Source organism: Typopeltis vanoorti, chromosome 2 (assembly GCF_054136105.1).
Source record: "Typopeltis vanoorti isolate ZY-2024b chromosome 2, IOZ_Tvanoo_1.0, whole genome shotgun sequence".
Lineage (NCBI taxonomy): Eukaryota > Metazoa > Arthropoda > Arachnida > Uropygi > Thelyphonidae > Typopeltis > Typopeltis vanoorti.
Window position 1 is genome coordinate 54,284,314 of NC_143550.1, and position 243,793 is coordinate 54,528,106.

A 243,793-nucleotide genomic window follows, 5' to 3' on the forward strand; every position below is an offset into this window, starting at 1 on the left:
TCAAGGTTCCCTTCTGGCCCCCACTGATGTTCACAATTCACGTATCAGACATCCTTCTAAATTCAAGAACAGCCATTACGGCCCTTTATGCCGATGACACCGCTATTCTAGGAAGGTCTCTCTGCCCTCACATCAGCAGACTCCAAGGAAGTATCAACGCACTGGAAAAATGGTTCACCAACTGGAGGATTCAAGTAAATCCTCTCAAAAGCTCAGCCATGTTATTCTCTAGAAAAAATGACTGCATTAAAGAAGACATCTTGCTCTCTGGCCAAAAGATCCCATTGCAATCAGAAACCAAATATCTTGTGGTACTACTGGATAAGGAACTCCTTTTTAACAAGCACACCAATCTCATTGGCCCCAAGTCATCCAAAGTAACAGTTCAACTCTACCCAATGGTCAACCTCAAGAGTAAACTGAACTCACAAAATAAATTACTGCTTTACCGGATGGTCATCGTCCGGTCATTACCTACACCTAACCAGCATGGAGTCACACTTCACGATCAAACATTTCAAAGCTGCAAAGAATCCAAAATAAGTGCCTAAAGATGATTCTAGATGCCCCATGGTTTATCAGAAATTCACAGATTCGTCGAAAAACCGGCATTCCATACATCTCCTTCCTTCTTCGTGATCTCACAGAAAAATTCTTCGTTAAGTCAAGTTTAAATTCAAACCCCCTTGATCGTAGAAGCTGTGAATTACAACGAAACAGAGTACTACAAATACAACAGACCGAAGGCTATTCTACTCACGGCCGATCATAACTAATACAACTGCCCCTAGAGGGCGAGCTTCAAGCTCACAAAAGCTCCCTTTCCTAAATAACTTCCTTTACAGACAAAGGGGAATATGAAAAGCATTTTTGCTTCGTCCATCCTGACAGTATACGTTATACATTGATTTCAAGTTTACGTTAGACATGTTTCGCAAGATGAATACCTACAATGATTTAAATACATGTATTTTATTTATATTTATATTTATATAACATAATAATTTCAATATAAATTCGTCCTTTTGTCTTGTTTTTTGTTTTTGTTTTCCTATCATGATTTTGTTCTTTCATGGAACAAAACATTCGCCATTTTGAAATAATTCTGCACTTCTAAATCTTAACGAGAGTTGCAATTGGAAAAAAAAGAAAATTCATTTTAAAAAATGTCTCTTTGATCGAAATAAGTAAATAAAAAGATCGGTAGTTATCTCAGTAAATGTTAGAACGCCAATGTTTTCTCAAGCAGTTTCTTTAATCAATCGAATAAAACGGCAGTGTTGACATCTTGTGTTTACTCTTGGAATTCATCATCCAGTGTTTAATTTCAAGTCTTCGAAATACCTTTGAATTCTTTATAATTTTAGCAAATGATGCGCGATTTTTTTTATCAAATATAATTTAATCAATACATTTTTTTTCTATTCTGTCTTCGAAATCAGTAAAAAAAAGACTGAGATTTACAATTCAAATATGCACAACTAATATCTGTCAATAGTAACATCTAATAAAAAATGCATTTTTTGCTGTAAAAAAAAGAGAAAAAGCAGAAAAATTAAAGCTAAAAAAATGTTAAAACTTGACGCTAAATTCCTACATCGCTACTCATTAACCAATGTCTGAGCAGCGTAATAAATGCACATATAATTAGGCTTCGTACATCACTTGCAAAGACGTGAAGCTACAAGAGGAAACTATTGAAATACCATGTTGACATAATTAGCATTATCGAGATAGACAACACCTAAGCAGGTAGGATTCTTCTAAATAATTACTTTGCGATAAATTATTCGAGCAATAAAGAATCCGAAAAGGAGCAGTTATAGTACTTAATAGGAATAAGATGCAAAACTTCGAGGATGGAAGACAGTGTTAGGTAGGTAATTAACAAAGACCGCTCTGCGTGTCGAAGATCGGAATTTTCTGGAAACTTTTGAATCGTGTCTCTTTTAGTCTATGTTTCTACTTTCTATTCAATTTCGGTTCAAATCCCCAGTTTTATGTACAGTTTTTACTTAATACCATGATCGAATATAGATATCTTAAAATAGTTTTTTATTGTGGCCACAATTTTAGTATATAACTCTTAAATAATTTATTACTTTTCGGTGATTCTGACATCTCTAGGCGAAAGTATAAATTATAGTAGTTATTTCTGTGCAATGCCAACACTTCTGATAACTCATCTGCATTAGAAACAGAGGCAAACTTGAAACACGTTCATAGCCTGAAATGATTCTTGTCGTGTATTGTTCAAGCTGGTTGTCCGAGTAACTATAATAAACAGTTAATATCCCTACTAATTCAACGGCATACGTGCTGCTAGGCTTTTAAATTCCATTGCGAAGTTTAAGTGTGCACGTGTTGTATCTGAGTTATTGGCAAAGTTGCTATGGAAACGTAATAGGTTCTACAAGGAATAGTGCCAAGTTGGAAGTGGGTTTGATACACTTCAAGCTTACTCTGTTGGCTCTCAGAAGTGTGTCGGGAACAAACATAATTTCTCAAACCACCAGATGTCACTTTTCTCAAAACTTACTTGGGAGCGAATATAATTAGTACAAAGTTTGAACATGGCTGGACTTAAGAATACTACACTTTCCCTAATTGGACAATTACTAATACATTTCAATCCCACTTTTCTGAAAACCTAAGATTTCTATTCCAATAGATTCTGCTTTTAACAATCTATTTTGATTTAATTCACAGAGAATGAAGAATGATAACGTTTTGAATAGGCAACCATTTTTGCATGCAGCAATGATCGTTTATTAGCGTTATATTGATGTTCGTGGATACTGTGATCTGATACAGAGATCTTCATGGTTGTTAGTAAATAATCCCAGCTGTTCCTTTTGACTACATCTGAGACCTCGTTTGTTAGATAGGGTAAACTGCCTCAGTGAACCAATCCACAAATGAATAAAACTTTGTATCTCTAACTGGCATTCTCTAGTCATTATGCATGGCTAAGAATATAGAAAAAATAATCGCGATCTATCACAATTTTTCGTGTGTTTACAAACTACGATGTTTCTAAATGGTTGTGAAAATATGACACCAGGATGTACCTCCCATGATTGCAATCCCACAGCACATTTATGGAATATAATTTTCCACTTAACCAGAAATGGGTTCGTCATCTGAGTCCACTGCATCATCCTCATCAGTATCTTCTTGAAGATGCTGACGAGGAGATACTGATACTAAAGATCAACCATGTTATGTCAATTTTTATGGATTAAAAACCTTATATCTACGACTAATGAAAATTATCCTTACCTGTAAAAGGCGTACGGACATTTGTTCCATCATAAACGAAACGAAGCAAAGTAGCCATATATTTGTTGATTTTGTGAGCCTGCTTATTGCTACTGATGGCGCTGTTGAATCCATTCGGTGCTGAATTGGGAAAGCTAGTAAAAATAATGTTTCACCATCACTTAGTCGAAAGCATAGACCTTCCCTCATATCAATTGGGTCTCACTTTATTTTAAGGGCTTGATCTCCATTAGCTTAAAATATAACTCACTCTATAAGTGTGAAAAGTAATGTTTTCATATAATCAAAGACAATTGAAAAACCTTGTTACTTTGCTGCAAAGTAGCAACATAGCTGTTGATTTTGTGAGATCAACTGCTTGCTCATAACTGCTAGAATTTTTTCTCTAGAGAAATTGATATTTAAAAATAATGCATGTAAATTCAGAACTCCAAGCAAAATTATGCAGTACATTAGCACTTGAGGTATTTTCGTAAAATATATTCAGTTTTCTGATCTAATGGATGAGGTAGAATATATATTATTATACTTTCCTTTTATGCAAGTTTGGATGACACCTAAACGGTGTCATCCAAACTTGCATAAAAGGAAAGTTAGACTGAGTAGAATAATTTAGGATATCCAATAATTCAAGAGAAATAAAGAGCATTAAAGTAGGAACTTTTTTTTTTGTTTATTTGTTGTAAATATTTCAGTTTAATCATAGTACATAGAGAAATAACAAAATGGATATCAATCAAACAATAAAAAAAAATTAAGAATATTCCAGTTATTTGAGTTCCAAAATTGTGTATAATGTTTTGTTTAAGGAACTACCAAGTTCCTTAAAAGCAGTTAAATAAATAAATAAAAGCACTATCAGTCGATATTTAGATTTAGAAAAAGTAATTAGAAGGAAATTCTTTATCGTGCCAACAGAATATGGATTATGCGTCATTAATAACTCTTAATTCGATGATACAGCAATAAAACAGCAGCAGCAATATTGCTTATTGCTGTACATCAAATTGCTGTATCATCGAAATAATGAAAATAATACAAGCCAGTCAACTAAATAATTAAGGAAAATTTAGACCATTTAGTGGCGCCATCTGCTGGTGATTAGTCAAGTTTGTTACTGCGTAGTCTTCAGCAACCAAATATTTACAACCGTTTATTTAAAAAATCAATCTCATAAAGACTGATATGAATATATCACCGATTTGCAAAATAAACCTCCTATTGAGTTCAAATCAGAGACACCCATATCCGAGACATTAACGTCTAATATACAAATAATAAACCGATATTATTATTGCTGTGTAGTTATTGTTTTCGGAATAATAAAATCTACGCTGTGAATCATCAGTGTAAACTTTTTTTCCCCCGTAATCTCTAATATTTTAAATGTTCTATTGGAGGCCATGATTTTTTATGATGGACAAGAAACTATAATAATTATAGACAAATTAGCTGGATACAAATTTAATCCAAACCGTACAGAATAAATAAAATTAACTTAATTTTAAAATATATTATTATTACTATTACTATTACATTGTAAAATCATAAAAAAAAAAATCGTGTTTTTAAATGCTTATAAGTATAAATTAAAATAGATATTACAAATATTTGATGATTAAATATAGGCACGCAAATATCATGCTCAATAAATTAGTTTTATATTTTATTCTTCTATTAGGAAAATCTAAATACTTATATAATCATTAACTTTGTAGTAGTGAAATAAAATCAAAGCTTGTGTCATACATCACTTCAAATATTTTTATAGCAGATATTAACAGAATCAAAAAATAAAAGAAAAGAAAAAGAAAGAACAAAGATAAAAAAAAAACTCAAAGTTCATAACTGTAATAAAGAAACAAAAACGATAATGTCGAATAAATAAATGTCATTGAATGGGATAAATTGTACCTCGTTATGATACTCGCTTTTCAGCCAATTTTATTATTTATTTACAAATTTAATACATTGGTTATAAGAATTACTATTTATTTCTAAAGAATATTATTGTAAATTTAATTAATTAATGAAAAAGTAAAGAAAATTTAATATTCTTTTAAATTACATTTCAAAAAATATATTTTATTCATACAGTTATAAGAAAATTTTATATATAATAAATATAAAGTCCAGAAGAGGGAAAAGAACAAAATAATATTGATATTGATTTTTATAATCAGCTGCAAAACAAAAATAATATTTATATATAATAAATATAATGCCCCAGAAGAGGGAAAAGAACAAAATAATATTGATATTGATTTTTATAATCAGCTGCAAAACAAAAATAATATTTATATATAATAAATATAATGCCCCAGAAGAGGGAAAAGAACAAAATAATATTGATATTGATTTTTATAATCAGCTGCAAAACATATATAATATAATATAATATAATATAATAAAAAGATTACGTAATTTTAGCAGGAGATTTAAATTCAAGAATTGGAAACACGAAAATTAATAATAATATAGGAATACATGGAGAACATACTCTAAACAGGAATGGTAAAAAATTAATTGACTTTGTAGTTTATAATAACCTAAAAATAATGAATTCCTTCTATAAACATAAAGACATATATAAATATAATTGGACAGCAAGAGGATGCAAATCAATATTAGATTACTTTATACTAAATGAAAAGACATCAAAATTTTCACTAGATGTTAGATCTCACAGAGGATATGAAATAAGACGTGACCACTTCCTTGTTAAAATAAAATTAAGATTACCACCTAAATGGCTACAAGTAACAAGAACAGAAAGAAAAATTGAAACATTTGTTTATAAAACTAGACTATTGAATGACACAAATTTACAATGGCTATACGAACAAAGAATTAACCAATATCCAGACAAAATAAAACAAAATGAAGAAATAGAAATAGAATGGCTTAATATAAAAACGATACTAAATGCAGCAGCAAATGAAAGCTTAGGAAAGACCAAAAAATTCAATAAAATTAAAACACTGAAGATCTGGGATGATACAATGAAAGAAATAATCAAAAAGAAAAAAGAAGCCTATCACAAATGGTTAAGCAGAAAAAGATTAGAAGATGAAATAGAATATAAAAGAATAAGAGCCATAGCTAAAGAGAAGCCAGAAAAAGACAGAGAATCATGGAACAAATTTGTTTATAATTTAGAACATGATTTATATAAAATAAGACCCAATGTACATAAAATTTTGAAACACTTAAATGCAGATGCCAAAGAAAACATAAAATTAAACACTGAATTGAAATTAGAAGATTTTCTAAATTACTACACAGAATTGTGGACAGACAAATATTTTAAAAAAGACAACTGGCAAACAATTAATGAAAATGAAAAGGAAATAACCAAAGAAGAATTAGAAATCAGCCTGAAAGAAACAAGAAACTGAAAATCACCTGGAGAAGATAAACTTGGTTCAGAACTATATAAATATGCAGGAACAAGATTCAAAGGAAGATTCTTATTATTTTTAAATAAAATTTATTCAACTGGTATCACCTCAATAGAATGGAAAAAAGCAATTGTGATTCCTATCTTTAAGAAAGGTAATAGAGATGACCCTAAAAACTACAGAGGTATCAGTATACTAAATTCCTGTTACAAAATATATAGCAGAATCTTAAATAGCAAACTAATGAAATATTCCGAAAACTTTATTTTAGAGTAGAGAATGGATTTAGAAAAGGACGGTCATGTATAGACCCGGCCTTTTCCCTAAAATGAATAATAGAGAAAAGAAGAGAATACAATTTAGAAACACATATTGCATTTATTGACTTTGAAAAAGTCAATAAATGAATTTGACAAAGCTAAATTATTTAACATATTAAAAGAAAGACAAATACCAAATAATATCCTAAAAGCTATCACAAGTATATGTGAAAATAATCAAATACAAATAAGATTAAATCACAAGCTATCATATATGAGAGAGATAAACCAAGGGTCCGACAGGGATGTCCCCTCTCAGCAACTCTTTTTAATATGTACTTAAATGAAATAATAATAGAATGGAATAAAAATTTACATCAAGGAATTAAACTTTCTCCTACAGTGAACTTAAACACTCTCCTCTTTGCCGACGACCAAATAATAATTACAAATTCTGAAGATAAAGTACAGAAAGCTATTTTAGATCTAAATGAGATATCCAAAGATTATGGTATGATAATATCAACAGAAAAATCAAAAACTATGGCCTTTAAAGGACAAGATCCAGCAAGAACAAAAATAGTAATAGATAACAAGATCTTAGAACAGGTGAATTCATTTAACTACTTAGGATGAACGATCACATATGAAAATGAAACAGATATATACGTAAAAATTGCAAAATATTTAAAAATAACAGGTGTAACTAACTCTATATTTAAACCAAACCTAGTTCAAAAACAAACCAGACTAAAAGTATACAATACATTAGCCCTAGCAGTCTTAATGTATGTAAGTGAAATCTGGACAATAAAACAAAAGACAAACAAAGATTAACAACAGCAGAAATGAAGTTTATGAGAAAAACTGCAAAGTATACCCTATTTGATCACAAAAGAAATGAAGAAATTATGAAAGAATTAAACCAAGAACCAGTAATAGAAAAAATTAAAAAATATAAACATAAATGGATGGAACACGTTCAAAGAATGAAAACAGAAAGATTACCAAAACAAGCCTTAAAATACAAGCCATTAGGAAAAAGAAAACCAGAACTTCCTCTTAAACGATGACTTCTAAGGCCGGAAAAGGCCATGCTAGGCCCTAAATCCTTGATATGCATGATGATGATGATGATGATGATGAATATAATGGTACCGTTAGTATTCTGCATTTATAAATTTATAAAGAATTCTGAATTTATAAAGAATTTATTGTGAATTTATAAAGAAAGTCCTGATTGGTCCTGAATCTGTAATAATTTCTTTAAAGCCCAGAAATAACTTGTCAGATCAGAGATCAGATATAATTATTAAAAAACTTTCTTTCATCATATCCCATCATCATCATCATGCACATCAAGGATTTAGGCCTAGCTTGGCCTTTTCCGGCCTTAGAAGTCATCGTTTAAGAAGTCGTCCTGGTTTTCTTTTTCCTAATGGCTTATACTTTAAGGCTTGTTTTGGTAATCTTTCCGTTTTCATTCTTTGAACGTGTTCCATCCATTTATGTTTATATTTTTTAATTTTTTTCTATTACTGGTTCTTGGTTTCATTCTTTCATAATCTTTTCATTTCTTTTGTGATCAAATAGGGTATACTTTGCAGTTTTTCTCATAAACTTCATTTCTGCTGTTGTTAATCTTTGTTTCTTTTTGTTTTATTGTCCAGATTTCGCTTCCATGCAATAGGACTGGTAGGACTAATGTATTGTATTGTATACTTTTAGTCTGGTTTGTTTTTGAACTAGGTTTGGTTTATATATAGAATTAATTACACCTGTTATTTTTAAATATTTTGCAATTTTTACGTTTATATCTGTTTCATTTTCATATGTGATCGTTCATCCTAAGTAGTTAAATGAATTCACCTGTTCTAAGATCTTATTATCTATTACTATTTTAGTTCTTGCTGGATCTTGTCCTTTAAAGGCCATAGTTTTTGATTTTTCTGTTGATATTATCATACCATAATCTTTGGATATCTCATTTAAATCTAAAATAGCTTTCTGTAAGTTATCTTCAGAATTTGTAATTATTATTCGGTCGTCGGCAAAAAGGAGAGTTTTTAAGTTCACTGTAGGAGAAAGTTTAATTCCTTGATGTAAATTTTTATTCCATTTTATTATTATTTCATTTAAGTAGTTATGAAATTGGTTTATCTCTCTCCTATATGATAGCTCGTGATTTAATCTTATTTGTATTTGATTATTTTCATATATACTTGTGATAGCTTTTAGGATATTATTTGGTATTTGTCTTTCTTTTAATATGTTAAATAATATGTTTTTTTTTTTAATTTTGTCAAATGCTTTTTCAAAGTCAATAAATGCAATATGTGTTTCTAAATTGTATTCTCTTCTTTTCTCTATTATTCATTTTAGGCAAAAGGCCGGGTCTATACATGACCGTCCTTTTCTCAATCCATTCTCTACTTCTAAAATAAAGTTTTCGGAATATTTCATTAGTTTGTTATTTAAGATTCTGCTATATATTTTGTAACAGGAATTTAGTATACTGATACCTCTGTAGTTTTTAGGGTCATCTCTATTACCATTTTTAAAGATAGGAATCACAATTGCTTTTTTCCATTCTATTGTGGGGATACCAGTTGAATAAATTTTATTTAAAAATAATAAGAGTCTTTCTTTGAATCTTGTTCCTGCGTATTTATATAGTTCTGAACCTAGCTTATCTTCTCCAGGTGATTTTCCGTTTCTTGTTTCTTTCAGGCTGATTTCTAATTCTTCTTTGGTTATTTCCTTTTCATTTTCATTAATTGTTTGCCAGTTGTCTTTTTTAAAATGTTTTTCTGTCCACAATTCTGTGTAGTAATTTAGAAATTCTTTTATATCATATTCATCATATCTAAGTTGTCTTTATCCAAGAAACATATATTACAAAAGGAAAACCAGTTAACGTCTTGGGTGAAAAAATGACAGCGATAAATCTTTAGTAGAGTTTTGAAAGTGATCATACGAGATCAGTGGGGATCCTCATTCGTTCAACATTTCTAGAGAAATTACATTTTATTCCCATAGGAATCAACAGGAAGAATTCTATCATTTTTTACTTCTAGGAATCACCATATCAGGATGGTTTCTTTTTATGCTTCTACTATCTAAACTAAAAAGATAGCATGTTTTTAACTTCCTAGAGAATAGATACTCTCTATTAAATAATTAACAGTAGTCGCAGATAACCTGAAAAGTATAACTGCCGTGACCAGAGATAAATTCAGATCAATCCTAAAGATTCTCTGGAAAAATACAACTAAAGGGATTTTGTTTCAAATTGGATCTTTTATATGTTTTGATTCTATTGCAGCAAAGAGGGGAAATCAATCACATGGAGAAAATAAACAAAGACCGGCGATAACAAGGATAAAACGTGTATGTGTCCAATGGTTCATTGGAGTAGCACTTCCGACTTCTATAATTGACCAATCAGGAGCTATTGAACAAATATTAGTAGACTTAAATAGTAGAAACCATCTTTTTTTATTAAAATTAAATAAATTAAAACAAATAATCGTGAAACATGCAAAATCTTTAAGAAACCGATTATGAATCCGGTGAATTATTTTAACAGAAATTAAACTTCTTTATAAAAAAAAAACTAAAAAAAAAAAAACTAATAATTGGTGGAATTCCACAATATCCTTTTTAAGAAACTTAAAAGAGAAAATGTTAATAAAATTATTTGTAATATCAGGCTCCACAATAGCAATCATATAATTTTACGATTAAGAAAAACTGTGAACACTCAAGAATTAGAGAACTCCTTGTGGAATCAAATGTTAACGATAAGGCAGTATAACTTGAAATCTAATAATCTCCTCATTTGAAAGCGCAAATAATCTGCTAAGTTACTAAATTAGATGAACAGTCGACCACACTATGTCGAAATCAAGCATGTGTGGTACAACACTGATGACAGATGACATAGATTAACTTACAAATAAATCTTAGTTTTAAATGTAGGCTTACATCAATCTGAAGTTGTCAATCAGGTTCATCGTGAACTGCTTATTACTATTCTACAGCTTCATGGATAAGGTGACCCATTTTGTTATCGGAATTAAGAGTCTGTTATGTTAATATCACATCAGCTAACGGAAGGTGTACTGAGGTATTCTGAATCATTTAGAAAGAATAACGTCTCGGAGGTCATCTACGAGCAAAGCACGGTCGTCCATCAACGGTGCGTTCCGTACGATCTGACAAATGTTTGACGGGATTTCAATCAGAAGAATTAGGCGACTGTGGTTATTAGAGTCCTAAAGTGGCTTGAAAACGTTTCGCTTGATCTTTATGGACTATGTAAAAACAAATTAAAAAAAACAAAAAATACACAGAATTGATAAAAATAGAAAACAAATTCCTTATCCCACCCACAGTACAAGACGTACTATCGGTTCGCAAATAACCTTTGGTGGGTGTACTGGGATATGCTCTTCGAATCATGCTTGCAGAATGCGATCCTTGTGACACGGAGTGTTGTGTTGCTGAAAGAGTGTAGATCAGTCGAGCCACATCGTCACTGTGGAGCCATACGCAGTCCAAAACAATCCCCAGATAAGAAGTGTTCAATGGGGAGAAGATGACCCAATCCCCATACCATGATAACGACAATACCTGAATGTTTCATGGCCAACCTAACAACGTGATTGGGCGGAAACAGGCTGGATGGTCATAATGTTCATAATAATTGCTATGGCTACGTAACGTAACTTATTATAAACCTAGTTTTGTCATGCTAGTGTTGGGTAATCTTATTTATCAGTATGTTTCAAAAATAAGCTAGCAGTACATTACAAGTGAAAACTCCTGACAAAGAATAAAGAAGTTATTCAACTTCACCATAGTTATGTAAGGAACTTTGTTCCTTACACAATCATGATCGTTGCATAGCCTCATCATAAGTTGCGGGACTTCTGGAATCATTGTCTTTTTTAATCAAGTGTTTAGGATGCAGACAAAAATTTCTTCAGTGTGAAGAAATGTATAAACGTGTCAATACATATCTGGGCATGGTGTAATGTCTTTGTATACGACATTACATTTTCCAAGACAAGCAATCACTCAGGGGCCTAGTTATGTATAGCATGAATGTTATGTGCATGCCTTTTCACTATGCACAAAATCAGGACTTTTCCTTGCACAGTTCTAATCTTGCACGTCGTGATTTCTATCGCTTTCGACCACTGAGACTTCAGCTGAATCTCGCAGTAAAGAGGGGAAAACGTATAGTCTGTAGTGAATCAAGGTAATGTGTGAACAGAGTCGAGAGAAAGTTGCTATTCTTTTTGAAGAGCTGGAGATTATAGTCTACGGAATACTTCACGAGAGAAGGTTGTTTTACAGAACAGAGGTAGATGTAATGAAAGATGAATGGGAGTAGCAGTTCGGTGGGTCAACAGGTCAACTGTAAAATGATGGTGGTAGCTCTTGTTCGTTTGAGTGTAGGTTTAATGGAACTGGGTTGGGATATGATGGAAGCAGGTATTGCTGAACATTGACCTTGGAAATATCTGTAAATGAAACAATACGGAAACTGACCATCTGTAAGATAGCATCCGTCAAAATAGAGAGTATTTGAGAAAGCAGTCGTCAATTAGTCGAATTGCTCTCTTCTAAATAACATTAAGAATATTTAGAGAGGTATTGGGTACAACATCAGGAGATAAATCAGCAGTATTCCAAGGCTGCGTGTATTTATGAATTGTACAGTCTGTAGCTGGAGAGATGAAAAGTAATGCCTTGGGGAAAAAGCGATGCCGAGTGGTTTTGAGCCAAATTGATGTGATTGTGCTAATAAAGGCTAAGAATAGGTGTCAATTCGAGAAGGAAATTGGTCTTGACTGCTGCGAATGAACAAAGTTAAGGGAGAAACACAAGGTCTTTTTTCGAAGTATTAAGGGGTGACTAGGTTGTTATCATCCCTATCGAAGAATGGTTCAGTTCAGTGTTTAGGACATTCATAGATGATCTTGAAGCTTGAGATGTTTGAACACTACAAGGTTTGTAAGATGAGTAGGAGGAATGAAGAGTATTATCATCACGAAAACTGAGAAAAGGGTTTGTAAAATCTAAAATTAATAGTAAAATCAAAAGAGAGAGCACGTTCCACCATAAAACGCAATGAAAAACTCAAGGGAAAAGTGCCAATCCAGTTACAAAAGATGGAAGGCACCATAAGATGAAATTTGCTGAGAAGCCTTGGTTAGTAAACACTGGCATTTTTTTTTAAATCAACTATATATGGATTTGTTTCCGTACTGTAGATGTGAGAACGGATACAAAAACTACTCTCGACAGCTTTCGCACGGATCAGGAAATACAATTGCACTAACACAGACGGTGAGTTTTCTATATTTACAGTTAGCATAAATTCGGCCAGACTTGTGATAGTGCAACACATTACCAGCGATCAGAAGATTAAGTGGGATCTCTTTGCATGTGACTTTAAGGAGATGTTTAATCGATGATGTTCTGTGATGAATCCACATTCAATCTCAGCGGATATAATAAACTTACGCAATGTTCAAATCTATGCTAGTGGTAAGCCAGGTGCTTACGTTAAGCACATGGCTATTATGTTAATGCTTATATTGTAAACAGCTCCAAAATTAATTTTAATTTTAGTTTTTAATTCCGAAATATGGACATTCAGGCTAAAATAACACACCTGCGTTCATTTGAACACCCATTATTATTTTGATATTCATCTTAAGTTTGATGAACCTGTCCTGCAGATGGGATCTCTCAACTCGATTCCTTTAGAATATTCTTCCCTTTGGAGATTATAATGAGAGATGCGTCTACATCCCTTTTCTGCTTCATACAGTTGAAGAGTTATCAGAAACGAATCTGGGCGGCTGTTGACGCTACAACGTCTGAAATATTAGACAAATTCGTTTTATTGGTTTGGAGGAAAAATCCTTCCACCATCATAGGAAACCGGCTAAACTTCACTGGGAAAATCCTACGTTTTCTACCATAGACGGGATTTGAAAGCCCGTTTTTCCTACAGAACAGCAAACGTCAGCCTTACGACAGCGCTATGGAGGGTTGCATAAAACGTAGCTACAGATTTTTTATATATGTTCCTTGTCAAAGGAACATATATAAAAATCTCTAGTTAAATACACGATAACACAAATTGGAATATTACTTTTGTCATGTGTACATTTCTTCATTTGTCTGTCGCTTGTTAGTATGTATAAGAAAATTATGAAGCATCATCCACGATTATGATATTGAAGTTAAGTACCTGGGAGTTGAGGAAAGAGAGGGGGGGGTGGAATATGTTAATTTTTTTTTTTAATTCGGATGTTAATTTTGGTTTGGTTTTTGAAATCACTAAGCTGTAAAATGGTCTTATGACTTTCCCCAATTACAGAGCGAAATTTGCGACATTTTACCCTCAATTCAATCTTCCTACTACTTAACATATACAGGGGGGGGGGGGGCTCCATTTTTATATTTCTTTTCAAATAAAGGTTTTTTTTTTTTTTTTTTGGAGTTCTGGTAACAAAAATGATATTGTTGCCAATTTGATTAGCCAGGTGGTTAACATACTCGTTCTTTAAAAAAAATTTCATGTTTGGTCTCAAAAACAGTACTTCCGGATTATGTAAAAAAAAAAAAAAAAAGAATAAAAAATTATAAAAATATAAAAAATAAATAAAATAATAAAATTATAAAAATCCTTCTGAAAAGAACTATCTTCATCTTTATATCTTATAAGAACAAAAAAAGAAAAATGCTGATTTTAATTACTAATTTCATAAAAAATTAAAATTTATTTATATAAAATATTATATTTTATTTAAATTTAAATTTTAAATGAAAAAGAATTGACTATTTAAAAAAACATTATTCTAAAAATTATATTAAAATAGAACACCAGTTTTCAGTTATGATAATGAATATATGAATAATGCGAAAAATAGCTGTGCTGCCTCGTCATCTAGTGCGAGAGTTCCAGAAATTGTAGTTCCCCAGTCTTCCAAAAGTGAGAAGATGACAACAGGTGCTCGCTTATCATTAACTGAGCCTCTTAAGAAAATGAATCTTCAACATCAAAGGAGAACACGTGCCGATGTGGCCAGCTCCAAACAGATAGTACAAAACCAGAACCTGGCTAATCCACATTCAAATCTATCAGCTATTATCACCCCCTCTCTTGCAAATATGCTGCAGAATTTCAGCAACACAAACCCATCACCAAGTGTTACAAAAAGATTTTTACAGCAAACTCAATCCATATTATCTGTACTCTCTGATGCATAGGGGAAAAAATCAACCAAGATTCTCTTAGGATTATCGCTTGGAACGCCAATGGTATCAAAACCAAAGTGTTGGAAATCCAGGAATTCAATAATAGATATAATCCAGATATACTTCTAATCAATGAAACTCACCAGAGGCCTGCTGACAACCTAAAAATCAGAGGGTATCAGGTTTACAGAAACGACAGACTTGGGTATAGAGGTGGAGGTACAGCCACCCTTATCAAAAACTATATAAACTATCATTCAATAACCAACCACCAACCTCGAAATCACAGGCATTAATGTCCTCACAAACTCAGTTGAAAACCTAAAACCTTTTGCTGCTTATAACCAACAAAAATATTGTTGACCTCAGATCTGGATGCCATCCTTGGCGTAAAAGGACCGGTCATCATCGCTGGAGACTTCAATGCAAAACATCCTGCCTAGAGCAACAAATCTACCAACAAAAATGGCGGCATTCTGTTTCTATTCAAGTTCCAATTGCATAGCTGTGACTGGTCCTTCAATACCAACTCATCTCAGTCCAATTGGCTCCTCCGACGTCCTAGACATAGTTGTCCTCCAAAATGTCAAATTGAGTACAACATGGACTCACTTCACGAATTAACCTCTGACCACAACCCTATCCTGCTCCAATTAGGAAATCAGAAGGGACTGTTTCCCCCCCCCCCCCTGGTTCATACCTTGGGGAAAACTATCCGATGTGCTCCCAAACTACTTTGGTCCTGTTCCTCATATTAACTCTAAAGAATAAATCTATGCTGCAGTCAATAAATTTACTCAACAAATCAACGCAGCCTTATCATCTATCACCGCACATACGCCTGTTTCTAAGCCTAAAAGACTTCCAGAAGAGATTATGAACTTAATCAGGGAAAAAAAATAAGGCAAGAAAGAGATACTTTAATACCAGGGCTCTCCAAGATAAAAAGTTACTTAGCGGGTTGAATAGTGCAGTGAGAGATGTACTGAAGGATCACAGAAACAAACTATGGGAAGATAAATTAGCTCCCATTTCACTCGGTGATCAAACCGTTTGGAAACTGTTAAGAAATATCAAAAATAAAACTCTTCCTCCTCTCAAATTGGATTTAGGTATAGTTCACTCAGATGCTGAAAAAGCCGAAACTATAGTTAAAAACTTAGAAAAGCAGTGCAGCCCTTCATATGATAACCTGAACTTCAATCATATTTATAAAATCCACCGCCATGTCAGATACGTGCTAAAACGGTATGATACCTGTACCAGCCTACTCTCACCTACTTCTCCAGCCGAAATCTACGACATAATACAGAATATACAGAATAAAAAAGCTCCTGGACCTGAACGGCATTCCTAATAAAGTTATTAAACTGCTACCCGGAAAGACCATCGGGATAGTACATCTTACAACAATAATAAATGCCATGCTTAGATTTAAATACCTTCCCTATGCTTGGAAGTTGGCGATGTGGTCCCTATGTATAAGCCTGGTAAGGACCCACAGCTGCCACAAAGTTATCTCCCTATCAGTCTGATTTCCAATTTGGATAAAATCGCTGAAAAAGTCATCCTCTCCAAAATTCAAGTTTCAGTAAACAAACTAAATATCCTTCCTACAGAGCAGTTTGGTTTCTGCAAACTCCACAACACTACTCAACAGATCCATAGACTAATTGAATACATTACTACCAGCTTCAACTGACATCGATACACTAGAGCTTATTGGTACTTGGAAAAGGCCTTCAACAAATTATGGCACTTTGGACTGCTATACAAGCTGATTTTAGCCGGCATTCCATTGGATCTGATCCACCTCATTAAGTCCTTTCTTTCTGGAAGACGCATGCAAGTTAAACTAAATGGGGCGGTATCTACCCAGCGGCGGATCTTGGCTGGAGTGCCTCAAGGATCCCTCCTGTCGCCGATACTTTTCTCGATTTACATGGCAGACATCCCGCATAATCCGATGTCATCTATCATTGCCCTCTATACCGACGATACAGCAATACCGGCTAGATCTCTTAAACCGCATCTTGTTAAAAAGAAACTACAAGATAACCTTCTGAAACTAGAACACTTATTCTCCACTTGGAGACTGAAAGTAAACCCCCAAAAAAGCAGTGCTCTGCTGTTCACAAAAAATTCAATATCTCCTAAAGAAGACATCTTTCTATTTAACATCAAATTCCCTGGAAAACAGAAGCCAAATACCTCGGTATACTCCTAGATAGAAAACTAACCTTCAGCCCGCATACAAAATCCTTATGTGCAAAGACATCAAAAGTTATTGCTCAGCTCTATCGTCTTATCAATAGGAACAGCAAACTAGATATTAAAATCAAATTGCTCCTCTATGAGTTGATGATTCGTCCCATTATCACTTATGCGTCCCCCGCCTTGAGCCATACTTCAAGCTCAAATATCCTTAAACCGCAAAGACTGCAAAACAAATGCTTACACATGATCTTAAATGCACCATGGTACATTAGAAATGTTCAACTTCATCGAGACACAAATATCCCTTATATCTACTCTTTCCTGCAATCTCTCGCAGTAACGTACTTCTCAAAATTGTCCTCGCATCCAAATGAATTAGTCCAACAAGCAGCAAATTATGATAAATCGGAATTATGCAAATATAGACGACCTAAGGCTATTTTAGTTCCCTTTCAGGATCTATAACTTGCCTAACTCGTGCTGAGCATGTAGCTCAAAAATTTCTCCCCACACAATAACCTATCAGATAGCAGGGATTAAAAGCATTATGCTTCACCCTTATAGAAGTAACGTTCTGCGTTCTGCGTAACCAAAAAAAAACTTCAAAACAGTAACTTTATGCAGTGGCAAATTATTTCAGTCATCAGTTTAATATGGCCAAGTGTAATGTCATTCATCTCAGGGTGAAAAAGGTTTACATATTTTAACTGAACTACAAAGAAAGCAATGAGGATAGGAATTTGGGGATACTGGTGGATAGTATCAGAGTGCTTACTGCACAAGTGGTGAAAACAGCTCAAAATAGCTTGGATGTTAAAGAACATATCAAGTACAGCTTGGGAGATTATTATCCCTCTTATAAGGCTGGCTTTGATATTGCCACTGTAAACATATGATCATGTAGTGCAGCTTGTTTCTCTCTCTATATATATATGTGTATGCTCCAGATGATGAGCTTGATATGAAGGTCGAAACGTCGAGTATTCATTTTGGTTTATATTAAACTAAAGTTTTGCTCTAACACGGTAGTTGTCTCCATAATTTTCCATAATGTATATGATCATATACAATAGATACAAATTGTGTATAACAAGTAATTTACTTCATCTCTCTAAAGAAATCTTCTATTCATATTCTCTATGGAATTACAATTTGTAAATTCTAATATTCTATACATCTCTTATGTTTTAAATAAGTGAAAAGAACATCTATATAGTCATTCTAGAATTATATAATATGAACTTAATAAAAGTATACATCTTTCACTCTCTGACTCAGTTAAAGATAACATCAAATACTATAAAAATAAGGACATGGCATTAAGCTTAATAGTTCTGCAGCTTCACTGGACCATGAGGGAACTTCCTTTGCAGCATTCATTTTATTATTGTCCCGGCTGCGTTTGAAAAGAACTTTAATGTTACAGAGTGAAGGAATGAGGAGATATATGGAGTATTGGTATCACAATGAATCTGTTCGTTTCTAATGAACCATGGAGCATCTAATATCATCCGCAAGCACTTGTTTTGCACTCATTGTAATCTTAGTATGTTGACTTTGGAGGTTCCAAGCTGGAGAAGCAGGTAAGTATGGGACGAATCATCATCTGATAGAGTAATAGTTTGTATTTACTTTGTTACGTCGATTGATCAAGGGATAGAGTTGGGCGATAGTTTTGGAAACTTTCGCACAGATGTGCCTGATATGACTACTGAAATATAGTCTTTTCTCGGGTAGTATTCCGAGATGTTTGGTTTCTGTTTGCCTTGGAATTTTAGTATTAAATATTAAATTTTTTTTATAGATAAATGTCTCCTTTTGGAGATGCTTACTGTGATACTCCAGGCATCTGGAGTATCGAATGCACGTGTAGTTTGTGTTTGGACATAAAGAAAAAGCAATTGATATCATAGGAAGCAAGAGAATCAATTGCTTTTTTCGTTATGTCCAAACAAAATGCATTTTTCGGTAATGAACTTGATTATGTAGTAACAACTTTTCCCAATGATTTTGCAGATGTTCCTCATCTTTGCTCAAAAGAAACAAACGAATTTTAAAAGAAACAGATTTGGAGGATTGAATCATGTGCTTAGACACAAATCCTTGTGTGACATAACTGAAAGAAATCGGTTTTCTTTAAACATCGGATAAATTTCAGGAACAAGAAGAAATTCCTCGTAAATTTTTATTATCAGAAAACTCCAGCTTTGCAAAAATATATAATCGTGGTTATTGCATCGAGAGTTTACTTCTGAATTAGTGCAAATATTTGAACAATTTTATCAAATATGTTAAAAAGTATTGAAAAAGAATTTAAGTTATTTAGGGTTTTTTAAAAAGCAACCCATTAAATGAGGTATTTAAATAAATACCAAAATAACAGTGGGGGGGGGGGGGGGGGGAATTACCTACAAAAGTAATCTCGTGTGTTTGTGTGTGTGTGTGTTGTGTGTGTGTGTGCGCGCCAACTGTTCATCAACAATTGATTTTTAAATATACAATCGAACTGTATGAGATCTAACTATTATTTCATATCATTCATGTATCAACTAAATAAATAAATGCTAAAAGGCAACGATCACGCCATCAATGTACCCTTTAATTCGAAAACCTGATTCGAATATTGTCTGGAAAGCAAGAAACCTATATAAGGATTATGCAATTGAAAGTGAGTTATTTAGCTGGTCGTATACGAGAGAGGGGAATTGTACAGTAGTTCTTATCACAATCTTATTTTACTTCAGCAAAACAGACAAACACTCTTTGGAACACACGCATTTATCATTTAGGATAGGTACACCATGCAGCTTTCTTCTAGATAATACTAAAGAACAATAACGTCTATAGCAAGATCTGATTTTTAGGATCAGGACCTGATTTTATTAGCTTTTCAAGTGAAATTGAGTTAGTCGGCCTTATATGGAAGTACCATTGTTTTCTCTCCAGAAATTTTAGGTTTTTAATCCCACAAAACAGGCAAACCAGTCAGAATAACATTCACTCACAATTAATAGACATAATACACAGAATTCAAACACTTCATCTGCTTCGTTCATAACTCCATTTAGGTGGTTTTACAGGAGTAAAAACTTCCGCGTAAACTTACACGGAGAATTCGATCCAAGATCTTTCCAAATCCCAGGGAACATTGATTCTTCCAACTGTGCAATAGAGGCTCTCCTGATTAATCTATAAAAAGATAAATGTTGTATAAGACATGATCTGCATCACTGTCTTTAGAATTTTTTACAGTCCCGTCACTCCCAGGTCAGATCTTTGTAACACTTCGTTAGCGATTTTGAAAATGAAAAATCTAGTTTATTTGCAATAATCCCATCACACACTTCAAGTGAAAAAAAGTGTAGTAAAACAGCAAACGTCAGATTAGAGTATTAAGTTTTAAGTGTTGTTGAATTTAGGGTCACAACACAGAACTCTTAACAAAAGAGAAAAGAATGGTTAGCCACCTTGTTAGAATAGTTTAAATTTACCGAATAAATATGCCAACTCAATTCCCCAAGAATTCATTGTGAATTTCCAGAAATTTCTCGTTTTGAAAGTGTTAATTTCTATCATGTAGGAGGTGGGGGAAAGGTAGATGAAGTCACCACATAAATTCCTTACACACATTTGAGTTTAAAAAAATAAAAAATAAAAAAGAGGGAAAAAAGTTTCTTCTCCCTCAAAGAATATCACGAACAATCGAATGTATTTTGTTTTTTATCATAGCAAATTTACTCCGAATGTCTGCCTGTTCCAATATGGGACTTGCATCTTCTCTTCATCTATCAGCTAAAGTGCAAAAAAAAAAAAAAAAAAAAAAATGCACGCATACAAAATTGCAAGCCTTATCTTCCCAGAAGGAGATTGCTCGCGCCGAATACAACCCGTTCTATTGGTTGGTTTCGTAGGTATGTTAAAAATGAGCTATCGCTTGTAAAGTGACCTCCGATCAGTTGTTCTTTCACAAGGTTAGCAAAACGGGTAAGTTTGCATGGCGAGAATTGATTTTTCACTGCTTTTCCTACTGTTTTATTTTATGTCGGTAGTACAATTCTCAAGAATGTATTTTTTGCACTTTCGTATGCCGAAGGGGTTGGATATCATACCGTCATGGTTTTAAAGTGTGTGCAATTTATTTAAAACACTTATTTCTTCTTATTCCTTGAAAGTTTGTGATCTACCCTTCAAGTTAAGCAGGTCTTTGTTAGTTTGATTTCATAGATTTCCATGCAAACTTGAATGTTCATAACTGAATATTGACTTCGGAATAACGAAGAGTTGGTGAAAACCTCTGTTAAAAAAGGCACTGAGTTTGCTATTAAAGAAATATCTTACGAAACTGTAATTATGACCAAATAATTGAAGTTTTACGAATGTAGTATACTGAGCGTGGATTCAAAATATAATTCTTGTTGGAAGTCAGTACTTATGGTATTGCCCCTGCACGATTAATGTCATAATTGATGGATCAGGACAATACTGATAATTGGTGTTTAGATTTAAAATCACATGATCCAATAGTTTTAAATATTATCTTCTACTGTATGCAAACAAATCGCTACCACAAAAAAAAAAAAAAAAAAAAAAGTGTCAGAGGAATTGCTTCACGAACATGCCGAACCAGTACGATTCAACTACCGCCCAAATTCAGAATTTAACACCGGTAGTTTTGTGCAAGACAGAAAAAAAAAATGTCAGTCTTATTTTGAGATATGCGCTGAGCACCATGGATGCAAAACAATAGTTCCCATATGCGGGTGAGATAAACTGGTTTTGCAATATTTTTTTTGTTGTTGTTTGTTTGATGCGAAATATTTTATGAACTAAACTTTCTTAGCATGAACAGTAATAGTTTTAGAAAAATCGCTTCCTCCCCTTAACTTCACTAAAACACTTAATGCGGTATTTTCAAACTGTTGTGGGGGGGGGGGGGTAGAAGCAATGGGCAGCATTATTATTTATTTTCGAGCAAAACTCCCGCATATATTATTAAAGTGCATCTAGCAACTTATAGGTTGCATAGCTTAGATTCCACACTATTACTATTTAGATTCTACTATTTAAAGTAGAGAAACATCTCGTAAACATCCAATTGCATATTTGATTATTATATCGCGCATAGCTCTGCTCAAAGCGCCTTTCTCTCTTTTTACAATTCTGACAACTTAAAACTAAAATACGTTTCACTGTGTCAGCTTACAACTTTATCTTTTGTCAGAAGCTCTAGTAAATTTAGAAATTTCAGTCTTTCTAAATCTGGCTATAAAACATCGTTGGATCTATAATATCCTCCACTTCCAATGTCTTACTTATACAGCCGAACGGCTTCTATTTGTCATATTTTAATACTTATGAAAGTGGCTGGTCCTTACCTACTTTCGCATATAAAAAAAAAAAAAAAGTATGAAATTCGCAATTTACAAAAGCGCCGATGAGAACCCAATAAGATAAAATACGAGTCTACAATTGCATAAACTTAGCTCGATGAAGACCAAAACACCTCGACCTACTTCAGCAGTAATTTAGATGGCAACTCAACATTAACTACACAGCAGGCTAATAAAGTAATTCTTTGGCATCTCCGATAATGTGGTTGAAATGCACCAGAGCTAAGCTTTAACGTATTCCTGAGATCGCTGATTTAAATGCTATCCCCGAATTCATGTCAATGAGCGCGCACACCTCGTTTGGACCCACACATTGCTCAAGAAATGGAGAGAAAAGGCTCAAGATGATGAATCGAATGTCTTATTTCCCCCCTCCTCCAAGATAAACACACAGCTTGTAGCACTTATTCTTCACTTCACTCTTCTTGCGAACTGGAAGTTATTATAACGTCACATTTGATAATTTCATAATTTATGAAAACCATAATTGATTCTGTGTTCTACTTGATCTCGTTACATGACTGTTTTTAAAACTAAAATATATTGTTGTAAATATTATGATTAACTTAAAATAAATTTAAAATTTAGATTAAAAGTAAAGTAAATTTATAAAATATTCATACACCTTTTTATTTAAAACATGTATGTTAAATTTATTGCTTACGTAAAAAAATCTAGAACTTGAATAAATTTCGAAAAGTTTTATTTTGGTTTATTCTGTTGATTAATTCTTGTTTAACTTGTTTCATGTTTTCTCCTACAGATTTCGGAGATAAAATTTACCGAACGCTGGACTTTCTATCATGGCATCAACAAGCAGTCCATCGGACCAACATCAGAGCACTGAAGAAAACCCGTACAAAAATTTAAGTCCAAGCGAAATCGAAAACAAAATGCGTCAGATTGCAGCAAGTTACTATCCTGAATTCTGCATCAATAAGCACATCGAACAATTGGTTTCCGTGGGCCAAATATTCAACTTAGAATTACGTGCAAGTGCTTACGATGATGACGATCTGGGATTGTTACTTTCTGCTCTCATATTCAACAGAGATAATCTCGTAAATATATCGATTATAGCTGACGGTCCAGAACCGTTATTACAAAAAGGCACAGAAGACGAAAACGTGCTCACAGTAGATAATCTACATACCCTTTCTTCCGTATCTTCACTACAATTATTAATTACAGGATGCCCGTATCTTCTGAGTGTGACAACTTGCATTCCCATTGAATTAAACATCTTACGTAAACCCAACAACTTACAGAAACTTTCTTTCATACGATGTCTTCCAGTCTTTCCACAACAAGACAAAGACGATTGGAAATCAATGGGTCTACTTGAACTAACCTTTGAATTCAGGTACTACAGTTATGATGACGGTACGGGAAACAGAAGACCCGATCCACCCCGAGCTCCTGTACTCTCTTCGGATAAAATGCAGTACTTGATAAACCATTTTCCCAATTTGAAAACCATTAATTGGGATCCATACGTGGTTATTGTACAATGGAAAGATCAGGAATTGAATGCCGAAGTAAAAAAATATAAATTTATTTCCATGGTATTAAATGATGTGTCTGACTTCAAACTACAGAAAATATCCAACCTGTGTCCTGAATTGGAAAGACTCTCGACCCGACTGTATGTTCATGAAATTAAACAGAAGGAACGAATTTTTAAAACTTTGAGGAGGTATCTTCTATCAATTACTTGTTTTTCCGAAGGTTCAGACAGAGTTTTGACCTTTGCTTGTTGTGTTCTTAATATCCTACGTTTTGCAGGCGATAGACTTGTTGAACTAATCGTAGATATTGAACTTATCGAATTCAATATTGTTCCACTTGCCCTTCAGTGTCCTAATATCGAAGTTTTGGACCTTCATGTTGTGGATACAAAAAATGATATTTTACCACCTGGCGATTACTTTCAGAAACTTACGAAACTTATCTTTTGGATGGTGTGTAAAGAAGAAGGGGGTCTAGAAGACACATTAAAGATTGTATTAAAAAATTGTCTCTATCTAAAGATTTTAGGGTTGTTTAATACGAAGTTTGGAGTGTTATTGCAAAGGATTTATCAGACTAATACTTTCCCCAATCTAGAAGAGGCATACTTGGAGTATTGCTTCTTCACAGAAGACGATTTGATAAGATTCTTGACGATGGCTAAGAATCTAAAGATGTTGCAGTCCATAACAGATTGCATTGATCATGAACGAGTTAAAGATCTCGTGCGTAATGTTAGTCCTTGTGTGATGACAAACGCTTTGCCGTCGGTGGAACCAGGTGAATGTATGTGATTGGAAATTTTGACGATTCAATCGAAACTTTTCTGTTAACTTAATAATCGTTTGTTTTGAATAAATTTATTTTCTTGGGAATATTCTTACATGTATTTATTAAAACTCACATAACGAAACGCTTGAGGGCTTGAAGCACCAAAATGGGTAAATACAAAACGTCTTATAGCCGATAGTATCAGAGGTCTGTAATTGTATTAGTAGCACGTGGTTCGATTTCTTAAATTCAACCCACACACAACGTAAACGAAGCCTAGATTATTGGAATGGTTTTGGCCAAATTATTAGTACTTGATTACAATAAAAACATCAAGTAGGGAAAATGATACATCAAGTTTGTAGCTAAATTCCTATACTGTCTATTTAGCATCTTTTATTTACCTACGTTTATACCCAATAGCATCACGGCTACTTTTCTATTGATTTTGTAATTACCGTCAGGTAGAATAAAACTGAAACACATTAAGATGTGAAAATCAGTTTACGGGTATGATGCGATGCACTTGTTGTAATGCCAATAAGGCTCCATGAAAGATTTACTCTATTAACATTAACGATCGCTTGGCCATTTTAAATCTCGCATTTATGTTGGAATCATTCAAGAAATGTTTTCCGCTTGATAATGATTTTCATTAACTGTGGTTCCCGGTTCCTCAAGCAGAGGGAGCTAGTTCTTTAAGGAGAAGTGTAATATGCATCTGCACGCTATTAACAATGCAGAGATTTTTGGCAGGTAAACATTGAAACCATCTAGGAAAAAATTTAATGATGAAACAGAAGTTTTTGTATTCCAGGTTGCAATGTAAAAACGTATCTTCATTCTTAAAAATCTAACATGATTTCATTAGGAAGTTGGATTCTCTACTTAAGAAAATTCTCGAGTATTCTTTTAGTAATCTTTATATAAAAACATTTGGGGTATTTTCAATTAATTGAAAATACCACAAAGACGTAGACTGAAAACATTAGCGCGCCGCCACGCGTCCATTCTAAATAAATAATCAGGAAGCGAGTTTTTGAAACAATGAATACGCAGCTTCTGTCCGATACATTCGGTAATTTTATCTCAATTTTTATTTTTTTTAATCATAAATTATTTTTCCAATTATCAGTTAATTGTGGTGTACTACTTTAGTGAAGTTCTTTTAACACACAATTATTTAAAACACATTAAAAATTAAAACTATATCAGAAGAATAAAAATAATTTAGAAACGCACCTATCCAATACATTTTAATTGTATAAAACTTTAAATTATAAAAATTAAATATAAAATTCGGTGTACAATTTATCCAGCGCCTTTTACTCCTTTCACATAATGTTCAGATATTCCGAAACAGGCACTGATTTGAAATATGAGTGCAACCTTATGACACGTGACACAATATTTTCTTACATCTCGCAGAATATCAGGGGAAAAAAAATTATTTGCTCTTTCCAAGTAGCTGGGAAAAAAGAAAAAAAAAAGCAACTGACATAGCTTCGCAGATAACAGTACACTGCATCCCTTCTTTACGTTTGACGAACTTCGTAGCGCTCATGTAGTAGAATCCTTAAGATCTACCACGCCCATTGTCCTGAACTCCGATCTCAATGAGACAAGGGCAACCTTGTATACTTGAATGCCACAAAAATTTAGTCCTGTCTGATTTCTCGCAAAAAGGAGTTCGCATCTTCCCCTAACTTTCAATAATACTCGGACATCCAAACATTGTTAGATTTCCTTTCTTGGACTGACCTATACCTCCAACTTTTCCTAGCATAAACACATTTTAATCATAGCTTTTGCAGTCGCACACAAAAAAAAAAAAACTGTACTTTGTTTCTTTCAAGACGCTACTTACCATACACCTGCTAACTCTATATAAATTCCAAATCCACTTAACCACGGAATATTGCTCACACATTTAGGATGGTGCAATGAAATCCTCTCTAAGATTGCTGGATGCTATCCAAAAGAGGACATTCCGGTTAATTAACCTCCTCTCACAGACGTTCAGTTTCTGCCTCTTCTACAGATACTTTCATGGACAGTCCTCTGCTGAATTGGCTACTATTATCCTCGACTTTCCTACAAAATTACAAAAACAGGAGCTACTGCTATACAGAATTCTGGAAGTTCAGAGAACTAATTTTTCTGTCTCCTCTTTCATTCCTGCTACTTCTGTTCTTTAGAACAACTTTCCCCTACCCCTTCCCCCAGAGAATACAAACTTCGGGGGGGGGGGGGAGTAAACCCACGACATTGATAAATGATATATAGGTTGTGCAGCCTTTCGTGTGTGGATCAGATATTATTTTTAAAAAAAGTTTATCAAAATTTGGAGGCGTGAAAAACACATGGTTGCACATTTATGTTCAATTTAATATTTATTTTATTTATAGCAGGACCGCTTGCGTTCAGTGCTTTATTACTAGTTGTCATTGAATGGATGGTCTCATTTAATTAATACCTAATCCCTCGGAATGAAAGTTAAGCTGATTTGGCAATTATTTTAGCGCCCCCAAAAGAAAATACATATGCATGACTCAGAGAAGGAACAAAAATCCGTCAGATCTCCTTCTTCCTATCATAGATTATTGGCCTGTTCCGGTCTCATGCCATCTTTTTCTTGGCCTTCCAATTCTTCTTTTCCAATTTATTTTATATCTGTATAGTATTTTTCACAGCAGGGGGGGAGACTTTTCCACAGTGCAACAGTTGTAGAGATGAAGGAGGAGGAAAAGAAACTTGTTCTCTCTGTTTCTAGGTGTACTGTGAAGGGATGTTGAGCAGCAGCTGCTCGTGTTCCAACGAGCGTAGTACTAAGTGGATAAATTATTGATGTTATTTCAGATGAGCATTTCCCATAGAAATATTTGTAGAATAAACATACTGCAGAAACCAAACGTCTGTGTGAAAGTAGTGGGAGAGAGAGTTGGTAAAAGATGGGTCATTGATAAGTCTAATTGCTCTCCTCTGTATTGAGTCGAGCATTTTGAGAAAACTTTTAGTTTTAAGTGCCCCACCTCATATGTTGGAGCAGTATTCAATAGCTAGGCGGATTTGTGGTTTGTATAAGGTTAACACTGTTTAGAAGTGAAGTAAAGTCTTAAGCAAAAGAGAAATCCTAGTTTTTTTGAAGCTGAGGATGCAATGGTTGTGATGTGTTTATGCCAGGTGAGGGCAATTCCAAGAAGTGATCTCAAACTGTCTGGAAATTTGGGTATCGTCAAAAAGAAAACTGAGGAAAAATGGTTCTTTGTTTTATGGAAAATCGGACAGAACGGAATTTATTAGCATTGAAATTGATGAGGTCATCCGAACCCCATTGGAAGATAGCTTGGAGATCGGAATTTAGGGTGGTGGTGTTGGATGATGCTCTGTAGGTTGAGGCGAGTTGTGTAGAGTAAGGTTTATCAAATGAAAGCGAGGAGTGTAGTATAGTGTTGTGCGTCGGCAAAACTCTGTATTGGGTTGGAGGTCAATTGTGAAGTAGGTCACTGATATATAGCATTATGTAGTAATTAATTAATTGGTTTTATATATTCAGGTATTGTAAAATTTCTTCATTTGTTTTATGGTCCCACTTGGTATATCCAGCTGCTTTTTCTGAGAAATTTCACCTCTGCTGTTTAAATCCATTTTTTCATTCTTCTTTTTAATGGTCCATGTTTCATTTCCATATAATAAAGTTAGTTTAGACAGGATGTTATATAGTCTGATTCTGGTGTGCTTTTATACCAGGGATGGCATAAAACTTGAACACAATTTGAAATTTTAATGTTTATACCTTTTTCCATCTTCATATGATAATTCACATCCCAGTATTTGAAAGTATTTACTAGTTCTAATATTTTATTATCTATTACTATTTTATTCTTATTGGGTTTCTCCTTTGAATGCCACTATTCTAATATTATACTGTATTTTTCATTTAATTATTTTACTGATCTCTGTTGATCATCTTCTTCTGATGTAGCTAATTTAAATTTGATCATCTACAAATTATAGTGTTTATTTTTATTTTTGTAAGTTCATTTGTATACCAAATGGGTTATGCTGTTTCCAAATTCTTATAATATATATATATATATATATATATTAAAAAGTAGAGGCGATAGGGTGCATCCTTGCCGTACTCTTCTTGATATGTCTTTCTATTCTGATATTTGTTCTTTGACTGCTATTTTATTTCCTGTGTAAATTTCTTGAATAGAGTGTAGCATCTAGTTTGGTATATTTAGATCATTTAACATTTTAAATAACTTTTGTCTATTCATTTTATCAAAGGCTTTTTCATAATTAATGAAGGTCATTTGCGTTTCTTTTTGAAATTCTCTTCGCTTTTCAATTAATATTTTAGAATGAAAATGAAATCTATGCGAGATCGGCCTTTTCGAAATCGATTGTGTTCTTCTAATAGTTTGTCCTCTACAATACTGTTTTAGTTTCTCTTTTAAATCCGTTATATATAAATATATTTTCTGCGGGTATCATTATAGTTTGGATCATCATTTTAACTGATGCTAAAGTAGCAAAATTTTTCACAGAAATCTTAAAATTATATTTTTCAATATTATTCTATCTATTTGCGTGTCACTAGTATATATCAATAAGGTTAACGGCAACAATTGAAGTTTTGATTCACATAATTCTATTGTTACATTTAGCATGTAATGGAATACTTTTAATGCAAGCCTCGATTGTGACGTCAGCCACTGCAACTGTTGAAAGTCATTCGCATGTGTTCGCTGCTGTTCTGGGTATATTTTAGCAGTAAATTAAGTAGCTGTTCTCTTTGGGTCTTAAGATATGCTAAAGATTCTATTCATCTTTATTTTCGTGTTAGGGTTGAGTTCAAGCGATCCCTTAAAAAGGCGTAACTATCGTATGGCCAGCCCGAAATTCCAGGAAAATGTAAAATATGACCCGGAGAGCAACGAAAAGGACATTGAAACAAATATTGACGCCGAACTCTTAAATGTACCAAAGCACACAAAGAGAGCCACGGAGAAGTTCAGGAGGACTGAAAAGCAATCCGAAACAAACTGGGACCTTGAAGGAACACAAAGGGAGGATATCGAAAACCTATTCCCGAGAAAGACATTTAAAAGAAGCAGAGAAATACCTCGTAGAAAAGGAATGTGGATACCTCTTACCAGGACACGCAAAAAAGTGCTCCACAAAAATGGATTGACAACGTCTCAGAAATCATCTCAAATCACAAAAGACGAAATAGAAGACATCAACTACGACTTTTCCGATCTGTTGCACTTGGGTATGCCTAATTCAAGAGAAGACAGGAACGTTATTAGAAGATCCAGTTTCGATAGTCTGTTTCAACCGGAATCGTACCCCATACTTCCGGTAATGGCTATTCCAATTGTCGGCATTATCAGTGCAACTGGGATAGCAGTTTGGCATCTGATAGACTTTTGTGGAAAGAAAGGCAAAGATTCCAAACGAAAGAAAAAAAAGAAAAACTCAAAACCTAAAAATGAGCCGAAGAGGAAATATTCCTTTGGAGAAGACTCTTCTAAACAAACTAATAAAGACTCAAAGCACCCACCATCAGGGCCGAAGAAGAGTGAACAAAATTCAGGATCCAACTCATCATCATCGCCCGATTCTACATCCAGCAGTTTGACATCCCCGGAGGAAGAAGTGGCAGCAGATGGATCGATACAGAACACATTAGGAGGCAGCGATTCTGAAGGACTGCTTAAAACTCTCTCTAAGCTTAGTGTCGATAATCCTTTGCAAAATTCCAAAAAGAGATTCAAGGGCAGTCTTCCCTCAATGCATCATCATCATTATGCATCTCTGGTTACAATAAATCCACCATGCGAAGCAAGCAACATCTTAACGCCTTTCTCTCCTCCACTTTTGACTTCGACCATGTTTAAGAATATTCCCCTTTTGAATGATTTCGACAAGTACAAATCGCGAGAACTGCCAAATAAAATGCGGGATTACCAATCAGAAGAATTCGATATCACGTGATAAGTAATTGTATGAACTTCTTTGGTAAGGGTCAAAAGTTGCGACCTCTTGAATTTGAGAAAATAAAATTAAAATATTCAGTCATGCTTCGTTTGTTATACAATACTAATTTCATTGTTATTAAGACTATTTTATCTAGAAATTGAAACATTTTGGGGCTGGGAGAAGAAAATTTAAATTTCTGACCCTACACACACACACACACACACACACACACACATACTTGTATTGGATTTACGGTTCAAACAACTAAGGCTATATGGCCAACGTTTTAGGACTGTTAAGTGCGTGAGTTCTGCGGCCGGTTTGTCTGTTTTTAAGGGACGAAACCGTGATACAATGGATAAATATACCACCCTATATAGAAAGGATTAGCCCTTTTATCATAGCTTTAATTAAATTGCTATAACGCCAAGTTACTTGAGCTTTGAAGCCGAATACGTTAAGATGAAGATATGCAGTACATTAAGTTCAAATAGAGAATTTGCCCATCTGAATGTCAAGAAACAGCATCGAAGATTTCTCTACTCAGTAACCTACACTGGAAAACTTTTATTTAATTTGATTTATTCACTGTGAAATCGCAAGTATATTTCAGTTTTGCTTCAATGCATCCCATTGGCTATTTTAGTTGTTTTTTTTTTATAAACGCATGCGCGAGATAAGTACGATCTATATAGTAATAATTAGGGATGTTAAAGTTAATTTCGTACGATCAACGAATACTATTGGGCGTACTCAATGCAATAGATTGTGTTCAATTATTTGCAATAGCGGAAGAAGCAACGAGGTGAGTGTTCTGGGTTTAACTTCTTTTCATCTTCTATCCAGTATGGCTGTTTTTTTCGGGTGAAAAATCTGAGTTTATAAAAGAAAAACAAATCTTGCCATCTCTATTATAACATTATAAAAAGAACCGAACTTGAATTAAGATTTTTTTTTGCAATTAAAAGAAGTTAGAACTAGTGTTACGCAAATCAAGTGATTCAATTAATTTTTCAAACAACTAAATATACGTTTTTTAAAATGCTAACAGACGAAGGTTGTTCCAAGTTCAGTAGGAGGAAAGAATATCAAACATGTTGAGTAATGCAAACAAAAGCACATTTACAACGAAGTCCTGGAATTTTGAATTGTGCAGGTCCCGGATGAACAGTAGGTAAGCAAACTTATCCATAGAAGGGTTATACTCAACCACGAAGGCTGTGAGGCTAGTGATTATTATGCCTCGTAACTACACACGTTCTTTGGCCAATTTGGTTCTTTTGAGAGATGAAAATACATAACAGTTCACATAATAACAGTTCATAGCGAGAGGCATCAATCTGCCTTCCTATGAGAACCGCTAACACACATCAATTGACATTTATGTCTTTAGGGGTGAAGCAAGATGCTTTTCATATTCCCCGCTATCTGTTGTGGTTGCAGTGAAGGTAAAATTAATGAGCAGATTGCTCGCCCTGGATGCGCATGGAGATTATGCATCACTAAAGGAGGCCAATATAGCTTTTGGTTTTCTATATTTGAATATGTCCGTTGGATCGTATGCTGTAGCTTGTTGAACCAAATCGTTGGGATGTGTGGACGTCTTTAGGAAAAACTTGGTGGCTAAGGATCGTAGAAAAGAGAAAATATAGGGAATATTTGTGTCTCTGTGGAGTTGAATGTTTCTAACATACCACGGGGCGTTCAAAATCATTCTCAGGCACTTGTTCTGCACACGCTGTATTTTGATGATGTTAGCATTAGAGGTGTGGCTCCAGGCCGGAGTGGCATAGGTGATTATAGGACGAATTGTCATCTGGTATAGTTGTAATTTGATTCTGTAGCTGAGCTTGCTATTTCTATTAATTAGCGGATAGATCTGTGCTATGGCTTTAGATGCCTTTGTGCATGCAGACTTGGTGTGCTGATTGAAAGATAGCTTTTTGTCGAGAATTACACCCAGGTAATTTGTTTCTGACTGCCAGGGAATTTTAGTATTGAATAGTAACAAATCTCCTACAGGAGACATTGGCCTTTTTGAGAAAAGAACGGCTGAGCTTTTCTGGGGGTTGACTTCCAATCTCCACTTAGAGAACCAACCCTCCAGCTTTAGAATGTTTTCTTGGAGCTTTCTGGTAATGAAAAGGGGTCTGAGAGATCTGGTTAGTATTGCCGTATCGTCCGCATATAGGGCCAAAATGGAAGTCATCGGATATGAGTGGATTAAATGAACCATTCCAGGTGAGATGCCGGCTGAGATAAGCTTGTGCAGGAGTCCAAAATGCCAGATTTTGTCAAATGCTTTGGATAAGTCTAGGAAAACAGCGCCTGTGCACTGGCGCCAGTTGTAGCTGGTTGTGATGTATTCAACAATTCTGTGGATTTGCTGGGTAGTACTATGGTGTTGCCTAAAACCAAACTGTTCTTTTGGAAGGATGTTTAGGTCATTTATTGAGGTCTGAAGTCGTGAGAGGATGACCTTCTCTGCAACCTTACCCAGATTTGAGATGAGACTGATTGGACGATAATTTTGGGGTAGGTGTGAGTCTTTGCCAGGCTTATGTATGGGAATTACGTCAGCCAGTTTCCAGGTGGAAGGAAAATAGTGAAATCTTAAAATTGCATTTATTATACTTGTCAGGTACACTACTGCCCTCCGGGGCAGAAGTTTAATCACACGATTAGTAATGCCGTCTGGTCCGGGAGCATTTTTGTTCTTTAAATTTTTAATAATGTCATATATCTCAGCAGGTGATGTTGATGCAATATGGTCAGTGCTGGTGATAGGAAGTTTGAGTGAGTGTCTGACCTTGCTGTGAATCTTATGTATGTGGTCAAAGTCAAGGTTTCCATACGAAGGCCTGCATTGCTCTTCCAAGCTGTGCGCTATAACCTCTGCTTTGTCCACATCTGTGTGAGCAAGGCCCTGATCAGTTAATATTGGGGGAAGGGATCTGCCTTTGTTTTTGGTATTTTTCAGTAGTCCCCAGATGGAGTGATCACTAGGTGAAATGGAGGATAACTTTTCATCCCATACATAGTCTCTATGAGCTTTCAGTGCATCTCTTACTGCCCCATTTAGTCTGTTTAGATTTGTTTTATCTTGTGGTGCACACATGTTACGGAATCTTTTTCGAGCTCTGTTTTTATCTCTAATTAAGTTCATGATGTCTTCAGGCAAACGATCTGGCTTGCGGGCAGATTTGTAGGAGGAAGCTACCTTTATAGCAGAATTAATTTGTTGTGTGAGATTTGTAACTGCAGTTTCTACTTCTTCTTTTGTGCGTATGTGAGGAACAGGTCCAATATAATCCTTGAGTGCGGCTGACAGTCTTTCCCATACAATGTAGGAGTGAGAAGGAGGACACAGGAATTCATGATTTCCCAGCTGTACTAACACACATCATCTTGAAAAGTCGTAATAAAGGCTCTTCGTATCCAAATAAGTTTCGGTGTGTGTAAGTTATTCTTAAAGTATGAGAAAAATCTGTAGGTTATTAACAATATTTTGATGTGTTTTTCAGATTCATTTTTATTTGCTTTTTTTTTAATAAGTACCTTCTTATCTAAAAGAAGATGCACGGCATTAGTTTGAGGGAGAGCTACAATTTTCAAGTTTTATATAACAGAAATGTAAAGTCGGAGTGTGAATTCTGCCTCCCCAATCTGCTATTTATCTTCACCTTTTTTTTTTTTTTAAATTAGTTTTTACTCTTTGTGCTTCTTCAAATTTAAAGTTGAGCGCTATGACACAACTAGGGATTTCAGTCTATCCCTCCCTCCTCTTACAAATACAAGAGGATTTTTAGTTGACTTTCATGGAGCGATTTTGTAGGCGTCTTAAAATTTTCGTAAAACCATCAGTGCGCTGTAAGAATTCTTTCCTACATTCTAAATGTAGAATTGAAGCCTGATTTAGAATGGATAGTGTTAGCTACCATTTTACGTACATTGTTTATTATATGGTATGCCCCCCCCCCAAAAAAAAAATAGTACCGAATTGGACACTCCCTTCAGTAAGAGTACACGCAGTGTGAGTTCTGCCGCTCGACTGCATGCACATTAATAGAAGAGCACGTGTAGAGTCTACGCCATTACATTTAGCCGTAGCAATGGTGTTGACGTTGGAAGAAAAGACTTTTATTGTTGAACATTATTTTCGTTCATACGGAGTTGGAAGAGCAAACTGTCGAAGCCTACGACATGCTTGTGAGCAGTTTGTCGTTTCCATTACCGTGCGCCAACCAATAGTGTCATGATTGCCTTAAACGAGAGGTTCCGACGTACCTGGAGTGTACTGCCGCAATACAAAGGACTTTCGGGGAGAACACAAACTGTTAACAGAAATGAGAATCACGAACGTGTGCTGAAGCAAGTGGTACAGTCTCCTATACGCAATGAACGTCGAACAGCAGTAAAACATGGGATACTGAGGAGGTCACTACAGAAAATCCATAAGGAGCTGGGTGCCTTTTTCGTACGTCATTCAGTGGGTGGGTTAGTGTTTAACAGCAACGGATTAGGCTGCACGGTAGAAATACTGTACACGTGTGGTGGCCAATGTCTATGAATATCCGTCCTCCATAATGTCTGGTTCTTGGATGAAACACATTTCCATCTAGTAGTCATGTAAACAGATGAACCTACAGGTTTCTTGAGACCTGTATTTGTCAAAGAGAAACCTCTTCATAACGAGAAGGTCACTGCATGGTGTGCTGTTGCCGACATGGCATAATTGGGCCCTACTTCATTGAAGAGGGTGGCATAACTGTGACATTGAATAGCGAAGGCTACATCGAGAATGTGTTGATTCTGTTCGCCCAGTATTTGCATAGGATGTGTCGTGCAAAAAACATTTCGTACACAGGTATTTTAACAGGACGGAACAACCTGTCACACATCACATAGCTCTACAGGCTATTAAGCAGAATACTTCTGAAGGAGGCTCATTTCGAGGTTGACGGAATTCCTGTATCCTTCATTCTTCTGATCTCACATCGCTTGATGTCTTCGTTTGGGAATATGTTGAAGGAAAGGGTATTCCACCATGACCCGCCTTCAAACCTTGATGAACTAAAGGATAACATTACACGATATGTCCAGCAGATGTCCCAACCGTTGTTCTCCAACATGACGGAGAACCTTTGCATGGGCTACGAAACCTGACTTGAAAGACAAGGTACCCATTTCGAGCAAGTAATCGACAGTCGTTAAGTAATGCTTTATTGGACCAAGATTCCACTGATAGTTGTGAATGTAAATATCATCATGTGTAAACATATTTCTTTCTTAATAAACTCGTTTACTCCATAACATGTATCGTTGTAGTTATTCAGTACTGTTTTTTTTCCATCACACTGTGTGCAGCGATTGTTTATTGTTGATTGCATTTATAAGGCCTTTATTGACGGTACGAATTAAAATGATAAAATTGTTGTCATTTTATGTACAACATTATTTTTTGCGCATAGTGTGTGTGTGAAAGAGAGAGACATGGCGAACTTAATAGCTGAATTTTTTTCCTTAGGGTCTCATATCAAATGAAGATACAATAAGAAAGACATGAAATCTTCGTCGACAGATGGCGCCACAATAATATAAAAAAACGATAATTAAATTGGAATATGACAGACTTTCAGCAGTTCATTTCTAATAGTCGCATCCATTTTATGTATATGATCCGCCTTCTCCTCCCCCCCCCCAAAAAAAGGGATATAAAAGTATTTAGACCGTGAATGAAATTATGAAATCTATAGTCTACGAGCGAAGTTTCCCAAAAAAAGTTCAAAAATATATATATATATATATATATATATATATATATATATATATATATATATCGATTTTGATATGCTGTCTTAAATAAATTGAGCTCCACAGAATCCCAGTTTCAGGTAATTTTTTTTCTGGAGTATCGAAGCAAATCAAAACAACAAAGAGCTGAGCTTATGCTCTGCTGTTCGTCGTTTTGTCTGCTGTTGATTATTCTGGCGAGTAATCTCGTCAACAGGGCTTGGTTCCTAAACTGAAAACAGATATTTAACTTTTTGACTTTCAAAATTTCTAACTTAAAAAAATTATAATAATAATTGAAAAGAAGTCATACAATTGCTTTAACGAGAATAGTGCTTTCATTAAAAATATGATTTTCACTCAATAAACACAAACAGAATCGTTTCAGTAAAAGTTTCATCAGCAGTTGATGCAGTAGCGACCTGTGAAAATTTTAAGTTGGGGTGCTGCATATTTGAAAATACAAAATAAGAAAAAAAATTCATTTTTTCCTAATGAATAACCAATTTATTAAAAAGTAAATTTACATATTAAAAAATTTGCTGTATTAAAAATATTTGAAATTATTCTATTTTTGCCTTGACAAAATTTTTCAATGAAAATATTTCATCCTCACCAATAATAAAAGTTTCGTATCTCACAGAAATAACGTGCACAAGCATACAATTTAACGGTAGGGACACTACTACTCAACGTGCAGTGTCGGATTCACTTGTTACGTGCACTGACAATTGCAAACGAATATCGGCGAATCTAGCCGTAACTGACCGAACATAATTAATCGTTAGAACGCAGTGCGTTTGTTTCGTAATCTAAAGCGTTAATCGAACAATTCCAATTATTAACTATTCAATCCCTGTCGAAACATAAGCTGTAACCTTTAACATGTTGTATTGCATTTACAGGGTGTTCGGGATAAATTTGACATATTTATAATTAATTATATTTTTCCGTAAGTTACATGTATTAACACACACTTCTCTTCATTTAAAAGTTTGGACCCTTCTTCATTCATATACAAGATGTCAGAAAGGATGGATAGCTGGAACCCACCTGAATCATGGAAGAGAATAACTTGTATCATGATGATTCGTGCCCGCCATCAAAATAAGGATATTACGACTGCTGCCCAATGCTCCCTGAATACAGTAAAAACAATCAGGCATGAACTAGAGACTTGCAATGGTGACTACGAGGATGTAGCAAGAAGAAAGATCCCTAGCAGACGATCTGATTGCGTTCGTACAGCAGAATTCCTCGCAAATCTGCAGGAACAGGTGTTGAAGAACCCTGGCATTGGAATTCGGGCTTTGTTCGTGGAGTTGCTAACTGTAGTCAAGCCCTGGATAACAAGGGTAGCCAATGGTAGGCCGTATGTATGGCAGCAGGATTCGGCCCCTTGCCACACCTCTGGGAAAAGTCAAAAATGGTTGTCTGAAAATTTCTACGACTTCACCAGTCCAAATGTTTGGCCTCCAAACTCCCCAGACCTTAACCCCATGGATTATTTTGTATGGGGCGCAGTTGAAAAAGACACCAATCGCACTTCCAGTAATACAAAAGCCCAGTTAATGGATAAAATTAAAACAGTTTTTGCGGCCCTTCCCAGGGAGACTGTAGCATCAGCTTGTTCGAGGTTCCGAAGCAGAATTGAAGCTGTGATCGATGCTAATGGTGGTTATTTTGAGTAAATCTTGTTGATAGTATTGTAATTAACTCTGCCTGTAATGTTTTTTTGTCAATTCATTAAATTTAATAGATACAAAGAAGATTTTCTTTTTCCTTACGAAACTGTCAAATTTATCCCGAACACCCTGTATATAATGGTGTAAGCAATGTTATTATTTATAAACATAAACAAAATTAAATTTTTTTCATCTTTTCCTTGGGGGTGCTGCAGTGCCTATGTACGAGTCTCCACTGAGTTGATGTTTACCTTTACAAGAAGGATCTGCTTCCTTCACAAAACCCTACCTCATTCTGTTTATAAATTTATGTTCCCCTCCTTTGGTTCGAAAACAATATTATTTAGTGAGGTAAATAAATCAACTCTGTGTGTGTGTGTGTGTGTGCGCGCGCGTGTCACACACAGTGACGAAGTACTCCCTTTAGTACAAATTAAAGCAGATAAAGATTTTTTTAAATATGCTTTTTTAAATAAGATGTTTGTGCAGCTCATAAACATTTTCTGAGCCATTCTTCGGGTACACAATCAAGCAGAATAACTCCGGATGGAGGTATTTGTCGGCGGTAATCTCTTGATTCATTGATACCCACGAGTTCAACTACCAGTGATGGCTGAAGAGTGAAAACCGACTGTTCACCAATCTTCAAAAAGTTATTTAGGGTTAAAAGAGCTCATCTTACCTCGTTTGCAAATACGCCTTACAGGATTTATGCTTTATTTTTTTTTTAATCAACGTTTTAGTCTTGGGGTTTTCCTTGGGGGGGGGGGGGATTTTTAGGCGGTTGGTCTCCAACTACAGCCTCGCTTATAAGTCTTTCTTCAAGAGAACTTTATGAAAGTTACCAGGAGGTATGCTCAAAATAAAATCAAAATTGGAATTCAGCGATTCAGAATTAACTGATATCGGTAATTTTCTGTGAATAATCAATATTGTTATTATCTTTTTTTTTTCCCTTATATCCCATTGTAAAAAAAAAAAAAAAAACTATTGTAAATTTGAGATTTACTTTAAACTGAATAACGATATATTTTAATAGAAATGTATAATTTGAAATTCTGGCTGCATTAGCGTTGGCTAGATCAATTTAATCGCGATAATACTAAAATACGAAGTGTGTTTAAAAAAAAAAAAAAAAAAAAAAAAAAGGTATCCGATTGGGAATATTTCGATGTGAATCAAGTTTAGACAACTTAAACTCTAAACACGCCAGTAAAACAAAATCAGTGGTGATATTTAAAATATCTGAAAATAGGAAAAATATATCCGTATTGAATTTAGCAAAACAGTTAAGCTTATGATTTATTGAAATTAGTATATGGAAATGTTATGATACAGGGGTTGATTGGGATTAAAATAGAGAACAGCTCTCTCTCTCTCTCTCTCTGGTCATAAATCCAGTATTTCTGAACAGAAACAAAAGACCAAAGAGCTGTGTCCTTCACATTCATCGGATCTGACTTTCTACGATTTTTTTAGCTTTAATAGCTTCAAAAAAAAAAAAAAAAAAAAAACGATTGAAAGAATGAGAATGAACTTTTCAGCTGAAGGTGAGTCAGCTGGTCTCATACTGAGAGGAGATGATTTTTTTTCTCAGTATCTCACGTTTTATATCACGTAAAGCAGGCAAACAAAAAAAAAAACACAAGCAATTTATAGAAAGAGTATACTGGCGACATGGACGTAAATGATTCAGCTGTGATTCATTATTTAACAGTCCAATCCTATTCTTCGCGCAATAATCACACCAATGCAAATATAGCTTTTGAACGTTCTTTGTATTAAGTTTTCTTTTATTTATATAGACGTAACTAGAATATAGAATATTATTGCTAGTATTTTCATACGAATTTAGTGATTTTGAATAATAGCTCCAAGTAAAGGTTCTGGTTTGCTTAATGATCTTGAAAATATTTCCTAGGGTCTTTCTGAAAACTGAATGTCAGACCAGTAGTGTGAGCCGATTTTAGATTGTAAGAAATGTGCAGCCTAACTTTAAACCTACAACGTTGGGGCCTATTTGGACATGAAGTCGGTATGAAACGACTTCATGTCCAAACTTCGTGTTCATCGTTTTTAAGTATTGATGTGAAGATTATCAAAGACTCAAAGACAATTTTTTATATCTCTCGAACTGATAAGTTATTAGGTGACGACTTCATCTTAAATTTTGCTCAATTAAATCAAGTATGTTAAGTAGCATCTCTCTCTATTGCGAATATATTTATCACTGCCCAGTGAAGGAGTTTTTCCAGGTTCCTCAGCTTTTTATATTCCATAAAATAGACAAGCTAGCCTGATCGCTTTATTAGCTTTAAATTTGCATTTTTCATTGTTTTAAGCAAAGTATTTTCGTAATATGTTTCTTTAATTTTTGTAGGGTTTAAATTGTCTAGAGCAAGATAGGTTATTTAGCTAAAGTGATTCATATTTCCTCAGCTTCTTAACGTTTATTCTGGTCTCCTCTTTGGTCTATTACAGAAGAATGCTACTAGCAAAAATCAGGCAATTTTAATGGTGAGGCCTTTATACCCTATCTAGCTTTCGGAGACTGAGTAGACAGTTCAATCTCCAGCGGTAGCTAATTAGAGATAGCTAGCCTATGTCTATCACTAATTACAGGCGGCTACTGATGAAGAGACCAGCAAACAAGTGCTGCCATCACTAGGTGCCTAACCCTAACAGGATATGTTATTGTCTGAAATAATGTGGGTACGACGGTCGATTTTGTTGAGTTTACTGGACGAAAACCCGAATTTCCGGGAGGAAAAAGCCGCTTGCCAATGCCAGAGATTGGCTAACTCGGGAACCAGTCGAAGAAAGGCTTAGAAAAAGTTCCTCCAGTGGGCGACCAGACTTGAACCTAGGTCTAACTTCGAGCGGCCAAGCGCCATTTCCACTGAGCTACACAGGCCTTCTAAAAGCAGCTAGCCGTTTAGTAAAATTTGAGATTTTTTTCAATTAAAATAAATTTATATTTTTCATCGGAAAACATTTGTGTTTGCTGGTGAGTTGAAGTCTTGAGATTCTAGATGATCCTTAATGGGGTCACTTGCTTCTTGAACATTTTCAGTTGGTAGGACCAATGACATGTCATATCCAAGAATAAGCTTTGTTCCAGTTTTATGAACATGTTCTGCACTACTGGATATTTTATTTTATTTTGCAATAGTCACAAATGTCGATGTACATTATGAGTGAGGAAAAATCATGTCACTTTCATGTGATCAAAGGGTGTGCATGAGCACGCGCATCTAACAATCCTATTTCATAATTAAAGAAAGAAAGAGTTATGCATAGAGAATAAATTTAAACTAATCAATCCATTTACTTTGTTTCTTTATTGTTATTCTGTAGAACTGTTTCGTTATTTAAAAATATTTTTCGATACTAAATTATGTTTGAATTAGCAAAAAAAAGTTTAAAATTAAAAATTAAAATATTTAATTATTTCAGTATTCCCATCCACAGAATTTGTCTCTATTACGAAATCAGCAACGTTTATTTATTTATTTTTGACCTTCGGACGTTTTAAAAGGAAGCTGAAGTAGGCCATTATCAGGCAGAAGAAGCATTCTCTTTGCCAATAACTGAGACCGTCCCATGGAATAGTGATGGACCTTTGTTGATTCAACTAAGATGCACATAAATCTCAACAAATAATCTAATCTCACCCGTCTACAAAGAATGCTAATGCCTTCCCTTAAGGTACATTTGAATATTATTTTTTTCTTCTATAATCCAAGTAGTAAATCAATCAAATACCGGTTGATAACAACTTCGTTTTTCTGCAAAATAGGCTAAGCTTTATTATGGACATTGCATAATGTTAGATCAGATTTTTCTATTTCCGTAAAGGAAGAATGAGAATAAAAAAAAATATAAAAAAAGCTCTCATTTGATTGGCTAACACTAATTCTATGAAAATTTGTAACCAGCGAAATCGTCCTAAAGTTATAATAGATTGAAGACTGTTCATCACTTAACATTATAAAAATATAAATAATTAAAAAAATTAAAATAAGTTTCTTAATTAACAAAATGCGTAAGACAAATCTTTTGTCGTAATATAAATGTACAGGTATCTCATTTTTCTACTGAAATCTATTCATACCACCACCAAAAAATGCCCTTTCAGTGTCACAAAGATTACAAACTGTGTTATTCGTGAATGTTAAAAAAAATATACAAAGATAACTACGAAGGAAAAAAAACAGAACATTTTTTTCTGATTCAACTTTATCTCCGCAAACTTCCAAATGCTTGCGAGCATTCTACATTTAGTTGTGGCTCTATTGGTCCACTTTTAGAGCAAATAGGTGGAAAATAGAGACACTTCTTTATCCAAAGAAAATAGAGTAATGAAATAATCAGCTACTACATTCCATGTGAATATCCTCGATTGGACTACTTGCATTGGTACTTGAGTTAGTTTCATTGGTAACAAATTTCGTTGTATCTCCATGCATCATATAACAGATCTGTAGATAGTTTTTATACTGTCGTTGGAGTGGATGATCGGGATAGTACAGTTGTTCAAGTTGAGTCATACTTTCCTCACCATCCACTGTTGAGGAATCAATCCAACCATCCACTGACGTTTGGATTGATTCCTCAACAGATTCTTCATCGCTGAATTTAAGAGATTCCTCATCCACCACATCCATTAGATCAAGCTGACGATCATCCAAACATTCAGGAATGTAAGAAGGATCACTTTTGGATCCAGAAGGAAGCGAGGGCTGTTTCGAAGGCGCAGACACATCTGAACTTGTCGATTCTTCTTCTTCTTCTTCTTCTGACTCGTCGGATGAAGCGATCGCGTCACTCAGGGTTCTGATTAATCCTTTTCCCCACTGATTGAATTTATTTAATTGTTCACTTAGGTTATAATTAGCTTTCCAGCTGTTGACCGCATTTGTGTCGAAATACTTCCTCCATCCTAGTAAGCCAGCTATTAAAATGATGATCACAATTAAGCAATTCATTATCACAAACAGCACAAGAGCTATGCCATTCCATTCCCCGCCACTTTTTTGGAAAACAACAACTTTCTTTACTTCATTTCCATCTCTTTTCTGGGGTATTATAGTGGTTTTAACAGACATTGCCTTTGCGTCATTATCCACAAATGTGATTTCGAATTTGTTTTCATTTTGAGTCATTGAATCATTCTTCTGAGCCAAACTTTCTCTGGTTTCCTTCCCAATGACTGGTTCACGCATCACAACAGTGCTGTCTTTACTATCGGATTTCATTGATGTGATAGACGTGAGATTATCCATTGCTTTTTCAATTTCCCCTTCAGAAGCTTCCAGTTTGTTACCTATATCGGTCATCTCTTCTTTTATAGTTTTCATAGTTTTCACCTTCTTTATCTTGTGTGTTTCACTTTTGTGCTTTTTGGATTCGACTGTTGATTGGTTGTTTTCATTCAAGCTCTTTATCGTCGTAGTGACGTCATTGCTAATGAGCTGTTGTCTTTTCATAGGTGGTGAAAACTGTGATGCAGCCTGATTTGTTGTTGTAACGAGTCCAGATTCGTTTGTGGTATTTCCAGAAGAGTTTGACGTTGCTTCCAGAGGTGGATCCCATTTCCCTGGAATATTGCTAGCGTTTTTCTTTACCATCTTTTCACCCATGGATTCCATATTTGAAGAAATTTTGTTTTTCATATCTTCAGTCCCCACGAAAGAGTTCGGTGTTGCTACTAAAGGTTGATCCCTTTTTTCTGTGATGTTTCTTGTGTTTTCATTTTCTCCCACAGGGGCAGTGTTATTCAAAAGAATTCCGTAGAACTTCGGCAAGCTTAGTTTTATCACACCTGCCCTGCTGTCGGCCAAATTATCCTCATTTGGAGAAAACATCTTGTTTTCTACATCTTCAATCTGAGATCTTTTTGATGCTGAAGAATATTCTCCATTCCTTATAATATTCTTCTTGTTTACATTTTGTCCTGATGATACTTCGCTGGTTGCAGTTAAGGGCTCATCCTTATTTGGAGTAAAGAAGTTCTTTGTTGTTGGAGGACGTTCTTCATTTTTAAAAACGTCATTAATCATTTTTTGCTTCTCGGTGATATTTTTCCGAATCTTAGATGACTTACATTTCTTCACATTTCCATTGTTTCCAACTAAATTGCTTTTAGTTGAAAGAATGGTGTCATCAACGTTGTTTGAGGTCCTTAAGGAATCGATCGCTTCGTTAAGATTTTCATCGGTTGCGCTTCCATGTTGTTTATCCAAGGAGTGGAACTCGTTCTTAAGAGCGATGTTTTTCAAACCTTCTCCGTTTTGAAACATGCCATGAAGTAAGAGGATGTGATTTTTCTTTCCTCCTCCTTTCCCAGCCATCTTAAAAACAAAATCATTATCATCTTCGGTTTCCAAACTTGGCTCATTCACATTTTTAAAAAAGAATTCAACCTGATTGGCTCTTTTTTGATGTGGTTTCACTTGAGAGGACCAACCTGGTGAAGGATCGTGCAAGTTTTTATTCTGAAATGCAGATCTTGCTTTATCGCCGATCATAGAAGATAAAGATGGCAACGTTTGGTCTACTGGACTTATTAAATCCAATCCTTGTGAGGAATCAGTTTCTTGGAGCAGATTCGCTTCGGTGTAAGCTGGAATCATAAAGGAACGTTCTCCTCTTAGTCCTATAGGTAATCTGGGAGTCGTTGTCGTGATGTCTGCATTTGCTTTGGAAACAGGAAAATCGATCTGCTCCTCACCAACTAGCGATTCTGTTTCCGAGAAAGCTGGAAAAGGAATAAACCAAGTACGTCTCCTGCTGATTTTTCTATAGAAAGCAGGATTACGTTTTTGTCTATCGCTGGTTGTTTTTAGTTGGTCAAACTGAAGTTTTGGTAGTAATATGGACGCAGGTGATAGTTCTTTAGCATTTTCTAGAGAATTAGTCTTAGAAGAATTTCCATCGGAAAATACAGATTTGCTAGAACTTATATTAAAAGTATAAATGCCGGTTATTAGGAGGAATAAATAATACTTCACTAGGGTAGTTAGCATTACTTCCCGTCTTAGATGGTGTACCAAATTCGGTGTAGGGTTACATGGGAGCATGAATGTGTTTCCCAATATAGGTTCAAGTTGTTTTACTCAAGCTGTCTGGTAGCAGTGATAACAATCAATTAATAAATATTGTTGGAATTACTGGAGAAATTTTAAATCACAATGCTAATGGGAAAAATTGTTTAATATTTACATTGTTGCAGTCAATTCTCGTAGCTTAGTATGTAGTAACATTTTTAATAACATGTTGTAAATTTATATACGAGATACAATGCAAAAGTTAAATGATATTATTTCATTTTTGAGTGTGTGCAAAAATTTTAGATAATAAAAGTTAATAAATTATATAGTATATTGTATAGTATAAAATAGAAATTAATTTACGTTTTTCTGGTATATTTGAATATCTGAAATTTAAAAAAATATATTTTATAAGATTTTTTATTTATATTTATATTCATTTTCATAAATAAGTTAGCAATAATATTAAAATTTTAAACTGATTTGGTTATAATGGATTATAAATTTAACTAATGGGCCTTTCACTGATGAAGAAGTTAAGTGTATTATTCAAAGGTCCGTAAATGCGGAAAGAGGCATGAGAGACTTACTTATAGACGAAGCTAACAAACTTCGGTTTGAAATTGAACAAATATTATATAATGCTAATCCCCCCCCCCTCCCTGAATATTCCATTATCATCCCTTTCATTCTCTTGGTCACAAAATCAGACAAATGTAATACCACTGTTTTGATGGATACAACCAAGTATAATAGCAAAATATGTTTTATTACTGTACAGTTCAACGTATAGTATAATTAGCAGGAGTATAACTCAAAGCCAAATAAACAAATTAAATAAATTATTGGACCAAACACAATCTTTAGATGCTGTTGGAAAATTGCGAATTCACATACGTGGTTATCTCCTACGTCCAAAAGTTGATTATTACATCACTTCTCCTACTTATTATTTAGCTAAATATCTTTCGAATCTTCTTTAAAATCTCACTGGCCATATCATCTCTTACAATAAAAACAGTATTGACTTGAAGAAGAAAATAAAGATTTTCTTTTGCTGGATTCTGAAATCAATTTATCTGCTGATGTGGTTTCTCTATGTACAAATATACCTCTCCAAGCTTCAGTTTTTAAAAAATGGTTTTCCCGAAGACGTTATTAAATTGTTTAAATTCCCCATCTATGCAGGATACTTCTCATGGCAGAACAAATTGAATCACCAAATACAATGAAAGTCCATAGCCAGGCCTATTTCACCGGCTGTTTTCTTCAGAGAGCATCTCAAAAGCCAACTTAAAAAGTTGGCTTTTGAGATGCTCACTACTTCTTTCTGTTTCTTATAGGACAGTGGGTGCTGATACTTGTTATCTTCCGAATTACATGATTTTTGATCGTAGATCGCTTTGTTATTTGTTATATAAAACTTACAATCTTATTCTTTGCAATTTGAAATAAAAATTGCACTCCAGACCATAAATCTGATTCCAAATGAAACTTGTATCAGCAAATTTTATTGGATTGAATGAATCAATCACCGCATCTCACGGTCGATTTATCCAGCAAATTTTATATTGAATTTTCTATAGTTTTATAGCCATTTCAAAATATATATAAAATGGTGTTTTTAAGAAATTAACAATATTTTTAAAAATTTTAAGATATTTAATTATTAATGAAATTATAAAGTTTCGAATATTTTTTATAAATATATTGTATAAAATTATGAATATAATACCTATTTGTTTACTTGCTGATATATAATAACATGGCAAATTATTTAACACGTTTTAATAAGATAATTAATTGCTAATCCGGATACAAGACATTTAATAATAACATTTATGCAAAACATAAGTTTCTAATTTATATAAATTAAGTGGATATTAAATCCAACCTTATTTCCAGCATTTTTAGTAAATTAATTTCTAAGCTATATAAGAAATATATCTTTGAAACTGCATAAAAGCATTAAAAAGAAATGCAGCCAATATATTTTAGTGATCTATTAGCATTTCAATATTCTAATATTCATCTATAAGTACTTAAAAAAGGGGGGAGGGGGGAGAGGTCTCTTATTTTGAGATTTATTACAGACATCGCTTCAGTATTAGTTGTACCAGATGGCACGAGGATGAGTACTGCGCATGATATTCAAAGGCTCATTTCGTCCAATGGCATTTCGGTAAATTTCGTTGTTGGCTTCACTATAAAATACTGACATCGCTCCCTTCTATTGATGAATTATGAATGTTTATTGTTTTCAACTACTAACTAATAAAATCTTATTTTATTATATTTATGTGAATTCCGACCACGGAAGATTCTAAATCTGTTATAGTGGATGAGTTAAGGATTAAATAAACCGGGAAAGCCGATCTAGAGACCATATTTGATCTCTAAAGCTAGTTACCAGACCAAACTATTTCAATCAACCTTTAATATGTGATTATACAGCAACCCTAATTTGTAGCAATTATTAATACTGTATATTGTGCTGTATTACATATAATAATAATAAAACAGGTCTAGTCATTTATGTTATTTAATCGTACTAATTACATTTGTTCACCTTCTTTCCAATTTAAGAAATTTAATAAATAGCAAACAAATACACCTTTATTTTCAAATAATAACAAAAATATACATCATTAAAACATTGAGCAATGGTGATGATGTTAAAACATTCTCAGAATCTTTCGAAACCAGTCACTATTGTTGTTTTCATAAATGAAGATTTAATAAACATCCAAGAAAATTTTAAACGCTTATATATATATATATTTTATTTTATTGCAAAAGCGTTAAGATAGCTACAGTTCTATCATGTTTATTATTTTGTAAAATACGAAACTGATTATGATAAAAATTATTTTGTAAAATATACGAAACTGATTATGATAAAAAAAAAAAAAAAGCCCAACGTACGTGCTGTGAGCATTATAACATTCAGTATTGCAGTTTTAGTAATGTGAGTTTCTTTGGGAGAAAAAATAGATAAAAATATTTTAAAGAAAATAAAATTAACCAAACTTAGGTTAATTAAAAACAGCGAGGATAATTAGCCATAAGATGATATTCGTCAGCTGCGCAGCAAGTGTGCAACGAATGGTAGAAAGTTTTGAATTAAAGACACGCACGCACGTGGAATAAAACACATAAGGAGGTAGTGATTTAAGTCGTTCGGTTATTTAATGTTATCTTGACTCCTAAAGCTTTAGAGATCGCCAACCAGTAATTCATTTGTGTGGATGATGATGATGAAAACGAAGTTTCATTTAAGGGAACCGATCGTTCTTCTTTGTATGTTATTTTCTCTTCTTTTGTTCGTTTACGTTTTTCTCTTCTTCTGAAGGTCTCCATGTGAATACGAGTCACAAAGAATGTTCCGCGAATCATTCGCAGTATTCCCTATTTTTAGATGTCATTCTTTGTATGAATTCTGCATTTTCCTCGGAGAACATTCAGCAAACTTATTTGATTGCCGTTGTGATGATGATGTAGCAGTTTGCATACAGAACCAATGTATCTCACAAAATCGAAATGACCTCCGTCGATTAGCAATGCAGAGACGCTCCGAGCCACTGTAAATTAAAAAGAAAGAATAGTTAGGGAAAGAATATACAATATAAACCCCTCTCTCTCTCTCTCTCTCTCTCTCTCTCTCTCTCTCTCTCTCTCTCTCTCTCTCTCTCTCTCTCTCTCTCTCTCTCGCTCTGTTTGGGATCACCATTAAAAAAAGAAAAGCGTGTAACATATCAAAGAAAAGTAACCAACTCTTAAGATTTCTCACCTCTTTCAAGCCCACCTTCACGTAGCCATTTTGCAAAGGATCGTTCTTCTCAAAAGTTCCTAGACAAATAAAACATCGACGATTATTAAATATATCTAAAGTGTTGTTACTCATATTCTGTTCTGTTGCTTTACTGTGTATAATAGTAATTGAAACGATCGTAAAATATTACTGTACTTACAATCCGCTATAACATTTAGAACGATAGATATTTTCAACCATCACACCCTGGCAAGGTATGTTGGGGATATGTGTGCCATTTCGCAGTATTCACCAGCAGACCTAATGAATTCTTAAGTAGAATCAAGAGCCAATACCAATTTAAAAATTCACTCTTCAAACAGGTAACTCCTTGCCTTTTTTTTCTCTTTTCTTTCGACACTTTAATTTTGTACTATAAGCTATTTGCTCCTTTAACAACCTCTGTCAACAAGACTTGCATAAAAACGTATCCCAACTGAGATAACAGAATAGTTACGATTTCCGTGGAATTCATGGAATCATTATCCAATACGGTTATTATCCGAGGCCAACTGAGATCACCAACAGAATTTCAATTACTATCTTGAACGGCACTTCTGAAGTATTGTAAAAAACTTTTCAGAAATACAACCTTCTTTTGAATCTTTCGTCAAATAAATAAATTCATAAATTAATTAATAATTACAAATAATATTTAACAATAATAAAGAATTTAAATGATTAATAAATAAATAAAATAGTAGTGATGATGTTGGTAATTATGAAAAATAATTGATTAAAATTAATAATAAATGTAGTAAATAAAAACTACATAAATTTATATCGATCTCTTATACTTGCAGTGTCTTTGATTTTGATGAGACCGAAATATATATATATATATATATATATATATATATAAGGAATAATACAAGATGTGCAATATGGCATTATCTAAGCTGGACAAAAGATTCAGACAAAGATAACATTAATCCTTTCTTTTAAGGTTAGGTGGTCAGTATTCATAATAAAGAATTTATGGAGACGCAACGCACGTGTGTTGTGTATCCATAAATTCTTCGATATGAAAATAACACTAACTTTTAAATGACGTCATGAAAAAAGAATACACAATAGGAATTGGCTTTTCATACTACAAAAGAGAAACATATTTTTTTTTTTTTATAATCAGACCAAAATGTCATATATTTCGTATTATGTTCAAGAATTGGAACACTCAAGTAAAATGCACATAATGCACAGAACATGTAAATAGTGTAGTGCCGTTCTAGGGAGGCTCCTGTATAAGAGAGATGTCAGAAAGCATCGCATTCGATTTGAAATAAAATGGTAGTACCATGAACTGACTTTGAACATCAGAGAGTGCGCACTAGCGTTTTAAATTTAAAACAGTTTAGAAAGATAAATCGTGCCACCATTTTCCGGCAAACGCTACGAGCAAGACTGCATTTGGGTTGGGCTGGGATGAATTACTGCAAAAGCAGCAAAGGCTATGAGGCTATTGTGTTACGTCAGTCAATTGGATGTGTATTTCTGGCAGGATTTCCTGTTTTGTGGAATGAAAAGAACTTAAACCTGAAAATAACTTATGCGGGAGACTCTATTCTAGACTGGATTTGAACTCAGGTGTTTTCAATCCAAACGTTTCGTCAGTACCGACTGAGCTGTATACGAGCAATGCTCTGTGATGTGTTCTCCTGGAATGCAATCAATCCACTGGTTTCATCGATACTGACATGAACAGAATGGTGTATCTGCCTATTCTACATACCGTTGCACTATACTTATGGAATCCCACGGTGAAGAATCAATACCTGTTTCAACAATGCAAACAGCAAAGTCACTACGGAAATTAGGCTTAGCCTTATGAGAGTAAATTGCCTCTAGCCAGCTCACAGTCCTGAATGACCATGAGTGGAATGAAGTGTGGAATTGTCCTCAGGCAGAACAATCTGCCAGTGTTATTGGACTCCAAAGAATCCAGTATAAAGACCGGAGGTTAATATCCAATAAAATTTACCGAATCGAAAGTTTACCGAATACACTTAACGGTGCAATCCAAGTCAGGAGTGGACTACACATGCTACTGACTCCTATTGAATGCAATAAAAACCAAGGTAAAGACTATATATGGTTCGCTTTAATTAAAACTTTTGACGAAAACATATATGTTTACCAGATAAATAATCAGACTTGTGCTCTTGAGGGTAGTACATATAGTACTGAGAATTGATTTAATATTTACAACATTTTTTTTAATATCTAATAATGCCCATATCTGTTCTTGAAAAAAAAAAAATAAAAAAAAATAATCGAGGCGCCAGCGAAAGTAGTAGAATAGCAATAAAATTTGATGGGTTGTGCTTATTAGCCAGCCACATACAATTGCTTCATAATTTAAAAAAAAAGTAACGCACTTTGAATTACTCTTATTCTGATGCTGCTTCATAAATTATAAACAATATCCCTGTAGTACAATAACTGTATTTATCTGTTGAGTTAAAAGCGACTTGAACTCAATATACCTGTTTCTAAGTTGTTTACAATTTAAAAACTAATCCCTAGCTTTTGTTCTATCTTCAAACATTATAAATATTGTTTTTATAACATTATTCGATTACAACAGTATTTCTCAACGTGAAGCGTACGCCCCACAGGGGGGCAATTTGAATATTTTGGGGGCAATTACAAAATGTACATGTACATATTTATATTATACTGTTTCAGAACTTGACTGACTATTATGCTAGCGGGGGGGCATCAAAATCTTTGAGACGTTGAGGTGGGGCATGATTCAAAAAACGTTGAGAAACACTGGATTACAAGTACAGTGAATCTAGTTATATTCTATAAGTTATTTCATAATTTAAGATACTCATAAAGTCAAACTATAGTTTTAGATAATTTATTAAATTAATTTATATTATTTGTCTTAAATACTTTTAAATAATAATTATAATTTTCTTTACTATAGAAATTTCTTAAAAAATTTAAGGTTGTTTAATTTTAATTAAAGAATAATGAAGACACCTTTAAATATATCATATCAATAAATTACAAGTAAATTATGATAATGAAAGGTGGAGGTGAGAACCACCATACCCTTGGAGGGTAATGGATGGCAATGCTGTAGCCAATGAAGTTGTAACTGAGGCTCGGCTATTGCTGTTACCCTCCTGCCATGATCAGAGCTTTAATAGCTCAATAACACCTTATTCCTACACTGTCCTCTACAGATAACGGGGAAGATGAAAAGCATTCTTGCTTCGCCCCTTTAAGCCAGTCCTTATAAGGATAAGGACAAAATGAAAGTCATTTTTAGGACTTCCAGGGCAACAAATGGCAATGCTGTAGCCAATGAAGTTTTAACTGAGGCTCGGCTATTGCCGTTACCCAGTCATGACTAGAGCTTTTAGATCAATAACACCCCATCCACACAGATTTTCATCATTCAGATGACGGGATAAAGAGTCAAGAACTCAGTCCATCGCCCAGTTCTTTTAAGAACGAAATGAAACAATCTATTGTTAAATTGTTTCATGAAATTATTTGCCACTAAATTCATGGAAATTAAAAATTGACATTTGTCTTGTAGTTCGCAATCCTAGGTTTCTATTTATTTATTTTGACTATTTTAAAAACAATGCGTACACATTATATTAATTGTAAATTGTGATAATCACATGAAATTCACAATTAGCCATCTCTTCACCAGTGGAAAGTCAACTGAAATTTAAAGAGCTGATGCATTAAATGAGCTGAAATGACTTATAAAATTGTTTTCTTAGATATAATATAATATTGCGATTAATCACTTACTAAAAGCTGTTGATAAGTGAAGTACACACGATACAAAGTCTCCGAATCGTAGCGTCCCGTCCTTCCTCATATAGCGAAGTACTAAAAGTGATAGCGTTTCCGTGTTCACCTGGAAACCTGTAATAATAATAATAATATGACATTCAACGAAATAATTATATGACATTTCCAAATATATTATTATTTCAAAATAACAAACGCTGAAAAAATAATGAAAAATTATTAATTTTTTTTAATGAAACCATCGGTCATGCCTAGCAAAAATTTAAACCCTCTGAAATTTCTTGATATCAAGACAAGAAATTTCAGAAATTTTTCGGAAAATAAATAATGAGAACATAAAGATTAGCATTCAATATCGCAACTACACGGTATTAGATATTCAATCTTTTAATGGCAGTCTATTATGAATGATAACCATGAGGCATCAACAGAATATTTTGCATCAAAATGACGTATTACATCCAGCTATCTCTAGTGAATCAGCGTAGTTTGGTATTTAAGATCTTAAAGTTTTATAAAATCAAGATTAAAATTTCATTATTTCTAAATACAAATAACTAGACCGTGTTACAAGTGGGTATGGTTAGGACGACACATACAGAAATTTTTCGGAAAATCTGAAGAAAAGCTACACTATATCCAAGAGGTCCCCAAATTTTTACCAATATGAGTGAAAGTTCTAAATTCCAATCCAGTTCCTTCTCTTGCACATTTCCAAAATTTCCTATTGATTCATAGTCTTATGAGCCGTTTCATGATGTGCATTTATTATGTCTTCATTAGGACATTGACATTTAACTATTTGTATTCTTCGTGGTGGAGATATAGAAGAGTAGTCTGTGTGTCCATCCACAGGAGTATTTATGACACTGATTTACCTTCTATGATTTCTTGACAAGAAATCATTGATGAAGTATTTACTGTTGAGTTTCTCTTACGTGACAAACGCAAGAAGAGTATTCGATAAATGTTAAAATGTAATTTATTTGAACTACTCTCAAATTATCAAACTGAATTTAGTTTCGTAAATATTTATTTTTTTCCATATGGTTTCATTTTAGGGAAATTATCAAAAATAGGCACGCTAAAGTATCTCAGCGGATGCGAAAAACCTAATAAGCAGATTATATGGTTTGGTCTGTCTTTATGTTGCTTTTTCTGTTTACTATGTTTACAATTTTTATGGGAATAATGTTATAATTAAGACTTAAATAAATCCGGTAGAGGTCTGCAGGATTCCTGCAGACATCTACTGGATCATCAGACCTGAGACACTATGTCATCATATTAAAGAACTACTTCAATAATGATTACCGTAAACATAGAGATGCATAGCGAGGCCTACCACGATTCTCTACATGACCAGGCACTTCAACAATAATACGGAGGAACAATGAGAGAGAGCATCTGATACCTACTCTGATCGACAATCTTCCACATAACTTAAAACACCTAACCAGTTATCGAACATCTTCCAGCTATGGAAGTTGTACCAGCACAATTAGCACAACACAGGATCGGTTATCTCCGAGTAGTGTTCACCGAGTATTGACGTTTCATGTTTGGGAACCATATGGTGGTTTCGTTTTTTTGTACGAAGAATTTAGGTTTTTGTGATATTAGTTATGCTTTTAAGAAATTTAAGATCTTCGTGTTTTCCTTTTCATTATACCAGTTAAGTATATGCAGATATCAAGTTACTGAAAATCTACTTCTCATCAGTGCGATTTTTTAGCTTAATGTTTTCTTCAATTTTATTTTTATTTATTTATTTTGCTGTTGACCGTTAACCCACTAATGCTGCATTTTCACACAGGTTATTTTAGCGGTTTGACCAGTCATCAGACAATATCATCTGCAAAACAGAGACTGCCTTATGTGGGTTTGGCTTGTCGAATCTTCAACAGTCATTTTCTACTCGCTTCCTGAAGTCTTAACAGGTGCCAAATAGTCTCCCTGAAGGACTTCGCTGAAAAAAGAATAACTCCTTCATCTCTTCATCAACCATTATTCTTGCATCTGATATGGATTTGCTATTTTATTTGCAAGGATATGCATAATAACGGAGCATTTTGAACAATCTTCATCTATTGAGTGAATCGAAGGAGTTGGCGAAAGCCCAAGAAATCTCTGGTTTTTATCAGAAGAGATTCAGTTCAATTGAGAAGGAATTCTATTATAGATTTTTGCGTGGTAGGAATGAGTGTGATTCTTCTACAATTTTCTGAGTTGTTTACGACATTTTTGGTTTAATGTAGTGTGATTTGCAAGCCAATCGACATGGTTTTCATGTCCTAATAGTAGTGACCCTTTGTAAAATTAAATAAAATGGTAAAATAATTTTCTTAATAAAACCTAGTTTTTAAAAATGATATATCATTTCGAGACTACAATAATTCAAAAACTGTAATAATAACTTACCAATATCCAGAAGTGCTTCGCGTAATTTTTCGGCCCTTAAAATCCCAGTGGTTCCCTTAGTCAAACTCCGGAAAGTATTCTAAAACAAAATATTTATAAAAAACTATACGCATGTGCGAGTTTTGTTAATGCACTTAATAAAGAAGCAAAGCGTAATGCGCATTGAAAATCAATGAAGTATTTTAAGACAGCTGGGAAAAAAAGAACTTACTTGCCACGACTTGAGACTGCACATTAGATTCTTATAATCTACAAACCTTAACCTCCTAGCTCCGGTGGTCTGAACTTAATTAAGTTTTGTAACGGTCCTAAATAGCGCCAATTGCACTGAAAATGACCCGATTTCATTATAACTTTTCAATTGCTGTCACACACAAAAAAAATTCAAGCGTTTCTTAGTTTAACAGTGGGAGAGAAAGAGAAAGATATTATAAAAATACATTTTATAATATTTCAGCAATAATTAAACTCTGAACAATAACGAGAGGTATGTCTGCCTTATGAAAGTTGCTTCATAGTAATTTTCAAGAGACTCAGTCGGAAAAAAAGAAAAGAAAAAAAAAATAACGAGTGAGCTCACTCGATGTCTTAGGAGAATTCTAACACACAAGCAACGTCTTCTATTCTAGTTATTGACTCAGAAAACGTTTTCCTATGATATTTTTTGCCGGTTACCGACTTAGTCCATCTTTCGAGCAAGACTTTTTTCTCTCTCTCTCTCTCTCTCTCTAAATAAATAAATAAATAAATAAATAAATAAACTCTGATTTTAATCTCATTTTTTTATTTGATTTGACTTTAATTGATTTTAAAGTCAAAACATGCTACTGTAGAAGTCGCACGATATTCATACAACAATACTAGTTACGACTGGTAACAAAAGACCGCAGCAGCTGTCAGCCATATTCTCGTCTATAAAAGTTGGATAGAAACTCTACTGCCGGCAATGTAAAAGGATGAACATTAGTTACCCTACCGATTTCGAAAATTTAAAGATAAACGAAAACATCTGCTATATATTTCTGTGATAATAAATAAAAATAATATAAAAGAAAAAAGATAGAGAGTTTATGCGTGTGTTTGGACTCTCGCAAGCTCTACTATCGTTTAATAACTGCAATACCCCACGCAACGGTGTTACTTGGACGAGATGATTATTATTATTATTATTATTATTATTATTATTATTATTATTATTATTATTATTATTATTATTATTATTATTATTGGAAAAATGATACAATTTAAGCAAACTCTTATTATTTTCCGCCATGGTTCAGCGAAGTTCAAAGGATACATCCATTGCCAGCACCACTTGACGACATGCTTCCAGTGTAGCACAGCTCTTCACATAATCTGCAAAATAAATAAATATCTAAAATGTAAAAGATATAATTAGAACTTTAGATAAAGAACCGAGTATATTATAAGACAGCTCAATGAGGTTGATTTAACTTATATCTTTAACATTTCGCAGTATTAAAAAAACTCTCACTTATTTTTTTATAATTAATGATTTCATCTTTTGTTCAATGATACGCTGTAAATGGTTTTGTCCTTTAGTCTCCATTTACCAGTTAACAAATGACAAATGGATAAATCCAGTCGAACTAATAAAGGATTTAGTTTCTTCCCATTTGGTTTGTCTCACCTCCACGAAATGAGACAAACCAAATGGGAAGAAACTAAATTCTCACCTCGTTTACAAGCTCCATGAAGTGGACTTCATGGAGCTTGTAAATGTGTGCATATTTGTTAACTGGATTTTCATAAACAAACATTAACAATTAAGATAAAACATATCCTTATATTTACATACGCGTTATGACGAACCAAAACATAAGAAAGAAAATATTTCCTATCACAGGAAACATTATGAAACCACTATAATTCGTGAAATGGAATTTGAACTTCTTTGGGAGATGGACCGACTCCTTGACTCTTCATCCCTTCATCTGGTTTTAGCTTGTGTGTGTGAGGGGATTATTGTGGGTAATTTACCCGCTCATTGTGAGCATTGTAAGCTGTATCAGCTTTCTCTTGCGACAGCGGATTTCGGTTTTTTATATTTGAAACGATCTGAGGGTTTGTAGTCCGCTGCCTGTCGAATTAGTTGATTTGAGTGATTATCTGTGATTGTGAAGAATTTTTTTGCAATGCCTGTCATGTAGGTCTTGATATCTGGAAGGTTGGCTTCTTGGTGTAACTGAAGGTTTCTGATGAACCAAGAGGCATTAAATGACTTGCATTTGTTCTGGATCGTTTGCAATCTGTGGATGTTCTGTTTAGACGTGTGTGTCCCCAAGTTGATGAGGGACAAGTTATCTGAGGTCTTATCACTGATTTGTAGAGGTGTCGCGGTGATGGATGGGGACAACTTGGAATGATCCGCCATGTATATGGAGAACAGTAGGGGAGACATCAGAGAGCCTTGAGGGACTCCAGGCGTGACTTTCCTCTCTGTGGATATGATTCCATTGTTTTATTTAAAATTTTCTGTTATTCAGATATGATTTCATTAATAGAACTAATAGTATAGAATTCCTACTTGGTGTAGTTTAACAATTAGACCATAATGTCATATTCTATCAAATGCTTGTGTTATGTCCAGGCAGACTGCGCCAGAATGTTGGTGCCATTCGAATCCTTGTGTGATGTATTCAACGACTCAGTAAATTTGAAGCGTTGTGGAGTGATATTTCCTAAAGCCGAATTGCTCGTCTTGTATGACGTGGTTGATATCTGTTGTCTCTTGAATCCGTGTGAGTATATAGTGCATTCGGCTATCATGCTTACACAGGATAGAAAGCTGATTGGTCTATAATTGTGAGGAAATTGTGTATTTTTGCCAGCTTTTGGAATAAGGAGACATCCGCAAGCTTCCGTCGCTCTGGAAAATAATTTAGCCGAAGGATGCATTAGTGATGGCTACCAGATGCATAGCCCCTTCAAGGGGGGGGGGGGAGTAGTTTGAGCGCCTTGTTCGTTATTCCATCCGGACCCAGAGCCTTTTTATTGTTTAGTTTTCTTATGATCTCATATATTTCTGCTGGTGACACGGGTTTGTTGTTGGATTGGAATGAGGCGTTTTGGGTAATTTTATGCACTGGTGTGTGGATTTTTCTTATGAAGTTTATATCTACGACTCGTATATTGGTATAATTGGAGCTGCATTGTCTTTCTAAGCTGTCTACAAATGCTTCTGCTTTTTCCTCATCGTTGTAGGCGACTGTATATTCACCTTGAATTGGAGGAAGTATGTAACTCTTCGAACGAAGTGATTTGATCATTCTCCACAATGACCGATCCTCTGTGTTTAGGTGATGTATTTTGTTATTCCAAAGTTAATTTCAATGATCCTTTAGAGCATACCGAAACTGGTTTGTTGCTCTGTTAACTGGTTACTTATCTGCGGGATCCATTGTTCTGTGGTATTGTCTTCTTAATCTGTTTTTCTCACGGATAAGACGTTTTATGCCCTCTGGAGTTTATTTGGTGCTAGTGCACACTTGGTTATATTTTTTACCTCTGATATTGCTGTTAGTATTTGCTTTACAAAGGTTTTCTGCCTTTTCTATATCTTCAGTGGATGTTATATGTGGAACTGGGCCAATGTTATCCCGGAAAGCTGAGGGTAGTTGTTTCCAGTTTATAAAAGTGGTGACGCTTTCTGTTAGACCTTTAATGGTCTTAAGTCGTTAACTGCTTGTATTTGATAGCTGTGCGCAATGTTTTTTTAGTATTGGTATATTAAGTACATCTGGACGGCCGGTTGCTCCGTAGTGTGTGTGGGTTCTGTGGGTCCTATTACAATCATGTTTCTTGTAGTGCTTTATGAATTCAGTAGTTTGCCTTTGATATTTGAATTTCTGCTGTTCCATGTGGAATGTTTGGATTAAATTCGCCAGCCACGATTACTGCACTACATGTGTTTAGTATTTCATCCAGATCTGAATCTAGGAGTTTTTTTATTTGGGGAATTGTAGGATGCGAATATCCTGATAGTGCTTGTGTTTTCCATATGTATTTCTATTCCTGGTTTTCCATGTGTTCTATTTGGGGTTCAGCTATTGTATTATGCTTTATGTTTCTTTTGACAAAGATGGCGGTGCCTCCTCCTCTTGCATAGGATCTGTCTGTACGGTAAGTGCTATAATTGCTTATTCTGACCTTGTCACTTGGACTGTGATTCATTTATAAGAATGATATCTGCTTGGGTTTCTGCTGAAGATTCCTGTAGTTCCTGCATTTTGTTGGATAGTCCGTTTGGGTTCCAGCTGACAATCTGTAACGATTTGGGTTTTCTACTAGCCTTATTCATTAAGGATTTCAACAAGCAGTGATTGAGTGTGTCTTAAGATGATATCCTTGGCTTCTTGAGTTGGGTTGGTTTGCTGGAGTTCAGCAAGCATTTCTCCTATGTGGCCTGTTATGTTCTGTAGGATAGCTTTCTTTGTTTGCTGCGACTGGTTTGGTTGTGGCTTTGGGTCTTTTAGGTAGGTTGGTCTTGTTACTTCGGCATACGTCCTTCCGTCCGTTGTGGAAACTGTGGTTTGATGGGAGGATGTACGTTCTTGTATAGGTTTGCTGGTTTGAAGTTGTGTCTATTGGTTTTGAGGAAATGATATGCATCCCCTATAGTTTGCGGGGTGTGGGCCTCAGCAATTTGCGCACTTTTCTGGTTTTGCGCGAGTTTTTGGCATTCGTTTGTTGTGTGTTTGCCACCACATTTAACACATTGGTAATCTGCTTTGCAGCAGCGTTGTGAGTGACCAACTTTTGACAGCGATGACATTGCGCAGTTGTTTGTTTATGTTTTAGCGATTCAGTCTTTATGACTAAATCACAAATAGTTTGAAGATCGTATATGTGTTTCTAGTCTTTACTAATCTCTACCAATATTAGAGGGTATGGGGTTTTATCAGCTCTACGCATACGGCTGACTTTTGTAGATCTGAAGCCTTTGTTTTGGAGATCTGCTTGTACTTCATCTGTTGTAATGGATTCTGTTACCCCTCTGAGCACAACTTTAAGGTTCTTTTCACTATTGAGTGCAAATATGTGGTAGGGAAGGTTGCTATTATCCAGATATTTTGTTAGTTGTCTGTAATCGGTTCAAGTTTTTGGCTTGATGCGAATTCCTTCTTCTGTATTAGTGGCTTTCGTAAATGATATTTCTAGAGTTCGGAGTGAGGTAATAACTAATATCCAATGGTTTTTATCCCTTAGGATGACTGGGAATATTCTTTCTTTTGAATTTGTATCAATATCAGTCTCCATTTCTACTGTTTTGGGTGATTCTCTAGTAACGGAAATTTTCCTTTTTTAAGTTTTAACGGTTTGGAATTCTTCTTCTGTGTCAGCTGTATCCAATATATGGTGGGCAAGTTTTGGAATATTTGCGCATCCTCAGGAACTAATGACTGCCCCCGAGCTTCACTGTCCATTGCCGTTACGTTTGCCAGACTGTTGTCTGTGACATTTGCGGGGGAAAACGTATCATAGTTTTACTTTTCCCGCCACCTACTACTAAGCACCTCACCCAACCGGATACCTAAATGCGAAATCCCGTAGATCAAATCGATGATCTACCAGCAAATAGAGATCCCGTAGTCACAAAACGAAGAAAAAGCTTACGTTAAATATATTTTGATTTCCTCCTTGACTACTGCCAGACCTCTTTATCTCTGACTTCTCAATCAAAACTCTCACAAAGGAAAATAATAAAACGTTTCCACGAATTGATCATCTCTGATCAATTCGTGGAATGATATCGCACAATGACAATGAGTTCGAATTGTATGAAATAAAATATTTGGTGTCTAGTTTTTATATTCTATTATAGTAGTTTGATGAAAACAAATCAAAAATTATCCTTTATTCTATCAAATTTTAAAGAAAACAGCCTTTTAATATAAACTATTAAATATTAATTTTAAAAAAATGTAAAAATATAGTTATTTACCGTTTGGAAGACAGGCTTCCAGTACTTCTTGTAGTTCAAAGGCATTAACCATCTTGTGCTGAAACAACAGGAAACTTATTCTGTGTTTATATTTTCAGAAAATATGGAAATAATTTGCATTGCAACAGTATGGAGAAATTACAAAGGTTAGTTATTTTTATTATTATGTGACACTTCCAGGGAGTCCTCATCGAGGGAGAGTGTGCCAACAGCATCGAAGGATTGAATCCCATTCAAATACTAACCGCGCTCAAACGTGCTTAACTTTTTGAGGAGTCATTAGTAGCAGAGGCTCTACCAATCGACCAACCTTCGCTAGTTATACTATAGAATATTAAAGCGAAACGTTGTTATTACAATAAAGACATTATGGTATTAGGGTATTAGAGGGACCGTGATAAATAATAATCATATAGGTGGGTTTTATTAAAGTGGTTCTTATTTTACCAATTTACTCACATTTTACAATAGCGTGATAGCGGAGTTAGATGGGGAATCATTACACAATGATTCGCTTAGATTTTGCCAAGGCAGTATTATCTGCATTAATCCAATTAATCCACACATTTCTGACTGCTAACAATGTCACGTTCTTTCCTAGTATCCTCATTTTTAATATAATCTGCCATTGATGCTATCTGTTCACCTCCTCAATTGTTCTCAGAATTTTCGTGTCTATTATTAGTCTTTAAACTGTTTCACTTTTAAACCAGCTTTCAAATCTATAAATTAAAATTGGTTGGAGCGCTGTTGTCTATTTCCATACTTGCTTTGTCTTCCGCATTGAAATTGCTGAAATGTTTTACTTATTCTGTAGGTTTCTCACTCAGGGTGTAGTTGCCTGTGTTCATATTTTTTTATTTTTTTATTGCTGATTTTCGTACCAATTCTTTTTTATTCAATCTACACAAATCGGCCACTGAATTAGAAAAGCCTCATATTAACATGTCCAATACATTCTTTTCATATGTTGGACCATCTTTAGCCCAAATTACAGCACATATGCGGTTTGTCATAGATTCAGCAAAGTGTTAGATTGCATCTGTTAGATTATAACATACCCGGCATTCATCAGACAGTCCTTTAACTGACTCAGATTTGATGGAGATGGATTTGCTCCCCGATCGGTTTTTCTAACATGTCCCATACATTTACATTCTCGATGGGAATCAGATTCTGGCTTTGTGGTTCCCAAGGAGGATGGTAGAAATCGGTGTCATGCTCGCTGAGGACGGCGACGAAATCGTTCCTGACAAACTGTCTTAAGACACAATAACGCTTTTTAGACAAGTGCGCGAATTATTTTTCCACTGATTAAACACCAGGAATATCTCACTTTTAGAGAAAAACCAGTCAGATTTGCTGTTTTTAATATCGTTGCTCGAGCTAGACGGGCACCCACTATAAGACCTTTTTCGAACTCCGAAAGACTTTGCTTTTTTCCATTGTGATCAACGCTATTGATGATTTCTGACCAGCAACATTCTTAAGTATTTGCTTAAAACACGTGGTGACGCACGTGACCAAGTGCTATTTTAAGTAGGAATAACTTCCTGATTCCTACACCTACCGACCACTGAATTAAAAACCTTTATGCAGATGTACGTAAACGATACTTATGCAGCGTACATGCAAACGACTTTAGAAGACGTTGATTAGACTATATCAGGACCTGCGTTCACTAGAAATGCGGAAACAGTCGAAATTATCCATTATCTGCTAACCAAAATGGCATCTGGTTTGTAAAACCTTGTATATGAATTTAGACTGAAGGAGTGAGGCCTTCACAACGTGAGGAACAGAAGATGAAGAAGATATATGATAGAAACGAAAAGCTAGTAAAGGCTTTTGCAATACAGATACAAGAGAAAGTTGGCAGCCCATGCATGTCAAGTGAGGCAGAACTCTGGGGTCATCAATGGAAGTTGAGCAAGGATGTAACTAGGAAGAATGTGAAGTCCAGGTTCATTTCAGGACGTATAGTGAGTTAATGGAAGAAGCTGTTCAGTGGGCATTGTTAGTGCGTCTTCGGTGAATGTTTTTAAGGAGAGATAAGATATTCGTAGGTACCAAGGAATTATACCTTCCAAGATCTTTTCTAGATATAATAATAATAATAATAATAATTATTATTATTATTATTATTATTATTATTATTATTATTATTATTATTATTATTATTATTATTATTGAACATCAATAATAATAGCAAATGCAGATTATGCGATCAGAAAGATGAGTCTGTAGAACATCTAATCAGTGCCTGCAGCAAGATAGCTTAAACTGACTATAAATACCGCCATGATCAAGTGGCCAAAATAATTCCTTGGCATGTATGCAAACAATATGGCTTTCCTACTTCTGATAACTGGTGGCAGCATAAAATAGAGACTGTATTGGAAAACGAAACAGCAAAAATTCTCTGGGACTTGAAAATACAAATTGATCGGCATTTGGAACACAATAGACCTGACATCACAATTATCGAACATCGACAGGTTTGGATTATTGATATTGCAGTACCCAGTGATAACAACATCAACAACAAAGAACTGGAAAAAATCACTAAATATCGAGATCTGGCAATCGAAGTTGGCCGACTGTGGCTTAAACAGTCACAAAGTCATCCCAATAGTTATCGGTGCACTTGGTGCAACTTCAAAGAAGCTGTCCAACTATTTACAGCAATTAAAAATCAATGAAGTGACCCCATATGACATACAAAAAAACAGCATTACTTGGAACAGTCCATATTTTACGACGCTACCTGACGGACTATTCTTAGATTCCTGGGTAGAATCTGAATTGTTCTGAATCACCAGTCAAATTTTTATTTAAACGATATCTTGTTTTGACTGTGTATCAGCTATGTGAATAATAATAATAATAATAATAATAATAATAATAATAATAATAATAATAATAATAATAATAACAAATCCTTTCATAGATTATTTTACCTTTTCTTCCCAACTGTATCACGAGATTATATATATACATATATATTGGCGATTCGTGTTTTCATTTCAACATTATTAACTGATGTTGATTAAAAATGAATATTAAGTATTATTTATCAACATCTCTAGTCTGAATTTATTTTATTTATTTCAATTTCTTACCTCGTCTGCTGTTTGAAGGAATATTGCTTCGTATGAGCTGATTTTATTATCCACCACAGCAGGAGCCTGGACAGAAAACAAAATGAAGCTCGTTCGTTATAAGGAATTAATCCTTCAAAATATGTCAAAGAAGTGACATGCGCATTAGCGCTACTCTTCATTAATTAGAACCAATGACTAACCTTTATAATCGCGGCCTTCATCAAACTAGGAGTGTAGTCCAAAATCCTGAAAAGATACGCAAAAGGAAAGAATTCATTTGAAATGAAATTTTTTTCGATATCCATTTTATGAACTGAATTACTGATTCTTTTTCAGTATAATCTATTCTTTACTCCCCTCCCCTCCCCGTCCCCCATGGCGAGTAGAAGTTCCAAGTTCGTTACATTGTACTAGAATGATATGCAAATCAAAGATTTTCTTCTCTATCGAATTAAAATAGTTTAAATATTTTTATCAAACCAAACGGGAATTTTATAGTGAACTGATAATTTAAAGTGAATGGATTTCCGTTTGTAATTCTCTGATATATTTCACGTGAAACCTTTTATGAGTACTTAGTGACCACCTGCAGTTAAATTCTTCAAATTATTTACTTACTTGAGTTTTACCTGTTTATTGCACACAACCCTGAGGGTAAAGCTAGCCTCCTCTCCTGGTTCAAAGGTTGTACAGAGAACAGAATAACTTCCTTGATCAAGGAAACATCGACCAGATACCTGAAAGTGGCAAATGTCAAAATTAGGCATTGCAATGTTTGATGTATTAAACATAGAAAAACGTAAAAATAAAGAGGAAAGACAGCATAATAAAATCGATTGGAAATAGAATAATGAGGTGATTATATATATATATATATATATATATATATATATATATATATATATATATATATATATATATATATATATATATATATATATATATATATATATATATATATATATATATATATAATATAGATCTTTAGTAAGCAAAATACCATATCGACCGAAACCACAGGTTTTAATTTTTGTATATTTCTGTATACATCAAGCCAAGACGGAGTTTGGTTGCTCATTTCTTCGTTGCATAAAGATGGAACATCCGTCCCCAACTTTTTTCATTGATCCCCTCTTACATATTAAGGGTAACATTCGACAAATGCAGTGAAATGTGACACCAAGTAACTGAAGGTGAGTTAGCTGGTCACCTACCTAGATAAGGGGTTATTTTTTCTCCAGTAAAACAGACATACTGGCCGGAGAATACTTAGACCTAATATACGGAACAATTAAGGACCTCATGTCCTTGGCCGCTTCAGGCCCAATTCTAATAAAATATCAATAACAACACCGAATTACTTTTATAGGCAGCTGACGTCTGTAAAAGGGCGATTTTTTTTTCACGGAAAATGATTATTGCGACGAATGCTGAGAATGTGAAAAGAGCTAGTCAAAGGGGGATCTAATTTGAGGTGATGCTGAGGAGCTTTTAGAATGTAAAGTAAATAATTTTGAGTGATTTTTATGCCTTAAGATTGCGTCTCTGACGCTGAATCATATCGCAAACTTTGCAATGTTTGTGTATTGCCATTCAAGAGAAACGTCTCCATTTGCTACAGTCTGAAGCGTTTCTGCTTCGGAACAATAACCAGCTGATCTAAAAGCAGCAATCGCCAATGATTAGAAGACCTTGTGCACTCTACCACATCGTCCTGATATAATGGATGATCCTCACTTCCAAATCGGTAAGTTCATAAATGTCACCTGGGGTGACAATGTCGCTTCAACAAAAATAGGTCAGATACCATCCTTGGATAGCTGAAGCAACTGGTGCGTATCGCCACCTGCCAGAAACTTATTCAAAATATTGAAGGATTCGTTTGTACGTTCTAAATGAACTGTATATCCATAATGCTACAATATAATAATAAAAATTTAAAAAAAAGGCTCTAAAACTTTCTTCGATTTAGATGTGTCTGTGTGTGTGTTTACAAATGAGACCTTACCTGTTTGCTATTGCTGTAAGGAGAACAAAAGAGAGACTTCGTCTTCTTAAAATACGACTTGTCTAAAGGCTCGGATACTGATTTAGACATCTAGTAAAAAAGAAGAATAAAAAACTTGTAACTGATATTTTTGTGATGCCTTCATTAATATTCACAATTTGTAACACTCAAATAATATTTTATAGTGTGAAGCTTGATGTTGTAATCTCATACAAAATATCCATCGGATGCAGCATTACTATTGTTGATGAGGTGAAGGTTAATAAAAAAAGGAGGAAAAAACCTAATTAATTCTCATTTAAATAATCGAAGTTGCGGTTTTACCGAATAAAAATCAAGAAAGTGGAAGGAGGTAAGGAAAGTAGAAAACAAAATGAAATGAAGAAAAATTCGGTTTTGGGTTGTTGAATGGATTCATATTCGGGTTTGTGAATATGGTGATAGGAAATTGTACAAGTTTAAGTAGTTTAAAAAATAATAATAAATAAATAATCTTAGGCCTGTATAGTTCAGTAGAAGTGGCGTTTGCATCCACAACACTAGATCTCTGAAGAAAGACCTAAGTTCAATTCAAGTCGCTGACTAGAGGAACTTTTTCTAAGCCTTCCTGCAACCGCATCCCGAGGGTTGTGGTCAGGAACCACGAGATAGCGGCACTTGTCTGACATTTCTTCATTGGATACTGCTTAACATTAGTGACATATTTGAGTAAGGGGTCCCTGATTGACTATAGTGAAGAATGAACTGCCTACTCAGTCTTCAAACTAGCTAGAGCTAAAACGGACCCACCTACTCCCTAAGAAAATAAAAGGCGTCAACATATTTTTTGGGATAAATACTGTAATTGTAGACATCAGTTGGGGTGAACAGATGCAATAGGATGTTGTAGAACCCTGTGTTATAATAACTGATTCGACACATCCATTATGGAAGATTCTCTAATTAATTTCTGACAGAAGCTGACGTGATAGAATATAGTTTAGTTGGTCAAAGTTATTGTTTGTTTGATGTCAAGGATGCTGGCCCGAATTCCGCATGGGGAATGGATATTTGTAAAAATCTACTCTAGACAGACTTATATAGCTTCTTGAGTTTATAAGGCTTGTCTTAAGAAAAATATCAAATTTTACGTGCTACTAAATTTTCATGGATATCACGATTTAAACAAAATCTTAATCTCTATTGCGTTATGAAAATAAACCAAATGATGCTAAAATATTGTCTAGTGACTTTGTTAAGAATAAGGCACATTATTCCCCACAGAATGACAGAAGAGCTTTCCAATTGAAAGAGAGATAGTCGGCCTCATGCACTCTCTCTCTTTTTTTTTTTATCAGGCAAAGCAACGTGAGAATATACCCCCCCCCCCTTATCAGATATAATATATTAGATTCATAGCCTTAGTCGCTTCGGCTGTAATTTAATCTACAACAGTAACTTTTCAGTACCAACTTCAATTATGAAAATAGAAAAAGTTCGTTCTCAGAATGCCAAACTTGGACATAAGAAAGGTGCAGCACACAATTTATGTCTTTTGGGGACAAAATTCTTCCACGGACAAAACAGGAATCTCTCAAGCTCATGTGCTCGGCATATTTGTCCAAATGACTTACACGATCGAAATGAGATTCCTCCAAAACTGACTGGTACTTCACAGATTATCTGTTTTGTTCTTTTACAAACGTTCAGCTTAATCGACAGATACCATTTCTTGAACTTTGAAAACCAATCGAATGTTTTGGTTTCTACTCATTCTTTGAAAGTCTTTGGCAAATTCAAAAGTTTCTGTTGCAAGTGTTTTTTCCAGTTTTAAATAGAACTTGAGACAATGAACATGAGTGTATGTTATATGTTGTTTTTAAGGATAGTTGAAAAGTAACGAAATAACAGTTCAAGAGCAGCTCGCATCAAGGTGAGCGAAAAAGGTATCCAGTAGTTCATGCAAGCAGCTTGTATGAACTTCTACTTTACAGTCTCGTGTTGCAGATTGCACAAATCATCCAGAAGTTGATGTGGAATGAGTTGATATCGAACTCTATAAAGTCTGAGTTATTTTCAGCAAATATTCACTACCTAGTAAATCAATAAAATATGATACACAGATCTTGAGATGATTTTATATGGCTGCACTCAATACGACTCCTGTTTACAGGCTAAGACAGTTTTGGACCTTATAACTGGTGTACCATTTTAGAAAGACATAAAATACACTATTTTATACAGTTCCAGTTTTGTGTTTAATTCTACATTGAAATATATAAGTGTGAAGAATGAGCTGACTTTAAATTAGTTTTTGGGGTAAAATATTATCTGTTTAAAATTATATATTTCGTGTGTGAATTTAGATTGTTCTAGTTATACTGAAAATACATGCTAGTGAAAATCGATAATTAATAAGAACCGATATGAACTAGTTCGAGAATCTCTGTAAAAAAAATAGTTTGTAAGAAGTTCTAGGCATCAACTAGATTCGAACCTATAACGATCTTTCTTCTGACAGTGTAGTATGAACGAAGAAATTTGTGGTTTTTTCAGAGAAAACTTCTCTCCTATTCCTTATATTGGCTTCTATTTTCATAGCACTTCCCCTCTTTTCCCTACATAAACCTGGATTCATAAAAGTAATCCAAGTAGTAATTCAATAAACTCACATTTCATTTTTTCATTTAGAATGCTAAAGAATCCGAATAGTTGCCTACCTGAAAGATTGCAAATCCGATAACTTTTGGTTCAAGCACAGAATGCTGACTTAGAGAAATAACGAGGTCTTCTGCATCAGAAAGAATGAGCTGGAACTGAGGATTGATGTGAAACGTGTCTGTAATGGAAAATAAACAAATAATAACAATTTGTACTTACTTGATTCATGTATATAAACGCTATTCTATCAGTGGGTTAATTTGGAGTAACTATGACTTTTTCGAAAATAGCAAAACACGTTTCAAGATGTGCGCCCAAACTGCCTCTATCTCGAGAATAATTATCTTAACGATAACATTCATCTAAATGCATAATCCATAACGGTACTGTTGCAAAAAAGGGTGAAGCTTAACGTTTTTTATATTCCCCGTTGTCTGAACTGGAGTAAACCTTGGCAAGGAATAATTTATCAGCATAAGGCTCGCCCTGTGAGGGGTTAAATGGAATTGGAAAGCAAAATGGCTTTAGGTCTTCTGTGCTTGTAAAAGTCGTTTTTGCTGTAGCCTTCAGCTTGTTCGATCAGTTATTTGGGTGTGTGTGTGGCAGCGTTTGAAAAGAACTTTACTGCTAGAGAGCGAAGGAATGAGGAAATATATGGAATATTGATAACACGATGAATCTGTTCGTTTCTGGTGAACCATGGAGCATCTAATATCATCAGCAATCACTTGTTTTGCACTCCTTGTAATTTTAGTATGTGAACTTTGGAAGTGTGGCTCCAAGCTGGGGAGGGATAGGTTATTGTAGCACGGATCACCATTTGGTAGAGTAATAGTTTGCTCCTTGTGTTTAATTTGCTACGTCGATCGATTAATCAAGGGATAGAGATGAGCACAGTTTTGGAAACTTTCTCACAGATGTGCTTGATACGGCTGTTGAAATATGGTCTTTTGTCGAGTGGTATCCCGATATATTTAGTTTCTGTTTGCCATGGAATTTTAGTATTAAAATAGTTGAATATCCCCTTTGGGAGATACTAGCCTTCCTGTGAAGAGTATGGCCGCATTTTTTTTTTTTTTGAGGGTTTCCTTGCATTCTCCAATCTGTGAACCGTTTTTCTAGCATAAAGATATTGTTTTAAAGGTTTTTGGTTACAAGGTAAGGACGAAGACATCTTGTTAATACTACCATGTTGTCTGCATATAAAGCCCTGATGGGTGTCATTGGGTTCTGGGATATCTACCATGTAGACTGCGAACAAAAGCGGGGTCAGTAAGGAGCTTTGCGGAACTCCAACTATGCGTTGAGTAGAGTTTGTTCCATTAATTGTGACCTGCATTTTTCTATCTGTAAGGTATGACTTGATTAAGTGCATCATATTCAATGATATGTTGGCTCTTATGAGTTTGACCATAGTGCCAAATTCTATCAAAAGTCTTCTCAATGTCAAGGAACACAGCACCGGTGTGCTGATTCCAGTTATATCTTGCAGCAGTAATATATTCTACTAGACGATGAATTTGGTGAGTAGTAGTGTGGTTCCAACGAAAGTTGAATTGTTCATTTTGTATATGATATTTAGTTTGTCTGTTGATTCTTGCAGTCTGGAGAGCATGATTTTTCGGTGATTTTTCTTGGATTGGATAGCAGACTTATGGGAAATATTTTATTCTTAGGATTGCGTTCATGATGTTGACAAGATGCATTATAGCTTTGTGAGGTAGCAACTTGATTAATTTGTTTGCGATACCATCCAGACCTGATGCTTTTTTGCTGGGAAGATGCTTGAGATGTTAATTATTTCTGTTAGTGAAGTAAGATTAATCAGATTTGCGTATTGTTAGGTTATTTTAATGTAGGTCTAACATGATGATGCTCCTTATAAATTAGATTGATGTTTAAATTTTCGTATGCTGGACTACGCTGTTTTTAAAGAATGCTTACCATAGCTTCTGCTTTATTAGCATCAGAGTGTGCTAAACTCTGAATTGAATAAAAAGATTTGCGTTTGTTTCTAAGATTTTTTTTAAGAATTTCCAGACTGAGTGATCTTCAGGACTAAGAAATATTAACTTATTTTCACATTTCTGATTTCTGAAATTTTTGAGAGCTTCTCTGGCTAAACGTTTTGACTTGTTGAGGATTTTTTTTGTCTTGTAGAGCACGTGTGTTATGATATCTTTTCCTGGCTTTGTTCTTTTCTCTAATTAGAGCTATGATATCTTCTGGAAGACGGTTAGACTTGTAAATAGTTGTAGTTTTGGTGAATGATGCTTTATTGATTTGATTATTGAGTTTTTCTATTGCTCTGTCAATCTCTTGCTTTGATTTTATGTTAGGTACTGGATCAATGTTTGGAGATTACTTTGGATAATCTTTCCCAAGTTATGAAGGAATGAGGGGGAGATAATTGTTCTTGATTGCCTAATTTAAGTAAGATATAAAATATATTATATTATATATAAATATATTATATATATAAAATATATTATATAGTATATTATATAAAATATAAATATATTTTATATAATATACTGTATTTTCTAATAGTTATATTTATGATAGTTCATAACTACATCATTATGTCTCATTCATACACATTCAGGTGTATAGTGACTTTTTCTATAAACATTTCGATTATTTTAATAATGCTAAAGAGTAATTTTTTTGCAGTAGAATTTGAGTGGACTCGAACTGAATGCTGTAATGTATCCACTGTTCATTTTTCTGACTACTGAGAATTCAGTTGACGTTTTCCGTTTTCCCCCCTACCTCTTTCATGGTTTCAATCTTTTTCATAAATGATCTTTCATCTCCATTTTTCCCAGTAATTACGTAATTTGAGTTAAACACTCTTGACAAGTCATAAAAGATTTATTTAATAGCATAATGTAATCTGGGCAAAATAAAGAACTAAAAAAATGCCTTAAATTAAAGCTTAATGGAATTCAATTCCTCTTATGGTATTTTGATGTGTAACATGGAATATTTAACTCCATCAAACCGGAGTAAAGAAGCCATCAACTAATGAGCAGCTTACTTACCTATATTGTTTCGACATCCACCCGCAGACACGCCTTTCTGCCACGAGCCTTGCCAGATTTTCATATGCCAAGTCATCTTAGAGCGTAAAGTTGGTTCGTCTTTGCTTGTATCGCCGTCTAGATGAACAGTCTCTAAAGTGGTAAAGGTTTTCACGAAATCCTGATACATCATCCTTACAAAATAAAAAAATATATATCAAACCGAAGTTAGACAATTCATTTTGTTCAAAAAAAAAAAAAAAAACACTCATTAAAAAAATTAACCCGAAGACGTATGGCTCACAATTGTTAATATAGCAATATTACAATTAGAAACATAGATTCAATCAGTAGCAGAACGTAGAACGTTACTGTCTATAAGTGAAGATGTGAATCATAATGCTTTTAATCCCTGCTTGATGAGGTTACTATGTAGGGAAAAATTTGCTCAGCCCGAGTTGGTCAATTTATAGATCTTGAACTAGAATGGCCTTAGGTCGTCTATATTTGCATAATTCCGATTCATCGTAATTTGCTGCTTGTTGGACTAATTCATTTGGATGCGAGAACGACTTTGAGAAGAAGTACTTTACTGCGAGAGATATAAGGGATATTTGTGTCTCGATGAAGTTGAACATTTCTGATGTACCATGGTTCCTTTAAGATCATGCGTAAGCATTTGTTTTGCAGTTTAAGGATATTTGAGCTTGAAGTATATGGCTCCAGGCGGGGGACGCATAAGTGATAATGGGACGAATCATCAACTGGTAGAGGAGCAATTTGATTTTAATATCTAGTTTGCTGTTCCTATTGATAAGAGGGTAAAGCTATGCTGACTTTTGATGCCTTTGCACATAAGGATTTTGTATGCAAGCTGAAGGTAAGTTTCTGTCTAGCAGTACGCCGAGATATTTGACTTCAGTTTTCCAGGGAATCCTGATGTTAAATAGAAAGATGTCTTCTTTGGGAGATGTTGAATTTTTTGTGAACAGAAGAGCACTGTTTTTTTTTGAGGGGTTTACTTGCAGTCTCCAAATGGAGAACCAGTGTTCCAGTTTCAGCAGTCTATCGTGTAGTTTCTTTGTAACAAATTCTTTGATTCAATTAGTTCCTTATATCCTTATAAGGACTGGCTTAAAGGGGCGAAGCAAGAATGCTTTTCATATTCCCCGTTATCTGTAGAGGACAGTGTAGGATAAGGTGTTATTGAGCTATTAAATTAAAGCTCTGATCATGGCAGGAGGGTAACAGCAATAGCCGAGCCTCAGTTAGAACTTCATTGGCTACAGCATTGCCATCCATTACCCTCCAAGGGTAATGAACGAATCAATCACCGCATCTCACGGTCGATTGATTACCATCTCATTCAATTAGTTAAATGTGATTAACTTTTATTATAATAAATTTATTTGTAATTTAAAAAAGTGTTGAAATAAATTTCAAAAATAATTTGAAATTTCAGAATATTTTAAGATATAATAAAAATATTTTAACTTTAGTTTTTTGTTTCTATATTATATTTTAATAATTAAGTTTTTAGCTATAAATAATATGGTGTATATATAAAAAAATAATCCATATGCTTACCTGTAATCTATGAACTTACCAAAATTCTCCTTCTGTAGTACAAAGAGAGGATAATTTGTCTTTGTCTGTCTGCAATACCCTGTCCCATTCGGATGAGCTGGAACCAAAAAACAAAACGGGATATTGTTAATTTTAATTGATTCATATGACTGTCAAAGGATAAACTAATTTTGAACACACATTAAAGAAAAAGAGCTAAAACAAAAGTGTTTGACTTACCCTTTTGACCAAGAACCCACGTATTCGGCCAGCGTTCCTAAAGGATTTCGTAACCTCACCAACTGTACTTGATCGCCGCTACTTCCTGTTCCAACCTTTATGAAATGAAAACTTGATATAAAGACTGTGAATTAAAAAGTATATATGGTGTGTGTGTGTGTGTGTGTGTGTGTGTGTGTGTGTGTGTGTGTGTGTGTGTGTGTGTGTGTGTGTGTGTGTGTGTGTGTGTGTGTGTGTGTGTGTGTGAGAGAGAGAGAGAGAGAGAGAGAGAGAGAGAGAATGATGATTTGGGGATTACTCCCACTGTAATATTTGCTTTGAATAGCTAGTGTCTTTTCGCGCCTTATCTTGCTTGGAATTTCTGATCATATGTCTTCAATCCAATCATTCAGCCCATCTTTCTATCTCTGAACTTCCATCTACACTGGTTTTCTTTATTATTGAACTGAATTGTCTCAATATATGTTAGAGTACACATTGAATTTGTCCGTGGCAATTTATGTTTGTGATTTGTCTATGAATGCAAATGCTATTCATAGCTTTACCAATCGATCTGCATTCTTTTTCGTTTAGAAATCGCAATATACAAAACAAAAATGGGATCTTTACGATTCATTTTCTTAAATGTCCATGTGCACACCGCCATTCTGTAATGAAAGAAGGCTCTTCAAAGAAGATGAGACCTGAAGATCCGTCTATTTTCTAGAATACCAAAAAGTTCTTACATATCTTAACGGAAACCTATCAAACGTATAACCGTCTCAACATATAAAAAAAAAAAAAAAAAAAAAAAATGTCGAACTGTTTTTCTACTGCAGACATTATTTCTCATCTGAACAACTAACCCTTGTCCATTTCCGGAAGAGTTTTCTCAGTTTAAGCGGACGTCTCCGAAACCCTATTTAAAAATCCTAGGCCTTGTTCAACACGGAGAGAATAATGTAAATGATTCATGGACCATCCTTTTCAAAACTGACTCACTTCTCTCTTCTCTCCATCGCAATGATGTTGTTTCTTTTCTTTGACCCTCTTCAAAAAATATTTCCACTTCAGCTAACAGATTGAGTCTCCTGATTAAGGATTTACGTACACAAATACAGGGCTCTTCCATTCCTTTACCTAAGGAATAGATTTTCCGGTTGAAAAACTATTCCTTAAAACTCCGTTCCTTACAATAAAGGGAAAAGCGTCATGACATCCTCGTCATGACCTATGGAGGTCATGACGAGAATGTTATGATCTCATAAACTGAGACTTTTGAAAATGTACACGACGTTGTATAAACGAAAATGTTTACGTGACCAAGCATTATGCATATACGCTTCGTAAGTGATTCTAATTCAATAGTAACAGGGTATGCTTCATTTAGAATTGAAGATGTCCGACAATGTATCGGAAAAATCCGAAAATCGACGATAATGATAACCCAGAAAAAAACAAACTTATAACGCGACCTCAGAATCTAAAGTTTAAGAAATCAATTATAAATTATAAGAAACAGGATGCCTTAAAGCATACACATTCATTTGCTGCAAGCAACCAACCGAAGGTCTCCAGAAAATTATGGAATGTGTAGAAGTTATAAATACTGAAAAGGCTGCACTGGGAAAATTAAAAAAAAAAAAAATTACAGTTCACTGATGAAATAGGAATTCCACAACAGTTTCCGCTTTAGAATTATTCGCATTTTTTTCAGGTAACGATCCCAAATTATTGATTTTCCTTCCTCTTTCCCAGTAATATCGGAAAAGGCGCGACTTCACTTAACGGGGCCGCATCTGCCTTGTAATCTCACCAGGAAGTAAAAACACTTCGTTAAACGCACATAACAAGCAAGGTTAACTCGTTGTCAAGAAGCTTAGCTCCAAAAATATCTGGGAGAAGCCTGGTTTGCTTGTTGAAGTCTACTGAATCTAAACAATTCGATCCGCAAAATTTCGTTTTAACAATCGGACGAGCTAAAAAAAAAAAAAAAAAGCATATTTTCGAACGTGTTTTATTTGACAGACTTAAATAAGAAGCCATTCTTCGGATATATTAACGATTATCGCTGCTACATTACTCGCTATTTTACAAACATAGTAAACAATGCCATACTCGTCCCGTATAACAGGTTTTCCAAATAGTTCAACAGCCTCGTGGTTGCATCCCAACAATTCACCAACTCCTGCAAGGACTTGAAGCGAAGAATCAAAACATCCTAAAGGGAGAACTGACGTCTAATTATATTAATTGCTTTAGTCGATTTTGTTCTTTGATGTAAATCCATTGACCTCTTTCTGTGTGGGTGATAAAATGTACGTTTGTGTGTGTGTGTTTGTTTTGTTTAAAGATGATCTTCGTGATGGAATCACAGTTGTTGTTGTTTTTCGGTCTCATTTAGTTTGAATTACGTATACGTTAATTAGAACATACCAATAGATCACCTAAAAATGAACACGACACACACACACACACACACACACACACACACACACACACACACACACACACACACACACACACACACACACACACACACACACACACACACACACAGGTCCAAATCTGACTACACTACTATTCGCTATCGAAACTTTTTCAGTGTATTGATAAATTATATAAGCTTCTAGTTCGTGATACCGTCTTAATTCCGTAATTACACAAAACTAATAGACAGCTCATGGATGGAAAAGAGCAGGGCTCTCAGAAGAAGATATGAAGTTCATAATATTGTGAGGACTACGATTCCTTGATCAAAGTAGTCTTCGTTGGAAACTGCTTAAAATTGACAAATGAGCTGGTACTGCAACTCACCAACTTATTGTGAAAGAAATTAAAATAATCATGGAAACTAAAGAAGCTTACTCTCAAGGGATCGTTTAGGTTTGAGGTTCTAAGGTCAATGAATTATGTCCATTAAATGCGTGTGTTCTTTTGGGCGGTTTGTCTGTTTTAAGGAATGAAAAAATTCATGAGAAAACAAGAAGTGATAAAAATAAACGTGTTATTAATAAACTCGAAGAAATTTTTAAAAAATAAAAAATACGCACCTTTTCCATAGCTAAAACCCTATAATTAGTAGAAAGCAAAATACCGTTGGCTAATTTCTCTGCCTTGTTCCTTGTCTGTAATAAAAAAAATAATAAGAAAAACGACACGTGACATATTTTCTTCTTATACTGAATAAAATTAATTGAATCTCATAACTCCAAAGGGTAATTCTTGTTTCGACTTCGTCACAGGCAATTTTTTTTCTGTAACTCTTACCTTAGTCTGTTGATGCACGACCGCAGTCACCAACGAAGTCGTTCTGAGCAGTCGTTCCAACACTCTACCACAGGAATTAGGATCGTGACGAAGGTTAACCGTTTCTAGTATACCCCCAGTAAGATCAGCTAACCCATCTTGAGAACATCCATATTTCAAGGCTTCATATGAACCATGTAATCTGCAACAAAATTTTGCACAAATTGTAAGAGATTGAGAAAGACTGTTGTGTTGATTATTATTATTATTATTATTATTATTATTATTATTATTATTATTATTATTATTATTATTATTATTATTATTATACTCACACATCAAACCTTGTTAGAAAAGCTGAGGCATGTTGGAATAGACGGGCCTCTTCAGAGGTGGTTTACAAACTACTTCCAAAATAGAAAGCATATCACACGTATCGGGTCAAACCGAAGCAGAGAGCTACCAGTAACCTGTGGAGTACCACAGGGAGCTGTACTCTCCCCAACTCTATTCAACATTTACACGCACGATAATAATCAGCTACCACTCAAAGGTAATATATTCCAATACGCAGACGATGCAGCAATAATATCCATCCATAATAACGCAAGCATAGCCCAAACAAATATTCAACATGATATAAATCTGATCATAGACTGGCTCACGAAAAACTTCATACACCTAAACTCAGAAAAGACAAAATTAATGATATTCAGATCTCCACTGACTCGACCAGTTGATAAGAAATATATAACCATCCAACATCCACTTTCCAACATAAAAAACACACAGAACAGCAAAACCACACAATCACTCAGGTTGAAACAATACGATACCTTGGAATTTACTTCGATGCAGATATGAACTGGAATAGCCACATAAACCATCTACACAACAAACTCCGAACAATAAGTGGCAAACTCTACAGGTTAAAAGACATAGTTCCCACATGCTTAAAAACACTAATATACAAAACACTATGCCAAAAATATACTAAGATACGCTATAACAACGTATGCTTTCTGTGCACCCTACAAACTAAATAGATTAGTGTCGCTACAGTGCAAAATGATAAAACTGATCTTTTGGGAACAAAGAGAAAATCACGACCTTATAAACATTGCAATGGCAGAACACAAAATACTGACAGCAAAACATTTATGTCACTACAGCCTTGCTAAAACATTATTTCGATGCCAACTACAGGACAATTAGAAATACATACCGTAAAACAAGACCTCAGACTACTAATTATATCACATATAAATACAATAATCACTACGGAAAGACCACACGAAACTTCTACATCCCAGACATGATAAACAAATTACCTTTTGAATACAGAAATCTTACAAACTACAATAGCCTGAAAAGAGCTCTAAGGACATACTATGAACAAGAAACATGCGCCCAAAATACCATACAAACTTAATGAAACACAATATATTCGCTCAGGCTTCCATTACAGCGACGCATCAATACATTCCAAGTTTGTGTGTGTGTGTGTGTGTGTGTGTGTGTGTGTGTGTGTGTGTGTGTGTGTGTGTGTGTGTGTGTGTGTGTGTGTGTGTGTGTGTGTGTGTGTGTGTGTGTGTGTGTGTGTGTGTGTGTGTGTGTGTGTGTGTGTGTGTGTGATTTCTCAATCAACGGCTGCAGTGAAAATCAAGCCAATTAAACATAGATTTCATTTCGTAACTTCCCAACACAGCAAACAAACTAATAAATAATAACTAACTGGTGTCATCCTCAGATAAACTTACAAATAAGCTTCGAGGATGAAAGCTGAGAAAATACATATCATCTCATCCAAGATTTAAATAAATAAATAAATAAATAAACAAAATAAATGTATCATATGTAATCAAATGCATGTAACGCACGTATCACATGTAAACAAATGATGTAATGTTGTATCATATGTTATAAATTATAATTATTATTGCGAAAAAAAGTTATTATTATTATTATTATTAGAATACATGAATGTATCAAATGTAAAGAAATGTATGTAATGTTGTATCATACATAATCAAAACTATGTAACGTATGTATCATATGTAATAAATTATTATTATTATTATTTATTTATTTATTTAAAAAATTATTATTATTATTCGTAACACCTCGCAGGAGGACACCCACTGTACAACTCTCCGTCTTCACCACTACACCGAACCTCTACTACCAATCATCTACATCAACGCCATCTACCGCCCGCCGCCGCCACCACCACAGCTAGTATTTTTTTGTCTGTAAATTGCGTGTGTTCTAACGAGCCGATTTGTCTGTATGCGGGATGAAAAACCCAAGTTTCCAGGAGAAAAATCCCTGCTACCTCCGTATGAGATCGGCTAAATTCACCTTCGATTGAAAAAGTCCATATAAAGATTCCTCCAGTCACGATGAGAATCGAACTTAGGCCTTTTCTAATCGAAGGGTGCAACGTACCGTCGTTCTTCTAATTGCGCTAGAGGTCCTTAAAAGACAGGACTGCGCTGATGGTCGCTGCTTAATACTAGTAATTAATAAGAAGTAATTACAATGCTAAGCCTGTCCCCAAATAATGATGCTAAAAATAAACAATCTTAAAAGAAATGCAGCAAAATCACTTAAATGTCTTAAAGATCTTGCATAATTCTCATTAGGTGCTGCTGTGTGCTGTTATATGTGAGTGATGGTGTCTGTTCTTGGAACCCCATAAATATTCCCCCCTTATAAATTCAGAACAAAGTTAAGATTATATTACATAGTCGTGTGACGTCATAATCACGTGATTCAATGTGTTTGTGATCGCTTATAAGAAATATTAATCAGCAGAAGAAAGACACTGCCCATATATCCTTAATAATAATTATTATTATTATTATTATTATTATTATTATAAGGACATACTATGAACAAGAAACACGCACTCAAAATACCATACAAACTTTAATTATTATTATTATTATTACAGTGGAACCTCGGTTGTCGAACGCCTCTGTTCTCGAACAATTCGGTTCCCGAACATATTTTCCGAACAAAAAACGCCCGGTTTCCAAACAGAATTTCGGTTCCCGAACAGACAAACGGCAACCACGTGCTGAGCTGTAAGACCGGAAAGCGTCAGTTACGCAGCAGCCTTCGTTCAGTGCAGACACTTGCTCGAATTTGCAGTGGGTTTTCTTGATTTTCTTTGTGTTTTTTTTTTTATAAATTATTATTAATTAAGCCACCATGGGACCGCAGAAGAATAGCGATAGCAGCAAAGCGGAAAGAAAAATTGTTAGAACCACGATAGAGATGGGAAAAAAATTATATCCAAACATGAAAATGGAGTTCGTGTCTCGAATCTTGGTATGCAGTTCGGTAGGACGAAATCAACGATCTGTACAATACTCAAAAATAAATAAACAAAAAAATAAATAAAATAAAAAATGTTTTTATGGAAGGGGACTTCCCTTACTCACCTCCTTGCACTTACGCCATCCTCCAACTCTCCTCCGTATGTACAGTTAAAGTGAAGTTAAATGTTCGTTTTTATTTTATCTATTTATTGTGTTTATTCTTTTTATGTAAGATTTTATGCATTTTCATTATGTTTGTATACTATCTGATGCATGAAGTACTGTTGGAAAGGTTTAAATAAACAATCATCTGGGTTTCGGGAACGGATTAATCCATTTTAACATAAATTATTATGGGAAAATTGTTTCAGTTTTCGAACAATTCGGTTTCCGAACAGCCTTCGGGAACGAATTAAGTTCGACAACCGAGGTTTCACTGTGTTATTATTATTATTATTATTATTATTCCTGATACCTCCAAGGAGTCCGAAGACTCATCGCGGGAGGACACCTACAACTGTCTCAACCATTACACCGAATCTCTACTACGAATCGTCTCCATCAACGCCATCTACCGCCCACCTCCATCACCACCACAACTAGTATTTTTTTGTCTGTAAATTGCGTGTGTTCTGAAGGGTCGATTTGTCTGTATGTGTTTCATATGTAATGAAACACAATATATTCGTTCAGGCTTCCAGTTCAGCGACGCATCAAGACATTCTGTCGTATGGGGGGGGGGGGGGCACGCCAAGCACATGAGTGTGCTTGGCGTGCGCGAATTTCTCAATCAACGTCTGCAGTGGAAATCAAACCTATAAAACATAGGTTTGATTTCGTAACTTCCCAACATAGCAAATAAACCAATAAATAATAACTAACTAGTGTCATCTTCAGGTAAGCTTACAAATAAACTTCGAGGATGAAAGCCGAGAAATTACATCTCATCCAAGATTTAAAAAAAAAAAAAAAAAAAAAAAAAAAAAAAATCCATATATCGCATTTCAATGCTGTAGTTAAAGCGCTTAAATATAATAAAAAAAAAATTAAAATTGTAAATATATGTAGCTCATTGTTAAACGAATAAATGCTGTATTACATTATTATTGTTAATATGTTATACAGGAAAATAAAAGAAAAGAAAAAAAACTGTACGATTTTCATTGTTACAAAAAAAAAAAAAAAAAAAAAAAACATAATTAAATCTGTTGTAAATATGTAATTACAATATTAATCATAACTTTAATAATAATAAAAAAATATTGAATTTTTTGAAAGAAAAATATGTAATCAAGTATGTATCATATGTAATCAAATGCATGTAATGTATGTATCACATGTAATAAAAAAATAAAATTTAAAAAAATTATTATACGTAGAAAGATATCTGAAAAAAATTTAATGTCACTTACTTGGCATAGGCCTTCTCAAGAAGTGCAGCCCAAAACTGATTACTATGGTGAGAATGGACAAAGATTAACTTGTTGTTGACTGTTGGCAATCGATCATCCACCATGACCTCTTGCCACTCTCCGGACCACCAAATGCGAAACCTGAAGATACCGGCATAATCACTTTTGTTGAATGTCTGGTCTGCAGGTACAACACGATAGAAGAGTCCTTTGGTAATTGTAAGGCAACCAATAACAGACACTAACCAGTGATCCCCTGAGAAAAAATAAAATAAAATAAAATACAATCTCTGTGAAAAAGTACAACGAAGCATTTGAAAAAGCAGTTCAGATCGGCTGCTAAAGTCTTAGCTAAAAAAGCAGTCTCAAAGTAAATAACGCCATATTCATTTTTAACTCTTTTCCAGAGGAGCTAAAATTACTTAAACAGGAGAATTAGAATACATTATTAATGCATGGGGATTATTTTAGAAAAATATAGCCAAGGAAATTAACGTTAGTGCTTTTCAAATGCTAGTTTATATTCAAGCTTAGATCTACAATGATATATTTTAACATGTTCATTGCCAAACACGCGATATCGCGCGATGCGAGTTCTCACCAAACGACCGATCACGCGTTATCGCGTGGACGTCGCTAACTAAATAAAAAAATATAAAAAAATTTGGCCACCACACGAAATTCCAATTTTCAGCTTGGCAATGAAAGTGTTAAACAAGTATTAGATTCAGTGGGTAGAATGAGAAAATTCAACATTCTCACCTAGTTTTCCAGGGGTGATGTCGTATTGAGAAGAGCCATCTTGAACAAAGACTGGATTGTTGCATAATTCCTGCAATATATCAAAAAGGAATGAGTTATATGGATGAGCAGAAACATGATCTCAATACCAAGGATTGGCTTCCCTTTATTGTATACAAATAGTAAAAGAATTTGCAATATTCACCTCGCGTAACAAAATCTACTTATTCATGGGCAACTGCTTCTGATTAAGTAGCTTTCTTTAGATCCTTTTAGATTTACCATCTAAGACGGAATATAACCTATCTAGTAATCTAAGATGATATAAATTCCTTTCCTGATTTAAGTTCATGCATAGATCCACACGTTACCGTGCAGAATTCGAAACTAAATTAGACGGAATTGGGTGGTTAATGTTTATTATTCCCATAAATGGCCTACGTCTATAATTGCGTGTGTTCTTCTGTCCGGATGGCCTGTTTGAGATGCGAAAAACCCAAGCTTCCATAGAAATACCTCCGTATTAAACCGGCTGTCTCATCATTTGATTGAAAACACCTGACAGAAGTTTCTCACGTCATAGATGGATACGAACTCGAGTTTTTCCAACCCTAGGGTTCGTCTAAATACTGAAGTTCGGTATAAATTTAAATAAAATTAAATCTGAGAATACATTTTTAGACTTAATTTCAGCTTTAGTTATGTAGGAATCCAATTACGAAATCATAATTGAATTAGCAATATTTTCAAGTTTATTTGATGAGTGAAGATGTCTTGAATGAGTATCTTCTATTCAAGCCATTTTAGTTCATTCTTAATTCCTTTGTTATTTCTCATTCCTTAATTATATTTCTTACATGCATCGCTATATCAGACATATAATTAAGAAGAGGTCGTGTAGCAACTACAAATCAACTTGATGACGTCATTGTCTTTTTTCTTCTTTTTTGTAAGTTGCTTGTAGGATCAAAGTAGGCCAATAACACATCACGCCACTGAAATAATTATATAGGTCACCCTTGACCTTCCCTTATGATAAATCTAAACGGCGAATTTGTGGACGGTGTGTTCCTATTAAGAAAACAGGGCAGATACAAGCATAGTGTAAGAATCGGTCATGGGGTCAAACGATTGCAAGGAAGAGGGCTTCCGCGTTCCGTTTGATAATTATGAATTCGCGTGACACCCTCCCCCTCCCCCCCTTGTTTTCGATGTATGGCAGATAGCTGATGATATATATCTCCGTGTCCGCGATCGATTGTGTAATAAGAAATAGCTCGCAGTGTGTGTGTATGTCCTTGTACTTGAACACAAAATCATTGTTTATAATGGGCAACCTTTTAAAAAAATATCGTTATGTTGTCAGGAAAGCTAAATTTTGATACAATTACATTTTTTGTGTATTATCACTTCTTATACTCCCTTATTCTGTATTTATTCCTTTAACTTAATACATCCCTGCATTTACTGCTATTGTTTCTAATTGTAATCATAAGAATTCATTCCGCACATGAAAACTAAATATTTCTTTTCTTAATTTATGGGTATGAAAACATATTGCTGAATTATGTTAGCTAGTAGATACGAAACAAAATTCTTAACAAACCTCCCATAGCACAAAACTAAGAAAAAAATATATATGTTGGCGAACAGAAGACTCAAATACTACAGAAAACCCCTCGAAATCATGGGTCATCTTATACTGCGAGTATAAAAAGGGAAGCTTAATTTTTTTGGATGAACATTTAGGTAGTTACAATCAGACCCGGCTGGTGGCGTGTGCGAAGTGTGCAATATACACAGGAGCCGCAGAAGAAAAGGCGCCTAAAAGATGTCAAAAAATATGAGATAAGAGTTTAAACTCTTATGAATGTACGTCGTCTTCCGTTCGGGGCCCCCTTCAGATCTTCCCGGAAACGAACAAATAAATTCTGAAATTGTATCCTGGACCCGATTATATCACTGTAATTTTTGAATAAAATTTACGAAAATATACCTAAAATAGTTCTTTATTTTTTTGATGTATCAAAAATCAACTTATGATTAATTGTTGAGTTCCATGTAAAAAAAAAATTGTATAAGCAGGACTAATCCATAGGTAACATTATACTATAAAGCGGTTTTCATTTGTTTTTCATTTTTCCTGTTGGTTTTATTCACACTTTATTCAAAAAAACGTGTTTGGAAAGGCTCCGAACATTAATCGTACACACACGAAAAATACTAGGAGCCGATCCTGGTTACAATACATCGTTATATAAGAAAATAGGCAGTGTTTATAAACAAATCAGATTAATTTTTTGTTGCATAAATTTTATTTAAAATATTACAATAGATGTAAGTCTTAAAAAAACAAATAATAATTATTAACCTCAATTTGCATGTTAATTTTCTTCATCATCTGTTGAAAATAGTTCTTCAGATTCATTGTTTAAATGATCATCATATGGATCCTAGTTCGAATCCGGCGAATTGATTTCGTTTTCATCATCATCAGTGTCCCACAACAGATCATCTTCCGTACCATCCATAATATTAGAGATACCATACTTTTTTAAATGATTTCATTACAATCTTTAATTATTATCCTTTAATTAGGATAATTCGCGTAAATACTAAATCTATGCCAAAAAATAACGGATATGCATAGATATAAAAATAACTGATATAACAACAATATCTAACGTTGCATGAATACAAGAAAGAAGAAATTGGGGGGTCGTCTTATACAACCGACATAAGCTTAAAACCTAAAAATAGCCTAACATTTAAGCCTCGTCTTATACGCCGATCGTCCTATACGCTGACATATAAGGTAATTGCATTCAGGATATAAACCTTGTCAGAAATCAGTCGTAAAAAACTTATACAGCTAAGTTTAGATGCTGAGAGAGAGAGAGAGAGAGAGAGAGAGAGAAGAGGCGATGCAGTTATCCAAGAAACAAGGACAATTAACATTGCTACAATCGAAATAGAACATTAATTCTGAATTATACTCTTTCGATAGATCCTGTAGGATTATGATTGGAACTGCTCTGGAACTTCCAGACCAATTTTGAATCTTCATTATCCTTTGTCTACATGCTTATAAATCTTTCTATATAAAGATGGAGCATGACTACATTGAAGTATAGATGCCTCAACTCCGTAGAATTGTCAGAATGCGTGAGTTAATTTATAATTTATTTATGAATTAATGTATGATCAAATCATAAATTTTTCGAACCCTAACTCTTTGAATAGAGTCACTCAACAATCAACAAACGTACAAATATACATTAAATAAACTAGAAACTAGGTAATTATGAGATATGATGTATTATTCGGACTCATCGAGAGAGGCTGTAAACATTAAGTCAGACACTAATCAATATTTACATATCTGTTATAGTTCGCTTTGAACTCGTTCACCGAAAGAACCCACAACTTCTGGCAATCTAATCCACTCATTTATCTAGCAAAAAAAGGATTTATCACCTACCAACCAATTTCTATCACTCGCAAATCTTCACCCTAATCTTCATAAGGATCATTCCACAGATCCTCCACAATTTAATTTGAATCTGCATTTAAAAAATCGTTATTCATCAAAGTAGCTTAGTTAAGTTTCATTAGTTATGAATGTAACCTCCTTGGTACATTTTATGAAGCTCTTAATTCACAAACTTACTTTTGGCCTCTTCCAAACGAACTGGAATGGCGGCGTTTGATGGTAAAATACCGAAGTTTGTACAGCAGGAAATTCAGGGTCTTCAAATAATTCTCCTCTCTTCTGGCAGAGACGCTTGACTTTCTCGAACTCGGACATCCCCTGCTTCTAACAGACAGATTTCTTCACTGCTGGAAAGTAAATGCAATGGCCTTAGAAGTGATGTTCGCACAAAAATGAGATTACACCGAAGTTGATAAATTAAAATGTAAATACACCAAATTAGTATACCTAAATGCCAACTAAATAAATAATTAAAATAAATAGGGTAGCTAATAATTAAATCAGGGTGGATCCTAGATGGGATTATAGAAATTATCGTTCCTTTCTTCCGAAGAAATCAGAGAAAAAGAAGTGTGGATTTAAAATAAAAAATAAAAAAAACTAATTTTTTTAAATGATGATGTAATCAGAAAAATCACACACTGATAAATATTAGTTCGGATTAGAAACCATTTCCTCTTATCTAAGCACCCAGTAGGAATGCACTCCACCCCGGCAATGATGAGAGGCGGCAAAAAAAAGTTAGAAGTGAAAAGCAAATGTGTTGTCTATTCTCCTTAGGAAATAGGGAGAGAGAGAGAGAGAGAGAGAGAGAGAGAGAGAGAGAGAGAGAGAGAGAGAGAGAGAGAGAGAGGAACTGGCTTTAGTGAATGACATTATAAAATTCTCAAGATAGATGAATTTTTAAATAAGGGAGGAAAATCGTAAGGAAGTTATTATCTCATCTGAAGTTGTTTCAAAAGAATCGAAATGCTAGGAATGCAGTAATCAGGTTTTCACTTCAGCCTGGTGGTGAGCTGCTCAGACAGCCGTTTTCTACCTGAGTGCTCAGTTTATCAATTGAAGACAAGCACAACAATAGTAATCACGTGTATTTCCGACTTCTTCAAGCAAATGTATTTTACGCTGAATACCAGGAGAGTTATTAAAGGACGTAATAGCTGTCAAAAAAAAAAACTTACAACAGCTGAAATAAGCTTTAAAAAAAGTGATAAATTCCTTTGCAGGACGCATTAATATAAATGAAAGCCAGCAGTGTGGTTTAAGACTAACTCATTACTATTTAATTTTATTATAATAAAATTAATAAAAAATAAAAAATAAAAAATAATTTATCAATTAAAATAAGATAGCAATCTAAATTATAGCTAAAGTCTTATATTTATATTTTAAAGAAATATTACTGCTGAAATTAAAAAAGGTAATTAACAAATACACCAATTTTAATAAAGAATCTTGGACTAATGAAAGTCATGTCAGTTCGATACTAATTATGGCGGCTTAGAAGTAGAGTCGGAAGGAACGAACAACCAATACCCTTGGAGGGTAATGGATGGCAATGCTGTAGCTAATGAAGTTCTAACTGAGGCTCGGCTATTGCTGTTACCCTCCTGCCATGATCAGAGCTTTAATAGCTCAATAACACCTTATCCCTACACTGTCCTCTACAGATAACGGGGAAGATGAAAAGCATTCTTGCTTCGCCCCTTTAAGCCAGTCCTTATTATAAGGACTATAAGGACTAATTATGGCGAGTGGGGGATCAATCGACCGTGAGATGCGGTGATTGATTCATTCATTCAATCCAATATCCTTGGAGGGTAATGGATGGCAATGCTGTAGCCAATGAAGTTCTAACTGAGGCTCGGCTATTGCTGTTATTCTCCTGCCATGATCAGAGCTTTAATTGCTCAATAACACCTTATCCATACACTGTCCTCTACAGATAACGGGGAAGATGAAAAGCATTCTTGCTTCGCCCCTTTAAGCCAGTCCTTATAAGGACTATAAGGACTAATTATGGTACCTTATCCCTACACTGTCCTCTACAGATAACGGGGAAGATGAAAAGCATTCTTGCTTCGCCCCTTTAAGCCAGTCCTTATAAGGACTATAAGGACTAATTATGGTGATTACGATGTGATCAATCGACCGTGAGATGCGGTCGATTGGTTCATTAATGCCCTTGGGGGTGATGGATAGCAACGCAAAGCTGTACCAATGAAGTTTAACTGAGGTTCGGCTGTTGCTCTTACCCACTTGGGGATGAGTTTTTGAGTTCGCTCTCTTAAGGTTTTTGCCTTAAGGGAGCACTTTGAGTCTCCGGGGAGAGTGTTCTCCGGCACGGCCCGCTGAGGGGCTTTGTCGGTGAATTATTTTCCTCGGAATTTGAGCGGTTCTGCTCGGTAATCGAGTTTCACTGAGTAGAACCAACGCTGAGATTTGGACGGTCTTTCGCCCACGAATGAGTGGCCTAGAGATCGTCCGATATTTTTGAGATTGAACCTTTACTTACATGGTCGATTGGTTCATTAATGCCCTTGGGGGTGATGGATAGCAACGCAAAGCTGTACCAATGAAGTTTAACTGAGGTTCGGCTGTTGCTCTTACCCACTTGGGCGATGAGTTTTTGAGTTCGCTCTCTTAAGGTTTTTGCCTTAAGGGAGCACTTTGAGTCTCCGGGGAAGGTGTTCTCCGGCACGGCCCGCTGAGGGGCTTTGTCGGTGAATTATTTTCCTCGGAATTTGAGCGGTTCTGCTCGGTAATCGAGTTTCACTGAGTAGAACCAACGCTGAGATTTGGACGGTCTTTCGCCCACGGATGAGTGGCCTAGAGATCGTCCGATATTTTTGAGATTGAACCTTTACTTACATAGTCGATTGGTTCATTAATGCCCTTGGGGGTGATGGATAGCAACGCAAAGCTGTACCAATGAAGTTTAACTGAGGTTCGGCTGTTGCTCTTACCCACTTGGGCGATGAGTTTTTGAGTTCGCTCTCTTAAGGTTTTTGCCTTAAGGGAGCACTTTGAGTCTCCGGGGAGGGTGTTCTCCGGCACGGCCCGCTGAGGGGCTTTGTCGGTGAATTATTTTCCTCGGAATTTGAGCGGTTCTGCTCGGTAATCGAGTTTCACTGAGTAGAACCAACGCTGAGATTTGGACGGTCTTTCGCCCACGGATGAGTGGCCTAGAGATCGTCCGATATTTTTGAGATTGAACCTTTACTTACATAGTCGATTGGTTCATTAATGCCCTTGGGGGTGATGGATAGCAACGCAAGGCTGTACCAATGAAGTTTAACTGAGGTTCGGCTGTTGCTCTTATCCCCTTGGGCGACGAGTTTTTGAGTTCGCTCTCTTAGGGTTTTTGCCTTAAGGGAGCACTTTGAGTCTCCGGGGAAGGTGTTCTCTGGCACGGCCCGCTGAGGGGCTTTGTCGGTGAATTATTTTCCTCGGAATTTGAGCGGTAATCGAGTTATGAGTGGCCTAGAGATCGTCCGATATTTTTGAGATCGAACCTTTACTTACATAGTCGATTGGTTCATTAATGCCCTTGGGGGTGATGGATAGCAACGCAAAGCTGTACCAATGAAGTTTAACTGAGGTTCGGCTGTTGCTCTTACCCACTTGGGCGATGAGTTTTTGAGTTCGCTGTCTTAAGGTTTTTGCCTTAAGGGAGCACTTTGAGTCTCCGGGGAGGGTGTTCTCCGGCACGGCCCGCTGAGGGGCTTTGTCGGTGAATTATTTTCCTCGGAATTTGAGCGGTTCTGCTCGGTAATCGAGTTGCACTGAGTAGAACCAACGCTGAGATTTGGACGGTCTTTCGCCCACGAATGAGTGGCCTAGAGATCGTCCGATATTTTTGAGATTGAACCTTTACTTACATAGTCGATTGGTTCATTAATGCCCTTGGGGGTGATGGATAGCAACGCAAAGCTGTACCAATGAAGTTTAACTGAGGTTCGGCTGTTGCTCTTACCCACTTGGGCGACGAGTTTTTGAGTTCGCTCTCTTAAGGTTTTTGCCTTAAGGGAGCACTTTGAGTCTCCGGGGAAGGTGTTCTCCGGCACGGCCCGCTGAGGGGCTTTGTCGGTGAATTATTTTCCTCGGAATTTGAGCGGTTCTGCTCGGTAATCGAGTTTCACTGAGTAGAACCAACGCTGAGATTTGGACGGTCTTAAGCCCACGAATGAGTGGCCTAGAGATCGTCCGTATTTTTGAGATAGAACCTTTACTTACATAGTCGATTGGTTCATTAATGCTCTCGGGGGTGATGGATAGCAACGCAAAGCTGTACCAATGAAGTTTAACTGAGGTTCGGCTGTTGCCCGAACCTCAGTTAAACTTCATCGGTTCAGCATTGCCATCCGTTACCCTATATGGGCATCTCATATAAAATCAATCACCGTAGGTGTGAATTATTCACGTATCGGTGAATTATTTTCCTCGGAATTTGAGCGGTTCTGCTCGGTAATCGAGTTTCACTGAGTAGAACCAACGCTGAGATTTGGACGGTCTTTCGCCCACGAATGAGTGGCCTAGAGATCGTCCGATATTTTTGAGATTGAACGTTTACTTACATAGTCGATTGGTTCATTAATGCCCTTGGGGGTGATGGATAGCAACGCGAAGCTGTACCAATGAAGTTTAACTGAGGTTCGGCTGTTGCTGCTACCCCTTTGGGCGAGGAGTTTTTGAGTCTGCTCTCTTAAGGTTTTTACCTTAAGGGAGCACTTTGAGTCTCCGGGGAAAGTGTTCTCCGGCACGGCCCGCTGAGGGGCTTTGTCGGTGAATTATTTTCCTCGGAATTTGAGCGGTTCTGCTCGGTAATCGAGTTTCACTGAGTAGAACCAACGCTGAGATTTGGACGGTCTTAAGCCCACGAATGAGTGGCCTAGAGATCGTCCGTATTTTTGAGATAGAACCTTTACTTACATAGTCGATTGGTTCATTAATGCTCTCGGGGGTGATGGATAGCAACGCAAAGCTGTACCAATGAAGTTTAACTGAGGTTCGGCTGTTGCCCGAACCTCAGTTAAACTTCATCGGTTCAGCATTGCCATCCGTTACCCTATATGGGCATCTCATATAAAATCAATCACCGTATGTGTGAATTATTCACGTATCGGTGAATTATTTTCCTCGGAATTTGAGCGGTTCTGCTCGGTAATCGAGTTTCACTGAGTAGAACCAACGCTGAGATTTGGACGGTCTTTCGCCCACGAATGAGTGGCCTAGAGATCGTCCGTATTTTTGAGATAGAACCTTTACTTACATAGTCGATTGGTTCATTAATGCTCTCGGGGGTGATGGATAGCAACGCAAAGCTGTACCAATGAAGTTTAACTGAGGTTCGGCTGTTGCTCTCACCCCCTTGGGCGACGAGTTTTTGAGTTCGCTCTCTTAAGGTTTTTGCCTTAAGGGAGCACTTTGAGTCTCCGGGGAGAGTGTTCTCCGGCACGGCCCGCTGAGGGGCTTTGTCGGTGAATTATTTTCCTCGGAATTTGAGCGGTTCTGCTCGGTAATCGAGTTTCACTGAGTAGAACCAACGCTGAGATTTGGACGGTCTTTCGCCCACGAATGAGTGGCCTAGAGATCGTCCGATATTTTTGAGATATCACCTTTACTTACACATACGGTGATTGATTTTATATGAGATGCCCATATAGGGTAACGGATGGCAATGCTGAACCGATGAAGTTTAACTGAGGTTCGGCTGTTGCTGTTATCCTGGGTTAATGAGTTCGCTCTCTTAGGTTTTGCCCTAGGGGAGCACTTTGAGTCTCCGGGGAAAGTGTTCTCCGGCACGGCCCGCTGAGGGGTACTTGCCGGTGAATTATTTTCCTCGGAATATGAGCGGTTCTGCTCGGTACTCGAGTTTCACTGAGTAGAACCAACGCTGAGATTTCGACGGTCTTTCGCCCACGAATGAGTGGCCTAGAGATCGTCCGATATTTTTGAGATATCACCTTTACTTACACATACGGTGATTGATTCATTCAATCTAATACCCTTGGAGGGTAATGGATGGCAATGCTGTAGCCAATGAAGTTCTAACTGAGGCTCGACTATTGCTGTTACCCTCCTGCCATGATCAGAGCTTTAATAGCTCAATAACACCTTATCCCTACACTGTCCTCTACAGATAACGGGGAAGATGAAAAGCATTCTTGCTTCGCCCCTTTAAGCCAGTCCTTATAAGGACCAATTATAATTCTGAAGAAGAAATTACCCTGTGAGGGTAATGGATGGCAATGCTGTAGTCAATGAAGTTCTAACTGAGGCTCGGCTATTGCTGTTACCCTTTTGCCATGATCAGAACTTTAATAGCTCAATAACACCTTATCCTTATACTGTCTTCTACAGATAACGGGGAATATGAAAAGCAGTCTTGCTTCGCCCCTTTAAGCCAGTCCTTATAAGGCAAATTATTTTGACAGCAAAATACCTAGACGTACACCTGGACAGAAAACTAAACTTAAAGACACACGCACCGACTACGTCGCCACCAAGGCCAACCAGACCGTAGCACAAGCCAAAACAACAAAATCCTCATATACAAAACAGTAATAAGACCCCAACTAATCTATGTCTCACCAGCCTGGGGACACACGACAGAAAGAAACATTAAAAAATTGCAAACAACTCAAAACAAGTGCCTCAGAATGGCACTAAATGCACCCTGGTTTGTCAGAAATACTCAACTTCATCGCGATACTAAACTACCAAGCATCAAGACACTCATGAAAAACGTCGCAAAAAAATTCTTCGCAATAACAGAAAATCACCAGAACCAATTACTAAGACCGGCTTCAAACACAGAAGACCGAAAGCCATCTTAAAGTAAAACCCAACACAAAAGCTCACCAAGAGCGGCTGTAATACCCACACAACAACCCCAAACTCAAGTAAAACAGAGATAAAAGGATAAAGAGCCAAGGGCTCATTCCATCTGCCACAGAAGTTAACACATTATTTTTTCGTGTGGTGGCCGGGATAAGAATAGCACCAATGTAAATCCATGCATGTAGTAAGAGGCGACTAAAATGGACGCTGAGTTTCGAGAGTTCGCTCTCTCAGGTTTCTTCCGGAATTTTGCTCCCGGTGAGGGGGAGGGGGGCTGATTTCGGTGGAGTTGCCCTGGGAGAGCATTTTGAGTCTCTGTGGAGGGTGTTCTCCGGGATGGCCCGTCACTGAGTGGAGTCAACGCTGAGTTGGGCGGTCTTTCGACCACTATGGAGTGGTCTAGGGATCGTCCTAATTTTTAGAGACGGCTTTACTTACATATAAGCCCCCAATGTAGCTCATGCATGTCACACGAGGCGACTGAAATGAGTATCCAGGGAGGGTAATGGATGGCAATGCTGTAGCCAATGAAGTTCTGAGGCTCGGCTATTGCTCTTACCCTCTTGCCATGATCAGAGCTTTATATAGCTCAATAACACCCTATCCTTACACTGTCCTCTACAGATATCGGGGAATATGAAAAGCATTCTTGCTTCGCCCCTTTAAGCCAGTCCTCTTAAGGACGAATTATTTTGCAGACAAAGAGGAATATGAAAAGCACTTTTGCTTCACCCATCCTGACAGTAGCGATATATACATTATATATACGAATTATTTTTATCACGATCCCATGCTATTGTAATTATTCGCAGATTTGTAATGTTTATTTTTCTTACTCAGGACCTTTTATTTTTTTCCTTTTGTAGCCATTCAATTAATAGTTAGTGGATGCATGATGTCCTCAGCGAAAATAGAAAAATTTTGTCATTTCATTCTAAAATTTTGAAAGAAAAAAATTCCAACCATGAGCACAGAAAATAGAAAAAAGTGCGAGGGAAAAAAAAATACATCCGCGGTTTGTCATTTTTTGTTTCTTCTGCGCATTCATCATATAACCTTATCGTTAATCTTGGCTTTATTTATAATTTATGTCCTGATGTCGGCGAAACATTCTACATTTTATGAACAGCACTTAAGGGAAATAACACACCATACCGTAACATAAATAATATTCCGTTTCAACGTTGGTCGGTTTTTTTTTTTTTTTTTGTGGGGGAGGGGGGGGAATAACAAAGGAACAGTATTCTGGGGATGTTTAAACTCCGGAAGTCGTCGATGAATGAATGCAGTATCCTACTTCCTCTCCGTCCGCCCACAGACACGCACAAATATGTACGTAGGGGGCGTCCGTTACCTAGACAACCAGCTGAAATCATTAAATGTAAGACGAAGACCTAGATCATCCTAGGTCAAAGCCAAAACCACCTACGTTACTAAGCAGAGGGGATGTATGTGTGTGTTTGTATACGAATAACCTTTACGGTAAAAAAAAAAAAAAAAAAAAAAAAAAAAAAAAAAAAAAAACTCCCTGCGGCGCTAAAAGGTACGTGAATGCCTCTATATAACGAGGTACGTGAAAGGATTTCTGAAACCGTTCATGTTTTGCAAAGCCGCTTAACGGAAAGGTAGACTAAAGAAAACGAAGTGCATGCTTTATAAGAAACGGAAGAAGGGAACACTAGAATGTTTTTTTTTTTTTTTTAATTGCTATTAATGACACCTGTTCACTTCAGTTCAAACAAAGAAATTCAACAGCTATTCGTCGTTATAGTTTCCTTCGATAAATTCCAATTGGTAAAATGAAAAGACTTTGAAATTTGTTATAATTAAGTTATGAAACAGATTGGGTTATGAAGCGAACGTATTCTCCCTGAACTTACGTGTCACCGCTAAATTTCTGACACTTGTGATTAGTGATAGTTTCTCTTGAAATTTGGAATCAAATATTTTATTAGTCATAAACAATCATTTCAGAGGTGCCCATACCTGTAAATATTATTAATTGGGCCTCTAAATAATAACATAACATATAATAATAACATAACATAACAAACAATAAATTTATTCATTCAAATTGTTGTCGAAACAATACCAAGTTATCAGTGATATCAATTATCAATGACTTCGAAATTGTTATGCTAACTTTTATATAAAAGTAATTTATAAAAATAAAGGTATCGGCATTATTTTTACAAATCTTAAATTATTTAAATATTTTTTTTAATTTTTAAAAATGATTTACTTTTTATTTTTAATTTGCATATTTTTAGTATACAAATTTTAAAATATGTGCTCTGCTAATGCAGAAAACAAGATATATACCATTGTTGAAGAAAAGGATTTAATATTTGTAAAAAGGTTAGAAGTCATTTGATTAATTGTAACTAGTATTTTTTGTTTCTAAATCCAGCTTAATGAATTGAGTATAAAGTCATATTTAGTTATAAATTATGACAAATGAAACGCATTTGTTGTTAATTATTACTTAATGTTTTCACTATAGACAGATATTTTTTTAGACAACAAAGAAGGACTATTTACATATTATAAGAATGTATATTACAGAGAAAAAAAGGATTTTCTTTTTAGATATACAATAGAAATGAGGGGGAAAAGATACATTAGTGGTAGACAGGATTTGTCTTTTCAGTAAGAGTCAATATTACAGTTCAGTATCACTTTTAGTTATTTGTCAGCTGAAGTGTATTGTCGTCGCCAATCCAGAACAGGGTACCAGTTGGATTCCACTCCTCTATGAATTTTGCGACAGTTCTTGTTTCTTTGTAATAATCAAATCCCAATGAAAGCCCGCTTTGTAGTTTCCGACGTAAGCTACACATGAGGGTTTGTTCCGATTCAGTGATGGATGGGTGCTGGTTATTTCTTGTGTGCTTAAGGTAGAAACTGTCAATGACGGTCTTGGCGCAGATGAAGAGGAAATTGCATATTCTGTGTTTGTTCTCTTCTGTATGGACTAAATTCCAGTAGTCTTCTTTGCTGTGGGCGTAGTTACAGGTGCTGGAGGCTGTATTCAGGGCGTAGATGAGCATCGCTTTGTTTGCAGGACAGGTTAGATATGTGTGTTCCAAGGTGCCTGAAACTTCGCAGAATAAACACCGATCCGATTCTGAAATTTGTGGAGCTTAGTAGGAGTTGGCAAGATGTTATGCCATAGCCTCCACTGTATGTCAGAATCTGGTTTGGCACACCTCGATTTGTATGGAAGATCCCACTGAAAACTGGGTGGCATGTGCAGCTTAGTAGATGAGAGGGTTAAGGATGAATATACGAAGGGCGAAGTTGGAGGCACTGATATGAACTGAGAAGTGATATATTTTCTTGTAGTTGGAGGGAAGAATTGCAAGTGAGGCTTCAGATGATGCAAGATGAAAGGTAGGTTCCTCACAGAAGGAATACGGATTCCCTGAGGTGTAGCGATATCTGGGAAGGCTTTTATAATAGCAGCTTACATCAGTTGATATTGCTTTTCAATTTTTGAGTTTTTCAATGGTAAGCATGTTAGTGTTTTCCAGTTTAGCGTCTTGGTCAGGAGTCCCTTGTGATTCTTATTCCTGCTCAGTTCCATGCAGGGAAAAAGAAGGACTGGCCAGTTGTGAGACTTGTTATGTTTCTGTTAGTACAGCTAACTCTGTTGATCCTGTCAGTGCGTGGTGAAGTTCTGTATTTTTCCACCGGTGTAGAGCAGTGCTTCCCAAACTTCTGGATGCCAGGGCCCTCCTTTGGAAAAATTAAAATATTTCACGCCCCCCTCGAAAAAAAATCTTAATATAGACATATATTATTATAATATTTATTGTATTTATATTCAATACAGAACATACACAACGAATATTGCAAAACTCAAATGCAAATATTACATTTTTAGCATCTTACATACACATTTGGCATGCCACATTATCTCATATTTTTATATAGATAGATAGATATATTGTTATTGAAAATTTACAGTACAAGCGCATGAAACGTAAAATGATTAGTAATAGAGAAAGAATTAAAAACATAAAAGAAGTTTAATAAAAATTTAATGTAATGGATGTGTTTCAATACTGCTACACAAAAAGTAAATATCAGTTCTTAGATTTCTGCTTTGAAATGAAACTTGTATGAATAAGCATAGATTCACTAATATTCATCCGAAATACGCAGGAAGCAAAATTTGTGAACCCGCACTAATGTGTGATTTTTTTCCGTTAAAATATAAAAAATAACAAAAAAGAAATAATAAATAAAAATTAAATACGTTTCTTTTAAGATAAAAAAAATCTCCTTAGTCTTAAAACATTTTTAATTTGTTTTCATTATTTCACGGCTCCCTCAACAAAACCTGCAGTTTGGGAAGCGCTGCTGTAGAGTATCTTCCCTAATGGCACAGAACTGGCCATTCGGAGGATTGTGGAAAATGTAAGTCCTCTGGTGGATGATTTCATGATGTAATCGAAGGTGGTTACTTAAGCATGATTGGAGTGAAGTGTCTTTAAGAGAAGGATTATCCTGAAGGACGTGATCTTGTTTTGAAGATCACATATCAGGATATCAGGTCTTGACCTCCCTTATTGAGTGGCTTGCAGAGTTCAGGGTATGTGGTCCAGTTAGTACTGTTCCAGAGGAAACGTTTCATTGCCTTTTGAATGTGATGGAGAAAATCTTCAGGGGTGTTGGTACTTTGAGGGTATGCCATAGCACACTCACAGCCATCTGGTTGATTATTAGGATTCTTCCTCTAAGTGAAGACATTGAACGAATGCTGTTGTTCCATTTTCCTAGCAATTGTTTAAATCGGTTGTGCAGCTGTGTCCAGTTCAGTGCATTATATATTTTGGTGTTGCCAAGGTGTACACCGAAGTATGTTTGTCCTTCATTTGACCAGGTATATTCAATCGGAGAATCGGTTCTGGCCTTCCATCTGCCTGACCACAAACCAGTGGTTTTTGCAAAGTTTAATTTGGCCCCTGAGGCTTGTGCATATAGTCTGTGTGCTTAATTGGTTAGTGTCATTTCTTCGTCATTATGGATTATTACTGTGACGTCATCGACATATGTTGATAGGCTTATATTTTGATGCGGCTCTATTATGCTGGTTCGTTTGGAGATGATGGTGTCGTGTATACTTTTTAAGAAGGATTCTATGACCAGTGTGTATAATTGTCCTTGCTTGATCCCTCGAGAGTATGGCAAAGTGGGGGTGAGGCTGTTGTTAATTTTAAACCGAAGAGTGCATCTCTGTATAGCAATTGCACTGTTTCAAAGATGAGAGGGCCATAGTCGAATGCCTTTAGTACTTCATAAAGGTACTCTTGCTCTGTGTTTTAAGGATACTTGTGACATAAAGATTGAATAATATAAGCACGTAAATACAAGAAAGATATTTAATGGAAATAGCAGACCATCTTCAGTGATACTACAAGAACAGTTTTAAAAAAATACAAGGTGAAATACTAACAATAGATCATTTAAAAATAGAACAAGCCGCGTGATGTTATATCACTAAGTATTAAAGGGAATATTTTTAAGCAGAGACATGATTGAAATAAAGATATTAATTAATAATATTAAATAACATAAAATTAATATGAATTAATGAGTTATCCTGATTAGACTTTCTCAGATTTGTGATATAGATATGTAAGAAATTGATACTGTTTAAAAAAGAAGGTGAGGAGTCTTTGTTGTGCGGCCATACAGTAAAGATGTCATCTATATATATATATATAGGTTCTGAAATCCCGGAGATGTAAGGAATTGGAACTCGACGTATTGAATTGTCGTTGTTTTGTGGTGGATTATAAGAATCGAGAACATGTTGAGTACTCTTTTCGGAAAATTTATTCTTTGTCATCGTATAAAGTTTACTATGGAAATGGAAGAAAACAACCAGTTATCTTTTTTAGACGTTCTCCTCATCCGGTCACCTTCAAATACTCTTATAACTACAGTTTACAGGAAACCAACGTTCACAGGTCGTTATATTCTTAACGAATCAGCCCATCATCCTTGTCAAAAAACAGGAATCGTAAAATGTCTTATCAGAAGAGCCAAAACTAATTGTTCTACTTCTAATTTTCTACAGAAAGAACTTTCTACTATCCAACAACACATGAAACTCAATGGCTTTTCCGAAAAGAGTACTCAACATCTTCTCGATTCTTATAATCCACCACAAAACAACGAAAATTCAATACGTCGAGTTCCAATTTCTTACATCTCCGGGATTTCAGAACCTATCGCAAGAATTCTGAAGAAATATGAGTTAACAGCTACGTATTCACCTATTAACAAATTATCTTCCCATTTTCCTTCTCCTAAAGACAAACGCTCAACTATGTCTCTTCCTGGAGTTATCAAATTCCCTGCAACTGTGATCTCTCCTATTTTGGACAAACTGAACGTTCTCTTGAAAAAAGAATCCAAGAACATCAATCCTTTATTCATCACAACAAACCTGAAAAATCTGGATTGGCTCAGCACGGGATTGAAACTAACCACAACATCCTTTGGTCAAAAACTCGCCTCTTACATAGATCGCGTTATAAATTTGAACGTTTATTCAAAGAAAGCGTAGAGGCCTTACTCCATCGTCCTAACCTGAATCGGAATGACTGTATATCTATATCAAAAATCTGAGAAAGTCTAATCGGGATAACTCATTAATTCATATTAATTTTATGTTATTTAATATTATTAATTAATATCTTTATTTCAATCATGTCTCTGCTTAAAAATATTCCCTTTAATACTTAGTGATATAACATCATGCGCTTTTTCTATTTTTAAATGATCTATTGCTAGTATTCCACCTTGTATTTTTTTAAAACTGTTCTTGTAGTGCCATTGAAGATGGTCTGCTATTTCCAGACCGAAATATTTCGCTAATTAAATATCTTTCTCGTATTTACGTGCATATATTATTCGTACTCTTGCTCTACCCCGTCGAAAGCCTTCTTCTGATCAAAGCTGACGAGTGCTAGGTTTTCATTTTGGCTGTGGGTGAGATTTCTCATTAAATGGGGGTTATCATGTATTGATCTTCCAGGAACAGAATAAGTTTGACGTTGGTATAGATAGATAAATAGATAGATGGCATCTTTCATGAAGCTGTGTTTATAATAATAATAATAATAATAATAATAATAATAATAATAATAATAATAATAATAATAATAATAATAATAATAATAATAATAATAAATTATATAGAGCTGAAAAGAGATCGTGGTTGTCTCAGTTATGTGAAGAATTCGACTTATTGCTTTACTAAGTTTACTTGATATCAAACTAAATCACTGATTTCTGCGAAGTTTCTAATTCGGTGGTCGGTATGTGTAGATGTAAACGATAGACATGGAAAAAAATTCCATCAAGAAATTTGTACAATGGACACGATGTTGGGTTTCAAAATACGTTGCCTATTTGCCGGACACTAAGGAAAGAAAGCTTAAATAATCTAATCAAGCGAAAATCAACCTGAATATTGTTTAGACTAAGTAAGAAAAGGAAGAAAAAAAGATATGAATTTGATTTTAGGGAAAAAAAATGAAGGAATCACAAATGTTTGTGATCAACTTTCAGCGCTGAAACATTAGAAACTTATCAGATTTTTTTTAAATAATAATAATAATAATAATAATAATAGGGGAATAAATAAGTTCGAATTTTGTTGTCTAGCTAAAATTCGATACGTGAAACTTTTTGTTTTCCTTTTTCGAAGATTTAATTAAAATGTAAATAACTTATCACGGTAACCTTGTGTACTTTATTTTTTTCAAGTATAATAAAGGTTTCTCCCACCCATTTTTACAGGAAATGTTCGATTTCCGTTATCATCCCTTTTACACTTCAAATCATTTTAGGATGAACAAGAAACCGTTCGATAAAAAGACGATATTGAATTTTTTTGCTTTTTTTTTAAATTAATATTGATAGAAAATTTTACGGAGGTTCTTTCATGTAATATGGAACACCTCGTGCAATAACTAAAAGCAAACTGGTGGCTCATAATTTAAATAATTTCCGAAAATTATTTTAGCTAAGAGTAAAGACGGTGAGTTACATAATCGAACTGTGTGGCTAGAATTATTTTCCTAACCATTTCACTTTTTTTTCTTGCTTTAATATATTATATTAAAATGTGTTTAACAATTCAATATTTTGAATTGTTAGAACACATTTCTACATGCTATTTCAAACTACGAGTATTTGTAGATATTTAACGTATGAAATTAGATGCTGCGTCCACATTCACGTGAACGGGCCGCTTCACCGGTAATTTTAACATTATGTAACTGAACTCGATTTTTAGGAATAGAACAGTGTTTCTAAACGTTTTTTTGGATCCTGCCCCACCTCAACGGCTCAAAAATTTTGATGCTCCCCCCCCCCCCCTCTCTAGCATAATAGTCAGCCAGGTTCTGAAAAAGTATAATATAAATAGGTACTTTATATAAAAAAGGAACATGGGTAAAACTGTCTTTTAATTTCACTTTCTTCGGTGAATATAAATTTTATATTACACTTTGGATATTATAAAACATAAATCGAACTAAATTCGGGAAAATAAAACCCAAGTTAATGCGATCCTTGAGCTTGATGTCTGCTGCAAAGAGTTTTTATTTCAGGTACTAATTTAGTCATTTTCAATCTCAAATCCCCATGGTTTGTAATATCCAGATGATTTCTTTTTTCAGTAGCAAGTCATTTACAGCACTAAAGCCACATTCAACTAAATATGACGACGGGAAGGGCAACAGGTTTTTTTTTTTTTTTTTTTTTTTTGCAAAACTAGTTGAATTTTGGTATTTCTTTCTGTCATGTCAGAAAGCCATGCCATTGTTCCTTTTATGTTGAATAAAGTTCTAATGGACTCATCATTTGGTTTTTCTGAGAGTTCTTCTTGATACTGTATTTATGTTGACTGCTATATTAGTGATGTCAGCTTTTTTTCTCGGAAAGTCAGGGTTGCAACATCGATAGTTTATCGCGACAATGGTAAGATTTTTGAGTGTATCGGTGATGAGGTGACGAATGCAACGACGTCATTTTCTAATTGCCCCCACCCAAAATATTAAAATTGTGGGGCTCACGGCCTACTTTGGGAAATATATATATATAAAACACTATGTTTATTTTAAAAGTAAAACTTTAATTTCAACATTCTAAAATGTCATTTTTCTTGCTTTTCTATTAGCAAAATCGCCGATGACATTGGCGAAGTCCATTTCATAATAATGTAGGTAATTCTTAATCAATTTTATTTAGAAAATCTCCTCTCACAACTAGCAACACTTACAGCAATTGTGAGGAAAAGTCGCAGTAGTATTACAATATTTCGAAATGAGTTCTCGAAATGTATTTTAGAATTAACTGCAAAAGTTCAAAAGATTAAAAGTGTCGGCCGGGGCGGACTGCCTCTCCGCCCCTCCCTAGCTACGCCTCTGGTTCGACTGCATGCACCTTAATAGAAGAGCACGTGTAGATTATACGCCATCACATTTAGCTGTAGCAATGGTGTTGATGTTAAAAAAAAAAAAAAAGACGTTTATTATTGAGCATTATTTTCGTTCATACGGAGTTGGTAGAACACTTCACAGCAAGGTCACCACATGGTGTCAGTTTCCGGTCATGGCATAATTGGGCTCTACTTCAATTGAAGAGGGTGGTGTAACTATGACCTTGAATAGCGAACGCTACATCGAGAATGTGTTGGTTCATTGGATGCGTCGTGCAAAAAAGCATTCCATTTCGGGCATAAGTATTCCAACAGGACGGAGCGACCTGTCACACATCATGTGGTTCTAGAGCCTATTTATCAGAACACTTCCCTGGGAGACTCATTTCGATCACAGAATTCCCATACCCTTCACGTTCTCCTGATCTCACATCAATTGATGTCTTTCTTTGGGGGTATGTTGAAGGAATGGGTATTCCACCATGACCCGCCTTCAAACCTTGATGAACTAAGGGTTAAAATTACACGATATGTCCAGCAGATGTCCCAACTCTTGTTTTCCAAGATGACAGAGAACCTTCACATGTGCCCATTTCGAGCACGTAACCTACTGTCGTTAATGCTTTATTCGATCAAGATTTCACCGATAGCTATGGATGTACATATCATCATGTGCGAACATATACTTCTTTGCTAATAAACACGCTTACTCCATAACATATATCATTATAGTTATTCAATAGTGTATATGTTATAATAATGCAATATTAGATATTCGCAGAACGTTACTGTCTGTAAGGGTGAAGCAAATGCTTTTATAATCCCTGCTATATGATAAGATTACAGTGTAGGGGAAAGTTTATGAACTAAGTGCTCTGCCCGAGTGGGTGTGAGTTATAGATCCTTGTTAGGAACTAGGATGGCCTTAGTTCTCCTATATTTGAAGAACTCTGATTCATCATGGCTTGCTGCTTGTTGAACTAGTCCATTTGGATGTGAAGACGATTTTGAGAAGACCTTTACTGCTAAAGATTGCAATAAAGGGTAGATATAAGGGATATTTGTGTCCCGATGAAGTTGAACATCTCTGATATACCATGGCGCATTTAAAATCATGCGTAGGCATTTGTTTTGCACTCTCTGCAGTTGAAGGATATTTGTGCTTGAAGTGAGACTCCAGGCGGGGGATACATAAGCAATAATTGGACGAATCATCAACTGGAACATTAGTTTTTTTTTTTTTTTTTTTTTTGGCTAGATGGGTGAAGCAATAATGCTTTTCATATTCCCTGTTATCTGTAGAAGAAAATGTATGGATGGGGTAATATAGAGCTATAAGCTCTGATCATGGCAGGAGGGTAACAGCAATAGCCGAACCTCAGTTAAAACGTCATTGGCTACAGCATTGCAATCCATTTCCCTCTCTGGGTACCCATTTTAGTGGCCTCGTACAACATGCATGGGCTACAGTGGAGCGATTTTTAAGTAAAGCCCTTTCTAAAAATTAAGACGATCTCCAGGACCACTCCCTACGAGTGGCCGAAAGATCGTCCAACTCAACGTTGGTTCATCTCAGTGACGCCCCCCCCCCCACACACACACTGAGCAGAACCGCTCATATTCCAGGGAAAAGCATTCACTGACAAGGCCCCTCCCCGGCGCTCTCAAGACAAATCCCCCGAAATCAAAGCCCCGCTCACCGGGAACGAAATTTCGGAAGAAACCTAAGAGAGCGAAACTCTGCGACCCATTTTAGTCGCCTCTTATGACATGCATGGGCTACAGTGACGCTATTCTTATCCCAGCCACCACACGGAGGACGTATATCAAAAATTTTGTTTGTATAAATTTATATTGTATACAAATATACTGATATACTGTATATAATATTTAATATATTAATAATGAAGGAAAAATATGAGTGTAATGGAGATATTTGTAACAATGGTTTGCATAATATTAAATAATATATTATTGTATTTAATAAAAATTAAATAATATATTATTGTATTTAATAAAAAATCTATCGCTTATTCTTTCTTAAATATGATAAATATATTATAAAATAATTTAAAATATTTTCCAAAATTCTATAAAATGTAATAACACCTTTAAATATTTTACATCTTTAATATCTGCATATACTATCTAATATTTTTATTTTTTTTTGACTAGGTGGGCGAAGCAAGAATGCCTTTCATATTCCCCGTTATCTGTAGAGGACAACGTAAGGATAGGGTGTTATTGAGCTATGAGATATGCTCATGGCAGGAGGGTAACAGCAATAGCCAAGCCTCAGTTAGAACTTGCTTCGCTACAACATTGCCATCCATCACCCTCCCTGGGTACCCATTTTAGTCGCCTCGTACGACATGCATAGGCTGCAGTGGAGCTATTCTTCTCCAGGCCACCACATGGGGGCTATCTAATATTATCATATATCTAATATTATCATATATATTATTATATACAGTACAAATTATTAATATATTATAGATGTAAAATATTTAAAGCTGTTATTACATTTATAGAATTTTGGAAAATATTTTAAATTATTTTATAATATATTTATCATATTTAAGAAAGAATAAGTGATATTATTTTTTATTAAATACAATAATATATTATTTAATATTATGCAAACCATTGTTACAAATATCTTCATTACACTCAAATTTTTCCTTCATTATTAATATATTAAATATTATATACAGTATATCAGTATATTTGTATACAATATAAATTTATACAAACAAAATTTTTGATATACGTAAGAGTCAAAAATTATTAATTACAACCCCTTGACAACTTTTATTTTATTGTTTTACTTTTGATTTGTAGACTTTTGAATTTTAGTTCACGTTAAAAATTTAAGCAAACAATTCCTACAAAGGTGTCGCTGAGAACATTACTAGAAAGTTGATGAAAGCGCCATTCACGGCGAGTATTGAAATCGATTTTAACTAGTGCAGATCTTCTTATTACACTCGTATGGAGTGTAATATTTGAGATAATTACATTTAAGACCATCATGGAAATTTGTGTTTAATATTATTTTGCATTTATTCATTATTACAGTAAGTGAATCTTTCTTTTTCCGGCGAGTGTACTGTAACCACTTCATTTATTGTCATTTGTAAAAATATAATTTTCGTTTGTTTGGAAACATTTGAGAAATTTTGCTATTAAATACGATCCTGTTGAAGTCATAACTGTGACGACTGAACAAAATTTAGTCAAAATCCTGGATACCATTAACCAAACAAATTTGGAGTTATCACTTCGAATTATTTAGAATTATTGTGATAAATTTTAATATAAAAATGATTAAAATAAATATGCTTAAAAATTCTCTAATTAAATTAAAAAGTTTATTTTAATGATATGTTTAAATTGAATTCTTAGTAAACTATTAAAAGGTAATGATTAATGGAAAAAATTCTTTCTGGGGCTTACTCATTGAATGATAAAATAACAGTGACAAAAATACACCAAATAACTTTCTATCTCCACAATTTATAAGAAAAATAAATAACATAAATAATAAACTCTAAACATGCCCGAAAGGAGCAAAGGAAAAAAAATATTTCTGATATTTCTGACAATAGAATGATTGTAATTGCTAATACAGATAAGGAATTTTTTTTCAGCTCATTAAAACCGAACGAATGGCATTCTTGCTTAGACCTTTGTACTTGAAGACATCTGCCCCTGTTAGTTGCTTCCTCAGAATTGTCTTATCATTCTAAAAAGGTACGAATCACATGCATTGGCAGTAGTGAGTATCTGCAACGCATGCAAGTGTAAGCCGTGACGTCGAAGAAACGCCAAAGTTATATACGCCTGACCAATGCATCATCTTTCTTCTAGCCAACTATAACGAGGTGAGCTGTTGTGGCCTGTAACGAATGCACGAAGGTAGAACGAGTTATTATGATAACAAGAGAATCCCTTTATCAATTTTACCTACCTTTACTTTTGCTATTTCGGCATAAGCTGTTTGCTCCGAATAGAAGGAGTTAGGGTGGGGGTGGGGGATTTCCCCCGGAAACAAGGGATACAAGTTATGCCTGGTGTTTTGCAGCGACAATTTATTTTTCTTTCTTTATTTGGAATGAGGGTACAGTTCTGTAGGTTCAAGCTAGATTGGGACTGTGATCATAATGTGAGATAGGGGGGTCTAGTGGTGCTGTCATACAATGCATGGTTTAGTTTAAAGAGAATAAAGGGTTCGAATTGCTTCAACAACATGAACAATTTTTAGGTTCCTAAAAAGTGTTTATACAGTCATATGCATTTTGGTATATGATCCCCCCCCCCTTCCAACAGAGTTCTTTTCTCACCGACACATCTGAGTCTGTTTTTTAGACCGAGATACAACGTCTCGAAATTATAAAAAAAAAAAAAAAATGTTTTTTTTTTACCCCATAATTTTAGTAAATATTCCTTCGAAGATGAAATTAAAGAAGCAATATTGAAATCTACACATCGAACCAAATATTAGTACTTTCATAAATATTTAAGTTAGTTGTAATAACATTATTATTAATTACCTTAAACCCTTCGCAGATAAATTGATGGAAATACGCACATGTTCATTAAGTGGACAAACTAACTAAGCGCATTTTTCTCATCCCATCTCATCTTCTTGTTTTGAGCTCAATGGACTGTCACGATAAAGTAGCATGGCTTCCTATAAATCTAATTAATGTTAAAACAAAGCAATTAACCCTATTTCCATATTTTGCTATGTATATCAAGGTGCGTATTCTCTGTCCAGTTTTTTTTTTTTTTTATGATATGAAAAACGCAAGATTCCCTTGAAGAAAACCTTTCCACCATATTAGACCAGCGAACTCACCTTCAGTTGTAAATGTTCTTTGAGTCCTAGACCGAATTCGAGTCCAAGTTTTTCCCCAAAGTTAGGACGCCAGGAATCTTTATATATAATTCTAATCAAGCTCAATTAGATCTAACTTTTAAAAAAATCAGTTCGTACTAAGAAGCTTTTTAATATTTTTTTTTGTTTAAAAAGTTCAGTTAATTAAACAGTTATCCAACTTTCTTTTTGCATACAAATTTTTGGACACTAAAAATATTCAGAACATAAATATAAAGCGAACTGGGTAATGGAAAAGGAAATCGCTTTATAATTAATTAACCTTTAAAGCAACATATCCGCAATTTGGACAAAGTTTCGAATTTCATTATAAGTCTTTAAAAAAAAAAAAAAAACATCGAATTCTTTCCTGACGCAATTACCTGTACGGCAACTATCCACACTTTAAATGAGTAAATAAATAAGTCGCATTCCCATATTATTAATTCTGCGCATGTCTTGTTAATCAGCTATATCCTCCTTTACGAGACATGAGAAAATACTCGTCTATGTAAGCTACCTAAAACCTAGGAAGCAGGGCGTTGGAAAAGGTGTTTGACCTTTAAATGCCCTTGAGCTGATAAAGCAGATGCGAGAAATATGTTTCCAGTCTTGAGTAGTTAGGGTGACTTGTCCCTACCTCGTTGCCAGTACAACAACACAAGCGGAAAACCAAGCGCACGCATTGAGATCTTTGCATTTGCTTGACCTGCCTCTTATCAATATTTCAAATCGACTTTGCAGTACTTTTACTTTCGTGAAAAAAAAAAAAAAAAAAAAAAAAAAAGGCACGTTTTTTTTTTCTCTCTCTTAAATATTTTATGAGGATATGAAGCATTTATATAATTATTTGAGAATAATTTGTTTGGAGGAAGATAATCAAAGAAACCAACAATAATTTATTTAATTTAGCCAACAATAATTAAATACTGTTGGCTAAACTGAAACACAAATTAAGTAAATATTTAAATCAAAAATTTCGATTTAGGAGTAAATTTGCTAATTACATTTAATTCTACAATGGATGGGCGAGTGGATATAAATATAAATAATTAGTGGAATATAATTGTTTGTGATTGTTTTTAAGTGGAAAATTTTCTTCATCGCCTACGTCAACCCACCTTATTTATTGGAGGTGAGGTCTCTTAAAAAGAATCCCATGTTATGGTTCTGGGAAATCCTACACTAAATGTGTTAAGCAGAAAAAACATTTGAGAGTCATATGTAGATTAAATATAATAAAAGAAATAATATAAAATAATAAATAATTTAATATATTTTAAACATTTTTTAAGAATAATTCAGATTTTTATTAATTGACACTAAACTATTGATAATTATTTAAACACCATTTTATTTCTAGTATATTTCTAAATGATTTTCATGTTAGTCTGCGGTTTTTAAATCATCGTTTAGTGTGATCCTTTGAAATGATCATAAAAGTTTACAAAATTACAATTTATTATTGTAACAAACTTTTGCTAGTTAAAGATTTAATTTTAAAAATAAGTGAAAAGCTATTTGAGAAACAATGATTTGATTACACTACAAGAAAATGAAATTAAAATTACAAGAAAAAAAAATTAAAATTACAAGAAAAAAAAATTAATAAAATATTAATAAACTACTGACTATGTGAGTATATAATAGACGGATTACGAGAAGTCTATGAAATGGAACTGTTACGTGATGGATCTTGAAAATCACTTGAAAAGCTTTCGAAATGTGTCGGATGTGTGTCTCTTCGCCGTTGCGGAATATAAAGTGCAATTTCACACTTCCGTATTACGCATTGGCAGGCGACAGTTGAACTGGTAACGGGCAGTGAAACAATAGCAAGCAAATTAAAATTATCCATAACTACATTCAAGTACAAACAGGAAGAAATATATAATTTCCAGATTCCATCAGAATTATACTATTAACTAAATGTAAATTGTATAATTTTTATGGATCTTATGAAAATGGAATTAAACAGGAACTATCCACGCTAATAATATCTTCAGTGTGAGATTACAATTGCCACACATCCGGATATATAATCCATAAGACAATCACAGATATATTAAGTAGCCATTCTGCAATCAACATCACATATAAATCAATCTAAGGTTGGCTACTCCAGATATGTAATGGACATCTGTACGAGTTACCACGAGTATTCAATGGGATGAAAAAAAAAACAATTATCCTGCTTTGACTAGTTTACAAATAAACTTCCAGCAAGCTATCACGGGCTGCCTGCCATATCAGTCACCAGTTTGTGTAACTACTAGCAATTAGAGGACTCGAGATCAACCGTTAACTCACATCATTGAAACAAGGAAAGGTGATGGTGAAAACAAACAAGAAACAGTCACGAAGTCACATAAATTGAGCAAGAGAAAGAGTGTTGAAAAGGGCTTGTGAATTGAACAATGGGATACTGATACTGCAAGGACTGTGGTTACAGAGTTTGACGAAACTAGCTCCCGGTACAAAGATCCAATCTAAACCCTATAAAACACCGCTGGAACATCGGCTGAGGGCCAGGCCAACATTTCTACAAGAACTGACTGCCATGTTAACGTAAGAATGAGCAAAAATATTTGTGTTCGTTTATTAACATTTAGTAGATATCTAACCATGCGAGTGGCATCTGTGACCAAATAGGTATTGAGGTTTACCAGAATAACGGATTTGTGCAACGAAAGTACATTTTTGTAAATACATTCGTGTATATTAGCTCAATGTTCCTATTCACGCGATGAAAGATCTAATGTAAAAAAAAAAAAAAAAAAATTCCGCTTTAAGAAAAAAGAAAAAACGACAATAACAGTACACGTTTTTATTGCATAACTAAGTAGAGAATAATAAACTGTTTATCATTAAAAATGAAAAATTGTCTCGTTAAGTTTATGTCTCTTCACTAAACGCGTCAAAAATAACAAACAAATAGCTTCGTCGTCTGCAAAATTATAAATTCCTTTCGGTGAGGTAAGTCTCATTTAAACACTGAAAAAGAAAATTAATTACTTTTTAAAAGTAAAGAATTAATCTTAAAAAAACTGCTGTTAGTATATTTCGACTTAATTAGTATTGATAAGCTTGGACTTATTAACGAGTTAGAAATCGTGTATGTTTTCATGAATTTTTATTCAAGTTGCTTTATATAATATAAATTAGCAAATTATATCTCTTATTTTATATACTATAACCATAATTGTTTGAATCAATATTTCAAATTGTATAGAGAAATATAGATAGATAAATAAAATTAATATATAAAAAGTAAACAATTTTAAACTTTAATTAAAATTAGCTGATTTCTTGAAATTATTCTTAAAATATCAACATTAATTTTTGAAATTGCTTAAAATTACAATTTTGATTCATTAGTGATAAAAGGATTTCATTAATGTTTGATTGTTTGCCTTTGAGCTCTAATAGTGTTCTGTTTTCTCAGCTGTGATCAACACACAAGCAAGTAAGTACGTACCACGTGACTCGTGATTTCAAAGTTGTCAACTTATCTTCACTCCCTGACGATATCCATGTCATAAGGATGAAATATATCGAAATATTTTTCTGTACATATTTCAGCAATTATGAAAAATATAATATTGTCTAGTACACGTTCCTTCAAACCATCTAGTCATAAAAATTTATGTTCAGACAATATCTTAATAGATGATACAAATAAACTGTCGTTGCTTAGTGCTGGAAAATCTTTGTTGTTTTATGATTTACTAAAATAAGATTTTTTATATGCAAGCACCTCCAGAAAGACAAACTCATCGAGGGAGGGTCCTGAAAAGTGTAATTCCTTAGTACTTATCATATTTCTCCTCGGAAACATTCGCCGAAGACGCATTTTTTCCATTCATTCACTGCACGCGCTGAAAAGAACCTGAACTTTACATTTTTCTTGACCACGCCTATACTCAGCTTCCAGGGATAACCCTGAGTTCTTTTCGCGCCTGCTATGAGCTGCAGAATTTCTCCCTGGTATTATCTTGCCGTCGTTCCACTCATTAAGAATCGGGTTCGCGTTGAGATTCAAGTTAAACAACCCGGTTTAATTGTTAAACACGCAGATTAAACGGATATAATCAATAGTTCATCCAAAATCCATTGCTGTGTTATCATCAAAATCTCTTGCAACACCTTTACCTCTTCCACCTCGATCTTTTCATCCGGATTCATCTCAGCTTTCAAAGAACTAACGGGTCTATCAGGAATGTATACATTACCAGAATGATTGCTTAATAACTCAGCTATTTCCACCAGAGTATTCGTCACGTTCGTGCCGTCTGTATTCACTAAAGTTATCTATCTACTATGACCATCCTTCCTTTCTACTCGCTACACAGCGAAAGAATTCTTTCAGATTTTTTTTATTATTTTTTATTTTATAGCCTTCTCCGCTAACTTCTTTTCATAGCCTGATTTCACCTACCTCGCTATGGGTGTCACTCTCCTGACCTGTTCTTTGTACTGCTCATATGACTGCCCATCACGTTTCACACGATACAGTGTGATGTTTTCTTTTTCTTTGATGTTTTCAAAAGCTTTATTCATCCCTTTCACATCCCTTGCTATTAACTTTCCTGACTCTGGAAATACTACCGTCAGTTATAACTTCCTTCAAACATCCCCGGATCACTTCCCAAGCACTACCGTTTCCCCCTACCACGTACTATCACTTACAGTGGCACAAATGGATGCTGCCTCCGCAGTTTTATCATAATCACCTTCTTTATATTTCCATAGTATATTTCTTCTTAGAGAAAGCTCTTACATGCATTATCACTTGGAAAAATAAACGTCCGTGTAATGAATTTTAATTGAGAAGACAAAAGTTGTATAAGGCTTTTCAGGTCCTACTTTTCTCACGGCTAATTAATAACATTTCAATTAGGTAAAACCTGCTGTCGAATGAACAAACTTTTCTCCATGCTAACCATCGAAGTCCCAATGGCGCTCTTCACTCATATAATATCTGAATGTAACTGCATAGATTTCAAGAGGTAGTACAAGAATGGAAGCAAAGTATTGATAGCTGTCAGAACTGCTATCGTGAGAGTTGTATCATCTCAGTTATCAACTTAGTGACGCTTATAACAGAAGCACGTGCATATAATTAAAAACAGACTACCGTAAACTTCAGTTATATATAAAATATATCTTACTAAAAAAAACTTTAAATCAAAATATTCATGCAATGGCTTATAGAGAACATCGCCGAAGTGAAGCCTTTTGGCTCTTTATTTCATTAACTTTAGTGAATAGGTTACGCACCGACCGAAAGTTCACTTACGGAAAATACATCTCTCTCACGCTTCGAGTTCCTTGGTACTGAGAGTTTTTGCTCTCTTGGGTTTCTGTCTAGTCTCTGACGAAAACCAATGAGTTTGATACAGCTGTCAGGCTAGTGAAACCTTATCAAACAATCAATAAGAGGCGAATATACGGACGCTTACTAGCGATCGTGCTTCCTATCGTTCGGCTGGGGGAACCCGTAATATGGCGGAGTGTATTCCAATAAGCTCTCTGGTCAAATTTCGCCAAAACTTTTATGGTTTCTATATTCGGCTTTAAAATAATGTTGGATTTAATATCCACTTAATTTATATAAAAAAGTACATTTTTTTTTTTTTTTTGTCGTAATAACGAGCGTATGTGCATCAATGTCAGCTATCCCGGTAAAGTAAACCGTAAGAAAATAAAATACTAATAACTGGATATTCTACTTTATTATTATGTGTTAAATGCATACGCTAATATGCCATAAGTCAATAAAAAACGATAATCAAATATAAAACATATAATCGCAACTGAAAATGCTTTATTAACATTGATGACAGGCAACTTTATCAATGATAATCAAAATTCATTACTAACTCGGTAATTTAACTGCCTAATTATATTAATTAAGTGTTGATTAAAAAAATATTTTATATTGCAATTATGCGTTTGGTATTGGTCGAATAGACTGCATATCTATCCCATCTTTCTAGTCAAGAGGAAGCTGTAGGTTCGGATTTCCCTGCACGCATGGTTGGCTGGAATGTCTTTAGAAAGTAGATATGCAAGCTATTCGACATTTCACCGTGTGAAATGGTCTCCATGTGAATTCATTACCTGGCTTACTTTTGACATGAAGTGGATCGAAAAATGTCCCATCTTGGGGACTTTTTTCGAGGATTATCTAATTCTTTTTCCACCCACGTTCCTAATTCTGATGCACTATACCAGTGATGGCGAACCTTTTTACCCAGGTGTGTCAAACATCTTTTTTTTTTTAAATATGGACGTTGTTGATGTGCCACTTGCATACATGCATTATAAATGTAACTACTTAATCATAGATGGTGACTTATACATATCATATTAGGCTATTTATTTAATAGGACATTGATATACAATCTATGAATTCCTATTATACAATTAATTTAATAAAACTAAAATTATTGAAATTAGTTTTTTCATCAGAATACCAATATTTTTCAACATCCAAGGTGTGTCACCTGAAACCCTCAAGTGTGTCAGTGCTAACACCCGTGTCATAGGTTCGCCATCACTGCACTATACGCTAAAAACTTTCGCTTTGAATAGCTAGCGTTGATCCTTAACCGACCCTTTTACTCTGTTATGCCTAAACTAAGTTAAAATTTAAATAAAGAAAAAAAAAAAATAAGCAGTTCAGTGTGTGTCAATTCAAAATAAGAATAATAATAAAAAAAAATGTTGGTTTTAAACCGTTGATGAAAACCTCAAAATATCTTTTTTAAATAAGGCATAGACCCACCTTTGACCTGCATGACAGAATTTAGCTTAACGTGCCAATCCTTCCCCGTACTTCTGATAAGTGGAAAAGTGCTCCATTCTTCACGCAGGGCTTTTTAAAAAGAGTTTTGCCAGCTCCACTTCTTCCCACAGGCGTTCGATCCGGTTAAGACAGAAGTTTTGAATACTTTCTCGAAAGTATTGTGGATTCACTAACCCAAAATCAAAGCCCCCCCCCTTCTTTTTAGATTATATAAATTGTTCCAAAGCCCACTTGTTTGCAGTCGTTCCTAGTCCAGTGATTGTGGCCTAAGTATCACTTGCAATCGTCTCTGGGCATATAAATTCGAATTACCGAGATTACCTGATCCAAGAGCGTCATTTTAGTTCAAACTAAGCGTAAATCATACTGATGTCATTGATACGCGTCCATCTTCCACACAGTACAAATAATATGTAAGTACAGAGAATCATGTACTTTCATATTATTTGTACTGTGTGTGTTTCTGCTAAGGGTTGTTTGATAACAAAGTGGAGTGACATTTTTTAAGTACAGTACATTCTTACAGATATTTATATTACTATAAGATAAGTCATTTTTTTTTAATCAAAGCACAATAGTGCTATATTTTTGATAACTGCAGTTTGCCTGTATTTGGAGGTTTTTTTTTTTTAAATCAAAACTTCCATTCATCTTTACAAACATGGAAACAAGCCGTAGCGTGTTATTTCCTATTTCGATTCAAAACAAAATCATGACAAATTTTACTTATTTTATTGTTTCGGGTGTCACCTAATCACATCCTTATTGTGGATTCACTAACGTAATTAATCTCAAAATCAAAGTCCCCTCCCTTTTTTTCGATTATATAAATTGTTTATACTTCAAAAATTGTTTATACTTCGAAATATTTAAGAAAAATTGAAACATAATTTTCGTATTTCGTATCGAGTTAAACCAACCAAAATATTGTTTTATTAAAAAATAAAAATAAATAAAAATAAAATTTAAAAAAATTCCGATGTGCACGATACTAAAAAACTAAGATAAGCGCCATTTTCTTCAACAAGCGGCTATCTACTGACTATATTCAAAAACTACGGTCTTATTTGACGTCTCACTGACTAAACCGTTTCGATTTATCAGTATCGGCAAAAGCCGATTGATACATACTTTTCGGCATCTCGTGTTGAAATTATATAGCGAAATTAACATTTATTATCAAGATATACACAACAGTAAATTAGATTTTTCGATCTTGTGAAAGCTATAAACCCTTCTCCAAAGATCAAACATTCACAAAATCCACACCTATAACGGCTTTCGAACTCGCATTCTGTTGGTTGGAGAGTGGGTACGCTATCCACTCGGCCAACCAGGCCGGCAACTGAGTACATCAAGCAAGTCATTCTTGTCAGAATGATTTTCCATTCTGATGTTATATTTGCGTCATAGATTTCTCAAATATTTTGACCTCTTTATTCTTGCAAACGTCTGTTTATTACCTGTTTTTATTTAAGCATATATTTGAATAGGATAATTATCCTATTCAAAATTCAGAAATGAGAGTCCTTTTTTTCTTCATTATTTTCGAGTGTTCCCACTTCTACACTAACTATTACTTTCAAACTCGAACAACTTGAAGTTAGAGTTGATTTATAATTTCTTTTTCCTAATGGGTGTAATCACTTTAAAAAATGTACAAACACCGGTTACAGTCCCCGGAAAACAGAATCACAAAGAAATTACCAGGTCTGTTTTATGGTATCGACAAAACTTGGGTGAATAAAACTTGACATTGTAGTCCTCTGACCGGTTACAAACTTTCCTTTCGAGTGACAACTTGGGATCGTTACGACTACCTAGAATTTTGTGTGTGTGTGTGTGTGTGTGTGTGTGTGTGTGTGTGTGTGTGTGTGTGTGTGTGTGTGTGTGTGTGTGTGTGTGTGTGTGTGTGTGTGTGTGTGTGTGTGTGTGTGTGTGTGTGTGTGTGTGTCCCTAGGGTAAGCAGCATGCCAAACTGGTCGCCAGTGCCTTAAAGAATCATAAATCTTCGAGTTCACCTTGCATTATAACATTATGATCTTGAATTCGTTCGCTGTTGTTCAAATTATTGAATTTGATTTTGATGCTCTGTAGAACGTGAAATTCCTATCAATAGAATATTGAGCTTCTTTATGTAGTGTTTTGGGAAGGACTTTGCTGCTTCCATAAAAACCAAAGGATTTTGTTACTGCACAGATAACAAATGTGGTGGTCACAATCTCAATGTATGGAGAATATCAACTATACACAGGGAAGAAAAAACTAAAAATGTCATCAAGTATTTACGTAATTATGTACGTAATTAATCTATGTATAGGTTGGAGAAAAAGGATTATATTTTCCGTTATTTTCAAAGATTAAGAGATTTCAGTTAAGACTCTGAAAAGTGCCATTTTGATGCTCATGAGAAAAATGAAAACCATCAAGAAGGAAAGTTAAGAAGAATATAAACACTTTGTATTGTACACATGTTTTTGATTTTTGCATTGCTACAAACAGGATATAAACGAAGATGTCCACAGTATGGCTTTCTATATTCGTGATGTAATATAATGGATGGAATGTCTGATAAAATTGTCCATTAAAAGTGCAATTAAAGTTGCAATTGGTAGTGAAAGAAAGAACAAATAGTGCTTTTATTGCAAACTAGTATATCAAAGAAGTAGTATATCTGTATTGTCACACCCAAGTATTAGAATCGCCTCTCCAGAGATTTTTGACTCCCGATAGCGCCATTTGTTGTATTGACGTTTCCTTTTCAGTTTTTCTTAAAACTGAATCCCATTTTATCTAATGCAATCATCAATCAAGACTGTGATCTCAGAGTCTTGATCACGGATCAGTTTTGTGAGCTGCCACACACACGCGCAATCACCAATTGTGGGTTAGCGATTCGCCTTACTAGCTTGATAGGCAAAGTTGATTGCGTCTCCACTCTTCAATCAACAGGTGATGGGTTCAAATCCCACTGAGGACATGGTTGTTTTAGGAAAACAAGGGAAGTCGATTTTTGTTGGTCGGTGTGAAACTACTATTACCCTGGTTACTGAAAGTCAGATGTGACTTGAAAAAGTACAATGTTTGGTCTTTATAGCGATAACCTTCAATAAAAATATCAAACTGTCTGCTATATTAATGAAGCAACTCTTTTCTTCATTTGAATTCTATTAGTAAAGGTAATTGCACTCTAATAATGAAGATTTTTTTATATTCCGAAATTTTATATGTTTAACCTTTTAGTTAGTACAAAAAAAAAAAAAAAAAATTCAGGGAAATTCCTATGAAATCTTGCTAACGTGATGTCAGTGATTATTGGTCTTAATTCAGGTTTAACTGTTTCTGATTTTGTAAAGAATTAACAGGCAGGAAATAAATTGATATTTGATTTATATTATTTTAATTTAATAAAAAAAAAATACTGAAATTTTTATTAGAATAAAAATGCAAATGGATAATTGATATTTTGCAAATACCTAATGGAAATATCCTCGTTTTCCCAAACACACCACGTACAGGTTTACAAATCTAAAATTAAATAACAGGCTAACGAACTTGTTCACTAGTTATACTAGTTAGTAGCATCGAACAAATACCACTTACCACACAAAAGCTATCCTTGAGCAAGTTGTAATATTTCGTAATAGACCGGCTGTCCTTTAAATGGACGCTTCATTCATGACGGTTTATGTCAACAGCATCGCCTAGCTATTAAGTAGTAAACTAAATAATATAAGATCAAAATCAATACCTTTGTGGAAGAAAATGAAATCAATCTCAAATGAAATTAATCCATTGGCGCAGCGGAGGGGTCTGCAAGGTCTGAAATACAGTGGGGAATCAGACAGAAAGCGTGACGAGGGGGGGGGGGGGGGATTTGAAGAGCAAATGACTGAAGATGTGAACAGATGTAATAAATTGTTACCATTATTATATTTGTATATTCTCTTCGTTTTCGCGACCAACAATAAATCTACAAATAAAGGAGCTACAGATCCCTTACTAAATTAAAAGCTTCATTACCTACAGCTCACTTATAATTATTTAGTACACTTCACTGTACTACTACTACAGTAAAATTTCGTGTACATTTCTATTTGAAATCCACCTAGTAAAGACTGGAAACATTCGTACATTTACCGTGGATGGTGTAAGGGTTATATAATTGGGAAAACCACCTCTACGGACAAAACACAAACATTTTCAAAGCCACTGCAGGTCTCCAATAAGTCGAGCGATTATCACATCTGGCGATGAAAAATCATCTACCACCTAAAGACTTTCACGGGCACCCAGCGGGAGTCAAACCCGTAGCATGTTAGTTGGACACAGAACATGCTAAATATATGCATCTGATATTTTCTAAATAATAAAAAAATTCTGTATTGAATTAATAACATAAAAATCCGCTATTGTTTTTGACTATATGTCTGAAAATATAGCGGCTACTCGCGAGGCCCTATATACTACATGGGAGAAGGTCCCATTTTTTTCCATTACGAAACTATAACAACTAACAGTTTAATTTTCAAGAAGTTATCAAAAGTTTTCTAAAAAAATATTATTGCAAGAATCCTTTCCCGTTAGTGGCGAAATTAATCTCAATTAAAAACACTAAAATTACAGCAGGATACCGTATTGTAGAAATAAAACGAAGATATTAAAATAGGGGATATTATGGATACATCCATATTTTATATCCGAACATAGTAAGAAAAGTAAAAAAAGTTTCGAAATTTACTAGAGTTTATGAGAAATATAACCCTGGCATCGGAGTTGTCTCCGTTTGCACTACTTAAAAGGGACAAGCTTTAACCAGGAGCTCGTAGGTTGGCAAGGCGATGATTAATACCCTCGGAGGGTAATGGATGGCAATGCTATAGCCAATGAAGTTCTAACTGAGGCTCGGCTATTGCTGTTACCCTCCTGCCATGATCAGAGCTTTAATAGCTCAATAACACCCTATCCCTATACTGTCCTCTACAGATAACGGGAAAGATGAAAAGCATTCTTGCTTCGCCCCTGTAAGCCAGTCCTTATAAGGATAAGGACAGGAGCTCGTATGTTCGCCTTTTTATTAGTACTTAAACACTTCCAAACCTTCGTTAAATTTATTTCTATATTTGGCTATAAAATATAGATGGATCCATAATATTCTCCATTTTAATAGCTTAGTTATACCAAACTGGAGCGTTTTGGCTCTATACTTTAGTACCAGCAAGATAAAATTAATGTTGATAGTAACACGGACTTGCTGAAGGAATGGCATTAACGACCTTGAGGGTAACTCTTAGAAATTCTATTACAGAAGAATTTCCTCCATTTGCTGATTTCACCAAACAGCCAAAAGAAAAGCATATTAAATACTGAACATGGTCGGCTACCTCATCTTTGTGCTTTCGCTTTCATCCTGATAGGCATAGATTTATTTTATTTTTTTATTTTCAATTGCACGAAAAGTGAAGCAATAACCTACTTTTGCTTCCAGTTCTTATTTTTTTTTATTTGGTGGGATTCTAGTGAAGCGCGACGTATTCTGCAAGGAAACTCTCGTTACAACTGTTATCCGATAAGCATGGAAGAATCCTGTAGTCATGATGCACTGTCTGGATTCTACTTCTGTTATGTTAAATTCCGTAGATTCATCGCAAAATGTCTAGTTTATTCAAAAGAAGAAGAACAACAAATATCGATTAATGTTTTACGTCATAGCGACAGAACAACTTTTACCTTTGGAATTTGAAAACTTTTGAACAGTAACAGTAGCCGAAAGCTAGCAACCTTGGGCTTGCGAGTTGCCTTAGTATTGTACTACTTAACAAATTATCTATTCCGGAATTCATATATTCACCTTTTGATTTAAAGTCACTGGCTGAAAGCTGTTTTGAACCTGTCAGATATGTGATTCTAATCAAACACATCAATAAAAATTGAAAATATGGATTACTGGAGTTTGTCGTCTTTTAATTGGCGCAATACCAAAACAACTCTAAGAGTGAAAGAATAAGAATCTTTTTAAGATGAATAAAGTAACATTCGCAATTTTATTTACATAAATTGTTCATGTTTTTGTGCTGTAAAGATCGAAATCTTATTTCTCTTTTTTTTTTTTTTTCTTTCATGATAAAAGTTGAAATCTACTGATAATAATTGCAACAACTGATGCTGTTCGCAAACAAATTAGTTTCCTCATATACTACCTCAGTATGGTACATTATCATGGCACACCGTTTTTCAAAGTACTGGTCTTAACCTAGCACCGGGTCGCGGATGGGGTCGTCATACCTTAACGAGAAACTTCCTCTTAAACGTTTGCTTACTTAGGACACTTGTCAGAGATTCTATGCATCCAGATTTCCCCCCCCCCTCCCGGTGACCATATAAAGTTCACGAGAATGTTTTATTATTATTTAAGATCATGCCAAAGCAACTACCGCAAAGAGGCCATTATATCCTGTCTGATAGTTGCGTGGGTTTCCCCACCAGTATATCTGTTTATGGAGAAAAGGCCTGAGTTTTTCTACTATTTAAAACTATGAGATGGTTTTCCTCTTTATAAGATGATCCATTTATCTTCAGTTGAACGCCCTTATAAACATTCCTGCATAAGATGTGTTTCCCGTTGCACTGGGCTTCCCGAAAACTTATAGGGGTTCCCTAGAGTTTTCGGCAAAGTCTAGTAAATACAGATATTTATAACTTATATGAGATGCAGTTTCTGAAAAAAAAAAAAAAAAAAAAAAAAAAAACTTCAGTAAATGAGGAAAATATTAATTATTAAGAAATTGTCTCATTTCTTTATTTGCAATATTATGTATCCTATGTTTTCTTGATTAAAATGTATTTGCTGTAACGGTTCATTTGTCATAATTCCTTTCCGATAATTTTTATGAAAATTTTTATGGGTTCCACAAAAAAAAAAAAAAAAAAAAAAAAAAAAGTCGGTTTTGTGATCTCAAAATGTTTTAGGAACTGCACTTCAGTGCCCTCATACAAATAATCTTCATTACAATAGTTTTTTTTTTTTTTTAATACTATTGTAATGAACATTTATATGAGGGCGCTGAAGTGCATAGTACCTCACCGGTAGTAGATTTTATTTTATAGTTTGTGAGAATTTTTTTTGGTTTAGAATTAGATTTTTAACTGTATCATGTTACACATTGATTAAAAATGTTTCGAGATTCGATTAATTTCAAGAATTTTTATTATTGTTCATAGCACTATTTTATTGTAATTTATTGTAATAAATAAATATTACAATAAAACACTCAAACAGTTATTTTACAAATTATTTGAATTAACAGTTTTTTTTTCTTTTTAGGCACAACGCCTAAATATTATTTTTAGTGCTTTTCGCTGTGTATATACAGGGTTTAATGTTTTATTTCGTTAAAGCTCAAGCAAAAAAGAACAAAAAGAAAAATAATATTTTGCTAGGAACTCATTTACGAAAAAACTTTAGTTCCGTTTGTAAAACCAAAAAGAATAATAATGTACTTTAATTATTTTCCATCAGAAAACGTTACATCTCATCAAAGAAATAAAAGGAAAAAATAATATGCGCATGGCATCTGATTATTTTTAATAATAATAATAATAATAATAATAATAATAATAATAATAATATATGAGAGTCACGGAAACATTACCTGCTGCCGAGTTTCCAGCACTCTGAGGGAGTATTCCATTTAAAGCACGATACTCATAGTAAAGTTATTACCACGTATTTCCTCATTGAGAAGAAGGTGTCCGAGCAGAGCCAAAACATCATCAGGGTGAAAGGCAGTGAACTCGGGAGAATCTGGCAAACATAGCTACAGGTGTCAAGAATAAATCGGCTGGATTGGATAATGCAATACACTTACACGGGAGGACCCACGTTTAGAAAGACGTTCGTCACCGAACACTCTTTCAGCTCATCACATTAAAAGATATTCATTGCTTCGGTACCATGACACGACCTTAATAGCTGACCCGATTACCCGCCTATCATCAGCGCTCTGCCATGGACTACCACTGGGACTGAGCTATAATAAAGAGCTTACCAGCCAGCGGAGTTTCAGGCAGCGGAACCTCAAGGTTATCCACCCTGGGGCGGTGCAACGTGTACGTATATGTTGGATCATCTTTGCTGCGGCGCCCTCTTTTCTCTCTCTCTCTCTTTCTCTCTCTCTCTCTCACTGACTTTGTTCCCACGTCTCATCCTGTCCTCAGCTTATTTGAAGTAACTCGCACAAAGACGCAGAACTGACTTCACACATCGCTGACTGGCATGTCTTCGTGCAGAAAATTGGAATGAAGTGCTACGGAAATGTTGAAGGCGATGGTCGTGTGGGTGGTGTAGTCGAGGACTTACGGAGGCAATGCTTGATAGAGAGTGGAGGAGGGAGGGGAGGGGGGAATTTTGTCCTATGAGAATAACTAAACACCACTCCGAATAACTGTACAGTTGAAAATGAACTCGCATGTTTGCCCATGTGGTATCGCTCAAGCTACGGAAGAAAAAAAAAAAAAGTCGAGATTTTCTTTTATTCTTTTTTTTATTCTGTTGTTCGTGAATTCCCATAGAACAGCGAACTAGATATCCCCTTATTTACCTATGCAGGTCAGGAGAAGGTCATTCCACTTGTAAGCTGAAAAAAAAAATCATTTTAACACTGTTCTGAAGAGTCGAGAACAATGTTAATCTCCGATAAAAAGCCAAACGGCTATTTTTTCTGACGAAGTTAATTAAATTAAGGGGATAAAAATCCCTTATTATTTTACAGTCAGTATGCGAAACTCTAAGATCGAAAACTACGATCTAAGAGTTTCATGCCGAAGAACTATCGGCGAATCCAAGCGTAAGTGAACACCTGGTAGTACAACACCAAGGCCCCCCCCCCCCCCCACCCCCCCCCCCCCCCACCCCCCCCCCCCCCCACCCCCCCCCCCCCCCACCCCCCCCCCCCCCCACCCCCCCCCCCCCCCACCCCCCCCCCCCCCCACCCCCCCCCCCCCCCACCCCCCCCCCCCCCCACCCCCCCCCCCCCCCACCCCCCCCCCCCCCCACCCCCCCCCCCCCCCACCCCCCCCCCCCCCCACCCCCCCCCCCCCCCACCCCCCCCCCCCCCCACCCCCCCCCCCCCCCACCCCCCCCCCCCCCCACCCCCCCCCCCCCCCACCCCCCCCCCCCCCCACCCCCCCCCCCCCCCACCCCCCCCCCCCCCCACCCCCCCCCCCCCCCACCCCCCCCCCCCCCCACCCCCCCCCCCCCCCACCCCCCCCCCCCCCCACCCCCCCCCCCCCCCACCCCCCCCCCCCCCCACCCCCCCCCCCCCCCACCCCCCCCCCCCCCCACCCCCCCCCCCCCCCACCCCCCCCCCCCCCCACCCACAATATTCCTCTGCCATATATCATTTGGACTTATATCACTTACACTAACCACCCGGCCTAGTTGACCGAGTGGTTAGCGTATCTGCTCTCCAGCCAAAAGGCTGCGAGTTCGAATCCCGCCATGGGCATGGATGTTTGTGATTATCTGTGAAAATACTGGTGGTGGTGGTGGTTGGCGGTAGATGGCGTTGGTGTAGTTGCGGTTCGTTGTAGTTGATAGATTGAGACGAGATGTAGAATAGGAGCTCTCTCTCGATGAGTTCTTGGACTCCCTGGAGGTGTCAACAATAATAATATCTGAAAAGTATATGTATTTCTGTATATACAGAGGACTTCGGCATTGATGCAATGGATCCGTTCCAACTCTTATTTCAGAGAATTCGCTCTATAAGGAAATATTATAATAACAACAGTAAAAAATCTGAAAATATTGTTATTAGCCTGTCGCAAACCACCAGATGGGCAAAGGCCTCTTCCAATTTTTCTCGCTGATGGGCCATCCTCATCCATTGGTTTCTTGCTGTTCTCATGATGTCATCTCTCCATCGAGTCCTCTCTTTTTCTGGATCCCTTGCTCTCTCTCTCTCTCTCTCCTCTGGAAATTGAAACTGTAGCAAGAACTGTGCGTTCATCTTCCATCCTGGATCCATGGTCAAGTGCAGTTCCAATTTAATTGTTTGCATTTGTAAAATACCATCACCATTTTTTGTGATCTGTCTAATGTCTGCATGTGCTTCTGTGCTCCTTTAATTCCCCAAATACTTCTCGTTCCATTACTCTGAGCATGTTTTGTGTTTTTGTTTCTTTTGTCAATGACCAAGTTTGGACAGTGTATATAGATTCGGATAATATAATGGAATTCATCGGCTTCCTATTAAGAGAGAGAGAGAGAGAGAGAGATTTGTAAATCACTCTTTATCCATTGGCCCGATCTCTTGTAATTATTCTATTCATTGTATTTCTAGATTTTGTCTATGTAACACTTATCCATTGTTGATACTATCAAGCGAGATAAGAAATTTTTGAGCTATTATTTACGATTTATGGTTTTGTAAAATTCATTTCAAGTCCCAACAATTTGATTGGGGGGGGGGGGGGTTCATTTGTGACATGGTTGCCGAGTCGCTAGCATATCCGCGCTGCAACCAACAGACCGGGTTCGATTCCCAACATGGATGTTTGTGATTATCTTTAAATTTATATCATTTTAATGGAATAATTACTAATTTTAAACTACATTGGAACTCACGTGAAAAGCTAAGTAGTGACTCTTTCAATAATTAAAGGGTAAGGCATTGATGGTAATTATTATTCGCATGTTCGGTTTGCAAGCGTTCCCGACAGAAGCTTTTCGGTTATCGCATTAATATAATAAGGTCTTCAGCTAATTAAAAATCTTAAAAGTTGAAAGTTGTTTTACTATAATATGTTAATCTATAGTCTTAAGTAACTATAACTTATATTTGTTCGAGAAGTCCTGAATATGGACTCAACACTACCACTCCTCTATCTATTTTACGACATTATCCTTTTTTTAAGCCAACCCTAATAAAAACACCTTCCCAATCACTGCTCTGCCACTCCCACTAATTTAATCACTTGTACATTCCACGCACATCACGAGACTGACATCATGGCACCCATATCCTGTTCACGATAGCATAGTTCAATCTAGACAATGGGCATAACCAGAGGGCGTACAAGTTGTAGCCTATCATTACCTTCATTTTAAAGAACATTTGGAAATCATACGCATATTTCAAAGCCTTTTCATTCTATCGAGAGTAAGAGAGAAATTGTTACCAATTACGCAGATAGCGATTGACGTGACGAAAAACGTTACAAACTAAATTTTTCTGATGGGAAAAATGAATAAATAAATAATGCTTCTCTTTAAAGCTCAATAAAAGATCTCGCATAAAGTTATGTAATATAAGAGATGTTTTTATAAATCCAGCCATGGCGGCTTGCAACACTTCCCCAAACCATTAAACACATCATTACGATTTTCTTTTATGGCGATTATCCCATGGTGGTGATTCTGAGTAGGTCGGTTGGTATAGACGAGTCCTTGGGTTTGGAAAGATCCGGGTTCGAATCCCGTGTACGCTGTGAGCAACCTTTGTCATGTCCTTTTAATCAAATAAAGAGTTAGCTGGTCTCATACAGCGGTCGAGGTTTTTTTCCCCCCCTTCAAAACAGGCAAACTATTCCCGTACAGGCTTCCCTTAGAGGATATAGCACAGCAGCGACCCTTAATGAGGGGACTCTAGCTGTTCTAAGGGAAGGATAGATTGAAGCAGAAGACATGAATAGTAACTGGTATTAAAATACACTAATTTTGATTAATAAATTTATTTCTAAAATTTATCTGCAATTTCAGGCGGAAATTATGTTTCGTAAACTTAGATTCTTATACATTAATATAACAGAAGTAAACTGACTTGAAGCAATCATTTCTAGGCTAACAGATAAAACTTAAGTCAGTATTTGACCAGAATGGGTGTAGGCAGATGTTTCTCTATGAGTATAAATGTTATCATAGTGTTTGACCGAAACCTGTTTTCTGTTCATACAGCTGGAACGATAATAAAACTAAAGCGCCTAGAAACAGCTATGTGCGCAATACGAGGAAATCATCACTATTTAGCTAGATATATAAAAGAGACAGGCATGCGGGAGTGAAGAAATTCTTTGTTCTAAACCCATGGTTATAATTCAAGTGGTGGAAAAAAAGAAGAAAAAAAGCATAAACTTTAACTAGTATAATACCTTTCGAACAGTGAACATTGTAGGGCGAAAAAAAGACAAAAGAAAATTCATGAATAATTTATGTTAAAAAAAAAAAGGATTAAGTTTGCCAGTACAACAAGAAACAGCAATAGACAGAACAGAGATCCATTGTTTACATATCAGTTGATATCTGTAGTCCTAATTAGTTTTTGCTTCAAAAACAGGATACACTGAACATAGCATTCTCCAAAACACCACTGAAAACACGTGAGAAGAATGATTAATATCGCCAGTTTCATTAAATATTTAAATTCAATACTTCAATAAATCAAGATTTTTGAATTCCCAAAAAATTATCGGCGGTATAAAATCTTCAATTTTCATTTTTAAAAAATGTTTTAGCTAAAAAAGATATCCGAATTTACTAAATTTAGTCTGAAGCGCTCTAATAGTCAATTATGACGTCAAGAATAAAAGGAAACAAATCGTTTGGCAACACGATATTACCGAAATATTATCTTCTGTTATCTTTAGTTCTTCACGATGATTTACTCATACCCTTAAACGACAAATACTCACCACGCCATTACACATAACGGAATATTCAGATAGGATAATAATAATGATGATGAAATGACTGTTCCTCTCACTGAACAGGCTCCATTGTTACAGTAGAGGTAATATTCCAATTGTCCAAAATAATAGTCTATATTTTCCGAGCGAGGTAAAAGGCTAGGACGTTAAAAAACATTATGTTACTTCCGTCATCCGGCAAAAAAAAACAGACAAGCCAATCCAAAAGACTGCACAATTAGAATATGTAATACAATGGTGCCTGTGTAGTTTTGTGATGAGGTTTCTAGTTCCTTAATGTTACATCTACAAGTTCAGTCACCGATTGCAGGAACTCTTTCTAGGCTTTTTTTTCTTTTTCTTTTTTTTTTTCTAGTCGATTACAGAATTGGTCAATCTCTGGCATGTACATATGTATATTGTTAATATTTTTTTCAGGTAAAAAAGATATAAATAAATATACTTGGAATGCTAGAGAGGAAATTGATATCTTTGATTTATATCTTTACTAATCATGAACTGGCTCCACATGCAAGAGAGAGACTTGTACGAGGGTAGTCGGAAAAGTTCTCGGCCTAACAATGAAAAAGCAGATTTATAATTTCAAAATTAACTAATACATTTATTTCAGCGATGCTCCAGCGCCATTATCCCGTCCCCGTAGTGGTTCTCAGTAAGACCTGCAAGATCCCCCTCTACAGCTTGATTCGAAGAAAAACGCTGACCAGCGAGGAAGAGTTTTAGTTTTGGGAAGAGATAGAAGTCAGAGGGAACCAAATCTGGGGAATAGGGTGGATGTTCCAACAATTCATAATGCAGATCCCTTAATTTTCCCATTGCCAAAACACCTTTATGGGCAGGTGCATTGTCCTGATGAAAGATAATTTTTTTTCTTCTTCAAACCGGGTCTTTTCTCTCGAATTTTTTCGTCCTCTGGTTAAAAGATCAGAACAATATTCCCCGGTTATTGTTTTACCATTTTCAATATAATTAAGAAACAAAATGCCTTTAGCATTCCAAAACACCGATGTCATGACCTTTCCTGCTGATGGAACCGACTTTGTCTTCTTTGACGCTGAACAACCAGCTTCTGTCCACTGTTTTGACTGCTGTTTGGATTCTGGTATGTAATAGTGAATCCAAGTCTCATCCATAGTAATAAATCGACGCAAAAATTCAGTTTTATTCTTGTTAAAACGCTCCAAGCACTGTTCAGAGCTTTCATGCGAGTGCGTTTTTGATCTGCTGTGAGCAAGCGCGCACCCACCTTGCGCAACTTTTTTCATTTGCAATTCTTCATGCAAAATATATCCTACATGTCCTTTTGAAATGCCTATAGCCTCAGCAATTTCACGCACTTTGACTCCCCAATCATCCAATACCATACCGTGCACTTGATCAATGATTTCTAGTGTTGTTACATTTTTTGGACATCCTTCAAGTGGATCATCTTCAAGGCTGGTACGACTACGTTTAAACTCGGCAGCCTATTTCTTAATTGTCGAAAATGGAGAAGAATGCCCATAAACTTTTATGAACTTCGAATGGATTTCTTTTGGCGTTAAATCTTCTTTAAAAAAGAATTTTATAACCCCATGATATCAATTTTATCAATTTCAAGGGATATAGACAGCACTATTGCTTCAGACAGCTGTATAAAATAAGCTTAATAGAATGGCTTGCGATTTCACATGGATGCTTATGACAGATGTACCAACTTAGAAAAAAAAAATCGTGCCGATAGTGTTGCCATCTATGGTCGAGGCCGAGAACCTTTCAGGCCACCCCTCGTAGACAGAAGAAATGAAATTTTTCAGATAGTTACTTAGTAGTCTCAAGTATATCTCTTGCAAAAAAGAAAGCATTATAATATTATGTCAATCAGTTAACAAGTTATACATATAAATGGACGTATAGAAGGAAATAAAACAGAATGGAACACTTTAATACCGGCCATTAAGAAGGCGGCCTGTGAAGTACTTGGCAAGAAAAGCATTTTAAAAAATGAATAAACAATTGGAACAAAGATACAGAATATGATATATAAAGTAAATAATAATAATAAATAAATAAATAATATAATAGCATGCAAGCAGTGGCTTTCAAAATAAAAAAAAGAAAAAACAGAAAAATAGAGAAAAAATGAGATACCACCACACGAAAGGAAACTCAAAAAGATTCATAAAATAGATTTATAATTAATAAAATATAAGAAGGTGCACATAGTAGACAAGAAATATCTTCTAAGACATTAAATAATGATGAGGAGTTATAGCACAAATCAAAATAATACAACAGAAACAATAAATAGAGAAATTATAATTGATGATATGAACCAATTTGTTAACAGAAAATAATAGTGAAGAAATCAGTGTAGGTGTATATATATATATACTGTATATTGGTATCTCTCGGGTTCTACTAATTAAATTTCTGTAATGATGTCATATAGCTCAGTAAATCCGTTGCATCAAATATGCAAGGTGATCAAAATTAAAGTATCCCTGTTTAAGGCCTTGTCGAACGCCACCCAGTGATCCAAATGCTGTGAAACTTTGCAGGAATACATGGTGCATCAGGCGGAAGTGATATCTGAGGGAACGAGGGAAGTTGTTCGGAAATTAACCACCAGGGTGAAAATCGACAAAGCATAAATTAACATTTTTATTCACTTCTATTATGCATTCACAGGCTGTACTGTTCAATGTTCTGCCCTTCCCAGTATGCCACAAACTGCATCCTTTGCACAGTGTGTTCAACGGCAGAACGCAGCTCGTGGCGACTAATGTTGTGCACATGCTGTCTTTCTTCGATAGCAAGTTATCAGGGTGATCCCGATAAACCCTGTCTTTGAGACAGAGCCAGAAGTCACCGAGGGTCAGATCAGGTGAACGAGACGGCCATGCAGTGGGAAACGCGCGGTGGATCACTTTGGCTTCCGTGAAATGTTCTGGGATCCATACAGGAGGCCTTCGAGCCTCCTGTGTGGATCGACTGATGTGGGGAGAGGACCCATCCTGCATGAAAATGACTGACTCCATACACAAGCATGCTGTAGCTGTGGCACAACAAAACTGTTTATCATATGGCGATACCTCTCCGCAGTAACTGAGCAGATAACAGGACCTGACCAACGAATGGACTCAAAGAAAAATGTTAAAGTGACAAACAAAGCTGTAAACCCGCAACAGATAGTAACTTTGGGCAAAGGAATCTGTTGGATTGCATGCGGCTTTTGAGTAGCCCATACCTAGCAGCTGTGGGTATTCACAGATCCCATCTCCCCACAAAAGCATCCGCAGCCACGTAGCGTCCAACTCCGCTCGAGCAAGGAAATGTTAAAGAGAATGTCAGTCGACTTGCAAAGTCTTGCGGGAGCAAATCCTGTGTCAAAGTTATCTTGAATGGGTAGAAATGCAGAATCTTCCATAGAATTTTCCCTCAAAAACGCTTGCAACCCCTGAAGAGGCCGCAAGCGTGAATAAAAATGTTAATTTATGCTTGTGTCGATTTTCACCCTAGTGGTTAATTTCGGAACAACCCCCCCCCATCCCTCAAATATCGCTTCCGCCTGATACACCATGAATTCCAGCAAAGTTTCACAGCGCACGCACACACACACACGCATTGGCCACTGAATTAGAAACTTTTATTCAATACTGTGTTTCCGTATAGGCATGCGACTGCCAACAATACCGATCCTCTTCAATTCCATGCGCATAGTTCGGAGATATGGTCAGAAAGAGCCTTCATTAAATGCTTAACTTAGGAAGTTGTTTGTCCGTAGAAGCCTTCTCAGATGACGGCGATCGACTATTTCAAGACCACAGTCACGCTTCTTATAGAAGCAATGCTGACGATTACTGACTAGCAGCATTCTTAAATATTGCCTGGAACACGTGGTGACACACGTGACCAAGTATTTTGCATATATGCAGGGCGAGTGACGTTTACACACATCGGCATAGAAGTTTCTAATTCAGTGGCCAGTATGTGTTATTCTGCTTGGAAAGAAGTCAACAGACACTATAGTGTGAGGAACAAACAGCCATGGCATCCACCTTAATGAGATGTAGGCCCCCCTTCAGTTGTGATTACTGCAGCAATCCTACGCGACATACTTTCTACAAACGTACGAGCGATAAATGGCAATTTTGGATCATTCTTCCTGTAGGCATGTAATGAGGGTTCTGGACCTCACCCGAAGCCCCAGTTCATACCACAATGTTCAATGGGGTTGAGATCATGGCTCTGTGGGGGCTAATCAAGTGTGGTGATATTCATGTCTGCAAACCACGCAGTTACAACTGTAGCCTTATGGTACGGTGCATTGTCTTGCTGAAAGAGATAATGATCAGTTTCGTAGAAAAGCTACAAAGTAGAAAGCATTGAATTGTCCAGAATGTTCAGATATACTTCTCGGAGTTCGATGTTCGTGTCACCACAAACAGAGATCCGAGGCCAAACCAAGAAAAATAGAGCTATATCACGACATCGCCATCTTCGAATTTCATAGTCGGGGTTTTGTACTTTGGTAAGAGACATTCATTGGAAATAAGCCACATCCATCAGGTAGATGGTTTAGCGCGATTCGTTTCTCCATAATACAGATTTCGAAGCTTCCACTTCCTACTGTACATGATGCTGCATGTTAGTTCAGATATGGAAATTTTGCGATCCTACCATGGATGTAAGCATCGGTTTTTTTTTTTGTAGATTTGTGTTCCACTCGATTCCCAGAACTGCACATTCAACGTGCCCGCCGACGAATGGCGGTTTTTACATATTATCCTTCATAGGACCCTACAGTCACGTTTGGCGAGTGTAGTAGATCCGCTGTGGGTAGTACTTGCAGTTGAGCCCCTGCTGCGCTTCCATCTTAGTATGGTATCACTGATTTATTGACCTGGGATGGCCTGATTTGTTAACAATTTACTACTTGCACTGACTTGGAAACATCACATTCTAATTTTAGCTGGCTGCAAACATGCGACTAGTTACACGGCATGATGCACTTTGCCCATGGGGGGGGGGGGGGTAGTCCATCTGTGCTGAGTCGAAACACACCCTGAAGTTCGTGTTTTGATTGAAGACAGATGCTGAGAAAAAATCGCCTATCCTCTGTTGAAACATTCGCTACCAAGTTCCCAAATGCCCCTGAAAGGAGCCAAATAACATGGTTCTCCATGCCCATGCAGCTACATGCAAATGTAACATCAGCAAGGGAAACGCCAAGCACTGGGTGGAAAGCAATAAATCTTGCAGCCATTGGACTCTGGAAACGCATTCTCTAGTGATGAACAGGGGCGTATTCATGGGTGTGCGAACTGTGCAGTGGCACAGGGACCCAAATTCATCGTAAATTTTTTTTTTTTGTTATACAAAAAAATATATACATTATTTGCTGCCTCAACTTCACATTGGGACATATTAAAGAAATCTGTTAAACAAAAGATGGGAATGTAGAATAGAATCAGTCAGAGCTGTAAGTTTTCAAATTCCAAAATTTTTAAATGCACTAAAAGAATTATGTAAAACTGCATCAGATAATACTATCAAAGTAGAAGTGGTTTCAATATATGAACAAATAGATTCATTTGAGTTTATACTAAGCCTTGTAATTTGGTATGAGCTTTTGTCAAAAGTTAATTTAGCAAGTATTACAAATAAATTACAAATGCAAAAATTCCCATAGACGTAGCAACTAAGCATATTAAAGAGTTAGTGCAGTACTTTGAAGAGCAGAGAATATCAGGAATTGATAACTGTTTTGAGATTGCTAAAGAACTGTCAAATCTATTAGAAATTAAATTTAAAGAAAGTTGAGTACGTCGAAGAAAAATATTTTTTGATTATGAAACGCCTGATGACTCACAAGAAAGATAATTTAGGATGAATTTCTTTTTTGTAATTTTAGATACACTCTACAATCTGTCAAAAAAAAAAAAAAAGAGATTAGAATTGTATGAAATTAATAAGAAAAATGACAGAAAATGAATTAAAATTTTGCTGCAAATAGCTGTATCAAAAATTAAATAAAGATATTGATGAATCTGAATTTTACAATGAATTATTTTTAGAAATATTGTTCCAGAAGATGCACCCAATAATATTTTAAAATTCATAATTGCAAAAAATTTGTTGGATATTTATCCAAATATTACAACATTTAAAATATTATTGACCAGTCCAGTTACGGTCACATCAGCAGAAAGGTCATTTTCCAAATTAAAATTACTAAAAACCTATTTATGATCTTCAATGTCTCAAGAATGTTTGTTGTCCCTGGCAATAACATCTATAGAACATGAAATTGCAAAAAATTTGAATTTTGATAGCATAATAAATGATTTTATTGATAAGCACATTAGATTCAATAAAATTTAATATATTAAGATTTCTTTTAAATTTTATTGCCGGCCTGGTTGGCCAAGTGGTTAACGTATCCACTCTCCAGCCAAAAGGCTGCGGGTTCAAATCCCGCCGTGGGCATGGATGTTCATCTGTGAAGTACTAGTGGTGGTGGTCGGCAGTAGATGGCGATGGCGTAGATGATGAAGGTAGTTGCGGTTGGTGGAGTGGTGTGAAACGGAGAGTTATAGAGTAGGTGTCCTCCCTCGATGAGTCTTTGGACTCCCTGGAGGTATTCTGTAATAATAATAAGTTCGCACACCCATGAATACGGCCTTGTGTATGGGACTGATATATAAAAATGAATTAGAAGCGTTCAATGCATCATTGAACACTTTGTATTAATTTTAGTAAAAAGGTAGCATCTGCTCTACTCCTTTAGAAGCACTAGTTCCTTAATGAAGAGACTGTTTTGAACACATCCTAATTCTACATTCTAGTTCATTCACAGTTGTTCTTTTAAACTGAGTTGGTGGATTAAGTAGCAGTGACGAGTTGTGTGCAGTAGCATAAAATGCCTCCCTCGATGAGTCCTTAGAGGTGTCAAGTGATGTTAATAATAATAAAATTCTATTCTCTTCAGCTAAGCCTACAAGGCCAGTGGTGAATTATGTCTTCATTTTTGTGTGTATTCATCCTTCTGACCAATTTACCTGTTCTATGGAATGAAAAATCCTGCCATTTCTGCATAGCATTGCCTTGAGAAGGTGTGTTGCTGTGTTGGAAGGAATAAAGCAGTACCATAAAATTACCATAATATAGGTCATGTATAATTGATCAAAACATCAGTACACATATATGTGATCACACCAACTACAACTAGCAGACAATCCATATTATGAGACAATCCCACATTATTACACTATTGTCCAGCTTTATCATTGAGACAAGCTCAAGTAAGAAGCATTCTCCAGACTCCATAATTAAAATCAATTAATTAAAAACTGGTATGTCCAAAAATATCAAGTATATCAATTAATGTATTATGGTACTTAAATTCTCTCTCATTCAGAAATGTATAAGAATGAAAAATCTAAAAAATTCTAGCAATGCTATTTTGTGGCATAGTAACAGAGTATACAGGTTAAGATTAAGTCCAAGATTGACAAATTTAAAAGTAGACATGTTCAAAAGGAAAATATATATAAACAGAATAGGCCAAGAACCAATCCCAGAAATTATAGTACTAATTAAAATGTATTACTAACATCAAAAAATAATTAGAAATGGGCAAAACCTTAAACCTTAAATGATCAGATATGAACAGAGGGTGAGAGAAAGAGAGAGCATTGATTTTTGAACAATGTGAAACTTTAAAAAAAAATATTAATCAGCCAAGAAAATTATATAAAAAAACTTATCTTTATTGAACTGAGTAAACTTTCCAGTGAATAAAACAACTTGTATATTAACTATAAATTTCTGCGCAATAACAAAATCATTTACTACATATTCTCATGTTGAGAAGAATTTCTACATAAAATGTTTACAAATTTATCCATGCTTTGTTTCAGTATTTTTATACACAGGTATTTAAAAAAAATTTACAAGCCTGTATGTCTATACTGGTCATTGACGTGACAGATAAATAGACCAAAATCCAGGTGGAAAATGCTGGTCAACATCTCCCCTGATGAATTTTCTTCTTCATGATCGACTTTATCACAAATAAAATAAAAGTTACAAGAATGACAAATTCAGTCAGAATCTGCTTCAACTTTTTGATGTTTGGAAGGTGGTTCCTGCTCTAATGAGTCATCTGCTGGTCTTTTTGTATTGGCTGTGTAAAAAAAAAAAAGGTTAATTTCAAATGACAAATATAATTTTTTTAAGAAATTTGTGACTACACAGACTGTTTCTTTTGTGATTCCCAATTAATAAATATTAACAAGTTACCAATTACTTTGTATCAATAAGATTTAATAAACCTACATCAAGTGTAGGTTTATTAAATGAGGCTGAACAAATAAACCAGAGATATATGTAAATTACAAATGAAAGAAAAATACCAATTTAGCCAGGGGAAAAAATCCAAACATAGGTTATTAAATGTATAATTGATTTTCACAACAGGATAAAAAAAAAAAAAAAAAGTTATAACAAAATCACACACTAGAACAACTACCGAAAAATGCACAAGAAAGTTGCTTAGATATATACCTATTTTAAAAGTAATTCATCATTACAAGCTATCTGGTAAAACACTATTCCTCTGTCCAAACATCTATGGTGAGAAATGATTGTATTATTGTTGACTGACATCTAGTATCAAATAGTCATTAAAAGATAAACTACATAATTCACAGATAATTAGGCATCACTGAACAGTTTAGAATTGCATTTACTTACACATACATACGAGGTGTGCTATTAAATAATGAGACTGGCTGCAAAAATGTGGTTTATTATTACAATTGTACAACTTAATTGTTATCTCCTTCAACATACTCCCCCTCCTCTATCTATACATCATTGCATATGAATTTTCCATTGTTAGAAATAGTGCTACAAGTCATCAGGTGTTATCTGTTTCAGTAGTGCTGCCTTTTTCTCCTTTACCTCATCCACTAACTGAAAATAGGTGCCCTTCAATGCAGATTTCAACTTTGAAAAAACATAAAAGTTGCATGGAGCTAAGTCCGGCGAGTAAGGTGGATGGTCCAACACTGGGATCTTCTTATCAGCCAGATACTGCTTTACAGACAGTGCACTGTCTGTAAACTGGAACAGTGAATTGGAGAGCGTTGTCCTGATGGAGAATCCAAACGTTCTTCCACAGATCGAGTCTCTTCTTCCTCACTCGTTCTCTCAACTTGGCCAGAACCTCAAGGTAATAATGTTGGTTAACTATCTGACCCTCTGGTAGCCATTACCATGCAATAAAAAAAAAAAAAAAAAAACTATCAGTACTGCCTCCAGTTTTGACTTGCTCATTCTTGCTTTTTTCATTCTTGGTGAAGTGGGAGTTTTCCAGTGCATCAATTGTCTCTGTTTCTGGATTGTACTGAAATATCTACGTCTCATTACATGATGATCTTCTCCTGCCAGTCCAGCTCTGCTGTCAGTCATTCCATGATGTCAGTGCAAATTTGTTTCCAGGCGTCTTTCTACATCTGGAAACACAAGTTTTTGGGAACCATTTTGGTGAAGAATTTGTTCATGTTCAATTGCTCATGCAAAATTTGTCGTACAGTCTCCTTATCAATGTGCACCATGTCTGGTGATCTTAACCGGCAATCGTTGCAGACATCATCATCATCAAGTCTTTCCATGCCTACTGACACATAAGGCTGCAATGCTGGTTTTCCATCTGCCTCTGCCCAACTCGCCCATCTTGCCTCCTTCATTTTGGATTCCATCATTCTTCTCCAAGTTAATTTTGGACGACCTCTAGAGCGTCTTCCTTTTAGAGCCCAACTCAGTGCTACTTGAGGAATTCTGTTTATCCCCATGCAAAGAACATGTCCGGAATCCGGAAGGTGGAATCATTTCCACCTCCTTAGGCAAATTGCTTCATCTATAGACTTGGAGAAGGTTTAAAAGTTCCTCGTTAGTAACTGCATTTGTCCAGAAGATTTTTAAAATTCTTCTTAAACACTTGTTTTGGAAATGTGCCTTGGTAAGTTTCCAAGTTTCAGAGCCATGTAGCAGTATTGCTCGCACAATAGATTTACAGACATTAATTTTCACTTTAACTGTAATATTTGATGCTTTCCATAATTTGTTTAATGACCTGAAACAATTTTGTGCTTTAGCAATTCTTTGTAAAACGTCTTCGTCAGTGCCACCTTGTTTATTTATTACCGATCCAAGGTATGTAAAAGTATTAACATCTTCAATTGTTTAATTTTTAACTTAATTTCTGAGTAAAGCACTGAGTTGGAGCCCAACTCAGTGCTACTTGAGGAATTCTGTTTATCCCCATGCAAAGAACATGTCCGGAATCCGGAAGGTGGAATCATTTCCACCTCCTTAGGCAAATTGCTTCATCTATAGACTTGGAGAAGGTTTAAAAGTTCCTCGTTAGTAACTGCATTTGTCCAGAAGATTTTTAAAATTCTTCTTAAACACTTGTTTTGGAAATGTGCCTTGGTAAGTTTCCAAGTTTCAGAGCCATGTAGCAGTATTGCTCGCACAATAGATTTACAGACATTAATTTTCACTTTAACTGTAATATTTGATGCTTTCCATAATTTGTTTAATGACCTGAAACAATTTTGTGCTTTAGCAATTCTTTGTAAAACGTCTTCGTCAGTGCCACCTTGTTTATTTATTACCGATCCAAGGTATGTAAAAGTATTAACATCTTCAATTGTTTAATTTTTAACTTAATTTCTTTATTTGATTTTTCATTTATTCGCATGACCTTGGCTTTCTTCTTTATATTATTCTGCGCAGCAAGCAAAGACATCAGTTTTTAGCTATAAGTCATTTAACTTGCAGGACAGGAGCACTATGTCATCAGTAAAATCAAGGTCTTCCAGTGTGGATGTAAAGTCCCAACATATTCCTCTCTTTTGATGATTAATTGAGTTTTTCATAATCCAATCAATTAAAATTATAAATAATAGACCAGATAACACACAACCTGTCTAACTCCAGTTTCAATGATAAAGAAGTCTAAGTTTTCCATCTCCTTCCATGCAAGACTTGCTGCCATCATACATATTCTTAATAATGTTGATAAATTTATAAGGTATTCCGTAGTCTTCTAATATTTTCCAAAGTTTCTCTCTATTTAGTCGAATGCTTTACTGAGATCGATGAAGTTTAGGTAAAGTGGGGCTTAAAATTCTATACATTGTTTGATTATATTTCTAAGAGTGAATATTTGTTGAATGGTTCTGCAACCAGTTCGAAAACCTGCCTGTTCTTCACTTAGTACATTTTCAATTTCCTTTTTTAATCTATTAATTAAAATTTTGGGGGAATTGACAGCAAACTTATTCCTCTCCAATTTTCACACTTAGTCAGATCTCCTTTTTTTTAGGAATTTTTATAATTATTGCTTTTTTCCATTGTTCAGGAATTTTCTCTGTCTTCCATATTTCGTTGTATAACCTTTGTAATTTGGCAGTAGTTGTGTTAAGATCAGCTTTTAACATTTCGGCATTGGTATTATCATTTCTACATGCTTTGTTAGATTTTAGTGCCTTCAGGGCATCTTTGACTTCACTCAACGAAATCTCATCTTCGGAAATGTTCAACGTGGGTGTTACATGTTTTTTTGTTACCACTGATTTGTTTTATAATCTGATAAAGTTGTCTAATTTGTCCATTTTCTGCAGCATGTTGTGCTTCTTTTGCTAATTCATCAATATATTTTCTCTTGTCGGCTCTTGCAGCTCTCTTTGCGCTTTTATTTAGTTCATTAATGATTTAATCTTTTTTCTCTCTTCAATGATCTTCCAAGTTTCTGCAGTTAACCATTCTTTATTTTTCTTCGTTTACCAATTACATCTTCAGCAACTTCATTATATGTATTCCTGAAGTTTTTCCAATATTCTTCTACTTTGTTGTTTTCTACTGTTACATCTTGATTTTCCTCTATTTTGAATTTAATATATTGAATCTGTTCTTTATCTCCAAAGCAAACTTTTCTCTTGTTTCTTTAATTTTTCAATATCAAATGCAGTTCTTAAACTTCTTTTCTTTCTTAATACACCTTGAAGTTTTAATTTCAACTTTGTCACCAACAAGAAGTGGTCAGAACCAACATCTGCGCTACGTTCGACTCTCACATCAAGCATGGATCTTACGAATTTATCATTAATAGCAACATGATCAATTTTGTTTCTTGTGCTACCATCTGGTGCGATCCAAGTCAATTTATGTATTTCTTTATGCTTGAATTTAATTCCTCCAATGACAAAGTTGTTCATTTTACAAAAAGATACAAACATCATGCCATTTTCATTTTGGTCTCCACAAGCCTCAAAACCTAAGGATTTTTCTTCTACATATGACCTTTTACCCACTTTTGCATTAAGATCGCCAATGAGTATTATCATATCGTGTTTTGGAATAGAATTTATTACTTTTTGGAGTTGTTCATAAAAACATTATTTTATTTCTTCATCTGCATCATTAGTAGGTGCATAAACCTGCACAACAGAAAGTTTGATAAATTTGGAATAAAACCTGGCTTTTATAATTCTCTCGTTTACTGGTTCCTATTCCATCAGACGTTTGGTTACTTTCGGGTTCAATATTAGCATAACTCCTTTTTCATGCTTCTCCTCTGATCCAGAGTACAATATTCTCTAGTTGTCTTTAGTTATAAGTCTACCAAAACCAGTCCATTTGAGTTCACTGATGCCTAAAATATCTAACTTGTAATTGTCCATTTCATTTATTACCTGCCTAGTTTTTTCTACCTGGTACAGTGTTCTAACGTTCCATGATCCAATCTTCAAAATTTTTTGTGGCTTCATAAGTGAATCTTTCAACAACAAGGGTTCCAAAAGGCTTTCCCCTCAGTGTGTCATATATACATCATCCACATCAGACCAGGCTAGATAAGTCTTCTGGGGTCTCGCAAGTCACGTCTGTTACCAGGAGCATTTGTTCATCCAGATTTGCAGCTTCTGTAATCAGATAATTTTTACAGGGAGGGAATGATTAGCCCTTTGCCCAACCCCCGAAGGGGACCCAGCTATACCCCTGCGGACTGGGTCTCCATTTATTGCCTCTTACAATACGCAGGGGTGCGGTTGGGGTATTCTACTACCCAACCGCACTCTACTTAACCGGCAATCGTTGCGGACAATTTCATTAATTTTCACAATGTTTTGTTTGGTTGCTGCATTGATAGGGTGACCCAGTTATTCGTCATCTTCAAAGTTTTCTTGACCTTCAGAAAAGCGTTTGTGCCATTCAAACATTCGTGCATGTGACATTACATTATCATTGTACACCTCCTGCAACAGTTTCAAACACTCAATTGGTGATTTCTTCAATTTCACAAGGAATCTGAGATTAACACGCTGCTCGAGTTTAACGTTAGTCATTATTCTGGCAAAGCAACTTCACATGTGTTTATTTTATAACTGCCTACAGACTAACTACGAGTGACAACGAACATGCTTATCCCAACTGCTTCTAGAACCTTCAAGGTCATTCACAGTGCTAGTACATCCCACTGCTACGCGTACACGATTCACAGCACACCTTGTCTCGTTATTTAATAGCCACACCCCGTACATACATCAGCACTATCAGGTTCCTGATATGAACCATCAAGGAGGTGTAATGATACTTTGACAGCACCATATGAAAATCATGGTACTTGATGCTATTATCAAGCACCTACTTTACTAATCATTCCATTTTAGGACTACACCACTTGAGATTAGTTCTTGCACATTCCTAAATGCCATGTCACGTTCCTTCCTGTAACTGCTGCTGAAGTGAGCAAAATATAGCTTCGTTTTTAATACGATTCTGCCACCGATGCCATCTGTTTCTCCTCTAATTTTTCTCAGAATTCTCAATATCCATGGTCTCTAGTCTTTGATCAACTGTTACTTCTAACTCATCTATCGGGAATAGTTAAAGGAAATAGACTAAGTGCAAATCCACCTAAATGAGAATTGCTTGCACATAAACCCAATATGTTTATCTCTATATAACCTATTTAAGATTCTCCCCATCCCACCAACCTATATAGCAAAGATATCACAGGAGTTATAGGTAGTATATAACTCACATTATATCATAGCATCACATACCACTGGAAGTTTTTTTTCCTTTTTTTAAATAAAATCCTGCTAGTGAGTTATGACCTGATAAATTTTCAGTCTTAATCCATATGCTCTGGTTTTTTGTAATACTGCACTTGCTGTTTTATAGAACAAAAATTCAGTAATTTAGCATTACTAATGCTAAATGATGAAATGTTTCTTGATTGAAAATTAAAATAAGTTTAATAACAATAATAATCAAATAAAGTGCATAAAGTAATTAATAATAATCAAATTAATAATAGGGGTTCTAGAACTTCAAGCTAAGTGGAACTGAAGATAGGCACTGTTATATCTTGTGTACATCGTTCCTTATTGTCCTTTATAAATCTTATCTAGAGTTCTTTAGTCTTTCTACCAATTGTTCTGCTGTTCCTATTCCAGCCGCTAAATTACAATGCTTAATCTTAGTTAGAGCTGATTTTTCTTTCAGACACCGTTCTTTCTGATGGATCACGTGTACTATTCTTGCAGACAGAGAGAATGCTCTCGGCGAGAGCCAAATTTCTCTATTGTTACAGATCTGGATTTAGCTCCTTTTTGGAATCAAGAAAAATTTATTTGTTAATACAGCTGTGCCATCTTGATTCCTATACGAAAGGGATATTCCTGTCAGAGAGTTAAAATGCAGATAATTACACAGCCTTAGAATCTATTATTTATTTATACCCCCCTATTAGTTTATTCCTTAATCAGCAGTCATAACCAAATTTTCTCTCCCCCCCCCCTGCACTTGAATTCATACAGGTTCTAAATTTAGAAAGCGGTAGATTAGCATGAGAAATCAGGCAAGTTTCTTAGGTATAGAAAGCAAAACATTTATTTTGCACTAAGTATTGTACACAGAGATCAAAACTTTGCTTTAGACATGACTTATTCATGAAAGAAAATCCCAGGTTCTCAGACAATCTATCTAATTGTAACTAAATAGTCATTTAAATTATTTTTTAACAGATCAATTAATCCAATTCTCATAAGCTCAACACAGCTATATAAATTAACAACATTTCAATTCCCCAGATTAGACTACAATATATCAAAATTCTATCATGGGCATAATTCAATAACAATGAACTTCTAAAATTACATTTAGCCTCTAAGTAAAACACTATAGTCCAGACAGTTATAAAAGGTCCTATCACATATAAGGTTAGCACTTTCACTCGCTCTAGTCCTGCTCTCAGCATGAAAGACAAAAGTTTCTACTTCACCAACCACGTGGGCTTAACATCAATCTTTGTTGTTTCCTTCTGGTTAGGTTCCTAGGTCTGCTACCTGTATTTTCTTCTGACTTCTTACCACCAGTAATTATGATCATGAATCACCGCTATTCCTATAACTTTAAGGGCACTGCTTCGACAGACAGGTACGTATGACTCAGCATAAGGCTGCGGTCTCCGTGGCTGCATGGCTTTGCCTCTGCTACGCTTGAAACGGATCGCTACCCGACTTTGTAGCTGTCATTGACCATCCTTCTAGTTGTCGCCACGAACTGCTTCCATTGGAACCCAATGCTGAGAGAGAGACACCACGAAGAACAGAGGACTGAGAGAGGGCTATATTCGCTGGCAAATCCTTATATATCCCCTTGTCCGCTCTCCCAACTACGTCACTGGTTGCTCACGACACCTAACTCTTTTTTGCACACTCCCCTACGCTTCTCCCCAATATGCTCCCCATCACATGGGTGCCGTACATGTGTCTCGGACTTCGCATTGTGATGCTTCCACGGTTATGTTCAAAAGCTGATTAGGCCAAAGTGGATTTGGCTTAAACTTTCTCCTTCGAAAGTAACCTTCACTAAGACCTTTTAGACTCTGGTATGTTAATTATAAGACAGTTTACAATTTATCACTTACAAAATTCCATTAATAAAATATTAATACATTAAAGTTTTCACTTACACCTTATGTACAAGCATTTCCTTTTTATAGAGTTTTTAGATCCTAGTTAAATCTCGAATGCAATGCTCACTAACAAATTGAACCTTTCATTCCAGATTTAACAGGCACCATCTATATATATATATATATATATATATATGAATTATATGAAGGAATAGATGTGAGATTATCAAAAATTCTTAGAAAAAAAATCCCTCATCCATTATTTTGAAACAGGTTTTTACTGTATTTCCTGCTACAGTAAAACTTTAACTTTCCAATTGTGTAGTGCAGTGGTGGTGTGGGGGAATGCAATTTGTTCCTTACCATAGTAATTTACCACAGCACCTATAATACCAAAACTGTAAATCATCAGATATTTCTCTGTAACAACATATCTGTTTATTCATGCCTATTTTTCCTTCATTGTGCCAGTCATATGCAAATGGAATGCAGGCTAAAATGATTACTTACACCTTCATCAAATATAGAATCTCTTAATTATCTGTTGTTATATTTCCTGAAAGCAGAAAATCTTTCCCCCTTCTAGACAGAATTTGTTCCTCTGGAACCAAACATAACAATATATGTGTCCACCAGATGCATAAACCAGGAAAACGAAATGTTCTGTCACCTTGTCCCATGGGGGAAGTACCATATGATACAATTTGCATGGTGTCCAGCATGATTATAACCATCCACAGATGAAAATATATCAAAAATATATGCTCCATATACTTATTTCTATAATTATCTAAGGATTATATTGACTCCAATAAACACTTCGCACCAATGTAATCATGGATGTATATACATGTCCAGGCCATTATGGTGGTTAACACTTCCTTGTCCCATACAGGTCTTGAGAAATTATGCAAATACTACTTGCCAAGCAAAAAAATGTACTCACCTAAGATGACTATTTTTTTTTAATGATGTCTAAAAAAGTCAATAAGAGTTCCCATAAAGTGATGTGGAGCTGTATCTTTGCTTTTTAAAGTTAAAAAGATTTTGTATTTTATTTTGTCCAGTCTGCAGCTACTTGCAGCTGGTAAAATCTAACAGATTTTAACAAATATGCTCGCCAAAGGCAAGCATATTTGTTAAGTTCCGCAAATATATATATGATTAAATTAAAACAATATATAAACTTTATATTTACTTTCCGGAAACAAGTTATTGCTTTTAATAGTTACACCATGACAAAAATTTACAGCATATCAAACTAAATGTTAGAAAAATATACATCACAAGGAAATAAGAATATTTATAATACTTACATTCATTTATTTCCATTCCTGATTGGCCTGATGCAGTCTTGGTAGGATCTGGTTTATCATCTTCTTGGCTCTTATCTGTAAGGGGAAAAAGATATATATATATATAATAAAAAAGGTTTAATGACTATTACCGAGAGATAAAAAGATGACAAGATATATTTAAAAAAGATACTACTAGTTTCGTTACATGAACATCCTCAGGTATCACAATCAAAGAAGTATATAAAAAATTACAGAGACTTAAAATTGTACTAACAGAACAAGTATAAAAAGACAGTAGCATGTTTGAAAAAATGCAAGTACGAGTTCCAAACAAACGAATACTACGCACAGTCGCGAGTGCGCCAGTACTGAACAGAAGCAACGTGTGCGTCAGAGAGATTGTAACTCAGGCTGTTGTTGATATGAGAGGAATCTAGAGAAATTTCCCTAGATTCAACAATCTTTCTTTCGAGTTCATCGTAGCACACATGGATGTTAGAAGTTTGAGTCCAGTTTACAATGTGCTGGCGGCCTTCGTCTGAGTTAGCTGAAAAGAGAACGTGGCTAGAGAGAGCGCTAGCTCTAGTCCTGTTATAGGAGATATCTCTACGGTGTTCATCCAAACGTAGAAGGACGGATTTAGCAGTCTGTCCATAGTATGGCTTTCCGCAATCACACAAAATCTTGTACACTCCTGGAAACTGAGTAGGAAGATGTTTCTGTTTATGTTTGCTAAGTAATGAAAGAAGTTTTGGAAGCGTCGCGAAGCACGTTTTGAAGTTGAATTTCTTGAGAATCTTGGCCAGTTTTGGTGAAAGAGAGCTGATATTGTGTAGTTCCGTCGTAGGGTCATTAGCAATTTCTGAGTAGGTATCACTATTTAAAAGTTCCAAGATTTTATTATGGTAATCAGACTTGTTTAAGATGACAGTTGCATTCCCTTTGTCTGCCGGAAGGATAACTATGTTACTATTATCTTTCAAGGACTTGATAGCTTTCCTTTCAGAGTAAGAAATGTTGTCAGGTGGAGGTCTAGCTTTATTTATAGAGAAAATTGCTTCCATACGGAGGAGGTTAGCTTCTTTGTTTGGTAATAAAGAAGCTGCCTTTTCTATCTTTGTTAAGAGATGTTCTCTAGGGATGGATGTAGGAGCAGTGACAAAGTTGAGACCTTTAGCAAGTATGCTTTCTTCTGCCAAAGATAATTGATGGGAATCAATTATTTAGGAGAAATCAATTTATAGGAGAAAAGAATATCTCCTATAAATTCTTTCAGCTCTAGCTGAAAGAATTTATAGGAGAGCAAAACTAGATCTTTTATCGGAATGCATTCGTGATACCAAACGTTGTCTTGCTGCTTATTTTTCTAAGAAGACCTATCACGAAACACGTTTTTCTCATTCTCTAGACAGTTCATCTTGGAACCATTTAAAAGAAATTAGCACACTTAAAGCTTCTAAAATACAGAATTTAAATAAAATAAAACTCATTAGAAAATATGATTCTCTTAAATATAATCAGGATAGCAAAACTTCTCATTTTGACTCTACCTATCTAAAAAAAGTTGTCATCAATAAGTCTTACCATCAATTATCTTTGGCAGAAGAAAGCATACTTGCTAAAGGTCTCAACTTTGTCACTGGTCCTATAATTTTTTATATACTTCTTTGATTGTGATACCTGAGTATGTTCATGCAACGAAACTAGTAAACTAGTAGTATATTTTTTAAATATATCTTGTCATCTTTTTATCTCTCAGTAACAGTCATTAAACCTTTTTTATAATATTCCAACCGAGTAAAAATGAATTTTGAAAAAAAAAAAAAAAAAAAATATATATATATATATATATATATATATATATTTTATTATTATTTTTTTATTTATTTCATACTATTCATACATGTTACCCAACTGGAGTGATTTTGAATTTATTAATTTTTTTATTTATTTATTTGGGGGGGGGGGGGGGGATTACAATCTAGCCAGCAGTAAATGTAGCACTGCCTATCACAGAACTGGTCTAATTCTTGTATCCATTCTCTGTGCTTGTACACAATGTTCTGTTGCACATTACTCGAACTATATTTAACTGTGTGCTGATAATGCCAAATGAAGGACATACTGACATTTGCTTCATTTAACATTTTTGTAATACAAAAACGGCTCTTGAGGATTATCAATTTTCCAATCATGCTGTGCCAAATCAATGTGCAACAACATATGTAGGAAAATGGATCATCTGGCAATTGAGATATTAATGGCCTTTTCAAAGTAAAGTGCTTTGAGCAGCACAGGGCAATCCTGGAACAAGTGCTGGCCAAAATATATCTTGGAAGTCTTAAAACATTGTAACTTCTAATTCTAAAATAAGCATTTAACATAACATTTTACAAGGCTGTCATCCTGAAAAACCCTAAAGAAATCAGGGCACTGTACTACTCATCAGAATAAACTTCAATGCCTGGGTAAACATTGAACATTCTAGATAAAGATAAAAAGAGGGTACTATAAATTCCAAATTAGTTTTGCAGAGGTTAGAAGACAAAAAAAATGAGAAATCCTCTTATGAAATATATTAGGCCTAATATTTTTGAATTTTAAATTTAACTTATAAAGTTAATATTTATTTTTAAATATTATATCAGTTAAAGCTTATACTTTAAAGGATATTTACTCACATCCTTACAGACATATCTGCTTTAGAAAGTTTAACTTTCTAAGTTAGCAGCAAAAAAGTTCGCTGCAGTTTTCTTTCTGTGGAAAATATTTCTGCCAAAGATGAGAGCAGAGCTATCTGCCATAGAGGGCATCATTATTTGACAACTTCGGTATCAAAGTATTTCTCTTGGTGTTGGGAACACCAAGAAAGACATAAACTGATAACCTCCTAGCTGAAAGGAAGTATTTGAGCATATTTCTAAATATACAATTGTCTGAAGTAAATTAATTAAAAAGAAATCAAGGAACAATATGCCTGATATGCATGAACATGTATGAAGTAACATGCTAATTCACTGTACATATATTTCTTGGTTGATCATAAACCAGTTTTGAATGCTAAAATTTTATATGAACTCTATATTGCCAAGGCATGATACCATGCAGTGCTCATTTCCCTATGCTCCAAATTAGCCTTCTTGTACAACAATATTATCAATAAAATACTTCATTCTAGAAGAGTTCATAATGGAGATTAAACAATGGAGGTATGACATTATTCTATACTATGAAACAAAAAATATGCTTAAAAAGTATAACACACACTCATGCATATTAAAGCTTACCATATTCTGAAATGGTAAGCTTTCAAGCTTACCATTTCAGAATATGGTAAGCTTTTAAGCTTACCTGGAAGTGCTATCTTTCATGAAATAAGCCTTCTTCTCCTGTATAAACATATATGATAATGTACACTCTTTGTCCAAAAAGAAACCGAACTTTTGATAGAAAATAACTTCTCTCAGTCAAGTTTTTGGACCTTTTCGCCGTCCTCAAGCATCTCACAATCACTTTGAAATATAAACCACTTGTAAACTTGAGCATGTGATAAGCATTCATCACTGTATGCTTTTTGAAGCATTTCATGCATTTCAGTAAAACTTTTACCAAGTTTAACACAAAAGGCAATTGCAGTTCTCTGTTTGAAACTCATTTTCCGACCGTTCATCAAAACACACTGTCACTCTTGGCACTATAACTCAGCTTCTAATGAAACATGTCATAAACAGTTGATACTAATGAAGGTTGCCGCTTCCAACAACAAAAAGATACAACAGGTGGCGTCACTAGTTTCTTCTATTTTTGAAAAGTTCGGTTTCTTTTTGGACAGAGGGTGTATAACGAAATGAATAGTAAAAAAAAATGGTTTTCAATACTTACATTCTGTTACTTCAGAATGCCTTGCATTTTTATTAAACTTTGATTTGGCTTCTCCTTGATGCTTGCCCTTTCCAAATTGTCTTCCTTTTCTACCTAAAAAGCACATGAAACATTTTTCTGTGATAAAACTTATTTCTTATTCAGAAATTAGAATTTCTACAAATGTGAAACAAATCACAGCTACGATGTGATTTTCTCATTTCATTTCATGCATACATAAAAAACAATTAACAAACCTTTCTTTTGTTGGGCTTTGTTTCTCATCTGATCTTTTGTTTTAAATAACCTTTTCCAATAAGCTTCTTCCTCTTCACCTTGAAAGATAAAAATATCATCATCATCATCAATTTCCTGATATGTACCCTCATGGGATATTCAAGCTACTGTGACAGCAATACATGATTAAATTTATATTATTCATCTCCTATGAACAATTTTCCTCCAATTGAAAATATGAAATCCAGATGAAAATATGATGCTATGATTTCTTATGTCTGTGCTATGTTTTTAAACGATAAAGATGAAACCATAATTTTGATAATTGCAAATCGTTGCACAGTTTTTATATAAAATTGCATGTATATCATTAAAACAGCATAAACATGTAGATTGCATTGTAATCTGGCTATTTATCTTGATATATGTTGACTGAGCTGTCAGTGATTGCAACTCAGTCAGAGAGAGAGAGAGGGAGGAGATGAAACTGGATTTCATTCCTAGACAAGTGAATCATTAAACAATTAACAGAAAAGATGGTACTGTACTTTCCAGATTAACAGATATCAGGTGTTAAATAGTAAAAAATCTCAAATCAAACTTGAGTTCAAATTTCATAGTAAAAATTATTCCAGTTTTGCTTTATTTATATAATGTCCATTATATTGATAAAACAAAATTTTATATCGAAAAAATATAAAATGACATTTAGAATGAATTACAATATAACACAAAAATTTGCCTTTATGCAAACATAGACAATTTTAATATTACTTGTATTTACTTGAATATAAAACTGATAAGCAATGTTCCCTCTTATTTTTTCTGGCCAATGTACACAAGTTTCCAGTCTCAAGATTCAATGTGTGCAGTAGCCTCTGCTCACAACACAGAAAGTCACAAACCACTAACTCTTAATTTAATATACCTAAAATTGGCAACAGAATCTTCGTTAAAAGATCCTATATATCACATTAATTATTTCTATAAAAGCAACCTAAATGCTTACTCCTTCAACTACTTAAATACTGCTCCTGTTTCACATTTCAACATATTTGTCCAATCATTCAAATTTAAACAAATTTGCTACTCTTTAACAGTGTATCTGTCAATTTAACTTTGACAGTACTATTTTGAGAGTTTAATGCACTAAAACTGCTAACGTAATATTTCTCATATTAATGTTGCCCTTTTTTTTTTCATCTAGCTATAACCGTCAAAACTGCAAGTACTAAATTCATTTACTTAAATTGGCACAGATACAAAAATCCATCACCATATGCATGAGCTCAAGTGAATGTACTGTCTAGATCAGGGATTGATAACCTGTGACCCATGAAAACATTTGAGGTGGCCGGATGAAATTTGTATTCGAAAACTATAAATTGTTAAAAATAAAAAAGCAAGTAAGTTAATTAGTTTTTGTGTTTTTATTTATATTTAATTCATATACTTGTGACAATTTATATATAAATGTGTGATTTAAATGTTTATTTGTGTTTGCAATAGTTCGTTCCTATCTTGTATTTTTTTCATATTCATTTATAAGAAGAATGATGGTTTTGCTTTGCTGTAATGCTTCATACTTCGTTTAAACCCCTGTTTTGTTTTGTTTTTATTCACCCACCCTCATATGACCTCCACATTAAGTGGTGAACATATAAATTGCAAAATTGACTTGTGGTGAAAAAAGGTTGCCGACTCCTGGTCTAGACAATAGACACTCTAAACAAATATACCTCTGCAACTTGTTGATGTCTGTCTAAGCTTGCCAACATATCACAGGTTAAAAGAAATTAGAGTGTTATTAAGTTAGAATAGATTAGAGTAATATGGAAGCAAAGACAGTGGAGAAATTAATACATAAAGTAAGTAACAAGTATGATTTATCATATAATTTGTTTTGATACCAAAAATTGTTGACCACAAATTAAAAAGCCCCTGAAAGCAAAAATTTTTGTTTGCAGTTACTAAGCATGTGGCTCAGCTTAGAAGGAACATTGCTGACAGCCACGTTTTTCCATTATCACCTATCAGAAGTCAGTGTTTCACATTAAATTACTTCAGGACCGATACTCTCAGGAATGTAATGCAACCTTACATTCTGTAACACACATGTAAAAATGTCACTCCCCACCGAAATAGCTTTCTCATGCGCCTTAATTACATAACAAGGAAAAGGGAGAAGGCAAGCAAACAGTCACTCTGGGCACCATATTTGGTTTTGCATTCAAAGTGGCTTTGAGGACTGAATTTTGATTTAGATGCTCATTTGTCATTGTAGAAAGAACGGAATGCAAGATTTTGATCGATGCCTGAAGTTACTGCAAGATGTTTTACAAATGTATGAACAGTGCAAACTCAATCTGATATGCATTGTATATTGTTTAAGGAAATTAATAAAGTATTTGTTAAAATATAAAATTACTAATGATCCTACATTTCACCAAAGTCAAATCGGCATCATCAGCGATTAATACACTTGTATTAGGCATGTGCATGCAGACACACTTCAGAAACAAAGATGAACAAAAACCAGAGATACGGAAAGGCCTAAAGTCCTACACCTGCACTACCTATTGGCTTCAGTTAGGTGTTCTTGGTCATTGGGCTGACTGTCTGTGGATAAGGGTTTCCCATTTGAGGGGAATCTGATACAACCATATTTGTTTGGGTTAGGATAGTTGGTGAGAGCTGTAGTTGATCCAAGGAAAAGCCTCTCAAACTTGAATTTGCTTTGGTGGAGTAAGGTGGCTTTTTTTTTTCCAACAGATCCTGTGCCAGGTATCCAGGGCATGGTCAGCCAATCCTGAGCAGCCTAAGTGGTGGAATCAGATGTAATCCTGGTGTTCTGATATACGGATGTTGGCTGTCCTACCTGTTTGCCCATAATAAGAAAGATTGTAGCTTCAGGATACCTGGTAAATTCCAGAGGTTGTAGCTGGTCTTTTGGGAGGCAGATAAGGACTGTTAGCTTTTTGTGCAGTTTATAGATGATCACAAGATTGTGTTTTTTTTAATATCTTGGCCACGTTTTCGAAGTAAGGTAGAAAAAATCCACCTTACTTCACCAAAGCAAATTCAAGTTCAAAAAGCTTTTCCTCATATCAGCTGTAGCTGTCACCAACTATCCTAACCTAAAAAATATGGTTGTATCAGACCCCCCCCCCGCCTCTCATATGGGAAACCCTCATCCGAAAGCCAGTCAGCCCAACGATTAAGAACAGCCAACAGGCAGCACAATTGTAGGACTTCAGGCCTTCCTGTATTTCTCCGGTTTTTTCATCTTTGTTACTGAGGTGTGCCTGTGTGCACCTGTCTAATACACAATACCAGACTAAGATAATTTCACGTCCCAGGCAGACTCTGTGTGTGATGTCCCTAAGTTTTTTTTTATACTTAAGTACTTTCTAATTGTAAGTATAAGTATTTTTTTCAAATTATTAATAATTTCATAACTTCAATATTTCTACTTATCATTTTTATTCACTCAGATATACTACACAAAAAAAAGAAACAAATGATTACAAAAATTAATGATTTTACACTGTAATTTTAATTTAATCAGTTATAATTTACATATATTTTTTTCTTGATTTTAAATCTGCGAAAGCTTTTATCCTTTCACTAATGTATATTTTCTGAGCAAAAGCATTTCCAGTAGATAACAAGGCTAAAGAATTTAATCTCTCAGTCCCCATTGTCAATCGCAAATATGTTTTGATAAGTTTTAATTTGATAAAAACTTCTTTCAGCTGTGGCTACCGTTATAGGAATTGTCAGCAAAATTCTCAATGGGACCCATGTATTTATAATTATATTCTGCAAATTGCTTGCTTTTAAAAATTGTAAAGTTTCTAATGGCAAATTGATGTTTTCCAGAATAAAGTGTTTAGAGATTTAATTTCTTCAAAGAGTTCGTTCCTGTCAATGCCATTACTATTTTCATCATTAAGAATTGAATACAAATCCATAGAATGTTTTCTTAATTCATTTAAATTGCCTATTTTAGGTTTTTATTATCAGTCATTATTTTTGGAAGGAGTGCAGGCTCTAAGGTCTAGTGCAGCCTTAGTTTCGGTGCCTGGTCAGCCCATCCCTTAATCTGGCACTGTTAATACGAGTAAATTAATCCCTGATGATGCCTATTTGACTTTGGCAAAATATAGGATAATAACTGAATAATTTTATTTATTAACAAATACATAGTTAATTTCCTTAAACAATATTTGAAGCCTAAATACTAGGATTCCAATCTGATATGCATACAGCAAAATATTAAAATCTGCAAAACAAGCATTCATTCTTTTAATAAGAAAGCATATTGAGTTTTACTTTGGATGTGAAGTGGAAATAAAGACTAAGACCTGAGTTTTCCCAAATATGTTACAGCAGGTGTACACAATGTTTAAGAAGATAGTTAAAATGTACACATTTGTGAACTATTTGCTTTTCTAATGATATGGAGAGAGCCTAAAGACCATGCAAGCAATTGTTACTGTTATTCAAAGATATCTGGCTTTTCTGTGAAGTCAAAACAATACAGTGTAAAATAAGCAAACCTGCCACCAGCCATGAGAAATGGACTATGGAGATGAAGAAAACTACTGATGGACCTGAAGTGCACCATTGTGCTCTCATGAACCCAAATCTATATTTCAAATGTCAGCTATATAGCCATCTCACTTCATAACTCAAGCAGAGTTGATCTTGTCAGAGTGGTCTGAATCTTACCAAAACAAAGGCCAAAATCTTGAGGTCTAGACTACAAAGAGTCCCCTCTAAAGAGCCTGAAAATACATCTATTTTTTGGAAGCATCAACAAAATTTCAATTTCTTCTCTCCCCATGAGTGTATTCTTGTTTTATGCAACAAAGAACATTAAGAAATTTACAAAGCAATGGGGAAAATGCATGATCCTAACGAATGGTTAGATGCATCAAAGCTTACTTTGAAGGGTTGAGTTGTTTGCAAATTACAGCCAGAAGCAATTAAAAGCAATATTAGTTTCATGGTTAACTCAAGTTGTCCGGTCTTCATGTGCTGCACAAGATTTGAACCCAGGTCTTTCCAACCAAAATGATATTGTCATTAATGACCATGCTGATTTCCCTTTATTACAGTAGTATATGCTATCCATATGGAGGAGTCCTCTAAAAACATGGCTATGCTTTTTAAATACACATTAATTAATTAAGGTGGTACATTTGCAGTAACTTCAAAGTGATAGCAGTTAAAAGATATAGCTAAGCTTTACAAATACTGTTGCTTTTTTTATGTAACTGGAATAGCTGATCCAAAGAGTATTACAAGATAGTTAAACAACAGGAGAGAAAGCATCCTTCCCTCGTAAAGCAGAGAAAAAAAGTTCTCTTGCCACCACTCTATATTAAAAACACATTTGATAATTTTCATTAGATTTAAATAATGATAAGTCTAAGTACTATCACTATATATACTAGTTCTCTATCAACATGGAAATGGGAACTGAGATTTGGACTAGGGAACTTTATTTCTTATGCAAGTGCTGAATGTTAGTTTCCTGTAATCATTGTATCCACTGCTGCCTTTTTTTTTTAATTTTTTTTTTATTTTTTAATAGCTGACATGAGTGGTACAGTGGGACCAGCTGCAGCTTTCACTACTCTTAGCACACTATGCATTCTGCCTCCCTAGAGCTGATATCAACTGTATATGTTGTCTAGTTGTTGAACCATTCTCAATACATATACTCTAGACAAGGGTAACTGAAAATACCTGCAGAATGACAGTTTCTACTATACCTTCACACATCTGGTATTGCCTAGTGTACACTTGTGGTTGCCTCACTGTCAATTTCATGTTAAATGACATACATGCACAATCCTCAGTATCGTTTACTTCATACAGCCTGGAATGAACAAGCGCTCCTCTCTCACAGTTAATATATTGACAACTGATATATTTCAACTTCTAAATACTGTTGTTCTTAGAGTTGAAACAACTCAGTAAGAAAGAAGAATTTACATTTATCACATAATTACTTAAAATAAACTAAACTAATATAACCTGCCATACAAATTTATAGTATACAAGGTCATGAAGTAACATTCTGAAATATTTACACTGTTTTGTACTTAAAAATCAGACCTTGGAGAATAAATTGCCAGCCTGGTTTGCCGAGTGGTTAGTGTATCTGTTCTCCAGCCAAAAGGCTGTGGGTTCGAATCCCACTGTGGGCATGGATGTTTGTGATCATCTGTGAAAATACTAGTGGTGGTGATCAGTGGAAAATAGCATTAGTGTAGACGATGAAGGTAGTTGTGGATGGTGGAGACTGAGAGCTGTAGAGTAGGTGCCCTCACTCGATGAGTCTTTGGACTCCTTGGAGGTGTTATGTAATAAAAATAGTAATAATAATAATAATAAAGTAACCAAAGTTCTTCCTGCTGTTTACTTTCAATTAACATGAAAAATGTCATGACTTCTAGTACAAGACAAGTGTAAAAAGGGACTACATGAAAAAAATAAAAAAAAAAAAGAATAATAAAAATGAATAAAAAGAAAATGGAAGGGATATAGGTAAAGGGATAAAGAGAGAGAAACGAAGCATACATTCAATAAACAATACTATGCTGACTGTCACGTTATATATAATGCAGAAGTCGGCAAAATGCATGAATCGGTGGCATGCCAGGCCAGCAAATGCTTTCCTCAACATGCTAAAATGTACCCACCTGAGATAAAAGTAAGAGTCTCAACTTCAGTAGTCTCAAAACAATATTTTGTGCAAGATAAATTTCACAAAATATAGTTTTTTTTATGTATTATTTATTTAGATTTTAATTAGATTTTCATAATATTTTTATTTGTATACAGTGAAAGTAATATTTTATTGATCGGTGAGCTTCCTAACTTCTGAAATAGGATACTTTAGGCAGAAAGGGCACCATTTTTAAGAATGCTTATTCTAAGAACCATTCACTATTTTTCTGCACACTTAGACACCCATCCAGATGTGAGGATGAGGTGTTTCAGTATTGAATACACTTATATTTTGAAAATGACTCCATATTCCCTGCATAGGAAAGATATGTTGTATGCTGTTATTGTTTACTACAAAGGTAGTTTAAGATCATAGGTGCACTGAAAAGTATGCCTATGATCCTGCTCTAGAGACCAAACATGGAAGCCACTCAAGCCTACAATAAGCTGTGCTGTGGTTTCACATCTGACAACAAAATTCATCTCTCACCTAAAAACAATTAAAACATTCATGCCCATTGAGAGTTTCGAATCCACAGCTCATTGGTGGGAGAGTCTGCTATCTAGTCAGAAATGACATATTTCTGATTACAGCTTATTTTTGAGCAGTTCACAAGAGAAGTAATTAATTACGTATTTCCATTAGGGAGTGAGTATGCATCTATATATATATATATATATATATATATATATATATATATATATATATATATATTTTTTTTTTTTTTTTTTTTTTTTTTCAGTAAAGACTATAAAATTTTAAATTTCTTATTGTCATAAAATACTGGTATTGGAGTAAAAGGTAAATACTAGTAATGCAGCCACAGATGGTAATTTAGCTTATGCTGATTTACATGGTGAATAGGATTTTATGTAATTTTATTATCATATTCTTTAAGATAATTACTCAGAAGTGTACCTATAATCTTAAACTAGCTCTGCAAACAACAGCAGCATACAAGATGTTCTTTCTTATGCAGGAAAAGTACTGTCACTTTTAAAATACACATGTATTCAATAACTGAAGCGCCTCGCCTTCTGAATTAGTTCAGAGGAAAAATATATATCACAACTGGATGGGTGTCTAGATGCGCAGAACAGAAAAATAGTGACCGGTTAGAAGAATAAATATTCTTAAATATTGCACCCTTCCTCTCTAACTATTCTTAAATATTTTATTCTTCTTAATAACTATTCTAAGTATAAATAGTTAGAATAGGAATATGTAAATAGTTAACTAAATATTAGTTAGAAATAATTATTATCCCTCAATATTTTTAAATATGGTGCCCTTTCTCCCTAACCACCCTGTTCCAATTTTGTAAAAATTAATATTCCATCTACAGAGCCTGTAGTATCTAAGTAAGAAAGAATGTTAATAACTTCATAAGAAATAAAAAATTTTAGAATGCTAATATAATCGAAATAATTAATAATACATAAAATATTTCTTTTTTCTTTTTTTTCATATATGGGAATAACATGACAATAGGATTTCAGATTTTCTCGAGATGAATTTTCCACGTGATTTATTTTCCTGCGATGAAGGTGTCTCTGCAATTAATTTTCCCATGATGAATTGTCCAGGCAAATCAACATACTATTTAAGTGCAATCTGCAAGAGCTGTGATGGGCCCAACCACATACATACTCTACTTTAGTAGCCACATAAGGCTAACTATTTAGATTAAACTGCGAACATTTTGGCTAACCAAACCAAACCTTAGATGTTATGATAAAAAAAGATTATATCAAATTCTGTGATCCTAGCATTTATACTTTAGAATATAGATCAGACACTCCCTCTAATATATTATTATCTGTGGAACATATAAGACTGCACAGATAAGAATTAAAAATAGGAACATCTAAGGTTCATACTGGACAACTGGGAAGTGATCTCACATAACCAAGAAATGCGAGAAAATGAAAAACTTCAACCAGTATTCAATCCAAGTGAATAGTGAGATAAAAAATCTACTGGATCTATATCACTATTGACTTGGACGATGAATGAATGAAGATGGACTGGCAATGTGAGTCTTAACCAAATTATATTCCATACAGACAAACTACATACACGTTAAGAGGCTGCAAAAATCATGAACTGGTGGTTCTAATTCCAAACACAGTTTGAAATGACAACCCTCAGTTGTGATTACGTTATAATTAATGCTATCAGACTAGTGTATTATATCCATAAATTATTCCTTAACCTGCTGACATATTTTGTGGGATGAAATCCACAAAATCCACATTTCGAAATTTCTTCCCAGTTTCTGGGAAGAAATTTTGAAAGTAATAAAATAAAAATAAATACAAATGTATTTTCATGCCTCCATAACAACCTAATAATCTCATCTTGCCAATTTCAGATACCTTATTCATGCAATAAGGTTAGCTACTCAATCTTCCTATGAAGGTTATTATAAAAAAAAATTAACAGCTTTTTGTTCTACCCACTGCAGGATGATGGCCTCTCCCATTAAAGGAGGTTTTGGGAGTAGTAGACCCAGTCACTACTACTACTACTAGGTCACCATGGGAGTAGTAGACCCAGTCCATATTGGGAGAGGACAATCACAAACATCCTTGCCTACACAGGATTTGAACCCGCAGCCTCTAGGCTGGAAAGCGGATATGCTAACCACTCGGCCAAGAAGGTTATACTAGAGTTAAATATATAACTTTGATATAATAAGACTTACCTTCTAAAACTACTACTGTAACTTCTTTTTCACCAATAACAAATGCACTTCCATCCTCACTCTGAATTTTCTCAAGTGCAGTTGTAGCACTTCCCTCTTCGGCAAATCTCACACAGGCCTAAGGAATGTTTATAATTAAAATATTAATTTAATCATTTGAACTCACCTATGCTAACAATGGTCTGATCAAAAAATGTTAAGACTGAAAGTGTGAAAATATAACTTAACCTAATATACATACAGAAACTGTGGTTAATCCCTTTCACACAAAGCTCTGCTACATATAAACCTGCTCCAGCATTTCTGCTGCAGCTGGAGTACCTTACAAATAGTTTGCTTTATTGAACTGTGTTAATATCAAATTTTTTTCACCAATCCAGTTCAACTTAGCATTGAAAAAATCAACAAAGACCTAAATGAATGAAGGAGAAGAATAGCCTACAGGCTTATGCTGATGACATCGTTATCCTTGAAGATTCACCAAGATATTATGCAAACTGAATCAATTTAATTAAGGTAAGCATGCCTATGGATCTTGTCATGAAGAAATACTAAATATGTGCATTTCAAAAACTCATCAGGACCGATCCAACTAGGTTGTTGATAATTGCACCTTTAAGTAGGTGAATAATTGAATACATATCTAGAAGACAACGAAGAATTACAATGAGAACTGAGAAGGCCAATCATGGATATTTTGCAATCTTACAATCCCTAAAATCCAGAATATTATCCAGAAATTCTAAAGAAAAATTAATCTATCTACACCTGATAATACCTGCATCCATGTTTCATAACCTATGCCTGTGAAACATGGTCAACAACAAAGAGATAATAGAAAACTTATTGCATTTGAAAGAAAAGCATTGAGAAGGGCTATCTTATTAATGAAAATACTAGACTGTATGAATGAAGACAAAGAGGAACTATGAACCTATTTCAAAGGCCCAATATTCTATCATTATATAAGAACTAAGAGAACTGAGTGGTTCTGTAATGTCTGGAGCACAGACGACCAGTTGATTAAACAAGTGCTTACAAATAAAAGCTGACAAGCAAAGATCTAAGACAAGTGGATGAACACTTTACTTCGCATGCAGCCTGAAGACAGATGGAGAAATGTGGTGATATCAAGAGCTTAATAGACCTAAATGGTCCATTAAGCTGTTGGAGAAGAATAAATTATTCACCACTGAAATTCTCTTGAAGAAAATAAACTGTCATCTGAGCCATGGTTAGAGAGTAGCACTGGGATACTGAATTCAACATCACTTTGGTTTTTATGATTGAACTATTTTTAAAATAGCAGAACCACCTGAACTTTCCTGCATGACTCATAGCATCATTACCAATTACCATCTGCATTAATTTGCTAGTTTTCATCTTATCATTAAACATTACTGTGGTCCCCCCCCCCCACCACCACCACCCAATGTATAAGATCTCAAGGTTCTTTACATCACCAAAACCTCCACATCCTCACATGAAAAAACCAGAAGTTTACAAAATTCACTGCTCTGTGGCATTTGCTATAGAGAAAGATGCATGTCTGAACATATAAGAAAGAAGACAGCATAAATTAAGATTATCCTTCTACACAACAAACACAGGCCACAAAGTAGTTTGGTAAGAAACAGAAATGCCATATGCTGATTGTAACTATTTTACAAGAAAGCTTAAAGAACCTTCAGAAATGCTCCATATCTACACACACACACACACAATGTAATAAAACCAAGTTTAATCCTACACAAAGTTTGGTCGGCTTTTATCAAAAATCTAACTACAGACCTGGGATATGATATATGACAAAAAAAAAAAAAAAATAGCATTGTTCAATACATACATAGTAATTAATAAAAATTTTCTGGTCACTTTACATATATTAATTTGAAGTTCTGATCACATCTGCTACATGTAATGAATTTGTTTCTGGTATTTCATATAAGTTTTGCATCCCTGATGATGTAAGTCCAATGACTTACGAAACTTGTCAGGGTATATTTTTTAGTTTAATAAACTTGTTTTATATTTAGAAACATGTGGTCTCAGTACCAGATATTAAATGAAAATTTTCATTTATGCAGCTAAAGAAAATAAACAAAATCATGATCATTATTTCTATCAAAGCAAATAACTTTTACCACTAGATATCCAGCCATGGTTAACAACAAAGAATTAAATAAACAATTTAGAACTAGCCTGCAATGGAATTTAATGCATAAATTAATCTGTCACAGGATGTTAAGGATAATATTAATCCATTCTTGTAGCCAAATAATGCCAACATTCACTAGAAAGTTTATGAAAATTTAACCATCACCATCAGAATTGACTCTGCCCAAAGCCCAGTGACTAATTCCAATAGTTATATTCTCAACCCTCTGGTAATTGTAAGTTTCAGTCCTGTCTGTCTGTTAATATCCTTAACAAAAAAGAAATCTTTTAGGCTCTTTATTATAATGTTTCACATATTTACTGATATACAGTAGCAAACAAATTAATCCAAACAAGCTGAATTTTCATCGTTTTTGGTTTGGTTTTTGTTTCAGTTCACTATTATTTTCGATTTTGGTTTTAGTTCCCTATTTTGGATGAGTATTTTAACTGTCTCTACGATGTTTATTAATAGTGTTATGCATTTTTAATAGCTTAAACAAGTTGACATTCAAAGTATTTTATTCATTTTGTGTAGCTATAAAACAGATACATCTCCAAGAAAGAGTTAACAAAAAATATTACTCTTTTTTAGCTCACATCCATGACTCAAAGACAAATTGCCAATGAATATGATGTTGATTTGGGTACTGTTAATGCAATTTTAAAGAGGTTTAGGAAAACAGGTACCTTTTCTCCTGACCAAACAGGAAAATGTGGGCTAAAAAGGAAAACTACGTTTACTCAAGATAGTTTCTAGTTAGGAAAAGCAAAATGAATCCAAGATTGTCTGCTATAGACTTAAACAGAACTTAGCAGCTAGTGGGATTAATGTTTCTGACATGAGTCTGTTAAAGATTGTTGGAAGCAGGAAGGACTGACCACAGACCAAAAAAGAAACTGTTTACGAAGGCTATGCAAAAAAAGAGACTCCAGTGGACCTCTTCTTTTACAAAGTTTTAAAAGTATACAAAGATTGGACTGTTGAGAAGTGGAAAAAGATCACATTCTCAGATGAGAGCCATTTCTTTGTCCAAGGAGAGGGAATACCGCATGTTCATAAATCAGTGGCTGAAAAGACTTCTTCGACCCACTTTCAACAAACTCCTAAATATATGTTCCAGGATTGTTTTACACATGACAGTCCACAATCACTTGCGCCTAATGAGAGTATAATGAAAAGCAGACAATACATAAAAATATTAGAGAAAAGAGTGGTCCCACAGATCCAGAAAGACAAAGAACTCATCTTCCAACAGGATCTCGCTCCATGTCACACTTCAAAAATCACAACATCCAGCTGCACTCCTGCTTGCATTCCCCTTGAATGCAAGCAGGAGTGCATATCTTTAAATGTCTTTTCTATCACTGTTCTGTCACTTCAGGTTTCATTCAGTAATCTTTCAAAGTAATTACTCCAGACATCTAGAATAACTTTCTCTCCTTATTATCACCTTTATCATCTCCTATTCCTTATTCCAAAATGTTCTGGAGGCTTGAAAAATCTCCAGAACATTTTGTCATCCGGAGTTATTCCTGATATTTTCCTTCTATATTCTTACCAATTTAGCCACTTTTGACATACTGCTTTGCTTTACATGTTTTTCTATATTCTCTCAGAGTGAAACATTTTATATGCTTTCTTCTTCTTTTCCATTACTGTCTGATTAACTTCCTGAGTTCACTATGGAGTTCTGATTTTTCTATTCTTACAGACAATCTCACTGCATGCTTCCCTAGTTGAATCAATCAGTTTTCCTCAGATTTTGATAATGAGGAGATAATTCTTGTCTTCAAACTCATTTATTCTTAACATTTGAGTTCGTTCACAGTTCATCTCTATAAGGGGCTAGACCAATTCTTTTAAAAAATTTCTAGCACACTTTTCTTTTCAATATAATATTAAATTTTATCCTAATAAAATTGGTGATCACTTCTTATCACATTATACTCTTATGTGGTGAACCAGAATGAAGAATATTGCTATTAACAATAACACAGTCTGACTTTTCTTGTGTGTGTGTGTGTGTGTGTGTGCAAGTTGCTTTCTCTAATAACTCAAAAAATTCCTCCACATTTTCCTCAGTAGAACTTTTGTTTGCCCACATCACTCTGCCTGACACTGCTTATTAACCTCCCTACCAGCTGAGGTGGATGAAACAGTGGGACCAAATTGCACTTCTTATCCATGTTATTCAATGGGTGTTACAGAATCATATCCAGATTTAGCTGGACATGTATAATCATGGCCGGTTGGGGAGTTAATCAAGAAACTTCTCCTCGTGCTTATTGTTGAATACTATAGCTTCTCCTTCCTTTCCCTAATCATTACTACCTACTTTTGTAATTTGTTTCAGTAACACCAATTATGTTGATGTGGTACTTTTGTAATTCTTCTGCTAGTTCCACTTGTTTTCTGTTGCTGCTTCTTATGCTGAATCTTGAATTCTGCTGATGGTGATTTGGAGTTTGCTCCAGTAGCTGAATTTTTGCTGTGTTGCCCTGGTTCCCTGACAAAACCAACAGGAACTTTAACTGGGCGATGTCTCCAGGCTGAAATGAAATTCCACCATGTTTGTCATCATTTCGTACTGTGATTTAAGCCAATAAGAATACAATTTGGTCAGCTAATTCCTAAACTGTCAGCCATCATTCATTCGACATCTGGGTTGACATCTACTAACAGAGTGCACCACAAGAATGTGTGAAGATTGCAAATGAGGTAAGTCCCAGTCAGTTCTACACATTTCTTAATATGCTATATGGAAGTCTTTTCCCAGTTATCTAGCTTTGACCATCAGTTATGACATCCATATTTTTTTATACAAAACAAACCAAATTTGTGAAGACAATAATTTAAATTGCTGTAATATTTAATTAATGCAAAATGCAATAACTCAGTCATATAAGCTTCTGTTGTTACTGGAGAGAAAAAAAAAAAGTTAATTCCATGGCAATCTTATTATAAAAAGACTGAAAAATTATAAAATACTAATATTAAAATCATCTTTATTTTCAGAGTTTATCTAAATGCAATTCACCTCAGGGTTTCCTTTGCTATATTCCACATAAGCTACTTCAACAAAAGGAGAGAAGGCTTTTTTAATGCTTTCCCATGTAGTATTCTCAGGAAGTCCAGAAACTTTTAAAATACATCCTTTTAAGAAATCCCTTTTCTGAAAAAAAATTATATATACCTATTGGAGTAATGAAATCAGTAGCAATAATGACAAGGTTTTTCTTCCCAGAAAACATGTAATGGGAACACACATAACTAACAAAAACAGATTATTAGACAAAATTAATGTTGATATGGTAGTTAAGTTTATGTGAAGGCTATTCACATAAACAATAAAAGATAATTATTTAAATAAGATTACAAACTGGATTTACATAAAGATTAACAACTTAATTTTATTATTTGACTTTAAATAACCAAAACATCAGCAAGTCTTCGTGGTCACTTAATTTTCATTCTGTTATGGACAAATAACTGATTACTGCCAAGATATAATTTATATTTCTTTCAATTTTTAATTGAAATTAAATAAATTCCCTTCAACTTTTTTACTTGTTCTGTTTTTTGTTTTGTTTTTCTAATACTCTTTTCTTTCCCTACATAGTCTTGTTTGAAAACATCCAATATTTATGAAAATTACATATCTAAATTGGTCCTAAATAGAATGTGATATTAAATTGGTGAGCATAGCAATTTGTTTAATCATTAAACACATGATTAATAGTGGGATATCTATTTATATATCAAACATGCACACCATAGAATTTAAGTGGAAAATTAGATTAAAATTTCTAGTTTGTCATGACTGATCCAATTCCTGATAACTGAATAAAATTTACTGTGGATTTTATTTTAACAAGCATAAAAGTTTTGCCCCAGTGTCAAGAGCATCTTCAGTATAGCTTTCAACTAGAACAGAAATCAGAAGATGCAACAATGAAAACATGACCTTTTGTGTATACATGATATAGAGTGACAATCTAAAATCTTTCCTTTTCTCAACTGTCCAATGCAGACTGAGTTCCTTAATAACGGGTTTATGGCAAATTAATGCGGCTGGCTTTACACTACTCTGCTGCATCCCCTAAGAGCAAGTATTCATGACTAGGTCTGTGTGTGTTCACAGGGCCAGTTTGCTTGTTCTGGGGGAGACTAAAAAAACCGGAGTTTCTGGGTGAAAAAAAAAACACTACTTCCGTATGAGACTAGCTAACTCACCTTTACTCAAAAGAGACCAGATAAAGTTCCTCACATTATGGACAGGAATCGAATCCAGTCTAAAATACTTATCCTAAAGTATAAGCTTTTGGATATTATAATAGTGCTACATGATTAAGTTTATATTAGTAACTAACTTCCTACTAACATGTTCGCTGCTAACTATGAGTATACTCATAGTTGGTATATGAGCCTCACAAGCCAACTACGAATATACTCATATGTCGATTACCACCGGCAACGAGATTACTCGTACTGACCTTGAAGAAGTGAATTGCTTGCTTGAAGAAGCGAACGTGTGTATACTCTTAATTGGTATATGAGCCTCACAAGCCAACTACGAATATACTCATATGATGTTTACTGCTGGCCACGAGGTTACTCGTACTGACCTTGAAGAAGTGAAAGTGCTTGGCATGTGGTAACAAACTATGGCCAAGGAGCTTGGCAGCGAACGTGTTAATCAAACTGTATAATTAATAAACTGTATTAAATAATCCTTTTGTACATAATTTTGTTTAAAAAATTCATATTTAAAAATGTCAATCTGTTTGATTAGCATATTTTACATGTTAATTTTTAATATATTAATATTCTCTATATTCTTATTCTCTATTACAGAACAAGACTAGTATAATGAAGTATGTTGATTATATTATCAGAAGTAAATTCTGCATGACTTCAAATGCCAGTGCTATATTCAAACCATTTTCTCTTTCATATCAATACTTCTTACTAAAGAGGTTTCATTACCTCATTCTTGTCTTCTGTCTCCATTTCCTTACTGACTTCTTTTTTTTCATTTTGAGCTTTCTTTTCCCTGAAAGTGAAATTTTCAAATATTTTGTAACAGAAATTGTACACAAAATATATGATAGTTCTGTAATAATTCACCACATTGCAGTAAAAAAGTATGAATTTTAAATATGAAGGATAATGCTTGATATACTTGTCAGGATTCCTTTTACTCCTAAACATATAATATAAAAATAAAAAGATGCAAAAAACAGCATTTCAATAATTTAAATAAAGAGCTTTAGAAAATATACCAACACCAACAAGTCAGGCATTGTATTCTCTTTTTCCAGGAAAAAAAAAAGTGGGCAGTATGGTTGGCTTAAGTGGAGGGAGGGGGGAGAGTAGTAAATCCATTTTTAATTGTATTAAGACATTTACAAACTTCATATAACATATTTAATTCATTTTAGTTTTCAGATAGCAAAATGCCAAAAATTTATGATTAAGAATTGAAACATGACAATGCAGAGAAACATTGAGAAAAGTGCACCAACTAAAAAAAAAAAAAAAAAGAAAATAGAAAAGAAAAGAAAAACATCATCATGGGTACCAGAAAAGAAAATCTGGAATACAGGCACTCTTCATGTTGTGATTATTATTATGGTCAGAACACAGAATGAAATTTCAGTCGTATTCCTGAAAACAACTAACAATGAAGAAATATAACTATGGAAAATGTATGAATAAATGCATAATTACAAATAACTAAATTTTAACTTTTTTCTCTTTAATGTTGGACTCAGTGAACTGTCATGGCCATGTAATTGGATTCATATAAATCTACATGAATCTAGTCACATGTATCAAATTAATGCCATGACAAGGGTGGGGAGGGGGAGATAATCTTATTTACACAATCTGCTAAGTCTATCAATTGCATGCATGAAGAACTCGTGTTTCCAGGAGGGAAAACTAGCACTGCCATATCAAACTGGCAAATTCGTCTTTAGTTGAAAATCCCTTATAAAGGTTTTTCATTGAGAAAAGTGCACCAACTAAAAAAAAAAAAAGAAAATAGAAAAGAAAAACATCATCATCATCATCATGGGTACCAGAAAAAATCTGGAATACAGGCACTCTTCATGTTGTAATTATTATTATGGTCAGAACACAGAATGAAATTTCAGTCATATTCCTGAAAACAACTAACAATGAAGAAATATAACTATGGAAAATGTATGAATAAATGCATAATTACAAATAACTAAATTTTAACTTTTTTCTCTTTAATGTTGGACTCAGTGAACTGTCATGGCCATGTAATTGGATTCATATAAATCTACATGAATCTAGTCACATGTATCAAATTAATGCCATGACAAGGGTGGGGAGGGGGAGATAATCTTATTTACACAATCTGCTAAGTCTATCAATTGCATGCATGAAGAACTCATGTTTCCAGGAGGGAAAACTAGCACTGCCATATCAAACTGGCAAATTCATCTTCAGTTGAAAATCCCTTATAAAGGGTTTTCACATTCTTAGACAAGACTTGAATCCAGGTATAAAGAGATTTTTTCCCCTCTATTTCTTGATTTCAAAGAACATTTTTTCTAAGTTGAAAAGATGTTCAACATACATCGATCCAAAGTAGCTATGCTTTATCATAATTCACATGTTGTAATAGTATGTCAACCCCCCCCCCCCTTCGATAATTCACCTACCTGAATATGTCCCACTCCCTAGTTAACTGCATACCAACTATAGAATCAAATCACTTTATATTCTTCAAATTTTAAATAAATTGCTGCATTTTGAATTTTGAAAACTTCTTAAATATTAAGTTCAATAATGTGTATTTTTTTAATACATGAATCCCCACCCATAAAAAAAAAGCTGTAAACAATCTATGACACAGTTCATCATCATCAAATTCCTGCCATGTACCCTCAAGGGGTGTACAGGATATGATAGTACTACATGAAAAAAATTACATCATTACTAACTTCCTATCTACAATTTTCCTCCAAATCAGTCTGTTACTTGTCAAGACTCCAACATTATCAGATCTTATATTTCTATCGTCTAAGGCATTTTGTACAGTATCAATCCACCTATATCTTGGTCTTCCTCTGGGTTGTTTTGCTGCCAACCTGGCAGAGAAAACCATACCACCTGAGATTAGCTCTGCTAATGCATTCCTGGATGTTGACAATGTCAAGTTCTTTCCTAATATTCTCGTTTTTAATATGGTATTGGCATAGATGCCATTTGTTCACTCCTATAATCTTTCTCAGGACTCTCATATCTGCGGTCTCTAGTCTTTGGTCAAGTGTTGTACTTCTGACCAAGCTCTCAGATCCATAAGTTAAAACTGGTTTGAACACTGTCTTGTATACAACTAATTTAGTGGTCTGACTAATTTCTCTCTTATTCCATATGAATTTATTCAATTGACTTCCTACCATACCAGCTTTGCTGATTCTGTTGTCTATTTCTATATTTAATTTACCGTCTTCAGTAAAAATCGTGCCTAAGTAGCTGAAATGTTTCGCTTGTTCCACAGTTCTCCATTCACAACACAGTTGACATTTTCAAATTACATCAATGATTCTGCCTATTTTCATTGTCTTTGTCTTTTTATTGCTGACCTTCATACCATATCTATTACAACAGCTATTCAATTTAGTCAGAGAATCTTGCAGACTTGTAGCGGATTTATTTAGAAGTATAACATCATCCGCATAAAGCAAAGAGCTGACATTAACATCTCCAATTTTGATATCATGTTTAATACCACTTTCCTTCATAATGTGATCCATATAGATAATGAATAACAGAGGGGATAATGTTCATCCTTGTCTCACACCAGATTTAACATTAAACCATCTTCCTGTACTTCCTTCAATTCTAACTGCTGACTTACAACTCAAATAAAGACTACGTATTGCTTGATATAATGCCTCATTGACACCATATAACTGTAGCGTATTGAATAGCTTCTCTCTTGGCACCTTGTCATATGCCTTTTCCAAATTGACAAAACTAAAATACAGATCTCTGTTATATTCCTATGCTTTCTCGACTATTTGTCGTAAAGTGAAGATCTGATCCTGAGCCTCTATTTGGCCTGAATTCAGCTTGTTCTTCACCAAGTTTTTCTTCCACAATTCTTCTCAACCGTTTCTCAAGTATACTTGCATAGATTTTGCCAGGAACACTCAGTAGGGAAATACCTCTGTATGTCACATTCAGTTTTATTTCCCTTTTTATATTTTTTTTTTACTATTAGAGCTCTACTCCAATCATCGGGAATTCGTCCCTCTGTCCAGGCTTTCTGAACTATGCAGTGCAGCCACTGTAAGACTCTTATACCACCATACTTCAGCATTTCTGGTCAAATATCATCTACTCCTGCTGCCTTTCCACATTTCAAGCCTTTGGTGGCTTTTTCTACTTCAAGTATGGATATGTATTCCTGACTGCATGCCTGGTCAATGTTTTTTACCACTGTGCTGTCATCGCTGCTTGTTTCATTTAGCAGTTTTTCAAAGTAATTACTCCATACTTCAAGGATATCTTTTTCTCTCGTTTTCATGTCACCTTTATCATCTCTAACTCCTTTTACAGCACTCTTTCCTCCATTCCTAAGATTCTTCAACAACCTGCAGAATATCTTGCCACCTTCTTGATATTTATTTTCTATGTTGTTGCCTAAGTCCTCCCATAACTTTTGTTTAGCTAGTTTTACACAGTGTTTAGCATTCTTGCATTTGTCTCTGTATTCTCTAAGAGCACAAGCTGACTTATTTGCCAGGAACTTTTGATATGCTTTCTTCTTTTCCTTCACTGCCTCTTTAACTTCCTGTGTCCACCAGGGAGTTCTGATTTTTTTTATCCTTGCAGACAACCTCACCACATGCCTCTCTGGCAGAATCAATCAATGTTTTCTTCAGAGTTTGTCACTGGATCTCCAAGGTTTGATTCCTGTTCTCAAACGCTTTCATTTTTTCTTCAATAATCTTTGCGTATTTTAGTCTACAGTTCACATCTGAGAGCTGCTCAGCTTTTATTCGCTTTAAAACTTTCTTAGAGGTTATTCTTTTCAATACGAAATTCGATTTTATCCTGCTCAAGACTAAATAGTGATCACTTCCAATTTCAAATCCTCTGTACACTCTGGCATCCTGCACCAGATAAAAAACATCATTATCAACAATAACATAGTCAATGAGACTTTTCTTATTCCTAGCCTCTTCTCTCCGTGTGAATTTGTGCACATTTTTATGTTGGAACATGGTGTTAGTAATAACCAGTCCATGTCCTGAGCAGAAATCCAACAGATATTTGCCATTATTATTAACTTTGCTCTTTTCTCCAAATTTTCCTAAAATATTTTTGTATGTCTCACAATCATTTCCTACTCTGCTATTTAGATCTCCAACAAGGACCAACTTTTCCTTTTTCATTGTGTCAGTTGCTTTTTCTAAAGCCTCAAAAAATTCCTCCACTTCTACCTTAGTAGAAACTTCTGTGGGACCATAGGCAAAAATAAGTCTCATTGTCCAGTTCCCCATTCTCATATTTGCCCACATTACTCTACTTGAGACTGACTGCCATTCAAGAAGATTAGCCTCGTATTTTGTGTTGAATACTATGGCTACTCCTTCTTTTCCTTGATTGTCATTGCCTGAATATAACATTTTGTATTTATTGCTCAGAAAGATCTCACCAGTGTTGGTCTTTTTTGTTTCAGTCACCCCTATTATGTCGATCTGGTACTTATCTAATTCCTCAGCTAGCTCTATTTCTTTGCCATTCAGGCTTCTTATGTTGATAGTACCGATCTTTAACTCTGGTGATGTTGAGTTGGGATTTGTTTTCAGTTCCAGGTGCTGACTTTTCGCTGTTCGCCCTGGTTCCCTGGCGAAAACAATGGGGGCCCTGTTTAACTGGCGATGCCCCAGCCGGCATGAAATTTTGTCATGTCGTACCATCATTTTTTTTATTTTGGTTTAACCAATAAGAATACAATTTGGTCGGCTAAATCCCAAATTGCCAGCCCATCCTCGTTCATTAGTATCCAAGTAGATACCCAACAGGGTGCACCATGAGAAGGTGAGGATTGGACATTAGGGCAGAAGCCCTGGTCGGTTCTCCGCATTCCTCTAAAGGCTATGTGGAGGTCTCCTCTCAGTTATACAGCTTTGACCCTGAGTTAAGGGTAGATAATACAGAAACTGCTCTAGAAACTAAACATACAACTTTTTTTCAAGTTACTTCAAGTTTCTAATAAGCAGGGATGTAGTCTCACATCAGACAATGAAATTCTCTTATGTGAATCACAACCAAAAAAAGTTGGGAACCTACTGTACAGTACATGGTACTTGGATGTGGACAGCACGGTTTTCCCCCCAGTTTATCTGGGGTTTTTCATCCCACAAGCAACTGGCCCCGTGAACACACACGGATCTACAGCCATAAATACTTAACCCCCCATGAGAGGGCTCAACTCGCCCCAATAGGGACGGGGGAGAAAAGGGAGGAAACTCCATATGAATAAATAAATAAATTGGTAAAATGGCTAATAATTGGTTAAGTACTGCGAAGTTTGTTGTAACGGCAAATCTCAACTCCCCCTCCCCTCCTTCAGTAACAAATGAACCCAGAGGCCAGCCAGACCTTATTGTGGGAGTACTAAAACTTCTGTCAAACAACACAACAGTTGAATGATGATGATGATAATAATAATTATTATTATTATTATTACTACCTGACACCTCCAGGGAGTCCAAGACTCATTGAGGGAGGGCACCTACTTTACAACTCTTCATCTCCACCACTCAATCTCATCATTTACACTAACGCCATCTACTGTCCACCACCACCACTAATATTTTCACAGAAAATCCAAAATAATAATAGAATAATAAACAAAGTAATAATAGTCACATTATTGTATCTTTGTACTAAGTACTGGTTGATCATAATGAAATTCCTGATTTGTACCATCACGAGGCATATAGGTTGTACTATGATGTTAAAGTTTAGAGTATTACTTCCTATCAAAAATTTTCCTCCAAATGAATCTGTTATTTGGCCGAACTCCAATACTGACAAATCTTACATTTTGTTTTTCTTTTTTAACTGCATCAATTCATCCATATCTTGGTCTGCCTCTGAATCTTTTCCTGATATTCTGACAAGCACCTGTTTTGCTATCCATTTCTTTGAAATTCTGTTTAAATGACTATATCATTCTGCTGACACAGTGAATTCTAAAAACATCACATTCCTTTCTGATATATTCAATCTTCATTTTTCTGCACTGATTCATATTTATGTTCACTAATCTTTGAATAAGTACTAGTTATACCATTTCAATAAAACACTACACCAAAGCACTCACAGAGATTCAAAACCTGATGAGGTGAAATAACATTATATATTAAATTAGTTATATTAACAATATTATATACTAGGGGGCTCCTAGTATATAATACTAGGAGCCCCCTAGTATATAATATTATACTAGGAGCCCCTATATACTATAAGGAGGACTATATAATATAATACTAGGAGCCCCCTAGTATATAATATATAATAGACCCCCCACGGCGGGGGGGTCTCCGTGATGTGTCATCGTGATGGGTCTCCGTGATCCCCCCCCCCCGCCGTGTTCCGGACCGGTAGGCTGGTTCTCCTTGAATTCTGATGACTCGAAGGGGGGGGGGGTCACCTCCCTGGTGCCTACCCCCCTCCCAAACAATGTGCAGCCTCTGACTGCCTAGAATACCAAACTAGAGTTAACATTAAATTCTATAAAAATAAATAAAAATAATGAAAATTGCATCAGCTAATGGCCACTTTTAAATAAAGTAACTTCAAAGGAGAGTGATTTTAAGGACTCTAGGCCAAATACAATAACTATAGATAATAGATAAACCAGTAACCAGATACATTAATATAAAGTAGCAAAACTAATTGTAGATTTAATAAGTGGATATCAAAAATAGAAATATTTTGAGTAGTTAATTAATTATTGCTTATTAATTTTACTTTTATTGTTTTATTTTTAACTGCAAGAGGTCAAGCTAAGCAGTTTTAATTAGTTTTAGACATTATGAAGCTTACATTAGTATGGTGCTATTACTTTCATATGTATATATTATTGAAGATGACCTTAATGTAAAAATCAAACAATAAAATTTTAATTATTAAAGTTTTTATTTCAAACATTAGTTGCTACCATAAATATAATATATAAGGAGTGCTGTTCACCATTCAATTTCACTAAATAAAAAGATAAATTCTGAGTTAATTATCTCAAGTTAATATTTCTTGTATACAAACAAAGGCAAATGACTATGTCAACCATGGACTATTTAATATATAAAATAAAATTATATAATGACTTTTCATCATTAATTTCAATACGACAATAACTTACTCCTTCCTCTTTTGAAATTCCTCTTCTTTTCTTTTACAATAATCCTCTCTGAAAAATGAAAGTCAATACTGTGATTCATGAAGTTTATGGATTAAAATTATGTAGAAACAGGAATGAAACTGATAATTTATTACATAAATTAAACATTTACACCTAATGTTTCTCCAGTTCAAGTTAGGATTATCAAAGGCACATGCTCAAAGACAAAATTAAAATGTATTCCAGGGCAAGGACAGCCATGTGCATTGAAGGTGACAGTGGCATTCTCTGTGGTGATGCTCTTTGATTATTGCTGGAGGGTGGGCACAATCAGACCAAAAATGAAGGGTAGATCTTGGAGGAAGATGCTTTCTATGGAGAAATCTTAGCCTACAACTGTATTCCACAATCAAATTTGGAATCAGTTGTTTCTTATGGTGCTTCAACTCACCCAATAATCTCAAAATGCTTAGAAAATGGTTTATTATGTTATTTCAGGTAGGTTCTGAGAGAAATTCAGCCCAATGAGACTAGCATGAAAGGAGATGAGGGATCTTGCAAGCACTTGTACTTGTCATATGTAGAGATTTTTGTGTGGAATTGACCAAATTTAATATTGTATTCCTGAAGATGTCGCTGTGACAGATGAAATATCAGAATAATTACGCCAGCTGTTTAATTATTTCTTTTTCTGCTGTATTCATTCCAACTATCCTTACCTGACAGCTTGTGAACAACACTGATGTGTCATTTTCTTGCTTAAGTGAAGAAAGCAAAAAAAAAAAAAAAAGACATGCAGATAATTTGAGGAGAATGATGTGTAAAACAGGTGATAGCACAAAATTCCATCTTCCTTTCCCATTCCATTAACATGTTCAGAAATTAAATGTGAAGTAACTGCAATCAAATTTTCATCCTTAGAAAAATGATTAATGAACATGGATAATTAAAAAAATTCAAAATCATATAATCTATGGTAATCTAATCACTATACTAAACATTCTAGTTATGGAAAGAGGGATAGTTTGAAAACAAAATACTGTTACTCCCCCCTCTTTTGGAATAAACATTGAAACAAAGTATGTTTCAATATACTTTGAAATATAAATAATAACAAATAAATAAATAACAGTTTGGTATTACAAAATTATATAAATCAGTGGTATAAATATTTCCACTTGTTACTTACTTTGTTTCCCGAAGAAGCTCTTGATCTTTATATTTCAAAGTATCCAATCCCATAAACTTTTCTGCATCCTCTTTAGTTTCAAAAGTGACATATACTGATCCCTTGTGGGGGGGAGGGGGGAAGCAAGGTTAGATTGTTATTATGTGTTATACATTCTTATTTATCACATTTACTTTATAAAACATGAAAAAATTTAAATGATATCAAATGATCAGCTCAATCAATCCTTATTTTAGTTATCTTCAATCTTTATAACTTTAGAAAACTGCAGATATGAATTAAAGTATTCTCAGAATTCTAAAAAAAAATAAGTTATGGTATAATGGGGACATGAAGATAATGTTTTAACATTTTCAAGATTTCGATGCTTTCAATTCTTTGTATATTACAAAGAATCTTCACACAGCACACACAGTCAGAACAACATTTGGAAATTACATCTCTCAGGTAAGTTTATTATTCTCTGTTAACTGCATGTGTGCTCCTCTAGCCAGTTTGCTTGTTTTGTGGGATGAAAAACTGTAGTTACAGCTAATATACTCATTCGCAAATAAACAACGGGAGACTTTGAGCCTGTGTAGCTCAGTGGATGTGGCGTTTGCACACCATCGCGCTAGGCCGCACGAAGGAAGTCTTGGTTTCGAGTCTAGTCGGCGACTAGAGGAAATTTTTCTAAGCCTTTTTTCGACCGGTTCCCGAGTTAGTCGATCTCTGGCACAGGCAAGCAGGTTTTTCCTCCCGGAAACTCGGGTTTTTCGTCCTGTAAACTCAAGAAAATCGACCGTAGAACCCACATTATTTCAGACATTAAAATATATTGTGTTAGGGTTAGAGACCACGAGATGGCAGCACATTTGAGCCGTCTCTCTTCACTGCGTACCGCTTAATTAGTGATAGCCGTGGGCCATCTGTCTCTGATTGGGTACCAGTGGAGATTGAACTGCCCACTCAGTCTCCAAAAGTTAGATAGGGCTAAATGGCCTCGCCTACTCCCGTATATACGGGAATAAAAAGGCGTTAGCTGATTTTTTTTTAGCTGACAACGGGAGACTTTCCAAACTGTGCTTGTGGCTTCTGAACTTCTTAATTCTGATCAAGTAGTATGCATGTTCAATTTTACATAATTTTAATTTCAAGCAAAATACCTATGCCCTTTATAAACTGCTAATACTTTTGACTCTTGCTACAGCAAACTCATAGAAACCACAAGAAAGTTTGACAGTGAATTTCCTTCAGAATAGCAACTGTGCCCATAGAGATTTGGTCAGGGTATTATGATGGTGCCTGGATTAATTGCAATTATTTTACTGTGTTCAGTGTATCAGCATCATAACACAATTACAATGGTAAGATCATAATATAAACATTTCAAATTGGACACTTTCGCTCATTATTTCTGCCAATGATGACTAACATGAAAAATGTACTGACAATGCTATTTCACTCTAAACACACAAAATAAAAATCTCTAAAATTCTTTGTTAACCTTTTATAATTACATGTCGCACAATGAAATTCTCCCTTGCCTATGTACATAAAGGGATGCAAATAAAGGGGAGGTAGTTGCACAAAAGACCACATTTCATGCAAAATGTGACTAAGTTATGTGAAATAAATCTTTCAACTTTTGGCCATCTGTTTTAGAAACAGCAACATACTATATGGGGCCCAAGTCGTACATATTTTGGCGTTGACATGGGATAACAGAGCAACTCTGTTATCCTGTATATCATGAGGACAGTATACTATGTATATTAACTGAGTATATCCTAACTGGTTTGTCTGTTATGTCAAAAGAAAAAGCTGAGTTTCTGAGAAGTTTCATCTAGTGTTCTTATCTACTGATACACAACATATCAGTTTCAATATGATGTTATTCATATCAATACTGTCTTCTGCTAATTAAGCAATGTCAACATTGACTGTTTTTTTGATCCACCTAGCTATCTACAGCTGTAATCATGCTGAAGTCAAACAAATGTAGGTGAACGGAACCTATCTGCACTAATGGAGATGAGGAAACTGGCCTTCTATCGATTCTAGTACAGCCTGATATGCTTAATTTATCTGAAAAGCGAAGAAAAACTAGCTAATACCCTTAACTAAAAACATAACAATTAGAAATATTAACATATAAAATTATTATTACAGTGGTATCTCGCTAATCCGAACCTCTTTAGTCCAAACCCTCCAGTAATCTGAACTGTGGTTTGAAAGAAAAAAAAAAAAGTTTTATTTATTACGTATTATTTTGTGTACTATTATTTATTTAATAATTATTACAGTACAGTATTTTTTCATACTGTCGATTGTACTGTTATACTGTAGGTCTATTTTGATTTATTGTATGTTCACATTTGCTTCTTTATACTGTACAGTACATACTGTATTGTTGGCATGAATCACTGCTGTCATTAATGAACTAATCACGCATCACTACTGCACATGTCTGCATATCTTTACGTTCCTTCAACAACAACAACTTAGCCTAAAGTCAGGTTGTATATAATGCTCAGTTTTTCTTTGGTTATTGAATAAAAAATATAAATTTGAAGGATGTAACATTCTCAGTTGCTGCTGCTTGGGAAGCCATCGAACCTGAAGCAATTCGAGTGTCATGGAAAAGACTGTGGCCTTCTAGAATTCACAAAAAAGAGGAAATTCAAGATCTGCATAATTTGGTTAAAAATATAAATCCAAATGTTGAAATTTTACAAATGGATGTTATGGAATAGATTACAGGTAGAACCGTAAGTGAATTCGAAATCAAATCAGATGCTGAAATTATAAAGATTTTATTTATTTATTTATTTCGTATGGTGTCTATTCAACGGCCGTGAGCCCCTATTATGAGGAGGTATGGCACCACCTCAATCCCCACCCACACCCCTATTTTTATCCGGGCTTGGGACCAGCATAGCTGACAATTCAGATCCATGGCTGGAGGAATCATCTTAGGTATTCCTGACTGTATCCATGTGTGTTCACGGGGTCGGTTTGCCTGTTTGTGGGATGAAAACCCCCCAGCTAAACTGAGGAGAAAAACCCTGCTGTCCACACCCAAGACTGGCTAACTTGCCTATGGCTGAGGAAGATCCTTAAGCTCCTCTCGTCACTGATGGGAATCGAACTTAGGACACTCCTCCTTCCCAAGGCATATGGTTAAGCCACTAGGCTAACCGCGCAGACATAAAGATGACTCTACAGAATGAATTAGAAGACGACAATAAAGAACTCGAAAAAAAAAAAGTAAAACATAAAGAGGCAGTTGACAGTTTTGATATGTGCATAGAATGGGCTAAGCAGAATGATATGCCATTCCACAAAATTTTATTACTAATGCAGCTCCAAGAAGAAGCATTCGAAAAAAGTTTAGCTTCCAAGAAGGAAACGAAAATTGGCGACTTTTTTTTATAAAGAAATAAAAAAACTTTTTTTTTGTGTTATTTAGTGAAACTTGTTTTTTGTATTGTGTACAAGAAAGTGATTTTTTTTTTACACAAATTAAGTTATGTACTTAATCAGAATCTTCAACAATACAGGTACATATAAACTAAATTTTTTTATTAAAATAAACTTGTGTACTGTATTATTTTTTTAAGTTTTACATTAGAGTACAGTAGCTTTTTTTCCTATCAGTTACTTCATTTATATACAGAATTAAATTGATGTACCATTAGAATCTGATTATTTTTGTCATAAACGCTAGTTTATGACAAATAAACTAGCGTTTATGACAAAATGTCATAAATTTATGTCACTGTATAAAATATTAATTAATAATATATTATAATTTAATTATTATAATAATATATTATAATATGATAATATAGAAATATATAATAATAAAAAATAGAAAGTGTATTCTTTCCATGAATTGCCAATTCCATTGCAGGGAAAACATGAGCGAGTGTCCCTTATCTTTATGTATGCACAGTTCATCTATCGAAGGATGTAGACTACATATCAAAAAACTTTGAACAACATATATTATATATACACTGAGCTATGCATTAGGAACAACCCCTCATTATTTACATATTCAGTGCAATAACAAAGTACCAAGTGATATCAATGTCACACATGTCTACTATAAATGGGCACACCTTTGTACATAATCAGTAAATGTTTGCTGATCAGTAATAAATCAGTAATGGGAAAAACATGGCAACGTAAGCCAATTTGACCATAGACAGAAAGTTGGGGCCCGGAGGGTAGGTGCCAGTATTTCAGAAACAACCGCACACTTGTTGGTTGTTTCCGTACTATTATATCAAGGGTGTACCAGGACTGGATTAACTGTGAACAGACATCCAGCAGAAGGGCTTACACTGCTCAGTAATGCAGCATGGTTGATCATAGAAGCAAGCATCGTGTTTATGACTGGTATCCCAACAATGATGTGCAACAGTCACACAGCTCATGCACCCATTTCCACATGCACCATGCATCACCTTCCAGCTGGGGCCAGGCATCACAAACAACACATTGTATGAGTCAAGGAATGTTGGCAAATGGACCCTCAACAAATGGAAGGTCATTTGGAGTGATGAGTCCTGTTTCTTGATGCACCATGATGATGGTTGGGTTTCACATTTGGTGTAAACAGTGAAGTCCTATCCCCTGGTTGCACAGGTGGGGTTCAACAGGCTGGTGGAGGTGGTGTTATGGTCTGGGGAGCTTTTTCCTGGCACGCCGTAGACCCGTTGGTTATCATCCCACAAACAATGAATATTGAATGCTACAGGGACCTGCTAGCCGACCATCTCCATCCATATCTTCAGGAGGTCTACCTCAAAAACAGTGCCACCTTTCAACAGGACAATGCACCTTGCCATCAGGCTCGAACAACTACTCAATGGTTGAAAGAACACAACGAATTTACCACACTGCCTTGCCCCCCCCCCCCCCAAAAAAAAAAAAATTGAGTTACAGTCATGGGACCAAATTTGACTCCTGACTGCAACCCAATTGAATGTGTGGGATATGCTAAAACAGGGTGTGAGAACTGCTGATCCTCCTCCCAGAATGAGCATGAACTGATGGAGTTGTGGCAGTGGACATGAGTTAAGTTAACCATCATAGAGGATGTTCAACACATTGCAGAATCTATTCCTAGGCATCTGTGAGCCATGATTGCACGGAGGTGAACCAACGCATTCTCAGGAAAGTGTTCCTAATGCAAAGCTAGTGTGTATACAAACACACATATGGCAAATATATATTTGCTGGCATGGTTGGCTGAGTGGGAAGCATATCCATTCTCAAATGAGCAGGCTGCAGATCCAAATTCCACTGCGGGCACAGATGTTTGTGGCCGTTAGAAGGGAGATGAAGTCCATCATCTGATGTGAGACTACTGATCCAGTTAGTGGAGGCCTGGAAGTGGCTTGAGAAAGTTTCATGTTTGGTTTGTAGAGCAAGGTTGCCAAGACCAGGTAAAAAATAAATTTCATACTCTTCTTGAATTTGTACTTTTTCACATGTTGCTTTGTGTTTCTTTATGATTGATTCCTTCTATTCCTTGTGTTTTGACATCAGCATATAATTTCTGATTATGTGTGGTTTTCTTGCCATACATAAACATTTTTTATTATCAATATAGGATTTCCGATAATTTCTTATATGCTTTTTTCTGCAATTTCCTATGTTTCATGGGAATGGGGAGGGGTAAATCAAACTTTTATCCCTAAATCAAATATAATGAGCTTTCATTAGAGCAAACTGCTTCTCTAGTTCCCAGGGATTAACTACAATCAGTGATACCAAATCATACCATTTGCTTCAGCTTATATACAAAAACTGAAGCAAATAGGGATGGTATCAAGGAGTGCTGATGGACAGACACCAACAATAGTATATGGAGAAGTAGAGTACATTAAAATACAGGTAACCAATGGTTTGCCATTTTGCCAAAGGGCTTTGTACTTGGGCATCTGTTATTTAATTTGTACATTAATGATGCAGAAAATAACCAGTTTTTAGCTGATGCAAAACCACAGCAGAGTTGCTATTTGGAATTACAGTAACTGCAGCTACAAGACCAGTGTAGCAATTTTTGGCTGTTTTTTCTGCATGATTCACATCTTGGAATTTTAATTAAAATTTAATTCCATTATTTTGAGATTTGTGTATTTTCAATGCCTAAAATATATAACATTGCACAAACATAGTGCTTAACTAAAATTATTTATATTAATGTTCTGACTACAAATGAAGCAACATATACCTTAAATATTTTTGCATTTGGTTTCCTTCGTCTCATCTGAATATTTAATATTCGTCCTTTATCTTTGAAAAACTCTATAAGCTGATCTAGAGAACTAGTTGTAGGAAATCCTTTCTGAAAACAAACATAATAATAAATGCTACATATTTTGAATTGCAATAAAATCTTTTAAAACTGCCACAAATTAAAATCTGAGGTTCTTTTCACTTGAGGCAAATATCTGAAAATCAAGTGCATTTTGAAAAGATAGCTAGTTTGAGTTAACATTAAAACCCTTAAGGAGACTTTGCTCTTAAGAAAATTAGACTGCACAATATTGAGATTTAAAGAAAGAAAATCAAGGTCAGTCTAGTTGGTGATATTAGGAAGCTGAGAAAAAGAGAGAGAGAGAGAGCAAACCAATGTAATAAAGAGTCAAAGAAGGTTTTTAACCAAAGAACAAGCAGAAATACTGAGCCAGGTAATCCTGGCTGATTTAAATAGAATGACAAGTGTTGGCAAATATTGCACTGCTGGTACAGGTAAGAAATTAAGACTGGGAAAACAGAGGACAGGGAACTGAAGTTAAGAGAACATATAATAAAAAAAATTGACAAAATAACAAAGGTTCACATGGATGTTCAAAACACATGGGCAAGTAGGTAATCATTCTCTCTCTTTATAAAACTAATGCATCACATTTAGACTGCTTTGGTCAAATCCAAAGTCAGTGAATCTTTGGCACAAATAAATTTTTCCCTCCCATAATACACTTGAGTTTTTTAACTCTGAGAACTCAGCAAACTGTAGGACAAATATATAAGCATATGCTGTTCTTAATATATTTCTGCTAGCTGGGTACACAGTTTTGAATTAACAGAACTGCAAAAGATACAAAATTATTTGTGTATATTTAAAAATTTAAGGCTAAAGGAATATTAATATCAACATTTTACCAAATTTTTAAGTAATACTCAATTTTAAAATTAAGCTTTATTCTACAAGTCATGTTGCTATAGATCAGGCCTGCACAACTTGATTGTCGTTGAGGGCCAAACCGAACTTGGACCACCTGACCAAGGGCCAGATCACTTCGGACCTTGAATCTTAGACTAGTCCACTGCAGCTAAACTTAAGTAAATTTGTTAGTAAGTCTACAGTAAATACTAATTAATATGCATATTTACATTTTTTAGAGTTACAATTAAAATTATAATCAAAATTATTTACAAACAGATATAACTGCAAAATTTCTCAACATAAGCCACTTAAACATAAACACAAAGTTTACTAATAATTTCACTGAGAATATCACACTTATTCTCAGTGAAATATAGTGACTGAATGTCACAATGTGACACATTGCATTTCTTTGTTGCCAACATTTTATCAAAGTTTGGTGTCATGTTTGAAGTGCCTCTAAATTGATATCACATAAAGATGAACGCTGTTTGGTTTTGTTCGAGTTCATGACCGAAAATATTTGTTCACAAGTATATGTGCTCCCAAACATACAAAATACATACTGGTAGGCAGTATCCAACAAACTTTTAAATTTATCCTGATCCAGAATAGAATAAAACTCTTGTAAAATACTCTCCCTATGCTTGATCCGATAGTTTTCAGAACACTGGAGATCAATAGCTTCCATCTGGAGTTTGACAGGTAGATTTCCTGCTTCGACCGAAAATGGATCCTCAATCACTTTTATGCAGACTTCGTCTTCATTACTCAATGGCATTCTTTTCTGAAACTCCTCACTTAGAAGTGATATATGCTTCTTATATTTTCCACCCACCATTGAAAGATATTCTAATGGAATATTCTGTCGACAAGTTAAGAAATGCGACATATCCCCCATAGCAAGTTGATTTTCAAACAAACTTAATTTCATTTTGAATGCCTTTATAAGAGATATTTCATTATGAAAATCAAGCCTTTGGAATTTGTCGATATATGACACATGAAATATACATTAATACTTACAACATAAACTGTCCTTTTGTTGAGATCATTTTTATGTTCTTCATTATATTCAGGAAGTGGATGCTTCAGACTTCTTCGGATTTTCTGACCATCTTCACTGACCTGAAATTAGCATGCTATCATTTAGTTTAATAAACTCACTCATAAATAAAGACAAATTTTCACAGGCAGATAAGGAAGTATGTAGGGCAGAATTAAAGTGGTTGGGAAAAAAAATAAAATCTATGCAATTTTTAATTCCTGTAGAAGTTTGAAAAGAAGGAAAGCACTTAAGAAAATGAAAAAACCATATGGCTTCATTTTGGTGACACAGAAAGTGGATATTAAAGATCCAACATTATTTCAAAACATAGATGTACATAGAAACTATGAAAGTTTCATAATTTGACTAGAAAGCTTATGAGAATACAATCTTCAGCAGAGTGACCTTAGCTTGCGCTACTTTAAAAAACATGACCACTGTCCAAACGTCCACATATTTGCCTTTTATTAGTGCATTTGATAAAAGTTTCGGGGTGGGGTGGGGGATAGAGAAGAGAAGAATTTTTACTGAGAATCAAGCTCAGGCCTTTTGCAAATACAAAACTGAACATTTTAAAATTTATTTAGATAGAAAGTCTGTGATTTTTGTTTACTTTGTAGCATTATTTTTTATTTTTCTTATACATCCATTTGCAATGTTATTTAAAACACATGGTAATAACTTCTGTTTATTTTATGAATCCACATGCATAGATAACTTTAAAAAAAAATTAAATTTGTATGTACTACAGAGGACCACAGTTAATCAAACCTATGGATAATTGAGCCCCAAATAATTACCATTTTGCTGCGTGTGTGTATCATCAACAGATTCCCGACATGTACCCTCAAGGGGTGTACAGGATAGTACTACATGAAAAACTTACATCATTACTAACTTCCTATCTACAATTTTCCTCCAGTCTTTATTTGTTCATTTTTCTCCTTGTATATTTTATTTCTCTCTTTTTCCTCTTCTTTATTTTGATTTTTGAGTAATTTTCTTCTAACTTCTCTTCTTTCTTCACTTAAAAGCATTGTTTTGTCTTTTATTCATTGTTTCTGAACATGTCAACACTCCAACATTACGAGATATTATATTTCAGTCTTCTAAGGCACTTTTTACTGTATCAACCCACCTATATCTTGATCTTCCTCTGGGTTTTGAGAACACTTGTTTTGCTAATCTCTGCTAACACATTCCTGGATGCTGAAAATGTCAAGTTCTTTCTTAATATCCTCGTTTTTAATATGATATTGCCATTGATGCCATCTGTCCATGCCCTACTCTTTCTCAGGACTCTCATATCTGCGGACTCTAGTCTTTGGTCAAGTGTTTTATTTCTAACCCAGCTCTCAGATTTATAAGTTAAAATTGGTTTAAACACTGTCTTGTATACAGCTAATTTAGTGTTTTGACTAATTTCTCTCTTATTCCATATAAATTTATTCAGTTGACTTACTATACAGCTTTGTTGATTCTGTTGCCTATTTCTATATTTAGTTTACCATCTTCACTAAAAATTGTGCCTAAGTAGCTGAAATATTTTACTTGTTCTATAGGTTCTCCATTCACAATGCAGTTGATATTTTCAATGCTTCTGCCTATTTTCATTGTCTTCGTCTTGTTATTGCTGACCTTCATACCAAATCTATTGCAACAGTTATTCAATTTAGTCAGGGAATCTTGCAGACTTATACTGGATTTATTTAGAAGTATAACATCATCTACATAAAGAGCTCAAATTAACATCTCCAATTTTGATATTAGGTTTAATACCACTTTCCTTCATGTGATCCATATAGATAATGAATAACAGAGGGGATAATGTACATCCTTGTCTGACACCAGATTTAACATTAAACCATCTTCCTGTACTTCCTTTAATTCTAACTGCTGACTTACAACTCAAATAAAGACTAAGTATTGTTTAATATATAATGCCCTATTCACACGATACAACCGAAGCGTTTCAAATAGCTTTTCTCTTGGCACCTTGTCATATGCCTTTTCCAGATCTACAAAACTTAAATACATATCTTTGTTATATTCCCATGATTCCAGCTAGTTCTTCACCCAGTCCACAATCCTTCTCAACTGTTTCTCAAGTATACTTGCATAAATCTTACCAGGAACAATCTGTAATTCTCACATTCAGTTTTATTTCCTTTTTTATACATGTGTACTATGATAGTTTTACTCCAATCATCTGGAATTCATGCCTCTGTCCAGGCCTTTTGAACTATGCAGTGCAGCCACTGTAAGAATTTTATACCTCCATACTTGAGCATTTCTGGTCAAATATCATTTACTCCAGCTGCCTTTCCAATTTCAGGCTTTTGATGGCTTTTTCTACTTCAAATATGGATATGTATTCCTGATTACATGCCTGTTCAGTGTTTTTTTACTACTATGATGTCAATGATTGTTCCATTTAGCAATATTTCGAAGTAATACATCAAAGATATCTTTTACTCCAGTTTTCATTATCATCACCAAATTCCTGACATGTAGCCTCGGGGGGGGGTTACAGAATATGATAGCACTATATGAAACGTACATTATTACTAACTTCTTATCAACAATCTTCCTCCAAATTAATCTGTCAAGACTTCAACATTATCAGTCTTATATTTCTATCTTCTAAAGGTACATTTTACCGTACCAATCTACTTACATCTTGGTCTTCTTCTGCCTTTTTCTTGCCAATCTGGTAGAAAACACTTGTTCTGCTAATCTTTCCTCTCCCCATCTGTTTAAGTGACATACCACCTGAGATTAGCTCTGCTAACACATCCCTGGATGCTAACAATGTCAAGTTCTTTCCTAATATCCTCGTTTTTAATATGATATTGTCATTGATGCCATCCGGTCTCTAGTCTTCGGTCAAGTGTTTTATTTCTAACCCAGCTCTCTCAGAGGCATAAGTAAAAATTGGTTTGAACACTGTCTTGTATACAGTGAGCTAATTTAGTATTTTGAATCATTTCTCTCTTATTCCATATAAATTTATTCAGTTGATTTCCTACCATACCAGCTTTGTAGATTCTTGTCTATTTCCATATTTAATTTACCATTTTCATAAAAAAATCATGCCTATGTAGCTGAAATGTTTTACTTGTTCTATAGGTTCTCCATTCACAATGCATCTCCAGTTTTCGTGTCACCTTATTCATCTCTAAGCACTCTTTCCTCCATTTCTGAACTTTTTAAACAGTCTCCAGAATATTTTACCACCTTCTTGATATTTATTTTCAATGTTCTTACCAAAGTCTTCTGATGACTTTTCTTTAGATAGTTTTACACAGTGTTTAACTTTCTTACATTTGTCTCTGTATTCTCAAAGAGCCCAAGCTGACCAGGAACTTTTGAAGTGCTTTCTTCTTTTCCTTCACTGCCTCTATCTTCCTGTGTCCACCATGAAGTTCTGATCTTTCTATCCTTGCAGATAACATCACCACATACCTCTATCTGAATCAATCTACGTTTTCTTCAGGATTTGCCACTGACCTCCAATGGTGTGGTTCCTGTTCTCAAACTCTTTCATTTTTTCTTTAATAATGTTTGTGTATAGTCTAAAGTTCACATCTGAGAGTTACTCAACTTTTATTCTCTTTAAAACTTTCTTAATGTTCTTCTTTTCAATAAGAAATTCAATTTTATCCTGCTCAAGACGAAATAGTGATCACTTCCAATTTCAAATCCTCTGTACATTCTGGTGTCCTGCACCAGTGAGAGAACATCACTATCAACAATAACATAGTCAATGAGACTTTTCATATTCCTTGCTTCTTGTCTCCATGTGAATTTGTGCACATTTTTATGTTGGAACACTGTGTTTGTAATAACCAGTCCTTGTCCTGAGCAGAAATTCAATGTATTTACCATTATTATTAGTTTTGCTCTTTTCTCTAAATTTTCCAAAAATATATTTGTATGTCTGACAATCATTTCGCACTCTGCTATTTAGATCCCCAACAAGGACCAACTTTTCCTTTTTCATTGTGTCAGTTGCTTTCTGTAAAGCCTCAAAAAAATTCCTTCACTTCTACCTTAGTAAAACCTTCTGTGGGACCATAGGCACAAAAAGTTTCATTGTCCAGTTCCCCATTCTGATATCTGCCCCCATCACTACTTGATATTGCCTGCCATTCAAGAAGATTAATCTCATATTTAGTGTTTAATATTATAGCTACTCCTTTTCCCTGATTGTTATTGCCTGAATATAACATTTTGTATTTATTGCTCAGAAAGATCTCAACAGTTTATGTCTTTTTTGTTTCAGTCACCCCCTATTATATTGATCTGGTACTTATCCAATTCCTAAGCTAGCTCCATTTCTTTGCCATTCAGGCTTCTTATGTTGATAGCACCTATTTTGAGCTCTGGTGATGTTGAGTTAGGGTATGTTTCAAGATTTGTCCCAGTAGCTGACTTTTTGCTGTTCACCCTGCTTTCCTGGCAAAAACAACAAGGACTTGTTTAACCGGGCAATGCCCCAGCCAGCATGAAATTGTGTCATGTTGTACCATCATTTTACATTGTGGTTTAAGTCAATAAGAATACAATTTGGTCGGCTAAATCCCAAATTGCCAGCCCATTCTCTTTCATTCGGTACTCAGGTAGATACCTGACAGGGTGCACAACGAGAAGGTGTGGATTTGACATTAGGTCAGATGCCCTGGTAGGTTCTCCACATTCCTTTGAAGGCTATGTGGAGGTCTCCTCTCAGTTATACAGCTTTGACCCTTAAGTATCCCTACATAAATATAAATATTATATTTATTATATATATATATTTAAAAAAAAAAAAAAAAAAAAAACTCGCCTCCATCAGTTGCGTTGGTGATTTCTTTAATGCTTCATTAATGACCTCAAAATCTGTTGAGAGCGTCTGTAACCAAAACAAAACATGCTGTCAATTCTAGTTTTTGTTAAAAAAGGTAAAATTCCATCATTTTTTCATTGACATAATGTGGCATGTCAAGAAAAGATGGTAAAAGAGAAACAGATTCAATTATGCATAATTTTATATTAATACATTAATGTTACAACTAAGTGTTGCTATTTCCAAAGCAACAGGTCATATAGTATCTGAAGGAGCAGTAAAGTTAACTATAAGCAAGAAATACTGTTTTCATGAAACACGACTGGATTTAAATGAGCTCAGCAAGTAGTCCTATAATTCTTGATACATTACGATTTATTTTTCATATATTGTTTCAAGATTATGCCAAAGAATTATTGAAGGCTCCATGTACAACCCCAGCAAAGTATCCAATCAACGACTGCAACAATAACATTATATATATATTAGGATTTATTTTTCCCCAATACATAAATTTTGTTCAATTTGAACAGTTATGAATATAAATACAATTAACAAAGAAATAAAATTCATTACAAAAAAAATTTTTTTTTTTTTACTTTTAACCAGAAATTAGGTGAATGGAAAATCAAACACTGAAGAAAGAAGTACAAGATCATTCTTTGATTGGGAAATATATATCCTATCACTTAACTAAGTGTCATCAATGTCACTACTATTTTAGATAAGACAAAACAGAAGATAATTAGTTTAGATAACTATAATGGGGTTTGTATTTAATTGTTTTCATTTATATTTGGTTATTTTTATTACAATCAGAGAATAGTTAATAGTTTTTTATTCTTTCCTTATTTATAATTTTGTGGAATACAGTGTTTGGCTTTTACACTTAATTCTATTTTTGCTTTATTGCTGTGAATACATTTGCAACAGGTTATACTAATACACATATAAAGATAAAGTATACAGACAGCATTCTTAAATATGTGACTGTTTCGTACTTGCTAAGTAGACATTTCTATTAATAGAAGATAATGAATTATTTTATGTTTTTTCTTATATATTTGCATCTTCTTGGAGCAGAAGAAGTATAGCAATGCTTCCATTGCAGGTAATTATTTTTGGAAAGAGAGCAGGCTCTAAGGCCCTAGTGCTGGCTTTACTTTTGGTGCCCGGCCAGCCCGCCCCTTAATCCAGCACTGATCCCCAGGTTTACATGAATAGTCTTAGGGACATGCATCGCAGCAGTTTTTTTTTTTTTTTAATTTAATATTTGGATTACCATTTTCTAACTTTTTCGTTGCTACATTGTCTACATTTTTGTTGCCATATTGTTGCAGATAAATGCTGGTCCTATTATATATAATTAATTCATTAAATTAACTTAAAAATATAAATGTTATTTTAAACAAAATGTGTCTCTTGGCATGACTAACCTCCATTAGCACCTTGTCTGGTTTACAGCATGATCATATTCCAACTGCTACACAAAAACAGTTGGAATATGATCATATTCCAACTGTTTTGTAGCATTTGCATTAACAGTTTAAATTCAATAGTCTGAACCAGGGTTCAGAACTCTCCACTAAATTCTGTTCATCTCAAACTTATTTTATTTTGAAAAAATTTAAATTTCATAATTTTTTGTTTCTACTGTATATATATTGGATTAATATAACTAAAAATGTATTTGATAACTGTTTTAAAAATATGTTCATGTCTGTCATTTATTATAATAATATAAATGTCAAAAATTAAATACCATTATAATTATTTGGGTCTGAATGAAATATAACTCCTCCCAAACTGTGTTCACTGTTTGTAAACAGAGTTTGGTGGTAAACTGCCAAAAACTCTTTCCCTTCCTGTATGAATAGACATGACTATTTATTCCAAAGAAATGACCAAAAAAAGATATACTGAACAACAGTTTGTGGTTCCTAAACTAAAAAAATAAGTGACCATAATATAATTCTATATGCTAAATTTTATAAATCATTTCAAAAATTTTCCTACCACATATACTCTGAGTTGCCAGCCTGGTTGGCAAAGTGGTTAGTGTATTCGCTCTCCAGCCAAAAGGCTACAGGTTTGAATCATGAGTGACATGGATGTTCATGATTGTCTTTCACCTTCACTTATTCATACAAGTGTATAAATACTCTCCCGAGATGGATTGGGTCACTATGGAAGAAGTAGACCCAAAAACCTCCCGTAATGGGAGAGGCCTTTACCCAACAGTGGGGAATATGTAGGCTTATGAAAAAGAAAAAATGAATAAACACTTTGAGTTATAGGAACTACACTGTTCATGTGTGAACTATACAGGGTGTTCGGGATAAATTTGACATATTTATAATTAATTATATTTTTCCGTAAGTTACATGTATTAACACACACTTCTCTTCATTTAAAAGTTTGGACCCTTCTTCATTCATATACAAGATGTCAGAAAGGATGGATAGCTGGAACCCACCTGAATCATGGAAGAGAATAACTTGTATCATGATGATTCGTGCCCGCCATCAAAATAAGGATATTACGACTGCTGCCCAATGCTCCCTGAATACAGTAAAAACAATTAGGCATGAACTAGAGACTTGCAATGGTGACTACGAGGATGTAGCAAGAAGAAAGATCCCTAGCAGACGATCTGATTGCGTTCGTACAGCAGAATTCCTCGCAAATCTGCAGGAACAGGTGTTGAAGAACCCTGGCATTGGAATTCGGGCTTTGTTCGTGGAGTTGCTAACTGTAGTCAAGCCCTGGATAACAAGGGTAGCCAATGGTAGGCCGTATGTATGGCAGCAGGATTCGGCCCTTTGCCACACCTCTGGGAAAAGTCAAAAATGGTTGTCTGAAAATTTCTACGACTTCACCAGTCCAAATGTTTGGCCTCCAAACTCCCCAGACCTTAACCCCATGGATTATTTTGTATGGGGCACAGTTGAAAAAGACACCAATCGCACTTCCAGTAATACAAAAGCCCAGTTAATGGATAAAATTAAAACAGTTTTTGCGGCCCTTCCCAGGGAGACTGTAGCATCAGCTTGTTCGAGGTTCCGAAGCAGAATTGAAGCTGTGATCGATGCTAATGGTGGTTATTTTGAGTAAATCTTGTTGATAGTATTGTAATTAACTCTGCCTGTAATGTTTTTTTGTCAATTCATTAAATTTAATAGATACAAAGAAGATTTTCTTTTTCCTTACGAAACTGTCAAATTTATCCCGAACACCCTGTATATTAAAAATGATACAGTTAGTTTTAATAACGAGAGGAATCTTTATATGGGCTTTTTCAATTGAAGGTGAGTTAGCTGATCTCATACAGAGATAGTAGTTTTTTCTCCCAGAACATGGGTTATTCATCTCACATATAAACAAATCGGCCATGAGTGCACAATGTACAGATAAAAAAATGCTGTTGATAGGCGGTAATGATGGGCAATAGATGGTAATAATGTCACTGTGTGTAGGGTGAATTAAGTAGTAGGGGAAACAGATGAGGGTAATGGAGTAAAGTAACCTCCAACAATGAGTCCTTGGAGGTGTTATGCAATAATAATAATAATTTAATTTATAAGGCGAAAACATGCAGCATCAGCCACTTTACCACCCTAATATGTGGATTAACTTCATTTGTTACTGGTTTATGCATGACTACTATATCATTATCTAAGCATAAACAAACCATTCACAACAGTTAGTAACTGTTGTGGGAAGATTTTAGTTTATTTATAATCAATTATTATTAAACTGTAATTAAGAAAAGCCATTTCTAGACTTTCTATTATGTACCTAAATAAATTAGGTAAATTACGACAAAAGATATTACTAATATCTTGTAATATACAATGATCCTAATTATGATTGATTGCTGAGATTTAGAGATTCTTTATGACAGAATTTAAGTTTTAAAAATTGGTTTTATTTCTCACATAACAGAAAAATAAAAATACAACTAACCAAGTTTTGTTATCAAAATATCTGGTAGTTTCTTCAAAGCTATAAGAACACCAGAAAATATTTAATGTGTGTGTGTGTGTGTGTGCGTGCGTGCGGGTGGTGGGGTGGTCCGAATATACTGAATATGGACTCGTGGACCAACAGGGCCATAAGGGGCAATCATCTTGATTGTAAGGGAAGCGGCACTCCAATGGACCCCTAGCTGGATCTATCCTCTCCTTCTTCTACTTTGAGGAAGATCCACTTACTTTAATCTTTCCTATAAGGCCTTATCAGCCAACTCTTATTTTATGACCCTTATGCTATTAGAGTACTTGAGGGCCATGGGGTCTTTTCATCTCTGGCCTTACAACTATGCCCTCTCTATAAACCTTATTATAATTCTTCTATAATCTACTCTTTCCCCCTTCAATATACCCTATTCCTCCTATGGGTTTAATTCAGAAGAAGGCTAGTTCAGAAGCCTTAAAGTAGCAGCCCTACCGCTGAACTATTCCATCGTCAGGCTAGTCCCCTGACATGGAGAACATATTTCTACTTGTACGCTGAGAGAAAAAGATAATCGGATTGAATCTATGGGAAACAACCCTGGAATGGAAAAGGTAAAACAAAAATACAAACGACAAATTATAAAACACATAGCAAACTGGAATGTAAGAGGAATAACATATAAAGAAATAGAATTAGACCAATTATTAAATGAAAGAAATTTTAAAATAGCAGTAATCACTGAAACAAAAAAGAAATTAAAAGGAACTATGAGAACCGAAAATTTTAATGTGATATACAATGGGAGTCGACAGAGACCAAAGAGCACAAGCAGGATAAGTTATGGAGTGAAAGAATAATAGAAGCTAGAATAAAAATAGATAGAGGCTATTTAACAATAATTGATTTATATGCCCCAGAAGAAGGAAGAGAACAGGATAATATTGATTTTTATAATCAGCTACAAAACATATATATATATAAAATAAATAAAAATGATTACATAATATTAGCAGGAGACTTAAATGCAAGAATTGAAAACACAAAAATTAATAATAATATAGGAATACATGGAGAACATACTCTAAACAAGAATGGTAAAAAATTGATTGACTTTGTAGTTTATAATAACCTAAAAATAATGAATTGCTTCTATAAACATAAAGACATACATAAATATACTTGGGCAGCAAGAGGATGGAAATCAATATTAAATTACTTTATATTAAATGAAAAGACATCAAAATTTTCACTAGATGTTAGAGTTCACAGAGGATATGAAATAAACAGTGACCACTTCCTTGTTAAAATAAAATTAAGATTACCACCTAAATGGCTACAAGTAACAATAACAGAAAGAAAATTCAAAACATTTGTTTATAAAAATAGACTATTGAATGACACAACTGTACAATGGCTATATGAACACAGAATTAACCAATATCTAGATAAAATAAAACAAAATGAAGAAATAGAAATAGAATGGCTTAATATAAAAACGATACTAAATGCAGAAGCAAATTAAAGCTTAGGAAAGACCAAAAAATTCAATAAAAGGAAAAAACTGAAGATCTGGGATGATACAATCAAAGAAATAATCAAAAAGAAAAAAGAAGCCTATCACAAATGGTTAAGCAGTAAAAGATTAGAAGATGAAATAGAATATAAAAGAATAAGAGCCATAGCTAAAAGAGAAGCCAGAAAAAGACAGAATCATGGAACAAATTTGTTTCTAATTTAGAACATGATTTATATAAAATAAGACCCAATGTATATAAGATTTTGAAACGCTTAAATGCAGATACCAAAGAAAACAAAATAAAACAACACCAAATTGAAATTAGAAGATTTTCTAAATTACTACACAGAATTGTGGACAGACAAATATTTTAAAAAAGACAACTGGCAAACAATTAACGAAAATGAAAAGGAAATAACTAAAGAAGAATTAGAAATCAGCCTGAAAAAAACAAGAAACGGAAAATCACCTGGAGAAGACAAGCTAGGTTCAGAACTATATAAATATGCAGGAACAAGATTCAAAGAAAGACTCTTATTATTTTTAAATAAAATTTATTCAACTGGTATCCCCCCAATAGAATGGAATAAAGCAATTGTGATTCCTATCTTTAAAAAAGGTCATAGAGATGACCCTAAAAACTATAGGGGTATCAGTATACTAAATTCCTGTTACAAAATATATAGCAGAATCTTAAATAGCAAACTAATGAAATATTCCGAAAACTTTTTTATAGAAGTACATAATGGATTTAGAAAAGGACGATCATGTATAGACTAAAATTAATAATAGAGAAAAGAAGAGAATACAATTTAGAAACACATATTGCATTTATTGACTTTGAAAAAGCATTTGACAAAGTTAAAAGAAACATTATTTAACATATTAAAAGAAAGACAAATACCAAATAATATCCTAAACACTATCACAAGTATATATGAAAATAATCAAATACAAATAAGATTAAATCACGAGCTATCATATATGAGAGAGATAAACCAAGGGGTCCGACAGGGATGTCCCCTTTCAGCAACTCTTTTTAATATCTACTTAAATGAAATAATAATGAAATGGAATAAAAATTTACATCAAGGAATTAAACTTTCTCTTACAGTAAACTTAAACACTCTCCTCTTTGCTGATGACCAAATAATAATTACAAATTCTGAAGATAACTTACAGAAAGCTATTTTAGATCTAAATGAGGTATCCAAAGATTATGGTATGATAATATCAACAGAAAAATCAAACACCATGGCCTTTAAAGGACAAGATCCAGCAAGAACTAAAATAGTAATAGATAACAAGATCATAGAACAGGTGAATTCATTTAACCACCTAGGATGTATAATCATATATGAAAATGAAAAAGATATAAACGTAAAAATTGCAAAATATTTAAAAATAACAGGTGTAATTAACTCTATATTTAAACCAAACCTAGTTCAAAAACAAACCAGACTAAAAGTATACAATACATTAGATCAGTCTTAATGTATGGAAGCGAATCTGGACAATAAAACAAAAAGACAATAACAGTAGAAATGAAATTTATGAGAAAAACTGCAAAGTATACTCTATTTGATCACAAAAGAAATGAAGAAATTATGAAAGAATTAAACCAAGAACCAGTAACAGAAAAAATTAAAAAATATAAACATAAATGGATGGAACATGTTCAAAGAATGAAAACAGAAAGATTACCAAAACAAGCCTTAAAGTACAAGCCATTAGGAAAAAGAAAATCAGGATGTCCTCTTAAACGATGACTTCTAAGGCCGGAACATGCCATGCTAGGCCTAAATCCTTGATACGCATGATGATGATGACATCGACAGACACAAATGTTCGTTAAATATTGTGTTTATTTTTTGTATATTTTGTTATAACAAAAAACTCAGTTAATTTTTAAACTTTTAATAAAAGAGTCCATTACTCTATTATTAAGAATAGAATAACGTTTGTATTTTGGGTGTTGCACAGGAAGAAATAAGCAACGGCCACCATGTATTTGTTTTGTGAGGTATGTGATGATTATCAATGACATTTACATGTTTTAATAATCAACTTATTTCCAAAATTAAATTTTTAAATTACATAAATTGCAAAAGAGATTTTCAATATAATGTATTAATTTTTTTTTTTTTCATTTACAGTAATACAATAAAGTTAATGCTATCTTATACAAATACTCCTTAACGTGATTCATATAGCTGAGAAATAACTGTGGATAGCATGCATCATTATTATTTTATACCTGATTTCACATCAAATCATTTTCCTATACTCCTTTCAGTTTAAAATGCTGACCTACAACTCAAAGATAGACTATATACTGCTTGATGTAATGTCCTGTTTACAACATACAATTGTATTAGCATTTTAAAGTTTTCCTCTTGGCACCTTGTCACATGCCAGATTTATGCCTTGTCACTTTACCAGATTTATAAACCACAATGAAACCTTTATCCATTCAGATTTAAGTATTTCTGGTTGAATATAATCTATATTATGATGGTAAATTTCATTATGAATCATTGCTAGTCATTAGATATCATAGTCAGAATTAAAATGCATACTGGAAGATAGTTTGATCTTAAGTGTAAGGCAAGGTTATGCATTATAACTATTATATTTAATCTATGTGGACTATATCACTAAGGATAGTGGTATTAAAATTTATATTAAAATGAGATATATTAAGTTTACTTATGTAAACTACACTATGGCAATCAATAATAAAAACTATGAAAATTGACAGGGATAGCATATATTGTGTAAAAAGCAATGATCCAACAAAACATGTCACATTTTAGCTATTTAGGCACAAGGTTTAAAGAAGATAAAGCTAGTAATACTGTTAAGAAGCCAAATCAATACCTTTAAACTAGCTAGAAAGATACAAGTATTCAAATTAATGTTAACGTGGATTGAAGAACTACTTAAAAGTAAAACAGTTAATCAAAGACTATAGACAACCTATGGGTGCTGACATAAATTAAGGAATGAACAAATAACATTAGTGGCAGAAGTCTACTGAAAACAAAAGATATCAGAAAAGAGCATCACATTAATAATATTGAAATATGTGTAAGCAGAGCTAATCTAAGATGGTATATCATTTAAAAAATAAATAAAATAAAAATAAAGGATTAGCAAAATAAGAATGTGTAACAAAAGTGGCATGAAAAGAGCCCAGAGGTAGACCATGATATACAGGCTGAACAAGCATTCCCTTTTACTTTATGTCAGCTACCCTTTCTAATGATAAATTTTGTCAAACAGTAAGCACAAATAAATCTCACTGATCAAATTTCCATTATGAAAATTTCTGCATCATTCTACTTTTTCTACTAACTTAACTCCAATTTCAAAATTCATCCCTGCATTTAGTTAATTAATATGGTTTCTTCCTACTTTCTCTAGCCCCTATGGGCTTGAATAAAATATATTTTTTTTTTTTAGAAAGATATCACCTGTTAGTCAGTCTCAGTAAGAACCAATATTGTGACATTATGGTGCAATATAGTATTTTTAGCATTCCTCTACTAGTTCTACTCCCCCCCCCCCACACACACAGATGGTGCCTTTCTCTGTTCCATATTGCTTAATAAAAACAGTGAAATGTCTAAGCTACTAATATCTGATGATAATGTACCACCATAATGTTCATGTAGTGCCAGATGCTGCAGGATGCATGAATAATTGTAGGCTATGTGTCTCACCAACTACATCAAATGAACCTATCTGACTTGTGCTTATATAAAGGATATAGAAGAGACTTTCAAAAGGTACTACACTTTACATTTGTAGAATAGTATTAATATATATACCTAAAAAAGTTTGAACCAGTCTTATATAGTCAAATAAAAAATATATTTACCTTCAGCCTGTTGAATTTGATCATTGTCTCCAGTGGAATCCCTGATGTTCAATAAGGAAATTTTTAAAAAACACACTTTTTAATGTACTTTTTAATTTCTCTGCTAATTTTTAAATATTAACTAAATACCATTATATTTGAAACATAATTATATTTGTGAAATATAAATCCAAAAACTTTTAGCGAAATACACATTTTCCTTTGTATTATAATTATTATTAAATACCACATATGCATATCCAAGATAAACTATTCAATTTAAATCTTAAATTTTCTGTAAAGATTTGGCTGAAACTAAATCACATATTTAGCTACAAACAGAATTTCACTTTGCACAAGTCAAACAAACCATATTTTCTATACACTGTAGTGCTTCAAATGTCTTCATATCTTAGTTAGCCCATCATTCATCATCTTCTGTAAAGTGTAATATACTGAAATTTTCTGAAAATAAGTTTAAACAACAGCACACAGAAATTCTGTCAGCATTATTTCTTTTGACATCAATTACTGGCTAAGAAAATAAAGATGTTCTAATTTAAAAAAATATTCTAGTAAGCAGCCAAAGTCTGTCTCTGAGACACATCTGAAGTTGTGTTTCATAGCAGCATATGTAGCACAACACAGTTTCTGCTTTAAGTCATATTGGAGACAAGGTATGTCAGCTAGCATCTTTTTTAAGGGGGAAAAAAATGAAAATTCCTTTATAATTATTAATTACAGCAAGTCTTGAGTTCTAAGAATTCTGTAAGGACTGTCTGTGCAGAGCATATGGACAATATAAAAGCTAAATTATAAGCAACATAAGGCCAGATTATATTGCAGCATTTATGGCAGAATTAAAGGGGTTCTGCAATAAACACTATAATATCTAGTATTGTCATTAGTTTCTTAATGAAATAGTAGCATAAGATACAATGAGAGTATAAATGCAATTAGTGAAAAGCCTAGATCCAGACCATTTCAAATCTTATGACACTCACTTGTAATTAAAATATCTACTACATGCCTGTAGACTAAAATACACTAACATTATTCAAGAAAATGAAAAATGAAAGTTTGAAAAGAGGAACCAAATTTTGCCAATTCATTGGCAAACCCTGAAGAAAAAAAACACTGATTCAGCCAGAGACTAAGAGGTTAAAGTAGCAAAGGAAAAGAAGAAAACATATCGAAGGTTCCAGGAAAATAAATCAGCTTGTGCTCTTAGAAAGAAATAAAGCAAAAAGGATGTAAAACTAGCTAACAAGTCATGGGAAGACTTTAGTAAGAACATAGAAAGTAAATATCAGGAATGTAGCAAAATATGACGGATTGGCTGGCCGAGTGGTTAGCATATCCGCTCTCCAGCTGTGGGTTCGAATCCCGCAGTGGGCATGGATGTTTGTGATTGTCTGTGAAAATACTAGTGATGGTGGTCGGCGGTAGATGGCATTGGTGTAGATGATGAAGGTAGTTGCGGTTGGTAGAGAGTTGTAGAGCAGGTGCCCTCCCGCGATGAGTCTTTGGACTCCCAGGAGGTGTTATTTAATAATAACAATATTCTGGAGGCTATTGAAAAACCTTAGAAATGGAGGAAAGAGCACTATAAAAGAAATCAGAGATGATATTAAAGATGACATGAAAACTGAATATAAAGATATCCTTGATGTATAGAGTAATTACCTTGAAAGATTGCTAAATGAATGGGCAAGCAATCTGGAATACGTATCAACACTTGAAGTAGAAAACAACATCAAAAACCTGAAATGTGGAAAAGCAGCAAGAGTAGAATGACATTCCACCAGAAATGCTCGAGTATGGAGGTAGAAAAGTCTAGCAGTGGCTGCACTGCATAGTTCAGAAGGCCTGGACAGAGGTAATAATTCCAGATGATTGGAGCAGAGCTCTCATAGTACCCATATACAAAAAGGGAAACAGAACTGAATGTCAGAATTACAGAGGTATTTCACTACTGAGTGTTTCTGGTAAGATTTATGCAAGTATACTTCAGAAACGGTTGAGAAGGATTATGAAAGGGAAGCTTGGTGAAGAAAAGTCTGGATTCAGGCCAAATAGAAGTTGCCAGGTTCAGATTTTCACTTTAAGATAAATAGCTGCGAAATTTCAGGAATAAAACAAGGATCTGTATTTAAGTTTCATAGATGTGAAAAAAAGGCATATAATAAGCTGTCAAGAGGAAAGCTATTCAAAATGCTAGTTATTATGGTGTCAATGAGACATCACATCAAAGAGTGGTATTGAATCTGATGTCAAAATTGGAGATGTCAATGTCACCTCTTTACTTTATGCAGATAATGTTATACTTCTAAATAAATCCAGTACAAGTCTGCAAGTTTCCCTGACTAAACTGAATAACAGTTGCAATAAATTTGGTATGAAAATCTACAATAAAAGTACAAAGATAATGAAAATAGGCAAAGCATTGAAAATATCAACTGCATCCTAAATGGAGAACCTATAGAATAAGTAAAACATTTCAATTACCTAGGCACAATTTTCAGTGAAAATATTAAATTAAATATGGACAGAGACAACAAAATCAATAAAGCTGGTATGGTAGGAAGTCAACTGAATAAATTTATAATTTTATAATTATAATACAGTGGTATCTCGCTAATCCGAACCCTCCAGTAATCCGAACTGCGGTTTGAAAGAAAAAAAGGTTTTATTTATTACGTATTATTATTTTGTGTACTATTATTTTTATTTAATAATTATTATTTTAACTATTATTATTTATTTAATAATTATTATTTTAACTATTATTATTTATTTTATTATTATTACAGTACAGTATAACTACGGTGATACACAAAAAGAGGAAATTCAAAACGTGCATAATTTGGTTAAAAATATAAATCCAGATATTGAATTTTCACAAACAGATGTTAAGGAATGGATGACAGGTAGAACCAAAAGTGAATTCGAAATCAAATCAGATTCTGAGATTATAAATATGATGCTACAGAACGAATTAGAAGACGATGATGACGATAAAGAACTCGAAGAAGAAAAAAAAAGTAAAACATGAAGACACAATTGACAGTTTTTACTGTGTATAGAATGGGCTAAGATTCTATATACAATAATGTGTATAGAATCTTAAATATAAAATCCATGATGGCGTATCATTCGCGGAATGATTCGGCATTCCACGAAATTTTATTGCTAATGCAGCTCCGAGAAGAAGCATTCGAAAAAAGTTTAGCTTCCAAGAAGCAAAAGAAAATCAGTGACTTTTTTACAAAGAAATAATAATAATAAAAAAACTTTTTTGTGTATTATTTTATGAAACTTTTTTTTGTGTTGTGTACAAGAAAGTGATATTTTTTACCCAAATTAAGTTATGTTCTGAACTATGCAATTTTATTAAATTAGAATCCTCAACAATACTTACAAACTAATTTTTTTTTTACTAAAATAAACTTGTGTACTGTATTATTTTTTAAGTTTTACATTACAGTAGCTTTTTTTTTCTATCAGTTACTTTGTTTATTTACAGAATTAAATTGATGTACCATTAGAATGATTATTTTTGTCTTAAACACTAGTTATTGTTGTCTCTTGAGGGAAAATTCTCTAATACGAAATTTTCGCTAATCCAAACGAGCACAGTTTTTATTAGTTCGGATTAGCGAGATACCACTGTAATTAAATAATTAAGTTAATTATAATTAAATAATTTTATAATTAATAAGAGAGAAATTAGTCAAAACACTAAATTAGCTGTATACAAGACAGTGTTCAACCCAATTTTAACTTATGGATCTGAGAGCTGGTTAATAAAAAAACATTTGACCAAAGACCGTAGACCACAGATATTAGTTCTGAGAAAAATTAGGGGAATGAACAGATAGCATCAGTGGCAGTATCATATTAAAAATGAGGATACTTGGAAAGAACTTGATATTGTTAGCATTAAAGAAGGGATTGTGTAAGCAGAGCTAATCTCAGGTGATACAGACACTTAAACAAAATGACAGAGGAAAGATTAGCAAAACAAGTGTTCTTTTCCAGGTTGGCAGGAGAGACTCAGAAGAAGACCAATCCAGTTGATGCAGTAAAAAGTGCTTTAGAAGGCAGAAATATAAGATCTTATAATACTGGTCTTGACAGATAACAGATTAATTTGGAGGAAAATTTTTAATAGGAAGTTAGTGATGATGTAACTTTTAATTTATTACTATTATAAAAATCAAGTAGATATTAGATCCAGTATTATTTCAAAGATGAATGTAGAAAAACTATGAAAGTTTCATAAAAATAAGTTGACCAAAGAGCCTATGGGAATATGCCTGCCAGCATTTCTGAGTCGCCCCAGCATGGACCACCTTAGAAAACATGCACAGAGTCCAGGCATCCATATATATGCTTTCTAATTTGTTTCAGGTCCACACTAGGATGACTCGTAAATGCCAGTGGGCATCTTCCCGTAAGCTCTCTGGTCAACTCATTTTTATGAAACTTTCAGAGCTTCTATGTTCAGCTTTGAAATAATGCTAGATCTAATATCCACTTGATTTTTATAATTTTTACATCACTGAACTGAAGCCTTTTGGCTCTTTAATTTAATAATTACTATTATAATATCCTCTGCACCCACCTTAGGACACGTCAAGAATTTGATTAACTACAACTCCAATGACTGTCCAAACACAAAATGAATGCAGCTTAAAAAAAGGTAGAAGTATATTCTGAGTAGAAATGTTTGATATATATTTTATCAAAAACCAAAAAGATTCAAATAAAATATAGCGTTCATGCTGCCTATTTTAGTGCTTTCTCATATGCTTTAACAGAAAGCATTTCCTTTAAAATACAACCTTAAATTTTACTACCTTAGCATATGAATTAGTAACTTGTGACTAATAAACTGTGCATTGCCTTTTTTTCTTTTCCTTAAAACACACAAATCAGTACAGAACAATTCAAGTGCAGAGAAAAATTATTAATCAGAAGTTAGTAATGGTTTAACTTTTCCATGTAGTACTATCATAATTATCCTGTACACCCCCCTGAGGATACATATCAGGAATTTGATGATGACTAATGCAAGTAGGATCTGAATCAATGCAGTGCATTTGGCATGTCAGTTTTTCACCAATACTGCACATAAGAAAAGCCTTTGCTGTGAAGACCAAACATAGCAACAGCTACTTCAGGCCTCCAATAACAAGGTGATAAGTAATCTATCACTTAAAGATCTAGCTGGCATTTCTTCCCAGAAGATATGTTTTTTTAATGGCATTATATCATTGGATATGGCAAAACCCTGTTTATGGAAACAGGCTATACCCAGAGAAAGTGGATGTTGGCTGGGAGAGATTTTTTTTTTTTTTATTATTTATGTTGAGCCCATACACGAGAGATTGGTTGATCAACCTACAGTACATTAGTACCATGCATGGGTGCACATGTAGCACACATAACTACACCTTTGTAAATGCTAACTCAGTGAACAAAATAGTAAGTAAAAACATAGTTTTACCTTTGATCTATCTTGATAAATGAGTTTATCCCTTTGATGATCTCCCCTTCCCACTATCACATTGAAGCATGCATCCTAAGACCGAGTACCCATCTATCTCAGTGTAAACAACTACTTCTGCTGATAAAATAACAAAATACATATACTGTATTTTTATTTCCATTACTTTTTTTTGGATTTAACCTTGCAATCCTAAAAAGTGCACAATATTATAAATCACCCTGTAATGTATTTTCCTTTTCTTTAATTTTTTTTCTCCATTATTTTACTGATAATGGAGAAAAAAATTTCTCCATTATCAGTAAAATAATGGAGAAAAAAATTCTCCTGATTTCTGTATAATTTTACAGAAATCAGGAGAAATTTTCTTTTCAAGTATATCTATCATCAGCACTCCACAAATACGCCACCTGCCAGTAGTGAGTAGCTGCATAATAATTTTTTTAATTTTTTTATTTATTATTATTATTAAATAAAAGAAAAGAACTTTCTGGATAAATTCCTTTTTAACTTTAAGAAAACATATGTGGCATCACTATCATTTTGTAGAACTACTATTGACTTATTAAGATATAGTGGCATATCATTTAAAATTTACATTATGCAACTAGGGTCCCACATAATTTGTTGAGCCCTGCATATTATGTATAAAAAAACATTAAACCTTATTGGTTTTATTCACTTAATAAAAAAATAATTAAGAACTTTACTTCTAATTTAGAAGTAAATGAGGAGCATATATACAAGAAAGTAAAAATTAGATAAAAGGAAAAAAAAAAAAAAAAAACTTTTTAAAAAAAATAAAAATGTTTTAACCTGTTTTTAATACTGTTCAAGTAGCTTACAATAAAACAAAGGATACATCCATCATCCAACTTAACTTGCTCCCGGAGAAATTTATCTCGTATAAGATTAAAATCACCAAAATAGTACTGTAAAATAAAAAATAATTAAAAATAAGAGTTAAAGGGAAAAAATAGCATAACATTAAATAGTACTTATACAAAATAATTTAAACTAAAGTCAATGGCAATTGACTGGATGATTGAATTTTTACAGTAGTCCAAAAAAAAAAAAAAAAAAACATCGAAATACAGCAATACTATGCATGACAATCCATCCTTATGGGAAAATTATGTTATCTTGTTTTGTAACCTTGTATTATGCAATAGTTTCACTGTGCCACCCTCAGGAACAACAGCTCCTCTAAGAATATATGAATAAGTTTTCACAGTTGAGTATCATATTTTGTTTGAAAACAAAGTGACTTACTTCAAGAATAAACCATCCATTTCCTCAGAATTCATCAGATTCCACACTGTCTGATGTGTGTATTTATGGAATACACCAAAGTAATGCATGCAATACAACCAGTACTTTACAATGTTCAGATGAAAGACACATTCGACACTGCCAGAATATAGCACAATACCACATAATTCCATCAAGAAAATGTTTGGCAATTACAGTTCAAAACATATGTAGGATGTGAAAAAGCTTTATAAGGTCCTTTGTAACTACAGTACAGCTGCCTTATACAGAAGTGGCAGGATTAGATTTTTCCTCCTACAAAATAGAAACTGGCTGGAGAATACATCCAAATGACAGATATAGCAGTTTAGGTATATCAGTATGATCAGATGTCCTGTGATCATAAGATTTCTCTAAAGCAGTTAACTCTGGGTGTGATAGGCCATTAAGCATAACACAGTAAGGGAAATGTAAAGTGTAAATGTGAAAATATCTTGATAGCAAATATCTTGCACATGTATCTGAGTAATAAGTTATGTATATTTCACATATTCCAAATACCATTCTGAAATGCATGCTCTTCGTTTCAGGATACCTTTCCTTGAACAATAATGTTTAACATAAAAAACCCAAGATGCTAATGACATTAAGAAGAAGAAATGAGGAAAGTATTCATTAGTCATGTGATCAGTGTTTGGTTTATAGTTTATTTGGCACAAAACAAAAAAGATCATACTGCACCACAGTAAATGTTACAGCTATACATAAACAGTTGAGGAAAATTGTAAACAATATGCATCTACAGAAATTAAGTTCCACAATGCAACATCAACATATAAGACAGAATTACTGCACAGCAACGCACAAAGTCAAAAGTAACAGCAGTGCATAAATAGTCAACAGTACAAGTTAATAAACAAAATGCATATACAAAATCAAGTCAAAGAATGCAGTATCTACATATAAAAATTACAACAAATGTTATTACAGCAGTACATATATAGTCAAAAGGGAATTGCAAGGGTGATCCGAAAAATTCTCAACCTCAACCACTGATGACAACACTACCGGCAAGATTATTTTTTTCTAAGTTGGTACATCTGTCATAAGCATCCATGTGAAATTGCAAGTTATTCTATAAGTAGTTTGTTTTATACAGCAGTCTGAAGCAAAAGTGTCGTCTGTATCCCTTGAAATAGATAAAATTGAGTATTGTGCATTATAAAATTCTTTATAAAAGAAGGTTCACGGCCAAATGAAATTCATTCGAAGTTCATAAAAGTTTATGGGCACTCTTCTCCTTCATTTTCGACAATTAAGAAATGGGTTGCTAAGTTTAAACATGGCCGTATCAGCCTTGAAGATGATCCATGTGAAGGATGTCCATAAAGTGTAACACCACCAGAAATCATTGATCAAGTGCATGATATGGTATTGGATAACCAATGAGTCAAATTGAGCAAAATTTCTGAGACTATAGGCATTTCAAAAGAACGTGTAGGATATATTTTGCACGAAGAATTGCAAATGGAAAAGCTTTGTGCAAGATGGGTGCCATGCTTGCTCACAGCAGATTAAAAACTTGCTCGCATGAAAATCCCTGAACAGTGCTTGGAGCGTTTTAACAAGAATAAAACTGATTTTATGCATTGATTTATTACTATGGATGAGACTTGGATTCACCATTACACACCAGAATTCAAACAGCAGTCAAAACAGTCGACAGAAGCCAGTTGTTCAGCACCAAAGAAGACAAAGTTGGTTCCATCAGCAGGAAAAGTCATACCATCGGTGTTTTGGGATGTTAAAGGCATTTTGCTTATTAATTATCTTGAAAAGGGTAAAACAATAACCAGGGATTCTGATCTTTTAACCAAATAGATGAAAAAAATTCATGAGAAAAGACCCGGTTTGCAGAAGAAAAAAATCATCTTTCATCAGGACAATTCACCTGCCCACCAAGGTGTTTTGGCAATGGGAAAATTAAGGGATCTGCACTATGAATTGTTGGAACATCCACCCTATTCCTAGATTTGGTTCCCGCTGACTTCCATCTCTTCCCAAAACTAAAACTCTTCCTCTCTGGTCAGCGGTTTTCTTCGAATCAGGAGGTGATTGCAGCTGTAGATTGATATTTTACAGATCTTACTGAGAACCACTATAGGGATGGGATAATGGCACTGAAGTATTGCTTGAATAAATGTATTAGTGTTAATGGGGATTATGTTGAAAAATAAAAGTAATTTTGAAATTATAAATTCGTGTTTTCATTGTTAGGCTAAGAACTTTTCAGACCACCCTCCTATTATATTTTATGCATGTATAAAAATTAAGTTTAGTAATGTTGTATCTACTTATAAACCAAATTACAACAAGGTTACACAAATATATACAAGATGAAAGGCTACAGCAATATAATTAGTCAAAAAATAAACTAATAAATAATATGTACATACAAAAGTTAAGTTAAGCAATACAGTATCTACATATAAACAAAATTAGTCAAATGTGTTTGTAAAATTAATTCTTTGTAAAAAATTAAAAACACCATGAAATCTGCCTGAATGTATATGGCTTGGCTAGATAGGTAAACATCTCATTCCTCTATTTAAATTAAGGGGATATTAAATCCCACATTATTTCAAAGCCGAATAAGAAACTCAAAGATAGGTATCATCAAAGAGTTTCATGCCAAATATAGTAAACTATATAAAAGTTTTGGCAGATTGCAGCATAAGCTAAAGCACATAGTTCAGCACTAGGGCAACTCATAGCAAAGGTGGGTAAAGTTCTGATCACTATTCTTAGTATTTCTCATAATGTAAAACACATCTCCTAGGAGATATATGATGTTATACATTATGGTGGAAGGTCAGTTTTGACCTTTATCGAACTTTACCCACCTTTGCTACGAGTTGCTCTAGTGTTGAACTATGTGCTTTAGCTTATGCTACAATCCGCCAAAACTTTTATATAGCTTACTATATTTGGCATGAAACTCTTTGATGATTCCTATCTTTGAGTTTCTTATTCGGCTTTGTAATAATGTGAGATTTAATATCCCCTTAATTTAAATAATGTTACATCGCCGAAGTGAAGCCTATTGGCTCTTTATTTAAGTAATCTCATTCCTCTCTTGGGCATTCCATCAGAATATGACAAATAGTGAGCCATGTATGGGAGGGCCATCAGTCCTCAGTAAATAAGAATGTGTAAGATCACTGACCTATGTCAGTCACCTTATGAATTCAGAACAACCTTCTCTCTTCTCTTACAGTGACTAGCATACCACTGCTTAATTTCATGCTTAATGTCATAATTTGTTTGTCAATGCTTCCTGCCATGATGGCTGCCACTGAGCAATTAACTTTGATCTTATAAACTATCTGTTGTCTGTATATGGTACTGTCAAACAGTATGTGAAGAAAGTATGAGCTGATTTAGCAGCTGCAGCCTCATTTCCCTTAATTCCAATGCGGCTGGGAATCCAGCACAACTGAACATCAAAATTAAGGATTTTCATTTTGTACAAAAGGTGTAACACCTCATACAGCACTGGATGTGGATTATACATAGGAGAGGAGATAGCCTGTAAAGAGCTCAATGAGTCTGTATAAATTATACACTTTTGGTAGCGGTTTTCTTTTATATGCACAAGTGCAAGCTGAATGGGCATGTAACTCTGCTGAATAATTGCTGCATTCAGGTGGGATTTGGTTGGAGATTAATAATGTCAAGAAACACAGCAGCAGTATAAATGGTATCAAAAGCAGAGGTATCAGTTCTTGAACATCAGTATAAATGGGTAAGAAATCAGAGTGTGCTGCTCTGTGTGCATTAAACAATTGCAGGAAGACAGATGATGGAGTATGAGACTTCTGTAACTGACAAAGTGAGAGTTGCAGGATGGAGTGCAAACCTGCCATATAGGGATGCAGTTATGGTTAGTGTAGGCAATGTTGCAACATTCATACCAACAGCTTGCACAGTCTCTAACACGGATATCAAAAGGATGTATGGCAGTCTGAAGTGTGTGATATCGAGCTTCCCAACGCAGAGAAAAGAGACTAGTCCGTGTAGGATGATCTGGGAGAGACTATCTTGAGGGCATAATTAAGACAACTGTTTCCATTGAAGTGACAGAGCCAGTTCATTTGCTTCAACATAAAGACTTCGAGTTGGTACTGTGCCTTTCACTGTCTACCTGCTATCCATATATCCCAATGATAGATGGAATCCAACCATCACAGGTTACTCCGTCTTGTAGACCCATAGACATGTGACCCATAATTCAGCTTTGAACATAAGTACAGGATAAAGACGGAGTAGTGAAGATCAATCAGCACCCCACTCAGTAGAGGATAGAATGCAAAGAAGGTTCAATGCTCTCTTGCACTTTTTTCTTAGTTGACAAATGTTTGCTAGAAATGTAAGTTTTCTGTCAAAGATGAGTCCCAAAAACTTGGCTTCCGTAACTACTGGAATAACAGTTCATCATCAAATTCCTGCCATATACCCTCAAGGGATGTAACTTCCTATCTACAATTTTCATCCAAATCAGTCTGCTACCTGTCAAGACTTCACAACATTATCAGATCTTATCTATCTTCTAAGGCACTTTTTACCATATCAATCCACCTATATCTTGGTCTTCCCCTGGGTCTTTTTCCTGCAAACCTGGCAGAGAACACTTGTTTTGCTAATCTTTCCTCTCCCATCTTTAAGTGATCATATCACCCAAGATTAGCTCTGCTAATGCATTCCTGGATGCTGACAATGTCAAGTTCTTTCCTAATATCCTCGTTTTTAATATGATATTGTCATTAACACAATCTGTTTATGCCCCTAATCTTTCTCAGGACTCTCATATCTGTGGTCTCTAGTCCTTGGTCAAGTGTTTTACATCTGACCCAGCTCTCAGATCCATAAGTTAAAATTGGTATGAACACTGTCTTATATAAAGCTAATTTAGTGTTTTGACTAATTTCTCTCGAATTCCATATAAATTTATTCAGTTGACTTCCTACCATACCAGCTTTATTGATTCTGTTGTCTATTTCCATACTGAATTTACCATCTTCACTAAAAATTGTGCCTAAGTAGCTGAAATGTTTTACTTGTTTTTTAGGTTCTCCATTCACAATGCAGGTGATATTTTCCATGCTTCTGCCTATTTTCATTGTCTTTGTCTTGTTATTGCTGACCTTTATACCATATCTATTACAACAGTTATTCAATTTAGTCTGGGAATCTTGCATACTTCTAGCGGATATATTTAGAAGTATAACATCATCTGCATAAAGTAAAGAGCTTAGATTAACATCCCCAATTTTGATATCAGGTTTAATACCACCTAACTTCATAATGTGATCCATATAGATAATAAATAACAGAGGGGATAATGTACATCCTTGTCTGACACCAGATTTAACATTAAACCATCTTTCTGTACTTCCTTCAATTCTAACTGCTGACTTAAAACTCAAATAAAGACTATAATGGCCGACCGACACCATATAACTGTAGTGTTTTGAATAGCTTATATAATTGGTGCCATATCATATGCCTTTTCCAGATCTACAAAACTTAAAACTTAGGCCAGCCTAGTTGGCCGAGTGGTTAGCGTATCCACTCTCCAGCCAAAAGGCTGCGTGTTCGAATCCTGCGGTAGGCATGGGTGTCTGTGATTGTCTGTGAAAAGTAAGTGTGATGGTCGGCAGTAGATGCCATTGGTGTACATGATGAAGGTAGTTGCGGTTGGTGGAGACTGAGAGTTGTAGAGTAGGTGCGCTCCACTGATGAGTCTTTGGACTCCATGGAGGTGTTATGTAGTAGTAATAATAATAATAAATAAGATCTTTGTTATATTCCCATGATTTTTCAACTATTTGTCATTGTCATAAAGTGAAAATCTGATCCTGATGATGATGGCCTCTATTTGGCCTGAATCCAATTTGTTCTTCACCAAGCTTTTCTTCCACAATCTTTCTCAATCGTTTCTGAAGTATATTTGCATAGATCTTACCAGGAACACTTAGTAGAGAAATACCTCTAATTCTCACATTCAGTTTTATTTCCCTTTTTATATGAACTATGCAGTGCAGCCACTGCAAGACTTTTATACCTCCATACTTGAGCATTTCTGGTCGAATATCATCTACTCCTGCTGCCTTTCCACATTTCAGGCCATTGATCGCTTTTTCTACTTCAAGTATAGATATGTATTCCTGACTGTATGCCTGTTGAGTGTTTTTTACCACTGTGCTATCACTGCTTGTTTCATTTAGCAATTTTTCAAAGTGATTACTCCATACTTCAAGGATATCTTTTTCTCCCATTTTCATGTCACCTTGATCATCTTCTAATTCCTTTTTCAGTATTCTTTCCTCCATTTCTGAGCTTCTTCAACAATCTCCAGAATATCTTGCCACATTTTTAATATTTATTTTCTATGTTCTTACCAAAGTCTTCCCATGACTTTTGTTTAGCTAATTTTACACAGTTTTTAGCTTTCTTACATTTGTCTCTGTATTCTCTAAGAACACAAGCTGAATTATTTGCCAGGAACTTTTGATATGCTTTCTTCTTTTCCTTCACTGCCTCTTTAACTTCCTGTGTCCACCATGGAGTTCTGACTTTTCTATCCTTGCATACAACCTCACTACTTCCTCTCTGGCTGAATCAATCAGTGTTTTCTTCAGGGCTTGCCATCGAATCTCCAAGGTTTGGTTCCATTCTTAATTCAGGATCTGGGTGAAGAGTGCTCATATGACAGAAGTGTACACAGACACTTTTTTCTGTTGAAAACCTGAACCCATTAATAAGAGCCCACAGAGATACATGACCAATTGCTTACTAAAGTTGTCTTTCAATTATCCTCATGTTACAAGAGTGACAGTAAATTCTGAAGCCATCAACATATAAAGCATTGTCTATGGTGGGAGAAAGCTGTTCAGTGATTGAGTTAACTTTAATAGCAAAAAGTCTGTATTTACTATGTTATTAATATAAATGTGAGCCACACAGAAAAATAAACTGGAAATGTGCCAGACATAATTGGAGTAATGGTAATTAGTAATGCAATTCAAAGAACTGCATGAGCAAGAAAATATTTAAAATGAACTAGAGATAACACATCTAAGATTCAAGGTTCAGGCTAGAAACTAGATCTTTACACAGTATGTAAGTAGAAAAATGACTGGGAGTTTTTGACCACATGTCTATCTTCACATGGTGTATCCTGTCATTAGGGAATATGCCAGTACAGTGAATGAATGAAGATGAGCTGCCAATATGGGACTTATCCAATTTGTATTATCTACTGACTTTAACCTAAGATATGATGATATAATATAATCACATGTTATGTCAGTAACATATCACGTCAGACTCCAATGTTTTTGTTGGGATAGAGCAAATAAGTGAAAAATCAATCTCCAACACAACAGAATTAAAAATAAACACCATCAATGCATGCAGTATTATGGAAAAGAGGCAGAACCTATTAGAGGAATTACAGAAATATCATGCAAACATAAGATGCTCAAGTACATAGGATGATATAAAATGAGTATCACATTGAAAAGAAAAATATATAATTTTAAAATAATAAAGCCAAACAGCTTTTACTACTAAAAATTACTTACTGAAATATACATACATCATTGGAGAAAAGGTGAAAGAGTTTAAAAACAAGAACCAAACCTTTGAGACTCAATATCAAAATATGAAGAAAACAGAAGTCAGCTGGGAAGTGTCCATAGGCATAGAAAAATCAGAACTCTATGGTGGACTTGATAAGTTAAAGAGGAAGTCCATAAGAAGTTCAAGCTACTAATAAACAATTCAGCATGCTCTCAGAGAGAGAGAGAGAGAGAGAGAGAGAAAAAAAATGTAAGGAAGCAAAACTGTGGGATAAAGTACCTTAAAAGTTATGGAAAGACTGAAAAGCTAAATATCATGGTGACAAAATATTCTCGAAGGCTTTAAAAACACTTAGAAATGAAGGAAATGGTATGGTATGCAATAAAAGTAATCAGAGAAAAAAAAAAAAAGGATAAAAGGCATGCTGAATTTTTGGAATAATTACTTTAAAAATTATTACATGAGATAAGCAGTGACAGAACAGTGGCAGAAAATATTTAACAGAAATTGCAATCAGGGGTACCTATATAGAACTTAAATGTGATAGTAGGGCTATCACAGTGCCTATCTATAAAAAAGGGAAATAAAACAATTTGAGAATTACAGAGGAATTTCTCTATTCAGTGTTCCAGGTATTCATGCAAGTATAGTGTAAAGAGATTCAAAAAATTACTTGAAAGAAGAGGTTAAAATAAACTTGGAAAAACAAACTGGGTTCAGAAAGCTGGATGAACAATCTGGTGAATAATAGTTTTTAGGACCATATTTTTATGGTGCTAAAAATTGCTATTTCAAGTGCCATTTGAAAAGCAGCCTAGTACTATGGATGCAAATGTCATTTCCACAGGATTACCAAATCTTATGTCTAAAAACTGACTGCAATTAAAGGAACATTCTACAATATGCAAAAAAGGTTATATGTAATGAACTAGGATAGGGTGCACCAGCCTTAAAAAAAAAAAATAATAAATCAACGTGTATGTGTGTGTGTGTGTGTGTGTGTTGCACTTGTCTTTTCATAAATAATCTGTACTTAAACAAAACAAAAAAAAAGTCTGAAATGGGAAAGTATACATGTGATTTTTTTGCCTTGAATATTAGAAAATGGAATACAACATATACAATAAGCAATAAATAGCAAGACAATATTATTGAAATTAGTGAGATATGGACTTGCAAGTCTGAAAAATGTCATCTGTCATTCAAATTGACCATTTTGAATTATATTCACAAACCCATTAAGTTTACATTACAAAACTTACCATAAGCAAATTTAATTTTGCATGACTGCAAACATGCACGTTCTGAACTTATAACTGAATTACCAATCTGAAGCAGAGATGCACAAGCCTGTGAATAATATGTTCTATATAATTTGATTTCCATCACTGCAAAGGCATATGTTCTGTTAATTTCTAAGTTGCAAAGCATTGTCATCACTCTGCCCCCCCACCCAAAAAAAAAAAAAAAAAACACAAATTGCTTTCTCCTTATAAAAGCACTGGATTAACATGCAAGAAAGATCAGGCTTATTTTTGTTTATGATAGTTCCGAATACAAGAAAGGAACAACCGACATAATAAAACTCACTTTTAATCATCAGTGCCAAATGTCTCAGAAAAGTGTTAAAATCAACTGCCAGAATGAAAATACTAAAAACAGGTATATTTGAAGAAACTAAAATATTCCAAAATTGTTAAAAGGAAATAACTATTCCCCTTCATAAAAATCTCTTGAATAACTGTGGGAGATCAGGGAAGAACCAGAGGTCAACCCTGGAAACTGTATGAAGAGGATGTGAGTAAGGGAGTGAGAGGCAGGTTTTTTTCGTGCAGAGTTGTGAATGATTGGAATGCCTTGCCTGAAAATGTGGTGTCTGCAAAGAGTTTGAATGTGTTTAAAACACGGTATGATGAGCTGTGTGTGTGATAAAATGAGTCTTTGACTCCATGAGGTCTTGGGGTGGTAATAATAATAATAACTGCAACATATCAAAACAGTTCAAAGATAAGAAATCAAAACTAAAACTAGATTATAGAATTATTTCAGGATAAGGATTAAAAGTAGAATACTTTCTCTGACCCATTTCTGCATTTCTGTATACTTTAGAACTAAAGTACACAGAAAGTAATGAAATACTGAGGCTTCAGAGCATTACTAGTGTGACTACTGTGAGCACATTTTCTACAATGGAAGATTTCTTTTTTATTGTAATTTATAATAAATTTAGTTTAATCCTTTATCCAAGTGTGAGCAAACAAAGTTTGCGCCTGAAAGTATCTGAAGTATCTTCAGATACTTTACTTCAGATACTATACCCCAGTTCTGAAGTATCTTCAGAACTGGGGTAAGGTGGTACAACACCAGGGCACTCCTTGCAAAGGTAGAGCAAGCTACCAACACTCCTATCTCAGTATCTCCCATAATGCAAAACACATCTCCTTGCGGATATGTCTAATGTTATGCATTAAGGGAAGGGCCACAACCCAGACTAGTTTCGACCTTTACTGAAGTCTCTTCAGAGATGACCTGCTAATGCTTCTGCCTGGTATCTCCACTTGGGCCTGGCTCCCACTGAAGAGACCTCAATAAAGGTCGAAACTAGTCTGGGTTGTGGCCCTTCCCTTAATGCATAACATTAGACATATCTGCAAGGAGATGTGTTTTGCATTATGGGAGATACTGAGATAGGAGTGTTGGTAGCTTGCTCCACCTTTGCAAGGAGTGCCCTGGTGTCCCTAGTCCCTTTCTCAAAGGGACTAGGGACACTTTATTCCTCAGAAAGAAAATTTGGAGGCATGTTCAAATTAATCAAAAACAAAACACCATAATCATTGTTTCTTTTATAACAATCAGATATTCTTTTTTGATTTCATATTTATGAAAGAAAAATTAAAATCCTGTAATGATATTTCACATATATTTCTATATGAAATTGCCTCAAGCACATCAACAGGTTTCAAAATGCATATTTCCATAGAGATTCACAATATCTTATTTCATCTTTTTACTACAGGTGATTTCAAAAATAAAATAAAATAAAAAGAATAAGGATTAGCAAGTCTTATCTCAGAAAAGAACTTTGAAAACAAAAAGAAGTCCTTTCTTCAGGTAAAAGTACAGACAAATTGCTGAAAAATCTCCAGAATAATTTTCCCTTATCAGTTATTTTGAAATAGGTTGTTAGGAAACTGTACTGTATTTACTGCTACAATAAAATGTGTACTTCGTTTCATTTACATCTATGTAGTATTGGTAAGTGGGGTATTCACTGTAGTTTCATTAATCTTCTGAAAGTGTAGACATTTACCAATACTACAAAAAATTTGTCTAATTTTTTCTTCTTCAAAGAAAGTGCATAAAAATGAATCTATCTAAATTTTCAAGAAAATTAGTGATACTAGGAGTTACCTTAATTACTGGTTACTTGCATCACATGTCAGTCACATTATTCTCACTGTAAATTTATAGTTAGCAATGCTCACTATCTTTATAAATATCAATTACTATTAAAATATTAAAGGTGTAAGAATGAAATGCTATTTTTTACAAAAATATTTTTCTCTTTCAGAAAGATAATTCAAAATATTTTAAAAACAATTTAAATTCTTTAAAAATATAGATTTAAAATAAATAAAATTTATTACACAATGAAAAACAAGAGATAATTTTTCTGCCTGTTTACACAGCTTTTGTTTAAGCATATGCCATAATATATGGCACACCAGCCCAAATTTGCCACAGAAAGCAGAAGACAACTATTGTGGTCTACCTCACAGGCAAGTATGACATGAAACAATTTATCCATGCATTGCATGAATAATATCAAATCACAATATGAAGTGACAGTGAAAGTATATTTTATGTATGAATATATGAACACTACAAAATTCTTTCACCTAAGGAAGAATTTGCAAGCAAATTTTACAAGACCCAGCAAAAGTTTACACTAGATAATAAAAGCAATATTACCATACAACAAAGTGCAATGAATAGTTGCATAACCAAAGTTAGTTGTGTGAATTCTTAAAATTCAAACAATTTAGAACAATCTATTAAAATTAATACAAATGACAATTAAGGTTCATACAAATGTAAAATGATATTTGTATGAATTTCAAGATTCTTCTAAAATTGTTTGAATTTTAAGAATTCATGCAACTAACTTTGGTCATGCAACCATTCATTGCACCCTGCTGTATGATAATAGTCTTTTTATTATCTGGTGTAAATTTCTGATAGATTGTGTAAAACTTTGGCAATTTAAGCACGATTTTTAGTGAGGATGGTAAATTAAATACGGAAATAGAAAACAAAAGCTGGTGTGGTAGGAAGTCAGTTGAATAAATTTATATGGAATAAGAAAGAAATTAGTCAAAATACTAAATTAGCTGTATACAAGACAGTGTTCAAACCAATTTTAACTTATGGATCTGAGAGCTGGGTTAGAAATGAAACACTTGACCAAAGACTAGAGACCGCAGATATGAGTTATGAAAAAGATTAGTGGTGCAAGCATAACATCAATGGCAGTATTACATTAAAAATAGGATATTAGAAAAGAATTGCCATTGTTAGCATTCAGGAATGTGTTAGTAGAGCTAATCTCAGGTGGTATGGTAACTTAAAAGAATAGGAAGTCAAAGATTAGCAAAACAAGTATTCTTTACCAGGTTGGCAGGAAAAAACCCAGAAGAAGATCAAGATGTAGATGAATTATTATATTATACAAGCACCTCCATGGACTCAGAACACTCATCGAGGGAGACCCGATCAATCCACTCTCCTTGAACTCATTAACAGACAAAACACTCACAACTGACTCTGGCAATCCATTCCACTCATTCACAACTCTCCAAACAATCTGGTCCTCACACTCCTACTAACCACACCTTTATTCAACTTCCAGGGATGACCCCTTGTTCTGGTCCCTGTAGCCAAGTGCTGAAACAATCCCCTGCATCAATCCTATAAAACACTTTAAGCAACTTAAATGTTTCCATCATATCCCCTCTTTTTCTCATATCTACCAACTTCTGCAATCCACACACACACACACACACACACACCCTCAATCTATCCTCATAGGGAACATTCCATAGGCCACTCGCCTCTGAATCCTCTCCACCTCATCCCTTAGGGATGAAGTGATGAAGAGGATTGAGAAGTAATTTTACTGTAATTGATAGAGTAAAAGGTATCTTAAAAGAGAAATATGAGATCTGATTATGTTGAAGTCTTGATGGAAAACAGATTAATTTGGAGGAAAATTGTTGATCAGAAGTTAGTAATGGTGCAACTTTTTTCATGTAGTACTACAATTATGCTGTGCATCCCTGAAGAAACAAGTCAGGAATTTGATTATGATTCAATGTATGGACTTTAAGATTTTAAAAAAATTTTAATTCTGAAGTTGTACAAGAAAAAAAAAGATACATACCTCCACTTGACGAACAATTTTTGATTCCAAATCAGATAAAGAATCTGTACCACCATTTGTGGTAGTATCAACTTTTCCTTCAACCATGGTATGCGATTTCTGTAAAATATGTATGTAGACAAAAAAAAAAATTATAAACACTCAACTCTAACACAATCATATCATTCAATACATCAAAAACTTCTTTAAAACTGACACTTATTCAATTTTTTTTATAAATGCTGTTTTATATTTAAAAAATATAAACAAAAGTACAGCAGTACCATTTGAATGACTTAAAAAGTACAGCAACACCATTATGTAGCTATTTCCTTTATCCAACTCAATTATCACTATTATAAAAAGTGAAAAAATTACTAAGGCAAGACCTACCCTTTCAAAAAATCATGGTGTCCCCATATTCCTGTCCAACCTTGCCTAAATTCCTTTTATCAATTTCACTACCTTCACCACCACTCCCAAGTTCTGTAATAAGTAAGTACCTTCAATTCACCTACCACTATTCTCACCATCTGTGTCATAAATGGAACTGGAAATTGGAATATGTGCAACTGGATAGTGCATATTTGCAAAATTAGGACTCAGCAACTCATTTATTTCATATGCTTCTGTTACCTCCCAACACTCAATCATCATTCTATAGTCATTCTTTCTTATATTCACCCAAAAAGAACTGATTTTCTTTTGCTTGCACAGCTCTCATAATCTGCTTTTGCCTTCTTCACCATACTGGTCATCCTTCTTGCCTCTGCTTTGTACTGCTCATGAGCTTGCTGATCACCTTTTCTTCACATGTCCTCCAAATGCTTTCTTTTCTACAGTTCCTGTTTAATGATGGAATTCATGTAGTTCCTACCTGATTTATCCTCCTGACCCTGGGTATGCAGTCTGATACAGCTTTCTTCAAACACCTATTGCTCATCTCCTATGATCACTGCCCTCCAGATTTTTATATTTGGGTGCTACTCCAAGCTGGCTTCACAGCTGGTCATAATCACCTGCTCTGAAATTCCATATTTATCCCTTAAAATTCTGCAAGTCTAGCAATCTTCCAGGTCAAGATGGCATGTTCACTCTTCCCATCAGAGGCGATGTGGCTAACTTGACTCTCTCCAAGTTCTTGAATACAGATAACCCTCGTATAATGCGAATGTTAGGTTCCACAGACATGCCACGTTATATAAATCTTGTTATGCAAGACTCAGATCACATAGAAAAAGTAGGGTTATGTTCTGAAATCGTTTTTTTTTATTATTATATAGACGACATATCCAACAAAAATATCCTTTCTTTTAGGCTTACACGGTCATCTGAATACATTTTCGAAAATTATAGAGACAACTACCGTGTTTAAGTAAAACTTTAGTTTAATATAAGCTAAAACCATAGCCATCCCATACATTAAAGGGTTATCAGCAAAAATCAACAGAATCCTACACCAATATAGTCTCAATGCCACCTTTAAACTACCTAAAAAACTTAAAAACATATTCAACTCCTCTAAGGATCCTCTCCTCCCATTGGCACATCCTGGAGTTTATTGCATCCACTGCACCTGTAACTTACCATACATTAGTGAAACAGGAAGTACAATCCCTATATGTAAGAAAGAACACATAAGACACATTAAATATAACCATTTTGGTGAAGCAGGCCTCTCAGATCACTCTCTCAAGACCTTAAACCAAATCGACTGGAAAAGTACCTGCTCTTTACACCATACAATAACCTGGTATGAAAGAAAATTTAAGGAAGCCTGCGAAATTCTGATAAACCACCCAAATATCAACAATAATGGTGGCATGAAAATTCCAAGAATCTGGATGGCACACATTCAGCCTACTTAATATTTAGTATTCAGCATACTTCAGGACTCTAGGCAACCTTCAGCTAGTATTGAAAACCATCCCATACCAACTGGTTGGAATATATATGTATAATCATGGTGTTTGTATGTATATATGTATAATCTTTATACATGTTTATATGTATAATTAAATGCATATGTATAAGGTTTATATGTATACTCTTATATATATAGACTTGTTGTTGCTCCCATTGTAATTTTACTAACCAATAGATAATATTAATAATAGGACTCTAGCATTGATGTAGAAAGTTTTTTTTTTTCCACCAGAGGTCAGGCCAATAATTGTTGTAACGGTTGGTCAGTAACTTTAATTTAACAGACCATGTAGATTGCAGTGCAGCCTGTTTCTCTGTATATAGTATATATGCTCCAGAAGATGACCTTGATATAAAGGTCTAAATGTCAAATGTGGATTTTGGCTTATATTAAACTAAAGTTTTATTCAAACACGGTAGTTGGCAACAAAAATATATTTTTATTTAATTCAGGTAATTCATACAAAAGACCTCTAAGTGGCCATTACAGAGGGTCCTCGATAAACATATAAACTATAAAACAAAATACATAGTATAAACTTATAAAAATACAAATTGTACTAAACTTCATTGCAGGTAATGCATTTATGCATTACCTGCAATGTAAAATTTTTTATTTTATTTTAGACAAAATAAAGAAAAGTGCATAGTTTAATTGTCATCACTGTCTTTAAAACGAACATTTCGTAGTTTTTCTTTATTTACGATTGGCCAGACGTCGTTATCACTTGAAATCTCTTGGACATCATTTGTATAATTCTCATGCATAGTTCGGCTGGTTTAGTTATCAAGACGTCAATAATAAGACTTTGCTTATCACTATGCTGCAATTTTTTATTAAGTTAATAATATAGAGCTAAACAAATATTCAATTGTCTCGTGAATTTTCAGGAGCACTCCATTGAGGGATCATTATAACTTCCTAACTTTACTGCCAAGTCCAATCGTTCTGCTAATTTCTTTAAACTGAATTCTTTAATGGATTCATCACAATCAGAATCTTCGGCAGAACTTTTCCTGCCGTTTTGTTTAACGTCATCTATTAATTGTACTGTTATGAGTTCCTCCTCATTTAAATCTGTTTCTCCATCAATTAATTCACTAATTTCGTTTTCAACCATACCACAAAAGACCTCTAAGTGGCCATTACAGAGGGTCCTCGAGTTACGTTGGAGATCTGGTCCTACGGACTGACGTAAGGTGATTTTCGATGCAAGTCGGAATTACCATAGCCTAAGTTACTTACCTAACCTAAAACACCCTAAAGTGATATGTATATATCAAGAAACAGAACTAGGCCATAAGAAAATGAAAGGGAGAACATAATTGCTGTATAGTACAGAAAAATGAAACTGTAATAAAAAAACAAACATAAAAATGAGAACAATCCCCAAAATGACAAATGAAACTGTACATTCTGTACAGGTGATTAAAAAAAAACAAAAAACAAAAATGAAAATAATTCTTTACCTTTTATCCTGTGGTTGAAGAGACAGTTGAGGTACCAGCACCTTTGTGAAAAATGTTCCAGGCTAGTCTGGAATGATACCATCCTCTTCTCCTCGTATATCTCCCTATAACACTGCAGGCAATCCATAACCCCTTGGAAGACCTTTGTGTACTTAGCAGTGTTGGGATCCTCGACCTCAAACTTGGCCAGCCCATCCTCAATGAGGGTAACACCTTCTGCCAAGCCGTTGGTGGTGAATCTCCTGGGTTCAGGGGATGGAACCGTTTCCTCCTCCTGAATCAGCTGCTTCTCTAACTGAATGAGGTCTTCTGCTGACAACTCCACCCCATGAGATGCCAGAAGCTCTGTGACATCTTCGGCCTCCACTTCCAAATTCATCTGCTTCCCCGGGGCAACAACTTTCTCTGTGACAGCCTCAACTGTCTCCTCATAGCCACAGAAATCATTCACAAACTGGGGACAGTTTTTTCCATTCAAATTTGTCTGCTTCACTTCATCCCACGCATGCTCAATGTTTTGTATGGCATTATAAATGCTATACAATTTGAAAAAGTCTTTGAGGGTTAAGTTCCTGTCTTTTTCAGTTGCCCTGAAAGCCATAGCAAATGTCCTGCGGAGGTAGTAGGGCTTAAAGGAAGCAATAACACCCTGGTCCATAGGCTGCAAAAGGGCTGGGTGTTTGGTGGAAGGTAAACCACCTTAACATTAGGGTGAAAGTCATCCAAGTGGGCAGGGTGACCAGGGGCATTGTCTAGCACTAACAATGCCTTAAAAGGGCAGACCGTTGGCTGTACAGTACCTCTGAACTTCTGGGTTTCATGGGCACCAATCCTTTCACGTGTTCGAGGATGCAAACTTTATCCTTGATAATAGTCCCGACTGTGGTACGACTTAAGTTCAATGCGCAGCCGATGTTCGTCGCCGTTTCTCCCTTTTTTGCCATTTTAATAATGTCTAATTTCACTTCTAATGTAATGGCTTTCCTTTTCTTTGACACACTGCCATCGGAAGAGTCTGCCTTACGTTGGGGAGCCATATTGAAGGGTAATAAGTCACAAAAAAACACAAACACAAAAGTGAGAGAGCGGATGTAAACAAAGCACGGGGTACCCAAAGAGTGTATGCTGGGACCCAAGCGAAGCCACCTCTCCCAAACAAATGCCACGTAATGGCATATTCTTCCACTGTGCTCACAAATAAGTTCATCCGCGACGTTTGAATTTTACGGCACGCTGCTTCAAGTCAAAATTTATTTTTAAAATTATTTATGGGATTACCGCCGTAAAGTCGAAACAACGCATGTCGAGGATCCCCCCCCCCTGTACTATAAAAATTAATTTTTTACATAAAAAAACATTACATATTGCATGTAACTCACCAGAAAATAAAGTGCTCAGCTTGAGATTAACACACTTATGATTTTTAATGCACTTTCCTGGCAGAAAACGAAGACAATTTTCAACAATAAATACTTTATATGGTAAACAATTGACATACATGCATGCTAAAGGGCATTTCCCCTAATATAAATTCGCTACTTATAACCACAAGCACGATACAGGCAGATGCAAATTTAACGAAGATAAAATTTGATTTTTAAGCCGCAGGGTAAAAAAAATATGAAAAGATAAAGGGTTACTACAATTTGTAGATCGTGTTTTTACTGAAACTGTCTTGTATAAGTACTGCGTTGAACAACGGTTACTACAATTTGTAGGCCACGTTATATTGAAACCACATTATACGAGGGTTACTTGTACTGTTACCAGATCCAGTATTCTCTAACTCCAAATCCTCTATTACATGTCTCAGGCAATTCTCTTTTAGCTGTATAAATTTCCTTCCCTCCATGTGAGTGTTCTTCCTTAAGGAGGAACATTCACATGGAGGGAAGGAAATTTATGTCCCCATAGTTAAAGTCACCTATAACAATTACTTGCCCTACACTTGTGCTAATCTACAATGTATACCATCCACATTCTCCCTAGCACCCCTTACCTACAGCAGTGGCCTATGTATAGATCATCCTATTGATCTCTATCTCACTCCAGACCTCAAATGTGCTACCATCTATATTTCTATCCTTCTGATGAACTGTTCTTTTTGCCTTCAATTCTTCTGCTATCACCAGCAACTCCATGTCCTCCATGAAAAATAGTATACTTTCTTTCATTCTATCTCTATGTCAGTCAACCAAATCTTAACTGATGGCTTGCATTTAAATGGATTTGGAGTAAGTGTCTAAAGAATGCATTGTTTGGTGAGAGTTCAGAAGTTGTAATACAAGCAAATAAGAAGAGTTAGAGTAGATTGAATCTGCTGCTATGGGCTGAAGGGGATACTGCTTCTAACATTCAGCTTCCTGACTTGAGGACTCTTCATCATTAGATCATCTTCTTCATCCCCCTCCCCTCAAAACTAGTTTTCATGACAACTACCAAACGTTCACTGAAATTAGACACCTACTCCAAGTCCGTTTAAACGCAAGCCTCATAAGTCCTTTCATCCACTGAACTCACTTCACACATCCACAAACTCTACCACATTATTCCTGCTACACAACCTACACAGTAGCTCATCTGAAATCACTCCTCCACCTTGCCTCTATTATACCATGGCAGCAGATTCAATCTACTGTAACTCTTCTTATTTGCTTGTATTACAACTTTTTCATATCTTCTCACATATCTGTTACCTGCCAGATCATTTGTACCTACCAAAATAATCATCTATCACTTGACTGTCTACATCCTTTATGACTAATATCCTTAATTTTTGCAACAGAGAAACATGACTGTCACATCCGTCAAACACTGATTATTAGGGAGTCCATGCAAAATACTTTAACCTTCCTCTTTCATTTTTTTCCCTTACATGTTATCCTTTCCTCACACCTCTCTTCTATCACTCTGATGAAATGCTTCCCAGGTGTTTCTTCAAACCATTCTGTTTCACATTCTGTGCAAGATTTCATTTAAGCATGTTCTCTTATTATCATTTCATCACTTGTCTTCCACCTTTTTTTCATGCCATCACTCACATGTTCGTCTTCACCTCACTCGATTCCATAACTTTACTTTCAACATGTTGTTTATTTTTTAACGGTATATATTAGAACACAGAAACTAAGTAAATAATTAATTTATTAACTTATTGCTGATATTTCGCTGGTGTTATAACCAGCATCTTCAGAACACAAAAACATAGTTTGTCACAATACGCGAGACTATAACTTGTGTTGCTGCTATAATTTTGTTTAACTAGTCTGTTGATTACACCATGTTGTTATAGCCTCATGTATTGTGACAAACTGTGTTTTTGTGCTCTGAAGATGTTGGTTATAACACCAGCGAAATATCAGCAATAAGTTAATAAATTAATTATTTACTTAGTTTTTGTGTTCTAATATATACCGTTAAAAAATAAACAACATGTTCGACGAACACATAAGTCTGGCCACACGTTTACTTTCAACAACTTTGCCAAGGGAATTAATTCTACCACCACCTTATGAGAATAGCTAGTCTCAATTATGCTTCACATTCAAACAGAATTCAAATAACCAAATGAGATGCAAATGCAATATTTAGCTTTATATATTACCCAATCACTAATAACTACTCTACCACTCATGAGATCTCTCTTAGTCACATACCGATTTTTAATTTTCATGATATAATTACATAAATTTTGCAGTGATTATGCAATTAAAAAATATACCTTTTAATTACACTGATTATTCTGATGCTATATAAATATTATTTCCTGATGTGTACCCCATATTGTAGTCAATCAGTAGAGCAAATGTGCAGGGACCACAGAAATAGCTGTTATAATGGACATTTTGCTACAGCACTGCCTATGGTCAAACTTTTCAGTTTGTTTGTTTTTTTTCCATTAAATAGTTTTATAAGTGTTTGCTACAGTGAGAAGTGACTGCATTCCTAGATTCTTAAAAATTTTAGTATGGTAATTTCAATAGTTTATGACAACACAAGTAAAAAAATTCAATATTGTAATCTAATATTTTGCCTGCAGTAATAAGTGAGATATTTTCAAGTATAATGATAACCAAAGCAAAAAAAAAAAAAAAAAAACTGAATAAGAATGCATAATACTGAATGTGAATACAGAATCGAATTAGATGTCTTCTGCAAAGTATAAGCCAATTTCTAAACTAACCAATAACTTTCAAAGCAGTCTTTTTAGGATAAGTTTTTCTCCACATTAGTGCATGTAAGGTTACATATATGTTCTGTCAGTCCATTTTATCCATATTGATTCATTTTTTATATTTTCAGAAATTCAGAAACTACTATAAGGAACTACTGTTTTGGAGTGATCTGTTAGTTTGATCTAGCTAAGTTAGATCTAGTTTGATCAAACTGTTTGTTTGATCTGTTAGTTTGCATGTCATTAGGCTAAGGATTTAATTTTTTTTTTTTAAGATTATATCCATTATTAGTGAAACCATTTAAGATGAATTGTAGTTCTATTTGGAATATGTTATTTTAGCAGTGGCTCTAGCTCTTATGCAACACATTTATGAAATGGGATGGCATGAGTTAATATTGAAACTATTAGCACATGTAGATTTTCTATAAATAGCATAAGAGAAAGAGAGAGTCTGGTAACTAACATATCTGAAAATATAAACATCAGTTGTTTAATTTTTGAAGTAAATTTTATTCTCAGGTTTATGCTGCTTAGATGTATTAAAAACCTTACATCTAACACAGCCATGTGACCATTATAACAAACACATCCTCCAGGTGCATAAGCTTGAAAATGGCAGTGAGAACAGAGAGTCCATAGTCATGTCACCTATGTGGAGGTAGTATTTTTTTTTTTGTGCCATAGGAAATTACACTACAAATCAAAAAGTGTGGCAATATCATATGGGAATTTTTTTTATTGTTTAAGTGGGACATTTATAAACAGAGAGGTAATTTCAAACTAATGGATGAATTTTTAATTTTTCACTTAATCTGAAATAGACTAAATTTTTAATGTATGATATCAACTCAACACATGGTATGTCTTATATGTTGAGTTAATGTTGATGCTACATTGATAATTAAATTGTACCATATGGCTATCTCTATTATCACCTAAGGACTAAAGAAGTGTATTATTTTTATGATTTTTGGTAAGTCACATATATGTGGATATAATTTATTTGAAGTGGCCAAGAAATTACTTTTTCCCCTGCTTTAGAGATGACAGAATGGTTTCTTAAAAAAAGGTAGTGTTGTTGTCGCCCCCTCCCCACAAGATCATTTAACCTCCCAACCGGCTGGTGTGGATGACATAGTCAGCTCTCCCTAGCTTTTTTCATGGATCAAAACTTCGTCGGCATTCTACCTTTTATCATGCCATTACCTTCCTCTGCCGTTAATCTTGTTACAGCTATTCTATAGCCATTAGTGGATTAACTGTTGCTGAGTGACCTTTGTGTCCCCCCCCCTGTCTTTACGTCTATTGTATTGCTTAGAATTTCATTTACTGTCCTAAGTTATTTGACCTTTCTTGCCTCTAAAATGATTTATTGTATCTCTTCCCAAAAACTGAAACGAATTTCACATATGCGAAAGAAATCAATCTTGAAATGACCACTGATCAGCTTTTGCAATGAATCTATTTAGTGATAGTAAATTTGGCGTATTTTATTCTACAAATCAGTGCACCGGAAGAGTTGCACTGATTGTTCTTTTACTTTACGTATAATAATCGAATAATTTTTTTTCGAATTTCAGAATTTTCAAATGTTTGCTTTGAAAATATTATGTCAAATATTAATATTTTTAAATAATATTTATTGAAATAAATATGTCCTTTTGCTTTCGTTTCTAGCCAAATAGCATTATATGGATCATCACATTTCAGTTTTAGAAACGATTTTTTGTTATTCATAAAGACAAAATAAAAAAAAAAATGTTAAAATGCTAAATTGCATTACTCGGTTTCTGATCGTGTCTTTTTGTTATCAAAAATTTATATCCAGTGATATTTTAGCAGTGATTCTTCACCTTCGCCTTTTATTTATTTATTTATTTGTATTATGCATATTACAATAATATCTAATGCATATCCTCGTAGATATGTTGAAAATATATGAAAAATATCATATACGAAATGATTCAAAATTTTTGCTGATTTTGAAGATTTTCTAATGCTCCCCCCCCCCCTCACCTCATTCTCTCCTGAAACTGAATTGCATAACTACTCTAAAATTCTATACAGGTTTGAAAGCTTTTCTAGACAGTATTCAGAATCAATTACTTCATTTTACCATTTTGACAAAAAATATACGGCAATCAGATTGTACTGTGAAGCTTCTAATTCTGTTCTATTTATTTGCAATCTAAAACCAGCTGTTCTACTGTCCGCTGAAATTATGTGAAATTTTAGAAATAATATGCTATATGTTCATCATGAAAAATTGTTTATATGCATACCACACAAAAGAAAGTTCAGTAGTATTATTTTTATTTGTTTTTCTTTAAAAAATCTAAATATTACTTCTGCTGCTGCTGGAAGCTATTTCTGAAATAATCTACGTCTTATAAATACTTGGTATTTCTACAAATCAGTGCACCGGAAGAGTTGCACTGATTGTTCTTTCACTTTACTTATAATAATTGAATAATTTTTTTTTTCGAATTTCAGAATTTTCAAATGTTTGCTTTGAAAATATTATATCAAATATTTATATTTTAAAATAATATTTATTGAAATAAATATGTCCTTTTGCTTTCGTTTCTAACCAAATAGCATTATATGGATCATCACATTTCAGTTTTGGAAATGATTTTTTGTTATTCTTAAAGACAAGATAAAAAAAAAAATGTTAAAATGCTACATTGCATTACTCGGTTTCCGATTGTGTGTCTTTTTGGTATCAAAAATTTATATCCACTGATATTTTAGCAGTGTTGGCAAGGTGAAAATGTTCCCGTTATTATTTATATATTTCATTTATTAACTAGGGGGGCTATGCCCAACCCCCCCGTGTTCCAGTCTGGTAGACCAGTTCTCCTTCAATTGTGATAACTCGAAAAGGGGTTCTGTCCCTGATGACTCGAATTTTGAAAACTCGACACTCAGTGTAGCCCGAGTTTCAAAACGTTTCGAAAAACATGACATAAAAATGCTTATCATTTTATATGTATATAGGGTAGATTTTATTTCATTATTTTTTATTGTTTTGGTGAAATACTTTACCTGTTATTCCAGTTCCTCTTATATTTTATTCCTTCGAAAATATCATTCTGTGTCATAAAAAGAACTTAAAAATTCGCCTTCAAGATGAAAAGGAAACAGTTCATTCAGGTATCCCTCTATCAATATTTGTAGTCCTGAAAAGGACTGTTTTGATGGCCTTGAAAACAAACATTTTTTTATTTTATACTGTTCAGAATTTAAAATTCTTGAACAGTGTGGAACACCTTGAAGCAAGGGTAAACACACAAAGCAGTTTTACACTCAGGGCACCAGATTTTTGTTTCCTTTCTGATATTTTTTTATTACATACATAACATTTGCGTGCAGGTTTTTTTTTTAATTAGCCATTGGTGGTAGATTTTCGGAAAAATGGTTGGAGTTAGCCGCGTTCAACCTCTGGCAGGATTTCCTGTTTTTCTGCTTGCTGAAGAAGGCGCATATGCATGCAGCAATGCTTTCGCAATTTCTATTCTGTATTCTAGATATGTTATAGTAGACAAACATTTTTTCTTGTGCAGGAGGAAACTGTTCCAAATAACAAAATCTAATACATGTCCAAACACTTTTTTGTAATATTTTTTATGCTGTTTCCTCATTACAGAGTAGAATGATAGCTGCTGATCGCACCTGTCGACTCCACCCATAGTGTCGTTGTATGCACACACAGCAATGGGTTTTTCTTTCTTCAAACCATGCTTCTCCACGGATTCCGTTGATGTATTGTGCATGGAACACAGCAGAAAAACATCTTTTTTGTCTTTCCAACGTAGTGCAAAGACTTTCCCTTGCTGATAAGCTCGGATTTCCCCCCTTCGATAGCTTTCCTGAAGCCAGATCTGGAGGCATATCTCGCCTTTTTGCATTTACAGTACCATAACTATCTGTACAATGCTGTAAAAGCAAATCAGTGAGTTCAGGACACATATAGTAATTATTCATTGTAATGCAGTAACCTTTCCCCAGTAAAGGGTCTCTCAATATCAGACAATATACATAAATAATATGTATATTGTCTGATTTATAATTTGTTAATTTATAATAATCACTACATAGTTTCAGTATCGAAAAATTAAAGTTAAGTGGAACAATTACTAGAGAAAAATAACAAATTAAATAAAAACTGTACATATGTTTCATAACAGTTTTCGGGTGTGTGATAGTAATGCCACGGGGAAGGGGGTTAAACTATCAGAGGCAAAATAAAGTTTAATTCTATTGTGAAAGGAAATGAAATTTTGATATACATATTTTGAATGATAAAAATAAGCAAATCTATCGCTTACTTTAAAAATTGGAGAATAAAATATCTGAATTATGCAGAAAATATAAATTTAAATCATAACTGTTAATCTCATTTTGTAATGACCAATTATACAAGGAAACCAAGAAAGAGAAAGTACAAAGAACAGTAGATTACTATACAACATGAAGAAAAAATTTAGTAATATGATTAAAGAATTTCATGTTATTCTCTATAAAGCAAAGTTGCTCAAGTGTGTCCTAAAGGAAATCTGTGAAGTATTATTCGATTTCGAAGGTTTTGTACAAAAATAAAAATAACATAAACTGGAACGTCGGCAGCCGGTTTTCTTTTCTTTTTTTAAAAGAATATTTCAAATAATTATCGTGAATTAATTTCTTCGAGAACAAAGAAAAATCTTTTGCCTAGTAAGCAATTTAAAAAAATTAGCGCAAAAAATAAAAAATTAAATTGGTTCTCCAAGGTAAGGCTTTGTTCACTTAGATATTTTTAAGTGAACAAATTATACAAGATCTTTATTTTGTCCAGACATTAAAATTGTATTGTACAATAAAAAGAGAAAACAAAAATATATATAATTTCTCTATTTTAAGTCTATCCTATATAACTAAATATTCAGTTGACCAGCATGGAACAAGGAAGTGCGTTTCTTGTTATAGGCAACTGAGAGGCAGCTAGGAACGCGAGATAATCCGATTAGCCGTTCTCTTCAGCGTGAGGGTTTATCACACTTTCTAATGGACATGACAGTCAAATTGCACTTCTTATCCAGGTTCTTTAAACAGGTGGGCTGAAACATCCAGATTTAGTTGGACGTCCATAGACGTCCTAGCCGTTTGGAAGGTTAATGGTCATTGCTCAGCCATATGAATACTTCTGGAAGACTTAGCTATGGTGAAAACATGAGCTACATCAAGTGGCAAGGTGCTACATTATTATTATAAGGTGCCTCCATGGAGTCAAAAGACTCATCGCGGATATATGCTTCATTCTATTGCTGTCAATATATTGAGTAGGGATTTCTTTAGGTACTATTGCAAAAATTAAAACATTTACTGAGAATGTGAATGACTGATTTACCAAACAACGTTAAGGATAAATAGACTGCAAGATTTTTTGTTCATAATGATGATTGGTCTTGTCCTTTCTATTGTAAAAATCATTCTTCATTAAATTAGCTACATTATTTCGATGAAATACTTTCTGGCTGAATTATCATATATTGTTAATAAAGTGATCCATAGTGCAGTATTAAACAGAATAGCGTTATCTAACAATTCTGTAATTTTTTTAGTTAATTAAGTTTGTTATGTGATCTCAAAGCAACACTTGACTAGTTCTTTTATGTCTTTAGTGCAATCAATGAATGGGATTTTGTCTTGATTTTAACAGCATGTTAATGATTTTGGCAACAGTAGCCCCCCCGTACCCGGGTTTGGTTCCATTGTCTTCTGTGGATACCTGAAACCACGGATAGTAGCGAACCCTATATATATACTATGTTTTTTCCTATACATAAATATCTATGATAAAGTGTAATTTATAAATTATGCACAGTAAGAGATTAACAACAATAACTAATAATAAAACAGAACAATTATAACAAATACTGTAATAAAGTTATCTGAATGTGAATGGAATATTAGCAACCTCAGATGCATGTAGCTTTCTCCACCTTTGCAACGAGTTGCCCTGGTGTTGGACAATCTCTGCGATCAGCCAAACTGTCTATTACTAAAAGAAAGAGCCATACGGCTTCATTTTGGCAATGTAAAATTATTACATAAGCAAAGTGGATATTAGATCCAACATTATTTCAGAGCCGAATGTTTGTAGAGACTATGAAAGTTTCGTAAGTTGACCTTTCGTATGTTAATATCTTCAGACCAAGGGTGACCATGGATAAGTGAAACCGTGGTTATCGAACTGCAGATATGGGGTCCTACTGTATAGGCATCTTTTAAGTCATTTTAAAAAATTTGCAAGTTTGAGTTCCAATTTACCCAATTTCATCAACACTGCATGGTACTTGGATTCCATGGATCTCACAGATGACTTATTTAAACTCATTTGTTGATAATACATATTGGTACATAAGTCTAAATAAGTGCATCTGAGATCTGTAGAATCAATATGTTGAATGGTTTATCACAACCTTACAGATAAAAAATTCAATATTATAATCTCGATTTCAGCTAGAGTAACATGCATTTTTAAGGACAATGCATTAATGATTAATGCAAACAAACAAAACTGAATAAGAATACAAAATTTTGAGCAAGCATTACATAGACTTATGTACCAACATGTATTATCAACAAATGAGTTTAAATAAGTCATCTGTGAGAATCCAAGTACCATGCAGTGTTGATGAAATTGGGTAAACTGAAACTCAAACTTGCAAATTTTTTAAAATGACTTAAAAGATGCCTATACAGTAGGACCCACCATATCTGCAGTTCGATATCCGCAGTTTCACTTATCCGTGGTCAACCTTGGTCCGAAGATATTAACATACGAAAGATCAACTTACTTACGAAACTTTCATAGTCTCTACAAACAATCAAAGACAGCCAGTGTGTGTGTTTGTTAGATCAGCAGCTAAACAGAGAGAACACATCAAAATTATATAACTATGAATTGATATGGGCAACATGAACTGGCAAACTATGTGCTCAACACCCCTGCACATAGTAAGACAGAAAAACTGCTGTCCTAGAAAATTGCTTCAGAAGCACAAGAGCTATTTCTAGAAATTAGCATATGCTGTACAGCTCTTATTGAAATAAATTTGAATCTAAGAAAATTATTAAAATACCTGACAGACTACCATCCCTAATAAAAAGACTTTTGGCCACATCCCAATCACACAGTCTACTGAAATAAGTGCTTGGAATTTTGTATTCTTATCCTTAAAAAGTCCTAAGTTAAAGTGGATTGCAATACTTGATTCAACTGAATTTGCTTTTTGTGTTGTGATATAAGCAACAAAAGTTTAAATAAGTGCAATTTTCTTTCTAATAATCTGGGGTATTTTCATGTCTCCAGTATGCTCAAATCTTACATTTTAGTATTCTAAAATAATCAGTGGCTTAAGAAAATGATTATGAAATCTAGCAGTTCAGGATATTTAAGCACAGCAAAATTTTTCCAATGAAACAGAGTCTGTGCTGTCATCAGCAAAACTATGGATGACATTTGATATTTCTGTCTAAATAGGAATATTCATGAAGTCTTATTAACTGATAATCAATTAACTGACATTATACTCAGGTGACAAGTTCCATCCCCACACACACCTCCTTCCCTTAATGCAAAAAAGAAACTAGCAGGAGAGCACCCAAAATAGACCATGAAGATAGGAATAAGTAAACTATCTTAGCAAATTAGATTTATGATAGCAAAGTTATTTTGTCGTGTACTGAAAATTTCAATACATGACAAATGGCACTCCATAAACCAGTTACTTCTCTGGATCCTCTCCACTATTTTCACATCCAAGAAACCTCAGCAGTCAAATCTGTGCACATGATTTGGATGTCAGTTCAAATGCACTTGTATCCAAAGCTTTATAAAGAGAGAGAATACCTTTCTTAATCCTATTTTTTAGTGTTTAAGTGATCCTTTTAAGCTATTCTGTGCACCTCTGCATATAACTTCTGAACTTGTGCATGGTGTGTCCACCATCACCCTATGGTCCTGCCTGGTTTACCAGCACTGGCAAACAGGATATTATTCTTCTAATCACTCCCAATATCATAAATGTACAAATTAGCTAGTAGCAGCTAAGTTCAAAGTCCTGGGGCACATACTAGTGATCACCCTTTTCCTTGATTTAAATCCATGATATATTACTATTTGATGTCTGTTCATCAACGACCTCCTTGTCCATGTCACTGACTTCACATCAATTCCCCATTTCTTCCAACTTATGTAGTGTTTGATGTGATATGCCATCAAATGCCTTTGCCAAATCTAGCAATTGTGTGTAGCTAATTTCATTATCAACTCAAAATGTCATTATATTGTAGAAGATGAGTAAATTCCTAAGACAAGACCTTTCCTTCACAAAACTGCTATTCCCACAGATCACATTCCAATCTATGCATTCTTGAATTCTGCCTGTGACTTACAATACCTTAATTATCATTCTTAAGACGAATGGTCTATCATTTTCCACCTGTCTTGAGGCTCTTTCCACTTCCATAAAAACTTTGCCAGTGCTGAGACTTAAAACACTGATATCAAATGCAAGGAGCAATATGGAAATATCTTTCTATAACATATTCCCATACTGCTGCCTGTCACCAGTCACTGAATTATATCCACCTAGATGATACAGCTTCAAAAAATGATCACTCAGTAATGCAACTATTTCTTTTGCTTGTGTCACTTCCCTAACTATCAATATTATTCTTCCATAATCATTTTTTTAGCTTCAATTGAATAATTTTCTCTAAATCTGATTTTTCCTTCCTCTACATGCTGGTCACCCTTCTTGCTTGTACTTTGTAATGGTAATGAGCTCAGTGATTGCATTTCTTTTTATATTTCTTACAAAACATACTTTTCGATTTTTGCAGTACCATCTTCATGATGCCATTCCCCTATTTGATTCCACCCTGAAGGACCTATATTAGTTTACACTTTTGTGAAAAAGTAAGTACTATGATTAAATTAAAGACATCAATTTTTGCTTTTTATCACCTACCTTATTATGGTTATCACTATATGAATCACAAAGTGATATCCTTGCAAATCTTTCTATAAGATCTCTTATAACAAATTCAAAATTATCTACACACTCTTTTATTCCTGAATCACAAAAAAGAACAATTATGGTGATATGCAAAAGTTAAATAAAAAATTTTCAACAATGCATAATAATTTCATAGATAATATACAGCCTATAACATGACATTTAAAAATACTGTCTAAATTATTAACTCTAACAATTTTACAAATCAGAAAAACTGATTTATCTTGTCAATAGCAACAGTGTATGCCTGTGAGATTTTTTTCACAATGTTTTTTCAATTTATAAAAGCTTTAGTCTATATTACAATTAATGCAGGGACAGGAAAATGTTGTGTTATGACCTTTCTACGAGTCATAGTACTCTGAAAGCTAAGTTCTGAGAATGACTCACCAAACACTGGACTGTACAAGAGGAAAGAAATAAGGCATCTCACTTTGATCTTGAGGGCTATCAATGCAGGATGAAACAAAGGCAAACCACCTCCAACTATACCAGAAACAAAGCACCATATGCCTTCTGTGACCTTTTGACAAAAAAGACATCAGAAGAATACTAAATAACTTAGACAAAGTGTTGAGATCCTGATGGCACTTCTGTAATGATACTCCAGAACTAACATCTGTCCTAAATCATCTCTATAATCAAACCACAATTAGTTGGTAGTTATCCCAAAATCATAACAGGAAGCATATCCAACCTATTCCAAAAATTGAAGATAAGTCTGCCATCAAACTAATGACCAATCATCTTCACCTCAATCTTCTCAAAACAACAGAGAAAGTCAACAATCTCGTCCACTACCCACAGATCCACCAATTATTCAACAACCACCAGAATGGATTCTACATCTCTAGATCCATGGTTGATCTCTCAGCTCACATCCAGTATTGGATAAATGTTGTGGAAGGGTTTGGAAAAGTAAATGTGTTGCTCATGATCTGTGTGCAGCATCAAGACCTGCTAAGTAATTTGTCATCCTTTGATCTACCTTCCACCCTCTGTTACTAAATAGCTTTCAATGGGTGTCATGGTGGACAGATTCAAAAGAGAAAAAAAAAATGTGTCAAAGTTCTTTTTTCACAACCCCTAACTTGCAACTCCCTCCCTCCCTCCCACATGGCACCAACATGCTATAGGTTCCTCTATCTCTTGTATATAGGGATATATCAGGTAACCAAAAAAGTTTGTGGTTTTTGATAGCATTCGCTCTAATGACTTGTTTTATTTTGTAGTGGTTTGCAGAGCACACACTTATGATGCCCACAATCTTTATGGGCATCATAAGGCAAAGATACACATCAGCCAATCAGTGTGCTCTAACTTGTGTAATCTTTTTCTGTAACTTTGAACCATTTTAAAATGTCAGTTGAACCTGGTGTAATTTAGCTTGTTTGCTTTACGAATTTAAACTCAGTTCAAGGGCTTCAGAAGCATCCCATATGTGTGTGTGGCATTTGAAAAAGATGTGGTAGCAGAACATGCTACACAGAAATGGTTTAAAAAATTTGTTTCTGGCAATGAATCACTTGAAGATGCACCATGTTCAGGAAGACCCTCCACTATGGATAATGAATTATGTGCTGCTGTTGAAAATAATTCCACATTAACATGTCAAGAACTCGCACAAATGTTTAACGTGAATGGTGAAACAATTCATTTACACTTGCATAAACTGGGAAACTCATGGAAGCTAAGCAAATGGGTCCCACATACATTATCAGCACACATTAGCCATACAAATTTTTTTTTGGTTGCACGATATATATAGGGGAATATATATATATATATATATATATATATATATATATATATAAAGTCAACCCTCGACTTACATCTGTTAAGGTTTTTCTGTGATTCTTCACCAGGTTTTTTGATTGTGCATGTAGGAGGCCATATTGCACAAAACATCACAAAATATGCAACAATAAATACACAAATAACCCATTTCTCAAACACAAAATCAACAGAGGAACTGTTGAAGACACGTGCCAACTGCCGAGGGAGGTTGCCACTGAAAACACTGTAGCCACTGTGCATGCTTTACCTTACTCTCGCTTGCATTTTGTTCGAAAGTATAGCCAAAAATGTTATTTATTCAATTATGGGATCACGGATGTATCTTTGAGAGGACGTAATTCGAACAGACGCAAGTCGAGGGATGACTTTATACAGTGGTGTCTCATAGTTTGTATTTAATTCGTTCCAGAAATCTGTTCGAACTATGAATCGTTCGAAGTCCGAATCAAGATTTTACATAAGAAATAATGGAAAGCGAAATAATCCATTCCCATATCCAAAAAATTTCAATAATATTTTTATTTTATCTATTTTAGGTTTTTTAATGTTAATAACTTAGAAAAAATTAAACAAAATAATCTTATATTTATTTTATTAATTTTAATTATTACAACATAAAAATAACAGTGAAGAATATTTTTTTAATATAAAAATCAAGAAGAAAATAATGCTCCCATTGTTAAGCATCTTCTTTCTGCTTCTTAGCTGGAGCTGAGAATGCTGATTCACGTTCTCTTTTTTCTGCAGAGAAGAATCTATCTAATGCTGTTTGGTACTGACGATTTTCTTTGATATTTTTAAAATAATCCATCACGTTGTCATCGAATAAGTTGATATTCCTGGTCACTACTGTCTTATTAGGGTGCCATTTTTCCACAATAACTTGTGTCCTAACCCAAACAGACAACAATTCTTGAAGGTCGGCACTGGAAATGTATATTTTGGCATCCTTCTCTTCCATAAAAATTTCTTTTTCCACTTCTTTTTTTGTTGTTGATTGTGAAGATGTTGAAGTTCTTCTGTGCTGAGTTCGGTTTTATGATCATCTATTAACTCCTCTACATCCTCATCACTCACCTCTAATCCCATAGCTTCACCCAAAGACACAATTTCATTTACAGACTCTTCTTCACTGACTTAAGAATGCTACTTATCGTTGAATTTGACATTTTAAACATCGTCGCCAGATCCATCAAACATGTACCGCTTTCATGTTTCATGATAATTTCTTTTTTCATCTCAATTGTTGATACTACAACTTTTCTTTTAGGTGTTCTTCTTTCTACATTCTTGGATGCCATGAGCAATAAAAAAAAATGCCAAAAACAGTTAAAAATTCTCTACACAAACATATCGCACAATGACTAAGCTGTGTAAAGCAAGGGACAATGCACAGTGGACTGAGATAGACACACACTGCGCAGACACAGGGAAGTGAGTGAGGGAAAGCATGCTCAATGGCGTGCCGAAAATGTCTAATGCTATATGACTCTGAGTTCCTGGACTATAGTTCGAACTTAGAAAAGCCAATCGAACTGCGAATCAAATTTCTTGCATTCTCAAGAGTTTGAACTCTGGAACATTCGAACTACCACTGTATATATGTGTGTGTGTATATATAAAGTCATCCCTCGACTTACGTCCATTATGAAAATATAGCTGAAAATGTTATTTATTCAATTATGGGATCACGGACATAAGTCGAGGGATGACTTATATATATATATATAAAGTCGAGGAATGACCTTATATATATATATATATATATATATATAAGGTCATCCCTCGACTTACGTCCATTTGTAATATTTATATATATGTCATCCTCGACTTACGTCCATTCGAGTTACATCCTCTCGAAGATACGTCCATGATCCCATAATTGAATATATAACATTTTCGGTTATACTTTCGAACAAGATGTAAGCAAGAGTGAGTAAGGTAAAGCATGCGCAGTGCAACCTCCCTCGGCAGTCGGCACGTGTCTTCAACAGTTCTGTTGATTTTGTGTTTGAGAAATGGGTTATTCGTGTATTTATCACGATGTATTTCGCAATGTTTTGTGCAATATGGTCCCTACATGCACAATCAAAAAATCTGGTGAAGAATTACAGAAAAAGAGGCAAGCAATTGATCTTGAAACGAAGTTGCAAGTTATAAAGCAACATGAAGCTGGTAAACCTGTCAATGTGATTGCACATACTTCGGATGGTGACCATTTTGAAAAATAAGGATAAAATCATAGAGGCTGCAAAAGGATCTGCTTCCATTAAATTCGACGATAGTGATGAAGCAATAACAGGGTCCTACCTGTCATTGCTTCAGTGATATGGAAAAGTCCTCTATCCATGATGCAAGCTACTTGCATCATGGATAGAGGACCTGAACCAAAAGTGCATACCCCCTTGGCACTGTACTATAAGTTGACCAACTAACCTCCTGTGTATGGGCCAAACATAAAAAAAAAAGAAAAAAAAAAAGTGCTAAAATTTAATTGTTAATGATACTGATATCTTAGTGAGCTTTGATATTACCTCATTGTTCACCAATATTCCTTTAAATGACAACTTATTGCTTTCAAAAAAAAATGATTTTCCTCTTGATACCATAGACCACTTTTTCTTTGCTATCCATTCCAGTTATTTCTCTTGGAAAACAAAATTTATAAACAGAGTACCCTCTATGGTGTACAGAGTACCCTTAATTCTCCACTTGCCAATTTTTTTTTATGGAAGATTTTGAAATGGAACTCGTGACTCAGCCCCTCTCAAACCTTCTATCTTCAGGTTAAGTTATGTGGATGATGCGTTTTCTATTTGGTCTCATGGCACATACACTTTTTTCTGTCATCTCAAATAGTTTTCATGCTAAAATCCAATTTACAAATGGAAAAGAAAACTAATAATAGTCTAGCCTTTCTAGACACCTTGATCACCTGCCTACCTAATGGTAACCTGTCTTCAGTATACAGGAAAGCACTCACACAGGCAGATATATTCACAAACTTTCCCATCACCCACTCCCTCTCCTCTCAATAATATATGGTGTCATTAACACCATATATTATTGAGAGAAACAAAGGTTATAGGTTCTATAGCCCATTGAGCCTATAACCTTTGTTCCAATAAGACCTCTCCTACAGCTGAACTCTTACATCACACTAATGGCTTCAGTTCCCACAGTATCAAAAAAAAATAATCAATTCCCCCCCCCCAAAAAAATCCACAATGTTCTCTGTTCTCTTCAGGGAGATTTTATAATGCTATCACCATCCACTATGTCCAAGGCACATCATAAAAAATAGCCAGAATCTTAAAGAAATACAATCTTTGCACCACTTGCAAGTCTCACCTAAAAAACTAGCTATCCTTATCCACTCCACTCAAGATAAACTTCTCCACTCTCATTTCTAAGTATATAGAGTTCATTGTTCCTGCAAGTTTGACTACTATTGATAAACAGGAAGATCAACTACCATCCACATAGAACATAAAAAATACATCTGCAGTCATAACTATGGTCAATCTGGCCTTGCACACTATGCTTTGGATACTACTCACAGAATCAATTAGAAAAAGACCACTAACTAAATTAAGTAAATTTAGAAGAGAACGAATCCATTGCTCTCTTAAAAATCTACTTAAATTGAATAAATATGGTTGCATAAAACTTCCAAAAATATGAGAAACACCAATACTTTTATATCCTAGTTTACATCCTAGGCTGCCCCACCTAGTTAGGATTCTAGTCTTTTGTCCATGTGCTTCATAGTTTGTGCTACCTTTGTGTGTGGGGGTGGTGACAAGTCTCATAGTACTCTGACGATGTCTCTATAACTGAGGCAAAATATTGGAAGAATCAAACACTATTTTTAATAATTTCCTGGTGCTGTTTCACTCCATTAATCTTCTAATGTGATTTGTCAACACTTAAGAGCTCTCCACTCTTCTGCTTATAGTGGCAACTTATTATTATTATTATTATTATTTTGACACCTCCAGGGAGTCCAAAGACTCATCGAGGGAGAGTGTGCCGACAGCATCGAACGATTGGCCCCCTTCCAACTACTAACCGCGCTCAAACTTACTTAACTGAGCCATTAGTAGCAGAGGCTCTACCAATCGACCAACTTATATAAATAGATATGACACTGGTTAACTGGATAAGAGGGTGGCTGCTGGACAGATATCAAAAAGTGGTATAATGGCAGGGTAGAATTGAGAAAAAAACAGGTGACTAGTGGTGTGTCACAAGGTTCAGTGCTGGGACCATTGCTGTTTAATTTTTATATAAATGATATAGGAAATTACCTGAAAGGAAATATTCAGTTGTTTGCTGATGATGTGAAATTAGGTAGAATAACAGTTAATCAAGGCAATATAAGGAGCTTGCAGGAAGATTTAAATAGGCTGTCGGTATGGGCAAAAGTTAATGGGTGTTAGTTTAATGTCGAGAAACATAAAGTTATGCATTTTGTGATAAATAGATTACAAGCTGTGTATCACATTGATGACACTGTACTCCAGGAAACAGATGAAGCTAGAGATTTAGGGGTGGTGGTTAGAATTAAAGTTTAGAGAACACTATTGCTAAGGTAGCCCATAAAAATTACTTTGCTATTGAAGACCACATTAACAAGTAGAGATAAGGAAGTTATTCCTCTTTATAAGGCCTTGACACACCCACATCTAAACTACTGTGCTCAAGTCTGGAATACTGGGTTTCTTGGGGATGAGGAAGCAGTGGAGAGGATTCAGAGGCAAGTGACCAAGATGGCAAATGGAATGATCTATGGAATGTTCACTATGAGGATAGACTGAAAGTATGCAGACTGCAGAAGTTGGCTGATAGGAGAAAAAAAAGGGGGATATGATAGAAACATTTCCGTTGCTTTAAAGGGTTTTATAGGATAGGTGCAGGGAAAATGTTTCTGCACTTGGCTAGAGTGACCAGAACAAGAGGTCATCCCTGGAAATTGAATAAAGGTGTGGTTAGTAAGGTGCAAGGATTAGATTTTTTGCTTGGAGAGTTGTGATTGGAATGGGTTGCCAGAGTCAGTTGTGAGTGCTTTGTCTGTTAATGGGCTGAAGGAGAGGTATGATAGATTGTGTGGATAGATTGAGTCTCCTACAATGAGTCTTTGGACTCCACTGAAGTGCCCATACAATAATAATAATATAAAACCCAGCTTGAAATGTGGAAAGGCAGCAGGAGTAGATGATATTCGACCAGAAATGATGAAATATGGGGGTATAAAAGTCTTACAGTGGCTGCACTACATAGTTCAGAAAGCCCGGACAGAGGGACGAATTCCCAATGATTGGAGTAGAGCTCTAATAGTACATAAGATATATATAAAAAGAGAAATAAAACTGAATGTGAGAATTACAGAGGTATTTCCCTACTGAGTGTTCCTGGCAAGATCTATGCAAGCATACTTGAGAAACAGTTCAGAAGAATTGTGGAAGAAAAGCTTGAAGAACAAGCTGGATTCAGGCCAAATACAGGCTGTCAGGATCAGATCTTCACTTTACGACAAATAGTTGAAAAAGCATGGAAATATAACAAAGATCTGTATTTAAGTTTTGTCGATCTGGAAAAGGCATATGACAAGGTGCCAAGAGAGAAGCTATTCAACACGCTACAGTTATATAGTGTCAATGGGGCATTAGATCAAGCAACACTTAGTCTGTATTTGAGTTGTAAGTCAAATAATTGAAGGAAGTACAAGAAGATGGTTTAATGTTAAATCTGGTGTGAAACAAGGATTACATTATCCCCTCTGTTATTCATTATCTATATGGATCACATTATGAAGGAAAGTGGTATTAAACATGATATCAGAATTGGAGATGTTAATGTCAGCTCTTTATGCGGACAATGTTATACTTCTAAATAAATCCGTTACAAGTTTGCAAAAGTCCCTGACTAAATTGAATAACTGTTGTAATAGATATGGTATGAAGGTGAGCATTAAAAAGACAAAGACAATGAAAATAGGTAGAATTGCTGAAAATGTCAACTGTTTTGTGAATGAGGAACCTGTGGAACAAGTAAAACATTTCAGCTACTTAGGCACGATTTTTAGTGAAGATGGTAAATTAAATATGGAAATAGACAACAGAATCAACAAAGCTGGTATGGTAGGAAGTCAACTGAATAAATTAATATGGAATAAGAGAGAAATTAGTCAGAACACTAAATTAGCTGTATACAAGACAGTGTTCAAACCAGTTTTAACTTATGGATCTGAGAGCTGGATCAGAAGTAAAACACTTGAGCAAAGACCAGAGACCGCAGATATGAGAGTCCTGAGAAAGATTAGAGGCGTGAACAGATGGCATCAATGGCAATATCATATTAAAAACGAGGATATTAGGAAAGAACTTGACATTGTTGGCATCCAGGAATGCATTAGCAGAGCTAATCTCAGGTGGCATGGTCACTTAAACAGAGTGGGTGAGGAAAGATTAGCAAAACAAGTGTTCTCTGCCAGGTTGGCAGGAAAACGACCCAGAGGAAGACCAAGATATAGGTGGATTGATACGGTACAATGTGCCTTAGACGATAGAAACATAAGATCTGATAATGATAATATTGGAGTCTTGACAAGTGACAGACTGATTTGGAGGAAAATTGTAGATAGGAAGTTAGTAATGATGTAAATTTTTCATGTAGTACTATCATATCCTGTACACCCCTCGAGGGTACATGTCAGGAATTTGATGATGATGATCCTCCAGAAGTAAACTTGGTTCTTTTCCATAACCTTTCCCATCATCTGAAAACAACTGAATTTTTCCCTTAAAACAAAACGCTATATCAATATATAAATTAAATAGCAGCGGCCCCAGCACACAATCCTGTGACACCCCAACTTGTCACTTTGGACTAGCATAGCCTTAACTGTTTTGGCTATAAATACAAAACAACCAACTCTCTCTCCGAGACACCACTCCCCAGTACATGACTTTTCAGTAGCGCACTCAAGACGTAATATCTTGGTTGGGGGTGGGGGGGGGGGGAGTGAGTTGAGTAGACGATTTGAGATTACACACTACATTGCATATGACCTATGACTGAGCATCTGCAATGATCACTAATTCATAAGTAATATAGAAATAGAAGACACGGCACAACATAAATTTTTAAAAAAAAATGAATTTGAATTAGGAAAAGATTTTTGGAAAATTTTCTGAAGTTGTTTCCTTTTTCTTTTGGGTGGGCCAGGGGTCAATTGTCCCCCCCCCAATCTGGGGTCACCACTCTGACACACTGATATCTATTACTTGACTTTGAAAAAGCAAAACGAAGTAATATTACAGTATATTTATCCCTGTCCCTGTGCTGTCATCACTTTAATATAAAATGTAATCAAATTATTAAATCACTGAAATGGCTTTTTTTTTTTAATGAAAAAATGCTAATCTGTGGTGAAAGTATATCAAAGTAACCATGGAAGGTATACATTAAGACAAAAGATGGCACTCAATATATTCATGACGCTTGCTGTATGGCAAAGTCAATCAACAAACTGTTTGCTGAGCCAATTCTACTTCTGTACTTAGCATGAACAGTATTTACCAGTGGCAGAAACAACCAACAGGAGTGGGTTGGTTTATCATCCACAATAAGCAATCCCACTACTAAGTAACCCAAAATTTCAGGTTAAGGGAGCATCGTAAAAGATATGGGATATAATTGAGTAACTTAAAATATGACATCAATATGATGTAATTTTTTTTGTGCTGTCGTCATTGACAGAAACAGTTCTGATTCTATATATTTTCTTCACTTAAAGAGGTGTTATTAGCAAATGACAGTTTATTAACTTATTAAAGAGATCATCATAATTATTTCTGCCAGATACAAAAGGTTTAAATGCAGAAGTTAAATGGTTAAGAGAATGATTTATTTATTGATCTTACTTTAATAGCAATTTGGAAAGCAGTAATATCAATAATAATGTACTGAACAAACTGAAGTTTTATGCATAGCTTCTATTTTCTGATTAAAAAAAGGCAATAAAAGAAAAAAGCTCAATGTTTTTGTTTCCAAATGTATTCTTTCAACACAGAAAAGTAAATAATTCACAAAGTAGAAGGCAACAAATGGTTAACAGACTCAGAGTTACATATAACATGTGCTTTTCTCTCTTAGGCCTAGCACAATATAATTCTCATTACTATTAGCACAGTATCAGTATAATAATAATACCACACACATCTCTATAAATAGTAAATCATAAAACATAATGTAAAATACTATATGTCCAACTATATCACCTACCAAAACTTAACTGGGTTCAAAAGATTCGAACAAGCAATGCTTTCAACAACTAAACAGACACATGCACTCGCGTAGATGTCAATGCGACGTCTATAATTTTCCTTATTAATAACTAATGAAAGAAAAAAGATAACTCCAAAGCACAAACCACACATTCCCAAAACAAATCAGATCATTATCAGAGCAAAAAAATATTCCTAAATTTTCGCTAAATAACAAAAAGAAGTTACTGACATATTTCATTTAAAAAATAAATAAAATAAATAAAAATAAAAAAAGTTCGCTAGCGCCTTTTCCCATGCAAATTCTATGTACAGTATATAAATAGTTGAATTCAGCAACAAATGGATACATGAAGTAAAAATGGTCAAAAAAACAAGAGGTCAAAATGAGCAAAGTGCCTCAATAAGGAATGTGGTCACATCTCACACAACATAGCGCTTACAAAGATGTTTTATACGATTTCTAATGGTGTCCAAGAGATTAGCTAGTGATAACAATCATTGCTTCTGCAAAGTACTCCTAAGTCTCATATGTACTATGCGATAGTCTCTTTTTAAAGATATTGAGGCCTCCGTAGATCAGTCGGTTTCGACGATGCCCTTTGGTTGAAAAGACCTGAGTTCAAATCTTTAGGACGAGAATAACCTTTATCAGGGGATTTTCGACTGAAGGTGAGTTAGTCGGTCTCATACACAGCTGGCCAGTTTTCTCCTGCAGAGCAGGCAAACAGGTCATTAGACAGACGCAGTAAGTAGGCATAATACACTGACCTCATAGCCTCAGTTGCTTCGGTTACAGATTAAAAAAAAACTTAAAGATATTATTCCACCAGCATCGCTCGATGAAGACAAGCGTTATCATCTTGTAGGATAATTATATCCTCTTCTATACCTATATAAGAGATCCGGGCAAGGACCTAGTGTAAGCTGCAGCATTCTCTCGGAAACACATACAGTTCGGTGATCCACCCAACGAGATGCTTTCCCATTCAGTGGCGTAGCTGGGGTGGGGAGGTCCGCCCAGAGCGACACTTTGAACCTTGCCCTATACGTTTTTGACTTTTTTGTAGCATTTTTTAGAGGGGCGGCAAATTCGGGGACAGCCCCGGGCGGCAAAAGCTCTAGCTACACCACTGTTCCGATCACATTACCTCCTCCACAAGTGGCCCTTTCACGGTTATTA

The 243,793-nt window shown here is 34.6% G+C and overlaps 2 protein-coding genes across 3 annotated transcripts; both read right to left on the bottom strand.

The window, feature by feature from the left end:
• Positions 1-49,117: 49,117 nt before the first annotated feature.
• On the bottom strand, positions 49,118-122,281 carry CalpC (calpain C). The gene is made up of 21 exons (XM_090405055.1): positions 122,047-122,281; positions 86,576-86,745; positions 82,927-82,996; positions 82,165-82,420; positions 77,448-77,628; positions 77,231-77,305; positions 74,199-74,293; positions 73,999-74,076; positions 72,414-72,586; positions 69,429-69,547; positions 66,730-66,819; positions 65,340-65,458; positions 64,922-64,967; positions 64,740-64,805; positions 61,618-61,675; positions 56,950-57,008; positions 55,864-55,932; positions 55,653-55,731; positions 53,229-53,345; positions 49,428-49,486; positions 49,118-49,218 (listed from the first exon to the last, which is right to left on the bottom strand). Exons 2-21 carry the CDS (start codon positions 86,711-86,713, stop codon positions 49,192-49,194), a joined length of 1,974 nt encoding a protein of 657 aa, XP_090261181.1. The 5' UTR covers positions 86,714-86,745; positions 122,047-122,281; the 3' UTR covers positions 49,118-49,191.
• A 12,557-nt stretch (positions 122,282-134,838) lies between these two features.
• On the bottom strand, positions 134,839-242,690 carry La (La autoantigen-like). 2 transcript variants are annotated; one of them, XM_090405068.1, is made up of 17 exons: positions 242,609-242,690; positions 232,475-232,578; positions 215,903-216,001; positions 202,430-202,499; positions 196,077-196,117; positions 186,721-186,786; positions 181,871-181,972; positions 179,906-180,019; positions 173,677-173,777; positions 172,509-172,556; positions 165,074-165,140; positions 163,125-163,259; positions 157,927-158,044; positions 148,495-148,572; positions 148,259-148,351; positions 144,395-144,469; positions 134,839-135,269 (listed from the first exon to the last, which is right to left on the bottom strand). In XM_090405068.1, exons 3-17 carry the CDS (start codon positions 215,987-215,989, stop codon positions 135,187-135,189), a joined length of 1,278 nt encoding a protein of 425 aa, XP_090261194.1. In that variant the 5' UTR covers positions 215,990-216,001; positions 232,475-232,578; positions 242,609-242,690; the 3' UTR covers positions 134,839-135,186. The 2 variants fall into 2 exon arrangements, with proteins under 2 accessions (XP_090261194.1, XP_090261201.1); XM_090405075.1 differs by lacking the exon at positions 232,475-232,578 and having other exon boundaries at positions 242,609-242,668.
• Positions 242,691-243,793: the final 1,103 nt, after the last annotated feature.

Bases quoted from the DNA above. Each gene is read 5' to 3' on its own strand.
- CalpC (XM_090405055.1), bottom strand. From the start codon at position 86,713: ATGTCCGAGTTCGAGAAAGTCAAGCGTCTCTGCCAGAAGAGAGGAGAA. The intron at 72,587-73,998 runs GTAAGTTCATAG...TTATTTTGTAAG, and splicing joins ACTACAGAAGGAGAATTTTG to GATGATGTATCAGGATTTCG. The intron at 66,820-69,428 runs GTAGGCAACTAT...CTTTTTTACTAG, and splicing joins TCGGATTTGCAATCTTTCAG to ATGTCTAAATCAGTATCCGA.
- La (XM_090405068.1), bottom strand. From the start codon at position 215,989: ATGGTTGAAGGAAAAGTTGATACTACCACAAATGGTGGTACAGATTCT. The intron at 173,778-179,905 runs GTATATGTTGCT...CCCCCCCACAAG, and splicing joins CAAATGCAAAAATATTTAAG to GGATCAGTATATGTCACTTT. The intron at 148,352-148,494 runs GTTTGTTAATTG...TGTGCTTTTTAG, and splicing joins CAAAGCCCAACAAAAGAAAG to GTAGAAAAGGAAGACAATTT.